The 224,030-nt window shown below is 38.2% G+C and overlaps 17 protein-coding genes and 1 long non-coding RNA gene across 26 annotated transcripts; 8 read left to right on the top strand and 10 right to left on the bottom strand.

Annotated features, from left to right (window-relative positions):
- Positions 1-2,872: 2,872 nt before the first annotated feature.
- LOC136251762 (uncharacterized) lies at positions 2,873-4,123 on the bottom strand. Its single transcript, XR_010699191.1, has 3 exons — positions 3,995-4,123; positions 3,863-3,921; positions 2,873-3,808 (listed from the first exon to the last, which is right to left on the bottom strand). It is a non-coding gene; the product is annotated as an uncharacterized lncRNA (long non-coding RNA).
- Positions 4,124-11,918: 7,795 nt separating this feature from the next.
- On the top strand, positions 11,919-22,905 carry LOC136249461 (uncharacterized). Of its 3 annotated transcripts, none has more exons than XM_066041473.1 (19): positions 11,919-12,071; positions 12,358-12,499; positions 12,873-12,981; positions 16,478-16,713; positions 17,309-17,373; positions 17,457-17,594; positions 17,852-18,040; positions 18,223-18,328; positions 18,520-18,701; positions 18,935-19,148; positions 19,743-19,883; positions 20,030-20,152; positions 20,254-20,381; positions 20,966-21,050; positions 21,531-21,680; positions 22,174-22,235; positions 22,293-22,384; positions 22,442-22,634; positions 22,684-22,905. In XM_066041473.1, the coding sequence occupies exons 8-17, from the start codon at positions 18,242-18,244 to the stop codon at positions 22,375-22,377; spliced, it is 1,257 nt and encodes a 418-aa protein (XP_065897545.1). In that variant the 5' UTR covers positions 11,919-12,071; positions 12,358-12,499; positions 12,873-12,981; positions 16,478-16,713; positions 17,309-17,373; positions 17,457-17,594; positions 17,852-18,040; positions 18,223-18,241; the 3' UTR covers positions 22,378-22,384; positions 22,442-22,634; positions 22,684-22,905. The 3 variants fall into 3 exon arrangements, with proteins under 3 accessions (XP_065897545.1, XP_065897544.1, XP_065897543.1); XM_066041472.1 differs by having other exon boundaries at positions 17,309-17,387; positions 22,442-22,626; XM_066041471.1 differs by having other exon boundaries at positions 17,309-17,387.
- A 963-nt stretch (positions 22,906-23,868) lies between these two features.
- Positions 23,869-24,363, bottom strand: LOC136248337 (E3 ubiquitin-protein ligase TRIM56-like). Its single transcript, XM_066040128.1, has one exon. It carries the CDS (start codon positions 24,361-24,363, stop codon positions 23,869-23,871), a length of 495 nt encoding a protein of 164 aa, XP_065896200.1.
- Positions 24,364-26,903: 2,540 nt separating this feature from the next.
- Positions 26,904-49,911, bottom strand: LOC136249458 (integrin alpha-9-like). The gene is made up of 30 exons (XM_066041468.1): positions 49,633-49,911; positions 49,401-49,576; positions 49,247-49,347; positions 49,069-49,186; positions 48,501-48,568; positions 48,326-48,365; positions 48,144-48,266; positions 48,049-48,092; positions 47,561-47,629; positions 47,451-47,503; positions 46,423-46,513; positions 43,173-43,275; positions 37,484-37,587; positions 36,782-36,887; positions 34,918-34,963; positions 34,439-34,531; positions 34,183-34,238; positions 33,955-34,121; positions 33,622-33,774; positions 33,488-33,570; positions 32,814-32,991; positions 30,761-30,850; positions 30,459-30,538; positions 30,155-30,244; positions 28,798-29,017; positions 28,037-28,195; positions 27,858-27,977; positions 27,393-27,494; positions 27,212-27,337; positions 26,904-27,158 (listed from the first exon to the last, which is right to left on the bottom strand). Exons 1-30 carry the CDS (start codon positions 49,818-49,820, stop codon positions 27,054-27,056), a joined length of 3,252 nt encoding a protein of 1,083 aa, XP_065897540.1. The 5' UTR covers positions 49,821-49,911; the 3' UTR covers positions 26,904-27,053.
- A 2-nt stretch (positions 49,912-49,913) lies between these two features.
- On the top strand, positions 49,914-70,948 carry LOC136249460 (integrin beta-1-like). Of its 2 annotated transcripts, none has more exons than XR_010698227.1 (26): positions 49,914-50,079; positions 50,193-50,269; positions 50,359-50,457; positions 56,446-56,515; positions 56,587-56,718; positions 57,389-57,485; positions 58,053-58,149; positions 58,238-58,327; positions 58,375-58,455; positions 59,529-59,621; positions 60,084-60,179; positions 60,263-60,352; positions 60,544-60,620; positions 61,925-61,967; positions 62,031-62,174; positions 62,233-62,306; positions 62,437-62,493; positions 62,549-62,630; positions 62,715-62,796; positions 68,154-68,278; positions 68,337-68,438; positions 68,663-68,810; positions 68,865-68,977; positions 70,260-70,372; positions 70,596-70,652; positions 70,706-70,948. XR_010698227.1 is itself a non-coding variant. In XM_066041470.1 (26 exons), the coding sequence occupies exons 1-26, from the start codon at positions 50,016-50,018 to the stop codon at positions 70,766-70,768; spliced, it is 2,370 nt and encodes a 789-aa protein (XP_065897542.1). In that variant the 5' UTR covers positions 49,917-50,015; the 3' UTR covers positions 70,769-70,948. The 2 variants fall into 2 exon arrangements, 1 of the variants encoding a protein (XP_065897542.1); XM_066041470.1 differs by having other exon boundaries at positions 49,917-50,079; positions 68,865-68,981.
- A 4,789-nt stretch (positions 70,949-75,737) lies between these two features.
- Positions 75,738-76,691, bottom strand: LOC136248336 (uncharacterized). Its single transcript, XM_066040127.1, has one exon. It carries the CDS (start codon positions 76,689-76,691, stop codon positions 75,738-75,740), a length of 954 nt encoding a protein of 317 aa, XP_065896199.1.
- A 76-nt stretch (positions 76,692-76,767) lies between these two features.
- LOC136248335 (uncharacterized) lies at positions 76,768-77,311 on the bottom strand. The gene is made up of 3 exons (XM_066040126.1): positions 77,213-77,311; positions 77,008-77,133; positions 76,768-76,953 (listed from the first exon to the last, which is right to left on the bottom strand). The coding sequence occupies exons 1-3, from the start codon at positions 77,309-77,311 to the stop codon at positions 76,768-76,770; spliced, it is 411 nt and encodes a 136-aa protein (XP_065896198.1).
- Positions 77,312-77,341: 30 nt separating this feature from the next.
- Positions 77,342-79,114, bottom strand: LOC136248334 (uncharacterized). Its single transcript, XM_066040125.1, has one exon. It carries the CDS (start codon positions 79,112-79,114, stop codon positions 77,342-77,344), a length of 1,773 nt encoding a protein of 590 aa, XP_065896197.1.
- Positions 79,115-79,181: 67 nt separating this feature from the next.
- Positions 79,182-80,543, bottom strand: LOC136248333 (uncharacterized). Its single transcript, XM_066040124.1, has one exon. It carries the CDS (start codon positions 80,541-80,543, stop codon positions 79,182-79,184), a length of 1,362 nt encoding a protein of 453 aa, XP_065896196.1.
- A 5,041-nt stretch (positions 80,544-85,584) lies between these two features.
- Positions 85,585-103,077, top strand: LOC136249459 (integrin beta-1-like). The gene is made up of 26 exons (XM_066041469.1): positions 85,585-85,731; positions 85,847-85,923; positions 86,013-86,111; positions 94,119-94,188; positions 94,268-94,399; positions 94,804-94,900; positions 95,465-95,561; positions 95,650-95,739; positions 95,790-95,870; positions 97,275-97,367; positions 97,837-97,932; positions 98,016-98,105; positions 98,297-98,373; positions 99,386-99,428; positions 99,492-99,635; positions 99,694-99,767; positions 99,878-99,937; positions 99,993-100,074; positions 100,159-100,240; positions 100,457-100,581; positions 100,640-100,741; positions 100,894-101,041; positions 101,102-101,218; positions 102,493-102,605; positions 102,730-102,786; positions 102,838-103,077. The coding sequence occupies exons 1-26, from the start codon at positions 85,668-85,670 to the stop codon at positions 102,898-102,900; spliced, it is 2,373 nt and encodes a 790-aa protein (XP_065897541.1). The 5' UTR covers positions 85,585-85,667; the 3' UTR covers positions 102,901-103,077.
- Positions 103,078-108,964: 5,887 nt separating this feature from the next.
- Positions 108,965-115,844, bottom strand: LOC136249456 (alpha-L-fucosidase-like). Its single transcript, XM_066041465.1, has 10 exons — positions 115,435-115,844; positions 115,273-115,379; positions 114,767-114,897; positions 114,294-114,427; positions 113,514-113,611; positions 111,192-111,324; positions 110,445-110,530; positions 110,182-110,266; positions 109,455-109,591; positions 108,965-109,209 (listed from the first exon to the last, which is right to left on the bottom strand). Exons 1-10 carry the CDS (start codon positions 115,767-115,769, stop codon positions 109,097-109,099), a joined length of 1,359 nt encoding a protein of 452 aa, XP_065897537.1. The 5' UTR covers positions 115,770-115,844; the 3' UTR covers positions 108,965-109,096.
- On the top strand, positions 115,821-129,699 carry LOC136249457 (uncharacterized). 5 transcript variants are annotated; one of them, XR_010698222.1, is made up of 11 exons: positions 115,821-116,046; positions 116,748-116,911; positions 117,859-117,932; positions 121,998-122,134; positions 123,675-123,745; positions 126,583-126,706; positions 126,849-126,946; positions 128,161-128,238; positions 128,419-128,504; positions 129,082-129,218; positions 129,453-129,699. XR_010698222.1 is itself a non-coding variant. In XM_066041467.1 (4 exons), the coding sequence occupies exons 1-4, from the start codon at positions 115,901-115,903 to the stop codon at positions 118,080-118,082; spliced, it is 483 nt and encodes a 160-aa protein (XP_065897539.1). In that variant the 5' UTR covers positions 115,821-115,900; the 3' UTR covers positions 118,083-120,684. The 5 variants fall into 5 exon arrangements, 1 of the variants encoding a protein (XP_065897539.1); XR_010698223.1 differs by lacking the exon at positions 123,675-123,745; XR_010698224.1 differs by lacking the exon at positions 126,583-126,706.
- LOC136248332 (alpha-L-fucosidase-like) lies at positions 126,446-129,565 on the top strand. The gene is made up of 6 exons (XM_066040123.1): positions 126,446-126,472; positions 126,583-126,749; positions 126,795-126,946; positions 128,826-128,993; positions 129,090-129,218; positions 129,453-129,565. The coding sequence occupies exons 1-6, from the start codon at positions 126,446-126,448 to the stop codon at positions 129,563-129,565; spliced, it is 756 nt and encodes a 251-aa protein (XP_065896195.1).
- A 4,484-nt stretch (positions 129,700-134,183) lies between the features above and the next one.
- LOC136248331 (integrin beta pat-3-like) lies at positions 134,184-139,600 on the bottom strand. Its single transcript, XM_066040122.1, has 11 exons — positions 139,509-139,600; positions 139,344-139,448; positions 138,601-138,693; positions 138,361-138,458; positions 136,834-136,958; positions 136,674-136,775; positions 136,299-136,446; positions 136,132-136,248; positions 134,724-134,836; positions 134,490-134,546; positions 134,184-134,436 (listed from the first exon to the last, which is right to left on the bottom strand). Exons 1-11 carry the CDS (start codon positions 139,598-139,600, stop codon positions 134,374-134,376), a joined length of 1,113 nt encoding a protein of 370 aa, XP_065896194.1. The 3' UTR covers positions 134,184-134,373.
- A 294-nt stretch (positions 139,601-139,894) lies between these two features.
- On the top strand, positions 139,895-198,383 carry LOC136249453 (integrin alpha-V-like). The gene is made up of 30 exons (XM_066041462.1): positions 139,895-140,148; positions 141,268-141,431; positions 148,017-148,090; positions 149,913-150,057; positions 163,447-163,517; positions 165,852-165,912; positions 167,617-167,775; positions 167,823-167,866; positions 170,725-170,793; positions 177,819-177,871; positions 178,184-178,277; positions 179,309-179,408; positions 180,311-180,402; positions 181,064-181,169; positions 181,225-181,270; positions 183,037-183,114; positions 188,631-188,686; positions 189,484-189,638; positions 190,945-191,103; positions 191,176-191,261; positions 191,437-191,608; positions 191,659-191,751; positions 191,802-191,884; positions 191,942-192,025; positions 193,080-193,284; positions 196,881-196,967; positions 197,538-197,660; positions 197,716-197,823; positions 197,870-197,998; positions 198,056-198,383. The coding sequence occupies exons 1-30, from the start codon at positions 139,973-139,975 to the stop codon at positions 198,230-198,232; spliced, it is 3,249 nt and encodes a 1,082-aa protein (XP_065897534.1). The 5' UTR covers positions 139,895-139,972; the 3' UTR covers positions 198,233-198,383.
- On the top strand, positions 152,138-158,357 carry LOC136249452 (uncharacterized). Of its 2 annotated transcripts, XM_066041461.1 has the most exons (8): positions 152,143-154,848; positions 154,901-154,948; positions 155,136-155,641; positions 155,698-155,895; positions 155,942-156,166; positions 156,220-156,439; positions 156,494-156,541; positions 156,610-158,355. In XM_066041461.1, the coding sequence occupies exons 1-8, from the start codon at positions 153,570-153,572 to the stop codon at positions 156,921-156,923; spliced, it is 2,838 nt and encodes a 945-aa protein (XP_065897533.1). In that variant the 5' UTR covers positions 152,143-153,569; the 3' UTR covers positions 156,924-158,355. The 2 variants fall into 2 exon arrangements, with proteins under 2 accessions (XP_065897532.1, XP_065897533.1); XM_066041460.1 differs by having other exon boundaries at positions 152,138-154,848; positions 156,220-156,541; positions 156,610-158,357.
- Positions 198,384-198,417: 34 nt separating the features above from the next.
- On the top strand, positions 198,418-200,080 carry LOC136249455 (BTB/POZ domain-containing protein 9-like). Its single transcript, XM_066041464.1, has one exon. It carries the CDS (start codon positions 198,619-198,621, stop codon positions 199,924-199,926), a length of 1,308 nt encoding a protein of 435 aa, XP_065897536.1. The 5' UTR covers positions 198,418-198,618; the 3' UTR covers positions 199,927-200,080.
- Positions 200,081-200,301: 221 nt separating this feature from the next.
- LOC136249454 (testis-expressed protein 10 homolog) lies at positions 200,302-223,534 on the bottom strand. The gene is made up of 12 exons (XM_066041463.1): positions 223,290-223,534; positions 213,114-214,513; positions 212,893-213,062; positions 212,608-212,782; positions 211,623-211,747; positions 209,680-209,741; positions 203,989-204,024; positions 203,730-203,810; positions 203,622-203,677; positions 201,138-201,328; positions 200,966-201,090; positions 200,302-200,461 (listed from the first exon to the last, which is right to left on the bottom strand). Exons 1-12 carry the CDS (start codon positions 223,476-223,478, stop codon positions 200,405-200,407), a joined length of 2,667 nt encoding a protein of 888 aa, XP_065897535.1. The 5' UTR covers positions 223,479-223,534; the 3' UTR covers positions 200,302-200,404.
- Between the last annotated feature and the right edge of the window lie 496 nt (positions 223,535-224,030).

Below are 224,030 nucleotides of genomic sequence, written 5' to 3'. Positions count from 1 at the left end.
TCACTTTATTATAGGCATGCCAGGAGTACTAATATTCTTTTTATTCAAATGAGAAGTGTTATCCATGCAATTTTACAACACTTTAGTGACAATATGAAGGTTTCTGATCTCAGCACACCCTGAGTCAGATAATGAATAATGAATTAAAACCGCCCGCCCGCATCAAAATTTCAAAAATCTGAGCGAGAAACTAGTAATCAAGTTTCATTGGCCTAACTATCTGTACATTATAATTAGCGCATCCCCTCTAGTTGAGATTAATTAACAAGCAATGATAGCTAGCTAGATAAGATCTAATCTTCACATAACAATAGAGCTAAGTAGCTAATTGCAGTTAGTATAATTATATTGCTAGTGGAGGCCTGCACTGAGCATTTCAATACTTGCTACATCAGTACTGAATCACGTAATCATGCACTGACCTATCAATGTCAACCCCACTCCCACCAAGCCAGTACGGGATATGTGGGGGTTGGGCAGCACAAGTGCTTTTTTGTGTCAAATCCCCTTCGTCACATGGTGCATGGGACTATATGTGGGATTTGACCTAATAATTATATAATTCGTCCCAGCTAGGTAGGGGAATTTGACTTTCCACTTCATCAAATCCCCACTATATCCACCCTACTGTGGGTGGGGCTTGACATTTATAGGTGCAACAAAAAATACACTTCAATTAGCTTCTTATGTAGTTACAGTGAAACTGTATACATCTGTACACACACATATGTTATTATTATTATTATTATTGTTATTATTATTATTGTTACTGAGCAGACAGCACAGCTGATATGCTCAGGAAAAAAAAAAGCAATCATAAAATGAATTTAGCTACGTAGTTACAAAGATTACAGTTATTGGGTTCCATACAATGTTTGCAGTTCCGCTGAAAAAGAGTCAATATTGTTGCTCTCAATGATGGAAGATGGTAAGTTGTTCCAATCCTTAATTGATCTGGAGAAAAAGCTCTGTTGGTATGAATAGGTAGATGAATTTGGTAGAATAAAACGATGTGGGTGATATAGTCTGGTGGATCTTGTCATTGAAATAAAATGAGGAGGAATTGACAGTGAATAATCTTGATGTATAATTTTAAAAAGTGCTTGTAATCTGGATATTTTACGTCTCAGCTGAAGGCTTGGCCAAGAAAGATGCTGTAACATAGCTGTGACTGAACTGAATCGATTGAAATCATTTAGGACCCATCTAGCTGCCCTACGCTGTACTTTCTCTAGCTGTTGAATATTGTTATGGTGGTATGGGTCCCAGATGACTGCAGCGTATTCCATTGACGGTCGTACTATCGTAAGGTAGGCTGTTGCTTTGATGTTAGACGAGCAGCAACTCAGATTGCGTTTCAAGAAGTTTAATGTTCTATTGGCCTTAGCAGCTATATTACTAATATGTGGAGACCATGATAGTTTGTTATCCAATATAACACCAAGGTAGGAGTGTAGGAGTTTAGCTTGTAGTTGAAAATGATTGGTGATAATGATCTGGTAAACCGCATAATAGTACATTTGGTTACATTGAATCTTAATTGCCACTTAGTTGCCCATTCGTGTAGTTGATCAAGATCATGCTGAAGTTGAATGGCATCCTCCTTGGTGGTGATAATTCTGTAAAGTAAAGGTGGGGACTATTCTACGGAACGGAACGGAACGGAATGATGGACTAAACCACGGAACGGAACGCTTTCTCAAATTGAAGCTTGCAACTTACCGTTGCTGAAACTTCCCTTATAAGTTAGCAGTGGCATCTCCAGTGGGTGATTAAACATAAGATAAAAAGAATTAACGGATCGATTGTGGGTTTTTGTTGGTTGTCATTAGTAACGAAGTATTATTGTGGGATGAGCTGTATCAGTGATGTTCATCCATACGGAAGGGAACTTTATGTGAGCTGTTTTTCTTATTTAGACTTTAGAAAACAGTCTGGGCCGGTCTTTCAAGTCATAAGTCAGTGTATAAATAAAGCAAGCAGGAAGATACTGGTAACAGGAAAGAGCCAGCTGAATTAAAACTTGAAGAATTTTGTGCAGTGTGTGAGGAGCAAATATTTTGGCAGACCGCAAGGAGGGTATATTCTGCAAACATCACTGAAGTGTATGCATGGAGTTATTTATATATTAACAACTGGTGCAGTGGACTAATGCCGTATTCAATGGTGAGCTGATTTTATCTGTTGCACAATTCAAGGATGTGTCTACTGCTAGCCTTGAATCAGGCTAAATGCCAAAACTCCAAGATCAGCCAAATCTCAATTATAAGCCGCATGTGAAACCATGCCCGTAGCCACCAGGCAAACGTGATTTGGACCAAGATGTGTGTGTAATTTCAATGTATCTAGTCAGACCTGAAATGGAACACACATTAATTACATACCACCTAAGAATCCTAGGATTTCTTAAGTGTAACATTTCACATGCTTCACTTCAAACAAAACAGGTTAAATTTGTTCGTCTATTTTCAAGTGATTCCCAGTCCAGCTGGTCCATGAAATTACAATGGGATCTCATGCATTTGTTACAGTGCGGGCTGTCTTGTGTTGGATCTACTCTAGAGTTGAAATTTCAAGGTAGACTCACTGCCAATGTACTGACACTAGTACTGTTGTAGCATGTTTAAGTGGAGGACAAATGAAATAGTAATGCTAGATTATTTATGTATACAAATTTTTCATAATGAAATTGATATCCCATTTTGATTTGTACTTCCACTTTGCAACATATTCAAGAACAAGAAGCTACCACACTTATCTCCAACCACTGTCATTAATTAACCAAGATCTCACTAGTCTGTAATTCACCTTACTGTAGTGATTTTATTGATTCATCTGTATGCTTTCTTCATTTTCCTTTGAAGTTGTACCAAGAGTTCATAATAAGGTGGAGAGTGTCTAACTTGAATGCATTCACCAAACACCCTGCTTAAAGTAACACCTCGGCCTTATTTCAGAACAAAGGCTTTACCTTCTTCAGCAACACTAATCAACAGTTTTCTATCCCCCAGTAAAGGTGTTGATTTGATGAAAGGTGAACTTTATGCAGGGTGTTTGTACAGGCCATACTGAGAGTTAGACACTCTCCCCCATACAAATCAGTATTACGAACTCTTGGTTGTACAGTATAGGTAAACAAAGATAAGTTTCTCTCCCATCTTATTCTAGGATTTCTATTGACAAGGAAAATTCAATTATTTGTATACAGGCTCAAAATTGAGAAAATATAAAGAAAGTGAATTAATATTATACAGTCAGTTTGCTTTTGGATATTTAATGCCTCCAACCACAACAAAAATTCGATGAATTCATGCATCTCATCACTGGTCGTCTGAACATTCTGAAAGTGATGCCTCACTCAATCAACCATATATTCTGTTTATTAGACTGAATAAAGTCATGATTACCTAAACAATCAATTAATGTTTTATAATTATCCTATTCCATTTTCCTGGAGGTTCCACTGATAAAATGCAATTTCAGCAATGATAGCAGCTAGCCAAGTTGCAAGTTGATGCAGAAAGCATTCCATTCTGTAAAATAGACCCCATCCAGAATTCAACTCAGTACTCAGGCTGAGATATCTGACAATAGTCCACTACTCTGTTAATGAATCATTGATGTTCACACAATATAGCCTCCTTGAGGTATCTGAATGTTTGCTCCTCACACACTGCACAAAATTCCTTTAGATTCTGCTTAGACTGAGTTGATCAGCTTGTCACCATACTTGTTTCCTTTGTAGTGTAGCTATACACATACTGATCATTTATGCCGATTAGAAAGGCTGGGCCTCAGACTGTACATTCTAAAGTCAAGTCTCACATACTAGTAAAAACAAGTCATGCATTAAGTTCCCTACTTGATATATCCGAAGATGAACACACTGAGTCAGCTATTCCCACAATTAGTACTTCGTTACTGATGACAACCAACAAGAACCCACAATCGATCCTTAAATTCGTTTTATTTTTCTTGGGGTACGTTTGATTACCTGCTGGAAGTGCCACTGATAACTTGTACAGCAATGGTAAGCTGCAAGCTTCAATCTGAGAAAGCATTCCGTTCCGCAGTTTAGTCCATCATTCCGTTCCGTTCCGTTCCGTAGAATAGTCCCCACCTAAAGTAAACAGTCATCAGCAAATAACCGTAGTGGCGAATTTACATGTTCTGTTATATCATTAATGTATAGAAGAAACATCAAAGGGCCGAGAACCGTCCCTTGAGGGACTCCTGAGTGAACAGCTATCGAGTCAGAAAAAGTACACATACACACACAACAAAAAAATGGTAATATTTTTAACATCATTAGCTATATATAATTATAACTACAGTTAATTGCATCCATGTGAGTTAATTGTATCCATGTGTTTTAGGCCAGTAGCCTGTAACAACAGCAAGCATAAGCAAATAAAACACAGCCCATATGCTAATCACTACTACTCACTTTGGTCTCCTTCTGTACAGCTACACTTTAATTTTCTCTTGATACATTGTAAAGCACAGGGGCGGATCCAGAGTTTCGAAAGAGGGGGGGCACCTTTCTGAAAAACAGTTGAAGACCAAAAAAACTTGCTGAAAACCAGTTGAAGACCAAAAAAAAAAAAAAAAAGGTCACAACAATAATAGCTAGTTATCCTTACCTACTATATCACGTCTGTTATGTAAAATAAAATCCTATTTGTAGCTTCATAGGTAAGCTACACTGCCTCATGAACATTGTGACTGCTTTATTAGAGTAATTGACTGCTCTATTAGAGTATATCGATCTTGTATGCAATTTCTTGAAGGGGGGGGGGGGGGGGGGCATTTGCCCCAAATGCCCCATCCTGGATCCGCCACTGAAGCAATCCATGAGCAGGTTGTAATCTTATGGTTAATTAGCTATCTATAAAAAAATAAAGTAATATTGTTAATTCATCTAGAAGAATAAAACAAATATAATGTAATGTTTAATTATGTCTACAGGGAATCCATAGTTACATGGTGCTATAGAGTATCAGTGCAAAGGCACTCTGGGAATACTGAGTGCCTGGGTCATATTACATAAACTACCAATGCCTCCTCCCCACTTCCCAGGGTTATAGTCATATTGGCTAGTGAGGTGTCATGTGCCCCTATTATTTGTCTAGCAGCTACATGATCATGATACACACACACACACACACACACGCACACACACACACACACACATACACACACACGCACGCACACGCACACACGCACGCACACACACACACACACACACGATACATGGCACAATCACACTGCAATTGTTAAACAATCGAAATTAAATAAAATATATATGTACCACATGGATTGCAGAATGGAAATAGATGGGTGGTCATAGTATAGTTCAGTCCAGTGGTTCAATGCACACATATGGTAATCCCAAATGAAACAAAACCACACTGGTTAAATGGTACAATGGTTGGTTGAACAATAGAAGTTATATTTATGTACCACATGGATTGCATAATAGAAAAAGGAGTGGTTTTTTGTGTGTGTGTGTCTGGCTGTTTAATTTAGAAGCCAATGTGGTAGCAATGGTTATAATTAGCACTGGTCACTTCCATTGTTTGAGGCTTGGTCTAATTGTTTTGCATGTCTTCCATCTAAAAAAAAAAAAGTATCCTTCCTGCTTTAATTTCGACTGAGACAACATGCACGACTTGTACATTTCATCTACACCACAATCTAGCCATCTATATATCAACTGCATGTATTGTTAGCTTGTAGCTGTACCATAACTGTCAAATCAATAATTTTTTTTTAAACAAAAAAATGAATAAACAAAAATAAATCAACTGGCTAATAACTATATAGCAGACGATATGCTGGGGAAGACAAAGGAAAATTATTTTAAATTAATTAATAAAAATATCATATAATTGTCATATGGTCTGGCTGTATAGCTACACTGACTACAAGCCTGGCTAGATTTGAAATTGTTTGGACGTATGAAGCGATATGATTGTAAAACGATCATATAATTATAGCCATAAAGTGGTTGTATGCACCTTTTGATGTACTGCACAAACTATATATCCTCTCCTCCACCGGTACTTTACTTGTGCTAGTCATGATCCCCCCCCCCCCCCCCCCCCCCCCCTTTTTCATACACTCTCCACATGTTTGCCGTACTTGCACGCACACACACGCACACACACACACACACACACTACACACACACACACATATGATACATGGCACAATCACACTGCAATTGTTAAACAATCGAAATTAAATAAAATATATATGTACCACATGGATTGCAGAATGGAAATAGAAGGGTGGTCATAGTATAGTTCAGTCCAGTGGTTCGATGCACACATATGGTAATCCAAATGAAACAAAACCACACTGGTTAAATGGTACAATGGTTGGTTGAACAATAGAAGTTATATTTATGTACCACATGGATTGCATAATAGAAAAAGGAGTGGTTTTTTTTTTGTGTGTGTGTCTGGCTGTTTAATTTAGAAGCCAATGTGGTAGCAATGGTTATAATTAGCACTGGTCACTTCCATTGTTTGAGGCTTGGTCTAATTGTTTTGCATGTCTTCCATCTAAAAAAAAAAAGTATCCTGCCTGCTTTAATTTCGACTGAGACAACATGCACGACTTGTACATTTCATCTACACCACAATCTAGCCATCTATATATCAACTGCATGTATTGTTAGCTTGTAGCTGTACCATAACTGTCAAATCGATAATTTTTTTTTAACCAAAAAATGAATAAACAAAAATAAACCAACTGGCCAATAACTATATAGCAGACGATATGCTGGGGAAGACAAAGGAAAATTATTTTTAAATTAATTAATAAAAATATCATATAATTGTCATATGGTCTGGCTGTATAGCTACACTGACTACAAAGCCTGGCTAGATTTGAAATTGTTTGGACGTATGAAGCGATATGATTGTAAAACGATCATATAATTATAGCCATAAAGTGGTTGTATGCACCTTTTGATGTACTGCACAAACTATATATCCTCTCCTCCACCGGTATTTTACTTGTGCTAGCCATGATTCCCCCCCCTTTTTCACACACTCTCCACATGTTTGCCGTACTTGCACACACACACACACACACACACACACACACACACACACACACACACACACACACACACACACACACACACACACACACACACACACACACACACACACACACACACACACACACACACACACACACATGATACATGGCACAATCACACTGCAATTGTTAAACAATCGAAATTAAATAAAATATATATGTACCACATGGATTGCAGAATGGAAATAGAAGGGTGGTCATAGTATAGTTCAGTCCAGTGGTTCGATGCACACATATGGTAATCCCAAATGAAACAAAACCACACTGGTTAAATGGTACAATGGTTGGTTGAACAATAGAAGTTATATTTATGTACCACATGGATTGCATAATAGAAAAAGGAGTGGTTTTTTGTTGTTGTTGTTGTTGTTTTGGCAATTTATTTTAGAAGCCAATGTGGTAGCACTGGTTATAATTAGCACTGGTCACTTCCATTGTTTGAGGTCTGGTCTAATTGTTTGAATGTCTTCCATCTAAAATTTTTTTTCCACTTGTTTTTTACTTTACGTAGCCTTTCTTCCTTGACACTAGGGGATTTGACAATAAATTCACATTTGTACTTAGCTAGCTAGCTATAGATACACATGACACGGCAACTGAGCTCTGCAGCCTTCAGTCCTGGTTGGTTAGCTAGCTACGTAGCTTGGGAACATGCGTGCATGTATATGCATATACTGTAGAATACGGAACACTTACTAGTGTATTTCATAGCCCATGGTCCATGTCTGTTGCAAATCTTCACTGCTTCTTCTCCAGTCATGCCGGATCACTCGTGAAAACCGCTATAATTTTGAATTTGTCACGTGATCGTGAGACTTGGTTGATCATGCGCGTTGCTACGTAACCTGTATTATAAGCACTTTCATGTCAACAGTCATATACGGCCAGATATCATCTAGTTTTATTTTAGTTTCTCTAAACCCCATCCCCATCCTCTCCTTGACTTTCAACTTGTTTGTTTTAAATTTAATGTCAATTTAAAGATTGCATGTGATCACTTACAATACGTTCCTTAGACATTCATCAAGCATGGGATGTATTTGCCTCTCATTATGAGTCAATTCTTAAGGAATGTATACCCTGCCATGCACTTAAAATGAAGAAGAAAAATATTTATATGACACGTGAAGCATTTCGTATAAAGAAGAAAAAATGTAAGCTTTGGAAACAGTATAAGCTATCTGGCACAAGGACAGACTATTCACTATATAGCAAAGCCAGAAATGAGCTGCGTAGTTTGACAAGGTCTCTTCGCAAGTCATATGAAGAGAAAATCGCCTCCAATATTAAAACTAACCAGAAAGTATTTTGGAAATATGTAAACTCCAGATTAAAATCAAAGTCTAGTATCAATTGTCTACAACATGCTGATGGCTCCATGACACACTCCAACACTGAGATGGCTAATGTTTTCAACAATCATTTTGCCAGTGTATATACTAGATCCTCAGTACCTTCATTTCATCTTGATCACACAGTACCAACACTTAATGATGTCGATATAACACCATCCATTGTACTTGACAGGTTAGAGAAAATCAATGTAAACAAATCATCAGGACCTGACGGTTGGCCTCTACTCTCATTAAAGGAAACTGCTTTACAACTTAGTGTTCCATTGTGTATACTGTTTAAAAAGTCACTTAGTAGTAGCTGTCTCCCTAGTAGTTGGAAACACGCCCATGTCACACCAATTCACAAGAAGGGAAATCGTTCTGCTGCTGATAACTACCGTCCAATAAGTTTAACGTCACCTATAGTCCGAATTTTGGAGTCAATCATTAAAGATCATATCACACACCACATGCTCACTAACAGTTTATTTTCTCCAAGCCAACATGGTTTCATTGCTGGCAGGTCGTGCACAACACAGCTTCTTACAGCAATGGACTACTGGACCCAATCACTTAATGATGGCTATCCTGTTGACATTATATATTTAGATTTCCGAAAGGCATTTGATTCTGTCCCTCATAATCGACTACTGATGAAATTGAAGGCATATGGCATGGGCGGGTCTCTACTAAGATGGGTACAGAATTTTCTTTCTGGTAGAAGGCAACGAGTTGTGCTTAATGGTGATCACTCTAGTTGGTCCACAGTCTCTAGTGGGGTTCCCCAAGGTTCAGTCCTTGGCCCCATGCTCTTTCTATTATATGTTAATGATATTCCGTTATCTGTGGACAGCCCAATCTTACTATTTGCTGATGATGCCAAGATCTTTCGATCAATTAGATGTGAAGCCGATTACTTACAACTTCAACGGGATATTGATATATTGTTTGAATGGTCGAGAACCTGGTTGCTTAATTTTAATATTAGCAAGTGTTATGTTTTGCATTTAGGTCTCACCCACTCCTATGGAAATTATTGTATTGATGGTAATGTTATAACATCTACTGAGTCAGTCAAAGATTTGGGAATCATCGTTGACTCTTCTCTGAAGTTTCATAACCATACTGCTATAGTAACTGCAAGAGCTAATCGTATACTAGCTGTGATTAATAAATCGTTTGAGTACTTGAACACCAACGTGTTACTCCAACTGTACAAATCCTTTGTTCGTCCCATATTAGAATATGGAAATATTATATGGGGTCCACAGTTCATACTCGATCAGCAGTCAGTTGAAAAAATTCAAAGAAGAGCTACCAAGTTAGTGAGCGAAATTAAAGACTTGCAATATGTTGACAGATTAAACCACCTAAACTTACCATCTCTCAGATATCGACGTCGTAGAGGGGACTTAATTTACACATACAGACTATTTCATAACATGCTGGACATGGATAGCTCATCTTTATTTACCCTTCGATCATCTTCTATAACAAGAGGTCATGATTTAAAGATCTATAAACCACACGCTACCTGCTTGCCACGCCGTCACTTTTATTCAGTAAGAATTATAAATGATTGGAATGGACTCCCATATGACTCAGTTAATGTTCATTCAACCAATTTGTTTAAGACACACCTAGATAGATTTTATTATGATTACCAGTATGATATTGTATAGTTATTTTTGTAGTAGTTTGATTGTATAGATCAGGTTTTTACAGGCTTTGCCTCCTTACCTGTACCCCCAATAATAATAATAATAATAATAATAATACAAATAATAAATAATATGAGCAATGTAACTAGATAGCTACAATGACTACAATAACAAATATTAATTCAAGTGAAATATACCTGTAATTATAATAATGAAGAAGGTTACAACAAACTACTAGCTAGCTATACAGTTTAACTTTGGTCAACTCTCATCTCCAGCAGTGTCAGTCTCATCTTCTAAGTAACTGCTTACAGCAGTAATCAAGCCATCAAGATCGAGAACTTTGACAGTCTCAAAGTCCATGTCCCTGCACAGCGGGCAATTTGCTGAATGACTGGTTGCCAGCAACTGCTGAACACATTGTTCACATCCTACGATTGACTTGCAGCACATTGATACAACCATCGGTGGCCTTATCGGGACCACCTGACATATACAACATTTTAATATATCTTTCAGTTTGTCCCTTAATGAGATTGGCAATGTCCTTTCAATGATTGATCTTAAGCCTCTAAACTCATCCCTCATATCCCTCAGTTCATTTTTGATCCTTTTGGCAGCACGAGGTGCCAGCTCTTCGTCAATGTCATCGTCAGCATCATCTTGAATCATATTAAGATCCCTCTGTGTCACGGCATATAATTTCCTTCTGGGTGCCTTCCAGAAAGCTAACCCTGAAAATGATAAAGTTATACATACGGTAAACCACAAGTCCTGTATTGTTACTGTGTACAGTATATGCACATTGCTTTTACATACAGCTAGCTACCTTGAGTGGCAGATGAATTTTCAATTTTTAGGCCATTTTTTGTCACAATAACGTGATCCGATCCCCACTTTTATTGTATCGCAGCCAATATAAACTCAGTGTGAGCCGTAGATTCTGTGATATTCACAAATATCTGGGCTTTATCATGAGGACAAAGTAGCTAATTCCAACCCAACAAACTATATATTTCTGAGATCAGCAATCAATACTCTATCTATTGAGCATATAAAAAGCCCGTTTTTCCAAAATTTTAAGATCAGTCTGGAATGCCTACTGAAGGGTCAACCTGTATGTGAAAGGAAAAAAATGCAATCTATGAAGTACTTAGCTATAGCTAGTTTAAAACAAAAAAATATATATATAAAATAAAAAACACCATTATACACTGTACGTATAGCTATGATATAGCTAGCCATAGCAATCCTGCAAGGTAGATCCACGTCCCTCTGTTAGCTAGCTATAGCTAACCTGAAACAAGCGGCGGAGATTTTCAGTAGTCACTTGATGCATGAACACATCAGCTTGCTGTTCTCCCTTCTGCAGGGTAATTCGATCGGATTGAGTAGCCCTATCAGCCATATGGTTACGCAAATGCAGTTTATCTGATGCCTGTCACAGCACGTAGGCTATTTATACCTTGTGTGCAGTAGCTACTAGCTACCTCTACTAGACCTCAAACCACACTTTCAAATACAATACACATTATGCTCCTTCTTTGTTCGACCTGTAGCATTCTTTATTAGATACTGGATTTGACACGTAGTTAGCTAGCTACTCTGACATAGAGGTTTAGCTAGGTAATTAAGAACTATACGGCTGCTTGCCAGTTTAGTTCTTTCTTCTAGTACCCACTAACCACAAGTTTCTATACTGTGCCGGAATATATAGCTAAGTATAGAGGTCTTCAGAAGATTACGAAGTCACGCATATTATCGTATACCGAATGACGTATTGAGGATTACGTAACCGAATCTGGCAGTGTTTTGACAGTCGCCATTTTGGACGTGTTCTAAGTAATGCCTTTCAACTGTGTTGGGTACAATTGTGACTATGAGCAGGGATCCTGCGAGTATAGTTTTCATCGCTTCCCAGAGAATAGGAGGGAAGCTTAGGAGGCAGCGATTCGACGCGAAGGTTGGAAGTCTACGGAGTACAGTCGCTTGTGTAGTGCAGTTAGTGTTCGTAAATCGGATGGCTGCATGTTCGAGGCTGCTAAGGTTCAGTCATGGATTTTTTCTCCTTTCTCCACCTTTTCAAACACACTTTCTGGAACAACTTTAAAACAGGCTGTAGGACCAGGCAGACCTTTAGCACTTGTGCTGTAAAGTCTTAATAAATAAAATTAAAAGTTGTCATTTATGTACATTTAGTTAGAGAGCTTTTATTGATTGTAGTCCCATTTGTTACTGTGTGTTTGTAGGACTACTGATCATGGCAGTACTCCATCTACAGGGGGGCTGAAACTAACATCATGGCAATGCTGCAGTATTCCTACAATTGAACACTTTTATGGAACGTTGTAATGATGTGTTGGAACTGGTAGTGACCATCAGACACTTCAAGTGAGTTGGCTATTTCCCCGTCTCTCTCTGTGTGTGTGGGTATCTGTGTGGTAAATGTATGTATGTGGGACCCGCACAATGGTGACACTTGGGACTAACTGACTGTTGATGTCTACTGAGATATTTAGTGGTGTCTGGGCCTGACAAGAAGTGATGGGAAGTAAAATGCTTATAGAAAAGCTACATGCTATGAACTGCTTGTGACTGCTCTATTGGAGTATGTGTGCCAGCCAGCGACATGTGATGGTACCATTTGTAGATGACCATAAATAGTGGTCATCTTGTTGCTTCACATGTGATAAAGTTATGCAGTAGTATATTAATGGTCTGGTATGGATATTATATCCCTAATACAGTATCATTACTACTGTAGGGAACTGGAAGGAGCAGTTAGTGTGGACAGTGACAACAAGGAACCAGTATTAACTGATGTTAACAAGAAGTTTATCACTTATATGGAACAGTTCCAGAGGTCTACCAAGGTGTGTAGTGTGCGTGTGTGTAGTGTAGTGTGTGTGTGTGTAGTGTGTGTGTGTAGTGTAGTGTGTTTGTGTGTGTGTGTGTGTGTGTAGTGTAGTGTGTAGTTTGTGTGTGTGTGTAGTGTGTGTGTAGTGTAGTGTGTGTGTTTGTGTGTGTGTAGTGTAGTGTTTGTGTGTGTGTAGTGTGTGTGTAGTGTGTGTGTGTAGTGTGTGTGTGTGTAGTGTGTGTGTGTAGTGTAGTGTGTGTGTGTAGTGTAGTGTGTGTAGTGTAGTGTGTGTGTGTAGTGTAGTGTGTGTAGTGTAGTGTGTAGTGTGTGTGTGTAGTGTAGTGTGTGTGTGTGTTTGTGTGTGTAGTGTGTGTGTAGTGTGTGTGTGTAGTGTAGTGTAGTGTGTGTGTAGTGTAGTGTGTGTGTAGTGTAGTGTGTAGTGTGTGTGTAGTGTAGTGTGTGTGTGTAGTGTGTAGTTGTGTGTGTAGTGTAGTGTGTGTGAGTGTGTGTGTGTAGTGTATTGTGTAGTGTAGTATGTGTGTGTGTGTGTGTGTGTGTAGTGTAGTGTGTGCGTGCGTGCGTGTGGTGTGTGCGTGGGTGTGTGTGTGTGTAATGTAGTGTAGTGTAGTGTGTGTGTGTGTGTGTGTGTGTAATGTAGTGTGTGTAGTGTGTGTGTGCATGCGTGCGTGTGGTGTGTGCGTGGGTGTGAGTGAGTGTGTGTGTGTGTGTGTAGTGTAGTGTGTGTGTGTGTGTGTGTGTGTGTGTGTGGGTGTAGCAGTGTGCGAAATAACGGTCGGTCACCGGACAATTTCCGGTCAATTACACCAGGTATCAGCCTATAATTGAATTTGTCCGGAAATACTGTCCTTTCAAAGTTTATAGTGTTAGGATGGGCTAGGAGGGAGGCCAGACATGATGGTATTGACATGTAATTAAGTTATGTGTTGTTGGCTTGTACTGACCACAAAGGCATGCCCAAGTTTACCTCTGAGGTTAACAGTTTACTATGTTGTGCCAGCCTACTGTATCAGTCACATGCACTTCAGTAGTAAAATGTATTTATAATCTGATTGCCATTAGTACTTTCACTTGTGGTATTTATGATATCAGCACAACCGGATTTTAAGCTAGAATAAACAATGCATCTGTGATAGAGCCACTATATATTCTAAGCCTAAGCTAAGTTTGACCATGTACAGGGTAGCTATATCATTCCAAGACAAGTAGAAGGCTTTGACTGAAGTCCTCATAACTCTTTTCCTACAAAGGCCCAATTGATTCCATAGAAGCCCTTTCATGTGGCCAGTAGCTAATCAGCTCTACAGTACATTGGTGCAGGCCCCAATGTTTGAAACAAACATACAAGTGGTAAAAACACAGGAAAGGAGAAACAATAGAAGTTAAAATGTCCGGTCAAATTGCTTGATGTCCACTCAAATTTCACAATTCCCTGACAGTACGACAGGACACGTCTGAAAAGTTATTTCGCACACTGGTGTAGTGTAGTGCATGTGAGAAGTTACATGCAACATCATAACTATCTCTCATTGTATACAGGACTTGTTGTGTTTTACTGACGATGATATTTGGATTCAAAATTTTAACAACTTTCAATGACCTTTATACTATCTAGTTTACCTAATACAATGCTGAGTGAAAACTGCATGCAGTGGTATGAAATTCCAGATTGGTCTCAGAGGTTTTCAGAAACTTGTCACGCAAAATCAATATAACCTAATAGAACATTCACCATAATAGAGCAGTTATGCCTCACCCACGCAGGCTTGTTAAAACCATAGTTAGACCTTTCATCTATTACTATGCATATTTGTCAAATAAGACAACCCACAATGACAACAATATCTAGCAGGTGAAAGGGTCCAAGGTAGTCTTTTACAACTACCTGTGTTTATGATAAAACTACATGTAGCACATGGTTTCATTACATAAAATACAAATGTAATTCTGGACATATGAGCATCTGAGCATTTTTGGACACCTGATATTGGATCTTTAAGTAGTAAGTGAGTTAATTTAGAAGTGGAAGTAGAGGGATCAAATGATAAAAAGCAATGAAACAAGTGATTTAAATGATGGCAACTATTACAACATAACTTTGTGGGAAAATCCTTAATGGTGAGATGCCAATGTAAGGATTTTCCCATAAAGTTATGTTGTAATAGTTGCCATCATTTAAATCACTTGTTTCATTGCTTTTTATCGTTTGATCCCTCTGAATTAACAATTTTTAATTCACTAAATTGTTAACTTTTTTTTTGGACATAGGTATAGCTATATTATTGATCTTCGGCACTATTAGAGTATCTCGATCTTGCTGCTTGTTTCATGCGAGCTGCTCAATTGCTAAATTTTACAGTGTAGCACTATATACTTGTAGCGGATGAAAACGTACTGTCAGACAGTAGCCATTCTCTAGTGATCATTTTAAAGTACTGTATGTAGTTGTTACTTTGGTGATTTTCAGCTGCATGCACAGCAACTTTCTGATGGCTAGCTGTGTCTCCAACTCAAAACTATTGACCACTTCAAAGTTGGCATAACAATTCCATGATTGCATGCACAACTCTACCTTAGGTCTGTTGCATCACTGTGACACCCTACTTCAGTTGTTTACCTTTTAAATTGCTTTAGCATCAAATGTTTACTTAATTAAGATGGTCATTTGAATATGAGAATATATCATTGAATTGACAAGTGTGCAGTTGTTAAAAATATTTGCTTACCATAATGCATAAAAAGATCACTGAGATTCAACAAGCCCTATACAGTTACTAAACGTATATAGTGCACGCTATGACTGAGATACCATACATGGTACAGGTATGACATGTCATAGTGATGCACTTCAACCAGTAAAGTTGATCCTTTCTTAACAGACCCTAAGAATGCTGTACATTTGACCTCCATATTGAGACAGTTTAGTTTTGAGGTCCATATAGGCTAGAGGTACACTGATCGGTCATCATCCTTGTTTTTGCATGTTGGTATTGAATTGGCAAGATGAATTAAAAAAGCCGCAGATACAGACGTGCACAAACGTACAGTACCGCTCAAGCACAACGTTGCACTTGCTCGTACACTTATGATCACGAGTCCATGAATAACAAGCTAATAAAGGGGCGTGGCACCTGTTCACATGCGAGTATTTGCAAGAGCAATCGAGCTGCAAATTCTTGCATGTGAAACAGGTGTCACTCCCCTTTATTAGCAAGTTATACACAGACTCGTAATCGCGAGTGCATGAGCGAGTGTGAAGTTGTGCTTGGGCAGTACTGTATAATTATGGTCTTTAGTATCCCAGCAACGTCACTACTATATTAGATCAGCTTTGCTTATCAGCTTAATAGCACATTATTTATACCGGGTGTCGGAATATTGATGTTGGCGCACATCTATATAGTAGTGTTGATCTCTACCAATACAATAATACATCTGAAAAAAGAAAACAGAGAAATAATCAGTTGATCTCATGTGTATAACACTACTTGCAGTTGATATCTCATGGTCTGGATGAGGTCACTTGGAGTAGTCTGAGGTTACAAGACTTTGTAGCTGACACAACAGCACTGATCAGTGGTGACCTGCACCATATCATGAACGCTGTGTTGGAGAGGATGGCTAAGGTTGACGGCATCATTGACACATGGACACACCTCGGGGGCATGAGTGTATTTAATGATGAGTCTGGACAGGGGGTTCCCCTGGAACATCTGGATCAGAAACACAAGTAATGATAGTTGATGTGGTGTATTAAGGGGTAACATGGTCTTGTTACCTGTAGTGTTCAGAGGGCTAATTAGACATACTGTTACTAGTATATAACCTGTTTTATTATTGGTCCATGTGATTTGCAATACATACTAAGAAACAATGGGGATCACTAGTGTTTGCATATTACCAAATTTATATATTTGGCATGTAAAGGTCATCCGACCTCACCTGGGAGCTGACAGTCACCCAGTAATTAAAGTAGACAAATTAAGTGGTCATTGATTTGCAGTTGTCTTTTGTGCTGCTAAATTTTCTTCATTAAATCCCAGTTGGTTTTGTTTTCAATGGTATGGTATGCTACTGGTTTAGACTGCAGTGTGATGAGTGCTAGGGGCAAAATTAGTGATTTGGTAAGGAATTGCCAATTTCACCAACTTTAGTTTATTGTTACAATATGTAGTATAGTTGAGGATTGTGGCTGTGGTGAAGAATTTGCTTGAAAGTAGCACTAGGCTATGACCTTTAGAGCAATATCATTAGTCCATTAGTTGTGTGCGTGTTTATACCCAGTCTCCCTCATGTTACATGTTTGTTGTATTGTTATCCCTCAGGGAATTGTGTGATTGTGTGGAAGCCATATTGGTACCATGAGGTGAACGTATCAGAGACCTTGTAGGTGAGATATTTGAGGTGAGTACTGTGTGATGTAGTAACACTATAGAGTGGTTCAGTTGTATACATGTTCCTCCTTCTGGTCAGGTGGTTGAGATCAGCCATGATAGTCCATCGTGGCACTCCTTCCTTCATCACGTGGATCACATGATCCTCAATGGACTACGCTACACCATTCTCAGTGCTCTCAAGATCCTCAGTGACCGAGTGGCCAAATATGAACAGGTACAAATTGGAGCCATAAACAAGTGGTCCCCAGTAGCTGTATCAGAATGGTATATACTGTACATCCCATAAGGTGACTTGTATGACCATTAACCTCACCTGTACTACCAAAGCTGACAGTATTGAGTTTGTACTGTGAATAATACTGATACAGTGGCCACCAGAAATTACATGTGTATATATAGATTTATTATAAATTTTTTGATTATTCAATGACATTGGCCAGTGATGTAGTTTACTGTATTTGTTGTGGTTAGGGTCAGTCAATTCCCTGCCTAGTGAATGTTTGATTAGAGCTGGTGGGGTCGACGATTAGTTTCACTCCTCCCCTGGATCAGCAGACTGCACTAGAAAGTGTTCCTGAAGTTGTTAGGAGGTGGATGGAGGATTACGTGTTGATGGCTAAAGTTATGAAACCGTTCACTGCTAACAGTGGAACTACTGGGGTGTGTTGTATTGATATAACAACATATTGCATGTGGCCTGTTAACAGGATTTTAATCAAATTATTGTACATGAAATGAATGGTATTTAGTTGCAGGTGAATATGTCTACACATTGTATTGTTGCTATTCTAGTATGTAGTGTAGTGTTGTCAACCTGCTACATGGCTTATATTATCCACTAGACATCCACAACTTGTTACTATGCAGTCATCCGTAGTGACAAAAAAGATCACTGCCAGCGTTGAAAAGATCTGTGCTCACCTGGAGACCAGCGCCAGGCAATGTCAGGTACTGTTGAACTTCCCATGTAATCTTTGTCAGCAAATAAATTTACTGCACTGTATGTGGAAAAGACCATACACTGGCCATGTTAAATAGTCACAGTGTTTTGCAAAGCTCTAGAGTGGTTCTGTCTGGTGACATCTCAGCACAGTTCCTAATAGTCCATGGTAATAACAACTATTGTGTTCTTGTTGTAGTCACTGAAGAAAAAGTTTGCTGAAATCACATTCTTGTGGGACCAAGATGTGAAGCATACGTTTGATGACTTTCTCCAAGGTAACACATTGCCGCGGCCACGGATGGTGCCACGACCAGAGTCTGTCAAGCCCCGACCATCCTCCATATCAAATCGAAGATCACGATCAAGATCATCAACTAGGTAGAGTGTGATGTTGTCTGTTATATGATAAGCAGCCTTGCTATGCTCCAGCAAAATTTTGGCCAAGTTTATATATTATGTTTTCTTGTTTTAGAGAAGACCTGTAAAGACCAAATCTTTTTTTCTTTTAAGGCTTCCCGTGTTGTGAAGGGTTTAATAATATTTCCTGATTCCATACCATTCATTGTTAGCTTGATTTGTGTGCATACATCACTGATTCATCTTCTCCTCAGCCGATCTCACTCGATGATAGCCAGTGCATCACACAGAGTTGGCAGTAGTAAGTCTGCTGTTGGCGCTACTGATTATGGTTTCCTTCACTCGGCAACAAGCAGTATTGGTCACATGAGTACCTATAGGGTACGATCGGTGTTGAGTCGTGAAGGAGAGGATGAGAACAATAAGCCATCTATTGATGACTTTGATGGGGAAATCTCCATTTTTAAGGTTTGTGTGTGATGTGTTACCAATATATCTGTCTACCGTGAAGAAGAGTGTACTAGGCTACTGATTGTCAAAATTTTAGATGACAAAAAGCACTACAATTGACCAAGCTGTGTTCAAATACTCTAATAGAACAGTCACTTAATCATAGATACTATTGTGATAGCAAGGGAGAGATTGGAAACTCCATTGGTAGACTCAATCCTATGCAAATTCTGCTTACACACTCCTACAGTTAGGGCAAAATTATCCCTCTCTCTTCCTCCTAGGGGCTTGTTGTATGCCAAGACATTTGTAGCGAACAATGAGGTCTTTCCCTTCCCATGCTCACCTTAGGTAGCCATCATGTGATATTTCAATGATGGAATGAGTGCCACACCCTGGCTCGCACAAAGTCTATATGCTACTGCACATTATGTTCTTCTTGTACAACAAGGAGTGCCGGTGCACGAAACAAGACTTCCAATCACGTGTTGTTAATATATACCATGGGATGATTATTTGATAACCTTTGAAGTCATGGTATCCATCATGTTGGTGTGCTACATGTTCTGCTTATAGTATCACCATCCATGACATCATGTGTAACACTTGCAGGATATCCATGATCAGATATTTGAAGTTGATGACTTTGTTAGTGTTGGTTGGATTGGTGTGAATATGAAGCCTGCCAAGCACCTTGTGTGTGCCTTTATTACCAAGTGGATACACACGTATACTAGCTTCTTGACCAAACAGGTTGTGTGTGTGTGTTTGTGTGGGTGTGTACATGCGTGTGTGCGTGCATGCGTGTGTGTAGTGTGGGTGTGTACATTTACATTTAGTGTCCAGTAAAGTGTTATTAGTGTTGATATATGATTTTACACGATCTACTTCACTACTAGACAAAGTTAGCACTGGATGCACTGGGCAAGTTCCTGGAGGAGACAGAACCAGTAGTGGAGCACTTGTCCTATGATCACCACAGCATGGAGTCCTTTATGAAGTTGATGAAGGTGTTCACTAAGGTGTGCTACGGCTCTACTATTCCATTGTGTTAATGTTTTTGCATGATTTTATTTGCTTGATATAATTTATGTGGTGTGTGTTCACCACAACATCATTACAGGTTGGCTCCCAACAGAAAGTTGTTGATTACAAGTTTGGTGCTGTCCACCGTACACAAGTGATACTGGAGAAATATGGCTACCCTCTGTCTCATGATCAAGTCCAGTTCTTCCATCATCTGCCGCAAAGGTGACCTATATGTGGAACTGACTGACTGACTGACTGACTGACTGACTGACTGACTGACTGACTGACTGACTGACTGACTGACTGACTGACTGACTGACTGACTGACTGACTGACTGACTGACTGACTGACTGACTGACTGACTGACTGACTGACTGACTGACTGACTGACTGACTGACTGACTGACTGACTGACTGACTGACTGACTGACTGACTGACTGACTGACTGACTGACTGATAGATGGACAGTGGTATCTTGGTTATCAGTTAGGAAAGCGAAACAAAAAAATATTTTTCTCACTATAAAGAGACGGATCCACTGGTTTATTAGTTACAACAACTCCATTATTGCTTTGCTGTTTATCCAAATGGTCTAAAATGCATCTAAAGTATTTTTGTATATGCTGTAGTATGTGTTGTTTACCTGTGTAGTGTGTTTTAATAATATCGCAATAGCCATCAAGTTAGGTTTTCGCTCAGCAGATCACATTAACTACTCTAATAGAACACTCACTTTAATGTACATATAACTGATGGTCAACATAGCTGAGGTTTCAGGTGTATCATATCATATCTTATTACTAGGTGGAACAACTTGGAGAACAAGGTGTCACTGGCTAAACAAAGAATTAGTCCTCATGTACAGGAACAAGCTGAAATTGTCATGGAGGTACGTAGTCTTGGCTGATTGTCATTGTTAAGTGACAGTCTTCCTCAGAGAGAGATACTTCTTTAGCTAACATATTTTTTAGTTGTACACCACTACAATTATACGATTATTAACTTAGTTGTCATCATGTAAACTCTACCACTGGTTGTTGTTGATTTTGGTATTTACTGTATTATCGATAGCTTTTTGGATGAGGCTGTGAGCTTGATTTCTTGACTGTTTGGTGTTGTGCTTAGCCATTGGCGTATTGTGCCTTAACCTTTGTTACCCATGCTGGGTAGACATTCTACCATCTCGTCACTGTCTCTATGGTAATGTTATAGTTACCATTCCTAATTAGTTTATATTTCTATTAGACATTTCTCATTCAGTAATAGAACTTTTATTTTACTGACTGTTGCTCAAATGTTTTGCCTTCAAAGTTGTTTCCTAATATGGTGTTGTTGTTGTTGTGTTTACATGTTATTGTGTCCTTGTTAGGAACTGGAGAAGTTTAGTAAAGTGTGTGTTGATCTTCACGAGGAGTTCTTGGTCAGTCCTTGTCTAAACTATGAGTGTTCTGACGAAGAAGCTGACCCTCTGATCAACCAGTATTACACTAAAGTGAAGGAGTTGAAGGTCACCGCTCAGGTGAGCATGGGAATATGAAGGGATGGTCAATGACCTGGGACCAGAGGAGGTTGAGCATGCATCTTGAGAGCTGCTTTTGAACTAGTGCAACTTTGTCACCTCATGAAGTTCTAAAAGGATACTTTAAATATTCATATCAGTGTGTCTGAAGTCATTATACTTAGTATCCCGAGATACCTGAGTATATCCCAGGACGTCTCATAGCATGGATCCACTAGATCCTACAATAGTAAGTATGCCGAGATACCTGAGTACATCCCAGGATGTCTGATAGTGGGAAGCTTCTAGATCCTATAATACTTAGTATCCCAAGATACCTGGGTACATTCTGGATGTCTGATAGCAGGGTGTCTGATAGCAGGGAGCCTCTAGATCTTGCAATACTTAGTATCCCGTAATGTGCATGAGCATGATCCTCCCACACGAAGTTCTTTATATTATGTATGTATAACATCTTGCCACATACAGTATGAAAAATTCTGTTTCATGTTAGGTATTACAGTTGGCATTTGGCTACACCAATCTATTTTACTATTTCAACAACCACTTCCATCGGTATGTTATAGCAGTGTGTCAGTATGCACTTTGTGGTAATGTCTTTACTGCATTTAGTTTGTACAAGAACCTTATGCCCAAAGAAAGTTCAAACAAGATTTTCATGGTTATGGTGTCGATCTCAGGACAGCAGTATGGATAAAAAGGAGGTAACACATACAGTGACTATTAATTTTGTGAAACACTTGCTATCATAAATACTCTAGACGAACAGTCAAAGTCACTCTGCTGAAACATTTGTAGGATGACATGCCCGCTATTCATCATCAACTCTCTGCTAGTATGTCAAGTGACAAATAAAAGGCAAGTGCGAGGCAGGGGTCAATAAGAGAAGGAGAGGTCAATGAAGAGGAGACACCACAAGTAGTTATGCCTTACATCTGACCAACTGGTATGTGGGTAAGCAACATAAAACAAGTTTTATGTGTATTCCGATCTTAACGTTTAGGTTTAAAAGATGGAAAACCAGATTTTCACTGACAACTAAAAATTAAAGTAACACACACATTAGGATAGTCAATGTGATTGTATACATTTAAATGTTGTAATTGCATATGATGTAATCTTCTATTGATGTAAGTGTGTGTAACTGATTTACAATATATTCTGTATGTGTGCTTGTAATATAATATTTAGAATTTTTACATGTTATGGCTCTGTGTTAACTATCTATTCATACATCTTGTTCATTAACTTAAAATGTAACAAATGGCGAGGAGTAGTTTAGTTGGTTTGCAACAATTGCAAGCGCTTTCGCACAGACCACATTGCTAAAGCTGGCAGAAGCAAAGCTCCTGGAAAGAGGAGGACACAGCAGAGTCACAACAGTCATAAGAAAGAGTCCTCAGAAACAAAGTCTGGCAAATGCAATGGATGGAGTGGATCACATTAACAATGATGACCTCCGACAGCTGAACACTGAGCCTTCAGATGAAGATTCCACTGCCGACATAATCCACGTACATTCAGTCTCATCAACAGTTCCTGAAAGCTACAAAGTGCCTGTTTAACTGAATGGCAATCACCTAGTGATGGAACTTGACACAGGAGCAGCAGTATATATCTTTGGTCAGTGAGAAGACATGGTCCAATAAATTGAACAGTCCTACATGTACACTGAAAACCACCTCGCTTAAATTGCATAGTTATCCTGACAGGAAGCTGCAAGTGTTGGGCTACTGCAAGCAATGTAACGCTGATTAGATGACTAGTCTCTCTGTCTTCACATCTTGCAATTGCAAGCCTTCATGATCATGCTTCCAAACATATTATTTGTGGTTATAGCTATAGCCAAATCATTAATCACAATGACTTCATTTTTATGAATAATTGTACTGACTGTTCTATTAGGATAGTTCGACGTTTAGCAGGAGCTAGTGCTGCAGCTCAAAGCCTGTATCTTGTAGCTGTGTAATGTAGATAATGCATTTAGCATGCTTCCTTTAAACAATACCCACACAGAAACCCTATAAAATCTTACAGTAAGGTCAGTATACAATGGCTTCAGTTATCGCCAAAAAGCCACTGCAACCACTGTCACCATATTATTAAAGGTTGGAAGCACTTTAAATTGAAACTTTGGAAATTGGAATTCATTAATTCCAACTTCCAAATACTATATCCTCGACTATATCTATGCAAAGCATAAAACTTTAGCGCTTGGCGCGCTGCGCGCGCCAAGCGCTAAAGTTTTATGCTTTGCATAGATATAGTATTTGGATGGCGGAGAGATCCCTGCATCCTGGTATTCCCTCATATTCTTGTGAACTTCATGACAATATTCACACAGGAAGGAGGTACAATCAAAACACAAAGCTACTGCTTTTCCCTCCTTAACACACGCATCGCAATTTGCTTCATCTTTTCCCTCAACTTTACGCTTCAAATCAACTTCATCTAGTAGACGATTAATAAAGAAATTGTTTGGTAATTCCTTCACATCTCCTTGAGGCACTGCGCTCGTTTCTCTACACTCTGGACAGATGATGTTAGAACCTGTTTGTAGTTTCTCCATACATCCTTCACAGTAAGAATGATGACAAGGAAGATATTTAGGTTTTCTGTACACTTCGTAACAAATTGGACAATTTAGGAGACTCGATACCTTCTTCATTCGGTCTGCGGCCATTTCGCTTGACGCGTGCAAAGTAGGGAGTGTATAAACAGTGGAATGGACTACTGGAATGGTGGAATGGAATTTTTAAAGTTCAATATCATTTTTTACATCCAAATAAGTACAACTCCTCCCCTTATGTAAGCAAATAAATAGGATTCCCCTTGAAGTCAGCTCTTTTAGCATACTTTTCCTCACCACAACACTTCGTACAGGGGTACGGCCATATGGAACAGATTAAACTGTGAATGGTTTTAAAACATTATTTTGTACAATGTAATTCTGTTTTGTTGTGTATGTATGTACTTATATTGTATTGTTGTTGTTTTTTTTTGTTGTTGTGCTCTCAGAAAAACAGCCTTCTTTGGCTGACGCTATTTTCCCTGATTAAATATCATTTAAAATAAAATAAAATGTATGACTTATAAATCGATACTTTATTATATGTATGAAACTAACTGTGGTTCAGTTCATTGTGCAACATGGCACTGCCACAATGAACTTTGGCTTAAATTTTGTTTTCTGACATAATTATGGAAAAGGCTCATTGTAAATGCTTACAAGATAGTCCCATTTCACTTTACCCAAAGATTTTCACTTAGGCTCCTATAGGTTAGTGGTAAACACCTTGTACAAGCTCTGCCTTCTGTGTTCGTCCTCCAGTGCCTAACAGGTAAAGTTGATAATAAATGAATACTTCATTATACAGTAAATGTACTTTTACAATGCATTCATGTAATCAGTTAGCTAGCTAACTTTTTATCATTTGGGAACAAGGGTTAAGTCAGGAATTTTCTTAGCGTTCCCAATAAACTGCTATTGTGCATGTTCATAACTTACTTTACAGTACAATATATTGGTAAACTGTATCTATGGTGAGGTGAATTATGCTAAAAGAGCTGACTTCAAGAGGAATCCTATTTATTTTCTTACATAAGGGGAGTTGTACTTATTTGGATGTAAAAAATGATATTGAACTTTTAAAAAATCCATTCCACCATTCCAGTATTCCACCATTCCAGTAGTCCATTCCACTGTTTATACACTCCCTGCAAAGTACACCGCAAGCTCAACTCGAGTAGACTATGTGTCTACCTTTTCTTTTTAATTATTTTTATTTAATCAGGGAAAATAGCATCAGCCAAAAAGGCTGTTTTTCAGCTATGCCCTGAGAACACAAATACAATATGAGTAACTTACAGTACATGCATACATACACAAAATGAAGTTACAACATGCAATACAATTTCTTAAATTCTGACACAGTTTTAGTACCATAAAGTGCTGGTAGTAATCAGTTCCAGATGGCTGTGCCCCTGTAGGCCAATGACCGTTTGCCAAAATTAGTTCGAACACTGGGAACATATAACCTGTGTACGTTTCTACCAGAGCGACCAGTGACATCTACAGCAAACGAAAAAACTCCATGTAAATAAGGAGGAGAAACCCTGTTGACAATCTTGAAAACTTGAAGAGCGGTATGAAAAGTACACCTTTCAGTTAGAGACAATCGCAAATTAAAGTATCAGAAGATGGTAGTGATGATGTAATTTAGAATGAAGTCTCTCTAAACGACAAGTACCAGCAGAATTTGATGGTGACCACACAGTATCACAGCAATCTAAAATGGGTAGAATATAAGCTCAGTACAATAACTGCAGAACATTAGAGGAAGCCGGCTTGACTCAATTTACAGCAAAAAGTTTCCTTCTAACTCTACTAAGAACATAATCCACATGAGCTTGCCAAGTAAGATGTTGATCCAAATATACTCCCAGATACTTAGTAGAAGAAACTTGCCTTAAAATATCACCATCCAATGTTACTGTAAGATTCAAACCTCTAGTTCTCTGATGAGAACCAATAAGCATACACAATGATTTAGATACACTCAACCTCAATCTGTTAACAACCAGCCAAGTAAAAATATTTTCTACTTCAGCCTGAAGAGTTTTTTCAACAGAAAGGTCACTATGGCTGATGTGAAGCTCAGTGTCATCTGCATACATATTGATATCAGAAAAAGTAATAGCACCTGGCAAATCATTAACATAAATAGAAAAAAGCAAGGGCCCCAGAATTGAACCTTGAGGAACTCACTTTGATAGACCCACTAGATGACAAACAACATTGAAAAGTAACTGGCTGCATTCTATTATGTAGAAAACTCCTTAACCATGAGTGGGTACTATCACTAAAGCCATAACAAGCCAACTTCTGCAATAAAATAGAATGGTCCAACAAATAACAAGTGCAATCATAGCAGCCAAGTCGCTAACCGTATTATAAGTGGAAGTATCAAGTGTGGTTTTGTATCACATGCCCATCCGGCAGTAGTCCCGTGCCAAGTTGGGCTGTTTGTACAAGCCTGGATGGGCAAGAGACTAATCCGGCAGCAAAAAGTTCTGGATCACATGATCTCAATAATGACTGACTTGCATCATACCTTTACATCCTGTGTCTGTTTATATAGTAAGGCACTCATTATTAAAACAATGCTAGAACTGCATTTGGCTAAAACTAATCTTACCACCACCACCAACAACAACAACACATAGCCAATATATTCAATAAAAGTAATGAAATGTACAATATAATATTCAAATATCTCTAAAACTACAAAAAGATACATTGATGTTTCAGCACAATCAGTGTATGTAGCTATGTGGACAATATAGTAATGTTGTTTAGAATACATTATTAGTTTATAATGCACTGGATTCAGGCTTCTCACCATCAGGGGCACCCTCTTCATTTTCATTCAATTTTTCTTGATCTTTGTCAACCTTTTTCAATTTGAAAAATCCAAGCTGAAAGTATATAAGTGTATAAACAAGAACCTATAAACACAACAAATACTTACGAAGTAGAGAACAACAACTACAACAATGATTATTAGTACGCCAATTACAATAGGAACAATAATGACCCAAGCTGGAATGTCATCATCATCATCAGGTCGAATAAATGGTGCACCCTCCAATGACGCCTATAAATGTGGACACATTGACACAAGTAGATGAGACGCGAGATGGATAACTTACTGATGCAGCATTATTTGCATCACCACTACCTGGCTCTTGAATGTAACTTTCTACGATCTCCACTGTTGCATATACTGTGAAATTCCAGACTGATCGAGTTTGCTACAGAAAGAATCAGGAAAACTGTAAAAATTTGAAACACAACAAGGTACAGTATAGTATATTTTGAACTTTAGGAGAAAACATGGCGCTTTAATATCCAACAAGGGACTTGGAACAGTTACTATCAAGTTGTGAAAAAATGACCTAACTTGCACATGCATACACACGCACAGATGTACACACACGCACACACACACACAGACATACACACGCACGCACGCACACACACATACTGCGAGTATCAGTCTAAGCCATTACTTGTGTGGGATTAATTGTTTGCATTTTTAAATATATAATAAAACACATACTGTACATGCCATGTCAATATAAATAACAAACAAACGTTACTACTGTTGTCCTTACAAAGAAAACTCTGTCGTCTGGATAAGCAGTGATCCTAACCACTGGGTTAATGGTGGTTGAAATACCAGATATGTTACACACAATCATTACACAGGACGGATTATTCCCATTTAAGCATGACTACACAAAGTAATGAAGGAAAATGAGACAAAGTAAAATTGCATAGACGTAATTCTTACTATAGTTGTATCAGTACCAGCCATTGCTTGCCTCCTTCGTCTTCTTCTCTTGCCTATTGTTAAGTCTTCATTACCTTGATTTCCTTCATTCCCTATTTGGTTGGTGTCCTGAGGTTCGAGCAAATCCAGCGGATTAATGTTCTCATTGTCACAGGTTGCCTGTCACATGACAAGTAATACAAACTGTCAGTATTTCTCTAAGGGACTTCTGTATAACACACAGTATGTTACATAGGTGGCTGAATAGAGGATGCTCCAGCAACCCCAACTTTTTTACTGCCCCTTCAATTCAAAGCTGTATTGCACAATAGTCGTCTTGCAAGGATTCCAGAAACTGGTCAATTAAAGATCAAGATACTCTAACAGAGCAGTCACCCTCAAGCATGTATTAAAATTTATTAACTGCTAAAATCTCTGAAAATGCCCCAAAATTCAATCTCCTGATACCTAATATTCAAAAATTTCCTGGTGGGGGGGAAGAGGTACCCCCAACTCTAACACCCTTCTGTTTCCTAAGCATTAGACTTGTGGTCCAATCTAAAATCAATCTATTGCCATAAGCATAGGTCTTGTATATTACATTTTGTAAATAAAAGTATACTTCGCAATCCATCTTAAGTTGCATTGGATTAATGGTATAACTGCCTTACTGTACATGAGTATACATGTATTGTAAATAAATAACTTTTTGGTTTACGCATAAACATGCCTTAGATGAACAGTCATTCATGTATGCAGTGGTGTTTGATAAAACAACATACCCCTTCTATCTGATATGGATAAAGATAAAATCGCTCATCTCCTGCATCGTAGGGCCAGAATATTGTGAGTCTGGCATTTGGAATTGTGGTTGGTCCAGCATTATCAACAACAAAGTTTCCTTCTACCCGTTGACTTTGAGATGACAGATCGTCAACACTGCTTTCATTGGTAATAACAGGATTACTTTCACCCAAGATGACTAATCCGGGATCAAAAAATCTATACACAAAAGGCCTCAGAATTATAATTGATAAATGACATTATCTATTTGTTGATATGAATGCTTGTATGTACATGTAAGTATACTGAGCCATGTATCAAACAGTACAGTAGCACTGCCATATTATTTAGTAGGGTCCCTGCTAAAATGAATGGCGCCCAATATAATGGCCCATCAAAATGCTGCCATTAAAAATCATATGGAAATATCATATGCAATGAAAATCACTTTCTTCGTGCATCTAACATCAAATCCAGTACTAAAAACAAGAAAACGACTGAACACTAAATTTTAAAATCACCAAACAATTTTGGTCTGCCTAATGCCAGCCTGAAGGCTACAGGCCAAACAAAACAACCAATGGCCACCACTTCACACCACAATAACAAAACTCGTGTGTGGCATGAGCCCTTTCTCAAGCCTGCACTTTACCTTTCCTTTTATCTTCAATCAATCACAAGGTCATCTTTTACACACAAAGAAACCACACAGAGGTAATCATTCTTCATATTAACATTTCCTTTAAAGGAGCATGCCAATTTGAAATGGTTATGCTACCGAAAGAGGGAACAGATAGATACATATAGCTGCACTTATCGCATGGTGACCACACCCTTAAATGATCAGAACATGTGGCCACCACACCCCCAAAGCAATCAATCAGAGCACAGTGACCATGATCTGCACAGAAAACAAGACATGGCAACCACACCCCTTAAGAATATATTGCATGGCTTTCTCAAGATAAGTAGAAGTACTCCAATAAAGCAGTCACGTATGTATGTCTAAGCTATACTATAACAAAAAGTTAACAAATTAATTTTGAAATGAAGTAGGGTTAAAAGTGTTATATAATTATATAAAAAGAGAGATATATGTACGATTGTACATATTACAACATAACATATTATGTAGTTGTGTATGCTTTGACATTGAACAGATGGTGGTGGAAACATGCCAATGTAAGAATTTTCCTACTTAACTATGTTGTAATAGCCACACTCATATTTCATATTTCTTGTTTCACTACTTTTAGTCACTGGTTCATTGAATTGCACTCTGTACACACACTACACTTGCCACGCCACACCACACACGTGCGAGCGCATACACGTACACACACACACTATACTTACACTTGGACACTGACATCAGCAATTGCAAACACTGTAAGACGTAGACTATATGTATTGTCACCCACTCTAGCAGGATTTTCAGGAAATGTACTATACAAAAAAAAGCATACACAAAGTTATAATTTTTTCAGATACACACACACACACACACACACACACACACACACACACACACACACACACACATATATATACAGGCCTCATTCAAATATGTACACTGTAGGGATATTATATAACAACAGCATTCTGGGTCACAACCAGAAGATACACAATACTGTATCTACATCCATTAATACATACATACCTGGTAGCTTCAAAGAGCTTCGTAAATGTTCCTTCAGATCCTTGTACATTATTACTTTGAAATCGAAACACAATTACGGTCTACAAGTTAGAAACAAGACAGAGTTTGTGAATTAAATCATTCATCCTTTTGTCCCAAAATACAGACAGTACTGTGTCTGTGAATTGACTCTAAAAACATTTATTTTATTTGTAAACATTCTTACTGTTTTTTCCTGTAAAAAAGGTTGGCCTAATTAAAGCACAACAGTGACCCAGTAACGTTTAACAGGATATACAAACTGTTATTACTTATATAAGTACCGTATCATTTGGATTAAATCGATCACTTATCAAACATGATGTAGTACTAGTTGTTGTACGGGTGGTATCACAAGTCAGGGAAATTGTGGTCTAAGAATTAAGAATAAAACTGTATAGTACATGTTATACACACCATATAATTATATTATGTAGCATATTGAGGTGAACATATATACCATAAGCAAGAATAATATGTACATATGTACTGTGTAATGTGCATGTATGTATGTATTTATGTATGTATGTACGCATGTACGTATGTATGTAAGTATGTACTATGTAATGTACAGGTATGCATGTATGTATGTGTGTATGTATGTATGTATGTATGCAAGTATGTATGTATGTATGTATGTATGTATGTATGTATGTATGTATGTATGTATGTATGTATGTATGTATGTATGTATGTATGTATGTATGTATGTATGTATGTATGTATGTGTATGTATGCATGCATGCATGCATGCATGCATGCATGCATGTATGTATGTATGTATGTACGTATGTATGTAATGTATGTACTAGGGCTGATATCACAATATTTTGAAAGTATCGATATCGTGATATTTTGTTATTAACTATCGTGATACCATGCCTGTACATTATTGTCATTGAAAAATCCATTTGTTATGCAGTAGTTGGCTAAGAATCCTTGTAAGTCATAACCTGGTTACCCCTGCAGAGAGGTGTGAACACCACCTCAAAGTATGTGTTACAAACTGTTACTGTAAACAAGGATGTTAGATGCTACCTTTAAAGACTTTCTGCAGGAATACTGAGCAATACACTATGTAGCACCAGCTATGATTGACTTATTTGTAAGTATCGTGAACTATTCAGTATCGTGAACTATTCAGTATCGTGAACTATTCAGTGTCGTGAACTATTCAGTATCGTGAATAGTGGCTTTAGTATCGATCGTGATACTAAAATGGCAGTATCGCTCAGCCCTAGTATGTACATCTCTCACAAACTAACACAAGAAATTTATTAATAGACCCATACCAAGAGTTCATACATATATCCATATAACAGGTTAATTTCGAAGGGGAAATTTTCAAAGAGCAGCCGCTAAAATAAATTTCGAAAGTATAATCTTCAAATGCTCTATTGTCATGCTTAACGCCACTAACATTATTTTTGTAAGTGTGTGTGTGTTAAATTGAGTGAAGACAGTGACCACACGTAGCGGTACAATAGAAACTGAGACATTCATTAGGTGTTGTTGTATTGGAACTGCTCCACTATAGGAAAAGTGGTTTTGCCAATGGGAAAAGGGTAATCTTCACCGTCGATTTGCTGTGGGCGTGGCCATTGCAGAGTCAATAAAAGCAAAGGTGTTGGCCTGCTAGGTACGGAAAGAGACATCATCATCATGTATTCGACAATTCATTCTGTACTTCATCTACCAAGGATGATAAGATGTGGATCTGTTTACTAAGTGGACAGAATTTGGCCAGCCTGGCGCAAGGCTGCTTTATATTCGAAGAGTTAAATTTTTGTAGAAGCTGTGTTCTTCGAATAATTCAAAAATTAAACTCCTTCGAAAATAACCCGTTATACGGTGTATATATATTGAGGAGAGTATCCTACTCTCACATACCCCTGTAGAAAGGCGTATCGTGCAGTTATGACGTAACGACAAGATGTTGTGATTTGTGACATATGAGCAGCCGTAAAAGCACAAGAATCGTTAGCACCATTTCAAACTCACGACGCTCAGAATAGCCGTATTCGCAAATGGCCTGGCAAGAAACAGCTACAAAGCAAGTTACGAAGTGGTATGAAGAAACGATTGTATATAGTTCAGTGAGAAACACTTAGAGCTAGAGTTAATTTGGTTGCTAGCAATGTTGTTGGGCAAGTGTATAATCAATACTATTGACATCATATTATACAAAGAAAAACAGGTGACTCAGAAGTGCTACGTCATAACCTCACGATACACCCTTCTACGGGGGTATAAGAGAGTAGGATAATCTCCTCAGTACATATATTATGAACTCTTGCCCATACTGCATACTCTGGGACATTTGTTTGTATGTCTTACTTGATTCCCTGTTTCAGCAGGTACAGCTCGGATAAAATTGAAGACATTATTAAAGGTCACAGCAATTCTTGCCCCAAAAGCATCCTCTGCAGCATTAGTTATCCTTACTGGAATATCCAAGGCAGTGACTATCCCAGCCACAACACCATCCTGGTCCACTGCATTACCATCACTATCTCTGAAGTAAAACAGTACAGTACAATGTATGTACAATATACAAATAAGAAACTGCAAAAGCACAAATGTACCCACAGCAGCAGGCCAAAGAGGAGGGAGCCAACTTTGGCATATATACAGTGGAGTTTTGAAGGACGCTACAGGCATGGATATCATTGTGGTGTCACACCCCTCCAATAAAATTTTAGAATAGTATTAAAATACAGATTTTAGAGTAGTATCAAGACTATACTATTCAAATAAACAATGTGTGTGTGTGTATGCGTGCGTGTGCGTGTGTGTGTGTGTGTGTGTGTGTGTGTGTGTGTGTGTGTGTGTGTGTGTGTGTGTGTGTGTGTGTGTGTGTGTGTGTGTGTGAGAGCAAAAATTAGCTTAAAAGACAACTGGACCAGAAGAAAGGACCATAACCGTTTTGTGCACCATGCAGCAGCAGGTATTTGCTGAACCATGAAAACAGAGAAGTAATACAAAGTAATACAAATGATCAATACACTTACTGATATTCAATATCATCTTCCAATACCTGCACCTGAAGGTCAGGCACACAAGTGGCGTTTGAGCACTCTATTAGAAACGGCGTCTATTACATAGTGCACAAACATTAAATAGTACAGATCGACATGGTGCTCACTGTTGCAGTCGTTGCTCCAAGAACAGATAGAACAGGTATGGACAATGGGTTTAATGCACTGTTTCCATCCCACGTGGGGTTTGGTTCTCTAACCTCTGCCAATCGTGGCAGAAACTGTACTGTAAATGGCGTAGTCGTGTCAGTAACTCCATCCTATTATGAAATGAAATCAACAGATAAAAGCACACATACCATACGTTTATATACTAGATATCCAATACAAACATTAATAAAAAAAATTCACATAAATAATGACAGAAAAAGTGTAATGGTTGAATAATGCCTTAGTATAGGGGTAACATCTAGCAACTGTAGTAACATGCACATGTTCACCTGGAAAATAGCCGTTGATTGGATACAATTCTGCATTCCTATCTCCAGATCCAGTGTACCATTAAAGGTACCTCTAGGAGGGTTAGCTGTCTCATCCAACAACATCACTCTGCTGGGCACTCCTCTTTGGACTGACTGGGCATCCACTGACAATGTGTAATTGATCTCTGTTGAGGTATACAAAATTAATGAAATACGAAGGTTATCACCAGCATCAGTAACACTCACGCAACATGTTTTCTAGTCCAGGTCCTTCGTATACCATGCATACAGATATATTGAAACTGCACGAAAACAAAATTTATCACATCACATGCAAAATATTATGTGTTATATGCATACAGAAATATGAAGGGATGCATTTGAAGGAGCTATATCAAGAAACGGTGAAGCAAGAGTTCACAGTATAAAATTATTAGTAAGGGACATGCCTTACTTTTATGAACTCTTGGTAAACAGTTTGTAAACTATTATACCAACTCACCAAGGACGATTGAGTTCAACACATGACAACTTTGTATCATCAAGTGCTGTATCTGGCATAAGGTTTACTGTAAGTCTAGCAACTGGCCGTGTTCTGTATTAGCAGCAAAATAAAACCATTATACAAACATATCCATCTACAGTCAACAGCACTATATAATAAAAGTGTTACTATCATCTCTATAACCACAGACTAGAATGCCTGATGTACTTCTAGTTGTACAACTAGTCAAGTCTCAGCTGACAAAGCCTTTAAAAGGTTCTGAACGTGCTGCATTTACAAAATGATATCCACAGTGAACATTATACACATACTACATGTCTAAACTGATTACTTTCTTGCCAAAATTTTCTAGAAAGGCAGCAGGTGGGTTAATGGACGAAGTTCTAACTTGAGTATTTTAACGTTGACCTTTTTTATGTGGCCTTTCCATACATGTGGCCACTAAGATAGGTTCCATTATATCATTAATAACATACCTTAGCACGAAAACTTGCTGTGATAAGTAAGCACCAACAGCCAAGTCTAGATATAACATATACAGTGAAAGTTAGTTCTAGTACCATAGAACTACAACAACACTACCACACACACACAAGTAGTCAATGTATGCTTTAGTCTCATGCCCAACCGGGCTCACGCTAATGCACAAACAGTGTCTGGTTCGAATTTCTTGGGTGCGGAAGTGCAATTCAGTCAAAATATTGGCTGGCCAATCAAGTAGCTGCATATAATAATCATTTAAAAACAGTGAAAAACCATTTGAAAATGACTAGGAATAAAGTAAAACTCAGAATAGGGCATTTACTAGATGCAATCTCTTCAGTAGAGAAGATAGCTTCATTTCTGATGAAACATCAAGTCATGATTCTCCAGTCTTATAAGGTGAGATCGGAAAACAAAACTTGACAGCAAACATTTTGGTGAATGACTGCTAATAAATGGCTTTAAATCATCTACCTTTTTATCTAATTCCAATACATCCATGCAATTGTGCAACTCGTCGATTCTGATTGGCCAGCCAAAACTGGATCACACTTCCAGGCCTAAGAAACTCACTAGATGGTATTTCTGGTTGGGCACAAGACTACCATTGCTCAGGGTCAATATTTGAAAACCAGTGGTATTGCTGCTACAATGGATTGAACTACTCAAATGTAACTTCAACGACTTTACATTTGTATGGTACCATACTTTGATAGAACATTCAGCTGAAAGACAGAACAAGTCAAAGTATCAATCATTGTTGTTCAACTTGGTTCTCCAACAAAGTGATAGAACAGAATATAGTGAGCAATTAAAGCATTAAAGTTAAACCTTTGATGACACCTTGGGGCTAAGTATAATCATCATGGCATAAAGATTATGTATTGGGCAGATATACCAAGTGGAAAATTATCTAAATCAGATTGTATTTAGAACTGTACCCAGCTACAAGCAATTCCAATTCATTGGCACCCACAGAAAAAGGTTTACACTAGTTAGACTAAGCAAATGTTAGACCTCCGAATTCATGGGCACCAACCACTCACACGCTGCACTCTCAGTGACTGTGTCTTGTTACAATACATGAACTGCAGTCTTTCTATATAACAATATCTAGTACTATAAACTTGTTGAATGTATTTCTTGAAACTTTGTTACAGTCAGCTGTCTAGAGCACACAAAGATATTCCACTATAGTGTATACAGAGTTTAATGGCCTCAATGTGTAAGCATCCAGGAAATGTTTTAGCTTGTCAGCTATTACAGAAATGCTATCAGAAGCCAAGGTGACTGTAGTTGTGGGACACTTCTTGGAATGTACAAACAGAAACCTTGTAAGGACTCTAAGAATAGATATGCCCAAATACAGAAGTAAACAAAATTGAATGTTTCCACACTGTAAATGAACACACACATTCACACTATTGGACTGTACCTGACATGGGAACTATTGATAGCCCAAGCACATGACAACAACAGTATGGTATACATTGTATACACTCCATGACAATACAACGGGATATCTCAATCCTAAGAAACCATAAAGCTCAACTGTCTCAACAGTGACTAGATACATACAACCCTGTACGGTCTTCATTTCTCACATGCTGGCTACATTCAGCACACAATACTGTGCATGCCATCAAAGGTATAGATAAACTAAAATGTAAGGTGGACTGACAATAGACAGATGGTTAGGTGTGCGATCATGCACAGACGCATGGCACACATGCACAGCAAATATAACAGTGCAACAATGCCTTGTTAATAGCAAAGAAAGAAAACAGAAAGTACACAGCACACATCAGTATTTGTAACCATGCAATGTCAATAACAATATCATGACAATTATCATACCATTGTATTCATTATTGTCCACATCTACTCCACTGGATAGAGATGTACCAAAAGATCGTAGACTGGATAAACCTCCCATAACATTCAGCTCACTTCCAACAATAGTCTGTGCAGAATTACATAATTTAACACACATGCATGCATGCATGCACGCACACACACACACACAACACACACTGTTACATGTTGGCTCATGTAAAGTGATGGCTATATGTTACATACTCACAGTTGTCATAAACCAAGAGCTTGAACTCTTGACTGATTTTTTAGTACACTTACTTTTACCAACATTTTACGTACTCCAGTGCATGAATTGCACACCTGTGGTCACACAAGAAGTCTGATTTGAGTCAAATTTCCTTACATTTGATTGGTTATTTTAGATAGTCAAATCCTAAAACTTTGCGACTACAGATGTGCAATCTACAGTACAAATTCTCTGCCCAGTATACTCATGGCTGCACTTCAGTGCAGAGCTTCACCAAGACAACCATACTATAACAACTACAATTTTTTCTACTATACGAAGCCACTAATGAGCCCATAATACACTCCCACAAAACATAAGCTCCAAACACAATGTTTTCAGTGGCGCACCCACTGTGAACCACGTCCCCATTCAAGTTGTTGTCACTATTGCAAAGCTTCTCGAACAAAATACACATGAAAAACAACAAAATGCATAAAAATTTAACCAAGTACCTGAACAGGAGTCTGCTGAAACAAGACATTGTTCTCATCATTGGCTCCAACATAAATGTAAATGGTTCCTGACTGATCTCCAAATGGAGCACTGATTGCAACATCTATAAAGAACAAAATTCATCAATACAAAATCGATGAACGTGCAATGGGACCCAAATGAACATAAGTTAATTCAAAGGTTAATGTGGCTCACTTTACCACAACTAATGAAATATTCGACCTCCATCAACTGATGGTGGCTGTTTTGGTAGGTGTACAGGGTCCCAGAGTCCTTTAGTATTATATTTCGGAAGGCTCCGTTTCCATATCAATACGTAATGAGCATAATTACACACTATTACAGCAATTCGAAGTGTTCACGTGACAAAATAATCAAAATTAAGTCATTTCCGGAATCCGGAGTATATAAACTGCCACGTGTTCGTCCAGACCGGCTTTTTATATTGCTGCGACAGCACTTCGACTTTCATCTCCGCGCTCAACTAGTCAAGCCATGACTGATCCTGGCGAGAAGACGCAAGAAACGCTCCTGAAGGAACTGTTAACCGCTGTTTCGACGCTTCAACAGGAGGTCGCCGACCTGAAGGCCGGAAATGGAGAACGCCAACCCCGCAAAAGGCCTCGCGATGGCGATGGCGCCGATGACCAGCCAATCGCTCGCATCGAGCAGGACGACAGTGGTTCAGAGGGCAGCGATAGCGACCCCGAACCGGACCTTGAGCTTCCCGATAGGAAAGCGAGGTTTGCACTCTCTGAAGAGGGCGAAGCCTTCTTCGAGGCCACCTTCAAGTCTAAGATGGAGTATGCGACCCGGAAGGCAAAGGCGGCCAAATACGGCCAGCTTGATTCAAGATGGACCAGGTGTCCAATGCTGGGCCCGGTGGTGGAGGGTACACTCTCCTCAGAGGCCTTCAAACAAGATAAGGTGGCCTATAGGTCACAGGAAATGTGGCTGGAGGCAGTTGGACCCCTAGCAGCCATCCTGGAAAGAGCTGGCGAGGATAACCTGACACTCTCCGAGGTAATCCCAATGGTCCAAGCCTCACTGATGTTAATGGGGGATGCCTCACATCATCAGTCTTCCCAACGAAGACAACACCTGCTGCAACATTTCAATCCCCAGCTGAAGAAGCTGATGAACGACCAGGACTTTGAGGATGCTGCACCCTACCTATTTGGAGAGGACTTTGCTCAGAAGGCCAAGAGCAAGCTGGAGTCAGCAGCGGCCCTGCGAAAGGCTGTGTACCAACCAACCTCCAGGGGGAAGACGGGTTTTCACGGAGGCTACTCCCGCAAACAACACCGGGGCTACGGGGGCAGCCGACAGAACAACTTCGGCCCTGGAAAATACAAGAAGAGACCAAACAGTTTGGCGCCAGCAGAGGCAAAGAAATGACTAACAACTATAAGCAGTACGTCGTCAACACCTTTAACAACAACTTTAATAAATATTGTCAACCCTACCCTCACGTTAACACCACAGGGTTCACAGGCACATCACATAAATGTGTTGATAGGCCAGATGGACTTGCAAATAAGCAGTCCCAGTCTGGCAGGGAGACTCGCTCACTATGTTCCCAATTGGGAACAGATAACACAAGACCGATGGGTCTTAAATGCGATAGCAGGGTACAAACTAGAGCTTTCCCAGCCTCCATGCCAGGGGCGGCCCAGCCAGGAGACCCATTGCTCCCAAGAGGAGCGGGAGAAGATATCCCAGGAGGTCAAGGAACTTCGGGCCAAAGGTGCCATAATAGAAGTCCAGCCCTTCCAGCTCGGCCTTGTATCCCAAATCTTCTTGGTGGAGAAGAAAGGGGGGGGACAGAGGCCAGTGATAAACCTCAAGGGCCTCAACAACTTTGTGAAGACAGAGCACTTCAAGATGGAGGGCCTCCACATTCTCCCAGACCTAATCCAGCCGATGGACTGGATGGTGAAACTGGACCTGAAGGATGCATACCTTCAGGTCCCAATTCACAAGGAGCACCAAGGCCTCCTTCAATTCCGATGGGAACACAAGTTGTACCAATTCGTGTGTCTCCCATTCGGGCTGACATCAGCTCCCTGGGTATTCACAAAAATAATGAAACCAGTGGTGGGGATGCTATGGCAGTTGGGAATTCGTCTGATTATATATCTAGACAATATCTTAATTATGCACCAATCCAGGGAACAACTCATATTGCTCATTCCCTCTTGTGTGCCAAATCTTCCAGGCTCTGGGCCTGATGGTCAACAGGGAGAAATCTCAGCTCACTCCCCAACAGGAGATAGAGTTCCTGGGATTCCTAGTGAACTCGGCTTCCCTACACTTAGCCTTCCCTCCCGAAAAGATGAGGAAGACACAGCAGGATGCTCGAACCCTCATCAACCGGCAGGTAGTCTCAATAAGAGACCTGGCCAGATTCGTCGGGAAGGCCTCAGCCTCAGCAAGAGCCATCTGGCAAGCACCTCTGCACTACAGGGCCCTACAGAATATGATACATTCTGTGACTGGGGAGGATCAATCCCTAGTGAACAGGATGTCCAGGTTCAACGTCAAACTCCAGCTCACCCTGGAAGCCGAGAGGGACCTACAGTGGTGGATATCACTAGACAGGAGTTCCCTGATAGTATCACCCCTACGACCTCGCAGGCCATCCATGACCATCGAGTCCGATGCCTCCAACATGGGTTGGGGAGCACGCCAAGGGGAAACCCGGACAGGGGGACAGTGGTCAAAGGCAGAGTCCCTGAACCACATCAATTACCTGGAGCTCCTTGCAGCATTCCTAGCAATCCAGTGCTTTACGAAGGAGAAGTCCGGCATAACTATACAACTGAAGTTGGACAACATAACTGCGGTGTCCTACATAAACAGGATGGGCGGGACTCACTCCCAACCACTCTGCAATCTAGCAGTGACCATATGAGAATGGACTCTGCAACGGAATTTATACCTAGCGGCAGAACATCTCCCAGGGGTACAAAATACAGCAGCAGATCAGGAGTCCAGAACTGTGAGGGACAGGTGCGACTGGATGCTGAACCCCAATATATTCAGCAGAATCCAGTCCCAGATGGGGCCTTGCGGGATAGACCTATTCGCTTCCCGCCTCACAAGACAGTTACCGAGGTATTTCAGCTGGAGACCAGACCCAGAGGCAGAGGGGACAGATGCCTTCAGCCAGGTTTGGTCAATGACGCGGGGATATGCCAACCCCCCATGGTGTCTGATACCTCGATGCCTGTCACAGGTGAATCATCAGAAGGCCAGATTGATCATGATCACCCCCCTTTGGAGTACTCAACCATGGTTCCCAACCATCCTGGGACTCCTGGAGGATTACCCGCGGCTACTACCCTCAGTAGAGGATCTGGTTATGCTCCCATCAGACCAGGAATTCATAATGAGTCAGGGAGTTCCAGACTTAGTTGCATGGCCCATCTCAGGGAATCCTTTGAATCACGGGGAATTTCTTCACAAGCTTCAGACCTCCTCTTGTCCTCCTGGAGGTCAAAAACGCAATCCAACTACAATTCATTGTTTACCAAATGGACAGATTGGTGTCATCAATGGGATAGGAATCCCCTTGTTGGACCTGTAGAGGATGTTGCCAATTTTCTAGCCAACTTGTATGAGAAGGGATACCAATACCGTTCCCTCAATGCCTACCGTTCAGCAATTTCATCTGTCCATGCCGAGGTGGATGGTCAACCGGTGGGGCAGCACCCCCTGATCACCAGGTTACTCAAGGGAGTATTCAATGAGAGACCCCCCCCCCCCAGCCAAGATATTCTACTTTCTGGGATATTGGAGTGGTATTAAGGTACTTGAAACAATTGGGTACTAATGAGGCACTTACGCTTCGCTCACTTACTCTAAAAACAACAATGCTCCTGGCATTGACTAGGCCTTCAAGGTCAGTGGATTCTTCAAGGTCAGTGGATTTGAGTAAGATAGACATCAGAAGCCGGTCCTTCACTGCTGAGGGCGTAGTCTTTAAACCCCAGCACTTGTCAAAACAAAGCAGACCATCAAAACCCCTAGCGGATTTCTTTTATCCCAGATTTCCAGACGAACCACTCATCTGCCCAGTGGTCACGATTCAGGCATACGAGAAGAGAACTCAAGAGTTCCGTGCCCCTATCTCAGGCAAGGACAGTGGGAAAACCACTCTGTTTCTTTCCTGGATTGGAAAGCATGACCCAGTCTCCAGCAGTACGATTGCTAGATGGCTGAAGAATTGCTTACAAGAAGCGGGTATAGATACGGGCATATTCAAGGCCCATTCGGTGAGAGGAGCTGCTGCAGCAGCTTCCAAAGCAGCTTGCTCTGGTGTTACCATCTCTGACATCCTACAGGCAGCAGATTGGTCATCCGAGAGTACCTTTCGGAAGTTCTACCACAGACTACCAGCTGGTGACAAGAGCCAGTCCACATACGGACGAGCTATCCTTTCATCAGAGGGGACTTCAAACTTACATATTGATATGGAAACGGAGCCTTCCGAAATGTAATTTCCGAATGGCTCAGGGCATGTAATGCCTGCATGCCATTAGGAATTACATGAGGAAGGTGAAGTTGAAATATCAATATGTCCCCCCCTATGTACCCTCCACAAATGTATCTATGCATAGCTTCATTACATTGTTAATTCTTTTCCAGCACATATGCACAACCTTTAGGGCACCCATGCCAAGAGTGTGGATCAGTCATGTTCAAGCTGATAACTACAAAGAGCCGGTCTGGACGAACACGTGGCAGTTTATATACTCCGGATTCCGGAAATGACTTAATTTTGATTATTTTGTCACATGAACACTTCGAATTGCTGTAATAGTGTGTAATTATGCTCATTACGTATTGATATTTCAACTTCACCTTCCTCATGTAATTCCTAATAGCATGCAGGCATTACATGCCCTGAGCCATTCGGAAATTAATCTTCAACTTTCAACCTATTCTTTACTATTATGTATTCACTAACTACCAGTGCTCTGGATACCTGGCACAACTACCAAGCAAGCTGTTTACCAATTAACCTGTCAAACTTCATTTCATTCGAATGAATGAACAAATACTTGAATGTGAGTTGAATAGCTCCAACTATACTAATTAGATTTAAATACTGCATTCCATAATGATGTGGGGGAACTAGACATATGGAAATTTGGCATTTAATGAAGTTATGTGTTGATGGTTTAGTGGTGGTCACAGGCTATGCCTAAACTAAACTGTGAGGTTTTACTATCATTAAAAGTGTTGAATCAGTACAACTGTGTGTGTGTATTGCAAACTTGTGAAATCACTGAAATATGCAGTTTATATGCTGTAATTTTGTAACAGGGTTCTATTTCGAAAGATTCATGAATGTTAGTTAATGAATGTTCAAACCCTGCCAAATTCATTTGGGCCCTAATGTATTAAATTTGGCAATTTAGCTATTGGCGGACTGTTATATTGGCAAATGGGTGGCTCTTTCACTGGCAGTAGCCGTGGATCACTGGAGTATCATATTGGCAGGATATTTATTGTGGGAGATATAACCAAAGTTTTGCCAATTCGCCACAATAAAATGGTCCATCATAACCATTTACAGTTTTACACTGTACAAATACACATCACAAATTTAGTTGAACGGTACAGCCAAACTGTACACATATTCTCTAGGACCTGCTATACATACCACAACAATAAACAAACCTTCTAATCCATCACCATTGATGTCACCCAGTTTGGCCATTGCATGACCAAATCTACCAAAAGGAATGGTACCATCCAGTGTTGTGAACAGTGATAAGGCTCCCTATAAAAATTATAACATCACAATGTGTGTAAGCATATGTATGTGTTCATTACAGTGCATATAGCAAAACAATTCGCCATACGAATGCACAAAAAAAAACTTCTTACTTTATTTGGTAAAAACATTTGATCAAAATACACAATGGCAAGTTTTCATTAGCAAGCCAATCAACTACATTGTACATATCTAGTAGCACATTATGTAATTACAGCACATCAATCAGTACACTACTATATGTGGTAGATAGAGTTGTGTGTAGGCTATATTTTATGTACATGTATGCTCATTTCTCATTGTTAGTAGGGCTGCAATGAATGTCAAAATTGAGTACCCGGATATTTGATAACATTTTAATTAATGCAAAAGTGCTAGAATTCTCTCTGACTGAACTTGTCTTTACAATCAATTTTACATGGCAGAACAGTCCATCTTGTAGAAATGTAGCTGGTATAACCAACACTATTTCAACTGTAAACACTTGCAATTTACTAGTAAACAAATATCCATTCTGAATGGTAAATTTAGTATCCGGATAAAATCTTAACAAACGAATATCCGAACGAATCAAATATGTTTTGCAGCCCTAATTGATAGTAGGCACAGTTTTTTGGAGGCAAGATGGTTTTTTTAGAACCAGATAACAGAGAAGGAGAGAGCTACCCAGAAGCAGCCACTCTAATTGAAACAAGTAATAGTTTGAACCTCTACTGCAAGTGACTATGTATCAAGTGTACTATGTGATCACTGCTACACTGGAGCAAGACTGAGCAAACAGCACAGACAACTTGTAGAACAAAACTTACTTATTAACTTACTGAGGTTATCGTTCATGTCTTGCAAGTTATGCTATACTCATATGGAAAGCCACCATATGCAGAGATGACCATGTACGCATGAGATCAACAATGAACTATACAACAATTTGTTAACATGATAAACTATTAAGAGGGCTCAGGGGTGTGGGGGGAGTCTGTTACGTATCAATGTGAAGACAGTGGTCTGTTACTATATGTGATTATAACTTTCCTTTATTGGTACCTCATTAAGATATTCATACTAGAAGCACAGTGAGCTCAACTTCATAATTACAGGGGTTGACATAGCTACAGTGTGTTTGACTGAACTAAATTAGATGGTACATTACGTACACAATGTTTCTGACATGAATTATAATTTTCGTATGCATTAAATGTATTCACTAAATAAACAACACCGTTTTGACTGTTCCTTTTCTCAACCTGACATCAATTTTGGTATGTATTGTACAGTATGCCATCCTAGACTAGTTTTGCACATGACTATTCTACTTTCTCAGAATCACTTTTCCTTCTGAAAATTCTTCCAAAATAAGCCATATCAACTTCCATAGCCTACATGACCATGTTTACCTTATATCAATGATATAAGTATTAATGTACTATTACAGTGAATGAGATCAATTATCCAGGAAACCTTTCCTGGTAGTCAACAAAACACATGGCTTAACTAAAAAGGAAGTTATGGTATAGAAAATTTATGGTAAACTACTTTTCCTTCCAGATAATTTGCACACTAAACTTTCCCACACATAAAGACAAACATATGGAGAGATCCTTGCCCATCAATACTGTGTCTATTAATGCCACAATGTGATATGGACTTGACAAATCAATACAAAGGTCTGAAGATGGTAACTGTAGTATTACTTTACTATAAGGCTAAAATATCCACTCGACAAACCACAAATAACAACACCAGTAAAGCCACTGCCTGTAAAAGCTAACCGGATGTAATTAATTCATGTCACAATTGTTTTGTGTATTCAAGCGCCAATACAATACTGTGTACGGATGTTGGCTCATGTGATGCTCTAGTTTGTAGTGAAGGAAATCCAGCTAAGACCATGGAGAAGACGTAACTGGCCATGGCTTGGCCATACCCAAAGCACAAGTTATACTTCCAAAGCCCAATAGTGTATTGACTTGTGAGATAATGCAATAAAATCACTCAAGAGTTTGCCAACACCTTCTGATGTGGCAACACTTGTACTAACCTGAAGACAAAATTCCTTTGGTAGAAAGGGAGTGGTTAATGTAAGATATTTCTAGCAGGCCCACATGATAAAAATGCCTTTTAAGGGGAGATCAGAACGTTAAGCATTCCAAAAGGACTGTTATGTACACTTTAGAGCATTACTCAACAAGTATAGGATGCTTTTCCGAGGATTCTTGTGGCAACAATTGGCTATGATTACTAATTTGATTTGACAACTGCTCAACATATGATTCTGTGCTGTGTCCAGTAGTCAATTCTGACTAAACAATGTGATCTCAGCCCCCCACAGATTATATCACTGGTGCAATGTGTGTTATGATACCATAGTTAGACCAACACAGTGACTGTATCAATATTGGGTCACAATTTTTTAAACTTTCACTATCCCACAACATATGCTCTTGGTGACTTGATTGTGCAAAGTAAGAAGGAAACTCTCGTTCACCCTGTTTAAGATGGGTTTGTTGAGTATAACAACATGGACTCCATGCCTCAGTGACTTCCAGCAGCTTGACAAGAACAAAATTAATCTCAAATAACAGACTGGCAAAATTCCAATAATTTCACAAACAATTACAGTTGTCAATGGAAAATTGCTGCTGGCTTCTATTACAAGAAGAATTAAGAGTGTCATACGAGCTGAAGCTTTGTTGTCAGGTATTCTTCCAAGCAGATTTTTAAAATGGCTTCAGCAAAAGGCAGGTTACATTTACACTGTACACTATAGCTATGGTTGAAACAGTGTTACACAGGGTGAGCTAACTTGCACATAAACAGTTTTTTTTTTAATCACAGGTGACACCAAAAAAGTTATCATATTTACTTGGTTAAACACTGCAGCATTTATTATCTTCGTTCTAAAAATTATATTCAAACATGACCGCTACTCGATGTTCGAAAATGATGTTTTAAGCCCTTTAGTTAATCACTTTCAAAATCGATTGTGGCACCACTCAAGTACAGGCATTCAAATCTATACCCTTTTCCCTAACATGGATATAAGCAGTTCTACACAATATTATAGAAATGCACTTAAAAGGAAGGTAGGCACATACGTACATTACATGCAAGGGTGCACATCTGGATCTATCAGCATGAATGAAAATTACTTACACCATTGTTTCTGTAAACATATACTCTTCCGAATTCAGGACTAGAAATTCCAGGAGAGTACATCGGTGCACTTATTAGCAGATCATCCATGCTAAAATAGTACACATTAAACAAAGTTAAGTAAGGATTCTATATAGAAAATTATTTAACCATAATATTGTACAATTAGAGTAAATATAGTTCAATGGACCATACCCACTTCTCAATATAGGGGATTCCATGGATTCTAATTTGTGTGTATTCTGTATGCATACACATGCATGTGAGCATAACATCTGCTTGTGTTTATGTGCGTGCATGCAAGAGATATTATGGTAAGATAATGAATATAGTAATACTAGCTTGCACACATTAAAACAAAACAAAATTAACAATTTAATGAGCATGCATGGTTTGCTTGTGTAGTAAACAACTTAACTCACTTAACAAAGCAATTTATAGTCGGCCAAGTATGCAAACTTTTACGCTACAACGTTGCACTGAAAATAAATCATGAGATAGTACAGCAGACTAATGCAATGCCATTGCTTTACACAAGTACATAACTAATTTATTTGGATGGGAAAATAAATACATTTACAAGCACACATGATCTCTCCACCTTGATCTGTACCACACCCTCATAGCTTGCACTGTGCATAATCATATTTAGCATGTACAACACTGTTGGGCAAATACTATGCTTCCACATAAATGCTTTAGACATGAATGAAGTATGTACAGCAATGGCATGGTGTTTAGTCTAGCTGTGAAGTCAAGAATGGAACCAATTTCCTTGACAGAATTACAAGCATGATAATTTTGCATAGTCCATTAAGATTCACAGAAACAGTCAAATTAGGCACAGCCAGGTAATGTACTAACACTCATGTACCGTTTAACTACTTAATTTCTCCAATAGTTAAACCAGCAACTTGAATAGACAGTAAAGTTATGTCAGTCAATATACATGTAATGAGCATACAACCACCACATGTAGTATGACATAGTCACAGGACAACATAGTCACACGAAGCCATCACACATACCCTGATCCTGAGAAATCTACTGCTGCCATAGCAAAGCCATAGTATGCACCAACCTAACAAAAAAACATGCAATGATGTTAAACAGAGGATGTAAATAATGTACAACTTACCTGGTCCCCGGCCAAGGGAGGATTTCCCACAGGTCTCAGCTCCCCATCATTGTTGGCATAAATATTTACCTGCACAGACAGACTGTTGTGATACAAATGAATGACATATATACACTATAAATGAGATCATGGAGATGTAATTGACATGATCAACAGAGCAGACAGGTCTTGTTATTTGACAATACTCCAATGTCATGGAACAAAGTGTCAAGCATGATCAATAGACTGTTGCTAGAGTTTCCTGACAACACTTCAGAGACTGCCCTGACATACAAGGCAAACTGTATCATATGATAACAATGTAGGATGATAACAATGTAGGATGATAACAATGTAGGATGAAAACAACTGAAACCATCAGGACCTGACCATATTGGGTGGTATACCTTCATGCTTTGCTGACACCATATAAGGTTGCTCAGTGTATGCATCATCATCGACATGTTTGACATACACAAACACTTTATTGAAAACACAAACAAACTCACCCTGCCTCTGTAGTTACTGAATCTTGGGACAGAAACGATAAAATCTAAAACAAATATTATACACATACGCACAAAAAGAGAAGCAAAATACATACCAAGATTTGCAGAATTAATTCGTCCCGTGGTCACTTCGTATCCTTGCCAGCTGATTGAGTCACTACCAACTCCATTACCTGAGAACGTTGTTCGTCCAAGACTACTTCTTCGGAAAACAGCTCCTATGATAAATGCACGCATATCACATTGACACACACAGTAAGTTGATATAACTTGATACCTCTCCAAGCATAGGTTCCAGGTGCTCCAAGAAAGAAATTCTATGAATATTAATCAATTTCACCATAATACACATATGAATAATGACAAACACTAAAAGAAACTAAGCACAGACAGTATGAATTATGTAGAACACAAATTTAAAAAATAAATAAATAAAAAACAAGGCAACTTACTCCACCGATAATGTCACCAGAGGTGCCTGCTTGACACTGTCCAAATCCAAAGAAACTTCTACTTCGTCCTAGAATATTGCAGCAAAACATACTTGTTTAAACACACTTATATTTACATTTCACTACTAATGAATTAGTATGCAGGCAAACAAGCCCATTGTATCATATCAGTACGCAGGCGAACAAGCCCATTGTATCATATCTGTGCTTAGGAACCATTTGTGTTAAACAATACATCCATGTCTATCGCTTGTACATGTGTAAACACTGTCATTGATAATTAGAATGTATTTTAAAAATCTTGTTATAAAAATCTTGGGATACAAGATAAACTGCACACTAAGCATTTCCACCTTGGGTATTACTTAAAAGGAAGGTCAATAGCCACAACTGATAGATGCCACACATAATCCATATGTACCCATTCTCTTGATACAAATAAACAGAATATGTATATGTCATGATTGTATTCAATTTCACTGGGTCTAATTTGTAGTGTTACGACTGAATTTTTAAAAAAATCAAGATCACACCCATTTTTAGTGTGTAAATCAACATGTATACTCACTATCAAAACAAGGATCATAACTCTCAAATCCTCTTAGATCTCTATCCGAATGGTAACAAATACCAAAAGGATTTCTGTCAAATCCACCACCAAAATCTAATCGTCGATGTGCACAAACCTATACCCCAAGGGTGCATGGTGATAGACATGCCCACCAACAACAGCAGTGACGTCATACCAAAAAACTATCACCAGTTGACTTGAGCGTCGAACCCAAAAACTGTCCACGTTTTTCTTCTACTACATTGACATCAGAAACACCAGCTCCAAACATATTTCCTGTGACACAATTATGATATACACATTTCAAAAATATTAATCTAAATACTAACCTGCAGTGTCATACAAACGATTATCAGGACCAGTGCCATCACCTCTGAGGCCATCACAGCTACCAGGCTCAATGGGACATGTGTATACAACCCCGGTAACGCTACTAGTTGGCTCGAAAGGGTCTCTGTTAAGCGCAGCACCTTGTGCTTGCCCGTACGGAGCACTGACCACAATTCTAAGTATTGTGTGGCTGAAATAATACTGCCACCACACACAACACTACACACTTACCGGGTATTAGCGGCATTGCCGCCTGAAGTAAGTTTATGAAGAACTAGGGAGTATCCAAATAGATCATTTGGAGTTGTGGTAATGTTCTCAGGCGATCTACGAATAACCGGCTCGAATGTGTCTATGATCTCGTCAATGGCCACACAGAATATAGGGAAAAGTAACAGCAAAATACTTCCTTTCACCATCTTGTCTCTCTTAGAACAGTATAACGTTTTCTTGGCGGGTTCTACTCGCCAAGACTAAAAACTCGCGTATTTCCGGGATCTTATGCAATTAGCATCCGTAATTTACCACAAGAATTTGATGATCATCCTATACTGAGAGTGATTGATAAAGCTGTTCACGTTTTTTGATTCATTTTCGTTGTAAACTAGTAGATTATGTGTTCGCTTAAAGTAATAGTTCTATCCTTAGCCTGTTTGGCTTGCTTCGACGTGACATATGGTGAGTTTTGACCACAACGGTCGAATACACTGTTTTACTGTTTTGCAACAAGGTTGTAAAGGGTAGCTACCTCGTGAAGATTACTTGAATTATAAGTTTTGTATGTATTTTAGGCCAGATGTGCTCGTTGGCCACAAGCTGTGCCTCCTGTATCACACTGCCAACGAGTTGTTTTTGGTGTACCGAATCGGTGAGTTTATACGTGTGTACAAGTATACCTTCACAAACGCACATTGATTTTGTATGATGCTTACACGGACATTTATATCTGTTTTATAGAATTTCACTGAATCAAGATGTATAGAGAAAGATGCAGTTAATCATGGATGTACTGGCGAGTTCATCCAAAACCCAACAGGAAACTCAACAGTTGAACAAGTAAATATTAAGAAATTTGTACATGTGATGGGTACTGAACAAGTGTACAGATCCCCAGGCCCAAGGGCAGGGACACAACATTAATACTACTAATATTGTGATTGAGGCTTATTTGGTAATAGTACTTCATGTGGCTCTACCCTATTGTATGGTAAAGTCACTAATTCAGTATATTGCTGTATGGCCCTTGTTTATAATGTCATGTATGTAGATGTATATATGTGACCGGATCTGTGAAAACCCGACATAATGGCGCAAGCCTAAATTTTCAGTATAGGCTATTGATTGCCATGGATAAAATATTTGCGTAAATGAAAAAAAAATCATAAAGGTTTTAAATGCTTTGTTCTTTGTGAAGAAAGGTTGTAATGATAAAAACATGGATACCATCTTATTCACCTATTCAAGGGGAGTTCGTTTCCTAGCAGTAGCCTAAAGTATATGTGAGTTATGGACGTTTGCTTATGTCATGTTGAAGTGGTCTACGCGATCGATTTTTCTTCACTGATTTCGTCTCCGTATGAGCGTAGAAAGATGGTAGGAGAAAAAGCCTACCACGTAATGGACTTCCCTATTCATGGCGAACGCGATGGTGCAAGTTGCAACTCTGTACTGCATTGCGTTTGTAAGTTACAGTCGTTTTTGTAAACACCTGTAATTTATTTTCCTAATACTTGCTGCACAAATTGTGACTGGATCTACGAAAACCGTTCTTATCGTCCAAGACAGGAAGTTTGATTTTTTCACACAAACACAAAGTTTAATGAATGCACTATCAAGTTTCACTGCCACAGTCGACCAGAGTAAAGTGGTCTGCTGTTGCTGGCTGCTTTTTTAAACCACAGTGGCGAGCCGTACGAGTGGTCTGGGGTCTTGATGGAGCCCTGGCCAACCAGGAGATGGCTGTGTGTGGTTGTACAGCTCTGTGGTGTTGGACAATGATCTGTGCTGTAAATTTCCTTTCATTTTAGCCAGTTCTGAGTCATGAATGGTCCATACCTTGGCCTAATTCATCCCAACACGTTCCTTTTCAATTTTTGAACACCATCTTGCCTGCCTTCCAGGGCCCCCGCCTCCCACCCTTTTTGCAGCTCACCTGATACCAGACAACCTCGGTTTAAAAACTATCTAAAATGGCGGGAAACTTAGCTGTTGACTACTTCTTCAGTGGATGATCAGGAAGATAAGAAATTGTCGTAAAACGTGTGAACATTTGGTATACGTAGCTACCACCATTGGCCAGCCACAGCACTCTGAATATTTAAAACCGACGTTTCTCGATACTTTTAAATGGGCGATAAGACCGGTTTTCCCAGAGACAGTCACAATTGATCTTTCTGTTGCTGCTACTTTGTAGGGCTGTAACTCCAAAAGTTGCTGGCATACAAGGCTGAAACTTGGCCAGAGCATACACTTGGCTAAGTAGATTATAAATATTCAATAATAAAGAATTTGAAAAATGCGCCATTATGTTGGGTTTTTGCAGATCGGTCACATTTTTTTATATCGAATTTCTAAAATTCTCAATTAAATTGGTAGGCATTAGGTATAGAAACTAGCAATTAGCACTTTCAAGTATATATTTTTATATATATAAGGAATGGAGACCCTTGCTAATATTTCTAGAGGTACGATTGTTTATTAAACATTAAACTTGTGTAGTAACTAAATGAGTATATTGGCAGACATTTTGGTTCACTGCATCAACACATACAAATCATCTTGTTTTCAATAAGTACAACAGTTGATCAGAGGTGGTCAGTCATGTGTCATCAAACATCTTAGTGTTCTCAAAGAAGAAAATTCAACCCATAAGAGTCCTTCTTTTCTAGCTATTGAATACTTTGTATGGCTTTCCTAGCTAAGAAACTTTTATGAATGTGACAAATTAAACAACTTCATTATTTTCATGCGCCATATTTGGTTGTACAGTAGTGTGTCATAGGATGATGTGTGAAGAAGATGAAAATTGATATTTCACCATCAAAATGTCAAGTTTTAAATTTCTACCCCAACTTTGCTAATGTTGGTTGTATGGTACACTTCAACCCAACGTGTGTCTTGAGAAACAACCCAAAAGTGAAAAAGTTTCTTTTAGGCTTTCACAGAAATACATAAGCATACATCAAGTGGAGATGTTTGTTTTCACATGATGATTAATGCTATGATTTTGTGTTTCCCCATTAGATCAATCCAGAAATGTTTTGGTATCTTCCCAAAATGTTTTGGTTGTTTCTTTCCCGCTAATTATAAAGTCACATCCGCTTTTAGAGATATGATATTACCATTCACACAAATGAACATGAACCTTGAGCCTTACATGGGTATCACATATAAATAAGGACCAGGCAGGAATAAGTTGTACAGTGTGACAAAATTAAAATGGACACACTAATTTATTTAGAGATGCTGATTTGTGTGAAATATGAAACATTGTGCCATTTCGCTTACAAACGCAATGGCAAAAGATCTTCAGCTATGACAACTTGTTTTAAAGGTAAACAGTTTTGTAGGATCATGGCAATAAGATGGTTAGTAATATCAAGAGTTCATAATATATATACTAAGGAGAGTATCCTACTCTCATATACCCCTGTAGAAAGGCGTATCGTGAAGTTATGACGTAACGACAAGATGTTGCGGTTTGTGACGTACAGGAAGCCGCAAAAGTGCAAGAATCGTTAGCACCGTTTCACACTTGCGGTGCTCAGGATAGCCGTATTCGCGAATGGCCTAGTAAGAAACGCCTACGAAGCGGTCTTAACCCATGAAGGAACGATTGTAGTTGGGTGAGAAACGCTTAGAGCTGGAGTTAATTTGGTTGCTAACGACGTTGGTAGGCACGCGTTCAATCGATACCATGTTCAACTAATGACATCATTAATTATACAAAGAAAAACCGGCGAACTCAGAAGTGTTACGTCATAACTTCACGATACGCCTTTCTACAGGGGTATATGAGAGTAGGATACTCTCCTTAGTATGTATATTATGAACTCTTGATAATATGTAAATCTACACTACTTTCTTTTAGTGTTGCACCGATAACCAGATCTTATCGGAAAACCATATCTCGGCTTTGTTTTTTTGTATATTGGTATCGGATCGGCACCACGATGAAAAAAGCAGCAGATACAGATATATGCATGTATTTAGAAATACATGCTCATGTGCACCAAATGATGTTTATAAATGCATAGAGTTGTATTGCAATGTTGTTATTACTGCTTCAGTGTACTGTCAGTTGTTGTTGTTGTAGCAATATACTGCCACTATAAACAAGCTAAATTGATCCTTCACAATCAAATTTCTAGTAAAAATTGCTACAAAACAGAATACTGTGCTATATCGGATCGGTTACATGTATCGGTTTTAAAATATTATCCAATATCGGTTATTGGAATATCGGCAAAATCTCATATCGATGCAACACTACTTTCTTTATATTACTGGTAATGCATGTCAGCTAGACATCCACTACAGTGAGTACATAGGCTGTGTCGTGGCTATTGTTACTGTACGTGCATGCAGTTCAGGTTTGTTTCTAATGGTTTGAATTGCAGTGTGGTAAGTACTGCAGCTGGTTATAGTAACTAGGCTAGTTAGTTAAGAGAAGCCTGAACTTCATTCATCCAACAAAACTCTTTCATCTTGGAAGGGTGCATTGTTGTATAAGGAGAATGTTGATGTGCTTTTTTGCAGTGGTTGGTGTAAACAACACATTTACGTATGTGTATTCAATGAAATACTGTAACAATTGAATTTTCCATTTTAGTAGACATATTATGTACACATGAGATTAAATGATCTTCCTTCAATTTGTTCCTGCTAGGGTATATTTTCTTATGCTTGTAATAATGTTTAACAAAAGTCAGGAATGAACAGGAATTTGGTATTGTATTTTTAGTCCTCTATTCAAATAGGAGCACTGGACACTATTATAGTAGATAATCATGTTCAGTAGCTTTCTTGTCCTCGTATACTGTGACCTCAAGGTAAGTTGTCTGAGGCAATAGCTACATGTAGTCCTCTGAGTTGATAACGATTTGTTGTTATCTCTGGATGTAATTAGGATGTTTTCCAAATCTCCAGGGAGTCTTACAATCCAGCAGTTACTGGTTTAGGCATCATTAAATGAATCATATTATCCAATTACATCTTTGTGATAGTGCTTGCTTATGTCTGCATGCCTCCCTCTGGGAAATGCTACTACATCAAAAAGATTATGATGAAGCCAAGAGGGTTTCAAAACCATGCTTTTTCCTGTTTCTTCTTAGTATTACAGTTGTATGAAGTACAGAGTGCCTACCAGCCAGAGTCCATAATAAAGACTTGCTACAACAACCAACCACCTAGGCAGTCCATACAGATATGCTTCAGCTGGCTGACTCATTAAAACCTACAGTATGGTTACTTTTATAGTTTAAACACTGGACTAGTCGGGGAAAAATTGAAGGGTGACCAGAAGAGGTTGCATGCATCACATTAATTTAACCCTATGATGGGCATGAGTGATTGTATTTCATACACAGGTTTTTCATTGAATGGCTAAACATGATAGTTGATTCTATTGGAGATTTAGTTGTTGTTTTTTATACCACAAGATGTTTGATGATGCCATCTCTGGCCAATGGCATCTCTCTTCTATTGGGGGGGGGGGGGGGGGGGGGGGGGGGATCATGACGCGCTTAAGCCCATGTGCACCATGAAGCGCCAGTCAAAATATTTTTATTAAACAAGTGATACTCCTGTTGAAATACCAGATTATACATCAACATTCCTATTATAATCATCTGTTGATGAAAACCGTTCTACACTCCCTGTACCATGCATCGTCATCGCTATAAGCCCTTTCAGTGTTTGCACAATACTATTATAAATTCACGTAGGCTTGTCCTACCCCTATGTTTTTAGTGGCCTAGTAAAAGTATATCCATACCTCAAAGAAAGAATGAAATGGGCTTTCTCAATTTCTGGCTACGTTTGCGTGCTGTCAATCATATAATTGTTGTTGGTTTGATTGCTGAGGACTGCATGAAAAGATGGACATGTAACAATCACCTCTACTGCACATACCCCACGAATTTGTCTACTGTGACAAGTACTGTATATAGTCTGTGGACATGTGGGCTTAGGCAGTCTATAATCAACATGTTGTGGTTTTGTAACAGTCCTTGTAATATAGTTGTAGATACATTGGAACTCTACATACGAATCTGACAAATTTTAAGGAGGTGGTCCTTTTTCGTATGTAAAACTGCATTGGTAGAGAACCTATAGGGAACACAGAAACAGTCCTTAGTAAGATACTGTACTTTTTCTTTCTTCATGGAATTGTGATAGGAGTCTGATTTTCTAAACAAACTGTTGTACTATGAAGAGTACATTAAACAAATTGTCAACATGATATGTTGACATAATAATGGTCATGTACAGATATATATGTAGGTTGTCTGTAAGTCTACATGTATTTAGGTCATGTTGTACTATGTACATCTTGGGTAGTCTGATGTCTAAGTCTCCTTGCTCGCTGGTAGTGTTCTCTACAAGGTTTGATTAGAGATCATTGAAGAGAGCTAGTCAACACCTGCAAATATACTAGTGAACATTTAATCCCTAGCCCTGATTCCTGAAATAGTTCAATGTCTACATACACTTTTTTTTTTAAGAGAAAGTACAACCCTCTGTGATTCTAATACACAGTACTACTGTAGTGTATGATGCGTATAAAACTGCACAAAACTTTGATAAAATACATAGCATCACTGCACAACATGTGATAGGCTGTTATTTGATGCAGTGATTATCCTAACTTTACTCACTCGATAGTACCATATTATAGTTGGATATCTCAAATTTGTATGTGTGTATCTTTTCTTAAGAGTCTACATTTGTGTGCACTCTAAATTCTGTCTTGTACAGTATTGCACATATTATAGTGTTTGTATTGTTGTTGCTTACATTGTATTGTATTGTATATTACTTTAGCAAAATGACTTTGGTGGTGACGACTTTGTTCAGGTATCTCCTCAGAGATTTAGTGTTCGTCTAAGACCAGGTAATATACATATATACCACTGGTAGTGTGTGTGCGTGCGTGTGTGTTACAGTATGTGTGTAACCTTCCAGGACAACCCCAGACTATCAATGTCAGTGTTCAACCAGCTAACAATTTTCCAGTTGATGTTTACTACCTAATGGACCAGTCTTTCTCAATGAACGATGATTTAGAAAATCTCAGAAATCTGGCTGAACAGTTGGGTTAGTGCATTATGAATACATACGTGTGCGTGCGTGCATGTGTGTGTAATTATTGATCGAAACTTAGTCAACAACCAGGCTAAGCATTATTTTATTTCTAATAGAACAGTCACACATACAAGTTGTATCTGTTATTGCTCTACAAAACAGTAGGCATACTAGTGTATCATGTTCTAATAGTAATAGTCAAAGAAGTTGTGTATAGTGAAGAATTTATAATGAAGGATAGCTCTTGGTATAAACATATGTGACTGGGCCTGTGAAAATAGGGCATGTGGGCACATGATTTTTGCCTACTTTTTCAAACTGTCATCACTCATAACTTTTTGTACTATTATGTTATGGCAATGCAATTTTGAGCATCTAGTGAGAATTGAATTGGCTTTATGATGCAAGTAACAAAATGCAAATATTCGGTTCCAGCACTGAGATATGACCTGTAGAGTGACATGGTGTAGTTTGTGCCCACATGCCCTGTTTTCGCAGGCCCGGTCACATATGTTGACGCAAACTATTGTCTGCACCTTGCATACTACCTTGCATACTACCTTGCATACTACCTTGCATACTACCTTGCATACTACCTTGCATACTACCTTGCATACTACCTTGCATACTACCTTGCATACTACCTTGCATAACAATAAACTTTTTTTCCCTTTTTTTATAGCTAGCACTATCAGTGCCATAACCACCAACTTCCGACTGGGATTTGGGTCATTTGTGGATAAACCAAGAGTGCCCTACATATCCGTTGAGCGGACAAGGTTAGTCTTCCATACGTGTTCATGATTTCCATGTAACTTCTGAACAGTATGGTTCTATGGTAATACTGTTGTGTAGTAGGGATCACGAAGGTTTGGGGCTTCCTGCCTATCCCTCCTCAAGAAAGCATTAAAAAAAAACAAAGCTAACCTTCAATACAGTCCATAAATAGCCTATGTTCATAGAATGTGAGGCTTGTTTACTGTAGCTTGAAACTTGTTTGCTCGTGTGGGTGTGTGGACAGACACGCATACATGCAGACACACATTCCCCGGTCCAGTTTTAATTAACCAGGCATGTACTTAGTTTAAAAACTAGAACATTTGCATTTGAGTAGGGATCATAGAAATAAAAAGTAGCGAAACAAGGGAGGTCATCTATACCTGTAGCTATGCTAGTGGCCATTTAATCTCTGCTTCAGTAATGGTTATGCAGTTGACAGGCTGAAGTAGGAATTAAATTTCCACTATTTAAATTTTTTTGTACATTAAAATTCACTGTATCTCCTGCTATTGTATGATTTGCAAGCCCATGTCATATTATGTAATATTAATTTGTTCATTGTACAGGCTCGAAAACCCATGTCAAGATCCTAATGTCCGTTGTGAACCGACATATAGTGCTCGCCACACTTTTACACTCAGTAATGATGCTGCAGAGTTTGTTGTAAGCTAACATTTTGTTGTAGTGTTCTGTCCATCTGCTTTGTATTAAATTTCTGTCTAGTTACTGTGCTCTTGTTAAATTCCTATAGAATGAAATCCAAGATGAAATAATTTCTGGCAATCTAGATTCTCCAGAAGGTGGCTTCGATGCATTGCTTCAAACCATTGTCTGTCAGGATGTAAGTTGGTTAGATTTTACTTTATGATTTTTATGTTGTTCTTGCAGATCATAGGATGGAGAGATAATGCTCGTCATATTCTAGTATACCTTACCGATGCAGGGTTTCATTTTGCTGGAGATGGAAAAGTAAGTATATGCTGTATGGTAAAGGTGGGTTTGCCTCTTCAGAAAAGTTGTCTCAGTATAACTTAGTATCTGGCTGTTTAACATAACTAATGTAGCAGTATAAAACAGTACTTAGTTGTTTTGTGCATCTGTAATATACCGTATGACAACAAATATTGGCGAAACTAATATTTGGCGATTTGCTATAAAATTGCAGTTGGCGAAATTTTAATTTGGCGAAATGCTCTCACTGAAAAATTGGCGAATGGCGACGATGCTGTACTGACTCGCTGTAGTAAGATTATTCTGGTCCTGCTTCCAAAGACGCCGAATATCTGTGCTCCAATTTCTTTCGTGGCCACACCCACTTTCAGGATTATTTGCTGTCTGTAGGCATACTCGCCCATTTATCAATGGCTACACACAAATTTATGTCTGCTGCTGTCTGCAAGTTTATGTGGAGCCACGCCCACTAATCGAGTTCTAGCCTAGTCAGTAAGCCACACCCATTTGCAGGCGTGGAACCACACTAATTTACCAGTTTCAGCAGTCGAAGCTTTGTCAAAAATCTACTTCAACAACCAAGGTTTGAAAATAATATTGACGAAATTTAAATTTGGCGGATTAGTGACGAATCGCCAATTCGCCAAATTTAGTTCACTGCCAAATTTAATTGATATACGGTATACAAAGCATAACAGTGTAACAGCTGTAACTACTCATCTCAGGTAGATTTTTTAGTCCCTGTGTGTGTGTGTGTGTGTGTGTGTGTGTGTGTGTGTGTGTGTGTGTGTGTGTGTGTGTGTGTGTGTGTGTGTGTGTGTGTGTGTGTGTGTGTGTGTGTGTGTGTGTGTGTTGAATACTGTGAAGACATTAAAAAGAGTTTAAATTTATAGTGCACTTTGCTTGCCAGTAGCACTTAAAAATTGGTTGCTATAGTATGTGTATTATTGTTGTAAAGGTTGTAAACTGATTACGGCTCAGTATGCATGTCATGTAGGTATGGCCACAAGTAACTAGTATATTCGTCATCCTAGAGAGTACCTGTATTTGAATACATGGCCCTAAATTGAGTATGTGTTGTTGTTTTTTAGTTGGGTGGCGTGGTAGTACCCCACGATGGTATGTGCTACCTCACACAAAGAGGTAATGTGTTTATGTACTCAGATTCACGAGCAGGACAATTTGTAAGTGAAAAAATGCACTGTGATCAGAACATGGTGTATGTGTGTACTAGGGTTGGGCAATATTTCAATAAATTGCCAATATCGCCTAAGCAAGTGCTCGCAATACCATTATCACATGTATTTTGCCTTCGCAATATTATCTCATAGGCAATATTTATTGCATTCCTAGTGTGTACTGTATGGGTATACTATACAATACGTGCAAGAGTTCAGTAAGGTTACCCTGAAAAAACTCACTGCCACAAGTTCACCTTTGATCAAAATAATACCTATTTATTGGTGTTGAAAATGATAAAGCCTCAAAAAAAACAACAGAGTGAGGTGTTCACATTCTGGTAGTACTAGTGGCAATGCATATTTACCCCAGTTAGACATTCTCACTTGCTACTTAACATTATGGGTGTAAATATATCTATTTCTTTATGACTGAATGATGCTTATAAACGGTGCATTTGGTTATAGGACTACCCATCTGTTGGTCAATTAAACTCTTTGCTACGACAGTTTGACATTATCCCAATCTTTGCTGCAGAAGCAACGGCACGTCCATTTTATGAGGTTAGCAATATGAACCGATCTGTTGTACTCTAACATATTTGTGGTGTAGTATGTAATACTAGTTTCATACATGTATTTCTCAGAATCTCCGTCAAGTATTGGATTCAGCTTTTGTCGGGACATTGGCAAGAGATTCCAGCAACATTGTTAACCTTATTAATGACACGTACAATGTAAGTACTATATTTGTTACTGATAAATACTGTAGATATAAAAAGTAAACTTCTGAATGAACTACTTCTTTCTCAGCTGTTTGGTTGATACTGTTCACTGTCATGCTATGCTTTAAAAATCTAAATTATGTATCTATATTGATTGGTTGTATTGATGTTTGGTGTACTCATGTGTGTGTGCTTTTGTGTAGACCATATCTCAAACAATAAGACTGCTACCAGATGATCTTCCAGGCCTTGAAGTTGATATAGTGCCCATGTGTGACAAGTAAGCATTATATCTTGTACTGTATGATGTGTTTGCCATAATATACTTTAATACAATAGTACATACTTGGCCAGATTTTGGAAGGGAAAACCAGTTTTAAGGATTTGACAGCTCAAATGTTTATGAATAAAACTTTAAACTGGCTATCAGTAGTGTGAATTGTGGTAATTCTGTGAAATATTCCAGCAGGTTCTTAGTTTTCATAGTGTTAACACCATGAAGTGTAAAATTCTGATATTATAAGACTGATTTTCCAAAGTCTGGCCATATTTGTGGGAAAACCGGTCTTAACGCCCATGACAGTATGTTAATCCATGCACTGAAGTATGCAGGAGTTATGGCCATGTATATTTCGAAGAAGAAATAACGCATTTTTAAAAAAACAGTGTCTTGTTTAAAATGATGTTTTTTATAACTTCCTTGATGTCTTTTGGCATAAAACTACATATCACTCAAATCCCCATTCATCAAGCAATCTTGAAACGGACCCCATCATTGTAACCCAAAGCATGCAGAATGAAACGGAGTTGTGCAAAAGTTTCATGAATTGATTGGGTTCAAAGGGATAATTATATGATTATTAAGTGACCTTCTTGTATTAGCTGCTTTTACCACACCCAGCAGTGAGCCATATACACAAGCAGTCTGGGGCCTTGAATGAGCTCTGTATGTTGGATATATACCAGTAATGTAAATGTCCTTTCTGCTCTGAATGGTCCATGACTTGGCCTAACTCATCCCTGTACACATTCCTCTTTAAGCCCTCCCCTCCACCCACCACCCCAATTGGAGCTCACCCAATACAGTCAACCAACCAGAAAAGGTTGGACACGCTTACCTTCTTTAATTGCATAGTTTTATTTGGTATTTCACGTAACCCTCAATAGTTGCAATGCAAAATGAGAAAATGGTGGGGTAGACCAGGGCAATATTCAGATCACTCTTCACGTAAACTCTAAGGAGATGTACTTTGTTTTGTTGGTGAAATACCAAAAACCACTTTGTCGCCTGTATAACTTCATCAAACTGATCGTGTATGTAATTATAAACAGAAATGATGATGTCTCACTGCTTTACGTATATCAACGCTACTGTTCACTCCACTCCATACAAGTAGACCTTTGTATAATTTATTTTAGTGGCACTTAAATTGTGTCCAACGGACTCCAACCTCCTCGGGTCAATCAACCTACTGTACTTACATGGTCATACATATATGTAGTTAAATGCTACATGTCATTACTTTGTATAGCTTTGATATGTCTTTATCAATAAATTTACTATAAAAATTTTCAACTTGATAGCATTAACAATCTAGCTTGCACAGGAGTTCAGATACAAGAGACAGTAAGTAATCTCTTCCAATAACAGTTATATATAGTCATTATAAGCTCTTTTTTTAATTTTTAGGCAAATTTTATAGTTTCTCTGTCAGCTCAGTCATGTACAGAAGAGTTACAGAATGGTGCTAACCTGACTGTAAGGGTTCCTGGCTTTGGACAATTTGTGGTGGAGATAGAAGGAGTTTGTGACTGTGAATGTACCGATAATCCTGTATGAAAAACATTTTGCTTGCAAATGTGCATTGTTATTTATAGTATATTTATCCTAGAGCCGTGCTGATCCAATCTGCAATATGGGTAATGGCGATCTTGTTTGTGGTCTGTGTGAATGTGATCCAGGATGGTAAGTGCAATATACTTATTGTACGCAAGTGTCCTTTTAAAGTGCTGCATTTTTATAATATCCTGTGCACTATAGTTAGCAATATGCATATATAGAATATGTCATACACTATTGCGTATTACATTTTCAGGGTTGGTGATAGGTGTGAGTGTAGCGCAGACAATGTCACAGCAGTAGATGACTGTCCGTAAGTTTCATGTATAGTATACTTACTGTGTAAGTCAGGTACTAAAATGTGCTAGATTGGGGCCAAACGGTGTGGTATGTACTTCTCAAGATCGTGGCACTTGTATCTGTAATACTTGCCAGTGCAATGAACTAGAAGTAAGTGATCATCAAACTATGCATGAGTGTTTCTGTGTATCGCTTATTTAGTGTGCACATTGTGTGGTATTTGTTTCCCCTTAGGATGGTAGAAGGTTCTTTGGTCCAGCCTGTGAGTGTGACAACTTCTCTTGTGATCGTGATGACAGGAACTTGGTTTGTGGGGGTACGTGTGTTTACAGTTTATTACAGATGCAAAGTATTTCTAGTCACCTATTGTCTACAGTATAAAGAAGATCATAAAATATAGTGTGGGACCATTTATGTAGTGGTAATGTACAAGTTTGCGCTAATTAGATTCACACCCCCATATATATAGGAGTAATTTTGCGTACCCCTACACAAAATATCTCCTATATATATAGAGGAGTGCTTGTATTGAAATAGTGTACCCCTACGCCAAGCAGCATCCCTCTATACTATAGGAGAAATTTGCGTAGGGTATGCAAAATGTCTCCCATATATTATAGGAGAAATTTTGTGCACCCTACGCAAAATGTCTCCCGTATATTATAGGAGAAATATTACATAGGGTACGCAAAATGTCTCCTGTATATTACAGGAGAAATTTTGCGTGCCCCATGCAATATGTCTCTTGTCTCCCATATCATAGTAACTGTATATAAGGGATCATGAAGATTTGGGGTTTTTCTAGCAAATCTCACCCCAAAACCAGCCTCACAATACCTTCATGGCACCTTGGCAGCATTGGTTAGTAGTAATCAAGCCTATAGTATGTCTTCAAATTGACTCCTGATACTTCTATATGAATTTTTTTTTGTTTCTATTCAACTAATTTTTCTGCTAACTTACTAATGCCTTCAGCCATAAGTTGACCAGTGGTATTATTTTGTTATGGGCTTGATTTCTTCACTATTCATTTTGCTTTGGCCTGAAATGTGCTTTTCACCAATCGCAACTGCTATAGTGTATGCATCATGAATTTATCTATCCGCTATTGGCGATACAATAAGGTAGAAAAAAAACAGAATGCTGATATAAAACTGTGATGCTAATGCAATGCTTATTGTATGGCTAAAAGTGCTAAGGACCATTAACCTTTAACCCTGAATGCCACTATAGTGGCTCTAAACAAACGGTCATGTACAATATCCATGTACTTCAATGTACAGAGATGGCATAACATTTAATGGAATCCTTGATGAACAAGTACACAAAAATTTTTGGAATTTTCAACTAGAGTAGGGACCATAGCACATTGATAAAAAGTACTGAAACAAACTGGAATAGTGTACAATATTAAATCACAATAAAACAATAAGAAGTGTTATATCCCTACTGTGCATTTCCGTTATGGTATCTTGAGCACAGTAGGGATATAACACTTCTTATTGTTTTACCGTGATTAAATATCATGCACTACTCCAACTTATTTCAGTACTTTTTATCGATGTGCTATGCTCCTGAAAATTCCAAATTTTTTTGTGTACTTGTTTGTTAAGTGTTTTTTGTAATTAATAATTATGACTGGTGAACCCACATATACCCATCTGAAATGGCGCTGCGTGCCCCAGCTATATCAATTATCGTTTGAAAAGTGAAGTATCTGTTGTCAGCTATGTTCAACTCATTACACAGCATTTTGAATCAAGAACTGTTCGAAAAACACCTCTGCAATCCATGCATACCAAAAGAAAGAAATGGTATATCAATTATTGTCTGAAAGGCACCTCTCGGGCCGAAGTGACGTCAAACAGTGAAGAAATCAAGCCGGTAGCCTTAGCCGTTGTTGAGTTACGCTTGTCTGAAGGCATCAGTCGGTCAGTCAGTTACTCATTCAGTCAGTAGAGAATTCCATTAAATATATATATATATACAAGTATTCAATGTACAGTAGGGATATTCACTTCTTATTGTTTTACAGTATTTGGACATTACGTACTACTCCGATCCAGCTTGTTTCAGTACTTTTTATTGCAGCACTATACACTGTCCCTACTCTAATTTAAAATTCCTAATTTTTTCTTATACTTGTATGTAAAGTTTTTTTGCAAGCTCATGACCACTAAATAGTGTGCTTTCCACAAAACTAGTCACAATAAGCCTTTTCCATAATAACGTCAGAAGAAAAAATGGCAATCTCTATTTGGGGGACTCTAATGTTTTCAAGTACAGATGATATTGGGCAACAAATAAAGATCGATCGTTTGTGTGATCCAGGAAGAAGATATCGAGCTAAAACTAACAGGTATGGGTATAACGCAGCGGAATAAAATGGTTTACGTGGGTTTTGAAAATTTCGGCTGGTTTTGAAGGTTGAGTAGAAATATCATTCCTTTATATACGTTGTAACCATACCTGGTAATTTCGCTTCAGTATCATCCTTTATTAACAACAAAATGGTTCATGAAAAACTTGTCATCATAGGACGCAATACTCGAAAATATAAGAGTACCCCAAATAGAAAACCAATGTGACGTCATTATGGAAAAGGCTTATATTTTAAAAGAGTTAATCACAGCACAATTATGACTTCTACAATAACAACTGATCAGTGGGCGTGGCTCTACATAAGCCTGCAGGCAATAGTGGACGTGGATTCGTGCATACCTACGGACTGATGAATGGGCGTGGCTACCTTATGTCTACAGACAGTAATTTACGTAAGTGGGCATGGCTCATGAAAGAAGCAGGGCTACACTATGACGTGTAGTAACACGTCCACATTTAATTTAGCACATGGGGTCAGACCCGAATAATCTGTAAAGCAGGACCTGGATGACCCGACTCGGTTTAACATTGTTACTAAATAAACTATATTTATTGACTTACACATTGCTATATAGTTCGCCGTGAGTTGCTCTCTCTGATTGACATCAACAATGAGTCGCGTACGTTTGTGTTTTTGGTGCAACCGGCGACCACGTGTATTCGAATAGTTTGATGCAATATACACTGGTAGATGGAAGCCGTACTGTAGTCTATTAACACTCAGCGGTAGAACCTTGACTGATGGCCATGATAAAGAAGGATAAAAGGTAAGACAATAGCGCAAGCATTGTATGTTTATCAATATACCAAAGGTTTTTTCTTAAGTGAACTAGAAAGGTTTCTGCAAAAGAATTAGGGCTGTAGCTGTAGCCAGTTTTCCGCTACGCTTGACTGAAGGCGTCAGGCAGGCAGTAGAAAATTCTGTTAGATAATTTTTTTTTAAATTCTGTAGCAACTTGACGGAAGCGTTTCGAGTCGATCTGAAGACACTTTTGGGCTTGGTTTTAATACTGTCATGTCGTTGTGAGAAAAAATCGCAGGTTTTTGGATTATATTATATCACAGATCGCCCCCACACCTCCGATGTCCATACTATACAGTACTACCGTACTGTATGATATATTTTGTTAAATTCCATAGCAACTTGTTGAAAGCATTTCGAGTTGATCTGAAGGCTTGTTTGGGCTTAGTTTTGCATAACCAATACTGCCTCATCGTCATCAGGGAAAATTGAGGCTATTTTTGGGTGATGTTGTTTCGTGCGATTGGGCGAATGGAAAAACAGTAAAAGCCGTTGATATTGAGAGGATCGATGCACGTAATTTCTGTAACAACTTTAAACAGGCTGTAGGACCTGGAGTCCTACAGACCTTCAGCACTTGTGCTGTAAAGTCTTTGCACGTTCTTCATAACATCCCTGGATTTGTATCGTTGTCTGCATTTGCAGTGGATGTGATATGTAAATGTGCTTTATATTTTGCTGTTATGTCCTAATTCATTCTTTACTCTTTGGATGTCTAAGGAAATGAAGTCATCTGGCCTGCTTCGAAGCATTCTAAAATATGTTGCCACATCAAACTCTGCTTCCACACTTTGCTGGCAGGATCATTTCCATGCCACAATGAGGTGGCTACTGCAGTAGCATCATCACCTTGCTCTTGCATCTTCTTACGGGTAATTGTTACACCAAGAGTTAATAATAGTGGAGGGAGAGTGTATAGGCCTGTATAAAATGATCTACTGCTGCCATTCTTTCTGTCTCTGTCTGTCTGTCCATCTGTCTGTGTCACTCTGTCTATCTCTCTCTCTCTCTCTCTCTCTCTCTCTCTCTCTCTCTCTCTCTCTCTCTCTCTCTCTCTCTCTCTCTCTCTCTCTCTCTCTCTCTCTCTCTCTTGTGTCTGTCTCTCTCTCTCTCTGTGTCTCTCTCTCTGTCTCTCTCTCTGTCTCTCTCTCTGTCTCTCTCTCTGTCTCTGTCTCTCTCTCTCTGTCTCTCTCTCTCTGTTGTGTGTGTCTTTGTGCATGCATGTGTGTGTGTCTCTCTCTGTCTGTCTCCCTGTCTGTGTGTGTCACTCTGTCTGTCTGTGTGTGTGTCTCTCTCTCTCTGTCTGTGTGTCTTTCTCTATCTGTGTGTGTCTCTCTCTGTGTCTCTGTCTGTCTGTCTAACACGGTAAACAAAGTTATGTCACCAAGCTTGTTTCAATACTTTTTGTTGATTCGCTATAATCCCTACTCTAGTTGAAATTCCAATTTGTTTGTACTTGTTTCTTAACTTTTGTAAATAATAATTATTATGACTGGTGAACCCACACATACTGTACCACACCAAAAGAAAGAAATGGTGCCGTGCGTCCCGTGAAAAGTGAAGTATCCACTATGCTTAGAGATGCACCGATTATCAGCTCGCTGATCGGATCGGTTGCCAATATGGCAATTTCTACCATATCAATAATCGGCACCAATGTTCTACGAACTGATATTGCTACTGATAGTTAGTATGGCAAAAATACTATTATTTGCAATGCAGTATTAAGTATTAATGTACATGTAGAAGCCTTCTTGCTCAGTATACAAACAAATAGAAATCCTATACGTAGCACTATACAATGAGAAGCCATACAACTGCATATGCAAGCAATATTGCCTCATCATCTGCGAAAAGGGATGCTGGTTTTTGGGCGATGTTTTTTCATGGGACATGCCCACACCTTTGTGGTCCCATGACACTTCGAATAAATTTTGCATACCCTATGCAAAATTTCTCCTATATTATATGGAAGACATTTTGCATACCCTACGTAATATTTCTCCTATAATATACGGGAGACATTTTGCGTAGGGTGCACAAAATTTCTCCTATAATATATGGGAGACATTTTGCATACCCTACGCAAAATTTCTCCTATAGTATAGAGGGATGCTGTTTGGTATAGGAGTACGCTATTTCAGTACAAGCATTCCTCTATGTATATAGGAGATATTTTGTGTAGGGGTACGCAAAATTACTCCTATATATGGGGGTGCAAATCTAATTAGTGTAATTTTATCTTTACCCTTACATAGTTGGTCCACACACACTTCCACACTACACACACGTGTGCACACACACACTTCCACACTACACACACACACACACACACACACACACACACACACACACACACACACACACACACACACACACACACACACACACACACACACACACACACACACACACACACACACTCTACAGTTTCTGTAAAGAAAAGGCTGTACTGTACTATTCGTATGATTATCGATGTACTTGTGTAGGTCCAACTAGAGGTATATGTAACTGTGATCGAAGCTGCACCTGTCTACCTGGATGGACAGCAAGAGCTGACAGAGGAGTTTGTGACTGTCCATTAAGTAATGAAACCTGTGAGAGTGGATTGGGGGTCAGTCTTGTTAAACCCCTTCAGTATTTGTTGTTATGTTGTGATCTGGTTTATTCAGTTACAATGCAGTAACCGAGGAAGTTGTGGGTGTGGTGAATGTAGTTGTGATGAAGATATCTTTTCTGGACCATTTTGTGAGATATGTACTGGCAGCAGAGCAGTAAGTTGTGTATATACTAATTACCTCTTACATAGCCAATAAGTTGTGGTTGTGCAGACCAGCAGACTATAATAATGTGTCTGTTTGAATTGCTGTAGTTGTGTGTGTATTATTATTATTATTATTATTATTATTGTTTACTGTGCAAAACCTCTTACAAAGAGTATATGTACAAGCACAGATAATGTAGGCATGTTTCATTATGGCCGTTTCCTTCTTGTTAGAGGTGCCCTGAGAACCCTGAGTGCACCGTGTTTCGGGACTGTGTTATATGCAGCACTATGTCTGGTGGTGAAGAATGCTCCGATGTAAACTGTACATTACAAATGCTGGAATCTAGTGTTAATACTGAAACATATTTGATTGAAGGAAGTTAGTTAAAGCCAATATTCCAGAATCTATTTCATTTTTATTTTTTTTTTGCAGCTTCTTTAACATCGTTTTGTCAGATTTCACAAGGTGGTTGTGCCTATCAATACTTTGTTGGTACCAGTGGTATCACTTTCACCAGTGAAGGCACTATTGTTGAATTAATGAGTGTAGGTAAGAGAATTGATACTTTGTGCTATGTAATATAATATGTTAAAACACTAGTACAGCTAAATTTAATTCCGTGGGATACGGGGTAAAGCCTGTGAAGAATCCAAATTTTGTGTTTCCCATTATAACACTTGAAGTGTAGTGAGTTGCTTTAAGATTTTACTTGTCGGTACTTGTTTAGTATCAGTCTCAAGCCAGTGTTTAGCTTTAGATGGAGTTTTCCACAGATCAAAAAGTCAAAATAAAAATATCCTATGGAGGAAAACTTGGTCTAAAGCCTAGGGAACGGTCACAAAGGAGATATCCTTACTTGGCTCATTAAATGCTCTGTAGTGTGTCATTTCAAGATTAATAATTGTTCCAGCCCATACAACTAGTGCATAAACAAATGTACTGCATTCGTTCAATGGTTCGAAGGGTACATTGTTCAAATGACATAAGTGATATACAACCTGGCTTATATTGACAATTGAAATTACAGCAGAAGATTGCAAGAATCCAACTGCTCATCACGACGTGAGCCATTTTCACCATGGACAGTTAGTTACATTTGAGACACTAGAAAGTAATTGAATATGGTTGTACACAAGGCACTAGTTGTCTAACAAGTTAATTAGCTTACGCCACGAGTGACCACGCCCACTGCTAATGATGAGGTGCAGTTAGGAATGTTGCTGAACAAGCTGTATAGAATTTTCGCGGGTTGTGTACTACTGTTGTAGTTGTAAGATCTTTTAGCAGCAGCTACATCTTGTTTTGTAATTTCTCTAGCTGCCAATCTTGTTACACAGATGAATTATTGAGTGCCAATGTGAGAAATACCATTTGCCAAAGGGAGCCAAAAATGACAACTATTGTTTTGTTAAATAAATTTAGCTACAATACACTCAAAATTATGCCATTTGCTACCAACTGCATAATATGTAGCTACGGCTACATAGCTACAATATTTGTCAAAGCTTCGAATGTTGCATTCAAACCTTTGAAGCTTAAAATCGACATTTGTTTATGCACTACCATAGAGTGTCTATAACCAGTAGAGGAACTGAGATGTTTTGACCAGTTTTAGTCCACACAAACAATGCACGTATCATCATCAGTGGTTTTTTTTTCCAATGTACATATAGTACACTGATTTGTAAATATGAAAAACAACACAATCTTTTTGTGACACTTTCTAAAGCATTAATGCACGAACATTGCATCACTGAAATGCCGCTATGTCATTTGAGTACATGTTGTTATGCTCATACAACTATAATTGTAATTTTCCTTCTTTAGATTGTTCCGATGATGGGGTGGAGCCGTGGATTATTATTGTAGCCATCTTGGGTGGACTAATATTACTGGCCATCATCGTTCTGATCATCATCAGGCTGATCATTGAACTAAGGGTGAGTATGTGTGTGTAGTATGTGCATGCGTGTCTGTGTAGTGTATGCGTGCGTGCGTGCGTGCGTGCGTGCGTGCGTGCGTGCGTGCGTGCGTGCGTGCGTGCGTGCGTGCGTGCATGTGTCAGTTCATTAAATGTGCACTAGCTAAAGCTCTGTATCTTTTTTATGTATTAGAAGCACAATTGTTATTAAATCGTTTATAGTATTTCTTTATATTATCCAGTACATCGTAGAGTTTAGGCAATGGAAGAAAGAGTTGGAAAGAGCTCGTTTTGCTAAGGTATGCTTTTATACTTGACCATTTAGCATGTCTTACTTTTTTCTTCTTTTCAGAATGACAACCCACTATTCCAGAAAGCTACTGAAGATTTTGTAAATCCAGCCTATGGAAAATAGTTGAACACAAACATTAAAAAGAAAAAAAAGTCATTAAGAATTTATACACATTTCTCTATGTAGTTGTGCATGTTCATTATTTGTGGAATAGGTTACCCCATATGTGTTCAGTAACTTTATACATGCACAAATGCAACAGCTATAATTTAATTTTATTAGTGTGTCAATTGTGTTAATGTACATACATATAGTATGGGACAAGGCCAATTGGTTACTTCAGTCATCTTGTTTTACTGCAGTCCAATATGTATCTCACTAGGGGACCTGTTGTAGTATTGTTGTATTGTCTAAAATGCTACACATAGATCTAGCTGGGCTGTCTGGCTACTGTAATCATGTTACAGCTATGGTGTATTTTGTATTCAATTTAAAGATAGCTACATATAAATGAAGAAGGTGAGAAGGGCTGCACTAAAAAATGGCAAACCTGGAATCAACCAAAGTAAAAAGGGTAGGTGCGACCAATAGTTATAAATCATGCCTCACTCATTGCTTCCATTTTGTCACTATCCCTGACAGCTTAAGGTACAGCACAGGCGGCAGCTTAAGGTTTCATTTGTATTTGACTTCTCAGGTTTGTTTTCCTTACTGGATCAACTGTCTTTCTGGATGTTTGTTGACAATCCCACTTTTTTTGACGTTTCTCTACCCCATAAACTTTTTGGTCAGCATTTAGATATGGAGCATCTTGTTTTTCACAGCTATTGGATGAGCCAGCTCCGACAGACTTCAGCAGACTAGAAATAAACACTTTCACAGAGAGGCAGCCAAGAGAAACTTGTCCAGCCTCACCAAAGCAGTGAATTATGACCATGATTACTGTAGTGCTATTTCAGCAAGCCAGTATAAACTTGATAGTGTTCCTGCACCACAACGTACATTTGGTCAGAAATCTTTATAAAGAGCATGTGATGTCTGTGTCAATCCAACAGATACTGGAAATAAAAACTGAAACCAATCCAGTATTTTTTTCCAGTTCAAGTACAACTTTACGTTGTGACCAACGATTTGAAGAAGATATTTCAAAGGCATATAAATTTAATGCATAAATTTTTGACCCCTATAGTTCTGTATATTCTTGTTCATGATAGTGGCTTGCAAATTGCTTCTGTTTCTGATATGAAAGGAAGTGTTTCAGAACACAGAAATCAGTTCAAATTATTTCAGAATTTGCTAGTCTGACAGAATTTCCACTACACCAGAACACTGTTGATAGAGTGGACAATGTTGGAAGGAAAATGTGTGTGCCAGTATGTGTGTGTTTCTATAATAAGCAACGGTCAATATAGTATTATTTATTTCCTGTCTAGCTAATAATACCCATTCTCTGAGATGTAAGAGGGCCTTTCTACAATAGCCACATTAGGAGCCAAGAAATGTTGTGTCAAGGTTCTGTCTCATTAACCCTTAGTTTCCACCAATAGCTTTTGTCATTTACAATATTATTTTTACAAGTATAGTAGTCTAATCAAAATAGGGACAGACCCACCACAAATTGTAACATAATTTTTTCTCCATATTGCACTATCTCAGAAATTATTCTAATAGAGCAATCACATATATCAGATGTGTCAAGTATAAGAAACTAACTATGCTTCTAAAATTGCTGCCATATTTTTTGTTGAGAGCATGCCCCCTCTCCCAGCCATATGATGCACTTTATATTGCAAAATAATTGTATCCCACCCCATATTTTCAGTGCTTCCTAATATGCCTCTAAGGTAATAAAATTATGCTCTAGCCCCTTCCCTCCTTCTCTCCAGACTTGCCTCTGTAGCTTGCTATTGAACCAGATCAAGAAGTTGACACTCTGGGAGTAGAGTCAAGCAAAGCACATCCAGTAGCTAAAAGGGGGGCTAGTTGTGGCCTAAACAATAGACTTTGGCTAGTCATAAATTGTGATAGGGCTGTAAATGTCAGACTAAATATAACAAGCTGCACCACAAAATAGTATTAATTATGTATAAAGTTAAATGTCTTTACAGTTGATTACAGGTATTCGACAGAAAGATCCAATCTTACTTAGGATAGCTATTATTCAAAATTCTCTTTTGCAGTCCTCTATATTAAATGTCTAAATCTCTAATAAAACAATAGTTTATTCTACAAATCACTTTCAAACCCTTGACTTCTATTAATACTACAATGTTCTTTTTTTCTATTCGTTCACTTCTGATAATTACTTCCATATGTCTCAATCATTTCCCTCAAATTGCTTCCAGATACAATCTCAAACAGCTAGCTATTTAAAAATAATGGAGTATGCCAAGTACTTCCATCAATGGGCACTTTGCCACTTAACTCTTATATACTTGAACGACCCTGACAATAATATTATAGAACACAAAATTATGTACTATAAAAATACACAAATTTTGTTTCAACTACGTGTTAAAAATAGCTACTCTATTCGACCTTCACCCTCAGGTATGGGCTATAGTTGTAAAAATAATGTTGTTTTTAGCCAATGATACTGGCAGCTGAACATCTGATTCACCGTGACAGGAAAAACTGTGAGTACATAACAGATTATGATATAGCATCTGGGATTTGCTGTCACTCAATCCAAGGATAATTGTTAGTTCTCTGTGGATGCATTGATCGATATACTGATTACAAGTTGATACAACTACCTTAATTTCAGATGATTATAAATGTAAGATGAGAAAATAGTCAGAAAAGTGATGACTATGTTCATCACACAATATTTCACCAGATCTGGAGCAATAACTTTACATGGAAAAGTAAAAGTAGTATTAATTCCCATATTTATGTTACATGCTGTCAATGAGTGTAGAAGTTTAATTAAATTGAAATTTTGATATAGTAAACCACTTCTTAAAAAACCAGTCTGCACATATGTTATAGGAAGCATTGAAAGAGAAGTGAGTTAAAAAGAAATCAGAATAACAACTAGAGTTACAAACAAAACCCAAACTAGCAGGGTCAAAATACTCTAATAGAACAGTCATCAATTTGGCACATAAAATTTCACATATTTTCCCAAGGGTGTATATTTAGAATGGTGATCTAGACACTTCTTATCAATTAACTGTGAAGAAAAATTCTGTGGCAGGTAGTGGCCTCAAATCACATAGATTGACTAGACTAGACTATAGCTACAAGGAAAACTGAGTCCAGTACCTCATAGCTAAGTCCACTAGTCAAGTCCAATTGGTGAACTTACAGCATTTCAATTACTCTATTAAAACATACTGTGACTCTAATGCAAGGAACACTGTATGGCCCAGTTCTTCAGTCTTATACATAATCAGTGGTTTTACTTGATCATCACCCGAGCCATGCTGTAAAAACTCAACCATTTTTACTGAAATATGGTCCGATTCTTGCTTTCCCAAATATTATGCATTCTTATAACTTTAATTACATGATTACACTCTTCACTTCCTAACCTTAAACTCTTGTGTACTTGCAGCTATATAATTATTGGTATCAGCATAATTCAGCAGCATACATAATTATTAATAATAACTAGTGATGTCATTAACAATCTATTAAAATGAGTATTAAAATTGTAAAGTGAGCTATGTTTAAAGTTTTTATTGCAATAGCTACAGATGCACTCTTTTTTGCAACTTTTAAAGTACGTAGAATTTTGCTGCATGGATAGCTGGCTAGTTATATAGCTACGCCATTTAGAAAATATTCCAGGATAAACTGTGTCAAGAGTTGTGTCTATGATATCGTCAATGGCCACACAGAATATAGGGAAAAGTAACAGCAAAATACTTCCTTTCACCATCTTGTCTCTCTTAGAACAGTATAAAGTTTTCTTGGCGGGTTCTACTCGCCAAGACTAAAAACTCGCGTATTTCCGGGATCTTATGCAATTAGCATCCGTAATTTACCACAAGAATTTGGGAGTGTCTATTTTATGTCGCGAGCCGCACGACAATTAACGACCCGGTTCACTTATTAAATACTTTATAAACAAGCTACTACAATACAGAGCTGCAACTTTTATTCGTACAATAACTAACTCACTTAGCAACGGCCTTTAGCCAGCTAAAAAACCGGTTCAACAAGTTGTACAAGTTACGTAACATACATACACGTAATTAGTTTCTCGCGTGATCCGCGACACTCCCCAGGAGGGGGGACATCATCATCATCAGGGTCAAGCCACAACTTCAGCATACTTCTTGCTGCAATGGCTGCATTACGAGTCGGCTGGCTTGTCCTTGGTGTACACGAGTCAACTGGAGCATCATTACTCTCATCATCATTCAAGTCCATCTCATGGGGAATCTCATCAATGTCACTACCACTATTCAGTTTAGTGTCAGTATCCTTGTTCTCCATGTTAGACACATCAGTGTCAATAGTTGTTTCATCTGGACATTCGATAGGGTACAACATACTGACTGCTCTATTAAGGTACTTGTTTGGTGCAACATTAACCTTTGCTGATCTAATTTTCTGGTCCTTTCCCTTTATAACTTCAACAATTCTACCAACTCTCCAATGTCCACGAGGTAAATTCTCCTTTACCAGTACAACATCACCAATTATAGGAGGTGTTGGTATGTTCTTTGATCCCTTCAATAGCACCTGTGATTTTTCTCTTAGACTTAAGAGATATTCATTTCTCCATAAAATCCAAAATTGGTTTAGACGATTCTGTCCTCTCTTCCAAGTTTGCAATAGTGCTTGTGAAGATGTTACTTTCTTAGCAACCTCAAACTCTGGGTCAGGATCATCCTATAATACATTGGGAAAGATGTGTTGTGAATGGAACAACAGAAAATTTGATGGTGTGAGTATCATACTAGAATTGATGTCATCATCCACATATACTAGTGGGCGGGAGTTCACCACTGCTTCTGTTTCTGTTAAAGTTGTGACTAACTGCTTTTCTGTCAAGCATTGGTTTCCAATGGTTTTCCTCAGAGCTCTTTTAGTTAAACTCACCAATCGCTCATAAAAACCTCCCATCCATGGGGCCAACTCAAAATTTCCATTGAATACCTTGTTTGGAAAGGAAGTCATCAATACCATCTGATATTTGAAGCTTAGCTTTACTTAACATTTGTTTAGCTGCTTTAAAATGTTTTGCATTGTCAGAAATTATTTGTCGTGGAACTCCACGACGAGCCATGAAACGACGTAAGCACAAAAGAAATTCATCAGCAGACATACCTTCTACTAGTTCTAAATGTATAGCTCTTACCACCATACAGGTAAACAAGCACACCCATACCTTCTTGTAGATTGGTTTATCACCATTTGCGTACTGCTTGATATAAAGTGGCCCAAAGTAATCTAGCCCTGTGTATTCAAATGGTAGAGCTTCTACAACTCGTTCCTTGGGCCAGGGTGGCATGTCTGGCTTTCTATTAGCAGTTCCTTCACACCGACAACAGACTCTACATTGTTTCAACAGCTTTCTAACAGTTGACCTGCCATGTGGAATCCAGTATTCCAACCTAAGTTGAGCTAAGGTTTGAGAAACTCCAGCATGAAACACTCTTTTGTGACAGTCTTCAACCACAAGTCTGGTGTAGTGCTCATCCTTTGGCAGCAGTTTAGGACATTTCATTGCTTGATTCAAGCTAGTGGCATTTTCATACCTTCCATGGCATCGCAGCAGACCAGTGTCATCTTGCTGAAGGTTCAACTGATTTCTTAAATTGTTCTTACTTCCTCGAAGTATGTCTGGGTAGTACTTGTACTGGATGTAAAGATCCCATACCAACCTTGCTTTCTGTAATTCCTTGACTGTTAGAGGACCAGAATAAGATTCTCTTTTCCTCAGATTATTCACAAATCTTAGAACCCAAGCTGTGACTCTTACGAGCTTCAACAATGAGGAACAACGGCTCTCATTAATATCTGATAGATTTAACAGTTGTGGAATTTCTCGTGAGAGATCCTCCCTAGACAAAAGACTAGCCTCAAACATTACATTATTGCCCTTTATTTCACTGTCAACATCACCAGTCTTGCACTCTGGTATCTTGAAAACTGGCCACTGTTCTTCAAGGTTTTTTTAACCATGTGGGACCCATCCACCAGATAGATGATGTTAGTTCTCTGGGAGACTTTCCTCTAGTTGCCAAGTCAGCAGGATTGTCTTCTGATGAAACATGTTTAAAGGTTACTTCTTTCAGTGATTTGATTTCTTTCAGCCTATTGGTCACAAATGCAGACAGTGGCTTCTTGGACTGAAGCCAATGTAACACACACATAGAATCAGTGAAAACAATTGTATTGGTTACCTGCAAGTGAAGTTCACTTGTCACGAACTTGAGGGCACGTACTCCAATGAGAACTCCCATTAGCTCCAATCTAGGAATTGTCATATTCTGTGGAACTAGCCTAGTCTTTGAAAAGATCAGGTCTACCTTTACATGAACCAGAAAACGACTGGTGCAAGTAAATAACTGTGGCATATGCCTTTGCTGAAGCATCACAAAAACAAACAAGACTGTACACAACTGACTTCTCTTGGGTGATACCAATGTATCTAGGTAGGTGACACAAAGGAATGTCCTTTAGTGCCTCAATAACCTGTAGCCACATCTCTAGCTGCTTTTCATTCAACTTTGCATCCTATTCATGCTTCTCCATCCATAGGGTCTTCATAAACAGTTTGGCATCAAGAACAGTTGGAGAAAAATAACCAAGTGGATCAAAGACAGAAGAAATCACTTGCAACACCTTTCTCTTGGTCCAAACCCAGCCATCATTACTAATAGAAGGACCAGGTACTGATAACATATCATTAATCAAATCCCAGTTGATACCTAGGACTTTGTGTTCAAACTTTCCAGCTTGGTCTTCATATGGAACAAAATCCTTAAACTCCTTAGAATTAGAAGCCCATTCTCTGAGGTTCATAGAGGCTGCTGCAAACAGGCTCTTAGCTTCAACATAGAGATCCTTAGCTTGACTGGGTGTGCTGACTCCTGTTATAACATTGTCAACATAGATATCTTTCTGAAGTTTCTTAGCAACAGGTAAATCACTTTGTTCTAGATGGTAATTAATGGTAGCTGCCAAAAGGAACGGACTGGAGATTACACCAAATGGTACTCGACAGAAACAATAAATCTGTAAATTGTTTTCTATATCTGTCCTTTTAGAATCTTGTAGCCAAAGAAATCTTGTGGCATCTCTGTCCTGCACCTGAAGTCCCACATTCAGAAAGGCCTTCTCGATATCTCCAACCACACCAATTGGAGAAAGCCTGAATCTGATCAACAGTCCATACAAACTAGGCAATATTACAGGCCCCCTGTACAAACACTCGTTTAGACTCTTGATATCTTTCTTGGTTTTTGCAGAGGCATCGTAAACTATCCTCACCTTTGTGGTGTTCTTTGCTGGAGTAATCACTGGGTGGTGGGGGATATAGTGTTTGATCAAGCCTTCACTTGATGTACTAGTGACCTTCTCAATAATGCCACGATTCAGTTGGTCTTGTATTATCTCATTATACTGTTTGAAAAGCTTAGGGGTCTTGGTCAATTTCTTCACTGTTGATCTCAGTCGTCCAACTGCCAGCTGATAGTTCTGTGGCAGATCTGGAGTACTCTCTCTCCACGGCCAAGTGACCAAGTACCTTCCATCAGCAAATGTTACAGTCTTAGAAAAGTTCTCAATAGCAATTTCGTCACTTTGTGATGGCGAGTCAGTAATGCCTATTGACTCCAGGTTCCAGAAATGTTCCAGGGAGGGCTTAGGGGAGAGGGAAGGATCTATGCTTGTCAGCATATGAGCAGTAGGTTTGATGCCATTCGGGGCAGATCCAACAGTGCTAACTAGTAAACTAGATTCATCGTTGTTAACAGCTGGTTGCTCAACTCTCCCACCAAGGATCCAATCAAGCTTAGAGTGAAACAAGCTCAGACCATCACCTAAATCCATCTTTCTTGGCTCTAACAAATCAAAATAGTAGTCATTACCAATGAGCATTTCAATGCTAGACGGCTCTGCATGACATGGTAAAGAATCAGCCAGCTTCCCATCAACAAATTCTCCTTTCAAGAATTCTATGTCTTCCTCTTTCAGAGGAACACGGTTTATCTTCCCAGTAATGTGAGGGACCACTGTGATGTTCATTGGCATAGCACTACCATCCTTGAGAAGTAAGCTTAAGCTTCCTTGCTTACAGTTAATGTTCTTGGAACCAAAGGTGACAACTGACAGCTTATCAGTTCTATCCAATGTCAACTGAAGTCCTTTAGCTAGGCTTTCTGTAATGTATGACCTCTGGCTACCTGAGTCAAGGATAAGACGCACTGATACTGATGAATTATCCTTTGTGTTCCTTACAGTTACAGTTGCAGTTTGCATCAGTACCTGGTTGGTACTGGCTACCATAGCACCTTCTGGCTTGGGACCTTCAGCACTGATTATTTGTGGACTAGGGGGCTGCTGGAATAATGTGCTACAAAGGCTTCTGTGATGACTCCCCTTCTTTCCACAATGAGCACAGGCTGTCAACCTTGCAGTCCTTCAAAATGTGGCCATTCTTTAAACAGTTGAAACAGCACCCTTTCAGTTTCTCTTTCCTGGCTTGCAGTGTGCTATACTTGGAGCATTCATCAGACCAGTGAGTTTCAGCACAGTAAAAGCAACGAGGCTGGTAAGATTGGGTCCCTCTCTGTGGATTGTTACCTTTGTATTGACCATTCCCAGCTAATAGTCCTCCTGCTGTAGACTTCAATTTTCGCTGACCTCCATGATTGGAGTTAGAACTAGTTGGTGCTTCATGATCAGATGATTCACTACCTGCCATTTCCATGGCTGAAATGTGTCTCCCCAGCGACATACGCAACTTAGTAACAGTCCATTCTTCATCCTCTGGCTTCTGCATGTATAGTTGGTAGCGAACTTTCTGAGGAAGCTTCTCAAGTATTAAGGCAACGAAGTGCCGATGGTCAATGTTCTCACCAATTGCCTGTAGGCTTCGCAAATGGCATTCAATGGTGTCATAGCAGTGCCTTAATTGTGCAACATGACTTTTTGCAGGTGGCAGATGTGATAAACTGCGATAATGTGCATCGACAATAATCTGTGGTCTTCCAAACCTTCTCTTCAAAACATCAACTACAACCTTGTAGTTATCATTGGATAACTGATATCCTGCAATTGCCTCTAAAGCCTCCCCCCTTAACTTTGACTTTAGGTAGTTGAATTTGTCAACTGGTGCGTAGTCTGCCTTATCTACTGATGCTTCAAATGCATCCCAGAACTCTTGCCACTTTAATACTTCTCCTTTAAAAGGGGCTATATCAAGCTTGGGTGGTTTTATTGCTGCCATTGATGGCTGTGACCAGATTCTGGATATTCCTGATTCCATGCTTCCTGTTGATGGTGATTGCAGTTGTCTAACTTGTTCTTGCACTTGCTGGAGTCTTTCTTCTAATTTCTGACTTTGTTTTGACTGAGTTAATCTACGCTTTCTCTCTACTTCTTCCTTAAGTATTCTCAATTGTGAAATTCTGTCAATAATTCCATCAGTAAACTCCCCATCTGCATCTAGGGTACTTTGAAATTCCTCTGCTGACGAGGTATCCTCACTCTGCTCAAGTGCATCTGCTAGCTTCTCATTGGCCGCCTCCAAGCGTGCCAACTTAGCTTCGAGATTTAAAATTACTCTGCTAATTGATAGCAAGTATCTGTCAACCTCTCTTTCTTCGTTCAGCTCTAAGTCTCTCTGTAATAGTGAGTTTGCTTCCGCTTCTTCTTTAGTCAATGCAGTCCTTGCCCTCGTCCTGTTGCTCTTCAAACTACTAATTGCCGGCATGGCTAGGTGAAGCTCGGTGGGCGTAGCTACTTGACTAACTTCGAACCTAGTGAAGAAAACGGACAGCAAAGAACACTCTTAGCAAATTGGTTCAGTAGCTTGCCTTAACTGGTACCGTTAAATTCAGTTTCACCACGGTACCACAGCTTATTCGCGTCGGGTTACAACTTCTTCAATACAGCAACAGCTGTTCAAACGTCGGTAGACACACCTCCCGGGTTTCGGCACCAAATGTCGCGAGCCGCACGACAATTAACGACCCGGTTCACTTATTAAATACTTTATAAACAATCTACTACAATACAGAGCTGCAACTTTTATTCGTACAATAACTAACTCACTTAGCAACGGCCTTTAGCCAGCTAAAAAACCGGTTCAACAAGTTGTACAAGTTACGTAACATACATACACGTAATTAGTTTCTCGCGTGATCCGCGACATTTTACGGACCGGACCGGACCAGACCGTCGGACCGGAAGTTCCTGCTTAGCAAGCTAGGTGTTTAGCAGGTCTATTTTACGGACCACACCGGAAGAGGTATATAATTAAGGCATGTATTCACATGGATCGATGCTTTCATGATCGTGCGTGCTTTTTGAATTCCGTGTGCAAGGCTTGAGGGCGAGAGCTGATGTTTTCGCGGGTTTTCGGGCCCATCAGAGCTAGTGGTGTTCAGTAGCTATCTCAGCTTAATGTAGTGTGCCATTGTGCCATTGAAAACAGTGTGCAATTGTGCCATTGAAAACAGTGTGCCATTGTGCCATTGAAAACAGTGTGCCATTGTGCCATTGAAAACAGTGTGCCATTGAAAACAGTGTGCCATTGTGCCATTGAAAACAGTGTGCCAGTGTGCCATTGAAAACATCAGTTACATCTTCAGTTTGATTGTTTGCTGATGACTGTGTTATTTACAAGACTGTTACAACACCGCAAGATTCAAAGCAGTTACAGGAAGACTTACATAAAATATGTGAATGGACTCACAAATGGCAAATGAAAATAAATGTTAAGAAATGTGCTGTGCTGAGGTGTACTCGTTCCCTGAACCCCATACAATATACGTATACCTTATCAGGTCATAATGTCGATATAAAGAAGTGCCATACATACTTAGGTGTAGCGATTGATAACACTATGTCATGGTCATCACATATACAAACAGTAAGTAACAGAGCAACCAAAGTGCTAAATTTTATTAAACGAAACCTAAATAACTGCCCATCTGATACTAAAAGAACAGCGTATTTAACATTGGTTCGACCAATTATGGAATATGCCGCCCCAGTTTGGGATCTGTATTATAACACTGACATTTATAAGTTAGAAAAGGTGCAAAGAAGAGCTGCTCGATGGATTTTATCAGATTACTCCAGAAATAGTGTTACGTCATTATTGTCCTCTCTTAGTATACCTACATTACAACAACGCCGTCAGTCATCAAGATTAACACTATTCTATAGAATAATTAATAATACACTACCGATCTCCATCCCCTCACATTATCAAAGAACTCAATTTTGTACCAGGCAACATCACCCCAATCATTTCATTCTGCCACAAGCAACCCTCAACACCTATAAATATAGTTATTATCCTAGAACTGTTAAAGACTGGCCAATTAATATAATAGAATCAAGAAATTTGGATGAATTTATTTACGTACTTAACCTTCACTACTGTAATTAATTATCAAATTGTATGTATGTATGTATGTGTTTGATAGTACCATTTGGGGTTTTCACCCCCTGGGCAAACCAGCTGAGCTGACTGCCCAGTACCTAATCTTAAATCTTAAATTGTTTCGAAGTGGACAAGAGTGAAGATTTAGCTGTACTGTGACACGAAGTCGTAAGATGGTTAAAGCTTCAGTGCAGGTGATTCAGGGACAGAGATTGCAGATTAGCCATGTGCAATTCATTTGCAAGGCCATGTGTACATGACTTCTCTGGGGATCGCCTCAACATCGCTAATTATTATGAAACAATTGAGATAACAGTATTGGGGCATTACCAAGTCTCTTCTATCCAGAACTTGGTCAATTTGTTTAGATTTATCCTTCCTGAGTTAAACACATCAAAAAGTGGAATCAGGAGTTGGTTAGATGAAGCAGCCTCTGCCAGTATCTCTGCCTCTCAGCGGATTTTCATGGCGAGACAATGTAAAGAGTGGTGTCCGAACTAGATATGTAGTTAGCTAATATTGTAATTATCATTGTAATTGTATGTGTATAATTGTGTGTGTTTTTCTTTTTCTTTTTGTACCTTGCCATGACCACACTAGTGCTCTAGGCAGCCTACTCTGTGGTCGCATGCAGTCTGAGCTTCTTTCTTTTTCATTCCTGTACATATTTTCTCATGTAATGATGGCTCTCTCTCAATTGTAAATTAATTAATTGTAAATTTTGGATAGAGGCGTAGCCTGTTGTACATCCAAATCGCACACACAATTCAGTAGCTATATACCCATTAAAAATCATACATTATATTACTATAGTGTCTGTGCAGCAGATTCTTAAATTGATTAGGGGAGTTGGAGTCAATCACTGATTGGGGTAAAGAATTCCAATCGTTAATCACTCTAACTGAAAAGAAGGATGATCTCAATCACAAGCAATTTGTATGTGGCTTGAATAATTTCATGTTGTGTCCTCTTGTTGTAATTGTGGAGAATGACAAAAAAGTTCTCTGTGTTTATGGTATAGAAATTGTTGATCATTTTTAAGCCTATATAAGAGTGTAGTCCATGAAAGTAAACTCCCACTGTAGCTATTTGTTGCTAGTTTGTTGCTAGTTGCTGCCTATAGCTATAGTTAGGTGTCACTGAGCTGCTGAGCAGTTTGAGCAAGAAATTTTTCAGAAGGATATAGTTAGCTATATTGCTGCATGCCAGAGCCAAAACATTGTTTCAGTGTGTATATAACCAATGGCAGACTGATTCAGCATTGATCAAATTAATTAACACTTTTTCTCTTCTGATACAGATCAAGGAAAATTGACCAGTCAAAAATAATAGCTATGGCCTTTTTTATAATACTTGCAATTGTGTTTTACGTATGTATAGCATGCTAGACTATAAAAAACTGCTGCAATATTACACAGTAAGCTATACTGTAACATTTTCATGTGATATTGGTTTGTATAATTATACACAGAGGACTGGAAATCTGACCATGCGGCATTGCATACTGGTATCAAAATGGAGCAAAAGAACTTTCTGGCAGAGCTCAAGAAGGTTCACAGTGTGTGTGTGACACCAGATGGAAAGGACATGTGTGCAAGTCATTTTTAATGCTTGAATTGTTAAATATTACCTAAGTCTGATTCACGCACAATACCACAATGTACATATAGCAGTCCACTTTCCACATGAAACTTATAGATACAGGTGCTATAATCACTCAAAAAATTCAAATCACATAATGGTTACAAAAATACAGGTACATCCCCACTTCGAGACACAACAGCATGAAACTACAGCAATTCTTACACTGAAAACTGAAACTTACATCAAGGTGCATGTATGTGATTTGGTGTAATTACAATTACTAATGTACATGCATTATTACAAGTCATTAGCTACATCTCCTCCTCCTTTAATTGACAAAGCAGTTATGATTAAATAGTAAATAATTCTTATACCTTTTATAGGTTTAGTACAATTATGTCTTGGGTTACGATGTGGCAAAAGGGAGGGAACAGTCTCTGTTATTGGGTCTTCCCCAGATGATCCAAATGACTCAGTGGCTTCTTGATGTTGGTCTTAATGTCTCCTCCATATCATGTCCCCATCTAACAAGTAAACCTTAAATGACAATGGGCCACTCATGATTGGGTGTAATTACAATTAATAATATAATGCATGTGTACTATTATACAAGTCACTACACTCAGGGTTTCTGATAAAGCATGCAGTGATCACCACATCAGCAGTCAGTGCTAGTTATATCTAAAAATTTAATGCTACATGATGGTGACAGACATCACTGGCTAACTGTCAGTAACCTGACCAGGAATTACATACGTTTATGTTATATAGCATGTAGCTAGCTCTCATGTTTGAGCTCAAATGGCTTGGACAGAGAATCCATGCATGCATATTCTAATTTTTGTAGACATGCATCAGTGCATACGCAAGAATCTTGATGACTATGGCATATAGATTATTAGCATTACTTATTCTGTTGCTTTGTGACTTGGTTGACAACCTGGACCTTTACTTTATGACCAGCTGTGGGAATTTATTGAAATGTCTTAAAAATCAGCAATATAGTTCTCAATGTTTCCTATAGTAAAGGAATCTTCTATAAGAAGAGGGCATTTGAAGTCTGACAGCAAAACAATGTGATTCTACATTCCAAGGCAACCAGATTTCAATGATCTGATGAAAAGTGGTACCCTCAGGCCTCGGTGGTAGCTACTATGGCAACAAAGATGCTTGGAACAGATATGTTCCTTGGTCAGTATTGCTTACAAATTCAGCCTGTGCTTCAAATCATTATCTATACACATGCTTGATTATTTGGTTGTATGAAAAGCTTTCAAGCTGCTACATGTATACAGACTGATATATTGTTGAGTAGCCACTATTTGCAATCATTTGATTTGTTTTATCACCTGAACAGCATGCTCGACACTATTCAGTACTAGCCGGAGCTAAACGTTTGCTGCTGCCATGCAGGCAGCTAAGGGCATTAGCTTGCAAGATTGCTAAGATAATCGTCGTCTCTGATATGAACGAGAAAACTTCACCCGTGAACAGTTGCTTTTGAGGTTGTTATTTACTGTAAGCTACAGTTGTAGCTTTTGTGGGACTATATAGCTAGCTAGATACGTACGCCCAGCGCGAGAGTGACTAGAGGCTAGACCAATGCGAAGCTACAATCATCCGGCACGACAGAGCTGGCAAAATGCTCGTGGGCTGGCACACAGACTATTTCTAGTCTGGTCCGTAAAATAGACTTGAACATATTAAACACTTGGCTTGCAAAACAGGAACTTCCGGTCCGACGGTCCGGTCCGGTCCGTAAAATAGACACACCCCAAGAATTTGATGATCATCGTGTACTGAGAGTGATTGATAAAGCTGTTCACGTTTTTTGATTCATTTTCGTTGTAAACTAGTATTATGTGTTCGCTTAAAGTAATAGTTCTATCCTTAGCCTGTTTGGCTTGCTTCGACGTGACATATGGTGAGTTTTGACCACAACGGTCGAATACACTGTTAATAGCTGTTTTGCAACAAGGTTGTAAAGGGTAGCTACCTCGTGAAGATTACTTGAATTAAAAGTTTTGTATGTATTTTAGGCCAGATGTGCTCGTTGGCCACAAGCTGTGCCTCCTGTATCACACTGCCAACGAGTTGTTTTTGGTGTACCCAATCGGTGAGTTTATACGTGTGTACAAGTAAACCTTCACAAACGCACATTGATTTTGTATGATGCTTACACGGACATTTATATCTGTTTTATAGAATTTCACTGGATCAAGATGTATAGAGAAAGATGCAGTTAATCATGGATGTACTGACGAGTTCATCCAAAACCCAACAGGAAACTCAACAGTTGAACAAGTAAATAATTATTAAGAAATTTGTACATGTAATGGGTACTGAACAAGTGTACAGATCCCCAGGCCCAAGGGCAGGGACACAACATTAATACTACTAATATTGTGATTGAGGCTTATTTGGTAATAGTACTTCATGTGGCTCTACCCTATTGTATGGTAAAGTCACTAATTCACTATATTGCTGTATGACCCTTATTTATAATGTCATGTATGTAGATGTATCAAGACACACGATAGTGTGTCGTGCGGCCCAAGAAGCCGGCGCGCCACACCGTGAGTATATTAACAGGAAGAAAGAAAACGCAATTTTCATACCTATGTAGCTCTGTGATCCCTTATCCGATTGGAACCAAATTTGCTGGAGACGTGCCGCCCAGTTAGGGGAGTCTACATACCAAATTTGAAGAAAATCGCTCCAGCCATTTCCGAGATACGAGCGAACAAAATTTCGTTTTAATTTCTTCGTTTTCTTCTTCTACTTCTTCATTTCGCACACTTCGCAAAATCCGCCATAAAACACGAATGCGTACTCGGATTGGGCTGAAATTTGGCACACTTAAAGGGCTCATTAAGGCGGATCTGTGTACCAACTTTGGTAGGAATCCGATGAACATTCACGGAGTTATGACCGATTATTTGCGTAAAATAAGGTCGAAGGTCTGTCACGCCTACAGGGTAAACCCCTTGGAGGAATCAGTTGAAAATTGATATGCAGATGGAGCAACCATCGTAGGAGTGCCTTTTTGTGGTTTGAAAGGAATCGGAATAAAGACCATGGAGATATGACACAAAACCCAACCTGTGTCAAAATTACGCGATCGATTTTTATGAATAAAAAAACTATTAGTTTTCGTGTCTACCAGGCAAACCGCTTAGAGCAACGAGCTGAAAATCAGTATGTAGCTGGAATAATCATCATGGAAAGTTCTTGCAGTAGTACAGAAGAATCGGATTACAAATCACTGAGTTATGATTCGAAAGGCAACTACAAATGTAACGTGCAGCAAATGCGAGATCGAGATACTCTAATAGAACAGTCACCCTAATAAAGCATTCAGCTGCATGTATAATTTACTCAGTTATATTACATTGCAAGTTATTCTGTAGGGAATTCAGCTACAAACAAGTCACCCTGTAGTCAGATCAGCTAGAAGAAGGTACCTAATAGAGAGTTCAGCTACAAAGAAGCCATCATGTAGAGAGTTCAGCTGAAATAAATCACCCTGTAGAGAATTCAGCTACAAACAAATTGCCCTGTAGAGAGATCAGCTAGAAGAAGTTACCTTGTAGAGAGTTCAGTTACAAAGAAACAATCATGCAAAGAGTTTAGCTGCAAACAAATCACCCAGTAAAAAGTTCCGCTATGAACAGATCACACTGTAGAGAGTTCAGTTAGAAACAAGTCATCCTGTAGATAGATCAGCTAGAAGAAGTCACTTTGTAGAGAGTTCAGCTACAAACAAATCACCCTATAGATAGTTCAGCTAGAAACAAGTCACCCTGTAGAGAGATTAGCTAGTAACAAGTCACCCGTAGAGAGTTCAGCTAGAAGAAGTTACATTGTAGAGAGTTCAGCTACAAAGAAACTACCATGTAGAGAGTTCAGCAGCAAACAAATCGCCCTGTAGAGAATTCAGCTACAAACAAATCACCCTGTAGAAAGATCAGCTAGAAGAAGTTACCTTGTAGAGAATTCAGCTACAAACAAATCACCCTGTAGAGAGTTCAGCTAGAAACAAGTTACACTGTAGAGAGATCAGCTAGAAACAAGTCACCCTGTAGAGAGTTCAGCTAGAAGAAGTCACATTGTAGAGAGTTCAGCTACAAAGAAACTACCATGTAGAGAGTTCAGCTGCAAACAAATTGCCTCGTAGAGAATTCAGCTACAAACAAATCACCCTGTAGAAAGATCAGCTAGAAGAAGTTACCTTGTAGAGAGTTCAGCTACAAACAAATCACCCTGTAGAGAGTTCAGCTAGAAACAAGTCACCCTGTAGAGAGATCAGCTAGAAACAAGCCACCCGTAGAGAATTCAGCTAGAAGAAGTTACATTGTAGAGAGTTCAGCAGTTTAGCTGCAAACAAATCGCCCTGTAGAGAATTCAGCTACAAACAAATCACCCTGTAGAAAGATCAGCTAAAAGAAGTTACCTTGTAGAGAGTTCAGCTACAAACAAACCACCCTGTAGAGAGTTCAGCTACAAACAAGTCATCCGGTAGAGAGATCAGCTAGAAGGGTCACCTTGCAGAGAGGTCAGCTACAAAGAAATCACCCTGCTTCATCTGTTCTTCTTCCTGTAGTAAAGAAAAAATGACAGGTTAAAAAGCCCTAAAGCTGGCCATAGGCCGGCTTTGGGGTATACAAATACAAAAAGAAGTGAAATCTAATCCAAAACAGCCAAGCTGTAAAAAAAGAGTGCGGCCCTGATAAAGGCTATGGTGAAAAAAGATGTGAAATCCAAGGTGGCGGCCAAGAAATGGCTGTGATGGTAGGTTAATGGTAAAAATTTTAATAACAACAATTCAGGTGAATTTGGTGCCGCTTGGTCTTGGCACAAAATTCACCTGAATTGTCGTTATTAAAATTTTTACCATTAACCTACCATCACAGCCATTTCTTGGCCGCCACCTTGGATTTCACATCTTTTTTCACCATAGCCTTTATCAGGGCCACACTCTTTTTTTACAGCTTGGCTGTTTTGGATTAGATATATGTGACCGGATCTGTGAAAACCCGACATAATGGCGCAAGCCTAAATTTTCAGTATAGTCTATTGATTGCCATGGGTAAAATATTTGCGTAAATGAAAAAAAAATCAAAAGTTTTAATAAAATGCTTTGTTCTTTGTGAAGAAAGGGTGTAATGATAAAAACATGGATACCATCTTATTCACCCACTCAAGGGGAGTTCGTTTCCTAGCTGTAGCCTAAAGGATATGTGAGTTATGGACGTTTGCTTATGTCATGTTGAAGTGGTCTACGCGATCGATTTTTCTTCACTGATTTCATCTCCGTATGAGCATAGAAAGGTGGTAGGAGAAAAAGCCTACCACGTAATGGACTCCCCTATTCATGGCGAACACGATGGTGCAAGTTGCAACTCTGTACTGCATTGCGTTTGTAAGTTACAGTCGTTTTTGTAAACACCTGTAATTTATTTTCCCAATACTTGCTGCACAAATTGTGACTGGATCTACGAAAACCATTCTTATCGCCCAAGACAGGAAGTTTGATTTTTTCACACAAACACAAAGTTTAATGAATGCACTATCAAGTTTCACTGCCACAGTTGACCAGAGTAAAGTGGTCTGCTGTTGCTGGCTGCTTTTTTAAGCCACAGTGGCGAGCCATACAAGTGGTCTGGGGTCTTGATGGAGCCCTGGCCAACCAGGAGGTGGCTGTACAGCTCTGTGGTATTGGACAATTACCTGTGCTGTAAATTTCCTTTCATTTTAGCCAGTTCTGAGCCCTGAATGGCCCATAACTTGGCCTAATTCATCCCAACACGTTCCTTTTCAATTTTTGAACACCATCTTGCTCGCCTTCCAGGGCCCCCGCCTCCCACTCTTCTGGAGCTCGCCTGATACAGACAACCTCAGTTTAAAAACTATCTAAAATGGCGGGAAACTTAACTGTTGACTACTTCAGTGGATGAACAGGAAGGTAAGAAATTGTCGTAAAACGTGTGAACATTTGGTATGCGTAGCTACCACCATTGGCCAGCCACAGCACTCTGAATATTTAAATCTGACATTTCTCGATACTTTTAAATGGGCGATAAGACCAGTTTTCCCAGAGACAGTCACAAATGATCTTTCTGTTGCTGCTACTTTGTAGGGCTGTAACTCCAAAAGTTGCTGGCATACAAGGCTGAAACTTGGCCAGAGCATACACTTGGCTAAGTAGATTATAAATATTCAATAATAAAGAATTTGAAAAATGCGCCATTATGTTGGGTTTTCGCAGATCCGGTCACATTTTTTTAAAAATTGAATTTCTAAAATTCTCAATTAAATTGGTAGGCATTAGGTATAGAAACTAGCAATTAGCACTTTCAAGTATACATATAAGGAATGGAGACCCTTGCTAATATTTCTAGAGGTACGATTGTTTATTAAACATTAAACTTGTGTAGTAACTAAATGAGTATATTGGCAGACATTTTGGTTCACTGCATCAACACATAAAAATCATCTTGTTTTCAATAAGTACAACAGTTGATCAGAGGTGGTCAGTCATGTGTCATCAAACATCTTAATGTTCTCAAAGAAGAAAATTCAACCCATAAGAGCCCTTCTTTTCTAGCTATTAAATACTTTGTATGGCTTTCCTAGCTAGGAAACTTTTATGAATGTGACAAATTAAAATTAAACAACTTCATTATTTTCATGCGCCATATTTGGTTGTACAGTAGTGTGTCATAGGATGATGTGTGTGAAGAAGATGAAAATTGATGTTTCGCCATCAAAATGTCAAATTTTAAATTTCTACCCCAACTTTGCTAATGTTGGTTGTATGGTACACTTCAACCCAACGTGTGTCTTGAGAAACAACCCAAAAGTGAAAAAGCTTCTTTTAGGCTTTCACAGAAATACATAAGCATACATCAAGTGGAGATGTTTGTTTTCACATGATGATTAATGCTATGATTTTGTGTTTCCCCATTAGATCAATCCAGAAATGTTTTGGTATCTTCCCAAAATGTTTTGGTTGTTTCTTTCCCGCTAATTATAAAGTCACATCCGCTTTTAGAGATATAATATTACCATTCACACAAATGAACATGAATCTTGAGCCTTACATGGGTATCACATATAAATAAGGACCAGGCAGGAATAAGTTGTACAGTGTGACAAAATTAAAATGGACACACTAATTTATTTAGAGATGCTGATTTGTGTGAAATATGAAACATTGTGCCATTTCGCTTACAAACGCAATGGCAAAAGATCTTCAGCTATGACAACTTGTTTTAAAGGTAAACAGTTTTGTAGGATCATGGCAATAAGATGGTTAGTAATATGTAAATCTACACTACTTTCTTTTAGTGTTGCACCGATAACCGGATCTTATCGGAAAACCATATCTCGGCTTTGTTTTTTTGTATATTGGTATCGGATCGGCACCACGATGAAAAAAGCAGCAGATACAGATATATGCATGTATTTAGAAATACATGCTCATGTGCACCAAATGATGTTTATAAATGCATAGAGTTGTATTGCAATGTTGTTATTACTGCTTCAGTGTACTGTCAGTTGTTGTTGTTGTAGCAATATACTGCCGCTATAAACAAGCTAAATTGATCCTTCACAATCAAATTTCTAGTAAAAATTGCTACAAAACAGAATGCTGTGCTATATCGGATCGGTTACATGTATCGGTTTTAAAATATTATCCAATATCGGTTATTGGAATATCGGCAAAATCTCATATCGATGCAATACTACTTTCTTTATATTACTGGTAATGCATGTCAGCTAGACATCCACTACAGTGAGTACATAGGCTGTGTTGTGGCTATTGTTACTTTACGTGCATGCAGTTCAGGTTTGTTTCTAATGGTTTGAATTGCAGTGTGGTAAGTACTGCAGCTGGTTATAGTAACTAGGCTAGTTAGTTAAGAGAAGCCTGAACTTCATTCATCCAACAAAACTCTTTCATCTTGGAAGGGTGCATTGTTGTATAAAGAGAATGTCGATGTGCTTTTTTGCAGTGGTTGGTGTAAACAACACATTTACGTATGTGTATTCAATGAAATAATACTGTAACAATTGAATTTTCCATTTTAGTAGACATATTATGTACACATGAGATTAAATGATCTTCCTTCAGTTTGTTCCTGCTAGGGTATATTTTCTTATGCTTGTAATGATGTTTAACAAAAGTCAGGAATGAACAGGAATTTGATATTGTAATTTTTAGTCCTCTATTCAAATAGGAGCACTGGACACTATTATAGTAGATAATCATGTTCAGTAGCTTTCTTGTCCTCGTATACTGTGACCTCAAGGTAAGTTGTCTTTGAGGCAATAGCTACATGTAGTCCTCTGAGTTGATAACGATTCGTTGTTATCTCTGGATGTAATTAGGATGTTTTCCAAATCTCCAGGGAGTCTTACAATCCAGCAGTTACTGGTTTAGGCATCATTAAATGAATCATATTATCCAATTACATCTTTGTGATAGTGCTTGCTTATGTCTGCATGCCTCCCTCTGGGAAATGCTACCACATCAAAAAGATTATGATGAAGCCAAGAGGGTTTCAAAACCATGCCTTTTCCTGTTTCTTCTTAGTATTAAAGTTGTATATATGAAGTACAGAGTGCCTACCAGCCAGAGTCCATAATAAAGACTTGCTACAACAACCAACCACCTAGGCAGTCCGTACAGATATGCTTCAGCTGGCTGACTCATTAAAACCTACAGTATGGTTACTTTCATAGTTTAAACACTGGACTAGTCGGGAAAAAATTGAAGGGTGACCAGAAGAGGTTGCATGCATCACATTAATTTAACACTATGATGGGCATGAGTGATTGTATTTCATACACAGGTTTTTCATTGAATGGCTAAATATGATAGTTGATTCTATTGGAGATTTAGTTGTTATTTTTTATACCACAAGATGTTTGATGATGCCATCTCTGGCCAATGGCATCTCTCTTCTATTGGGGGGGGGGGGGATCATGACGCGCTTAAGCCCATGTGCACCATGAAGCGCCAGTTAAAATATTTTTATTAAACAAGTGATACTCCTGTTGAAATACCAGATTATACATCAACATTCCTATTATAATCATCTGTTGATGAAAACCATTCTACACTCCCTGTACCATGCGTCGTCATCGCTATAAGCCCTTTCAGTGTTTGCACAATACTATTATAAATTCACGTAGGCTTGTCCTGCCCCTATGTTTTTAGTGGCCTAGTAAAAGTATACCCATACCTCAAAGAAAGAATGAAATGGGCTTTCTCAATTTCTGGCTACGTTTGCGTGCTGTCAATCATATAATTGTTGTTGGTTTGATTGCTGAGGACTGCATGAAAAGATGGACATGTAACAATCACCTCTACTGCACATACCCCACGAGTTTGTCTATTGTGACAAGTACTGTATATAGTCTGTGGACATGTGGGCTTAGGCAGTCTATAATCAACATGTTGTGGTTTTGTAACAGATTCCCCACAGTCCTTGTAATATAATTGTAGATACATTGGAACTCTACATACGAATCTGACAAATTTTAAGGAGGTGGTCCTTTTTCGTATGTAAAACTGCATTGGTAGAGAACCTATAGGGAACACAGAAACAGTCCTTAGTAAGATACTGTACTTTTTCTTTCTTCATGGAATTGTGATAGGAGTCTGATTTTCTAAACAAACTGTTGTACTATGAAGAGTACATTAAACAAATTGTCAACATGATATGTTGACATAATAATGGTCATGTACAGATTATGTAGGTTGTCTGTAAGTCTACATGTATTTAGGTCATGTTGTACTATGTACATCTTGGGTAGTCTGATGTCTAAGTCTCCTTGCTCGCTGGTAGTGTTCTCTACAAGGTTTGATTAGAGATCATTGAAGAAAGCTAGTCAACACCTGCAAATATACTAGTGAACATTTAATCCCTAGCCCTGATTCCTGAAATAGTTCAATGTCTACATACACTTTTTTTTTTTTAAGAGAAAGTACAACCCTCTGTGATTCCTAATACACAGTACTACTGTAGTGTATGATGCGTATAAAACTGCACAAAACTTTGATAAAATACATAGCATCACTGCACAACATGTGATAGGCTGTTATTTGATGCAGTGATTATCCTAACTTTACTCACTCGATAGTAACATATTATAGTTGGATATCTCAAATTTGTATGTGTGTATCTTTTCTTAAGAGTCTACGTTTGTGTGCACTCTAAATTCTGTCTTGTACAGTATTGCACATATTATAGTGTTTGTATTGTTGTTGCTTACATTCTATTGTATTGTATATTACTTTAGCAAAATGACTTTGGTGGTGACGACTTTGTTCAGGTATCTCCTCAGAGATTTAGTGTTCGTCTAAGACCAGGTAATATACATATATACCACTGGTAGTGTGTGTGTGTGCGTGTACATGTGTGTGTTACAGTATGTGTGTAACCTTCCAGGACAACCCCAGACTATCAATGTCAGTGTTCAACCAGCTAATAATTTTCCAGTTGATGTTTACTACCTTATGGACCAGTCTTTCTCAATGAATGACGATTTAGAAAATCTCAGAAATCTGGCTGAACAGTTGGGTTAGTGCATTATGAATACATACATGTGCGTGCGTGCATGTGTGTGTAATTATTGATCGAAACTTAGTCAACAACCAGGCTAAGCATTATTTTATTTCTAATAGAACAGTCACACATACAAGTTGTATCTGTTATTGCTCTACAAAACAGTAGGTATACTAGTGTATTAGTGGGGGATCATGTTCTAATAGTAATAGTCAAACAAGTTGTGTATAGTGAAGAATTAATAATGAAGGATAGTTCTTGGTATAAACATATGTTGACGCAAACTATTGCCTGCACCTTGCATACTACCTTGCATACTACCTTGCATACTACCTTGCATACTACCTTACATACTACCTTGCATACTACCTTGCATACTACCTTGCATAACAATAAACTTTTTTTTCCTATTTTTATAGCTAGCACTATCAGTGCCATAACCACCAACTTCCGACTGGGATTTGGGTCATTTGTGGATAAACCAAGAGTGCCCTACATATCCGTTGAGCGGACAAGGTTAGTCTTCCATACGTGTTCATGATTTCCATGTAACTTCTGAACAGTATGGTTCTATGGTAATACTGTTGTGTAGTAGGGATCACGAAGGTTTGGGGCTTCCTGCCTATACCTCCTCAAGAAAGCATTAAAAAAAAAAAGCTAACCTTCAATACAGTCCATAATAGCCTATGTTCATAGAATGGGAGGCTTGTTTACTGTAGCTTGAAACTTGTTTGCTCGTGTGGGTGTGTGGACAGACACGCATACATGCAGACACACATTCCCCGGTCCAGTTTTAATAAACCAGGCATGTACTTAGTTTAAAAACTAGAACATTTGCATTTGAGTAGGGATCATAGAAATAAAAATTAGCGAAACAAGGGAGGTCATCTATACCTGTGGCTATGCTAGTGGCCATTTAATCTCTGCTTCAGTAATGGTTATGCAGTTGACAGGCTGAAGTAGGAATTAAATTTCCACTATTTAAATTTTTTTGTACATTAAAATTCACTGTATCTCCTGCTATTGTATGATTTGCAAGCCCATGTCATATTATGTAATATTAATTTGTTCATTGTACAGGCTCGAAAACCCATGTCAAGATCCTAATGTTCGTTGTGAACCGACATATAGTGCTCGCCACACTTTTACACTCAGTGATGATGCTACAGCTTTTGTTGTAAGCTAACATTTTGTTGTAGTGTTCTGTCCATCTGCTTTGTATTAAATTTCTGTCTAGTTAATGTGCTCTTGTTGAATTCCTATAGGATGAAATCCAAGATGAAATAATTTCTGGTAATCTAGATTCTCCAGAAGGTGGCTTCGATGCATTGCTTCAAACCATTGTCTGTCAGGATGTAAGTTGGTTAGATTTTACTTTATGATTTTTATGTTGTTGTTCTTGCAGATCATAGGATGGAGAGATAATGCTCGTCATATTATAGTATACCTTACCGATGCAGGGTTTCATTTTGCTGGAGATGGAAAAGTAAGTATATGCTGTATGGTAAAGGTGGGTTTGCCTCTTCAGAAAAGTTGTCTCAGTATAACTTAGTATCTGGCTGTTTAACATAACTAATATAGTAGTATAAAACAGTACTTAGTTGTTTTGTGCATCTGTAATATATACAAAGCATAACAGTGTAACAGCTGTAACTACTCATCTCAGGTAGATTTTTTAGTCCCTGTGTGTGTGTGTGTGTGTGTGTGTGTGTGTGTGTGTGTGTGTGTGTGTGTGTGTGTGTGTGTGTGTGTGTGTGTGTGTGTGTGTGTGTGTGTGTGTGTGTGTGTGTGTGTGTGTGTGTGTGTGTGTGTGTGTGTGTGTGTGTGTGTGTGTGTGTGTGTGTGTGTGTGTGTGTGTGTGTGTGTGTGTGTGTGTGTGTGTGTGTGTGTGTGTGTGTGTGTGTGTGTGTGTGTGTGTGTGTGTGTGTGTGTGTGTGTGTGTGTGTGTGTGTGTGTGTGTGTGTGTGTGTGTGTGTGTGTGTGTGTGTGTGTGTGTGTGTGTGTGTGTGTGTGTGTGTGTGTGTGTGTGTGTGTGTGTGTGTGTGTGTGTGTGTGTGTGTGTGTGTGTGTGTGTGTGTGTGTGTGTGTGTGTGTGTGTGTGTGTGTGTGTGTGTGTGTGTGTGTGTGTGTGTGTGTGTGTGTGTGTGTGTGTGTGTGTGTGTGTGTGTGTGTGTGTGTGTGTGTGTGTGTGTGTGTGTGTGTGTGTGTGTGTGTGTGTGTGTGTGTGTGTGTGTGTGTGTGTGTGTGTGTGTGTGTGTGTGTGTGTGTGTGTGTGTGTGTGTGTGTGTGTGTGTGTGTGTGTGTGTGTGTGTGTGTGTGTGTGTGTGTGTGTGTGTGTGTGTGTGTGTGTGTGTGTGTGTGTGTGTGTGTGTGTGTGTGTGTGTGTGTGTGTGTGTGTGTGTGTGTGTGTGTGTGTGTGTGTGTGTGTGTGTGTGTGTGTGTGTGTGTGTGTGTGTGTGTGTGTGTGTGTGTGTGTGTGTGTGTGTGTGTGTGTGTGTGTGTGTGTGTGTGTGTGTGTGTGTGTGTGTGTGTGTGTGTGTGTGTGTGTGTGTGTGTGTGTGTGTGTGTGTGTGTGTGTGTGTGTGTGTGTGTGTGTGTGTGTGTGTGTGTGTGTGTGTGTGTGTGTGTGTGTGTGTGTGTGTGTGTGTGTGTTGAATACTGTGAAGACTTTAAATAGAGTTTAAATTTATAGTGCACTTTGCTTGCCAGTAGCACTTAAAAATTGGTTGCTATAGTATGTGTATTATTGTTGTAAAGGTTGTAAACTGATTACGGCTCAGTATGCATGTCATGTAGGTATGGCCACAAGTAACTAGTATATTCATCATCCTAGAGAGTACCTGTATTTGAATACATGGCCCTAAATTGAGTATGTGTTGTTGTTTTTTAGTTGGGTGGTGTGGTAGTACCCCACGATGGTATATGCTACCTCACACGAAGAGGTAATGTGTTTATGTACTCAGATTCACGAGCAGGACAATTTGTAAGTGAAAAAATGCACTGTGATCAGAACATGGTGTATGTGTGTACTAGGGTTGGGCAATATTTCAATAAATTGCCAATATCGCCTAAGCAAGTGCTCGCAATACCATTATTGCATGTATTTTGCCTTCGCAATATTATCACATGGCAATATTTATTGCATTCCTAGTGTGTACTGTATGGGTATACTGTACAATACGTGCAAGAGTTCAGTAAGGTTACCCTGAAAAAACTCACTGCCACAAGTTCACCTTTGATCAAAATAATACCTATTTATTGGTGTTGAAAATGATAAAGCCTAAAAAAAAAACAAAAAAAAACAGAGTGAGGTGTTCACACTCTGGTAGTACTAGTGGCAATGCATATTTACCCCAGTTAGACATTCTCACTTGCTACTTAACATTATGGGTATAAATATATCTATTTCTTTATGACTGAATGATGCTTATAAATGGTGCATTTGGTTATAGGACTATCCATCTGTTGGTCAATTAAACTCTTTGCTACGACAGTTTGACATTATCCCAATCTTTGCTGCAGAAGCAACGGCACGTCCATTTTATGAGGTTAACAATATGAACCAATCTGTTGTACTCTAACATATTTGTGGTATAGTATGTAATACTAGTTTCATACATGTATTTCTCAGAATCTCCGTCAAGTATTGGATTCAGCTTTTGTCGGGACATTGGCAAGAGATTCCAGCAACATTGTTAACCTTATTAATGACACGTACAATGTAAGTACTATATTTGTTACTGATAAATACTGTAGATATAAAAAGTAAACTTCTGAATGAACTACTTCTTTCTCAGCTGTTTGGTTGATACTGTTCACTGTCATGCTATGCTTTAAAAATCTAAATTATGTATCTATATTGATTGGCTGTATTGATGTTTGGTGTACTCATGTGTGTGTGCTTTTGTGTAGACCATATCTCAAACAATAAGACTGCTACCAGATGATCTTCCAGGCCTTGAAGTTGATATAGTGCCCATGTGTGACAAGTAAACATTATATCTTGTACTGTATGATGTGTTTGCCATAATATACTTTAATACAATAGTACATACTTGACCAGATTTTGGAAGGGAAAACCAGCCTTAAGGATTTGACAGCTCAAATGTTTATGAATAAAACTTTAAACTTGCTATCAGTAGTGTGAATTGTGGTGAATTGTGGTAAATTCTGTGAAATATTCCAGCAGGTTCTTAGTTTTCATAGTGGTAACACCATGAAGTGTAAAATTCTGATATTATAAGACTGATTTTCCAAAGTCTGGCCATATTTGTGGGAAAACCGGTCTTAACGCCCATGACATTATGTTAATCCATGCACTGAAGTATGCAAGAGTTATGGCCATGTATATTTCGAAGAAGAAATAACGCATTTTTAAAAACAGTGTCTTGTTTAAAATGATGTTTTTTATAACTTCTTGATGTCTTTTGGCATAAAACTACATATCACTCAAATCCCCATTCATCAAGCAATCTTGAAACGGACCCCATCATTGTAACCCAAAGCATGCAGAAGATACGGAGCTGTGAAATTTTCAAAAGTTTCATGAATCGATTGGGCTCAAAGGGATAATTATATGATTATTAAGTGACCTTCTTGTATTAGCTGCTTTTACCAAACCCAGCAGTGAGCCATATACACAAGCAGTCTGGGGCCTTGAATGAGCTCTGTATGTTGGATATATACCAGTAATGTACTTTGTCGCCTGTATAACTTCATCAAACTGATCGTGTACGTAATCATAAACAGAAATGATGATGTCTCACTGCTTTACATATATCAACGCTACTGTTCACTCCACTCCATACAAGTAGACCTTTGTATAATTTATTTTAGTGGCACTTAAATTGTGTCCAACAGACTCCAACCTCCTCGGGTCAATCAACCTACTGTACTTACATGGTCATACATACATGTAGTTAAATGCTACATGTCTTTACTTTGTATAGCTTTGATATGTCTTTATCATTAAATTTACTATAAAAATTTTCAACTTGATAGCATTAACAATCTAGCTTGCACAGGAGTTGAGATACAAGAGACAGTAAGTAATCTCTTCCAATAACAGTTATATATAGTCATTATAAGCTCTTTTTTTAATTTTTAGGCAAATTTTATAGTTTCTCTGTCAGCTCAGTCATGTACAGAAGAGTTACAGAATGGTGCTAACCTGACTGTAAGGGTTCCTGGCTTTGGACAATTTGTGGTGGAGATAGAAGGAGTTTGTGACTGTGAATGTACCGATAATCCTGTATGAAAAACATTTTGCTTGCAAATGTGCTTTGTTATTTATAGTATATTTATCCTAGAACCGTGATGATCCAATCTGCAATATGGGTAATGGCGATCTTGTTTGTGGTCTGTGTGAATGTGATCCAGAATGGTAAGTGCAATATACTTATTGTACGCAAGTATCCTTTTAAAGTGCTGCACTGTAGTTAGCAATATGCATATATAGAATATGTCATACACTATTGTGTATTATATTTTCAGGGTTGGTGATAGGTGTGAGTGTAGCACAGACAACATCACAGCATCAGTAGATGACTGCCCGTAAGTTTCATGTATAGTATACTTACTGTGTAAATCAGGTACTAAAATGTGCTAGATTGGGGCCAAACGGTGTGGTATGTACTTCTCAAGATCGTGGCACTTGTGTGTGTAATATTTGCCAGTGCAATGAACTAGAAGTAAGTGATCATCAAACTGTGCATGAGTGTTTCTGTGTATTGCTCATTTAGTATACACATTGTGTGATATTTGTTTCCCCTTAGGGTGGTAGAAGGTTCTTTGGTCCAGCCTGTGAATGTGACAACTTCTCCTGTGATCGTGATGACAGGAACTTGGTTTGTGGAGGTACGTGTGTAAACAGTTTATTACAGATGCAAAGTATGTCTAGTCACCTATTTTCTACAATATAAAGATCATAAATAGTGTGGGACCATTTATGTAGTTGGTCTACACACACACATACATACACACACATACATACACACACACAGAGTCTATACAGTTTTTGTAAAGAAACTTAAGGGCTGTACTATTCGTATGATTATCAATGTACTTGTGTAGGTCTAACTAGAGGTATATGTAATTGTGATCGAAGCTGTACCTGTCTACCTGGATGGATATCAAGAGCTGAAGGAGGAGCTTGTGACTGTCCATTAAGTAATGTCACCTGTGAGAGTGGATTGGGGGTCAGTCTTGTTAAACCCCTTCAGTATTTGTTGTTATGTTGTGATCTGGTTTATTCAGTTACAATGCAGTGACCGAGGAAGTTGTGTGTGTGGTGAATGTGAATGTGATGAAAATATCTTTTCTGGACCATTTTGTGAGATATGTACTGGCAGCAGAGCGGTAAGTTGTGTATATATACTAATTACCTGTTACATAGCCATTGAGTTGTGGTTGTGCAGACTAGCAGACTATAATAATGTGTCTGTTTGAATTGCTATAGTTGCGTGTGCGTGTGTGCGTGTTTCATTATGGCCATTTCCTTCTTTTGTCAGAGGTGCCCTGAGAACCCTGAGTGCACCGTGTTTCGGGACTGTGTTATATGCAGCACTATGTCAGGTAGTGAAGAATGCTCCGATGTAAACTGTACATTACAAAGGCTGGAATCTAGTGTTGATACTGAAACATATTTGATTGAAGGAAGTTAGTTAAAGCCAATATTCTAGAATCCATGATTTCATTAAAAAAAATTTTTTTTTGCAGCTTCTTTAACATCGTTTTGTCAGATTTCACAAGGTGGTTGTGCCTATCAATACTTTGTTGGTACCAGTGGTATCACTTTCACCAGTGAAGGCACTATTGTTGAATTAATGAGTATAGGTAAGAGAATTGGTACTTTGTGCTATGTAATAGTGATTTGTTAATACACTAGTACAGCTAAATTTAATTCAGTGGATACAGGGTAGAGCCTATGAAGAATCCAAATTTTGTGTTTCCCTTAATAACACTTGAAATGTATTATAGTAAGCTGCTTTAAAGTTTTACTTGTCGGTACTTGTTTAGCATCTGTCTCAAGCCAGTGTTTAGCTTTAGATGGAGTTTTCCATGGATCAAAAAGTCAAAATAAAAAACATCCTATGGAGGAGAACTTGGTCTAAAGCCTACGGAACAGTCTCAAAGGAGATATCCTTACTTGGCTTGTTAAATGCTCTGTGGTGTGTTATTTCAAAATTAATAATTGTTCCAGACCATATAACTAGTGCATAAACAAATGTACTACATTCGTTCAATGGTTCGAAGGGTGCATTGTTCGAATGACATAAATGATGCGCAACCTGGCTCATATTGGCAATTGAAATTTACAGCAGAAGACTGCAAGAGTCCAACTGCTCATCACAACAATGAGCCATTTTCACCGTGGACAGTTAGTTACACTTGAGACACTAGAAAGTAATTGAATATGGTTGTACGCAAAGCCACTAGTTGTCTAACAAGTAAATTAGCTTGCGCCACGAGTAACCACGTCGCGAGGTGCAGTTAGGAATGTTGCTGAACAAGCTATATAGAATTTTCGCGGGTTGTGTACTACTGTTGTAGTTGTAAGGTCTTTTAGCAGCAGCTACATCTTGTTTTGTATTTTCTCTAGCTGCCAATCTTGTTACACAGATGAATTATAGAGTGCCAACACGAGAAATACTATTTGCCAAAGGGAGCCAAAACAACAACTATTGTTTTGTTAAATGAATTAAGCTACAATACACTCAAAATTATGCCATTTGCTACCAACTGCATAATATGTAGCTACGGCTACATAGCTACAATATTTGTCAAAGCTTCGAATGTTGCATTCAAACCTTTGAAGCTTAAAATCGACATTTGTTTATGCACTACCATAGAGTGTCTATAACCAGTAGAGGAACTGAGATGTTTTGACCAGTTTTAGTCCCCACAAACAATGCACATATCATCATCAGTGGTTTTTTTTCCAATGTACATATAGTACACTGATTTGTAAATATGAAAAACAACACAATCTTTTTGTGCCACTTTCTAAAACATTAATGCACGAACATCGCGTCACTGAAATGCCGCTATGTCATTTGAGCACATGTTGTTATGCTCATACAGCTATAATTGTAATTTTCCTTCTTTAGATTGTTCCGATGATGGGGTGGAGCCGTGGATTATTATTGTAGCCATCTTGGGTGGACTAATATTACTGGCCATCATCGTTCTGATCATCATCAGGCTGATCATTGAACTAAGGGTGAGTATGTGTGTGTAGTGTGTGCATGCGTGCGTGTGTGTGTGTGTATCTTTTTTTTATGTATTAGAAACACAGTTGATACTAAATCCTTTATAGTATTAATTTACTACTTTGTATTATCTAGTACATCGTAGAGTTTAGGCAATGGAAGAAAGAGTTGGAAAGAGTTCATTACCCTAAGGTATGCATTTATACTTGACCATTTAGCATGTCTTACTTTTTTCTTTTTCAGAATGACAACCCAATATTCAAGAAAGCTACTGAAGATTTTGTAAATCCAGCCTATGGAAAATAGTTGAACACAAACATTAAAAAAAAAGAGTCATTAAGAATTTATACACATTTCTCTATGTAGTTGTGCATGTTCATTATTTGTGGAATAGGTTACCCCATATGTGTTCAGTAACTTTATACATGCACAAATGCAACAGCTATAACTTAATTTTATTAGTGTGTCAATTGTGTTAATGTATGTACATATAGTATGGGACAAGGCCAATTGGGTTTGTTTTACTTGAGTCATCTTGTTTTACTGCAGTCCGATATGTATCTCACTAGGGGACCTGTTGTAGTAGTATTGTCTAAAATGCTACACATAGATCTAGCTGGGCTGTCTGGCTACTGTAGTCATGTTACAGCTATGGTGTATTTTGTATTCAATTTAAAGATAGCTACATGTAAATGAAGAAGGTGAGAAGGGCTGCACTAAAAAATGGCAAACCTGGAATCAACCAAAGCAAAAAGGGTAGGTGTGCGACCAATAGTTATAAATCATGCCTCACTCATTGCTTCCATTTTGTCACTATCCCTGACAGCTTAAGGTACAGCACAGGCGGCAGCTTAAGGTTTTATTTGTATTTGACTTCTCAGGTTTGTTTTCCTTACTGGATCAACTGTCTTTCTGGACGTTTGTTGACAATCCCACTTTTTTTGACGTTTCTCTACCCCATAAACTTTTTGGTCAGCATTTAGATATGGACCATCTTGTTTTTCACAGCTATTGGATGAGCTAGTTCCGACAGACTTCAGCAGACTAGAAATAAACACTTTCACAGAGAGGCAGCCAAGAGAAACTTGTCCAGCCTCACCAAAGCAGTGAATTATGACCATGATTACTGTAGTGCTATTTCAGCAAGCCAGTATAAAATTGATAGTGTTCCTGCACCACAACGTACATTTGGTCAGAAATCTTTATAAAGAGCATGTGATGTCTGTGTCAATCCAACAGATACTGGAAATAAAAACTGAAACCAATCCAGTATTTTTTTCCAGTTCAAGTACAGCTTTACATTGTGACCAACGATTTGAAGAAGATATTTCAAAGGCATATAAATTTAATGCATTTTTAGCCCCTATAGTTCTGTATATTCTTGTTCATGATAGTGGCTTGCAAATTGCTTCTGTTTCTGATATGAAAGAAAGTGTTTCAGAACACAGAAGTCAGTTCAAATTATTTCAGAATTTGCTAGTCTGACAGAATTTCCACTACACCAGAACACTGTTGATAGAGTGGACAATGTTGGAAGGAAAATGTGTGTGCCAGTATGTGTGTGTTTCTATAATAAGCAACGGTCAATATGGTATTATTTATTTCCTGTCTAGCTAATAATACCCATTCTCTGAGATGTAAGAGGGCCTTTCTACAATAGCCACATTAGGAGCCAAGAAATGTTTTGTCAAGGTTCTGTCTCATTAACCCTTAGTTTCCACCAATAGCTTTTGTCGTTCACAATATTATTTTTACAAGTATAGTAGTCTAATCAAAATAGGGACAGACCCACCACAAATTGTAACATAATTTTTTCTCCATATTGCACTACATATTAAATTAATGATCTCAGAAATTATTCTAATAGAGCAATCACATATATCAGATGTGTTGAGTATAAGAAACTAACTATGCTTCTAAAATTGCTGCCATATTTTTTGTTGAGAGCATGCCCCCTCTCCCAGCCATATGATGCACTTTATATTGCAAAATAATTGTATCCCACCCCATATTTTCAGTGCTTCCTAATATGCCTCTAAGGTAATAAAATTATGCTCTAGCCCCTTCCCTCCTTCTCTCCAGACTTGCCTCTGTAGCTTGCTATTGAACCAGATCAAGAAGTTGACACTCTGGGAGTAGAGTCAAGCAAAGCACATCCAGTAGCTAAAAAGGGGGCTAGTTGTGGCCTAAACGATAGACTTTGGCTAGTCATAAATTGTGATAGGGCTGTAAATGTCAGACTAAATATAACAAGCTGCACCACAAAATAGTATTAATTATGCATAAAGTTAAATGTCTTTACAGTTGATTACAGGTATTTGACAGAAAGATCCAATCTTAGGATAGCTATTATTCAAAATTCTCTTTTGCAGTCCACTATATTAAATGTCTAAATCTCTAATAAAACAATAGTTTATTCTACAAATCACTTTCAAACCCTTGGCTTCTATTAATACTACAATGTTCTTTTTTTTCTATTCGTTCACTTCTGATAATTACTTCCATATGTCTCAATCATTTCCCTCAAATTGCTTCCAGATATAATCTCAAACAGCTAGCTATTTAAAAATAATGGAGTATGCCAAGTACTTCCATCAATGGGCACTTTGCCACTTAACTCTTATATACTTGAATGATCATGACAATAATATTATAGAACACAAAATTATGTACTATAAAAATACACAAATTTTGTTTCAACTACGTGTTAAAAATAGCTACTCTATTCGACCTTCACCCTCAGGTATGGGCTATATAGTTGTAAAAATAATGTTGTTTTTAGCCACTGATACTGGCAGCTGAACATCTGATTCACATGACAGGTAAAACTGTGAGTGCATAAGAGATTATGATATATGCTGTCACTCAATCCAAGGATAATTGTTAGATCTCTGTGGATGCATTGATCGATATACTGATTACAAGTAGAGGTGTACCGATATGGGTTTTTGGCATGTACCGATATCCGATATTGATGCAACCAAAGAAGCCGATAACCGATAGTCGATCCGATATTTGCATTAATATTTTAAGTACACGAAAATGTACAATTACCTACCCTATGTACAACATGTGCATGTATTCATTGCTATACTGTACCTGTGGTGGTATACAGCTTGAGTTTCTGTTGTGCAATCCAGACAATTAGGCACCCACAAATATTTTTATGTATACTCCCATGAAGCCTAAAACGGATATTTCTGCATTACTCCGCATTCTAATGGCTTGTGAGGAAGCTGATACAGCAAGTTTCCTTGGTTATCCTGTGACCCTTCTTTTATTACAAAGGTACTCTATAACTGCTTCATTTGTAAAGACTGAACACTAGAATCGCGTGCATTTATATGGCTTCTCGTAGCCGGCGTAGCGCTTGTTGCAGAGTGAACAATAAGCCACTGGCACTAATGGACCACATGAATAACGTAGAAAACCAATGTACAATCCGTTTATGTACAAACAATTGCTACTGTATAAATATCGGTAGCGATATCGGTCCTCCTGCTGTTCTGTACCGATACGGATATTGGTAAAAAATGCCATATCGGTGGACGATATTGTAGCCGATCCGATTATCGGTACACCTCTAATTACAAGTTGATACAACTACCTTAGTTTCAGATGATTATAAATGTAAGATGAGAAAATAGTCAGAAAAGTGATGACTATGCTCATCACACAATATTTCACCAGATCAGGAGCAATAACTTTACATGGACAGTAACAGCATTAATTCCACTTAATTGTGTCTATGTTACGTTCTGTCAATGAGTGTAGAAGTTTAATTAAACTGAAATTTTGGCATAGTAAACCACTTCTAAAAACCAGTCTGCACATATGTTATAGGAAGCATCGAAAGAGAAGTGAGTTAAAAAGAAATCAGAATAACAACTAGAGTTACAAATAAAACCCAAACTAGCAGGGTCAAAATACTCTAATAGAACAGTCATCAATTCGGCACATAAAATTTCACATATTTCCCCAAGGGTGTATATTTAGAATGGTGATCTAGGCACTTCTTATCAATTAACTGTGAAGAAAAATTCTGTGGCAGGTAGTGGCCTCAAATCACATAGATTGACTAGACTAGACTATAGCTACAAGGAAAACTGAGTCCAGTACCTCATAACTAAGTCCACTAGTCAAGTCCAATTGGTGAACTTACAGCATTTCAATTACTCTATTAAAACATACTGTGACTCTAATGCAAGGAACACTGTATGGCCCAGTTCTTCAATCTTATACATAATCAGTGGTTTTACTTGATCATCACCCGAGCCATGCTGTAAAAACTCAACCATTTTTACTGAAATATGGTCCGATTCTTGCTTTCCCAAATATTATGCATTCTTATAACTTTAATTACATGATTACACTCTTCACTTCCTAACCTTAAACTCTTGTGTACTTGCAGCTATATAATATATTATTGGTATCAGCATAATTCAGCAGCATACATAATTATTAATAATAACTAGTGATGTCATTAACAATCTATTAAAATGAGTATTAAAATTGTAAAGTGAGCTATGTTTAAAGTTTTTATTGCAATAGCTGCAGATGCACTCTTTTTTGCAACTTTTAAAGTACGTAGAATTTTGCTGCATGGATAGCTGGCTAGTTATATAGCTACGCCATTTAGAAAATATTCCAATGTCAAGAGTTCATATATTATACTACGAACTCTTGATGATTTTGTATATCGAAATTATACAATTTCTATATAGTGTGCTTATAAAGGTTACTACTGATCCAATACATAAAGTACTATATAGACCAGAAACCAGCCTCACAATACGTTAAATAGTATTGGTTAGGTAGAAACAAGCCCAAAAATATCTTCAGAATGCTCAATCCCACACCAATGTCGTCACAGTGCTATAACAGGTACAACACATGTAGTGTGAACTCCCAAACATTTCAGACTTGATCGGTTGACAAATGTATAACTTACACTGGGAATGAACAACACAATTTGCAATGATAATAATAAATATGGGTGGTGAATGTTGCTGATAATGAATAAGCAAGTCATCATACTTGTACGTACACGCCAAATGGGAGAATCATTTGGTGGTACTAAAGGATCAATGCGCTATAGCTATGTAGGTGGATACAGAATGAGCCATCATAATCATTCATCTTGTGGTCTCAATAACATTGAACTAATTCAACACTGACAAATGTCAAATATTCTGAAGGACAAATAGCTATACTATTCCATAAGCACTCCAGGGCCCTCGCAAACCTCAGTACAAAGGACAATGTTTCCTCAAGCCCTAATACCTGGCACCATGCTTGGCTGCAATATCCCACATCATAGGCCTTCTCTGGGTAAATTGTATGCAAAGTCTGACCACATTTAGCAACCTGTACAAGCATGTTTATATTTATTTTATTGTTAGTAATGCATCTGTCAATTTAGCATCAATATTCTAGAGATCATTCAAAAATTAACTGCCTATCAAGCACATGAACAGCACAAATTTACAAAGTCAGTACCAGGAGCTTGTGAGCCACAGAAGGTGTCAGTACAAGTAACATTTACACAATAATAGTATAAATGCAGTCTGAACTATGAAGTCATCTATCAGAGTTCCTATAGGTGTGATGTTTCCTATGTAAATGATGCTCAGCCTTTCTTGCAAGGTACACATGTAGACCACAAGATGAAGACATTAACAATCATTTTTCACATTGTGCATTCACCCCACAACTCATTAATCCTACAAAGTTATATAGAAATATTGCCTGGTATAAATCACTCATTGAATCTGCTTTGTACAAACAATGTGGAGGAATTCCCCCACTATAAAATAGCTATATCCTATGTGAGATCAATCATTCAGCGTTAGTGGCTTGAATCATGTATATCAATTCACATGGCTTCATCAAACACGCCAATGTCATTAGTGTTATAGCAGGTACAACACACATGTAGTGTGAACTCCCAAATGTCTCAGACTTGATCGGTTGACAAATGTATAACTTACATGAGACAAGTGTCAGGATTTGTTGTCACATAGGACACAGATGTAGTGTATGTGATGTTTAAATGATGTAGCGGTGCCACCAGTCTGGGATAATCTGCAATTGTAAAAACAGGATGTCCTTGATGGTGTTTTGGCTACAGCAATGCAACAACAAAAAGACTGTTACAGGTAACCTTGTAGTCGTACATGTCAGATGCTAGGCTGAGAGAATCATTAGGTGGTACTAAAGGATCCATTCGCTATAGCTACAAGTGGATAGAACGAATCACCATGATTATTCATCTTGTGGTCTCAAAAACATTCAACACTGACAACAACTTGTACAAATGTGCTTTATTTCTTAGCATATGTACACATGCACAGGAACAGTTGTGCATCTATCAATTTTGCATCAATGTTCTTGAGATCATTCAAAATTAACTGCCTATCAAGTACCAAATACATGCAAAGTACAAATTTACAAAGTCATTTCAGTAACAATTATTGTTAACCAAGTATAAATGTCATTTCTTTTACTGGAGTTGAATCTTCAAGGTCCATGCCCATCTAAGGTTTGTGGATAGAGGAAACATTGGAAGACTGACTTGCAGTCCCTTTGAGTCTGCTGTAAACTTCACCGATACACCTGAAATATGCAATACAAAAAACACATTAGCTATAATTATAACAAAACTTCACACTCAGAAACCTAGCTCCGTTAACTTGGTTAAGCAATTCATGGAAAGAAAACTGTATACACAACTAAGACACATGAAAAACATTTTTTAAGAAACCAACTTGAGTATTATCTAAAGCTTGTAATTTCTAAATAACTCACACGTAGCATTCTATACATCCTATATTCATCCTATTCAACAGTAATGACTGTACCTGGTAATCCTAACATCTCTACAGATGACACGTGATAAGATGCCAAAGCTCCCAGAAGAACACTATTGCTGCTAGGCCAGTCAAGCAATATTGCATACACAGATGATGGAGCAGTTTCACCTCCAGGAACTGTGTACCTACAGGTAAACAGAACATGCAATATATGTACATAACATAAACCATTTGAGAAGACATGCATGGTAGATGATCTGCAATATTCCTGTGTATCTAACTGCTGTGATATGTTTTGTTATGCAGCAGAATTTTGCACAAAGAACTTGAGCAAAGCTAAGTACGTGGTAGCGCGATTTTGATCGCTAGGCAACTCCAGGTTGTAAATATGTTTTTGGTCTATCTCCCATACCTTTTTCTGAAAATGTGAGAATTATAAAAAGCCTACACAAATAGTAAATATAGTTTATAACTGTCACAATCAGCTATCTGCTAGTGAAAAGATAATGAGTCACAAATACTCTAATATAACAGCCAGTAAACCATAAATACACTGAGCAGTCATTTCATTTGTGACTTTGTTCCTTTAATTCCCCACTTGACAGCAACTAAAACTGAATTTCAGAGAATCACAATTACCTGGGGAGTCAGTTATCTCTCTCTCCATTATACTGTTATATTACAAGATTACAGAGTCTAGACAACCCACATACATTGTTGAATTTATAAACCACTTTGGCATGAGTATATACATCAGTTGGAGGAATTAACTCACCACACTTTGGGAGTTACTGTGTCATTTTGATACTTCCATGGTACCGAGCCATATATACACTCTCCATTGACACTAAGCCACTGACCTGCATTGGAAATGCACACCTGCTTAATCTGAGTAATATGCAGCATGACTGGTCTGTTTATGCAACATTTTGCTTGGTGACAGTTATGGACAACAACTATTGCTATAGACTGAACACCTATGCTTATATAAGTACATACAGATGTGTCACATACAGTATGTGTACATAAGAGGCATACCAATTTCTAGCAGCCTTTCTTCAAATATTGGCATTATTCTCCCATCATGGTTTGGACCAATATTGAGCAGATAGTTACCACCAGTACTAAAATGCAGTGAAGAACAAAAGGTACACAATGTTCATGTACACAGAATCATCGAAAGCACACACCAGTAGTTATCATCTCAGGAACAATACAGTGCACAAAATTAATAGGTGCAGCATTAAGCATAAATTTACACAAAGTCTAGCACAAAGAACATTTCACGAATTTTACTGTGGTACCCTCTACATCTATAGTAGTGAATTTGTTCGGATAAAATAAGTCTACAGAACTTTTTTCAAATACTCTTATAGCAGAATGCAAACTTGAAATTAATAAACTAACTGAGCAGCAAATTTAATCGAGTGTTCCAATAAATGAAGTTCAGGATACTCTGTAATATCGAGGATATGAAATACCAGACAAAAAAAAAGATTTTTGACAATAGAGTGGAATGTTAAACTATCTGGATTAAAAAGGATACAATAGACAAAACCTCCACATTAAGGACAAAAAAATTTTTAGTTCCCAATGGGTCTAACTCAATACAATTTTTCCTCTCAAAGAGGAAACACCTTTTAAAAAAATGGGTCCAAAATCTAGGTCTCAAAGTGTCCACAATGGTGGGTTATTGTTTCATTACTCTTTAGTAAATGGATCCCTAGAAGTTATAAATACAAATTACATGTATGCACTGATGTGCTATTATTGCATCTGATGTACCTAACAGCAATCACCATATCATCAATTAGTTCATCTGCAGTGTAATAGCCAGTAATGTCTGCGTTTCTCCTGTAGCCCCATGAGCCCTTCTGAACTGTCATACAATCTTCCCATTTAAATTTCTGTAGAACACCTAAGAAGAATTTTACAAATAAAATACTTGCTATACTAAACTCTGTGTGTGTGTGCGTGTGCGTGTGTGTGTGCGTGCACAAGTGTGTGCATGTGTATAACTAGGGTGGAAATATTCCGATACACATTAGTGTTGTTTTTAGTTAACTATAACTAAAACTAAAAGTACTTTTAGTAAGGCAAATATGTATTAGTTAACTAACACTATAACTAAAACTAAATCTATAACTAAAAAACAGAAGAATAATTTACTAAAACTAAATCTAAAACTAAAAAGAATTAAGAAAGATAACTAAAACTATAAAGATTTTCTTATGCACAATAAAACTAAAACAACAAAGACAATATAACCATAACTAAATCTATGAATTTAAAAATTGTTAATTTAGAAATGGAAGTAGGGATCAAGCGATAAAAACTACTGAAACAAGTGATTTGAATGATGGCAACTATTACAACATAGCTTTGTGGGGAAATCCTTACATTGGCATCTCACCACGTCACCATATATGTTCAATGCCAAAGTAGGGATTTCCCCACAAAGCTATGTTGCCATCATTCAAATCACTTGTTTCAGTAGTTTTTATCGCTTGATCCCTACTTCCATTTCTAAATTAACAATTTTTAAATTCACTAGTTTGTTAACTTTTTTTGGTATAGGTATATAGCTATTATTGATCTTTGGCACTGACTGCTCTATTAGAGTATCTCGATCTTGCTGCTTGCTTTATGCAAGCTGCTCAATTACTAAATTGAAAGGCATGCAGGGTTTCTATCTCCTGTTTTCTACAATTAGTTACAGCTGGACCATTAATAATGGGCGTGGTCCACTGATCGTTAAGTACGAGCGCGCGCTCTGATTGATAAGGGCGTGGCCGTGTGTTCTTACTTCACTAGGCTATTTGATCGCTTTGCAAGTGTTGCTATACAGGCATCTACTTGCCCTTATAGTACGGAATCCGTTATTAGTTTTGTGGCGTCCGAATACGGCTGCTCTAAGGAAAGTGTCGATACGAATTATTAACGCCTCCGTGACTGGAAAAGAAGAAGACGATCCGTAATTGAAGATAAAAGGAAAGGCAAAGCGCAGAAGGCAGACACTCGTCGGAACCTGAAAAGGCACATCCCAGCAGCAAGTTAAATATTGTGGCAAAGAATGGTGATCCTTCGCTGCTCCGTTTGGCCTGTAGCCTTGCGAATGTGGTCAGGCAGGCAGGCAGGCTGGCAGGCAGGCTGACGAAAATTTCTGTTTTAGCAATTTTTTAGAAATAAAATTCCAGCACTATTCTAGTCGTTTCCTGATATATAACGCTAGAAATAAAGTTAGAAACTTGAAGACTCTTTAGTAAAAGGTTTATTTGCTGTGTGAGATATTTCTAGGATGATTTTTGAGGGATCGAAATTTGAGGCGCGTGCCAAATCCACCCGGATCCCTACTTAAACAGTATACTATCGTACTGTTTGATAACTAAAATGGATTACTATAACTAAAACTAAAATTATTAAAGAAACTATAACTAAAACTCTTTACTAAAACAACACTAATACACATTATTGTTTGAACTTATATAACAGGTAAATTGAAAAATGGATTTCAGGTACAGCAGATCCTCTGTTATCCAACCCTCGTTTATCCGAAATTGGAAAATGACTGTTCTATTACAGTATTTAAGTATGTTCTATTAGATTATTTCAACAGCTCTGTATATAAATGTATGGACTTCAGATATCTGAACAATTTACCTATCTGAACACTTTTATCATTGCCTAAAAACAAAGTGGTTTGGATAACCAAGGGTTTACTGTAATGATACCCCTTGTTAAATAAGTACTTTTTATTGCCAACAATCTCTACTAACTAGGGAATGTAAAATTGCCACGTTGGTATGTCATATGTCATGGACCTCACAAAACGTTATCTGATATTAACTACGTATGCTGGTCACATGTTAACTGATTCTCACAATCATTTCATACAGGCAATATCCGCAAGTATATTCCCATACATGTTGAAGTTACTACAGAGCAAGTCTCATGAGGTGTTGGTGTTCAACTGGGCCAAGATACTTGCCATTTATGGGGCAAGTACCTGTGCATATATTGGGAGTGAGGGGGCACCTCTGCAAAGACGTATGCCAACATTTTACATGCATACACATACAAGAAAATATTATAAGGGAGTACTGTTACCTGGGTTATAACGGTCATGACAAGTAAAATAGCCACCATTCTTACATGGATCACCACTACCCCATCGATCATTGACCACAACTGTATCTTTCACTGGACTACAGTTAAATACAACATAATTGACAATGGTGTAACATTGGTCCTGTAGCACAAACAGATACTTGTACACATAGTCATACATACATATAGTACATACCGTATATGACCGTATTAAAGCCGGGCTCAAATACACGCAGGGGCTCAAATATACGCCGGGTACAGCTAGGGGACTGTCATAATAAACGCCGGGGCTCATTTAAACGCCGGGGTGCTAATGATTATGCACTGAAAGGGGTTCTAAACTCGTGTCAGCTGCTAACTATACAGTGATGTCTCATCACCAGTCTTATGATGTCTTGTCTTGTTCAACTATGCCTTCTCTTCTGGTGATGGCCATAGCGTATTTATCATGGTCATTGTCATCTTTCCACCCGACTTCCAATGTTTCACCCAGCAGAGGAGTCCAAATGGGTTATGTACGTGATGGGCTATGGATTTCGTATTTCGTAGGTACTTGTACTGGCACCTGTCATTCTTAACGAGTGGCTAGTAAGAAATAAACGCCCGGGTCCAAATTAACGCTGGTCTCGTTTAAACGCCAGGTCAAAAATGATTTATAAGAAATAAACGCCCGGGCTTCTATACGGTCATATACGGTACATATATACATACATACATACATACATACATACATACATACAGTAGACAAGATATAGCCAGGCTTAGGGTTCATCAACTTACCTACTATTATACAGCCAGGCTAAAAACTCTTTACTTTTCCAATATGTGTCATTGGCCGATCCAGCACCATCAGCCCATATTACCTCAGGCTTGTACGCCTCTACTATCTCATGAAGTTGTGGCTGCATCACATCCTAACAATCAATGATATTAGCAGTGTCATGTGTAATTTTTAACAGACATATAGGGTGTACAATACTATATCCTGTAATAAGGAATGTCACTTAGTAAATCACTGTGTTGCATTGTAAATTTTTCCCTTCATTAAAGAGACTACCATATGCTACATCGAGTCAAGTAGGATTACTATGAAAAGATAAGAAGGCTAATATCAAGAGTTCTTATTAATATACACTACTATAAAGCTTAAATATTTCAAGGGAGAAAACCTTTGCTGATTTCAGGGGTTAACAGCATCCTTGGAATATTTAGACATGCTCATAGGGTTATTCGAGTAATCATTATTGACATACCATTACATAAGTTTGAGTTGTAAATTTATTAGCCTGATCTTGCAAGAAGAGTGGATGAAACCATTCAAACAGGGAATAGTACAGTCCAAAATGAATGTCAGTATTGTTTCTTATTGCTGCCGCCAGTTCACCTAACATGTGGAAATAAAAATACAATACCATAAAGTGTTACAGTACACTGCTTATAGTCAATAGAATACTGAAGGAATCATAAGTACATGGAATTGAAAATCATTTGTGTGTATTATTCCCACACAGATCGTAGGTGATAACCCAACACCTGGTGCATGCCACATGTATAAACATGCAATAGGTATGGTACATACTACGTGCCCTCATGATTTGTTCAACCTTGGCTTAAACCTGTGGTTCTTGGACAGGTGAATTTACTGAATCACATGGCACCATGATACAACTGATTACATTATAGGTCTTGATTGATTAAGTAATTCCTTCCTAGTCTCAGGTTACACTGGATGTCATGTGACTATTACACAACAACATACCAACAAGGTCCCTATGTGGTCCAGTATCAACACTATTCCAGTTCCATGAGTACTTGGAAGGCCAGTTAGTAAACCCCTCATGGTGCTTGCTGGTTAGAACCACGTACCTACAACAAATGATTGTTGAACACACATTACATGCACGCACTGATGGTTTAGTACTTGGCTCCAGCCTTCATAAACAGCTCTGCCCAAGCTTTTGGATCAAACAGCTCGGCCTTAAACATTGGCGCGAAATCTGGATACTCGAAATTCGGTGGGTAATTTTCCTTCATAAATTGCACGTACTCGGATGAATTCGTCTTCCAGTGATGCCAAAACCATTCAGATCCGAAGCTCGGTACACTGTAGACTCCCCAGTGCATGAAAATTCCGAACTTCGACTGGTCGTACCATTTTGGGAGAGATCTGCTGTTCAACGAATCCCAAGTTGGCAAATACTCACCATTAACAGCACATAGGCAAATAAGTAACAAATAAATTGGTAAACCTGACATAACGTAGGCGTTAACTAGCTACGCCTGGAGCTAAGGTGAGCTTTAAATAGATTTAGTCGAATCACGTGAGCAAGTGTGTTGTGGTCCAGTCGTGTAAAAGATTGTGTCGGTATTTGGCGATCGTGTTTCTCATGGTTTCTCTGTGCCAATCCATAAATGTAGATACATATGATCCAGTAATCCGAATCACTATTCAAACGGATTTTTCTGCTGACTCAGCAAATAAAGACTTGTTCGGGTATAGAGTAGCGCTGTACAACTCATCTCAAGATTTTAGGTATGTATAGAATGATCAAATGTATCTATTAGTACGTTGTTCAAATGTGTTTTGTTGCATCGATCATTAACTAAGAAATTCACAAACGTAGATTTCTAATTTATTGTATGGCTTCTTCGTGTTTGATGAATGGGTTTGTTATGGAATCTAGATTAAATCATTGTCAAATATTAGAACATCATGTTAATAGCTACATTTTTGCCATGCTCTGTCAATGGCAAGTAAGATACTAAGTCATATCCCTACTGCTCTGATCTAAAGTACTAAATATATCCTTCAGCTTATATAGGATGTTCTGACTCACTGTATATACAAGCTTTAACTTTCTTACTGGTCCATAATGGGACAACACTTGTTATGTTTGTACTCTAATTTATTCATGTTCACTGTCTCCTACAGCGATTTCAGCACTTGTATATTTTTCTTATGAAATGCTTAGTGTGGCTGCATATATGCATGCATGTGTTATGGCTGATTTTTCTACAATGGTGGTGGGTAGGCCTTGGGCTGCTGTACATGCAGCGATTTTCATTGGTACAGAGATATGGTGACATCACTCCAAGAATGCAAACACAACCAAAGAGTTGTTGAAACCACTGTGTATATAATGCAGCTGGAACAGGCACAATGGTTTGCTGTACACAACACCTACAATACCCTAATAGGGTAACATGTGTGTGACTAATCTGTCTTTATTCCAGCATTATTGTGGGTGCTCCAAAAGGAAGCACCATACCACCTCCACGTGATGCTGGCAGATATAACCTTCCTTATGGAGTGGTGTATGATTGTCCAGTGAACCCTGGAGTATGTGATGGACTGGTTGCTAGTGGTCCAGCTGGCGAACGGCTATATGATAGTCGTGGTATGTGAATATCTCCTCTTACAGTGTGTGTGTGTGCATGCATGCAGGTGTCCTTTTAACATCATGTCAGTCGGGCCCCATGGGGAGTGGCTATTAGCCAGCTATGGTGATAACAACCACAAGTTTGGATTACTATGTACTTAGCTCAGGATGTGTTGCATCAATTGGCACACACCAACCTGGTGCCTTGCTGTCAGTACACACCTGTTGTACTGGCAACAGTCATGGTGCAGCTGCATGGAAACCAGACGACCTATTAGAGTTCCAGCAGCATGTATCCCTGACATTGTGACAAAGCCCACCAAGCTGTGTTTGCTTAATTTAAATGTTATCCCCATGAGGCTTGCAAAACCTCTGCAAATGACGGTCTGCCTTTGCTACTGTTCCAAAACCTATTGTGTGGTAGTGACTTGTAGTTTAGACAACTATGTAAAAATTAGGAACTTCAAAATTTGAGTTGGGGTCATAGAAATAAAAAAAATGAAGCAAGGAAGGTCACCTACACCTGCAGCTATACTAGTGGATATTTAATCCCTACCTCAGTCATGGCTGAAGTAGGGTTGAAATGTCCACTATAAATAAGTACATCTAATGGAAATACCCATGTATAGCTGTAATGGTAGATATATATATACTAGCTACATACATGACAGTATATTAAACTAGATAATTTACATTGCTCCTTATCTGACTAATGACAAGCCATGACAGTGTGTGCTTAATTATTTAGAGTATAAAGCCCCTTTGTATGCGAATGAAAATTAGGAGTGGCCACGAGGCTTTATGTAGATAATTTGCTTATAAACACAAAAGACAAAACTATAAAAATAAGACAGTTAAGAAGAAGATATTTGTGGTATGCATTAGTTATACATTATATATACCAGCACTAATAGTGGAGTGTGTGTATGATATTGTAATTCACATATGCAATATTTCAATTTTAGATAATGCTAATGATGAGCAAAAAAATGGACAGTTCATGGGAGGCACCATAAGAGTGAGAGATAGTGGACTTCTTGTAAGTTAATGGCGTATCGTATACTTTACAGTAGACTGTTGGCATTGATAGGACAGATTGGGGACTACATTGTTGTCCGTTGTGACTGAGCTTGAGGGGATTAAACTTTTACAGTTTGTCTCTTGTTTATCTATTTCAGTTATGACTTGACTTATTGATAGTGTTGCAACAGTGCTTGTTTTTTTTTATTCATTGATTGATGGCCCACTCCCATTTCATTTGTCGTAAATTTACAATACTGCTTTAACACTATGTGAAGGCGTAAGGTTGCAGTGGAAATTTTCTAACAAAACCAGAACACAATGACAGTGACAATTCCTATGCTATTTAGAAACCCTTATTTTACAATTAATTACCTTGATCTGTGGTAATGATTTGTCGATGACATTGCCCACAATTTCTTAGGGTTTCTAAATGGTATAGAAGGCTTGCCATACCTGGAAATTTTGCAGTATGATTTTCATGGTTTTTGCAGTTAGTGAACTAAGCAACCATGAAATTTTTATCACTTGGAAAATTTATGTGACCTACGTAAAAACTTCAACTGATAAATTACTGTAGCATGACTCTTGTGTATGATTCTGTTTGTAGGCATATCCATGTATCATACAGTACGATAGTAACTGTATAGTAGGGACCACAAAAGAGTAGGCGTGGCCTACAAAATAATATCACCCAAAAACCAGCCTCAATTTTCCCTTATGACGATGAGGCAGTATTGGTGAGGTAAAACTAAGCCCAAACAAGCTTTCAGATCAACCTGAAACGCTTTCAATAAGTTGCTATGGAATTTTTTTTTAAATTTATTCAACGGAATTTTCTACTGACTGACTGAGTAAGTAAGTAAGTAAGTAACTGACTGATGCCTTCAGACAAGCATAACTCGATAACAGCTAAGGCTATGGGCTTGATTTTTTCGCCGTTCGACATTGCTTCGGCCCGACAGGTGCCTTTTGGCATACCGCAGTACGTACAATGTATTCTTCATGGACTTACCAGTGTCCTCCTTTGTATCCCATTCATCTTTGCTGACAGGGAAAGGTGTCAATTTGGCACGAGCACGTGACGGCTTCCCTTCGAAACGGAAATCATCCGTATTTTTCATCGTAGCTATTTTGATTGCAGAGGTGCTTTTCAAACAGTTCTTGATTCGTACTGCTGTGTAACAGGTTGAACATAGCCTACAGCGAAGCGTAACGGATACTTCACTTTTCAGACGATAATTAATATGATTGGGGGGCGCGGCACGATTTCTTTCTTTTGGTATGTGTGGATTGTAGAGGTGCTTTTCGAACAGTTCTTGATTCGAAATGCTGTGTAACGGGGTGAACATAACTGACAACGAAGCGTGATAGATACTTCACTTTTCAGACGATAATTGATATAGCTGGGGCACGTGGTGCCTTTTCAGATGCAGTATGCGTGGGTTCACCAGTCATAATAAAATTATTTACAAAAAAAAAGTTAACAAACAAGCACACGAAAAAATTTGGAATTTTCAACTAGAGTAGGGACCATAGCACATCGATAAGCTTGAGCACAGTAGGGATATAACACTTCTTATTGTTTTACAGTGATTTAATATCATGGACTACTCCAACTTGTTTCAGTACTTTTTATCCATGTGCTATGGTCCCTACTCTAGTTGAAAATTCCAAATTTTTTCGTGTGCTTGTCCTGATATTAAAGTGGGCATGGCTTACAATAGAAGCTGGCCTACTGTAAGACTAGACTATGCCTCACACAGAAATTGCTGCTACTGTGCTACTTGGTTCCGATGTGCTTTAGCAATCTATGTGGCACTTGAAGTAAAAATCAATCCAGATCCTTCGTCAAGAACAAAAAAAAAGTATTCGAATTGAGCAACAGTGATCCATGAATTTTGTGTGAAATTTAAGTGAAAGTCCTGGGCTAAAAAGCATCCACTAAGTTTAAAAGGCAAAAATCCTGATGAAGTACATAACCGTGAATTATATTTCTGGGTATACGGTATCAGTGTCTTCTCACTTGTACAAGCCAGCTATAGGCACGATGGTGCTGAAGTACCTGTAATGGTGCGACAGTACTCCATTAGTCTACAGTGAAACCTGTTAATCGGGACACTTGAAAACGAGGACACCTGCATAATCTGGACACTTGGTAATGGTCCAGTAGTATCTGTTTGTATGTGAACTGACCTGGAAAATCAGGACACCTTGATAATCAGGTCACTTTTGGTTGGTCCCTAATACACATTTTTGGTTTTAAAATTTTAGCCTGTAGCATTGTAGTTTAGCACATCAGTCATTGTTATTGTGCACTTTTTCACTTAATATTTGTTTAAGCCAATTAGCAACCTAGCAGTAAGCTACCTTTCTTATACTCCTTGACAACTACTTGACAATGTGGAAAGTAGCACACCAACACTGGCTACCAAGCCTGTCTAGTTGAAAATTGGTGCATACCCTAATGCAGATGCACTTTATATATTTTGTTCTGTAGTACACAAATTTCAAGTAGTGATGTGCAATAATATTGGGGAAGCAATAAAACCCGGAATAACGGAACAGCGGAATAACGGAATAAGCGAAAATTACATTCTTAATATTTTACTACTATATATACAGTCTATAGCATTTATACAATACTCACCTCGTAGCAATTCCACAGAGAATCACTAAGGCGATCCTCAGGGCGATCTTTAAATAGAACTAGCACAAAACTAACCACTCTAGAATAATCTAACTAAGCTAAAATACTTTCTAATACACTTTACTACAAAATCGCTACAACACTATAAGTTCTTTCTGCTACAGCTACTTATACCAGCCATCACACACGAGTAACTGCCCGAATTTATTTATTAGAATCAAGCTGCACAAAGTGATGTCAGCTAAATACAGCACTTAACCTTTTGAATTTACATTAAGCTTGTTTGGCGATGGATAACTAACAGGTTAGCCAAAGTAGATTATTTCAGAGAAGATTTCTTAGGATGGAATGTTGTCACTAATAAATTCGGGCAGTTACTTGTGTGTAATGGCTGGTATAAGTAGCTGTAGCAGAAAGAACTTATAGTGTTGTAGTGATTTTGTAGTAAAGTGTATTAGAAAGTATTTTAGCTTAGTTAGATTATTCTAGAGTGGTTAGTTTTGTGCTAGTTCTATTTAAAGATCGCCCTGAGGATCGCCTTAGTGATTCTCTGTGGAATTGCTACGAGGTGAGTATTGTATAAATGTTATAGACTGTATATATAGTAGTAAAATATTAAGAATGTAATTTTCGCTTATTCCGTTATTCCGTATTCCGGGTTTTATTGCTTCTCATAATGTTGATAGTGTGATAATCATATCACAGTAATCCATTATCGTGAGTGCAAATCTGATATTCTTATCTCAAAATACTCTTACAATTGAAGCATTTGTTGTTTTATTTCAATTATTTAATTAACTTGTAAGATTTGCTGTATTTTTGAAGGTTTGCTCTCTCAACAGTTGCTGTATTAACATTTGTTAGTATGGCATAGGATCAATAAAATTACTACTAAATTATACAACATATTATTTGGATCTACTATCGTGATAACTATTGTATTGTGATTTGTGATGCAAGTATCATGATAATCAATATAATAGTAAAATCATTATTGCACATCACTAATTTTAAGTTATTTAGTAAGACTGTGTAGTTTAGATAATCACAAGTCTGTTATTCACTTGTGGTCAACTATACCAAGGGTCTGACTGTGGCCAGTGGTAAGGACTAGGATGCAACCATGCTATACTGGTATTTTGAGGCACTTCACTTGGGTTAGTATGTCCTGTTTTTTGTACACTAGCTGCCATGAACACAATATTGCCCAATTGGGACTAAAGTCACACTTACAATTCATCATACAACTTGTATTGTTATGTTGTGTTACTGCTTGCAGTTGCAGGTCATAATGATGATAGCATAGGCGGTGGAAAGGGGGAGCTAGGGGGCTAAAGCCCCCCCCCCCCCCTCAGAATAACTCTAACTCTATTGCAGTACATACATACAGGGTGAACTATTATGTTTAAGTTATCTATTTTTTTCTTCTTGTAGGTATGTGCTCCACGCTACATTCTTAATAGGGGTGGTCTACATTCAATAGGATGGTGTGTGTATAACTTATGATTTTTCAACATATTACCCAGATGGTAGTAGTAACGAGATTGAATGGTGTGAGGATTCAAATATTGGTTAGTTTCAGTAATTCAGGATTGTTCCATAATAATGTTTGACTAGTGGCTTGTTGTCTGTAATAATGTCTTGTGTGTATGTGTGTATGTGCTCATGTGCACCTATATGATATTTTGGGCTGGATATGCCCAGTTTTGCATGATCCCTACTATTGATATCTATTCATTTCCAGGTGTTGTAGTGATTTAAAAATATAATTTAGTAGCCGTTTGGTTTCCTTTTCCATGAACCTTTTAATCGGTCTAAAATTCTAATTTTGAAAAGCCATTATAATATCATTATTTGCATAGTTTATTCAGGACTACAGACCATGTGGAGAGACTCAGTTGTTTCTGTTTTTGTTATGTACAACTGACCTTTTCAGGCGCTTCTGTCAGTCTTGTTTGAATTGCTTTTGGAGTAGTAGTACTACTACTATATCAATCTACATTTAAAAGCAAATTATTTTGATAGGGGACCGGGGTTTGGTGACAATTCATTATTTATATAAATTTTAACCTAAAACACATAAATAGAGGTGTGATAAACAATGCAAAATCATTGGTTTGCTGCTGCAAATTGACACCTTTGTGCTGCAAGCAAAAAGAAATGTGACATGAAGGAAGGCAAAGATTCTGCAAGTCCATGATGCATGCGTTGTACAAAGGCATGTATTGAGCCAAAGCAGTGTCTAACAGAAAAGTATATATGCCCGTTGCATCATCCATTGTTGAGTTACATTTGTCTGAAGGCATCAGTTAGTCAGTAGTTGATTCCATTGCATATTTTTTGGCAACTTATTATTGGGTCGCTTTGATTGCACATAGCACATTGGGACCTGATTATACTATATACATTGTTGTTATTTTCTTTTGACTATCCCTACTGTACAGTACTACCATATGTACCATATGATTGTGGTATCACCATCTTCCCAAATGTGATATGAGCAGTAGCTTCATCTTCTTCATTTCGCACCACTTAGAAGAATTTCTATAACTCACACGTGCTTTAGTCAATGCACTTCAAATTTGGAGGGCTGTAAGAACATAATTCAGCTCATTTATAGTCCAAGTTTCGTACACATTGGATGTAGACCAAGGTAGTTGTGCCAAACTTCAAAAACAATTTTTGTCATTTAAGGAATAACTTGAAATTGGTCTGTACATGGAGTAACCATTGTAGTGCAAACCTTTTTGTGGTTTGAAAGAAATTGTGCTAACAATCATGGAGTTATAACATAGATTTACAAAATTAGTTGTTGATGATTCCTATAGTAAAGAAAAAGAAAGCAAGTTAAAAGGAAGCTTCAAAGCCTATGGCTGGATGTGGGGTTTGCAATTGTGAAAAGAAGTGATATCTGTATCAAAAAAAGCCAAGCTGTTTAAAAATGGTTGATATTAACATCATTGAAGCTATTTCTTCGTCGCCACCTTTGATTTTTCACTCTGGCCTTTTTGGAGGCCGCACCCTTTTTTCACAGCTGAGTTATTTTTGGTACAGATTATTTAATGTACTGGTAACTGCTAATATGCAGTATTGTCTTTTTGGTTGACACAGTTAGTCACCTTGGTCGATCTGTATGTGGACTTGGTGCAGGAGGTGATATAACCGGGAATCAGCACTTTTTTGTAAGTGCTGTTACCAGTATATTGATGTACAATACTTTAGTACTGCATAGTAGAGATAATATTATGAGGGCACTTGGCATTAGGACTGAATGATATTATGATTATATCACGATATTGTGAAAGTACATTACTTACTGATGCTATCACACTTGTCTGCAGGTGTATTATGTATTTAGGTGGGTGGGGATTATTCAGTTGGAAGGAGATTTTTTTACCTAACCAATGGCCTTTTTAATGCGCAGACATTATATTGTCGCGATAGTATGTCCTACAATAACTGTTTAACGTAAACAAGGAGGATTGTGACCTCAGTTATTCAAACCCTTGGGGACTGAGAAGTCCACAACTACAAAATTGTGTTTAATCGTAGTCCATGTGTTTAGATAATAGCTCATACATATTAGAATGTACCACTTTTACACCTCAGATCAAAGGAGCCGCCCAGGCTACGTTTCGTATCTAGCTGGGCTACATACGGAATGTAGCCGGTCTACATACGAAATGTAGCCGGTCTGCAACTGGGCCGTGATTATATAGACGTAGATGCCGAAATTGATTGTGGGGATCGAATAATACTCATGTGATTAGGATGCACAACTTGGATTTCGCCATGGAAACCACACAGACAGAGAGCATTTTGTTACCCTTGCCATCCTACGAGTTGAAAAACGTTGGGCTAAGGTGAAAACTAGTGCTATAGCTTATTCATTCGATCGTTTCCGCACGTTTTTGAATATGGACACACGCTCATCACAAAGCTACCACTCTGCACGGAGTAACCACTCTACAAGCAAGCTTACCTGTCTAGGCCTTTAGTGAACTGCGTAGTTTTCCCATAAACGATTCAATAGCACTGATTAAAACATTAAACTCGCATAACGGAAATTCTCCGTGATATCTCTAGGATATGTCCGTTTATCATAACCGAACGTAACCAGAATGTACTAGCTGCTGACCCATCATCGAAAATTTTAGGCATACATATATGATACATCCAGTGGCTGCACTCGTATTGGCTTGGGTGATTGATCGCCCTACATAGGCTATCAGCCTAATAAGTGTTACATATTAGTTGTAACACAGGGCATTCTGGCTTTGCCTGATATGCCCTCTACCCTAGGGGCTTTGCCTGATATGCCCTCTACCCTAGGGCCTGTGGCGCTCGGGCAGTCGGGCATACATATCAGGCAAATCCTTCATGCCTGTGTTACAACTGTTACATACACAATACTTAGTTAATGCACAGATTTTTGATTTAAAAGACAGTATGTCAAGCCATACAAGTGCTAATTTTACATTTCGTGAAATGCGTTTTTTTTAACGTAATAACTTGTTGAGAGTTTTCTCTCACTGATCTTAAGGTGTTTACATTCCTTTTACCTTGTTAACCGTGAACTGCGTTTTTGCACTCTCCACTGTGGAATTTGGAGGCAATATTGTTGGTGACAGGTTGAGGGGTCGACACTTCAAAAAATCTCATATGCTTGTGTGGTAGAAATCAGAAATCAAGCCTGCAAACTCTGTAAATTAGAAAGATTTTTTATTCCGTGAACGAAGCAAAATCAGCAAAAATTGTGGTGGAAATCAGGAAAACTTGTACGCGATTTCAGAAGTGTCGAACTCCTCATGACTGGCAGGTACGTGTCAGCGAATGTTTCAGCAGCATCACTAACATGGCCTCTATGCCACAACCGATAAATATTTGACAGAGCGAAATGGATCTTTAGCCAAAGACTTGTTCAACTAAGGTAAAACAACTTCCCAAAGTAGTGCTTGTTTTCTGTCATTTTATCAAAACAGTCTGAGTATATGGATATCTGGTTAAAAAACAGCAAACAAACGATACTGCATTTTATATTTCTTCATTGCTGAAACACTGTTTTTACCTTTAAACCTGAATCTTATTATGGTATTGTTTACTACTCTCCCCTTTGATGAGAAATTAAGCTGTCTAGCATCATGTATTTGTGCAACAAGAATCAGGTGCAACCAATCAGATTACTGGGTTGTTTATTAATGCCCAACTCTATGAAGTTTTCTCATGCTTTGTAACGACAACGATATGTGAAGATACCATTCTGGATGCCAAGTACACAATAAAAGACAAGAACACTTCTCGACTAGGAAAGACATTGTCAATACAAATGCAGTTATCACCGCATTCCGTCTGCACAAGCGCATGATGCTAGACAGACCAGACTAGGGTTGGGTGATATTTAATGTGACATGCGATTATTGAGCTAATTGATGCGATTATTGCATTATTGCATTATTGCATGAGAAAATTGAAACAGTTTGGAAAAGTCTGCAATGTTGAAATGAGTGAGTGCTAGTTTTCACTGAGAATAAGTTTACAAACATACTTTGGGCATGACTTCTAATCACCTATTAACACACCTCCCCAACATCATTACATCACACAGAAATTGACGTCTGCCTTGTTTAATCACAACTAATTAATATTGTTTTATTGTAAGGTATCTGCCCTTGTCTGCTGTTCACATTGTCATTTGGTAGTGAAAAGAACCTATTTACTAGAAGCCGCATACTATCTTGTATGCGTTAAAAATTTCCTCACTTGAAGAGACTTTGCATTCAAAAATTTCTGCTAGAAATGGTCTTTACAGAAGGTTTTAGCATCTCATCTTAGCATTTTATTTCAAAGATACGACAGCACCCCATGCTTCACAACCTTAAAGTATGGGGCATTGTGTTAGCATCTCAAAAGTGAGCAATGCGAATGGGCCAAAGCACACGTATTGTTGACAGATTAATAGGGGTACTGTCCATGTTAAAGATTACACATGACACTGCTAACATCATTGATTGATTGTTAGGATGTGATGCAGCCACAACTTCATGAGATAGTGGAGGCCTACAAGCATGGGCTGATGGTGCTGGATCGGCCAATGACACGTATTGGCAAAGTAAAGAGTTTTTGGCCTGGCTGTACAATAGTAGGTAAGATAATGAACCCTAAGCCTGGCTATATATCTTGTCTACTGTATGTATGTATGACTATGTGTATAAGTATCTGTTTGTGCTACAGGACCAATGTTACACCATTGTCACTACAGGTGTATATGTTATTTTTTAATTGTAGTCCAGTGAAAGATACAGTTGTGGTCAATGATCGATGGGGTAGTGGTGACTCATGTAAGAATGGTGGCTATTTTACTTGTCATGACCGTTATAACCCAGGTAACAGTACTCCCTTTAATGTTTTCTTCTTGTATGTGTATGCATGTAAAATGTTGACATACATCTTTGCAGAGGTGCCCCCGGCTCCCAATATATGCACAGGTACTTGCCCCATAAATGGCAGGCAATATCCGCAAGTATATTCCCATACATGTTGAAGTTACTACAGAGCAAGTCTCGTGAGGTGCTGGTGTTCAACTGGCCCAAGATGCCTGCATGAAATGATTGTGAGAATCAGTTAACATGTGACCAGCATACGTAGTTATTAATATCAGATAGTGTTTTGTGAGGTCCATGACATATGACATACCAACGTGGCAATTTTACATTCCCTAGTTAGTAGGGATCGTTGGCAATAAAAAGTACTTATCCAACAAGGGGTATCATTACACTGAACCCTCGGTTATCCGAACCCCTTTGTTCTCAGGCAATGATAAAAGTGTTCAGATAAGTGAATTGTTCGGATAACTGTATACAGAGCTGTTGAAATACTCTAATAGAACATACACCTATACTCACATACTCTAATAGAACAGTCATTTTCCAATTTCAGATAAACAGGGTCAGATAACAGAAGGTCTACTATACATTTTCTGTTATATAAGTCCTAACAATAATGTGTGTCATGGAATATTTCCACCTAGCTCATACGCACACACGCGCACACAGAGTTTAGTATAGCAAGTATTTTATTGCAAAATTCTTCTTAGGTGACAGAAATTTAAATGGGAAGATTGTATGACAGTGCATACATGTAATGTGTATTTATAACTTCTAGGGATCCATGTAGTAAAAAGTAATGGAACAATAACCCACCATTGTGGTCACTTTGAGACCTAGAATTTTTGGCCCATTTTTTAAAAAGTGTTTTCCTCTTTGAGAGGAAAAATTGTATTGAGTTAGACCCATTGGGGACTAAAAAATTTTTTGTCCTTATTGTGAAGGATTTTTTCTATTGTATCCTTTTAATCCAGAGAGTTTGTTCCACTCTATTGCCAAAAATTCTTTTTTGTCTGGTATTTCGTATAGTAGATACCCTTGGTATTACAGAGTATCCTGAACTTCTTTTATTAAATTTATGAATTAAACATGATTGCTGCACCTATTAATTTTTGTGTACTGTATTGTTCCTGAGGTGATGACTACTGGTGTGTGTTTTCAATGATTCTATGAACATGAACATTGTGTACCTTTTGTTCTTCACTGCATTTTAGTACTGGTGGTAACTATCTGCTCAATGTTGGTCCAAACCATGATGGGAGAATAATGCAAGGAAAGGCTGCTAGAAATTGGTATGCCTCTTATAATATTTGCTGTACACGTACTGTATGTGACACATCTGTATGTACTTATATAAGCATAGGTGTTCAGTCTATAGCAATAGTTGTTATGCATAACTGTCACCAAGTTGCATAAACAGACTAGTCATGCTGCATATTACTCAGATTAAGAGGTATGCATTTCTAATGCAGGTCAGTGGCTTAGTGTCAATGGAGAGTGTATATATGGCTCAGTACCATGGAAGTATCAAAATGACACAGTAACTCCTAAAAGTGTGGTAAGTTAATTCCTCCAACTGATGTATTATACTCACGCCAAAGTGGTTTATAAATTCAACAATGTATGTGGGTTGTCTAGACTCTGTAATCTTGTAATAATGGAGAGAGATAACTGGTAAGGCCACTCTACTGGTAATTGTGATTCTCTGAGTTTTATTTGCTGGCAAGTGGGGAATTAAAGAAACAAAGCCACACTGCTCAGTGTATTTATGGTTTACTGGCTGTTATATTAGAATATTTGTGGCTCATTTTCTTGTAATTGGCTTCACTAGCAGATGGCTGATTGTGACAGTTATAAACTATATTCACTATTTGTGTAGGCTTTTTACAATTCTCACATTTTCAGAAAAAGGTGTGGGAGATGGACCAAAAACATATTTACCACCTGGAGTTGCCTAGCGATCAAAATCACGCTACCATGTACTTAGCTTTGCTCAAGTTCTTTGTACAAAATTCTGTTGCACAACAAAACATATCACAACAGTTAGGTACACAGGATTATTGCAGATCATCCACCTAGCTAGCACACCTTCTCAAATGGTTTATACGTATATTGCATGTTTTGTTTACCTGAAGGTACACAGTTCCTGGGGGTGAAACTGCTCCATCATCTGTGTATGCAATATTGCTTGACTGGCCTAGCAGCAATAGTGTTCTTCTGGGAGCTTTGGCATCTTACCACGTGTCATCTGTAGAGATGTTAGGATTGCCAGGTACAGTCATTACTATTGGATAGGATGTATAGAATGCTACATGTGAGTTATTTAGAAATTACAAGCTTTAGGTAATGCTCAAGTTGGTTTCTTAAAAAATGTTTTTCATGTGTCTTAGTTGTGTATGCAGTTTTCTTTCCATGAATTGCTTAACCAAGTTAACGGAGCTAGGTTTCTGAGTGTGAAATTTTGTTATAATTATAGCTAATATGTTTTTTGTGTTGCATATTTCAGGTGTATCGGTGAAGTTTACAGCAGGCTCAAAGGGACTACAAGTCAGTCTTCCAATGTTTCCTCTATCCACAAACCTTAGATGGGCATGGACCTTGAAGATTCAACTCCAGTAAAAGAAATGGCATTTATACTTGTTTAACAATAATTGTTACTGAAATGACTTTTTGTAAATTTGTACTTTGCATGTATTTGGTGCTTGATAGGCAGTTAATTTTGAATGATCTCAAGAACATTGATGCAAAATTGATAGATGTAGGAAACATCACACCTATAGGAACTCTGATAGATGACTTCATAGTTCAGACTGCATTTATACTATTATTGTGTAAATGTTACTTGTACTGACACCTTCTGTGGCTCATAAGCTCCTGGTGCTGACTTTATAAATTTGTGCTGTGCATGTGCTTGATAGGCAGTTAATTTTTGAATGATCTCTAGAATATTGATGCTAAATTGACTGATGCTAAATTGACAGATGCATTACTAACAATAAAATAAATATAAACATGCTTGTACAGGTTGCTAAATGTGGTCAGACTTTGCATACAATTTACCCAGAGAAGGCCTATGATGTGGGATATTGCAGCCAAGCGTGGTGCCAGGTATTAGGGCTTGAGGAAACATTGTCCTTTGTACTGAGGTTTGCAAGGGCCCTGGAGTGCTTATGGAATAGTATAGCTATTTGTCCTTCAGAATATTTGACATTTGTCAGTGTTGAATTAGTTCAATGTTATTGAGACCACAAGATTAATGATTATGATGGCTCATTCTGTATCCACCTACATAGCTATAGCGCATTGATCCTTTAGTACCACCAAATGATTCTCCCATTTGGCGTGTACGTACAAGTATGATGACTTGCTTATTCGTTATCAGCAACATTCACCACCCATATTAATTTTATTATTATCATTGCAAATTGTGTTGTTCATTCCCAGTGTAAGTTATACATTTGTCAACCGATCAAATCTGAAATGTTTGGGAGTTCACACTACATGTGTGTTGTACCTGCTATAGCACTGTGACGACATTGGTGTGGGATTGAGCATTCTGAAGATATTTTTGGGCTTGTTTCTACCTAACCAATACTATTAACGTATTGTGAGGCTGGTTTCTGGTCTATATAGTACTTTATGTATTGGATCAGTAGTAACCTTTATAAGCACACTATATAGAAATTGTATAATTTCGATATACAAAATCATCAAGAGTTCGTAGTATAATATATGAACTCTTGACACAGTTTATCCTGGAATATTTTCTAAATGGCGTAGCTATATAACTAGCCAGCTATCCATGCAGCAAAATTCTACGTACTTTAAAAGTTGCAAAAAAGAGTGCATCTGTAGCTATTGCAATAAAAACTTTAAACATAGCTCACTTTACAATTTTAATACTCATTTTAATAGATTGCTAATGACATCACTAGTTATTATTAATAATTATGTATGCTGCTGAATTATGCTGATACCAATAATATATTATATAGCTGCAAGTACACAAGAGTTTAAGGTTAGGAAGTGAAGAGTGTAATCATGTAATTAAAGTTATAAGAATGCATAATATTTGGGAAAACAAGAATCGGACCATATTTCAGTAAAAATGGTTGAGTTTTTACAGCATGGCTCGGGTGATGATCAAGTAAAACCACTGATTATGTATAAGACTGAAGAACTGGGCCATACAGTGTTCCTTGCATTAGAGTCACAGTATGTTTTAATAGAGTAATTGAAATGCTGTAAGTTCACCAATTGGACTTGACTAGTGGACTTAGTTATGAGGTACTGGACTCAGTTTTCCTTGTAGCTATAGTCTAGTCTAGTCAATCTATGTGATTTGAGGCCACTACCTGCCACAGAATTTTCTTCACAGTTAATTGATAAGAAGTGTCTAGATCACCATTCTAAATATACACCCTTGGGAAAATATGTGAAATTTTATGTGCCGAATTGATGACTGTTCTATTAGAGTATTTTGACCCTGCTAGTTTGGGTTTTGTTTGTAACTCTAGTTGTTATTCTGATTTCTTTTTAACTCACTTCTCTTTTGATGCTTCCTATAACATATGTGCAGACTGGTTTTTTAAAAAGTGGTTTACTATATCAAAATTTCAATTTAATTAAACTTCTACACTCATTGACAGCATGTAACATAAATACGGGAATTAATACTTTTACTTTTCCATGTAAAGTTATTGCTCCAGATCTGGTGAAATATTGTGTGATGAGCATAGTCATCACTTTTCTGACTATTTTCTCATCTTACATTTATAATCATCTGAAATTAAGGTAGTTGTATCAACTTGTAATCAGTATATCGATCAATGCATCCACAGAGAACTAACAATTATCCTTGGATTGAGTGACAGCAAATCCCAGATGCTATATCATAATCTGTTATGTACTCACAGTTTTTCCTGTCACAGTGAATCAGATGTTCAGCTGCCAGTATCAGTGGCTAAAAACAACATTATTTTTACAACTATAGCCCATACCTGAGGGTGAAGGTCGAATAGAGTAGCTATTTTTAACACGTAGTTGAAACAAAATTTGTGTATTTTTATAGTACATAATTTGTTCTATAATATTATTGTCAGGGTCGTTCAAGTATATAAGAGTTAAGTGGCAAAGTGCCCATTGATGGAAGTACTTGGCATACTCCATTATTTTTAAATAGCTAGCTGTTTGAGATTGTATCTGGAAGCAATTTGAGGGAAATGATTGAGACATATGGAAGTAATTTTCGGAAGTGAACGAATAGAAAAAAAAAGAACATTATAGTATTAATAGAAGCCAAGGGTTTGAAAGTGATTTGTATTGTTTTATTAGAGATTTAGACATTTAATATAGTGGACTGCAAAAGAGAATTTTTGAATAATAGCTATCCTAAGATTGGATCTTTCTGTCGAATACCTGTAATCAACTGTAAAGACATTTAACTTTATACATAATTAATACTATTTTGTGGTGCAGCTTGTTATATTTAGTCTGACATTTACAGCCCTATCACAATTTATGACTAGCCAAAGTCTATCGTTTAGGCCACAACTAGCCCCCCTTTTAGCTACTGGATGTGCTTTGCTTGACTCTACTCCCAGAGTGTCAACTTCTTGATCTGGTTCAATAGCAAGCTACAGAGGCAAGTCTGGAGAGAAGGAGGGAAGGGGCTAGAGCATAATTTTATTACCTTAGAGGCATATTAGGAAGCACTGAAAATATGGGGTGGGATACAATTATTTTGCAATATAAAGTGCATCATATGGCTGGGAGAGGGGGCATGCTCTCAACAAAAAATATGGCAGCAATTTTAGAAGCATAGTTAGTTTCTTATACTCAACACATCTGATATATGTGATTGCTCTATTAGAATAATTTCTGAGATCATTAATTTAATATGTAGTGCAATATGGAGAAAAAATTATGTTACAATTTGTGGTGGGTCTGTCCCTATTTTGATTAGACTACTATACTTGTAAAAATAATATTGTGAACGACAAAAGCTATTGGTGGAAACTAAGGGTTAATGAGACAGAACCTTGACACAACATTTCTTGGCTCCTAATGTGGCTATTGTAGAAAGGCCCTCTTACATCTCAGAGAATGGGTATTACTAGCTAGACAGGAAATAAATAATACCATATTGACCGTTGCTTATTATAGAAACACACACATACTGGCACACACATTTTCCTTCCAACATTGTCCACTCTATCAACAGTGTTCTGGTGTAGTGGAAATTCTGTCAGACTAGCAAATTCTGAAATAATTTGAACTGATTTCTGTGTTCTGAAACACTTCCTTTCATATCAGAAACAGAAGCAATTTGCAAGCCACTATCATGAACAAGAATATACAGAACTATAGGGGTCAAAAATGCATTAAATTTATATGCCTTTGAAATATCTTCTTCAAATCGTTGGTCACAATGTAAAGCCGTACTTGAACTGGAAAAAAATACTGGATTGGTTTCAGTTTTTATTTCCAGTATCTGTTGGATTGACACAGACATCACATGCTCTTTATAAAGATTTCTGACCAAATGTACGTTGTGGTGCAGGAACACTATCAATTTTATACTGGCTTGCTGAAATAGCACTACAGTAATCACGGTCATAATTCACTGCTTTGGTGAGGCTGGACAAGTTTCTCTTGGCTGCCTCTCTGTGGAAGTGTTTATTTCTAGTCTGCTGAAGTCTGTCGGAGCTGGCTCATCCAATAGCTGTGAAAAACAAGATGCTCCATATCTAAATGCTGACCAAAAAGTTTATGGGGTAGAGAAACGTCAAAAAAAGTGGGATTGTCAACAAACGTCCAGAAAGACAGTTGATCCAGTAAGGAAAACAAACCTGAGAAGTCAAATACAAATGAAACCTTAAGCTGCCGCCTGTGCTGTACCTTAAGCTGTCAAGGATAGTGACAAAACGGAAGTAATGAGTGAGGCATGATTTATAACTATTGGTCGCACACCTACCCTTTTTACTTTGGTTGATTCCAGGTTTGCCATTTTTTAGTGCAGCCCTTCTCACCTTCTTCATTTACATGTAGCTATCTTTAAATTGAATACAAAATACACCATAGCTGTAACATGATTACAGTAGCCAGACAGCCCAGCTAGATCTATGTGTAGCATTTTAGACAATACAACAATACTACAACAGGTCCCCTAGTGAGATACATATTGGACTGCAGTAAAACAAGATGACTGAAGTAACCAATTGGCCTTGTCCCATACTATATGTATGTACATTAACACAATTGACACACTAATAAAATTAAATTATAGCTGTTGCATTTGTGCATGTATAAAGTTACTGAACACATATGGGGTAACCTATTCCACAAATAATGAACAAGCACAACTACATAGAGAAATGTGTATAAATTCTTAATGACTTTTTTTTCTTTTTAATGTTTGTGTTCAACTATTTTCCATACGCTGGATTTACAAAATCTTCAGTAGCTTTCTGGAATAGTGGGTTGTCATTCTGAAAAGAAGAAAAAAGTAAGACATGCTAAATGGTCAAGTATAAAAGCATACCTTAGGAAAATGAGCGTTTTCCAACTCTTTCTTCCATTGCCTAAACTCTACGATGTACTGAATAATATAAAGAAATACTATAAACGATTTAATAACAATTGTGCTTCTAATACATAAAAAGATATATAGCTTTAGCTAGTGCACATTTCAATGAACTGACACATGCACGCACGGACGCACGGACGCACGTACACTACACACACACGCATGCACATACTACACACACATACTCACCCTTAGTTCAATGATCAGCCTGATGATGATCAGAACGATGATGGCCAGTAATATTAGTCCACCCAAGATGGCTATAATAATAATCCACGGCTCCACCCCATCATCGGAACAATCTAAAGAAGGAAAATTACAATTATAGCTGTATGAGCATAACAACATGTACTCAAATGACATAGCGGCATTTCAGTGATGCAATGTTCGTGCATTAATGCTTTAGAAAGTGTCACAAAAAGATTGTGTTGTTTTTCATATTTACAAATCAGTGTACTATATGTACATTGGAAAAAAAAAACCACTGATGATGATACGTGCATTGTTTGTGGGGACTAAAACTGGTCAAAACATCTCAGTTCCTCTACTGGTTATAGACACTCTATGGTAGTGCATAAACAAATGTCGATTTTAAGCTTCAAAGGTTTGAATGCAACATTCGAAGCTTTGACAAATATTGTAGCTATGTAGCCGTAGCTATGTAGCCGTAGCTACATATTATGCAGTTGGTAGCAAATGGCATAATTTTGAGTGTATTGTAGCTTAATTTATTTAACAAAACAATAGTTGTCATTTTGGCTCCCTTTGGTAAATGGTATTTCTCGCATTGGCACTCTATAATTCATCTGTGTAACAAGATTGGCAGCTAGAGAAATTACAAAACAAGATGTAGCTGCTGCTAAAAGACCTTACAACTACAACAGTAGTACACAACCCGCGAAAATTCTATACAGCTTGTTCAGCAACATTCCTAACTGCACCTCACCATTAGCAGTGGGCATGGTCACTCGTGGCGTAAGCTAATTAACTTGTTAGACAACTAGTGCCTTGTGTACAACCATATTCAATTACTTTCTAGTATCTCAAATGTAACTAACTGTCCATGGTGAAAATGGCTCACGTTGTGATGAGCAGTTGGATTCTTGCAATCTTCTGCTGTAATTTCAATTGCCAATATGAGCCAGGTTGTATATCACTTATGTCATTTGAACAATGTACCCTTCGAACCATTGAACGAATGCAGTACATTTGTTTATGCACTAGTTGTATGGGCTGGAACAATTATTAATCTTGAAATGACACACTACAGAGCATTTAATGAGCCAAGTAAGGATATCTCCTTTGTGACCGTTCCCTAGGCTTTAGACCAAGTTTTCCTCCATAGGATACTTTTATTTTGACTTTTTGATCTGTGGAAACTCCATCTAAAGCTAAACACTGGCTTGAGACCGATACTAAACAAGTACCGACAAGTAAAATCTTAAAGCAACTCACTACACTTCAAGTGTTATTATGGGAAACACAAAATTTGGATTCTTCACAGGCTTTACCCCGTATCCCACAGAATTAAATTTAGCTGTACTAGTGTTTTAACATATTATATTACATAGCACAAAGTATCAATTCTCTTATATACCTACACTCATTAATTCAACAATAGTGCCTTCACTGGTGAAAGTGATACCACTGGTACCAACAAAGTATTGATAGGCAAAACCACCTTGTGAAATCTGACAAAACGATGTTAAAGAAGCTGCAAAAAAAAAAAATGAAATGGATTCTGGAATATTGGCTTTAACTAACTTCCTTCAATCAAATATGTTTCAGTATTAACACTAGATTCCAGCCTTTGTAATGTACAGTTTACATCGGAGCATTCTTCACCACCTGACATAGTGCTGCATATAACACAGTCCCGAAACACGGTGCACTCAGGGTTCTCAGGGCACCTCTGACAAGAAGGAAACGGCCATAATGAAACATGCCTACATTATCTGTGCTTGTACATATACTCTTTGTAAGAGGTTTTGCACAGTAAACAATAATAATAATAATAATAATAATAATAATACACACACAACTACAGCAATTCAAACAGACACATTATTATAGTCTGCTGGTCTGCACAACCACAACTTATTGGCTATGTAAGAGGTAATTAGTACATACACAACTTACTGCTCTGCTGCCAGTACATATCTCACAAAATGGTCCAGAAAAGATATCTTCATCACAACTACATTCACCACACCCACAACTTCCTCGGTCACTGCATTGTAACTGAATAAACCAGATCACAACATAACAACAAATACTGAAGGGGTTTAACAAGACTGACCCCCAATCCACTCTCACAGGTTTCATTACTTAATGGACAGTCACAAGCTCCTCCTTCAGCTCTTGCTGTCCATCCAGGTAGACAGGTGCAGCTTCGATCACAGTTACATATACCTCTAGTTGGACCTACACAAGTACATCGATAATCATACGAATAGTACAGTACAGCCTTTTCTTTACAGAAACTGTAGACTCTTGTGTGTGTGTGTGTGTGTGTGTGTGTGTGTGTGTGTGTGTGTGTGTGTGTGTGTGTGTACACGTGTGTGTAGTGTGGAAGTGTGTGTAGTGTGTAGTGTGTGTGGACCAACTATGTAAGGGTAAAGATAAAATTACACTAATTAGATTTGCACCCCCATATATATAGGAGTAATTTTGCATACCCCTACACAAAATATCTCCTATATACATAGAGGAATGCTTGTACTGAAATAGCGTACTCCTATACCAAACAGCATCCCTCTATACTATAGGAGAAATTTTGCGTAGGGTATGCAAAATGTCTCCCATATATTATAGGAGAAATATTACGTAGGGTACGCAAAATGTCTTCCATATAATATAGGAGAAATTTTGCATAGGGTATGCAAAATTTATTCGAAGTGTCATGGGACCACAAAGGTGTGGGCATGTCCCATGAAAAAACATCACCCAAAAACCAGTATCCCTTTTCGCAGATGATGAGGCAATATTGCTTGCATGTGCAGTTGTATGGCTTCTCATTGTATAGTGTTACATATAGGATTTCTATTTGTTTGTATACTGAGCAAGAAGGCTTCTACATGTACATTAATACTTAATACTGCATTGCAAATAATAGTATTTTTGCCATACTAACTATCAGTAGCAATATCAGTTCGTAGAGCATTGGTGCCGATTATTGATATGGTAGAAATTGCCATATTGGCAACCGATCCGATCAGCGAGCTGATAATCGGTGCATCTCTAAGCATAGTGGATACTTCACTTTTCACGGGACGCACGGCACCATTTCTTTCTTTTGGTGTGGTACAGTATGTGTGGGTTCACCAGTCATAATAATTATTATTTACAAAAGTTAAGAAACAAGTACAAACAAATTGGAATTTCAACTAGAGTAGGGATCATAGTGAATCAACAAAAAGTATTGAAACAAGCTTGGTGACATAACTTTGTTTACCGTGTTAGACAGACAGACAGAGACACAGAGAGAGACACACACAGATAGAGAAAGACACACAGACAGAGAGAGAGAGACACACACACACACAGACAGACAGAGTGACACACACAGACAGGGAGACAGACAGAGAGAGAGACAGAGACAGAGAGAGAGACAGACAGACAGACACAGAGAGAGAGAGCACCTCACGAGACTTGCTCTATAGTAACTTCAACATGTATGGGAATATACTTGCGGATATTGCCTGCCATTTATGGGGCAAGTACCTGTGCATATATTGGGAGCCAGGGGGCACCTCTGCAAAGATGTATGTCAACATTTTACATGCATACACATACAAGAAGAAAACATTAAAGGGAGTACTGTTACCTGGGTTATAACGGTCATGACAAGTAAAATAGCCACCATTCTTACATGAGTCACCACTACCCCATCGATCATTGACCACAACTGTATCTTTCACTGGACTACAATTAAAAAATAACATATACACCTGTAGTGACAATGGTGTAACATTGGTCCTGTAGCACAAACAGATACTTATACACATAGTCATACATACATACAGTAGACAAGATATATAGCCAGGCTTAGGGTTCATTATCTTACCTACTATTGTACAGCCAGGCCAAAAACTCTTTACTTTGCCAATACGTGTCATTGGCCGATCCAGCACCATCAGCCCATGCTTGTAGGCCTCCACTATCTCATGAAGTCACATCCTAACAATCAATCAATGATGTTAGCAGTGTCATGTGTAATCTTTAACACACATATAGGGTGTACAATAATACTATATCCTGTAATAAGGAATGTCATTTAGTAAATTGTTGTGTAGCATCAAATTTTTTTTCCTTCACTAGAGACCACTAAATGCTACATTCAGTCAAGTATGATTACTAGAAGACTAATATACACTACTATAAAGCTTAAATATTTCAAGGAAGAAAACTTGCTGATTTCAGGGGTTAATAGCATCCTTGAAATATTTAGACATGCTCATAGGGTTATTCGAGTAATCATTATTGACATACCATTACATAAGTTTGAGTCGTAAATTTATTAGCCTGATCTTGCAAGAACAGTGGATGGAACCATTCAAACAGGGAATAGTACAGTCCAAAATGAATGTCAGTATTGTTTCTTATTGTTGTTGCCAGTTCACCTAACATACGTGGAAATTAAAAATACAATATCATAAAGTGTTACAGTACACCGTTTATAGTCAATAGAATACTGAAGGAATTATAAGTACGTGTTGAAATCATTTGTGTGTATAATTCCCATGCATATCGTAGGTGAGCACCTGCTGCATACCACATGTATAAACATGCAATAGGTATGGTACATACTACGTGCCCTCCCTATGTGGTCCAGTATCAACACTATTCCAGTTCCATGAGTACTTGGATGGCCAGTTAGTAAACCCCTCATGGTACGGTGCTTGCTGGTTAGAACTACGTACCAACAAATGATTGCTGAACACACATTACATGCACGCACTGATGGTTTAGTACTTGGCTCCAGCCTTCACAAACAGCTCTGCCCAAGATTTTGGATCAAACAGCTCTGCCTTAAGAAATTCGGTGCCCGGATAATTTTCCTTCATAAATTGCACGTACTCGGATGAATTCGTCTTCCAGCTATGCCAAAACCATTCAGATCCGAAGCTCGGTACACTGTAGTAGACGGGACCGTAGTAGACTCCCCAGTACATGAAAATTCCGAACTTCGACTGGTCGTACCATTTTGGGAGAGGTCTGCTGTTCAACGAATCCCAAGTTGGAAAATACTCACTATTAACAGCACACAGGCAAATAAGTAACAAATAAATAGGTAAAGCCATCATAACGCAGGCGTTAATTAGTTACGCCTTTCTGAAGCTAAGGTAAGGTGAGCTTTAAATAGATTTAGCTGACCTAGGTCGAATCACGTGAGGAAGTGTGTTGTGGTCCAGTCGTGTAAAACATCATTGGCCGATATGTGGCAGTGTTTGGCGATCGTGTTTCTCATGGTTTCTCTGTGTCAGTCCATAAATGTAGATATATATGATCCAGTAATCCGAACCACTATTCAAACGGATTTTTCTGCTGACTTAGTAAATAAAGACTTGTTCGGGTATCGAGTAGCGCTGTACAACTCATCTCAAGGTTTTAGGTATGTGTAGTGTGTTGGTAAAATGATTAAATGTGTATTGGTACGTTGTTCAATTGTGTTTTGTTGCAGTGAAGGAATTCACAAACGTAGATTTCTTAATTCATTGTATGGCTTCTTCGTGCTTGAATGGGTTTGTTATGGAATCTTGATTAAATCGTTGTCAAATATTTAGAACAGCTACATTTTTGCCGTATTGTTTCAATGATGAGTAAGACACTAGTGTAGCTTTTGGTAGGCTGAGTCATCCCTACCACTCTGATCTAAACTACTAAAGCTTATTCTTCAGCTTATATATAGGATGTTCTGACTCACTGTATATACAAGCTTTAGCTTTCTTACAGGTCCCTAATGGGACAGCACTTGTTATGTTTGTACTGTAATACCGTATTGTCTCGAATTATGGCCCAGGTGTTTATTTCATTCAAGCAACTTTTTACCCCGGCTACTAAACGAGACCGGCGTTTATCTACCTGATCAGCATTCATGAGTCAACTTCATACCTTGGTGTTGTACTCTCCTGGACTCTCCTTGATGTTTCCCTCAGTATATTTCACAGATTCAAGCTTAAAATGAACTCTATAAAATTTTCTTCAGTTTATAATACCGCCCGGAATTGCTAAAAATAATGACTGCACTAGATGTTTATTTGAGACCCAGCATTTATTCAAGACCCGGCATTTATTTTTGTTATGATGCTGTATACCCCTGGCGACTAAACGGGACCAGACGTTTAACGAGACCGACCGTAATTCGAGGCAATATGGTATATTCATGTTCACTGTTGTTTCAGCACTTCTTGCATATATTTTTTATTTAATGAGATGTTTATTGTGGCTACATGTGCATGTGTTTATGGATGATTTTTCAACAATGGTGGTGGGTAGGCGTGAGGCTGCTGTACACGCAGCAATTTTCATTGTTCCAGAGTAGAGATATGATGGCATCACTCCAAGAAGGAGAAAACAACCAAGTGTGATGTGCACACGCACCCACACACTGCATTTCATGCAAAATTGCAAAACCACTGTGTATATAATGCAGCTGGAACAGACACATACACAACACCTACGATATCCTAATAGGGTAACAATCTGTGTGACTAATCTGTCTTTATTCCAGCATTATTGTGGGTGCTCCAAAAGGAAGCCACACCTCACCTCCACCCAATGATGGCATCCATAACCTTCCTTATGGAGTGGTGTATAATTGTCCAGTGGACCCTGGAGTATGTGTAGGATTGGATGGTGGTGGTGTAGCTGGTCAACGGCTCTATGATAATCGTGGTATGTGAATATCCCCTCTTATAGTGTGTGTGTTGTTTTTTTAACACCATGCCAGTCAGACCCCTGGGCAACAGCTAAGCTGACGATGACCACAAGGTTGGATCACTGTGTGCTGAGCTGAGGATGTTGCCTGATGGTATCACTTGGCACACACCAACTTGGTGCTTTTGCAGAGGTTTTGCAAGCCTCTCAGGGGATAACATCTTAAATGTGAACTTAGGACAGACATAGTTTGTCACAATGTCTCCAATGGGTCTTCTGGTTTCCATGTGGCTGCACTGTGACAGTTGCCAGTACACCAGATGTGTACTGACACCATGACGGTCTGTCTTTGTTACTGTTCCAAACAACTGATAACCTTATAGTTTAGACAATTATGTACAAGTAAGAACTTTAATTGAGTTTGGGGCAAAGAAATAAAAAGTAATGATACAAGGGAGGTAAAACTAGTGGACATTAATCACTACTTCAGTCATGGGATTAAATCATGCAGTATAGTAGTATTGTATATTAGGGGTTCAAGTTTTGTTGGCCAACAATATCACCCAAAAACCAGCTTCACAATATCATCCTGGCACCTTGCAAGTACCGTATAGAGGGAAACTTTGGTGGGGGTAAACTTTGGCGAATAGCAAGCTAAATTGCATTTGGCGAAATAAACTTTGGCGAATTCAAGCTCAATCTATAACTAATCTCAGGCCCTATGAGTAATTGGCGGGTTAAACTTTGGCAAATTTGTAGTGAGTCGCCAAATTCGCCAAAGTTTTTCCCCACCAAAGTTTCCCTCTATACGGTATTGGTTAAGTATAACCAACCCCAAAAGTGCCTTCAGTATGACCCCAAATGCTTCAATAAATTGTTAAAAAATTTTAAAGAAAATTTTTAATGGAATATTCTACTGACTAACTGCCTAGCCTGCCTGATGCCTGTAGGCAAGCATAACTCGATAATGGCTAAGGATATGGGCTTGATTTTTTCACTGTCGTCACTTCAACCTGACAGGTACCTTTTGGCATACCACAGTATGTACAATGCATGTATCATGGACTTTGTCCTCCTTTTGTATCTCATTTCTTTTTGCTGACAGCCCAAGGTGTTGATTTGTCGTAGTGCGATGGCTACATTTGTAAACAACAGGAATTGTCCATATTTTCTGTGGTGACTGGATTGATTACAGAGATGCTTCTCCTATTGTTCTTCATTTGTAACACTGAAACAGGCTGAACATAACCTGAAAGCGAAGCATAACGGCCACTTCACTTGCGAATCTGGGGTGCATGTTCAGATGAAAACATCAACTCTGGCACCATCCTTTCTTTTGATGCAGTATGCGTGGGTTCACCAGTTATACTAATGTTACAATCTATATATATATATATGAAAAGCTGTCTGTCTGTCTTCATTCCTTTGATGTCAGACGATTATCTCACTAACCAATGCATGTGTAGGAGCAGCTGCTGTGTCAAACAAAGTGCTCATCATCTAAGGATTACATCGTTGTTAAATGAAGCTTCTAACTGTTGTTTGTCATTTATAACGCGATTAGTGCAGGGGTGTAGACAAAAATTTGCTTGAATTCTTTCTGTAAACCGCAAGTACAGTATAAACACCTATACCAGTCAACGTATACTTGCCTTTATAAGATGGTGCTTTGTTAGTACTGGAGGTTTAGGTAAGTGGTCACAGCATATGCCTTAGACTTACAAGTACAATTACAAGAGTGTGGGTTCGATTCCAATGGGTGATTCTATTTTTATTTTGCTTTGGTAACCTTTTTAATGCAATCTTTTTTTCTATGTTGTAAAAAAAAAACAACACGTTTTTCTCTGATTCTGAACCTTATTTGTACAACATTCTTTTCTGAATATATGTGCCATTTTATTTTCACTCTCAGTGTAAATACTTTGACATCAACTTATAATGCTTTTAGTATGAAAATAAAGATAATTTTGGTGAGCTATAGCTGGAAATATCTATACTTTATATATAGAGTAGATACTGTTTCAACATTACAGTTTTGAGTGAGTATCCTTACCATTGTCAGTCATTTCTCACAATGAAATCCTGCATGTATAGGCAGGCTTAATACGGGATGTAGTACTGCTGGAGTGTAGGTGTGCTTGGAGTAAATTAAACAACTTTGTACAAGTGGGAGTCACAATTTTACTTGAGATTTAATAGAGAAACTCTTGCACTGTAGGACAGGTACCATTACTGTAGGGCAGGTATACTGAAGCTATGTTATAATTTCTTTTTGCTGTCAGTTAAATGTCTCATGTTATTATTACATGTATGGCCTGCATGACAGGTACTACTATTATATATTACTATTGTTTAACTTAGCTAGCTACGTATTGCTCTTCTGTTAAGCTTATCTGCCTGCATTGTTGTGCTTACATCATTTCATTGTATTTGCTGGAAACTGCCTCATCTTTAATGTGACACCACCATGCATGCTACATAGCTACATAAATAAATGGTACTGAAACTTCCCATTACATTAAATTTATGTGGAGATAGTATGCAAAGAGTTAAGCTTAAATGTATTACATAATATTATGCATGCACTATACAATATAGCAAGTCCTGTAGGGCAGGTACCAATGCTATGGTCATTTCTTTTTGATGTTGGTCAGTGAGTTAAAAGTCGTTGAATGATATACAGGTATTGTACATGTACACACCTGTGTGGTAAACATATAGGTATACACATCACTATAGTTGTCTTAGCTTAGTTTAGATACATGCAGTACTGCTATAGTCACATCATTTCAGTATGATATTGCTTTCAGGCTTGAAAGTGATATCACCATGCATGTTGTGTGAATATATACATTTAATGCTTATGACTTTTAGCAAGAGTAAATAATATTATTTACTCTTGCTTTTAGTTACTGTGGATATGGTCCTGCACGCAGTGCAGGTACCAATGCTATTCAAGTATAAAAAAAAATAGGAATTTTAAGTTTGATTAGGGATTATAGGAAAAAAGGTAGGGAAACAAGGGAGGTCACCTAGTAGGGATTGAATGTCCACTAGTATATCTGCAGGTGTAGGCGACCTCCCTTGTTTCCTTACTTTTTCTATGATCCCCAATTGAACTTTGTTAACCCTCTCACAGCCACAACTGCCATATGGTGGTTTCGCATATGGTGGGTTCGATATATAAATGCCCGTAGCATCACATTCTAAGAGCTCTGTAACTTCAGTCGAACGTTTTAGTAGCCTCTGCGCTTATGCTGTAGCGGGCATGCCCTTAAGTGAATGGGAACAGGGATTACTGGTCTCTTTTGCACTATTGTGTGGTTAGATGATGCAAGTGCTATATGAAAAATAAAGCACAAGGCATGGCCGAGATGCTAATAAAGCACGAGGTGAAGCACGAGCAAGGCTTTAAATGATTTATGGAACTTTCTAGTCGTGTAGCTTCACCATACACTAGGACTCATAATTAACACACATTGCATGAATTATGTCAAAGCACCACACTGGACTATATATAACTACCATACAGCTACACTATAGACAGAGTGACGCTGCTACTGTGTGATATATTAGTTATCACCAGTGATAACTACCTTATCACCCTGTTGCGGAGCCATTCAGTCTTGTTTGTGACATCATAATAACCGTGAATGGTATTGTTTACCAATGGAACAAAGAGCCAAATAGGAAATATTAATACAAAACACACCAATACAGCACTTAAATCTGCTAAATCTTAAAAGAAAACAGTCAATGCTTTACACAGTAACACTACAAGTCAGTGAAGTCACCAATACAGTAGTTTAATGTTTAATAAATGTCAAGAACAGTCTGTGCCGATTTTCGCTCAGCGATCAGGCCCAACGGTCGCTATGGTAAAGAACTAACTTCTTTTGATAACCTCTAGCTTCATTGTTCTACCTCGGACTACAGTAGCCACTTGTTGGTATTTTTTTCTCTTGCACACCACGCGACACCACCATACCAACTTCTGACAAAGGCGAATCGTACCTGGAACTGCTGTTTCGTAACATCGCCCTTCGCTACAGTTTTTAGGCGGTATGGAGGGTCTCTGTTGTGGCTACGAAGTTGAATCTCTGCACAATTTGGACGAAATCTTCAGCACAGTGGCAGGAACTCAAACCGGAACTTAATTTACTATCCATAAACTTCCATGCACTCCCGCACACTGGGATATAAAATAGTCGTATCCCGTATACTCAGATGATATCATTGTTGTTACATTTGTCCTCGGCTCCGCCTTGGACTCGTGTAATAACGATGGTATCACCGTCGTAATGGAACATCATACAGTACGAAAGTAACTGTATAGTAGAGACCACAAAGGAGTAGGCGTGGTCCACGAAGTAATATCACCCAAAAACCAGCCTCAATTTTCCCTGACGATGATGAGACAGTATTGGTTGGGTAAAACTAAGCACAAAAAAGCTTTCAGATCAACCCGAAACACTTTCAACAAGTTGCTACGAAATTTAAAAAAAAAATTTATTCGGCAGAATTTTCTACTGACCGAGTAAGTAACTGACTGATGCCTTCAGACAGGCGTAACTTGATAACGGCTAAGGTTGCGGGCTTGATTTTTTCACTGTTCGACGCCGCTTCGGCCCAACAGGTGCCTTTTGGCATACCGCAGTACGTACAATGCATCCTTCATGGACTTACCAGTGTCCTCATTTGTGTCCCATTCATCTTTGCTGACAGTGAAAAGTGTCGATTTGGTGATAGCACGTGATGGCTTCCCTTCGTAACAGAAATCGTCCGTATTTTTCATAGTGGCTATTTTGAAAGTAGAGTTGCTTTTCAAACAGTTCTTGATTTGTACTGCTGTGTAATGGGTTGAACAGAGCCGACAACGAAGCGTAGTGGATACTTCACTTTTCAGACGATAATTAATATAATTGGGGCGCGCGGCACGATTTCTTTCTTTTGGTATGTGTGGATTGTAGAGGTACTTTTCGAACAGTTCTTGATTCGAAATGCTGTGTAACGGGTTGAACATAACAGACAACGTAGCGTAATGGATATTTCACTTTTCAGACGATAACTGATATAACTGGGGCGCGCGGTGCCATTTCAAATACGGTATGCGTGGGTTTACCAGTCATAGTGAAATTATTTACAAAAAAAGTTAACAAACAAGTACACGAAAAAATTAGGAATTTTCAACTAGAGTAGGGACCATAGCACATCGATAAAAAGTATTGAAACAAGCTGGAGTAGTCCATGATATTAAATCACCATAAAACAATAAGAAGTGTTATATCCCTACTGTGCACTAGTAACTATAACTTAGCAGCCTGAATACGCACAAACTAGTTTAACAAAGTAGCTCACGCATAGTTTGGCATGGTAGACGTTCATCACGTATTTTGGCAGGTTTTGGTCAGAACCCACAATCGATTCTATTGTGAAGTATTTCCGTGATATTTCCAGGACTTGTCCGTTTACATTAACAAACGTAACAGCAACGTTACCTTCTCCTACCCATCATCGAAGCATTTAGGTATGTCTATAAAAGCAATCCAGTGGAGGAATTTGGATTGGCTGGGGTAATTGACCACTCAGCGTGGTGAGGGCTATCAGCCTTCACCGGCTTGGGTGATTAGTCGTACTGGTGTAAATGCCGCGGGCTATTAGCCTGCAGTAAAGCACGTGAGCAACTGTGCTTTATTGCACCGCAAAGAGTGCTTTAATACAATAAAGCACTCTTTGCAGTGCAATAAAGCACTGTTTGCCCTAAAGTTTACTTTGTGAAATTTAAAGTACACTTTTTCCTTTGATCTCACCCATGCAAAGTTCGGTTGCTCTTGTGTAAACAGCAACTCGATAATCAAATTCCTTGGGCTATAGCAATAGATAGTTTTATAGGGTTATATGATATGGTGTGTAAGTTACAGCAGTTTAGAGGCAGTAGATTGGAGCCTCCACTAATTTGGTAGTGAGTTAGATAATTGTTTAAAATTCCTAATTTTTCCTTATGCTCAACAATTTAAATGTCCACTATAAACAAGTACTGCATGCTCATTGCATCTTAATCAAGTTTACGCATATAGGGTGTTTTTAGTCAATTTTTATAGCTGTAATTGGGGTACATACACTACTACATACATGACAGTACTACACTGGATAATTTACATTGCTCCCTATCTGACTAATGACAAGCCATCACAGTTTGCAAAATTTGCCACTGCTTAATTATTTTGACTGTTCTCTATTAGAGTACAGTATATTGATACATGCAACCTCTAAAAATAATTATCACGCTGTAGCTGTGTTACTTTGTGAGTGTTGCATGTTCTTTTTGCTGTCATGTTTTATGTCTAACATTGAACACTGTCAGATAGCACCTTGCATTATTTTCAGATACTGTAACATCTCAAAACACTACCCCTCACCCATCCAGACTAGCTAGCTGCCTTCAGCACATTCAGTGCATCCTACACACTGAGCATTGTCATCGTCCCCCCCCCCCCCCCCCTCTGTATTGCAAGCATTAGTTATACACTATATATATACTAGCACTAATAGTGGAATGTGTGTATGATATTGTTATTCACATATCCAATATTTCAATTTTAGGTAATGCTAATGATGAGCAAAAAAATGGACAGTTCATGGGAGGCACCGTAAGAGTGAGAGATGGTGGACTTCTTGTAAGTTAATGGTGGGCAATTGGCAATGATAGGACAAATTGGGACACTAATTATAATGCATTGTTGTTCATTGTCACTAAGGTTGAGTTATAGTTTGTTTATTGTTTGTCTATGACTTAAGTCATTAATAGTGTTGGAACAGCTCTTGTTTTTTATTTGTTGATTGATGACCCACCCCCATTTCATTAGTCATTTACAATACTGCTTCAACGGCCTTAGTGAGTAAAGTTGCAAATTTTCTAACAAAGTCAGAACACACTGACTGAGAATTCTAGAGACCCTCATTTCACAATTAATTACCTTCATCTGTGATCAGAGGGGGTTGGAAGCGTGCATGCCAGCCCAATGGTTTTGTATTGAAAAGCATGCTGGACCTGGACCTCCTTTGGTGCTGAAATAGATACCTCCCGATTGATGAAATACGACAAGTACATGGCATTGACACAATAAGCCCTGTTAAGCCCCACTGAATAGGTTAGTTCTTTAAACTTGGGCTACATAGAAATCACGCGAAATCTTTGTGCCAGGCCAGGGATGCAGTAAATGTCTTTGTTGACGAGCTAGTAAGACAGAGAAGTTCCACTCAAGAAAACAGTATGAATAAACACTCACGAAGTCATCCTATGCAGCCTACTTCACTAAGACTGTAGTGGTGATGCCCTAGTTTTTGGGATCACACAAGACTAGAAAGATTAAGAAAGTTTCCAGATGAACAAAAGCAACAATTGGCCGCCATGAAGAAGGTTAGAAATGAGTATCATGGCCATCACTGAATGTTGCCGCCTTACTTCAATGCTATACCCCACCTTACAATACAATCTCAAATATGAATGAAAATTTTCGTAGCGCTTATTATGATTCCAACCTCCTCTGATCCGTGGTAATCAGGAATGGCCTTGCCCACGTTATCTTTGGATCTCTAAATTGTGTAGAAGGCTTATCAGCAATTGTCATGGTGGCACAGTACTCCATTAATCTATCCTAAAAGTTTTATGATGGCCTGTAGCATTGTAGTTTAGTACATTAGTCATTGCTAATTTGCACACTTTCACCTAACACTTACTCACAACCTAGCAGTAAGCTACCTTTTCTCTGCCTTATAGAAAAACCCCTCGACAACTACTTGACATTGTGGAAATTTTGAAGTTATTTAATGAGGCTGTGTGGGGCTGGCCAAGGTATGCTCTAGTTTCACGTGGCCAGACTGCGATCTTGCCTCCTTTTTCTTTGTGACATCATTGGTCAGCAAGATAGGGTCTGGTGAATTGCCTGACAGAGTTGTAAATTTCAACTAAAATTCAGTGAATTTGATTTCATTGGTTAGCTGTACGTTGGTATGGCAGAACATAAATTTTACTGCAACTATTTGAACAGGGCTGATACTGTTGCTACGTACCGTTTTCCCGACAAGAACAGCAAGAAACTATAGTAACTGTTTGCCTGTGAATGCAACTTGGCCAGTGGTAATTCACCAGACCCTATCTTGCTGACCAATAACATCACAAAAAGAGGAGGTGAGACAGTGGTGCCACGCGAGACTAACATGTCTGTTATTTACTGATTTACCTTACCAGGGTCTGACTATGGCTAGGGCCATATGGGCTAGGGTGCAACCATACCTTACTGGTATTTTATTGTACTTTGCTTAGTGTGTGTATGTACATACATTTTCCTATATTGTGCACTAGCTACCACAAACACATTGTCCTACTGCCTTTTATGCTGCACTTGTGACCTCATCGTATAAGTTTGCGTGACTACATCGTTACTGCTTGCACTAGCTGATTGTATTTATGTTAAAATCATCTATTTTTTCTTGTAGGTATGTGCTCCACGCTATATTCGTATTAGTGGTGATAGACATCCAATAGGATGGTGTGTGTATACTTATGAAACTGATTTTTCAATGTTTTACCCACCTCCTGGTGTTAATGAGATTAGGTGGTGTAGCCTCGGCTCAAGAATTGGTGAGTTGCATTAATTCAGAAATGTTCCATAATAATTGACCAGGAGTGTGGCTTTCCTGTAACAGTGTCTTGTGTATATATACTCATCAGACATGTGAGCCTAGGTATTCATTTCAAAGTGTTGTAGTGATAAAAAGTATAACTTAGTAGTCATTTGCTCTCCTTTTCCATTTTGACTTTTTAAATTAGTCTAAAATTTCTACTTTGAAGTGGATGTAAGGCATCATTATTCGCCTAGGACTACAGACCTTGTGGACATTGAAGTGTTTCTGTTTTTGTTATAACACAACTTACGTTTTTGGAGCTTTTTTCAGTCTTGCTTCAATTGCTTTCTGAGTAGTACTACATGTTGACGTTTAAAGGCAAATCATAATACAGTACGATAGTACTGTATAGTAGGGACCACAAAGGAGTAGGCGTGGTCCACGAAATAATATCACCCGAAAACCAACCTCGATTTTCCCAGACGGCGATGAAGCAGTATTGGTTAGGTAAAACTAAGCTTTCATATCGACCCGAAATGCTTTCAACAAGTTGCTACGGAATTTTTAAAAAACTTTATTCAACGAGATTTTTAACTGAGTAACTGACTGATGCCTTCAGACAAGCATAACTCGATAACGGCTAAGGCTACGGGCTTGATTTTTTTACTGTTCAACGTCGCTTCGGCCTGACAGGTGCCTTTTGGCATACCGCAGTACGTACAATGCATCCTTCATGGACTTACCAGTGTCCTCCTTTGTGTCCCATTCATCTTTGCTGACAGCGAAAAGTGTTGATTTGGTGATAGCACGTGATGGCTTCCCTTCGTAACGGAAATAGTCTGTATTTTTCATAGTGGCTATTTTGAAAGTAGAGTTGCTTTTCAAACAGTTCTTGATTTGTACTGCTGTGTAATGGGTTGAACATAGCCGACAACGAAGCGTAATGGATACTTCACTTTTTCAGACGATAATTAATATAATTGGGGCGTGCGGCACGATTTCTTTCTTTTGGTATGCGTGGATTGTAGAAGTGCTTTACAAACAGTTATTGATTCAAAATGCTGTGCAATGGGTTGGGGCCAGAGCCACGGTCCAGCCAATCACTTTTCAGCTACTTGATTTTAGTGAAAAGATCGAGGTACTCTAATAGAGCAGTCATCAAAATATACTCTAATAGAACAGTCATCGTTATACTCTAATAAAGCATTCAGTACTTATAGTCTAAGCCATGACATCTGTGTTAACTGTCTTAAAATACCCAGTGAGTCATCTGCATTGAGCTAATTGATCATGCGTGTCATGCATTAGCATGCAGTTACAATCTAAAACTAAACTTTCACGTTGAGAAATTTTTGTATACATCATGAAAACAAAATTAGCTACTAGCTATAATAGTCAGATATGAAACTCAATTAATTGGTAATGTAGCACAAAATTACCATTGATGTTAACAAAAAGAAGAAACTTTGCATAGCCTCCAGATGCCATTTCAGAGTATCTCTTTTCAAAAGTTTTCCGGGGGAGCATGCCCCCTGACCCCTCTAGCTTAGCATGCTATGTGTACTTATAGCACATGCAGTTAAGTAACATACCAAAGCAGATAATCTCTGATTTACAGATCATATTAGATCAATAAAAACTGAGTAGTGTGTATGACTATGACCTTCATTGCAGTCCATGGATGGCCGGACCACTCAAAATCTCTGGGCTCCGGCCCTGCAATGGATTGAACATAGCTGGCAACGAAGCGTGATGGATAGTTCACTTTTCAGACAATAAGGGGCTGGGAATTTCAGATGCGGTATGCGTGGGTTCACCTGTCATAATAAAATTATTTACAAAACAAAGTTAACGAACAAGCACATGAAAAAAAATTGGAATTTTCATTCAACTAGAGTAAGTACCATACATAACACATCGATAAAAAGTACTGAAACAAGTTGGAGTAGTCCGTGATATTGCATCACAATAAACAATAAGAAGTGTTATATCCCTACTGTACATTTCTGTTATGGTATCTTGAGCACAGTAGGGATACAACACTTATTGTTTTACTGTGATTTAATATCATGGACTACCCCAACTTGTTTCAGTACTTTTTATCAATGTGCTATGGTCCCTACTCTAGTTGAAAAATTCCAAATTTTTTCGTGTACTTGTTTTGATAGGGGTTTGGTGACAATTTGTTATCTATACTGTACACCACCATTGCTACAAAAGGTCTGTCTAAACCTCTCTGGAAAGTCTAATTATTGTACCAGCCTTCCCTCTGTATGTTCTGTCCGGACTGGTATAAAATTTATTTATACTTTTGAGATTTTCCTCAGTATAAGTTTTGTCCGTGATTCGCTTTTAAACTCTCTAGACCTACTGGCTGTCCAAAACAATGTGTCATAGCTAACTCTATAAGCTGGTTTATATTCCTATTACTTTGTATGTAAGTGCAATTTTAGACATACACTCTCAGGAGAGATTAGCGTACCCCTGTGTATGGGAGTGTTTACTTCTGCTTTCCGTACCCCTGTGCCATGTCACTTTCCAATATGTATAGGATATTCCTGGAAAATTACTCCCTATATACACTGTATTATGGGGGTAATTTTGCACACCCCACACACAATGTATATCTATTATATAAAGCTGAAATGCTGTCTGTCTGTCCGTGATCCAGCTAACTCCCGAACAGTAGCTCCGATTGACCCTGGATTTTGCTGCATATTAATCGTCATCAAACTGGCACCAGGGAGTTTATTAATAGGAATTTCTAGCATGTCCCGTTTGCTGGACAGTGCCAAAAAATCGCCATTACCCCAAGTTTATAAATAGGTTTTTCAAGCACAGCTACTTCCCACTACATGGAATGGCGATTGCAGCCTTATGCCTTTGATCTACGTTATAATACACATCCATTGGTGGTAGGTACATGGGTCATTCAATGTCAAATCACCGAGAAATTGTTGGGTCACCTCCCAGATTTTGACGAAACTTGGTGTGTTTGTAGTACCTATGGTGCTCACCAATTTTTAGCCTCATACAGAACATAGTTTCTGATTTATGACCACAAATATTTTGAATATTTCATGAAAAATTGGTTTGTCTTGAGTTACAAAATCCAAAATCAACTGTAGCTCACCGCTGTGTTAATATTTTGAAATAACATTTTCAGCGATTAAAGACCGTTAATTAATAGTTCAAGTAATCCATAAACTATGAGATATCAATTTAATTTAGGTTCAGAAAGGCTCCATTAAAAATTTTAATCCTTAATATTTCAAGAAGTGCTACTTCAAATTCTTTGATTTTTTTAGTAAATACTAATTAGGTTATGGCAAGAGTTCATAATATTATAGGGGGGGAGAGTATCCTACTTCAGTATGCCCTGTACAAACGCGAACGGCCAAGTGTTTCCGTTTACCTTCGCTTTCTATCGGATATTGCATTACCACCTGAAGTGTAAAATTTCAAGCACGTGTTGTGGTGTGCTCGTGCCATATCGTTAACGTTTATTGATGTGAAGAAACTTGTGGGATGGAGACTACCCCAACGAGGCCATTTAGCCGTTCCAAGATCTGCCGCGATAATAGTAGCGATCCGGATTATGCTCCTGTCTCAAAACGGTTGCGAACGGAGCTCAAGGTTGCTCCTGATTTGCCAACCACGCACCTCTTTCTGGAAACTGAACCAACGCCAACATCCTCGCCAGCACCGCTGCTTGAAGGTTCATTATCGCTTACTAGTACCATCAGTGGTGGAGTAGAAGTGGTAAATCCAATCGAAGAAGAAATGTACGGAGAGACTTCAAACTCTAGTGAGGCACGCGTGTCTTCTGTGGAGAGCAGTGCTATGGAATTGATACCAAAAGACGATGAAAGTTCGAGGTCAGGTTTATCAGAGAATGACAGGAGTGTAGAACGTGATGGAATAAGTACTGTCCCGCCTCTAAGCCATTTCCAGCAGTTGGTTGTAGATAAGTTTCCTGAACTGAAGCCTACTTTTCTTGAAGATTCACACAAGAACAGCATTTTGGAAATTACTCACAGAACAGTACACTACCATCCACCTGCTGGATATGTAAATCGTGTAAGAATGGTCTTGTATGTGAACAGCAATGGAGATAGATATTGTTATAATGTTCAAGCTTTGCTAGTATCTGTGAAAGAGGGAGTGGTTTCTACGGATAAAGAATTTGTTGAGCTTTGCAACAGTTTACGGCATTGTAAGGGGTTTGTGTTTTGTCCAGGGATCAGCTATCAGAGATATCAAGATGAATACTATTCAGTGCTCCGTTTTCACAACAAGCAAGTTAACTTGACTGAATCTCCATTTCAGCGGGTAGAATCAAAAAGTTGCTTGCGTTGGTATAAGTTACCAAAGAATGCCACATTTGCAGAGCAAGCTTCTGATGAAGTTCTTTGTACACATTGCAAACGTCTTGTTTCACGCTTGGAGGATCGAAAAAAGATCTCAGAAAATGTCAGTCCTTGTAGGCGGGTCAAACGACAGTCTGCAAGCTCTAATTACCCAATAATGTATTTATCACCAGCTAGTGTAAAGAAACGGAAGGAAAATATGCAAGCAGAAAGATCCAAAGACAAGGCATTGTTAGCCAAATTTTCAAAGCTAGATATCACCTTGGATGATTCTCAGCATGATGAAATGTGTAGAATTACAGATGAATTGGAAACCCACCACAAGGATCAGCTGGAGGACATCTACCAGGAGGCTGGTGGTTCTAGAGAAGCTATTAAAGATATTTGGCAGGCAGACAAAGAACGAGCTGACTTTTACAAGGATCAGAAGAAAAATGGTATTTAACATTTAATTTGTATGTAATATTTTAATTTCGGTTTACTGATTAGGTTGTGGGAAGCGAGGGAACCGATGGAGTCTGGTTACTATTCGCATTGGTAAGGCATAACTACTCTGATATGAAATAGTATAGTATGTCCAATGATTTTTTTGGAATATTATTTTGCGGGACAAGGAGCACTACAAATGTCCGAACTTGATCAATTCTATTCTTGAGTTATTAAATGTTTTTGTGAATCAGCTCAATGTGGACATACTATATAGTTTGCTTTCTCTCTAATGTAGCTCTTTCTGTGTTTGTAAGAAGTCCTGCGGCATACGAGGCTTTGAAAAGCTTTAATATTCTTCACTTGCCTGCAAGAAGCACTTTGCAAGCATACACTGGATGTTTTCTTCATGAAGGAGGTGCATCATGGGAAAGCATAGCCAAGCAAGTTGAACTATTTCAACAATTTAAAGCATCGCAGAAGGCTCAAGGAAAATTGGAACCCCTTGCTGACGGTGTCCTGATTTTCGATGAAGTAAAGGTCATTTCACGCTTAATGTGGAACTCAAGAAGCCAGACTATCATAGGCCTGGCAATGAATGCTGAGGACCAGCAGTCTCTACATGATGTGTACGAGCTGTTCCACAAGGACAAAGCTGTTGAGCAAACAAGCTACATCATGCAGTTCTTGTGGCGTGACTTGACCTCATCTTTTGATATAGTTGGACCCTACTTCACCAGCTCAGAAAATTTTACTGCTAAAGTCATACATGCATGTGTACTTGAGACCATTCAATTATTTCAGGTAATTGCAATAAAAATAATATAAAGTATTGTAACTTAGATATGATATTCTTTTAGATACATGGATTTTCTACCAGCTTACTTGTATGTGACGGAGCAGCACCCAACCTGACTGTGGTGAAGTCGACACATGGCCATTCTGGGGCATACAATATCAACAGTGAATTAAGTGACCAGTACGAGGTTAAACCATATTTTGTTAACCCTTTTAATCCTCCCCATTTAATTCACTGGTTGATTTGCCCAAGTCACCAGGTAAATAATCAATCATTTCAATGTTTGCATTAATATGTGTATTTAGCTGAAGAACATGATCAACGCTCTCCACTCATCTCGTCCAGGTGGAACAAAACGTTTCACCTTGGATGATAAGCAGTTTGGTTGGCAAACAATAGTGGACATGTTTGACAGAGAATGTCAACGTGTAAAGAATGGTAATGCACGTATGATACCAAAGTTGCGTGAAGCACACATCATCCGTGACTCATGGATCAAGTTGAATGTAGCACCAGCAAAAATTATGCAGGTTAATTACAAACAGAAATGACATGAAATACTCATCATTCATTTCTTTTACAGCAGGAGCAAGTACTTGGTGAACTGTTTGACTACACTCAACAACATCAAGATGCTAATCAAGTGAAGTACACTATGAAGTACCTTGAGGCATGCAGCAAGATTTTTGAGAATGGTCTGCTAAGTCATGATCGTGTTACCGATGTCAATTCAGCAATTCTTAAAAACATTAGAGAAGGGTTCAAGTTTTTTCGCAGCTGGCACAACTCCCTATCTGAAGCCGGTAAATACCTAACAACTATCTTTTGTACTTATTTTACAATGTCATGTTTACTAGCCACTCCGAATCAGCCAATACAGCCTAACAAATTTCTGGCATGGCAAAGTAAGTAATAATTTGTAGTATTTATTGGTACATTGCTGTTGGCATCATTATGTGTATTTTTTTTGTAGCATGGGATTTACTGAGAATTTGTGTTTATGGATTTGAGTCTTTCTGCACCTATTTTTTAAACCGATATCCTAACCGATTTGTTAGTCCTCTACGAGTATCTGGCAGTGCAGTGGAATCTTTATTTAGCCAGTACAAGAGATCAGCAGGTGGCAAGCTGGATGCCATTAACTACCCGATTTCAAGAGCAGCCCATCTGATCAAGGAGACTGTATCTACCCATCATTCTGGTTCAGGATATAGGAACCAGTCTCTATGTACTTTTCAGGGAGATGTCTGCCTGAAAAGGAAACAGTACAACAAATTACAGAAGTAATACAAATATTTTTAATATTGTGAACAAATCATGAGCTAATTATTGTGTCCATAAGAATTATTTCTTTTTGCTTTTCAAGTTTACATGGTGGGTTAGTAGAGTATCCCTTAAATTTTGTCCAGAGACAGAAGCTGTTCCTTTTTTAATAGCAGATGTGGCTTTATAAGAGTCCAAAAATTCTTGAATGCGTGTGTTTGTCAGTTTTGATACAAATTCATGAAATACATCATCTATGACTGATGACTGGAAACTTTCCGTAGACTCGAAACGGCTTGTCAGAACAGCTGAGAACAACTCCTTATGCTTAGCTTCACTGTGAACACGCTTAACAGTTTCTTGTACCAGCAACTTTCCATACTTGCGAAAGCCTTCCTCATTGCAACACGTCTTCACAGTTCGATCTACTTCCTGCAAAAATGGTAGTACTTCTTCACAAGGAAAGTACATGTACCCTCTATCTCTATATTGTAAGTATTTTGGTACATGCTCCTTGTTTTTTGTGTTTAATGCTTGTAAAATATGAATCTCTTGAGATACCTTTTCTTTTTGCTTGGTTTGATCGGACTTCATGGATTTATAGCGGCCATGCAACATGCTTGCCAACGTTGCCCCACCAAATCGGTAGTACACATCAACAGGATCAACCGTGGCACATTGGGCAGCAGTTGTATCAGATGATACCTGCAATGCTGATTGGCTCCCTTTAAGCAGCTTATTGAAGACTTCAGCCAAAAAAACTAACATAAAGATCTTTGCCACTTCATGTCCAACCATTTGTGCTTCATAGAAGCTCACCCACTGTTGCCGAGCTAATAGCAGAGTGTTTGTGGTGGCATCAGATGGATCTAATGGTAGTTGGGCAAGTTCTGTAGTGCTTTTGACTAAAAAAATACTACACTTCTGGTGCCACTGAAATTGAAACGTTATAAACTTGTCCTTCTTCTGTGCACAGGCTAGATAAAGCTCGATAAACAAACTCTTTAGACATTTCACAACGAAAAAAATATCCTTGGGTTCAAATGCCAACGAAAACTCTTTGACTGAAGTGTTAACGTGCTCTGTCAACTTGTAGCGGGTGACATCTAAGCAAAACGCTGCTACCTCGGACAGAGATAGTACACGAACTTGCTTGACAAGGCTTTCCCGTTCCTTCTTAGTCGCAACCTTTCTTCGTCTTGCTTTCTTAGGAGCAGGTTCTGTTGGCAACTCATCAAAATCTGGAGACATCTCTACCACGCATTCTTCTAATCCCAAGTCAAACTGCTCTTGCCGTTCCATTTAGATCACACCATGTATTTTTGTGACTTCGCGTGATATCGATGATCACTTTTCGTCACGTGACTATTTAGCACCTGGATGTGGCAATAAGTATTGCATCATAACTTGGCCGTTCGCGTTTGTACAGGGCATACTGAAGTAGGATACTCTCCCCCCTATAATATTATGAACTCTTGGTTATGGTGTATTGTTGGTAAAATTTTTGTGGTGGGGCCACAATGGGTTCGAGAGATATAATTAAATATGTTGTGGTATGTAGTGGAATTTTGTAGTCTATTATATTGCTATATGGGAGTGTACACTGTACACCTCTAATAACCACCGCTGATAAGGCCATGCCAACCTTGTCTTACACAATGAAGGTGTCCAAGTACAGTGCAACCTGTATTAGTGACCACCTGTATTGAAAGACCACCTTTGTGCTGCAATTTATTTAGTTGGATTTACTGTATGGGTAATTCCATATCAGTTCACCAAAGTTTTGCACATGGCCCCCTCGGAATTGGACAAAATTTGGTGGGTGGGTATCCAAAGTGGTCATGTGTCCCTTCACGCATTTATTGTAAGGTTTCCCTGAAATGACTTATTTAGCATACTATTTTTGCTGTACTTGTGATCATTCAAAGCATCATAACTTAGGTGTTTTTAAAATGAATTACACCACCTTAAAGCTCAAAGAAAAAGCTTTCGTTTGGTATATTTAACAGCTTAATTTACTGAAGTTGATAATTAACTACGTCTTCTAATCTTTGACCGTTGCTCTACCAAAAAGTGCTGATTAGAATTTTGAATATTTGACAACATTCACCTATTAGTTGAAGTTTCAGCTTGGGGTCTCTATGGGATTATGAGATAGGTAGCTAGCGGTGTTTGCGGTATTATACATGTAGTAGATATCCCTTGCAGTATTGCATACCTTGAAGTCCGTTCTGTTGATTTAGGTTTGCAGACACACAAGACTCTTTGATTCAACTGCAAGTTAAATGTATGCATATATAAACAGGTTGTGACAAAGGCATGTAATACAAGTTTGTTACTGTGATGATACAGTGTGATGCTGTTTGGTAGCAAAAGTCATTTCTTTTTTGTCAGAGTACACACAACCACTTCTTGTCCTTGGGTCTATGAGAGTTAGAATGTCATCCATTGGTATAGTGTGGATATTCTGGGGCTCTGAATACTTGAACAAGTTTGATGGACCGCAGAAATGTCAGCTTTACTTCCTAGTGTCACTGCAAACTTCATCAAGCACACAAGCTAACCATTGATTCTCTTCTTGTAAACAAGTGACAAATCCAACAATCAATTCTGGTGAAACTTCATTTTTTGCTAGAGCAACTCTCTTTCCTGAAAACATCAGCTTATAAGTAAAATTTTATTTCCACTCTGCTTTCTGAGATTGGCACAAAAGAGTGGTTTTCTCATACCATGGGTTATATGTGAGAGTTGAAAGTAATTTTCATTGTTACAATACCCAAAGTAAGTGACAAGTATGTTGCTACATGTCCAATTGAACAACTGACTGGTGTCATTAGCTGGTCATTGTATTGCCTTTGCAAGCTATATAAGCTGGCTGCATTTGAAAACCATACAACTAAATAAATTGCGTGGTCTTTCAATACAGGTGGTCACTAATACAGGTTGCACTGTACTTGGACACCTTCATTGTGCAAGACAAAGCTGGCATGGCCTTATCAGCAGTGGTTATTAGAGGTGTACAGTGTACACTCCCATATAGCAATAATAGACTACAAAATTCCACTACATACCACAACATATTTAATTATATCTCTTGAGCCCATTGTGGCCCCACCACAAAAATTTTACCAACAATACACCATAACCTAATTATTATTTACTAAAAAAATCAAAGAATTTGAAGCAGCACTTTTTGAAATATTAAGGATTAAAGTTTTTAATGGAGCCTTTTTGAACCTTAATTAAATTGATATTCCATAGTTTATGGATTACTTGAACTATCAATTAACAGTCTTTAATTGCTGAAAATGTTATTTTAAAATATTAACACAGTGGTGAGCTACAGTTGATTTTGCAACTCAAGACGAACCAATTTTTCATGAAATATTCAAAATATTTGTGGTCATAAATCAGAAACTATGTGGTGTATGACGCTGAAAATTGGAATGGGTCATGAGCACCACAGGTACTACAAACATACCAAGTTTCGTCAAAATCTGAGAGGTGACCCTACAATTTCTCGGTGATTTGACATGGAATGACCCACATGGCAAATTCTACTGCTACGGTGTCACTGTGGAATAAAAGTTTTCAACATTTTCTGACACGTGCCACGCTCACATTTCAACCGTAATTAACTTCAAACTCTACAAGCCTACTCTTTACCCCAAATTGTTTATCCAGTGGTGGAATTCATGCCTAAAAGTAATGAACTAACCTTACAATTAAGCAAGAAAGCAAACATACAGGAAAGTTGAAGTACAATATAACGTGAATTTACGGAAACACGCTTACCTAGAAATCCCGTTGCTATGTCAATAGTAATGACATCAGACACGTGTGACGTGTTGAACAATTCTAAACAATGTGCAATGAAGGAAAGCGAGTTTCTGTGCCTCTAGAGTGGTAAATAGGTGGATCACAGCAAAGTAGAAGAGTAACAGTGAGGCATCTCTGCCTAGAGTGACATTCGTTTTACAAAATCCATGCCAATGCACAGAAATTCGCGACTGAAGAGAGTGATATCATAAGTCTTTGGCCTCCTGGAATATGGCCTCCTGGAATATGAACTCTGGAGAAGAGTAAGAACAGCACAAGCCTGAACTGAATGGGATAGGAATACAGCTTTGAGTGAGTCAAAGACCAAGGGAATCAAATGGAAGTGGTCGATAGGAACTCAGCTTTGAGTGAGCCAAAGGCAAAAGAAATAAACGCAGCTAGCTAGGAACATAGATAATATAGTACAAGTAAGAATTGGCAAAGAGCTACTAGGAATGATTGAGGGGGAAGTGGAAACATCTATGCTGGAACTTAATAGAAGCAAATGGGAGTTGTCGAGGCTACGAGTGAGCCAAGAAACTGAGTGAGTAGGATGGAATTTATATTCGCACTTGGGCACAGCAGGTGGGTAAACTAAGGGTATTTGCAGGCTCGCCTTTAGCCTAGCTTTAATACCCTTAATCACATGCAACTTTAATTCAACTTCGATCATATGGATGCACAAACCAACTCCATATGTCACATATGTACAATTGCTGTTTGCTTTTTTTTTAAAAAACGTGTGTGTGTGTACCTATCTACCTATGTTTGTCCGTACACACCCATGTGAGCAGAATTAGTAAATGGTAGAAGTAGCTTGCACGTAAGAAGTAGAAGTGAAATAAAGTCTGTATTAAACTTCTGCACAGGTAAACTTTGCACTGAGGTGGTTAGTTCTTGGGTATGACGACTCTTCATATACTTCGTAAACAATCTTCCTTTCAGTTTTGTAGATGTTTAACACCTTTAAAACAACATTGAAGGCCTCTTAGGCTACCAGAGATAGCGTATCCTTCAGGTTGAAAGGGGGCATTACCTGTACTTATGTGAACAAAAATGAAGGGCAGCCTCGAGGCTTTGTCTAAACCATTTGCATGAGAAAACATGTTAGACACACTATAAAACAATGAGAAGATACTTCTGTGCATAATTTGCTGTTTAAAATGGTTTGTTATAGTTATGCTCTTCCTTAGCAGTGCATAGCAACATAATTACCGAATTACAAAATAATTCATTAATTATGAAATATGCTAAATTACAGTATTTATAAATCTAATTGTCTAGCTGAATTACTAATAACAATATAAATGTACATGGTTGATTAATTGCCTATTTGGTTAGAATGGCTGTATTAACTGCATGGATGCCTGGTTTTAGAAGTAACATTACGTCATCTTGTTCCTTCTACTTACAGCATTCTCTCCTTACTTCATATATTGTACTTTGCATGGGAGGATCAAAGCGATGCTGTGCACTGTATTGTCCATACAGTACTAATTAGCAGCATAACTGTACTGTATGAGTCATACAGTACAGTTATGCACTTAATTGGGCAAATACAGTACAGTTATGCGGAGAATTTATTTAAGGAATGTTACAAAAACAACCCACTGGGACAACACATGGGTGATACTGTAAATCGCTAAAACCAGCCAAACTAATCCTACCAGTTCGTTTTACAACTGAAATAGATTGTATAAACACTCACTGATCATCTGATCGCGAATCTATTTAAACACGACTCCACTATGACAGCACAATTGATTACATGCGTGACAATGTATATCGCTAAAACTAACCCTATTAGTTCGTTCTACTACTAGAAATAGATTTGCATAATCACTTACTGATATCCTTAACACTAAAAATCGCAGTGGTTTGAGTACTAGAGAAAATCGCTCTAAGCCTGATGACCAGGAAGTACAATATAACATTTAAAGCACCACCTATGCTTGTGTGTGCGAAAAACTATTACAGCACTTGGGGGTGTCTCGAGGCAAATACAGCACTTGGCTTCGCCTCGTGCTGTATTAGCCTCTTGACATGCCCCCTAATGCTGTATTTTCCGTACACACGCACGTGACGGTGCTTTAACTATATCTTAAAGTGCTCAGGCTGCTGTATAGACACTGCACTCATATAGATAATAGTACACACCCTGTATATTTCTGTACTTTCTATGGTACTTGTAGCTGCATGTTAGGATTTGCCATGCCCCTTCATGATCTAGCAGCTGCCCCTTAATGATCTAGCTGTACTTATCGTAATTGATCATATTGACCATACCTCTTTGGTAGCATGATGAAAGAAGACATGGAAAGACCACGCCCCTTGAAAATATTGTGTAAGCTAATCATCTGAGACCCACTCGAGATATTCTGATAAAGCAGTCACCCTATCACAACAGCCATGTTCACTATTCTAATAGAGTACAGTCGCATGTATATATCACAGCTGTACAAAAAAGACAAAAAAACTATGCAAACTAATGTATTTTTAAAATATTAATTTGAGGGATCATAGTGATAAAAAGGAAGTTGGAAAATCCTTGCTTTGGCATTGAGCAAAATAATTGCATGCTAATGTAGGGATTTTCCCATGGGGCTGTATTGTAATACCATCATTCATTCTTGTTTCAAAAGTTTTATTGCTTGGATCCCTACTTCATTTTTAAATACACTAGTTTAATGACCACAAACAATCATGTAGTGTTGTCTTTGGTTGACAGGTACTCACCTTGACCTGTCTGTGTGTGGACTTGGTTCAGGAGGTGATATAACTGGAAATCAGGACTTTATTGTAAGTGCTATAACTAGTATATTGATGTACAGTACTATAGCACTGAGTAGTGGGGATTATAAGGTGTATGAAGCAGGGGAGAGGCACAAACAGGCCAAGTTGTAGGTGGTGGGGGAGAGCAGTTAGTTGCTGTATTTTTGAAGCAGCAAATAATCACCTCTTAGTAGTGTCTAGCACTGTTGATTTTTGCCTCTTGGCCTTTGAAGATGGTTGTGAAGCCTTAAAAGCTGTTTAAAAGGTCTTTAGGGTTCACAGTATTTTTGTTGTTGACTGTCATAATATTATTATGACTGCCATTAAAAACCATCAGTTAGGATTACATAGGCGTAGGAAACACCTCATGATTGGGGGGGGGGGGGGGGGGGCAGACAGACAATGTTAAGGATAAGATTCTGGCTGGCTTGGCTGTCTTCCTTTGTCTGGTTCTACAGTATTGTGTAGCTATCTCCTGCAAGTTGTGTATGCATAATTATAGTGTGTCACCCGCCGCTGTCCCATTGCTACACCACTGATGAACCTTATTTAGCTCTAGTTGATGTTGATACTGTGCTGTATATTGGCTAATAATTTTTATCTGTTGATGTTGCCTATAATGTATTCGATACTGCAATAATGTATTGTTCTCTCCTGTATGTTTTGTATACATAATTAAATATACTTTGTACACATCACTGTGCCATTACCGCACCAATGATGTACTGGAACTTAGCTACTGGTGGCCTTTAGTTACAATGCCACTATTGTGTTGTATCTGTCACTACTATGACATATTGAGTTGATTTGGGGATCATGCCTTCACCACCTAATAGCCTCACCAGGAGGCTGTCACGTTGGTGTATGTACTTGGTTGTATGTTAGTAATAATATGAAGATGAATAAAATGGTAAATTTCAGTTTTGTCTCAAATACGTGTTTCCTTTTCACTTGATATTTACTAGTGGACCTATACTCATTGCAAATAACCACCAGAGGGTTGTTTTGAGCTGGAGGATACTTTTCAAGGTGGTTTTTAGGTTTGCGTTCTATTAGAGTTCTTGCAAAAAACATTAACCCACTATTGTGGTTCATTAGTAATTATTATTATTAGTAACACTTTACAGTGACCAGCACTGAAGGTCTGACAGCAACATGTGCTGCAGCCTTAGGATTACCTAACCTAATTTCAAGGACTTAGACTTATTGACTTGACTTAATCACTGAAAAGGTGTAACAGATAACACTAAAATTATATATAGGTTGATTATTTAGCTAGAAAGGGATAGCATGGGCGGCTATTGGGCGCTTGGTTTTTAGAAGTAGCACAACATCAACTTTTTTGTCCTAAACATTTTAAATATATTATGTTGTACTGAGTGTCCTAGTTTAGATATAAACTCTAATTCCAGCTCACCTTTCCCTTAACACTCAGCCTTCTCTTGGGATATATTCTAGCAAGTGTATTTTGTTGTGATACACTTTGGATATCACTAAATGTCCCAAGCACCCTAGCTATAATTTTCCAGTTCTATCTGTCCATTCTAGGACCATCTCCAACAATGACAGAATCCATTGGCCATTTTCCAAGCAAAACCAGCCGATGTTTTCATGGATTATTTGGTGACTTATTTAGTCAATATCCAACCAGCAGCAGAAACCACAATTAAAATTCCACACAAATTACGTTATACACATAAGTAACTGTATAACTGGTGTCACGTCAAAGTAGATAACAGTACTCGTGTCCAGCGGTTTCATGAGCAATTTTGTCCAGGACTTTTCTCATGTGATTGCACATATGCAAGTCTTGCAGGAGTCTAATACTTTGGTGTGCACGTTGCCAGCCTGGTGCAGATTTAATTTTGTGGGATGGAAAGTGGAAGCATTTGCAATGGATATACCCAATGATCAATCTTGAAGAAAACACAATGGATAAATATTCACTAGGTTAAATGCCACAGTTTTCAAAGTTCTCATTATTCATGTGACGTTAAATCAAGCAAATCTCTTCCACATGACGGTGACATGGTTATAGCAACAACTGCTACCATCCCTTTTACTTTCCATGTTTCTAGCAAGAGTCATGTCATACGGCTTCAGCTTGGCCATGAGTTTTCATCTGATAATTAATGTTGCTTAGCCCATGTGTATAGGCATTGTGCATGTATATTATGCATACTGGTTATGAAGATATAGATGTTAGGGCACACAGAAAACGTTTATAATATATAGATGCTTGTAAATGGTAGGACTGGAAGAAACATATGTGAAGTACTTAAGTATGGGATGGTATATAGCCTTAAATACTACTACAAGTTTACGTCTACTTATTTCATGTTTGTTTATTGTGTACTGTAGACTCAAGGTGGAGATGATAATGGGATAGCAGTTGGGGTGCCTGGAAATGTCAACTGGCTAGGTATGTATTCCACATGTACTGAGGAAGGCTTGACCTGATGGGGGGAGGGGCAAATTTTCCTCTGATTGTTTTTGTTTAAAAAATGCTTGATACCCAGGCAAAGATAGCACTACTTAGATTTGTACTCCGTAGGAGAAATTTTTGCATACCTAAGCAAACTTTCTAGGGGTGCCTGTAGTAGAATAGTGTGCACCTATGCCAAGCAGCATACCTCTATGTGACCAGATCTGTGAAAACTTGACACAATCACGCATTTTTCGAATTCCTGTTTTATAATTTATCTTTTTGTTGTTGCTACTTTGTAGGGCAGTAGCCCCCAAAGTTATTGGCATGTGAGGCTGAAACTTTGACAGAGCATGCACTTTGCTAAGCAGATCAAATTTTACGGGGAAAATGAATTACTAAAATGGTTGTAACTTACGAGCAGAATGACACACAGAGTTAAAATTTGCACCATCATGTTCGCCGTGAGATAAATGGGTAAGTTTTCCTTGTGTCACCTTTCTTCATTACATACAAAAGTGAAAAAGAAAGCTCGATTGTGTACTATCATTTTGACATGACACAAACAAATGCCCATAACTTCATATTAGTGATGTGCGATAATGGTTTTGCTATTATATCATTTATCACAATATTTGCATCACAATACGATAGTTTATCATGATAGTAATAAGTTGCATAATTTAGTAGTAATTTTATTGATCCTATGCCATACCAAAATGTAACATGTTAATACAGAGAGAGGAAACCTTCAGAAATACAGCAAATCTTGCAAGTTAATTAAATAACTGAAAAATACCAACAAATGCTTCAATTTGAGAGTATTTTGAGGTAAGAATATCTGATTTGCACTCACGATAATCACAAGCTATTATCATTACTGTGATATGATTACCAATATTATTGCACATCACTATTCTGTATCTTGCAACAAAACAAAGATTTTTGAGCTCCTCTTGAGTAGGCGAATAAGATGATATCTAGGTTTTTATTGTTAGGCACTTTCTTCACTAAGATTAAGCATTCAAATTTTTAAAAATAATAATAATACGCAAGTATTTCACCAATGCATTATATTAGACTTCCACAATTGTGTCAGGTTTTCGCAGATTTAGTCACATATTATACACCCTATGCAAAATGTCTCCCATATATTATCATGCTCTATGCAAATATGTCCCATATATTGTAGGAAACGAAACTCTGGGGCAGTGGTGTACTTATCATGATTATATGGCTCTGTCACATTAGAATGGCACAGTTTGTATTGTACAGTATGTTCATAACTTGGGTATTGTTAAACTTGATAGCCCTTTTCACTGGTACAGATTTCTCAGTGGCCTAGTTGGTGCATGTAGTCCTTTTATTTGATTACAATTCTATGATATCAACATTACATTAATGCATTGACTGGTAGCCACACTGCTTGTTACTGTGTCATTCCGTGCATGAGGTATGACATCTTTCAAAAATAGGGGGGGGGGGGGGGGGGAACAATTAGTAAATGTTTGATATACACTAAATTTGCTTATCCGAAAATTTGGAATCTCTCTGTACGGTTCCTTGTGTACTGTATGTGATACAGGGTGTGTTGTCAAATGTTGGACATGTTCTATTCTATTATGAGTGTCTACTGTAGTCATGTTAGAGTTTGGCATGCTGATAGCATTGACTATAACTATGTACGTACCTATCCTGTAGGTGGAATTAGAGAATATACTGCGGATACTGGCGTTAGAGGTGTTTCCAGAACACTTGTGACAGACAGGAATGTGGAGAACAGTACTGAAGATTCCCACAATGCACTGATGGGCTATGATTTGGTATTTTTCAGACGCAATGGTCCTCCAGAACTACCAAGTTTGTTGTATATTGCACAGTGTGTTTAGTTGCTTTGTACAATGTAGGTGTGTTGGCATCTGCTCCTAGATTTGACCAGTTGAGAGGATTGGTAGGTTTGTTGTGTTATGCATGTGTGTGTGCGTATTACACACCTGAATGAAAACAAGAATATTTTGGTTAAAACAGTTTACTGAATCCTCACACATGTAATGAAACAACTAATATCTTGAGCGTGTGGAAGCAATTTAAAGTTGCTGTTTGTGAACAAGTTTTATTGAACTGCAATGAGCCACAACTATAGTATGGCACCTCAAAACTGGGTCTGCTGATACCGAAATATCAAAAATAGTAGTACAGTAGACCCTCGGTTATCCGACCCTCGTTTATCTGTACCCTCGTTTATCCGAAATTGGAAATGACTGTTCTATTAGAGTATTTTTAAGTATAGGTGTACGTTCTATTAGAGTATTTCAACAGAGCTATGTATATAAATGTATGGACTTCAGTTATCCAAACAATTCACTTATCTGAACACTTTTATCATTGCCTGAGAACAAAGGGGTTCGGATAACCCGAGGGTCTACTGTAAAACAATAAACTGCTTGTTTTCAGTAGTGGTAGCTGAGATGTGTTTTTTTTGGTTTGTTTGTTTGCCTTATCACTTACTAATTACTTTACCCATTTTTAGGATCAATCTTTTACCCATTTAAGGTCAGTATACCTATATCATACAGTACGGTAGTACTGTATATTAGGGATCATGGAGATTTAGGTTTTCCTAGCCAAAAAATTCACCCAAAAACCAGCTTCACAACTCCATCCTGGCACCTTGGTAGTATTGGTTAGGCATAACCAAGCCCAAAACTGCCTTCAGTATGATCCTAAAGGCTTCCAATAAATTGTTACAAAAAAATTATATACAATGGAATTTTCTACTGACTAACTGCCTGCCTTCAGGCAAGCATAACTCGATAACAGCTAAGGCTACAGGCTTGATTTTTTCACTGTTCGACGTCGCTTCATCCCGAGACGTCTTTTGGCATATTGCAGTATGTACAATGCACGCATCATGGACTTACCTTTGTCCTCCTTTGTGTCCCATTTCTTTTTGCTTATAGCCAAAGGTGTCGATTCGTGGTAGCGCGATGCATGGCTTCCCTACAATACATTTGTAAATGGGAATCGTCCGTATTTTCCATGGTGACTGGACTGATTGCAGAGATGATTCTAACACTGTTCTTCATTTGTAATGCTGTGTAACGGGCTGAACATAGCTGAAAGTGAAGCATAATATAGCCGCAGCACTTACGAGGCAGTAATTGATAGTTGGGGGTGTGCAAATCGTCGTATTTTCGTGGTGACTGGATTGTTGCAGAGGGACTTTTTTTACTGTTTTTTGTCTGTGGCGCTGTGTAATGGGCTGAACATAGCCGAAATCGAAGTGTAATGGCCACTGTACTTTCGAAGCAGTTTGTGATAGCTGGGGCGTACGTTCAGACGAAACCATTAATTCTGGCGCCATCCTTTCTTTTGATGCGGTATGCGTGGGTTCACCAGTCATAATAATGTTACAAAAAATGTAAACAAACAAGTTAAAGGAAAAATTAGAAATTTTAAGTTCGATTAGGGATCATAGAAAAGAAAAGTAGGGAAACAAGGGAGCTGGAGGTTGCCTACACCTCCAGATATACTAGTGAACATCTAATCCCTAATCCAGTCTATGGAGGTGTAGGCAACCTCCAGCTCCCTTGTTTCCCTACTTTTCTTTTCTATGATCCCTAATCGAACTTAAAATTTCTAATTTTTCCTTTAACTTGTTTAGTAATACTGAGGTACCGTAGAGCGTATAATATTCGAAGGGTTTTCATTTTTTTAATATTTGAAAGAGGCCCTTCTCTTCAAGAATAAATTCCCGAGTACTGCTATTCTTCAAAAATAGATCCCCACAAGTAAAAGTAACTGTTGCCTTCAACTTTTTGTTTGTTTTGGCAATTCGCTTGTGTATTCCTCAAGTTTTAGCTCAGTCTCATGTATTCCTTGAGTTTTAGCTGATGGTAATGGTTAAACTGTATCATTACTGCCCCAATAGCCAATAAACAACTGATTCAAAATGACCATTGTTGGGAATTCATGCTTTCTGCTGCTATTCTTGCATAGATATGGTTGAGTTGGTGGCTAATTAGAATTGACTTTGTTTGAGACTCCCCTAGTTTTCTCCCCAGCCCACAGAAGGAGGGGATTATTTCATCTGTAAGTAAGTTTTTGGCAAGCATGCATGTATCTTTATGATTTGTGATACAAATTTCCTTTTATTTGAAATCCACCTTGACTTTGAAATGTGCGCTCTTCAAAATTTAAAGCCTTGAAAATTTAGATTTTTCCTTTTCTGCAAAATTTTCTATTACGAAAATATCCCACTATTTATTGTCTTACCGAATAAAGGTTTTTTGGCAGTGCCGCAGAGCCCTAAAATTTGAAATTTCATAGCTTTCTTTGACCAAGAGCAGTACCTCCATCACTATGAAGAAACGTACTAGAAACACTTCCATATGCCCTAAACTTTTAGTGTGTGCATGTGTGTATATTGTATGTATATATGTGTGATGAATCTGCAAAAGCCTCACATATTCAAATGCTCAAACTGAAGTTTCATCTACAGTAGAATTTAACATACAGTGCTACAAAGTGGTATCAACATAAAGATTGATTTGTGCAGTACTATATATTATATCACCTGCAACATTTTACCGGAGTTCTCTAATAAATGCTGTCCTATTAGTTCTTGACAACCAGTTCAAACACACCACACGTTAGATACAAGGCATTCCACTGTAACTTATATATATTATAAGAAACAATTTGCATGTGTTTTATTAAGTGCATTCTACTGTAACATTTAGACTTGACGAACATGTGGGGTTCTTACAGACCTGGTTATGTATACTATTTTATTTTCACACCTGACAGGTGACAGTGTACGAGAATTTTGTGCCTAGTGGAAATCCACTACCTCTCCAGGATATTTTTGGTACCCAGGTGATTTATCATGTTAAGCATAAATTGTACTATACTGTGTGTGTGTGTGTGTGTGTGCGTGCGTGTGTGTGTGTGTGTGTGTGTGTGTGTGTGTGTGTGTGTGTGTGTGTGTGTGTGTGTGTGTGTGTGTGTGTGTGTGTGTGTGTGTGTGTTTAAATCCATTCTCAATAAGAAACCAAGGTATGCAATCAAAACTTGTGTGAGGTACTTTTTAACTGCGATACTATGTTTTCCCAATACCTTAACCTTCCCTTTGTGTGCATGTTACTAGCACATAATGCACAGTATTGGTAAGTGCTATGAAGCTTTATAGAATGGTCTGTATGACAGTCCAAATTGTTGATACCATGAAGTATAACGGTAATATTGCTCCAATATGACATCATTTGTGCACATAATCTAGAGAGCAGGGAAGGCAAAGGCTAAACCACTAAGGAAGGTAACCAGAAACAATAGTACGAAAAAACATCAATTACAATTGCTAAACTGAACACTAGCTGTTTTGACTGTTAATGTTAAACACAACTCATACACAAATGATTTCATAATTAACAGGACTTTATACAGACACTTCATAAATGGCTCAGACCACGGAATGGTTGCCAGCTATTTGAAATTATATGAAGAAGGCTCTGTATTACATATAACAGTGTTTGGCCAGTTCTCTCAGTTGAACAGTTATTTGCAGTAAGAAAAAAAAATCTTCCAGATAAACAAAATCTACAATTGACCTTTTGAATAGCTGCAACCGTTTCCTCCAGGATGGGTAGGTGGGACCGTTGATAGCCTTGACTTCACCTTCTTCATACAGTTCCAAGTAGCACTGTGTGGTCTGAGCCATTTATGAATTATATAATTAAGAAGGCTCAGTCTCAAATATCAATGGCAGAATGATTTAGACAAGATAAAGTATTGCTTCGAGAAGTGAAAGAAGCATGGCAAGCATCTTTCTCGCCGGCACCATAGATTCCATTCATCCTCGAGGTCACTATCTCAGAGCAGTTCTGACCACAGAGACCAGTCACACTCTCAGCGAGAGAACCGGACTGAGCAATGTCGGAGTAGATTGGCATCGTCACCTCGGAGAGGAACATGTGACCACCATGATAGAGGCTTGAGGAACCCCACTCGAGGACAAACCGCCAATGAAGCCCCAACCCTGGGAGGACATTCCTGACACACTTCAATACAGCGAAGTAGTTGAGTGGGAGTACAACTCTGACATTGAGCCTCTGGGACACCAAACTCATCCCACCAGTATAGCCACAGTGTCTGAAGAGATGGTGTCTGTTATCTCACAAGCCTGTACTATTATTAGACTGGAGTGTGCATACTGCGGAATTCCTACTCTCTTCCACTCCAGATCAGATCATAGAATTTTTGGGTCTTACAGTCAACTTCATCAAGATGGAGCTACGACTCCCTCCTGCCAAGATAAAACAGTTTCGAGCAGAGTCTCAACAAATAATAAGGGTGGTGGAGCCAACCTCAGCCTGGACACTAGCATGTCTATTGGGCAAAATGAATTCAACAATGTGTGTAATTCCTCCTGTACCCGTCTTCTCCTATAGGTGGCTCTCTCCAAATCCCTGGAGACCCACTCCCAGAATTACGAGGGCAAGATAATCCTTTCACCGGACAGCTTGGAAGAACTGAAATGGTGGGACACAGATATCCAAATGGAATGGAAAGACTCCTCAAAATGAAGATAGACATGATCACAGATTCCGGTGCTTCACTGCAGGGATGGGAAGCTCGTTGTGGAATACAAACTACAAGGTGAGCATGGTCACAGATGGAGGCAACGCTCTACATCAACTGCTTGGAATTGCTGGCAACAACTAATATGCAGCCATTTGCAAAAAAAACAAACAAATCCAAACTAAACATCCTGCTGAGGATCAACAACACCACAGCAGTTGCTTACATCAACCGTCTGGGAGGGGACAGTCTCAAGAGAACTAGTCAATCTAACAAAGGATATGTGGATGTGGTGTCCGGAAAGAAACATACACATCACGGCTCAACACTTTCCCGGAACTCAGAACACCATTGCAGATGTAGAATCATAGTTGCAAACAGACAGGACGGACTGGAAGCTGTCTCCCTTAATATTCCACAGAATACAGTAAACCTTTGGTCCACTGGAAGTTGTGACTCACCCGTCTGCCCAGTTTTAGCTGGTGGCAAGATCCAACTGCAGAAGCGACAGATGCATTTCTCCAAGTGTGGACCCACATATCTCAAGGAATTTGGTAGACAGGATACTCAAGGTGCAGAATCAACAAGCCAACATAGTGCTGGTAGCACCAGTGTGGTGATCCCAACCATGATATTTCATACTTCTTATCGCGATTGATAGTGTTCAGTTCAGTTTTTTTTTTACCAACATTAAAATTATGATACAATCTTGTCCTTTTATATAGGCCTAGAATACATAGTAGTTCAAACTAGTCTGACAGGTTTAGAATGTTCTAACATAGTCTAGTGTACAAAAACAAAGTCCTATGCATAAAGGGAGTTAGTAAAACGCGGAATACGGAATTGTGGAATAAACGAAACTTATCTTTTACAGATTGTACAAATAATATATATTCTATAGTAATTATACTTTCTTTACCTTGTAACAACTCTGTATGGCACACCACGGTGATGGATAAACAGCAGCTGGGCGAGCATTAAATAGGATGAGCACACAACCAATCATCCTAGAATGATCTACCTTCAGTAAACATATATACCTACACTATTGATTCAAACTTGAATAGTTTTGAAATCTATTTAAAGCCAAACATGACCACTGGACTCCCCGACTGAACTCCTCGATAGTGTGATTCTAATAAATTTGGTCGGATGCACATGAAGGTCAGCTAGTTTGACCTAAGAATAGAACTAGGTCTTAGTGTTTTGTAGCAGTATCATTAAAGGAGTATAGATAGGCAAGTTTAGTGAAGGTAGATCGTTCTAGGATGATTGGTTCTGTGCTTATCCTATTTAATGCTTGCCCAGCTACTGTTTATTCATCGCCGTGACATGCCATGCAGAGCTGTTGCAAGGTAAAGAAAATATTATTAATTATTTGTACAATTTGCAAAAGATAAATTTTGCTTATTCTGTTATTCCGTATTCTGTATTCTGCGTTTTACTAATTCCCATACATAAAATGCTACAAGTTAACTCCTACAGAGTGTTAAGTGACCTAAAGGTAATTATATGAAATTATTTATTGTCTCTTGCATCATCTAGCTGCAACACTCCCCCGAGATGTTCCTTCAATCTTTCTCTTGCTTTTAAAGCGGCCTGTCTAGTGGGACACAAATCTTTCAAGCTCTTTTGCTCGGACTCGGTATCATCTTCCACGGTATAATTGATATCTAGACAATCGATGGGGTAGAGTAGTTTCAGTGCTCTGTGTAGGCATCTTCTTGTGGGTAACGTTACTTCAGCTGATTGAATAGCATTGTCTCTTCCCTTGATCAATTTGCTTATCTTTCCTATCTTCCACTGACCTCGTGGTAAACTTTCTGTAATCAACACTACATCTCCAATTTGAGGCTTCTCTTTAGAAGAATTTTGAACTTTTCTCAATGTTGAGTCACTTCACTCTCTTAAGCTAAGTAAGTAATCATTTGATTTCTTTTGTTCTGTTGATTGTGATTGAATTGACAAGATAACTTGCTTTTCTTCACCTTGTTCCTGTTTCCTCTTTCTACGGATGGTGTTGCCCCTAACTTCTTTCTGCTCATGAACTGATTTCAGTGAATTATTCTCTGTGGTAAATTTCTTTCAATGTTCTCTGCTTCTTTGGGAAAGGCTTAGTCCATTGTTTGTTTCTCTTCCTTCTGCCTCCTGTTGACTTCTTTACTGCAGTGGAAGATTCAGTTAAGGTAAACATACTGTGTGTAATGGCCTCTGTATCTGTGGGTGTTACTCCAATTGCACTCACAAGTAAGTTTTGCTCACTCACAACTTTTGTTTTAGATTCCACTTTTCCTCCAAAAATCCAACCAAGTTTGGATTGAAACATGTAGAGACCATTACCAAGATCTATTTTCCTGGGTTACAATAAATCAAAATAGTAATCATTCCCTACTAACATGTCGACTTGAAAAACTTCTGCACTATAGTAACAATTGTGTCAGCAAGCTTATCCTCTAAGGCTGATTCTCTGAGAAATTTGGCATCTGCTGGTGACAATGGAGTGTGGGTTATTCTTCCTGTGATACTAGGGACCACTGTAACATCCACTGACATAACACTTCCATCTTTCAAATGAAGCTGACAGTAATTTACTTGATTTTCATTGACTGATTTGCACCAAATGTGGCAATTGAGAGGCTTTCACATGGTCCTAATTTAACTTGATTTCTTTTGCAAGCTTTTCTGTAACTCAGGTTCTCTGACTACCAGAATCTAAAATCAAGCGAACTGGCATACGGGAACTACCCAGTACATTCTTTACTGTTGCTGTAGCTTTTTGCATTAAAACATTAGTCTCAGTCATTTCATTAGGCTGGGCTTCAACTGTATCTTCAATGCTGGACAATCCTGATGATGAATCACTAGAGTAGGGCAGAGACTTCTGTGGTGATCATTCTTTTTACCACAGTGAGCACAAATCTTATCTTTAGCACAATTTTTTGGCATGTGTCCTTTCTTTAAACTTATGTAACATGATCCCTTCAACTTTTCTCGTCTTTCCTGCAATGTTCTACAGTTGGAACATTCATCTGACCAATGTGGCTGGCCACAAAAAATACACTGCCTAAGTTTGTTTAGGTACACGTTGCTTGGTATTACCTGCTAACAATCCGCTGGCTGTTGGCTTAGAAATAAAGTGATTTCGTCTGGGGTTGTCATTCTGACTTAAGCTGTGGTGATGTTTGGATTGAGTGGATGTCTGTGAAAATTCTAAGCTAGCCATCTCCATAGCTGAAATGTGTTTTCCAAGTAACTTATGTAATTTGGATACTGTCCATTCTTCATCCTCCGCTTTCAACATATATAGAGTTGATAAAGTACTCTTTGTGGAAGCTTTTCACTGATTAATGCTATGAAATGTCGGTGATTTACATTCTCTCCGATGGCCTCTAGACTTCTGAAATTCCTTTCAATAGCATCATAACATTGACCCAAACTGCTGGTTTGATTAGTGACCACAGGTAAGTGTGACAAATTATGGTAATAGGAATCAATAACTACTTGCTTATTCCCAAACCTTTTCTTTAGCACATTAACAACCATTTGGTAATTCTCTTTCGACAATTGATAACCTGCTATTGCTTCTAAGGCATCACCAGAAAGCTTTGGTTTCAAATAAGTGAATTTAATCTATGTTAGCATACCTTTTCTCTTTGTGGATAGAAGCTTCAAACATGTCCCAAAACTCTTTCCATTTTAAAACATCTCCTGAGTAGGGTGGTATGTCGATTTGTGTCAGTTTAGTGGAGGCTGAAGATAAAATTCTCCTTAACGTGTTTGACTAGGTTGTAATAAGGACATCTGTTCCTGTACCTGTGTGAGACGTTGCTCAAGGTTGTGAGTATGACTAGTTTCCAGCTCTCTCCGCTTTCTTTCAACGTCCTCCTTAAGCACTCTAAGTTGAGATACCTTGTCAATAACATTGTCCATAAACTCACTGTCCTGTTCTAAAACAGATTAAAACTCAACGAAAGCTTCAGAGTTAATTTCTTCATCATAAGCATCCATCAATTTATCATTAGCCACTTATAATTGTGCTAACTTTGTCTCCAGACTAAGAATGGACTTTCCAATTGATAAACTATATTTCATCACTTGCTGTTCATTGATACTGCTTAATTCTTGCTGTAGCAGTTCATTTGCTTCCTGCTCTTCTCTAGCTAAAGCGTTTCTAGCTCTAGTTCGATTACTCTTCAATGTACTCAATGCTGGCATAACGATGGGTACCTTCAGAATCCTGTAACAACTTATACAGAACAACAGATCTGACTGAACAAATAACTCACTTTATGTGGTACTGTTATCAAGTTTCCACGGTACCACAGATTCTAAGTTTAAGAAATAGCTTCTTAGTAGACGAGTCTTTCCAAAGGAAGTCCCAAGATCCTTAGTTCTCTCCTGGGTTTCGGCACCGGATATCGCAATCGAAGGTCCACATCACAGATTAACAGTTTCTTTTTCCGTCTCTTCCAGGAGGAAGTAGATTATGTCCAGTTAAAGGAATATGAGAGCAGAACACAACCCCTTCAGGGAAGGGAAACCAATCTGCTTGTAGCAATTATCAAGCCACATAAGGCAATGTTCTCAACTACTGTGGATAGCTTCAGGCATTGATACTTCAATTTTCAGTCAGAGGAGCCTTTCTTCTGCAGCTGCATTAGCTGGGATTTCAATCTCAGACATCCTCAAAGCTGCAGGCTGGAGTTCTGAGTCAACCTTTCAGCGATGTTACTACAAGAAATTAGTATGACTGCTTCAATCACCTCCCAAGAAGTTGTGTAAAAAAAATGAAAGTTGCTAGCTTTGGCCTCATGGGAAACCCACTCATGAACTCATCTTTCAGTAAGAATCTTCAGTATATATGCCACAGAAGCACAATGTATGGTGTGACTATTGCTAAAGACTTCTTTGCGTTCAATCTATTGTGTCCAACCTCCTCTATCTAACCCTAAGCTTACCAGAAGTGTGCAAAACACATCCTAATGTTAGATATTATTTCAAGTGCAAGTCAACTTCAAACTCCTCCTAATTGTCACTAACAAATTTGTATACCTATTCAAGATTTCATAAATTGATCATACGTAAGTGACTACTTTTTATTCAAGCTTATCAAATCTTTGTTTGGTTGCTTTTTTTTGCTTTTTTATACCAGAGGCAGCTGCCTTGCGTGCTAGAGATAATAATTACCTATAACTACTAATGTTGTTGTTGTTATAGATATGTTTTTGGTGATATCAAGAGTTAATAATAGGGGAGGCCTCCCCTATTATTAACTCTTGGTGATATGGTTGTTGTAACTTCAAGTGTGATTGTCACATGTTTAGGTTGGCAGCGCATATGGAGCTTCACTGGCTAGTGTTGACTTTAATGGAGATAAGTAAGTGATTTGTGTTGTATGTAATCGCTAAAAGCAACTGAAGATTATACATAAGTACATAGTGTGTCTACAAAAGAATATGTGTTCTAATGATGTCAGTCATAATTCACATGCCCTTGGTACTGTAGTGGTGTCATCACCACTTTCATAACCAACTGAACACACACACACACACACACACACACACACACACACACACACACACACACACACACACACACACACACACACACACACACACACACACACACACACACACACACACACTGTTCATACTGTTTTCAAATGTTATTTTCTGACTTGTGCCACTAGCCGTGATGAGGTTGTGGTTGGAGCACCGACATACAGTGACCCGCAACGTGGCCTGTTTGAAATTGGACAGATCCACATATACTTGAATAATCAGGTGCTTCACTGTAAATAGCATGTACTGTATTATATTCTAGCATGGATGATTTATTAGCACCATTTGCTGTCATCATTTTCAGTGTGTTGGAGTTCACTATTATGTTATAAGATTATCCGAGCACCACAAAGTAGTGAAGGGTCATGACTTTTGTATACTATTGTGTCTCTTGTTTTACTACTTTTCAGTGCATGTGCACCCCTGCTTTGCTTTTTTTTTAATTTAATATTTTTGATTGTTTTTTTCTCTCTCTCTTTCTGTTACTATGGCTAGCTACAATGCACCTGTGCTTGTGCTAATGTTCTGTTAGAATTTACCTCATAGCCTAAACGGAATTATGATGTGTTAGCTTATGCTACTATGAAAGGTAGTGGATGTACGTAACAATCAGTGTGCTTCTTATGGAATATCTTCACCCATTGTCTGCCATAGCTGCTTAATTCACCCATAGAATAAAATGTTGCCTCCCTTTAAACTGTTGTCATAGCTAGTACTGAAATGGGCACATCCATGGGGGTCCCATCTGGGATAACCAGGCCAGACTAGGGCACAATTGTTACGTATTCACGTTCTATTACTTCTTGTTAGAAAAGGCTAGTTAAATTGTTTTGTCTTGAAAATGGTATGACATCCGAATGTCAAAATCGAGGTACCCTGATAAAACAGTCACCCTAATACAGCAGTCATGTATGATAAAATGTTTCCTCATTATGTTTTCCTTGCATGAAGATGATGACAAGAAAAACGGAGATGAAAAGCGTAAAGGAAGAGTCAAGTCATCACTTATTCCCCAAAAGGCAATAATAACTTTATTATTATTACATAAAATTTCTCTTTACAATCCTTACAAGAACAATGGAGCCAAAAAATCAAAGTCGATGTAAGGTGCCCTTAAAATGTTTTATGGGTGTATGTTTCAGTATTTCCATGACAATTTCAGCACTGCATTTTGCCATTTAGATCATTACTAAACAGTATTACCATACTGTATGTAGTATTACCATACTGTATGTATGTGTATGTATATGCAGAATTTGACTCTTCTACGTACAATAACTGGAACACAACCTTATGCACAATTTGGATATGCTGTATATGGTCTTGGTGACATTGATAATAATGGCCTTGGAGGTAAGCAATGGCCCATTAGTATGCCTAGTGTCTTGGTGTACATGTGCACACACACACACGCATGCACGCACACACACACACACACACACACACAAATACATGTACTAAAAACGCACGTGCGTGCACGTGTAGAGCTGGGCGATATCACAATTTCCTACCAACGATATATCATCACCTGAAACATCACGATATTACTAAATATCACGATATCCATACGTTGATGGTACAGTGAAAATAAGGCATTATATTTTTCTAAGAAATGTAAAATGAACACTTCCTTGGATAAAATTTGACTCAGTATTACTTTCATCAAAGAATTGCATAAATGTGTGTATATATGCAGAATTACACTAAATGAGAGAAATACTGAAATACGATATGATGACAATATTGAAATTTGAAAACGATATCAGAGGTAAATATCGCAATTAGTGGTGTGCGATATAGGATATTTTCCTATCACGATTATTGCACAGAACATATCACAATATGATATATATCACGATATACGACTCATCACTCAGCTAGTGTATTTACACTGATAACACTTGTAGCAGTGATGTACTAGAAGTACAATACAACATGGTACATGACTAGCATACAACATTGCAAGGTCTTTTATCAAAACAAGTACTGTGTACAATGACATCTTGGGTACATTTTTCTCTAATTATAGCTAAAATCTATACCTAAGCTTATACCACGATATAAAGATTCTATATCATATCATGATATTAAAAAAAAAATCACAATATTTTGATATATATCACATATCGCACATCACTAATTGCAATATACGATAATATTGTGCTATTGCCCAGCACTATGCACGTGCACATACACACAAATACTTGAACATATCCCGTGCATCAACACATCAATGGTGTTAATGTATTGTATAGATCTTGCTGTTGGTGCTCCCTTTGGTGATGGTTCCGGTACAGTTTACATATACAGTGGAGTAGGAGGTGATGAGATTGTGAGATTGACTCAAGTTAGTTACTGCTTTATGATTTTTGCATGTACATTAGCCAGTTGAATTATATTACACTTTTACACATGTATTGTGGCCATGACAAGTAATGAAATGCAGCAATGTTCATCATGCATGTGTATTCATATGCAAAATATCCTGTGTAGCAAGGTGAGATTTGTCCCCCAAATTGTTTGGGCACACAAAAGTAAGTTGTTGCATCCATTAAGCCCAGTGCTTATGAATATCAGAAAAAAGTTGCAAAAAAAAAAAATTATGAGGAAATTGACAGTATACATATTATCAATTCACTCACTTGGGATGGTGTGATTCAGTCACCATATGGAGTCCAGTTTCTATGGGAATCATTTGTGTGGAGCAAGAGTTTCTTACTACAAAAGGCTCGTTACCCCATAAACAAAATAGAGACTTTATTATTGTTGGCCATTTGCTGAAATTTTGCACCTCACACCATTGGAAAATAGCTAGCATTTGTATATTTTTCTCTTGTATCTGTTGGTGCTTTGTGCTCACTTTGTGTTTAGCCACAAACACTTGTCAACCACGGTTACATACAAGCAGTGAGTATAAATACATCTGTAGTGTGGATATGCACATGTAGCTAGACAGTATTTGAATTTGTCATAGCACTGTTTTTTATTTTATGTTTCTTGTATTATAGACAATTGTTGGTAGTGAACTTAACGTTGTTGGAGGACTAGCAAACTTGAGATCGTTTGGCTCATCCCTGAGTAACAGTTTGGATGTAGATAGCAACGGGTATCCAGGTGTGTGTGTGTTTGCATATTTGATTTAGTGGTATATGTATACATTCCCCAATAGATATCGCCGTGGGAGCTTACATGTCACAACAAGTATTTTTGCTAAGGTACAGTACATATGTATAGCTATTTTACAGTACTTGTTCACTATTAATGCAGTTAAAAATTTGTATGTTCAATATTACAAAAGCCAGCCACAACTGTACATTTACAGTAGTTGTCGAAAACAGTTCCTGTTCCATTGTACAAAGCATCATTTCTGCTAGCATTTCATTGCTGTACTATTTGTTTCTGTTGCCTTTCCTTTGACCTGTTCACAAAAGTCCAATGTGTGGCAAAACCTTTAGCCATGAGAATAAGGCTATGCTGGCTGAACAATTATGAAATTTTGCTACTTTACATATTAGTTAAAGCACCGCCGCATGTACAATATGGAAATAAAAGCACGAAGGCGTGGGCGAGAGACTAATATAGCATGAGGTGAAGCCGAGTGCTATATTAGGCTTGAGACCATGCCCGAGTGCTTTTATTTTCATATTAAGCGTAGTGGTGCTTTAACTGGTTTAGAGTGCTTTCTTGTCGTCTTGCTTGGAGCATTCGTTTCATGAATTCGAACCGCGTCAGTTTTCGGCCATCAGACAATCAGTAAGTGTCTATGTAGTACAGTTGTGGAGTAATACAAGCAAATAGTATCATTTTGGCTACTTTTGGTGATTAGAAATGTTACGCACGTGATCTTGTTTTTCGTATTTATTTTCCAATCAATGCATAACTGTTCTTTATTTTCCATAACTGTACTTTATTGTGATGCAAATGGAAAATATAGCACACTTGAATACGTTACAGAAAATAGAGCACTCTTTTCGCTTTGATCTTGCCAACGCAAAGTAATTTAAATTTATAATATGTACACCATTATTATTTTACATGCATTGTGTAATTGTACATCTTCTTTATTTTAACTATAATATTGTCATGTGCACAACAAAGACATGTACAAACCTGCAAAGCATTAACTTGTGTAAGTTGTGTTCATGTAAATGTACTTATGAGCCATCATAGTACAGTAAGTTTTCTGCCAAAAATTCACACAGTCAGCTGATTGTTGTCTAGTCTATTCCCGAAAAAAATTGGAATGACAAAATATGCATAAGTTTGTTATGTGAAGCGTTTAATTTAGTGTTAACGTAGCTAAGTCACGTAGTATAGTGACTACCATTGCTACTCTGATTACAAGGCAGCTGAACAAATTGCAGGAACAATTTGACACCTATGGTGCATCCACTCTATAGTTGTGCAATAAACAATGAACACCAATACTTAACTGTCAAGAAAAAGAAAAAATACACTATTAGGCAAAGTTGACTAATGTTTTCTCATCACTCGTCCGCATCACCTTCCACCCTGCTGCCTATAATTTGTCACGTGCACTATAGTTTCAATGTTTAGACAAACTGACCATCATTTTCAGTGTTTATTCCTGCTCCAGAAAGGTGGTGAAGTGTAAGTGCAATTTTGATAATCCTTGTAGTGATAAGATAATCTATTGTTGCTGTGATTTCTCGGGTGTTTCCTTCAATAATGGATAATGAAAAATGACCTCCCACCCAGATGAAAATTGAGGAAGTGGCCTTAAAATATATATGTGTGTGTGTATACGAGTGTATGTGCTGCATGCATGCGTTCGTGCATGCATGAAAGTGCAAAGTTGCATAGCCATGGTATTTCATTGCCATAAGTAGCACATGTTAACTACTTGTAACCTAAGTATCCATTCATATAAATAATCTTAAATGTGCTCTTTTTGTTCAATAATTTGTGTTCAGTGCAATGCTAATCAAATCATGTCACTTTTGTGTATGTATGTTTGTAGGACACGTCCTGTTGCCAATGTGACCATCAGGTTGATTCCACCAACCGTTGCCTCTATAAATCTTGATGATACAAGCAGGTAATATTTTTTACAGCAGTGGCATTGATGTAAATTGTAGCTGAAAAGTAGCAGAGACATACAGCAACATAAAGAATGTGCATATTGCATCTCATAAAGCACACACGCTGCAACAGTAATAACAGATCTTTTAAATGTATGCATCTAATAGTCCTTTTTAAGATTATGTTAATATCTGAGTCCTGTCACTATATACAGTAGCTATGTAGTAGTTGTAACATGGGCACGAGTGATTTGCCTGAAATATACACATGAGCACGAGGGCTGCGAGTGTGTATATTTCAGGCAAATCACAAGTGCCCATGTTACAACTAATATGTTACACTTCTGTAACTCACTTGAGAAATTCCAGTTTTCTTCTTGGTTGTATTTATAGTGAAGTGCATAACTTTCGATTGTGCACTTGAACGTAAGTGAATCGTTTTGCCAATAAGAATGATGGTTAGATAACAAGATTTAATTGTGGGTTTCTATCTACAGCATTGCAATAACGTTAGTGCTGTGATGAACACGTGCGTTAGTAAATCGCTATTGTGGAAAGGAGAGAAGAAGGTTCTTGCTTTGTCTGAGCAACGAAGATTTTGTTTAGGGTTCCCAGGCTAGTGTCCTTGCACTGATTGTTCATCAGAGTCGCTATTACCAATGGCTAGTAAGGATCCCAGAAAGCCATTGAGCTTGAAGAGAAAGGAGCCGATGGCAACAACCCGTGAGGAACCTCTACCTAAGAAAGGAAGCAATCATTTCTCTTTTGACGTCACTGTTGATGATCTCGAAGGTTTTATGGAGGACAGCTGTCCGGAAAACACGATGAAAAGCACAGAGTGGGCCTTGAGAAACTTTGAAACATGGCGTCTGGCAAGAAATCAACGTTTTCCAGAGGAAAAATGCCCCGAAAATGCGTTTGAGGACGAGACTGTGGCTTGTAAGTGGTTGTGTTGGTATGTGTCTGAAACGAGGAGATCTGATGGAAAGGAATACACTCCACGCAGTTTACAATTGCTACTGGCAGGTTTGCAAAGATACCTTCGTAAAGTTCACCCCAGTAAAGATATCAAACTGTTTACTGACCCCCGCTTTAAACCCCTTAAGAATACCTGTGATGCTGTATTTAAACAACTTCATAGAAAGGGAATTGGTGCTGAGACCAAAGCCACGCCAGTTTTGACAAGTAATAATGAAACAGAACTATGGGAGAGTGGCACTTTAAACATGGATACTCCAAAAGGCTAACTCAGAGCAGTGTTTTTTTACAATGGCAAAAATTTTTGTTTGAGAGGAGGTACAGAGCAGCGTGGATTAAAGTTGTCACAATTTAAAGGGAGACGGTCCAGGTTAATGGCAAGGATGTATCCAGCTATGTTTATACAGAATTTGGCTCCAAAAACAGACAGGGAGGATTTAATTCAATAAATAGTGACAACAAGGTCGTCCATCAGTATGAAAACACAGAGGGAACTATTTGTCATGTCCAGATACTGGATAAATACTTGCAGAAGATACCAGTTGAAGCAATAGAGGCTGACAATTTCTACCTTACTCCTGTCTCATCTAAACTTGCTGAGCCATCGATGCCATGGTATACTAAGACACCTGTGGGGAAAAACACATTAAGTAAAATGATGAAAGAAATGTCGTTAGATGCACTTGTCTAGAAAGTTTACAAACCATAGCCTTCGTGCATATGGGACTACCACAATGTATCAAGCTGGGGTCCCTGAGAAAATCATCCAGCAAAGAACTGGCCATAAATCATTAGACTCCCTGCGACGGTATGAGAGAACCACTGAATCTTAGCTCCTAGATGTGTCAAATGTCATGTCCAATAACGGAATTGTTTCAGCCCAGCCTCCTCAGCTTCTGGATGTGTCAAATGTCATGTCCAATAATGGAATTGTTTCAGCCTGGCCTCCTTCCGATAAAGATGATCAAGCATGTGGTTCATCAACTGTTGTAGTTCACAGTACAGTTAATAAACCTCTCCAGAAGTCAATGCCTACTATGATGCTTAGCGGATGCAATTTTACGAATTGCACCATAGCATTTTCAGGAAATGTTGTCGGAGAAAGTGAGAACAAGAGTGATTTCAATTTCACTGAATTGTTGGAAGGAATATCAGTTGACCAAGTTCTCAATGACTCTATGTGAACTACATTTGTTGTATCCCTACATTATTCTGCTCGTTTTGTAGCTTGTTTTGCTAGTTTATTGATCTTTTTTTGCTGTTTTTAGGTCTTTTTGCTGTTTATACTTAGTTTAGTGTGTTGTAAATCGTTTTTGCTGTTTTACTGTCAAAATGATTACAAATATTTACTTTTACCCACAATCGAAAATTTTTGGAGTGTCTATAAAACTGAGCAATCCACCCTATTACAGTTAGCTGCAGACCAGTGTAGTATTGCCTGGAATGCTCTAACAAGCTGGAATGTCTGGAATCCAGTAACGAGAATAGGAGGTAGTATATACAAGTTATATCCCTCCTAGGAGGGATATTATATAGTTATACAACGGCCACGAGTGCTTTGCCTGATATAAACACACGAGCCTGAGGGCCGTTAGGCCCGAAGGCAAGTGCGTTTATACAGGCAGAGCACGAGTGCACGTTGTATAACTGTTATGTACCGCTCACCTAATAGGTGGGGAGAGTCTCACAAGACAGCTGTAACACTTATAAAGGCCAAGTTTCTAACATCCATTGTGGGTAACCAAGCCGGACGTTGCGATGACGTTCCCCCTGCAGTACTGCAGCCACCTGAGATATTGAAAGCTAGTACGCTATGGGTTATATCACTAACCTGCATTCGCTGTTCGACTCTCATCATGTAGTGCTCAGCATGCCAGCGTGATCACTCAATCGCCATATAGACTAAGCGCCAGACTAATCGCCATAGTGATTCTCTCGAGCAAAAAAAAGTAGCTAAATAGACGTTTTAAGTAAACAAAACCTAACTACTAAACGATGCTAGTCTAATTCTTACTATTCACACTGGCTAAACTCGAATCAGGTGGCATGACAAAACTGGTTACCACAATCGAACGTAAAGGTTAGTATTATTTAGAATATATTTGTTTTATTAAGTCATTGTCGAAGTGGGCTACAGTTTAATCTGGGCTAAGATGGCACCAGACTAGTAAGGTGTATAAGTACGTTTATATATATATGTAGACTAGAGTTGTGGCCACCCGTGTTGGATTTTTCGATCGCCATTGGCTGCTTGTAAACATTATACGTATTGGTGACGTTATGGCCCACAATCGACCTTTACATGTCAGGCTATAAAAGAATTCGAGTGATCTGTGAAGTGTCTTTCCACCTATTAGGTGAGGTGTCGTAATGGTCTTCGCCACCGGCACTTGTGCTATGCTGCACAAAACTGCAGCCAGTGCAATATCTGTATATTGCACTGCGGTCGGTGCATTATAACTTATAATGCACTCGTTGTGGTCTTAAAAACCGCAACCAGTGCGTTATAAGTTATAATGCACTCGCTGCTGTCTGCAGCAGTGCAATATACAAATTATGGCACTGGCGGTGCCTTTGAACTGCCCACGCAGAGTGGTACATAACTTGTATATACTACGTCCTATTCTCGTTAATGCATTCCTGAGCACTGGTAGCAGTGCTATTATACCACTTATACACCTTCCCTTCACTTTGAAGTGAGGTGTGAAAGTGTTACATATTTTAAATATACCACTTTGACACCTCAGATCAAAGGAAACCACAGGGTTATATATCACATATTGCCCTGACCGCAGGGCAATATCTAGATATCGCCCTGTGGTCAGGGCAATATCATGATATAGCCCTGACCACAACTGCCTTTGATGCTGAGGCAGCTACAAAGCATCAATTCTCTTTGATTATTTATATAGAGATACTTAAAGTTTTGCATTGTGGGTTTGAATTAGAGCTGCTTAAAGTTTTGCATTGTGGGTTTGAGTTAAACATGTTGATTTAGTTAGGAGCATTGTTGTGAAGTAAAAAGAATTGAGTTAGTCAGCATTGCATAGTTCAGTTACTAAGCATCACTAAATAATCATTTTTGCAGTGTGGGGATTGTTTTTCTACAGAGTACATTTCAATTGCAAGAAAAGATGCCTCAAACATTCACAACCTATATGTCTAAGTGTTTATTTTAGCACCTTAGGTAACTTTATTCATCCACAAAGTGGTTATTTTGTTTAAAATGGTATCACTACAACCAGTGGAACCCACAATCATTTCTTTTTTGTGCCCACAATTTAAACCCACAATCGATTTTTGCAAACCTCTGTATAAAAGTTATGTGGTAAATGCAGGTTTGTCTTCCTTCACCTATTAGGTGAGCATGCCAGAGTGGTATATATTACTTATACCATGGCCACTCGGGATTTGCCTGATATATATGCCCTCGGGCTTGGGCATATATATCAGGCAAATCCCTTGTGGCCATGATATAAGTTATAGTTATATCCCAGTACGAGGGTGATATCATTGTTATTACACGAGGCGGAGCCGAGGACGAGTGTAATAACAATGATATCATCCGAGCATACGGGATATAACTATTTTATATCCCAGTGCGTGGGAGTGCGCAGAAGTTTACGGATAGTAAATTAAGTTCCGGTTTGAGTTCCTGTCACTGTGCTCAAGATTTCGTCCGAATTGTGTGGAGATTCTACTTCGTAGCCACAAGAGAGACCTTACATACTGCCTACAAACTGTAGCGAAGGGCGGTGTTATGAAGCAGCGGTTCCAGGTATGATTCGCCTTCGTCAGAAGTTGGTATGGTGGTGTCGCGTGGTGTGCAAGAGAAAAATAAAGACCAACAAGTGGCTACCATAGTCCGAGATAGAACGATGAAGCTAGAGGAAGTTAGTTCTTCACCATAGTGACTGTTGGGAGTGATTGCTGGAGCGAAAATCGTCACGGACTATTCTTGACATTTGTTAAACTATCGTATTGGTAACTTGTAGTGTTATTGTGTAAAGGATTAACAGTTTTCTTGTAAGATTTAGCTAGTTTTAAGTGCTGTATTGGTGTGTTTTGTATCAATATTTCCTTATTTGGCTCTTTGTTCCATTGGTAAACAATACCATTCGCGGTTATTATGATGTCACGAACGAGACTGAGTGGCTCCGCAACAGGGTGATAAGTTAGTTATCACTGGGTGATAACTAATATATCGTACAGTAGCAGCACCGCTCTGTCTAGCTGTATGGTAGTTATAACCCAATGCGGCGCTTTGATACTCCCACGCACTGGGATGTAACTATTAAATAAACCACCCCAATGTCTATATGCCATAGTTTAATACTGGCTTTATTAACGTACTGTATATGTTGGCTGCTTTTATCATTAAATGGATTTGCATACACACACATGTTTTTACAAAAACAATTTCAGGCATGCAACTGATTAAAAATTTTCTACATGTGAAATGCTAATAAGGCTTGTCACATGTTCATCTTATGTTAGTGACAGTACACTACATGATGCATAACATTATTTGTTTATCTTTTGTGTTCTCTTTTAGCACTCCAGTACAAGTATGCCTCACCTATAGTGGTCAAAGTCTGCCAGATAATCTCAGTATGTTATCACAATAGTGTACATACTTGTATTTGTGTCTGAATAATAATTATGATGTACAAGTTCCCAATAGAGGTGTGTCAATAGTTAATAATATTGGAAAAGAGACAAGATTATCTAATGTCATATAGTGCTGTGTCAGATAACTATGTGAATGTTAAATGGCTTCTTTTCCATGTAAACGTAATGATGATCAGACACAAGACATGAGTTCAAACGAGTGTGAGAGCAGGACTGGTGTAAAGAGGGCAGAGCATCGCTCAGAATTTCACCCCTGTGTTGCCATGTTAAACCAATACTGTTCAGTGTGTATCCCTGCTCAGTCTTGGGCGATTTGCTGGTTTAGTTGGCTACAAACTGGTTTAGTTGGCTACAAACATTTCATCACCCTGCGGTTACATAAAATCTTGGTTGGTATAATACATGTATCATAACTTGTGGGATAGTCCCTCTTTTAGTACTGGACAAATTATAACTAGAGATTTTCCCTAGCAATCACGTTGCAACCTTTTAGCTGATGGGTGGTGTCATTTGTGTGCTAATATAGCCGCAACTTGCTACTTTTTATATCTGTGATCCCTTAATGTGGTCACCGACCCTGGTGTTTATTTAGGCAGGTCATTTTGTACACAAATGGCACATTTGGGGATTATCAAGTTTGCTGGTACAGACAGTTGACTTTCATTATATAATGACCTGCAGTTGCATGGCAACATAGCTGCAAATAGCTTGTATGCTTGTTTGTAGACTATTGTACTAAAACCAGCTTCTGGTTAACATATTTTATTTTGTTTCAGATATTAATTACCGGTTTATATTGGAAAGAGAAAATACTGAGAATGGTCTATTAAGCCGAGCTGAATTTCAAAATGATAACAATGAAATTAGTGGTGTGCTTCCACTTCCAGTCAGCAATGAACGATGTGTAACAGAATCTACAGTAACCTTCTCGGTTAGTTTTTAAAATTAAAGTAGTGTTTGTATCAGACGTGTAGGTAAGTAAGATACATATATATGTATAATATTGTATGTATGTTTTATTGGTACACACAGTTATATGTGTATTCGGGTTTGCCATATGTACCAACAATACTCAATACATTAGTACTAAGTACTGGTTAACTCTATTAGCCTAATATACCGGTTAACTCTATTAGCCTAATATACCATACTGTTTATTTGTTGAGCTACTTGGGGAAGGGGCTGAACAGCCATTGTAACAACAGGGGTCACCAAACAATGAAGAATGGCAACTGGTTTTTTTAGAGTATTTAGCCAACATGTGTTTGTTCTATTATAGTAAGTGTTTGTAGAGTTGTTTAATAGAGCTCACTGCCATTTTAGTATCTTGACCAATGCTAACCTAAACCCTTTGCTCATGATACTGAATACTTCACAATACTTACACATAATTCAATCATTGCTGGTCCTACATGTCATTATCATTCCTACAAGAACCCTTTGTAGGTGGACCAAACTTCTATAGAACCACAGTTATCCAAAGACCAAACTCCAAGAATGACTGTTCTATTAGAGTCGTTGAACTTATATAATTTTAGTTGACATCCCCATAAAGGCTGTACATCAGTATAGGCAGTGCTTAAAGTGTTATAGGTACTTTCTTAGTCATGTTCTTGTAAGCGTTCACCTTGAGTATCCAAACTGCTTCAGTTCTCCACCATCAGACCATTAGTGAGGTGACCATACAGTCTGTTTCTAGCTGTAAAACTAGCAAATAGGATTGATTAGGTTGGCTGGTTTTAGCAATATTAAGTGTCATGCACTGCTGAACACGTAATTAAACTATGCAGCTGTTTATCCATGGCTGTCCGCACAACTGTTCTTTATTCATCCTAAATAACCCTTGGTACTTTATAACTAGTAAACCACTCTTCAGCACTTTGATCATCATCATGATATCACAATATCGATACTTTTGATACATCACAAAACAATAATATTGCTCAGCCTAATATAAATGAATGGGCTTCGTGTACATCTGAACGTGCTTGTGATCAAACTGTGTTCATATAATGGAAGTCCTGTAGCATAAGCATTTGAGTAGAATACAATGGAAAAGGCTTCTTTGGCCATTTATGTATGAGACATTATCTGTTAATGAGCTAGTGGAGGGAAGAGGAGAGGGACATACAGTTTTAAAACGTAGCATACATTATAACTGCCATCAAAATTTTTGTGTGCATTGTACAGTATTCCTGATACTGAGCTAAACTTGTAAAATAAGTCACTATTGACAGGGTGATCCAGATGGAGATGTATACACTCCTATTACTGTTGATTTTATCTTCTCTTTGGCTGACCCTGTGGTGGCTGCAACTGATGGAAATCGAGCGTTAGATGCTGTAGATATAAGTACAAGACCAATACTGAGAGTTATTGGTGATGCCAGGATACAGGTATGTACAAGTAGAAATGTGTATTCTAATTTGTGGTGTTTCATGTTCTTATATGTGAATCACTCTGTGTAGATACCATTGTTGAAAGACTGTGGTCTTGATAATGTCTGTATGGCTGATCTTCAACTCACTGTCATGGATAATAATATTGAATTTGAGTAGGTCGTTGTTCATGTATAATGTGGAGGGAAAGACAATTAATAAAAAATTGTCCTGTTTTAAACTAACCCAGTGATGGGTTCTGAAGTGTATGCGTATGTGCAACATCTAACTTGCCAATTGTCATTAGATTCACTGAAGATTTAATAATCTTGTCGCCTTATGTATTTTTAGAAGGGACAGCAATATTGACGGTGAATTGGACAATGTTGCTGCAGGAGTGGTAACTGCAGTTCGAATTCCAGTTAGATTAAATAACGCAGCAACTGAACCAGCAGTGGCCCCAGTTGTTTCTTTAATTGTTCCAAACATTGTGGGATTCATCAGTGTATTTCAAAGTGGCCCTGTAAGTTCACATATACTACCTCAAATTGTTCAGTAGTCAATTTCTTATAGGGGCAGTTGGCCTATATTTGCAGTACCAGGAGTAACAGTTCAACCACTGTGGAAGTAGAGTGTGGAATTGGTGTTGTCCTTACAGCTAATGATGTATGTGATACGTGGTTTCTTTGTGACAGTGTCATGTTTTGTTTTCTTAGGATATTGACCTCATTTTTCGAATCCAGACAAGAAATATTATTGGCTCTGAAGGAAATTTTACAATATACTTTAACTCTACCAGGTATGTTAATATTACTGGCACTCAGGCAGTACTGTACACTTTATGTAATTCATGTAGCTCCAGTAAAGAGCTCAATGTAACGGACAATAGTGATGAAGCAGTAGTAGGTGTGTCAGCAGAAGCAGACGTTTTTGTGCAATCGTAAGTTGATATCTTCAGGTGCTGTAACAGTTTGAAATCTGTTGAAATTAAAGTATTCCATATGCAGTGTCTCTTCGAGCTTACTGCTTTTGAGTACAATCTAATCAATGTAGTGTTCAGGTGTTTCCTCTGTAGAATTCAAATACAATTTTTAAGTACTGACTTGTAGTGCTGTTATTTGGTGTGGTTCAATGCATAGTTGCTAGTTGCAGCATGTCCTGGTGTAAATCTGGCTTTGATTGTGCTTAAGCAACCAGTCATTGGGAAGGCTGTTCACAATGTTTGTAGAGAGTTGCTACACCTGTATTTTACATTGGGAAATCAAACCACATTCGAGTCACAGCTTACCTGTGCGGAAGTATAATACAGGCCTTATTTAGCCTTTATTACTCACAAACTGACTGCTTTTGCCATTTCATGGCTTTGGTTATGTGGGTGCATACAGACAAACATAGGTAGATAGGCAGATAGATACACAGCCACACACACACACACACACACACACACACACACACACACACACACACACACACACACACACACACACACACACACACACACACACACACACACACACACACACACACACACACACACACACACACACACACACACACACACACACACACACACACACACACACACACACACACACACACACACACACACACACACACACACACACACACACACACACACACACACACACACACACACACACACACACACACACACACACACTTTCCAAAACAACTACAGTAACCAGGTGCATGCCCTTCAGTCAGCCTTTGTCTGCGGGGAATGCACCTGGTTAAAAAGGAAATGCAAGATTTAAACCAGTTGCTTAAGCCTAGCACACACTGTAGCAGCCTGTTGAACCTAGAAATGAAGTACTAAGTGCAGGTGCAAAAGATGATACAGTATTGATCCCACATATAGAAATCTGTAATGAGCCATCGGTTATAATTCTGTTAATGGAGAAGCTGTTCTGTAGTATGTAGTGCTACAATAGGTCACTGAACATGTTGGTTTACAATGTGTGTACATCTTCTAGGTCATTCAGACCTGACTCAGTTGAAATTGGTGGTAATGCTCAGACAACAAGTACTGGATCAGTGGCTGATTTGGGCCCACTGGTACAAGGACAGTTTGTAGTGAGAAACCGTGGTCCTTCCGCCATCCCATCTGTTCAGCTGACCATTATGTGGCCGAGTCAAGGTTACCTCTATCCCCATAGTATAGTAGGAGATTCTGATGATGTAAGTACTGGTTAAATATGTTAGTAAGATGATGTTATTTGAAAGTAAGCATTCATCATGCAACCATAACCGAATGATTGTTACAGTGGTCCCTCTATTATCTATTGTTCAAACTCATTAGGCCCTGAGTGCATTCAAATAATTGAAAAGCTTCAGATAAATTAAGTTCATTTATATACAGAGCCCTGTTCAATTCCTCTAATAAAATGCACAACTTAGACTAGATACTCTAATAGAGCAGTCACTTTAACTGTTTGATGAAGAATGGAGGGGCTTATCAAGACTTACACACACAATAGAATGATGTGGTATTGTAGTTCACTAATGTTGCAAATATAACAATAAATTAGGAATGTAGGTACTAATTAAGGCTCTTGTCTCGTATACGTTAGTTCCTCTGTGTTGATAAGGTAATACGAAGGAGTGTACTATGTATGTATGTATCATTCAGTTTAGACCAATGAATATTATATGCTTTTCATTTTGTCCCTCAACCCACTAAGTGAAAAAGTGACTATCTACTAGGTTTTGCTGGGGGAAATGGTACATGTAGCATGTCTACAACTGATCCACTCATAGAAGCTATGTTTGGACCCAACCAATGATTGTGAAGAATATCAAGGGCATTTTTATTGGCCAAAGAAGGCTACTTGCCTGTGTATATATAAAACCGGACTCAAATACACGCCTGGTTCAAATGCACGCAGGGTACTTCATCCCAAACTACAGAATACACGCCTGGGTCTGTATAGACACCAGGGTGCCAAAAACTAGGCTATAATTGAAGGGGTCAGTGGAAAAAGGGGGTAACCCACATTTTGAGATTTACCATTTTGTAAAAACAAAATTGCTTGGTTAGGCATGTTAATAATGTTTCCACAAAATTTAACAACTTGACTTAAAAAGTTCAAGTCACAATCAAATTTAAATTTACATTAGTCTACAGCAATTCACATATCCAACAATTAAGCGACTTTTAATAAAAAAAATTTATTGACAAGATACACGCGTCTACACTGGAAGCAGGTTTTCAAGGCTCTGTTATGGAGCGCAAGATAACTTTTTAACCTTTTCCAGGTTCTAGCAGGAATGGCCAGCATGACATCTACTTTCACGTAAAATGTAACAGCTTAATACGGCCTTCTTCATGGTACAAAGTAGGGGGTTTAACATTACACATAGAACCATTGACAATGAAAATATTGGCTCACCCCAACAATCCAGGCGCGAACTTTTTAACGATTCCAGGTTATACCAGGCTAGATCTATCCTTTCTTGAATACTTCAGCTAGCTATACCGTTCGTGACGAACGTTTTACACGGTACAAATAATTTTATAAAAATCACCATCTCAATCCAATAGTCGCATACCCCGGCTGAGCACTGATTATTAGTGACGCGCGCGCTCTATTGCGTGGGTGAGTTGCAATGGAAAAGCATTCCGTTCTTGAATGTTTAATTCATCAACTTTTCAATGGTCAACAGTCCTTGTACATCATGCTAATAACTGTTTTGATTACGTGATACATCTTTGTATTTTGTACATGTAATAAAATAAATATTTTAAAAAAATGGTCATTATAAAAATTTCAAGTTAGTTGTTTGCAGTTCTCCAACATATAAACCTGTGGAAAAAACAGTCACATTTAAATTGGTGAATTTTAAAAAATCTTTATCACGCACACACTACACACTACACACACACACACTACACACACACACACACTACACACACTACACACACACACACACACACACACACACTACACACACACACACACTACACACACACACACACTACACACACACACACTACACACACACACACACTACACACACTACACACACACACACACACACACTACACACAAACACACACTACACACACACTTCAATACATATTCACATAAAAATAAAACACTACAAGGTATGGTAATGGTTGTTTACATTGGTTAATTTTGTGGTGCGCCACATATAGCAACAAGGGAAATGTGTATCTGTGATCAAGAATTTAATTTAGATTGAAATATCATAATTAGATGGTCACACTATCTTTGTCAACTAGAGATGAACTGGCTTTTGGTAAAAAGCGAGGGGTAGCCAATGCCTTGGGACTCTTGTATGCTATGTGAGAAATCCAATCAGAAATACACAAATATATTAGAAACCAAATCCTAAATCCAAAATCATGTAAAAATAATGGAGAAAGTAGACAATGATCAATCATGAATAACTAGAACAAGATGTAGATCAACAACTGTACAGGTAGTTACTAGTTAGCAATCTCACTAAATGCTTTTAAAAATACATAAAGATTGGGAGTCTCGTACACACCATTTGGGTGCTTGCATGGGCATTGGCAATCCCTCTGGTATACCATTTCTGTGTTTTGCGTGGGAGTTGGCTACCCCTCGGGAAAAATAAAATAATGAAAGACTATACAAAAGCTGATCTGTACAGAAGATGAGCTGTACAGAAGATGAGCCCTGCACAGCTACGTGGGCTTCTTTTTACAAAGCATACACTCACCTTATTTGCACATTGCCCAATCGTCATCATGGACGCTTCCACCTCCCACCGTGCGCTAAAGTAATAGAAACAAACATCATTAAATAATATAAGCATTAATATTATTATAGCCTAACACAGCAGCACAATATTACAGCATGATAAACAAACCAAAGTATTTATACAGAAAACTATGTCATAGACATTTAATCGTCTTTGAGCAAGGCCATTTTAACGAAGGCGCAAATTGGGCGTGGGCGGACAATTTATTACATTCTTTTCGCCGTTTATACCTATCACTGGCAAACTAATGCATATACAATATCAAAGAACGTATATATTAAAACAGTTGTATGATACTTATAGACTGTTTTTTCACTGTCAACCACTTCTTGTGCGTGGGCGGCCCACCACCCCTCCCCTCCGCACCCTCCCACCCCCTATATGATATATGTGCTATACAGGTGAGCATATAAAAGTTGCTAAAATTAACAGGTTTTTTTAGAATCAGTTTTATTTTTAAAATTCTAATTGAACAAACAGTACATTTTCATACTGTAGCTGAATGACATTAAAATACATTGAATTGTCTGATATGATGAATGTCAGAAAAATCTATTTAATGCCCACCATACACCTGTTTTATTTTTCAAATGTGGGTTACCCCCCTTTTCCACTGACCCCTTCGATTCTAATAAATGCCGGAGTCGGTACAAGAGTCTATATACTGGATAAACACACTTCACTTCATATTTCATTGTTGCAAAGTGAAGATTCCAAACTGTAAGTTGATTATAGAAGTACTCTCAGCACCACTTTGTTCACAATTACCCTTCACCTCATGTGCTCTAATAAATAAACGCCTGGGCCTGAATAGACGCCAGGCTTGTTTACATGCCGGGTCCATAATCACTTATAGGAAATAAACGCCCGGGCTTTTTTATATGGATAAATACGGTAGTAGTATCAGTAGGAATCAAAATTATAGGTAGTTTTGTGGTCAACTATGAGTGAAGTATTACCATACTTACTGTGAAAGCCTCTCTGGTGTTTCTTGTTTAGCTCACTGGTGTCTTGTTTCTCTGCAGGTATCATGTTCCCAAACTAACCTGAACCCTATGGACCTGCCACTAAGGAGGAGAAGACAAAGTGATACAAACACTGGAGTGTCCATTGTAAGAATTATGATATCTTTAAAAAATATGGTTTTATCTGTGGGGATATCACCCAATGGAAACCAAAAATGCAACTACCTATATAAACTATGTTACACTGTGATATGAAGCATGTGCTTATAACGGCCCATTTTCCTGCACTATAGTGACTTTTAAAACACACTTCTGTGTATTTGTTTATGTACAGGTGTTTCTACAATTAACCGTTACTAGGATACCTACTTGGTGGCTTCTTTATTAGGGTGTCTCAATCTTGTATTTTACGGTTGCAACTATTTTGTAATTCACCGTAATCAATTGGTTGTTTAGAACCAAGCTTAGTATCTATAACCACAAGTAAATGTACAGTTGAATGTTTCATGACTATTTGTATGTGCATGGGCAAGAGACAAGTCATTGTAGACCTTCAATTTCTTATACGCTGACTGTTTTTTACAATAAATTTTCACTCACATGGGTAGACTAACACACACAGGTACACACCAGTTTAAATCAATGATACAGTATGAGTGTAAATATTGCATACTTTGTCCATTGTTTAACTGAATGTGTGTACTGTCTGGTTTACAGAGTTGTGCTGATAATGAACCACATATGTCCTGTGTTGCAATCACTTGTGACATAAGTGATCTGCGAGCAAATGAATCATCAACCATCCGTATAGATGGTTACGTCGATAGTCAGACCTTCGCTGTACGTGTGCTACTTATGTGTTCTGAGTTACTAAGTCACACATTGGTATACACAGGGCACTACTACACAACACATGTTTGAAGCCAGTGCATTAGCAACTATAACTGGTGATTCAGCTAATTTCATTACACAACCAGATGACCATGAACCAGACATGAGTACCGTAAGACTGACATTTCATGTTAATACTGTTTACATTTATTTTATAGGCAACACTACTGGGAGTCCCGGCAAATATTGGAGGTGGTTCTGACGATGGTGTTGAAGCATGGGTCATCATTGTACCCATAATTGTGGCCATCATTATCATCGTTGTGGCTACCATATTGCTATATTTCGTAAGTTGAGAACTTATTGTCTCTTGCAAAATGGTTGCATCTTTTTCACCTACACAGTTTGGATTCTTTAAGAGAAAGAAGGTAGACAAGGGAGATGAAGTTGATTTAACTAACTGGCGGTCTGCTGAAGATGCTGGTGGAGCAGCCACCTCAGACAATGATGCAACACTACCACCTGAACGACTTCCATCTGAAGAACCCAATACAAGGAGATACAGCAATACAGATATATGAAAAGCAATCCTATGTATCAACTGATATTATTATTCTTTGATTCGTGCACGTAGCAGTAGTCTGAGTTAACATTTTATAGTAATCTAGCAGTGTGTATTATTGTAACTAAAATCTACACAAAGATATGTTCACAAGATTAGTGTACTGGAAATTTTTAAAGCACGCGTGAGCGGTTGGTCACGAGACTGCTGGCACGCCCACTCACGTACGGTACGTAGATGTGTTTTTGGTGCTCTCGTCAGTAGCTTCGATGTGATGGGTGCATTTATAGTATACAGCTAATCAAGAGGCCAAGACAACCTAATGTTCAGCTGTCGTTAATAACATTATGGTGATCTTTATACAGTTACTGGCTTGCTCACCTGTTTCTTGTTAATCTCTAGAGTATGACAGAAGCAACAGTGACAACTCCACCTGCAAAGCGAAGGAACTGCTCGGGAAACAGTACAGCTAAACAAGTGATACCTAACATTAAAGCCACTATTTTACAAGACACGTACAACTGGTGCTCGAAAACATTTGGTGCGTTGTTGGAAGACTCCAGTACACATGATATAGTATTCAAGACATCTGATGGAGGTAGTGTGGGTGCTCATAGGGCAATAGTAGCAGCTGGTTCACCAGTGTTCCGTGCTATGTTGTATGGTAACATGAGAGAGAGTAGTCAGAAAGAGATTGACCTACCAACTGCAGACACTGAAACACTGCACAAACTGCTAACATTCTTGTATACTGGGAAAGTGGATGTTGATTCAGATTGTATTGTTCAAATTTTAGTTGCTGCGCATTATTTTGATATTGCGCTATTGGAAACAATGCTTGTTAATTTCATCAAAAGCTCATTAGGGATCATGAATGTTTTCCCCATTGTTGCCATTGCCACCCATCAGAAATTTGATCAGTTATTTGAGCACTGTTTCAAATTCATGTGTGATCATGCTGATGAAGTAGTTCAACATGGAAGCTTCAAAAGTTTATCCGGCAAAATCATTCTTTTATTCTGTAAGAGTTCTGACCTTAAAATTAGAGAGATGGATTTATTTTTAGGAGTTGTTGAATGGTACAAGCACAATCAAGATCAAGTTGCTAAAACTGTTGTTAAGAATATTTTTCAAGAGATTCGTTATCCACTGATACCTAAAGCTGATCTAGTTAACATAGTTCGACCAACCAAAATGGCTGACCCAAGTCTTTATACAGCTGCTCTGGAGTACCATCTCTTTCCGGACAAATATGCAGGACCTCCACATCAGATCACTGATAGAACGGCCTTATCTTATGCCTACATATATGCTAATCATACCCCGTCGTACATAGATTTGACCAAAACTTCTGAAGGCATTGCTATTAGTAGAATTGGTCATATTCAAACATGGGGATTATGCAGTATCCAAGTGTTTCCTACAGAGAGGCTACCTGTGAATTTTAAAATCATGATTATTTCTGGAAATCATAACATTCACCTTGTAACACGATCATATGAAGAAGATGATCCTACCATTCCTTCTGGTATTGTAAAAGGTGGTTTAAACATTGCTGGTTTTCATCAAGTTGAAGGTACTGTTTCTATAAGAGGCAACAACATTGTCACTACTCTTGGTAGCTATACTACAACAACACCAAAGCAGCGAGGGATTTATTTGTGTATTCACATGTACTATGTAGGTAATGAGGTAGAGTTTTCGTTGGCTTAACTAGTAGACATGTACTGCATACATACACAATGTGTAGCCAATAAATATAACTCTTAGTAGAGAGCTTTTGTTGGTGTTTATTTTTGTACGGTGTACGTTTTGCAATGCTCGCACTTTTGAGGGGATAATCACGTTAAAGTAATGTGAACATGAACTATTGAATATTTCCGATCTCGCAAAGATTTTTCCTTACAGTATGAGCAGTGTATCCAGCTAATAAAATGCCGTGCATCTATTCGAGTGTGTGCACCTAGTCTATCTTAAGTCCATGACAGGATGATGTTGGTAGAAAACTATCCAGTAATAAAAGAAATATCACAAACCACCTAAATGCAACTTAAAAATACATATACAGAGACTATTGTTTACTTGACATAGCATGAAATTACACTGTAATTTGCCACACAAACACTGTAAAAGTATAAACACATTATTGATGTAGTCTGTAGTTATGTATGTATGTATGTGTGTATGACTGTTACTGTTGGTAAAACCTTGCAACTTCTGCGTGGAAATCAGATTGCCACTGTGCCACCTGCAGATACAAAAGTTACATTACCTACACTAACTCATACAAAGTGGGGGTTATATCCAAATAGAACATCTAATCAACACACATAAGATCAAGTACAAAGGTGTCCAGGAAGTACAAATCAAAGGTTATTCACGTACAAAATACTCTAATAGAACCCACACTTGACATTCTAATTGAGCAGCCAGTGTAGAGAAAATATACTTTGTTCTAAGTGTTCCTTACTGTTTCTTAGAACCATACTGTATAGCAGGAAAAAGAAAAGAAACCAAAAACCTGTCTTCACAATGACTTGGAAGTATTGTGACTACAAAACTTTTTAAAAATTATTTAACAGAATTTTTTACTGATTAAACTAGTGCCTTCAGACAAATAGATACTTGCTAATGTTACGGGCTTGATTCTATTACAGGAAAATGAAGGAAAAGTGAGGCTGGTTTCTGGTCTCAAAACTTTTGGCAAGAAAACACAATACTACTACTATAGGAGACATGGTCAGCTACTCACCTTGGGTGTATTACACATGCTTACAATACATGAAAGCATTCCTCTGTGTTTGTGAAAGCTGTGGGCTAGTTTAGGTTCTTGTAATAATTTAATCAATACAACATGTAGTTCTTCACCCTCTCCATCTAGGGAACACAAACGTATACCATAAACATCTACACTTACTACTTACTGTTGAGTGATGTTGTAATGTCTTGTAGTATGGTAAATAGAAGTTGATTGACATCAAGAAGTACTTCTAGTGCTAGTTTGTAAGGTAGTGATGACTCAGCAGTACTTGTATACAATAACACTCGTAACACCAGTGTACTGATCACATGAAGACAAGTATTAGACTCGGACAGTGGTAGTGCCTTATTAGTACTATATAAACAAACAAAACTACATACTACTGTACTGTGCTGCCTAAATGGGCAATGACAATATTGCATACAGAGGCTACAACAAATGCTTATGGTATACAAGCAGGAGAAAAACAAATGGCAGCACCTACCAGATGTATATTTGTGGTATTAAATAAACAATGCAGTGTTTACATGATACATGGAAACACAATGTATAATAGACAACAATGCAGTAGCTAAAAAAACTATTTTTTACAACTAGCCCAAACCTGAGACTGGGGGGGGGGGGGGGGGTAGTACATATAAACAAAATTTTCTTTGTGTTTGAATTACATATTTTGTATTTTGTGTTCTATATTGTCACGATTGTTGTGTAGCAAAATGTCACTGAAGGGAATAACTGAAGGAATTTCAGGGGAGTGTGGGAGCATATTTACCTAGTTGAAACATAATTGTGGTGAGATTGAATCTGGAAGCAATTTGAGATATAAGTGACTGAGATGTGGAACTAGGAAATAGCAAACAAACTTACAGTGACGTACAAGTCAATTCCTTATTGTTTTATAAGATTATAAGGCAATTTTTTATATCAATAGTGAACTGTGAAAATGACCATAACTATAAGTTGCAATTTTTTAATTAGTGGACCATAAACGGAAAATTTTTGAAAATGGCAATCTCAAGACTGGGTCTAGAGGTACTTTTGTCAAATCCCTGTAAACATGCACAGCACATGTATGTAATTTTTGACTTTATTCTTTTCTGTGGTGCAGCTTGCTGACTTTTACAACTAGCCAAAAGTCATTTACAACTAGCTTTTTGGCCACAACTAGCCCCCTGCAACAATGGCAAAATGAACCCATTATTTCCCCGAGGGTTACTGTAGTTGTCTTGTGCGGCTGTGCAAATTTGTTGTTGCCATGCAAGTAAAAGTTATGGCGATATTTGCTGTTTGTCTTGGCCTTCCTCACTTCTTGATGAACTCTCGATCTACAAAAGCGATAGCAATAAATTCTTTCAACCATAACAGTGTATTACTGTACAACTAGCAATACTCCACTGATACAGACGAGGAATCAACAAAACCAGGGACGAGGAGATTTTGAATCTTTCAAGTGAGATTTCAAGGTTTCCATAAGTCCAGATTTTACCATCGATCTACAACATCAGAACATTTCAGGCCAGGTCCCTAGACTAGAAGCTCCTTGGCTCTTTTCACATGGTCGGTAACCCTATATGGTAAAATTAGAGTGCACTATAAAAGGCTAACAGTCCATGTGTTGTCCGAGGTGTTGTCAACACAAAGACTAAGTTACTGCACTATTCGCTGTAGTCTGGCACCACCCACCCCTTCGCAAAAAGTAAGGGTCTGGTGCAGATACCATATCATTTCAAAAGGAATTCAATTAGATGGTATATATAACTGGTTGTTATGTCAGATGATTGCCCTTCAATTCGAACAAAAGCATTGTGTTGCCAAGGTGATTTGTGCGTGAATGTCATTGACACACATTAATTGGCTACTGCTGAATCTGGGCAGTAGAAATGATTTAGTATCTATATTTCACCAGACCCTTACTTTTTGTGAAGGGGCGGGCGGCGCCAGACTATATTCGCTGCTGCTTGTTTGTGCAAGTTGGAGCCAAAGCTACTGCAAGTTGTTCACTAGATACAAATTGTATTTTTATACTCCTGGTTTGTGTGCTAATCGAGGTGATAATCATGGCCCTGCTATACAGAAATCGGGACAAAGCAGCAAAGTTGATTCATGCACGTGTTGTCACCTGGCACTATGGATCTGGAGATAGTACATCCAGATGTCTATTTAATTTCCCCGAGGGTTTTGCACAATAGTGCTTCATTCATTTCAGCAACAACTGGCATACTTTAAAACAAGACTTGATGATCATTGGACTGTCTAAACATATGGATATGAACAAAGGCTTAGTACCTAAATATTGTCACACTCTATGTATATCTGTAATAACAGTGAAGGCATTGAAACTCTTCACAGCAGCAGTACAACAACTGCCAGCAAGGAGTTATCACTCTCTGGATGAGCCTTAAAAGATGGTTTTTGCAAGTTTCATGTGGTGTTCACTTGTGTGATGGACAGGGCTTTAAGTGAAGAACTAATAACTCAGTCAGTGCTAGTACTAGTCAGTGTATAGAAGCTTGCATGTCTCAAACATCACAAAGGACAGTAGCAATACTGTCATATCAATTCCAGACAATTTCCAGTTTTAGGCAACTTACTGTATAAGTTTTTACAGTAGCAGAACGTACAGTAATATATAAATAATGCTCCTTACCACATGACAAATTGCATTACTCTCATTGCTCCACTCATAGGAATACACTTATATGCCTGTAACAGCAGAGTTTCAGCTGCACACAGTATAGAAAGACTGCATGCATACCACAAATTGTTTCATCTTGCTGGACATCAAGTCCCACACTTGATCAGAATAATCCGATGTGAGCATACACTTGGATGCACACTAAATAGAATAATAATAATCACAATAAAATACATTTCTGTAATGCTATCACCAGATATATCACTCTCTGGTCCAAAACTACGTATATTTACATACCCACTGTACGTTCATGTACTGTAGTACGTGTATTGTAACTACTGTAAGATGTGTATCTATTGCATACATGCAGTTTACATACCTGAACAATATTCTCATAGCCACCAGTGGGAGTATCCTGTGTAAAGAGACAGACAACTCTATAGTTTACATATAACACATCAGTTTTAACTAGAGTTGGTTGGTAACCAGTTACTTTGTAACTAAATTACGTTAAGTGGTTACTTTTACAGTAACTAGTAATATAACTAGTTACATGCTTTGTAACTAGTAGTAACTGTCTGAAAGTAACTAAAAGTTACAATAGTAACTATAGGTAATTATGTTTTTAAAGCAAGAACACTTCAATTTTTGTGTCATATATGCCATAGCCACATTAAGTAGATACATTCTGTGTACTGTTCTTCAGTGTTGGGAGTAACGCGCTACTTATGTAACGCGTTATGTAATATTATTATTTTTGTGGTAACAAAGTAATATAACGAAATACGCTATAAAAACAGGTAATATAACTCAAGTTACTTTACTTGCAAATGTAACGCGTTACCTAAGTAATATAGTTACTGTAACGAATCTAATATTACGTAATGTTATTACTACAAGTAACGAAGTTACTAATCTCGTTAGTAACCCACTGAGTAACGTCTAGCCACAACTAAGTAATGAAGCCTACTAAATGAAGCTTATTCACCAGCTACTTACTTATATCAAGACTTGCACATTGTCCAACAACGCAATCGTGTCACGTGATGAGGTGGTAGTTTCACACGTGACAGCTTAAGGCTATGGACACAAAGTAATATAATATGTAATATTATTACAGTTACTTTATTTTATGGGTAATATGTAACTGTAACTAAATAGTTCAGCTGCAAGTAATATGTAATATGTAACTAGTTACTTTTAAAAAGTAACTTGCCCAACACTGCTGTTCTTCATGACTCAGCTTGAGTAACAGACATAGCAACAACTGAAACGGAGCTAAAATGGCCACAGAATTGTTAAGTTCAGTGTACATACTGTATGTACTACGTGTTTTTGCTGACGCATACTTCAGCAAAATAATCGTGAAATTATGTTACAAAAGGTAGCAAACAAGCATAATTCATATTATGAAAGTAACTATAGTAACTACAGTACTTAGTTACCTTTTAATAAGTAAGTTACATGGGATAAAATTAACAAGTAATTAGTTACTTTTCTGAAGTAACTACCCCAACTCTGGTTTAACATAGTGCAGATTGGACTCACAGACTAGGTTTGAAACAGAATATCTGGCTCTTGTAAAGCTAGAGATACAATTATTGAACTACAACTGCTGATACTGCTCTTCCTTATAGATTACAAAGATCACACATGCTAATAATTAGGGCTGAAACAAATACTGCAAATACTTGAGTACTCGTTAAGATCACATGACCCAGCTCACATGATGCACTTGCCATCAGGTAGTAACACAATGAAGGCTATAGAGTTTGGCATAATTCAGGAGTGCTAACCTCAGTACTTAATACAGTGTGTGTATTGGGTCATTCCGTGTCAAATCAACAAGGAATTTAGGGTCACCTCTCGGATTTTTACGAAACTTGGTGTGTTTGTAGTACTTGTGGTGCTTATCACTCATGCAAATTTTTAGCTCCATACATCCCATAGTTTCTGATTTATGACCACAAATATTTTGAATATTTCGTGAAAATTTGGTCCATCTCTTGTTACAAAATTAATTGCAACTTTGCACTGTGTAAATATTTGTAAACACACTTTTCAGTGATGGAAGACTGTTGATTGACCTTTCCAGTGATCCCTAAATTATGGGATATCTACTTAATTATGGTTCAAAAGTACTTCATTGAAAACTTTAATCCCTTATATTTTGAAATATGCTGCTTGAAATTTTTCGAATTCTTTTGTGAATAATGATTGGGTCATAGTCTATGTTTGATAAAATTTTTGTGGTGGGACCACAATGGGCTCAAGAGATATAATGAATTATGTTGTGGTATGCGGTGGAATTTGCAGTCTATTATTGCTGTATTGGAGTGTACACCTCCAATAACCACTCGCAACAAGGCCATGCCAAGTTTGTCTTACAGAGTGAAGGTGTCTAGGTGCATTGCAATCTGTATTAATGACCACCTGTATTGAAAGGCCATCTATGTGCTGCAGTTAAGTTATACTTCATTAATGTATAGCACCAAAGCATCAACCCTTTCTAGCAAATCCAAAAATTGTCCGTATTAGACAGGTTGACTATAAATTACAGATCTGACCACCATGTGTCCATGAACATCATGTAAATGTACTATCTCTTCACAAATACCTTCTTTATTAAGTTGAATACCACTGTAGTGGACTTAGCCATATTTAAGTTGCGTATGTGGCTACATAGATACATACAACAGAACTCCTCAGAAGGGATGCCTGGATATCTTGATAACTAGGACACCTGTTTATACACTGTACTCCCACTCTAGTGGTGCACATACATTTAGACCAAGATACTTCTGTGGCTTCTGTAATATGAGCACTTTATTATGTTCCTAGCAATGGAGGGGTTTTACCATACATGCATTAATTGTACCTCAATATGTGAAATTAATTACTACATTACTTTACATTCATGACCACTTTGAAGATCAAGTCATAAACTCATGCACATACTCACATAGGACATGCTGACCACATACTTAACATTTTGCCTGTACTGATCTTCAAAGCGTCAACCCAAAATACTTTGAAAAACCATTTTAGTAATTACAGTACTATAAATCACACATTGAGGTGCAAGCAAGTGTTAATAATATAAAAACTCTTGGTACAAGTAATGCATCTACTGTATATAGTGTAACTATTCTATTCCCTGGACCATTGATGAAGTGTTCATTTTTGAGAAACCACAGACTTGTCTTGGGCGCAAAATGTACGTACAATTATAAAGTAAGATCATGAGGCTATTAAGGTGCCCAGGTATCCTTTTTGAGGAGGTCTATTGTACCTATGCAGCCATGTACGTAACTTGAATAGTGTAGAGTGGGGATATGTATGTGAGTGCACTACAGCGAGATTTTACTTAATAAATAAGGTATAACTGAAGAGATGGTACAACATTAATGTGTTTATGGATGCATGATAATCTCATTTATAGTCAACCTGTCTAATAAGGACCATTTTTGGATTTGCTAGAAAGGGTTGATGCTTTGGTGCTATACATTAATATCCAATTAAAGTATAAATTAGCTACAGCTTATAGATGGTCTTTCAATACAGGTGGTCATTAATACAGGTTGCAATGCACCTAGACACCTTCACTCTGTAAGACAAACTTGGCATGGCCTTGTTGTAAGTGGTTATTGGAGGTGTACACTCCAATACAGCAATAATAGACTGCAAATTTCACCGCATACCACAACATAATTCATTATATCTCTTGAGCCCATTGTGGTCCCACCACAAAAATTTTATCAAACATAGACTATGACCCAATCATTATTCACAAAAGAATTCGAAAAATTTCAAGCAGCATTTTTCAAAATATAAAGGATTAAAGTTTTCAATGAAGTACTTTTGAACCATAACTAAGTAGATATCCCATAATTTAGGGATCACTGGAAAGGTCAATCAACAGTCTTCCATCACTGAAAAGTGTGTTTAAATGTACACAGTACAAAGTTGCAGTTGATTTTGTAACTAGAGATGGACCAAATTTTCATGAAATATTCAAAATATTTGTGGTCATAAATCAGAAACTATGGAATGTATGGAGCTAAAAATTTGCATGAGTGATAAGCACCATAGGTACTACAAACACACCAAGTTTTGTCAAAATCCGAGAGGTGACCCTAAATTCCTTGTTGATTTGACATGGAATGACCCTATTGTTACTTGAAAAAGCTGTAGACTGCTTACAGTATAAAACATGTCAAATGGGTATGACTACAAGTAGCTAGTGTTAGCGAGTACTCAATCGTTAACTCTAGAGAGTACTCGAATACCAAAAATCTATAATTGCTTTAGCCCAAATACTACAAAACTGGTGAAACATGTGTAGGAGTAGTGGTAGAGGCTGTAGAAACTTAGAATTGCTAATCCCTTGCATGATACACCAGTTAGTATCACTTATGTACATAACCACTGCTTAGTCTAGGGCCACTCGCCCACTCAATCAAGAACAGCAACTCTATAAATAGTTGCAGGTGCATCGATTGTTGTATGTACTGCACCAAAGGAGAGAATGGCACCAAACATACCACTGTATCATAAAATTAATTGCGCATCCTATCAATTACTGAAAAGCAACGTGGTTGTTTCAGCTACGTTATGCTGGTCATCCAGCATTACACATTACAAGTGAAGAACAGCATCTTTGCAATCAATCCATTAAACAGGTGACTCCAACTACAACAAACATGACTGGACTCATTACCCATGAACCAATGAATAATGGAGAAAGAAACTGGACACAATGGACAAAGGTAAGTCCTCCATGCATTGCAGCTACTGCAGAAAGCAAAGAGGTACGTATATTGGTATACAAAAGATCTCATGTGACTACAAAATGGACACCTAATACATGGAATAACGGCAATGAATTCAAACATCACTTCACATGGCAAGTACTCTTTTGTGTACAGTAGATTGCATAAATAAACTTTTAATTTATGTCAAACAATGACCCACAGAAGGCTAGCATTTTACTTGTAACATGCAGTTATGCATTTCTCCACAATGAAAAAATACTTGGTCCTTGAAATGATAATTTCTATAAAAACTTGTTGAAAATGTTTCAGGTTACTCTGAGCGCACATTTGGGCTTGACTGTACTATCTAATAACCAATACTGCTAAGTCATTATGAAGGAAATGTAAAAGTGGTTTTTTATTTTCAGGTAGGTAAAATGTTCACCGTCCCTACTGTACAATACTACCATACTGTACAATAAATTGTCTTGAGTAATATACCGTATAGTAAAAAAGTTTGGCGGTAAAAAAGTTAGGCGAAAACCCACTATTGCAAAATCGATGAACAAAAAACTTTGACAAATGGGGCTTCACCTGAAATTTTTTTAGCTACTACGTACTGTACCACTCGAATGCAACATCGGTACATGCGAGTACGAGTGATTAAACAACTCGCCAATTAAGGGGCGTGACAGCTGTTTTGATTGCGAGTCTTTATCCTTCGCATTGAGGGATGACAACTCACAATGGAAACAGCTGCCACACCTCTTAATTAGCAAGTCTTTAAATCACTTGTATCACTTGCACGTAGCGGTGTTGTACTCAAGTGGTAAGTAGCTACCATACAAGTATAAGCATTGTTTGCTGGTTCTTGTAATGTCAAGAGCAATCTTTGGATTTTCACAAACTCTTGTGGAACAATGAGCAATCGAAGGGAATGCTTGGAAATACCCACAATACTTTGATACCCATCCTTTCAACATGGCTAATCTGTAGTTTCACATGACCAGACCCACTCTTCGCGTGGCGCTTATTGATTGATAATTATAAGCGCCTAGGCGCTTATCGATTGATAATTATATGTAAATGCTTAGCCTTTTGCAGCTAGGCACTTATAATTATCAATCGATAAACGCCATGCAAAGAGTGGGTCTGGCCACGCGAGACTAGCTAATCTGCTCATGTGATTGCTAAAAATAATTACTTTGGCGATTGTAATCTATTCGCCAAATTCACCAAAGTTTTTTACTATACGGCATCTAGGTATGGTAATAACTAATCAGACAGTTATATTGTACAAGTATAGTAGTCCTTACCTCAACAATGGATACTGTTGTGTTGCTGGAACCTATAGTGTCAAGAGTGTCTGCCACAAAACCTGTCAAAAGCACATGCACTGTAAACCAATACCTGTCTTAGTACAGCAGAATCTCTCTCTATAACAGACCCAAATTACTGCTGTAATATAGATAATCCTTTTTCAGACATGTACTGACAGACCAAATCTTCATCAAGTTTTAGTGTTGAGTCTTTAAAGAAAGGTTCCACTGTATCACCAGTAATACGTACATAATAAATATTGATGACAGTAACTAAGGCACAATTCATAACTCAATCATATAGCATAGGATTACTGTATTTTACCAGTTAATAGCCGTGGCTGCTATAACTTTCAGCAAGGAAAACACTGCGGCTACAGGGTGTACTATGCAAAGACGGCTACTATGGGCTTGTGTGGCAGCAGCCCGCAAAGTTTATACGGATTCATGAGTGACTGACCTTGTTTAATCATTCTTCAATGCTATCATTCATTTTAAGTTCTCTCAAAATGCTATTTTCCTGGCTTAAAACAACTTCATTGACCGGTTTATGCTTCAAACGTGTCTTGGCAATACTTCCGTCAGTATTTCAAATACAAGCTGCAGCTCTTATCCGAGGGTGGTTCTTATCACAATAATGATAGGCTGTGGAGTGGCTATTATACGAGCCGCGGCTATTAACCGGTTAAATACGGTAAACTACTGTCTCCTGACTGATTAAACCATCTTAAAACCTATTGTTTGGTAATACAACTAGTACACAATTTTTTGTTGAATTTTCAACTAGAGTAGGGACCATAGCACATCGATAAAAAGTACTGAAACAAGCTGGAGTAGTGGATGATATTAAATCACAGTAGATATTAAATCACAGTAAAACAATAAGTAGTGTTATATTCCTACTGTGCTCAAGACACCATAATGGAAATGCACAGTAGGGATATAACACTTCTTATTGCTTTACTGTGATTTAATATATCGTGCACTACTTCAGCTTGTTTCAGTACTTTTTATCGATGTACTATAGTCCCTACTCTAGTTGAAAATTCTAAATTTTTGTGCACTTGTTTGTTAACTTATTTTTTGGTAAAATTATTATGACTGGTGAACCCATGCATATCGCATCAAAACAAAGAAACGGTGCCGCGCACCCCAGCTATCAATTATTGTCTGAATAGTGAAGTATCCATTTTGCTTCATTGTCATCTGTTACACAGCATTACAAATCAAAAAAGCACCTCTGCAATCAAAGTAGCCACTATGAAAAATACTCCGTTATGAAAGGAAGCCATCACATGCTACCAGCGTCAAATTGACACCTTTCGCTGTCAGCAAAGATTAATGGGACACAAAGTAATGGTACAAAAAGGAGGACACTGGTAAGTCCATGAAGAATGTATTGTACATATTGTGGTATGCCAAAAGGCACGTATTTGGCTGAAGCGACATCAATCACTGAAAAAATCAAGCCCATAGCTTTAGCCATTATTGAGTTATGCTTGTCTGAAGGCATCAGTCAGTTAGTAACTCAGTCAGTCACTAGAAAATTCTGTTTAATAAGTTTAAAAAAAAAATTCCATAGCAACTTATTGAAAGCATTTCGGGTTGATCTGAAGGCTTGTTTGGGCTTAGTTTTACCTAACCAATATTGCCTCATCGTCATCAGGGATAAGTGAGGCTGGTTTTTTGGTGACATTTATTCATGTGCCATGCCCAAAGCTTTGTGGTCCCTACTATTACATTAATATTTGGTATCACAATTTTTTAGAGAAGCCAACACAAGTACAGAACACATATACTTGAAGTTGTGCTTTCTTTTGTCCTGTTAACAACATAGTCACATGCTGGCGTTTTTCACAATACCATGCATCTCTGAAACATATCCATTGTTATACAGAAACATGCACAGCAATTGTGCTGCTCATACAGTCAGTACTAACCAACAATGATGCTCCACATAAAAGAAACATAGAGTGAGACAACATACAGTGGACCCCGCTCGCTAGTATCATTGGACTCATCATCCTTTAGGTTACTTCTGGCTGACCTGTATTCTCTCTGTAGTCTAAGAGCAAACACGACACTGTATGTATACTGCCATACACAAAGAACTACAGTACGAGTGTGAATATATACAGTATCTACCCGTAGGTCAACTTCAAGCTACACAATGACATTTACAGTAATTATTGAAGTGCGCAGGTTATTTATACTAGGGTTCCAACGATACAGAAAAATACCTACCAATCCGATATTGATACCTAGTAGTAAATTTTACCAATACTGATACTGATACTGATAATTGCCATACAATTTACTCACCTCTCAAGATACTTATACGTGACTGCTCTATTAGAATATTGTGCAGTGTGACTGTTCTATTAGAGTATTTTGATCTTTTTCATACAAACATAGTAAGTAGCATTTGCTCAATGTTTAACAATGCAATTCCTGCACCTTTTATGCTAGAATAATGTTCAACACTATTGCCAGCCTGTTATCCCCCAAGTTTTGCTAGCATAGCATTTATGATGATGACGATTGGCAATAGTGGCTATTAATTGGTATCGGAATACCTAAATAATCGATACCAAATTCCCAATATTGGTTCCAATTCAATACCAATCTGATTGTCGGTGGAACCCTAATTTCTACAGTACTGAATTTATAGATATGCAGATAATAGTACGACTACAGTACTGTCTGTATACGTGGTTTAATTTGCGAGAATCATATTTGGCAATTTTGCTATATCGGAAACTATATTGGTAAAATTTGGCAAAAGGGGTTACACTCATTGGTCATGGAACATTGGGGTTATGATGACATCGGAGGAATTTTATTTTGGCTGATACATCAAATTTTGTCAATCTTCCATAATTGGATTCTCCCTAAACCATGTAAATGGTATATTGTTCACTGTACCTTTCATGTACTATCTGTATCAAATACACCGCAACATCTGAATGAAGCACATCCTTTAAAATAAGTTTAACAACCAGTTTAAGAGCATGACTTTTCAGTAGAGGCATGTGCCAAACCAATGTAACAGCTTTCCTCTGTAGTTCCTCTGGCCAAGTGGAGAAAAGAAATGGCTCATCTACAAAAAAAAAAGTACACAATATCTTCATTTGCAAATCCAGTCACAGATATACCATTTTGCCACATGCAATTTCTCTATTGTAAAGCACATTGTATTGTAAAACTGACCAAATAACTCTTCAGTTTGTTTATCCAATGTTGGCAACATCTTGCTGGCTGCAGTATGAATCAACACTTCAAGAATCAATGAAGAAGTTCCTGGACTTGTGCACCCCAAACTTTTAATTAACTGTGGTAGACTATCAAGCCATGGGACTACAGTTGCACTGATAGGATTGCTATAAAGCAAAGAATGTAACTGTCCTATTGTACGAAAATGTGGTTGTTACCTTTCAGATTTGGTTCCCATTTTCTCATTCATAGTCAACATCTCATAAAATAGTTTGATCAGACATTTCTTGGCTTGTGATTGAGCATGGCAGTTGTCGTAAAGACCAATTCCTCCATTTAGAAGGGAAACAACAGCAGGACTGTTGGCATCAAGCGAAATCATGAATTTCAAACAACGAGTAAAGCAAGTAACACACTCACTGATCACATCAGGGTTGTTTGCAAATAAACGAGACTCAATAGGAATAGTTTGATCAAAAAAGTTGAGCAGTGGAGTAAATATGCTATCTGACATTCCAATAACTCCACCATACATTATTATAGATGCTTCACACAAATATAAATTCATTAAAAACAAGCTGTTTGATTTTGACGAGTTATTAAAAGGAAAGTAGGTTAAGAAACACCTTTGAATTTGGCTGGAGTACAAATCCCTGAACTGAGAAATTCCGTTCTCCCCAGTTAGAATGTAAGACAGACGGACAACATACAGTAGCAATTTAATGATAGTCATTCTCACAGATAACTCTGCTGAGTTGTAAATTCCAGTTAGCGTGTTCATTGGCTTGCTCTCCATCCAACACTCTATAAGTATCGGTAACAATTTTGTTATAAAAGAACTAAACAAGTATTGCTGATTGTCAGCATTCTTTGACACACTGTCTTTCAAGTAAGCATCATCTGGTGGAGATATTCCCCAATTTTTGAAAAGTTTAACATGTGGGATGGGCCCACTCAAATCAAAGAATTTCAAACAACCATCTGAGAAAAATTCTGGAATAGTCCCCTTCTTGTTTACCACATTAAACAATGGTGCAGATTGTTGAAACAAAGTATCTGTATCTTTCTGTGCTTCAAAATGATCTATTGACGCCTTTAGAAGCAAAGAAAGTTGGACAAAAATTTCCATACGTGTCTTCATAGAAACTAGCTTACCAGTGCCACCAGTTTCAAACTTAAAGGTAGAGCTGCTATCCTTGGTGATATCAACCACACTGGCTTGTGACGACAACAAACACAAGCAATAGTTTTGAAGTTTGGGAGCATGTATTATCAGCAGATCAGAACAGTTGATCAAGAGAGGGTGTAAAAACTTCAAAGAGTCTAGTTGGATGCTATTGTCAATGTGGGTCATTGCACACATAATGCAAGTAACAACACGAGGGAAAAATGAGGACAGATTATCTTTTGGAACATTTTCAATGATGTACTTAAACAGCAATGACAGTGCTTGCCGCACTGAAGAATTTAAGTCAGTAAAAATTGGTGAAATTTTCTCCAACACTGTAGATAAATTTGTAGCCAGAGTGTCAGGATGTGATGTAAAGAGTTCTCTCAATCCGCTCAGAGCATCATGACGGAAATTAGCATTGTGGTGACTGAGCTGTGACAGAAGCTCCTACAAACAACAACAATAATATAGTCATAGTAACTACAATGATGAGTTGGCCACCTGAGTTTCAGACACACCATACCTGTTTGATGTGCTACAATTATTGTTATATAGGGCTATGGTAATCAAGATAATTATAGCACTACATTTCTCATAGTTTTATATAGCTAAGGACAGCTGGGCGGTGAGGGTGTGGCACCTACACAAATGATCCAGAGAGTCATTTCTGTTCTAAAATGTAATGCAAAGGCTATAGATTTTGATTAATTAAGGGCGTACATGATTTCTACCATAGGCATCATACTCCATGTTGAGTCAAGAGCTGGTTAATAGTGAAGTAATACATTTGTAGTCTTGTCAACAGAACATGGCGTACTAGGGGCAGTCATTATCAAAATGTTTGTGGAAGTGCTTGCAACTGGGATCAAAAAGTTTGATTGACAGAATATGAAGGCCCCTTATATTTTAGTTACATGTCACAAGCCCTACATATGGACTTGGAAGTTCAGTTTGTTGAACTTTGTTCCTCATCTTAGCAGTGCTTGATCACTTGTTCAGATGAAAATAGTCCCTTGATTGCATCTTGATGACAGGATTAAGTGCTGCCACCAAATATATGGAAGTGACTTGTTAACTCTCAAGGTTGTACCATGAGTCTCACAGATTTAATGAACACTCTAGGTCTCATGGTCGGGTCCCACAATCTCAAACAAGATTGAGATACTCTAGTAGAACCATAGATACAGTATACCAACAGGGATTGGAAACGGAGACTCGCGCACAAACATATCCGTGTCTTGCATGACGTAAACTTTCATCCGTAACTCAGTAGTAATGGCGAGTGGAATTGTCCGTAGCTTTATAGGTGAGTTTTGTGATCTTCCCGGATGGAGAGTGGTAGAAAGTTTGTTGAAGCAATTTTGCACCATATACGAACGGAGACGCTTTTGACGAATTCAGCGAAGAGCTAGTGATGTCACTTAAGGAAATATTCGAAATTTTGAGGGAGTACTACAAGTCCACCTCCACAAAGAAAGAGAAACTCTGGTGTGAATTCCACCGTAAAAGACTCCACACGTTGCCTGATATTTGGAAGCGTTTTTGCAAGGGTTTAGAAATCCCATACAGTCAGCTGGTAGCACGGTTAATCCAAAGGCTGCAGCACATGTTGCTGTCAGACCTTCAATTGGCCACTGTAAAGCTTTAATAATAATAAAATAATAACGACTCCGGTTTCATACAACCCACATGCACCCTTCATGCCAGCTTGTCTACACAACACATTCAACAGAGCTGGTACCAGCTATATATAACACAATTTAAAGCTATAGTGACCAACTGATAATGGCATGCTCATTGCTATAATAGTACAACAAATACTGAATAGCTAACATTAATTTTGCAACACTACACAAGATAACAAAACGTAAAGGAAGAAAAGCAAACAAACAAATATAACCAGTTACCAAGTCACATTCAGCAACAATTATATTCCAGTATATGTATGTGCAGAACAATCCAAGTGTTCAGATAGTGAACTTGAAGCCATGTCGTCAATACATTAACACGGAAGTATCATTTACCAGAAGATATTGGTAGTGAATCTATTTATTTTATTTATTTATTTATTATTACTGAGCAGCCAGCACTGCTGATGCGCTCAGGAAAAAAAAAATCACACATGTACATTACTACAATAATTAGAAACGTTAACTGAGAAAGAGTCAGAGTCATTTAAATCAATTAGGAGTTGTGGCAACGAGTTCCAGTCTTGAGCTGTTCTGGAGAAAAAACTTTTTGGTAAGCTGTAGTAGATGTTGTAGGGAGTATGAAATAGTACTGGTGATATTGCCTGGTTTCTCTGGTCATTGGGAGATAATTGGACGGAATAGATAAGGGAATTTGATTATGAAGTACTTTGTAAAATGTCTGCAGTCTGGATATCTTGCGTCGAGTTTTAAGTTCAGGCCAGGAGAGATGTTGGAGTATGGAAGTAACTGAACTGGATCTACTGTAATCTTTAAATACCCACCTTGCTGCTCTTCTTTGAATATTTTCAAGTTTATGTACATCACTGTTATAAATAGGGTCCCATACTACCAAAGCATATTCCAGTTGTGGTCTTACCACTGCTAAATATGCTGCTGCTTTCACTTGTGTAGAACAATTGCTTAGGTTTCTCTTAAGAAAGTTTAATGTTCTGGATGCTTTTCCTGATATTTTGGGTACATGAGGTGACCAAGATAAATGTTTGTCCAAGAGTACTCTGAGGTATGTATGTCTATCAGTAATTGTTAAGGTATGGTTGTTCAGATCATAGTTGTGAATGATAGGTGACTGAGATCTGATGCATCTTATTACAAAACATTTGGATACATTAAACCTAAGTTGCCATATGTGTACCCATTCTGATAGTCTGTCAAGATCTTGCTGAAGGATGGAAGCATCATTCGGGGAATCAATTACTCTATAAAACAAGCAGTCATCAGCAAACAGCCGTAGTGGGGATAAAATACTTCTGGTAATGTCATTAATATACAACAAGAACATCAGAGGACCAAGTACTGTTCCTTGTGGTACCCCTGATGTAACTGTTACTGGGGTTGAGGATTTGCCATTAAGAAGTACACATTGTGTCCGATCAGTTAACCATGTTTTGATCCAGTTATATGTATTGTTCCTAATGCCATATAGTATTGTAATTTTGTAAGTAATCGCTGGTGTGGAACTGTGTCAAAAGCTTTAGCAAAATCAAGCAATATGATGTCAACTTGTTTCTGATGGTCTTGAGCTGTGCTTCTCACATCGGTGCACTGTTCTTCTTTGTCCTTATGGTAAACAACTCTCAGATTCTTCAGTGCTAACAGTGGTTATTCAGCAATATTGTGTATAGGTATGGATTCCATCTTTGTACCTCCCATTTCCTGTAGGATTGGTTTCAGAACAATCTAATATTCACGTTACACTCTACTAATGTACTAGTAACTAATGACATGGTATAATGGTACACAAAGTTACTGATGTGTCCTCCAAAATAACACAAGTGTAAATTGTAAAATTATTAAAATGTCCAGTATGGTAACACGAATAGTAATTTCAATAAGCTATTTACACGGTACTGACGATGTAAACACCAGAAAACATAACACTTTTCTAACTGCTCTTACTGGTAGGCTTGCAAAATAACACAACTGCTAGAAGCACTGCTGGGTTACATTAAGCTTACCACAGAAGTGAGCGTCAATGATTGTTTCAAATCACTCGTGTACTAGAACACGCGCAGGTAATTTCGCCCTCGAGTAGAACAGTAATTAGTCCAATTGTCGCAACGCTTAGGCTGTAATTCTTCTACAACGTGCACAAAAGTGGCTTCTAACGAATTCGCGCTGCACTGGTATCTATGGTGACGGTCACTCGCGCTCGAGACACGGATGGTATTTCACGTCTGTTACGTCATATTGAGAGTTTGTACAGAGATATCACGTGAGTTACTTCTGTTTCCAATCCCTGTTGGTATACTGTATCTATGGTAGAACAGAGCAGTCCCCATATACACGACTATGTAAATAATACTAGAAAATAACACACCTACAGCTTCTGCAGACTATCGTCTATGTCCCAGATCTAGACTCTGCTCCTTACATAAAAGTAATTAGTTTGCTAGGTCCCTGATCAACCTCTTCAGAAAGGAAAAAAAAAAGTATTATTTTAGCAGTGCTACTGTATAGCGGGTTATTTTCCCGAGGTGCAAATTTTCTCGACTGAAGAACATTTAGCTTGAGCAGAAATTTTCCGATTCAGAAATTCACGACCACCACACCACAGTAAAAACTCACGTGAGTTACTGTCAATGCGGAATGAGTGCTGTCCGAGGTGCCGTCAGTATAGAATCTGCTGTTCAAGGTCACCATGTGTACAAGAGCATCTGGACGCTGGTAATAGGCGAGTTGCTTGTTTGTAATGAGAACGACACAATATTCATGATCCATTTGCTGTAGCTGTATACAAGGGATCCATCATTGTAGGCCACGTTTCTCGGCGTATATTTCTGTAATGTGCCCTTTTCTTGGAAACAGTTGGTGCTCTATTACGTGTAAGATTACAGGGCATAGGAGATATGTGCGTGATTCACCGAAAGGTGGCGTGGAAGTGCCTTGTCACCTTATTATTATTATTGCTGTTACTGAGCAGACAGCACAGCTGATATGCTCAGGAAAAAAAAAGTAATCACAAAATGAATTTAGCTACGTGGTTACAAAGATTACAGTTATTGAGTTCCATACAACCTTATTTTTTATGGAGAAGAGTTTGACAATGAAAAGATCAGAAGTCTAGTCGTTTTACTCAACACTACACAATTAATTGATAAAATCAAAATTGTGGATGGAAATTCTGAGAAAGAGATTGCAGATACAATAAAAGGTGTCATCAGTGAAGATGTTACTCTGGTCATGAAAGTGCGGAAACCTACAGCCAATACAGCAGTGACCAATACGGTGACAATTCTTTAATTACTGAATATCATGCTACTCCAATCAAGACTGAGATTGAAGACCCAGAGATGAGCAGCATAAAACAAGCAGCTGCTTTAGGTAGTGAAGATACTGCTGAGAATCCAGAAACCTATACCAGTAACAAATCTGGTGATAAAGCTTTAGATGATGCCAACGCAATTACAAGGAGTATATGTACTTCAGACCAACCCCAAAGCTCAGTGCAATGTATGTCTTCTCTGTGGCCAAATACCACAATATGACCTCTAGGGTTAGTACAAGAAGTACTAAGATCACCCAAATCCAAGGGAGACTTTGAAGGAGAATCTGTAATCACACTGGGCAGACAATGCGACATCTTGCGGTACGTCTAAATGTAAAGCTTGGCAACGTCTACATTTTATGGTTAGAAAACTAGCATGAAGAAAGGATACCCTAGTTCAGAGATAAGGCGTAAGAATTCACGTGAAGTACAATGGGTGAAACTAGTCTTTCCAAATTTTGATAGGGAAGAAATTGATGGTGGTAGCAGGTTAAATGATCAACATATAAACTATACACAAGCCATGATCAAATCCCAGTTTTCCCTGGAGGGGTTACAGTGTACCCTATTCCAAACTTCTTGACAACCTTCACGGAATAAAATACAAATTATCCATTCCCGTGGTAACCATTGGATTGTTGCCAGTGACTGACCTTGCTCTCAGAAAAGGGACACGTGAATGTATACGATTCATTGTATGATTCTGTTGATGAGGACATTCTAAAATCCATTAAATTTTTGTTTAAAGACGAGTCAATCAAGGTACGGATGAGTGAAGTTCAAACACAATGTGGAGGTGATGATTGTGGCCTATTTACAATTGCCAATGCTGTTCAGCTGGCTAAGAAATGTGGTCCAGCAAAGGTAAAATATTGTTAGTACCAGATGAGATCACATCTAATGAAAAGGGTAAAATGACAACTTTTCCTAATGAGCATTCGAAGAAGTGACTGTCTGGAGCTTGACTGTTAAGCTATAGAACTAACATGATTAAGATAATGTTTTAATTATTACACATGAAAGTCAAAAAATTATAATACTTAATGTTGTCAATGTTGTATATATGTATGTACAGCTGTACCTGTTAGACAATTTGATACACATACATAGCTGTGCAAGGTACAATAGTGAATTAAACGGATAGTTTCTTTAACACATCGGTGATTCCAGAAGCTTTGAAACCATTTTTAATGATACCAGGATTATTCTTTAAATATTTGTGTGCTTCTTTAAGCCATGTAACATTCAAGGGTTTCATTACTGAAAGGCACAGGTCAACAGGTACTCGCCGGGATTCTTCTAAATCCTTAAATACCATCTGCGAGTATCCAATCCCTAAACCGCTTCTTCAGGAACTCTTTAAGGCTCTTGTTAACACTGAGGTTCATTGGCTGCAATTTATTAGTGCAGTTAGCAGAAATATTGTTCTGCTCTAATAATTGGTAAGTAGAATCCATAGTTTGACCCTTAAAGGCATCAAACAGAACCATTGCAGGAAAATTTTCTGGCAGACCCAACTCTCTCCTTGTATTTTTTTACATATGGTAGCAAAACCGATTCTAGTGTTTTCTGTTCATTGGACCAATGATTGTCAGTGCAGGTGATATGCCAATCCTGGGGCAACATGACTTTAGGTAAACAGGTCGATGTCTTCCCCTGATATATTAGTTGGAAAGGTAGCACGTGATCCACAAACAACAGCAGTAATCTGTCGTTTGTCATCCAAGGTTAAAAGCTTGACATGTTGCTGACCCTTTTGATCCATGGTCCATGCAGAACCAGGAACAGTGTTAATTCCAGTGTGGTCCCAGTTCATCTTGTAGCTCTTTAACCATGACAATATCAGCTAAGAATTGGCCTATGATAACATCAAATCATCAACCAGATATTTTGTAGTTGTACTACCCCTTCTTTTAACAAATTTCATACGACACAATAATGATTATGCCCAATCTGATGTTATTCTTATAGGGCCATCCTCACCCGTAGACTCGTCAGCTATTAATCCTGGGTTGTACTTTCTAACAATTGCTCTTGCAGCTGCCATTGTTATCTCTGTTGTAACTAGCCCACCTCCTTCACAAACACTTCTAATGAAAGATTTTACCTCACTGTCAAGTGTATCCCCCAGAAGTAATGGTCGACCACGTTTTGCTACGGGTAGCAAAGGTACTGCAGAAACTTCTTCACCAGCTTTCGTTTCCTCCCTCTTGTATGTTGTAACCCACCCTCGCACAGAACTCTCATCAATAACTTTATCTGTAGTGCTGAATTTTCTAGCAGTTCGACAATTGCCATTTTCAATAGCATATCTCGCTATATATTTGCCTGTATACTTATTGTAAACGCCCCTCTTTTTGCCAGTAGACTTGAACCTGCTAGAACCATGGCCACTTGCATTTATGACACGCATGACTTCAGTGTTAGCAGCTGCAATTGTAGAGGGAAGCATTTGCTGCTCAATGGCCCTCTGGGATCCAGCAAATGAGCTTCACACCGCTTCTTAGAGAAATAATCTAAAAATGATCTCGACATAATCACCAGCTGACAATCGCACCAAAATTATCTTAATCCCACAGTTCTTAGCTAGCTAGCTAATTGAAAGCAATCATGCAGAATAAATTTTCCCACGTCATGAGTTCGTTTGGGAAATTCGGGAAAATTTACACCTTGGGAAAATAACCCGCTATACGGTAACAGAGTGCTAGCAGGCATTTCAGGGGTCTGCAACTCGTAAAAACCCTGTACAAGATTTCAAATCTTCACCTTTTCTAAAGATTTTATGGCAAGATTTCAAAGCAAAAAAAATTTCACTTAGTATCCGAAAATGTATGGAAACTTTTGCAAGCAAAGATATCAGATTTCAAAATCTCTAGAAGCCATATGAGAGTTCCAGACCCGTGGCACACATAATGCTAAATGTATGAAGTATATACATGAATTTGCAATAATTTTTCAAGATTTCAAATTTCAAAATCAGCTAAGATTTGAGATTTCAACAAAAGGCTGTATGAGATTTCAGGACCCCTTGATTGCTACCAACACTGTACTGCTTTTGATATAGGCAGTGGCGTAGCTAGCCCTGAAGGATTAGTTGGGCACCTACAGCAATCATGATGTGCAAAGCTGACACAGCATGCTTTGCATGCTAATGCTAAGGGATCTGGGGGCATGCCCCAGGAAATTTTTTGAAGTTAGACCCTCTAAAGTTGAATTTTAGCAGTTAATCATTTACTATCATACTAATAATTACATGCTTGACTGTTGTATTAGGGTGACTGCTCTATTAGGGTATTTCGATCTCGCTTGACTATATAGTTTTTACAAACTGAGTTGGTAGGGCACTGAAGTTGATTGGTTGGGCCTGTGCCCTACCAGTCCCCACCTTAGCTACACCTCTGGATATATGTACCTCATAAAGTCTTGAAATGAAGCTGAACCATCAAATAAAGTAAGAGTATGCACACTGACACTTGGAGAAACATTATAGGCCACCTATAACCAACACAATCACTACCATTTGATAAAGATTGCTATCTCTATTTATACCTTTTAGCAAGATGGATTGAGTGACAAACGTCTTATTGATTATTAAGACAATATATAGTGTACAAACAGGGGCCTAGATTTAGTCTCACGTGGCCAGATTGCTTTTTGTCATTGGGTAGGGAGAAAAAGGGTCTGGAACAGTTTGAATCCCACACTCGTCTTGGCACTCCCCGGATAATTGGGGGGTGTTAACCAAAGAAACATGATGCGTTTTCAAATAGTAGCCGCTTGCATCAATCAATTACAAGCACGTATTTATAGCATCTAAAGCTGCCTTTGAGGCGATAATAGATTGAATCGATTGTTAGTTGTTTAGGTAAGTTAAGTCTTTGTTTATTGTTGTGCTGTGGCATTCTTGTTACAACGGAGTTTAAGTGCATGGGTTGCATACTTGTGACGTAGCCTCATGACGTGTCAAGACGATTGTGGGATTCGAACTGTTCCAGACCCTTTTCCCTACCCAATGAGAGAGAAAAAAGTGGTCTGGCCACGCAAGACTCAGGGTTACCGTACGGATAGCCAGAATGATCAGTGCTGGAGCCCTGGCAAGACTTACATTACTTAACTTACAGTACAAAATTAACTACATACTTAATATCTCAAGGCTTTTGAAACTTGGAGGTTGGCAGCCCTTGATATTTATTCGAGTTAATTAATTTATTATTTAGCACACTACATGCAATAACAATTTTCTTACTGTAAAAGACAATTTTCTCTTAGTTGTTGGGACACCTCCATCCTTGTTACTGAGTTGAGCAGGAACAACGATACCACGTGACACAAATGATGTTTTAGTAGCGTTGTCTGGTGTAGGTTTCGCTTTACCAACTTTACGTTTCTTCTTTGCGAAGTCCACTCCCGGGTTTTGTTGGTGTCTCTTACCCATGATGTATTTTTATTCCCTAAATAGTGCGCACAGTTTATCCTTTTTAATGCGTAGCATGAAACTTGCAGCGAGGAACAAGAGCTGAAGAAGTTCAGCGAATTTTCCAGGTGATATACTGCTGCCCCAACCAAGCTACCAGGTGAAGCGTATATCTCGGTACATTGCCTTTTTATATTTTCACTGCTTTTTATTCTTAGAAACCGTTAGAAACCCTAATCGCACTACACTCCCATCCACCACATTAGACTCTAAAAGCTAGTGAAAAAGGTTTAGTCTCCTATCTACCTTTTTTTCAATCTGCGACACACCAAAAAACCAAACTTGCCTTAATTAAATAAAAATCCTACATGTGGCTGTGACATACACAGTAATGGGACGACTGGACAGCACAAGCTGGACTGGGCACCATGTATACACATTACAGAACATCTATTATTTTTTTGAAATTTGTGATTTACACCAAAAAACCAAACTAGCATTCAAAAATTCTTATGTGACATGTACAGTAATGGGAGCCTCAGCAACCGGCAAGCTGGACTGGGTACGTAATAA

This window comes from Dysidea avara, chromosome 3, assembly GCF_963678975.1.
Source record: "Dysidea avara chromosome 3, odDysAvar1.4, whole genome shotgun sequence".
NCBI classification, from domain to species: domain Eukaryota; kingdom Metazoa; phylum Porifera; class Demospongiae; order Dictyoceratida; family Dysideidae; genus Dysidea; species Dysidea avara.
This window is presented reverse-complemented; position numbering and strand designations above follow the sequence as displayed.

What these genes read in the sequence shown, in the direction of transcription:
- LOC136249461 (XM_066041473.1), top strand. Translation starts at nt 18,242, where the DNA reads ATGCAGTCATCCGTAGTGACAAAAAAGATCACTGCCAGCGTTGAAAAG. An exon ending in CGATCAAGATCATCAACTAG is followed by an intron (nt 18,702 to 18,934) that starts GTAGAGTGTGAT and finishes TCTTCTCCTCAG; the next exon opens with CCGATCTCACTCGATGATAG. An exon ending in TTCAACAACCACTTCCATCG is followed by an intron (nt 22,236 to 22,292) that starts GTATGTTATAGC and finishes TACTGCATTTAG; the next exon opens with TTTGTACAAGAACCTTATGC.
- LOC136248337 (XM_066040128.1), bottom strand. Translation starts at nt 24,363, where the DNA reads ATGGCCGCAGACCGAATGAAGAAGGTATCGAGTCTCCTAAATTGTCCA.
- LOC136249458 (XM_066041468.1), bottom strand. Translation starts at nt 49,820, where the DNA reads ATGGTGAAAGGAAGTATTTTGCTGTTACTTTTCCCTATATTCTGTGTG. An exon ending in TTCAGCAGACTCCTGTTCAG is followed by an intron (nt 36,888 to 37,483) that starts GTACTTGGTTAA and finishes AATTCTGCACAG; the next exon opens with ACTATTGTTGGAAGTGAGCT. An exon ending in GTTGAACTCAATCGTCCTTG is followed by an intron (nt 34,239 to 34,438) that starts GTGAGTTGGTAT and finishes GTTTTCGTGCAG; the next exon opens with TTTCAATATATCTGTATGCA.
- LOC136249460 (XM_066041470.1), top strand. Translation starts at nt 50,016, where the DNA reads ATGTGTTCGCTTAAAGTAATAGTTCTATCCTTAGCCTGTTTGGCTTGC. An exon ending in ATTCACGAGCAGGACAATTT is followed by an intron (nt 59,622 to 60,083) that starts GTAAGTGAAAAA and finishes ATTTGGTTATAG; the next exon opens with GACTACCCATCTGTTGGTCA. An exon ending in AACATATTTGATTGAAGGAA is followed by an intron (nt 68,811 to 68,864) that starts GTTAGTTAAAGC and finishes TTTTTTTTGCAG; the next exon opens with CTTCTTTAACATCGTTTTGT.
- LOC136248336 (XM_066040127.1), bottom strand. Translation starts at nt 76,691, where the DNA reads ATGTTTGAGGCTAGTCTTTTGTCTAGGGAGGATCTCTCACGAGAAATT.
- LOC136248335 (XM_066040126.1), bottom strand. Translation starts at nt 77,311, where the DNA reads ATGTGGCTACAGGTTATTGAGGCACTAAAGGACATTCCTTTGTGTCAC. An exon ending in AGTCAGTTGTGTACAGTCTT is followed by an intron (nt 77,134 to 77,212) that starts GTTTGTTTTTGT and finishes GTTCATGTAAAG; the next exon opens with GTAGACCTGATCTTTTCAAA. An exon ending in CAAGTGAACTTCACTTGCAG is followed by an intron (nt 76,954 to 77,007) that starts GTAACCAATACA and finishes CATTGGCTTCAG; the next exon opens with TCCAAGAAGCCACTGTCTGC.
- LOC136248334 (XM_066040125.1), bottom strand. Translation starts at nt 79,114, where the DNA reads ATGGTAGCCAGTACCAACCAGGTACTGATGCAAACTGCAACTGTAACT.
- LOC136248333 (XM_066040124.1), bottom strand. Translation starts at nt 80,543, where the DNA reads ATGCCGGCAATTAGTAGTTTGAAGAGCAACAGGACGAGGGCAAGGACT.
- LOC136249459 (XM_066041469.1), top strand. Translation starts at nt 85,668, where the DNA reads ATGTGTTCGCTTAAAGTAATAGTTCTATCCTTAGCCTGTTTGGCTTGC. An exon ending in CAGGAACTTGGTTTGTGGAG is followed by an intron (nt 100,241 to 100,456) that starts GTACGTGTGTAA and finishes GTACTTGTGTAG; the next exon opens with GTCTAACTAGAGGTATATGT. An exon ending in AACATATTTGATTGAAGGAA is followed by an intron (nt 101,042 to 101,101) that starts GTTAGTTAAAGC and finishes TTTTTTTTGCAG; the next exon opens with CTTCTTTAACATCGTTTTGT.
- LOC136249456 (XM_066041465.1), bottom strand. Translation starts at nt 115,769, where the DNA reads ATGTCAGGTTTACCAATTTATTTGTTACTTATTTGCCTATGTGCTGTT. An exon ending in CAACTCAAACTTATGTAATG is followed by an intron (nt 114,428 to 114,766) that starts GTATGTCAATAA and finishes ATTGATTGTTAG; the next exon opens with GATGTGATGCAGCCACAACT. An exon ending in AGAAAGGCTGCTAGAAATTG is followed by an intron (nt 110,267 to 110,444) that starts GTATGCCTCTTA and finishes TTTCCAATGCAG; the next exon opens with GTCAGTGGCTTAGTGTCAAT.
- LOC136249457 (XM_066041467.1), top strand. Translation starts at nt 115,901, where the DNA reads ATGGTTTCTCTGTGCCAATCCATAAATGTAGATACATATGATCCAGTA. An exon ending in ACGGCTATATGATAGTCGTG is followed by an intron (nt 116,912 to 117,858) that starts GTATGTGAATAT and finishes TTTCAATTTTAG; the next exon opens with ATAATGCTAATGATGAGCAA. An exon ending in TGAGAGATAGTGGACTTCTT is followed by an intron (nt 117,933 to 117,983) that starts GTAAGTTAATGG and finishes TGGCATTGATAG; the next exon opens with GACAGATTGGGGACTACATT.
- LOC136248332 (XM_066040123.1), top strand. Translation starts at nt 126,446, where the DNA reads ATGGGGCATTGTGTTAGCATCTCAAAA. An exon ending in TCATGACCGTTATAACCCAG is followed by an intron (nt 126,947 to 128,825) that starts GTAACAGTACTC and finishes CTATTTGTGTAG; the next exon opens with GCTTTTTACAATTCTCACAT. An exon ending in AGAGATGTTAGGATTGCCAG is followed by an intron (nt 129,219 to 129,452) that starts GTACAGTCATTA and finishes TGCATATTTCAG; the next exon opens with GTGTATCGGTGAAGTTTACA.
- LOC136248331 (XM_066040122.1), bottom strand. Translation starts at nt 139,600, where the DNA reads ATGAAGGAAAATTATCCGGGCACCGAATTTCTTAAGGCAGAGCTGTTT. An exon ending in TTTGTGAAGGCTGGAGCCAA is followed by an intron (nt 139,449 to 139,508) that starts GTACTAAACCAT and finishes GTTGGTACGTAG; the next exon opens with TTCTAACCAGCAAGCACCGT. An exon ending in TCATGACCGTTATAACCCAG is followed by an intron (nt 136,959 to 138,360) that starts GTAACAGTACTC and finishes GTACTTGTGTAG; the next exon opens with GTCCAACTAGAGGTATATGT.
- LOC136249453 (XM_066041462.1), top strand. Translation starts at nt 139,973, where the DNA reads ATGTGGCAGTGTTTGGCGATCGTGTTTCTCATGGTTTCTCTGTGTCAG. An exon ending in ACATATACTTGAATAATCAG is followed by an intron (nt 178,278 to 179,308) that starts GTGCTTCACTGT and finishes ATGTATATGCAG; the next exon opens with AATTTGACTCTTCTACGTAC. An exon ending in CTACCATATTGCTATATTTC is followed by an intron (nt 197,999 to 198,055) that starts GTAAGTTGAGAA and finishes TCACCTACACAG; the next exon opens with TTTGGATTCTTTAAGAGAAA.
- LOC136249452 (XM_066041460.1), top strand. Translation starts at nt 153,570, where the DNA reads ATGGAGACTACCCCAACGAGGCCATTTAGCCGTTCCAAGATCTGCCGC. An exon ending in CAAGGATCAGAAGAAAAATG is followed by an intron (nt 154,849 to 154,900) that starts GTATTTAACATT and finishes TTTACTGATTAG; the next exon opens with GTTGTGGGAAGCGAGGGAAC. An exon ending in TGATTTGCCCAAGTCACCAG is followed by an intron (nt 155,896 to 155,941) that starts GTAAATAATCAA and finishes ATGTGTATTTAG; the next exon opens with CTGAAGAACATGATCAACGC.
- LOC136249455 (XM_066041464.1), top strand. Translation starts at nt 198,619, where the DNA reads ATGACAGAAGCAACAGTGACAACTCCACCTGCAAAGCGAAGGAACTGC.
- LOC136249454 (XM_066041463.1), bottom strand. Translation starts at nt 223,478, where the DNA reads ATGGGTAAGAGACACCAACAAAACCCGGGAGTGGACTTCGCAAAGAAG. An exon ending in GCTATGAGAATATTGTTCAG is followed by an intron (nt 203,811 to 203,988) that starts GTATGTAAACTG and finishes TATTCTATTTAG; the next exon opens with TGTGCATCCAAGTGTATGCT. An exon ending in GCATGTGTAATACACCCAAG is followed by an intron (nt 200,462 to 200,965) that starts GTGAGTAGCTGA and finishes TTGTATCTGCAG; the next exon opens with GTGGCACAGTGGCAATCTGA.